Below are 288,358 nucleotides of genomic sequence, written 5' to 3' on the forward strand. Positions count from 1 at the left end.
ACCAGCAGAATAGTGAGTTTAGATCTGGAGTATAATACAGGATATAACTCAGGATCAGTAATGTAATGTATGTACACAGTGACTGCACCAGCACAATAGTGAGTGCAGCTCTGGAGTATAATACAGGATGTAACTCAGGATCAGTAATGTAATGTATGTACACAGTGACTGCACCAGCAGAATAGTGAGTGCAGGTCTGGAGTATAATACAGGAGGTAACTCAGGATCAGCAATGTATGTACACAGTGACTGCACCAGCAGAATAGTGAGTGCAGCTCTGGGGTATAATACAGGATGTAACTCAGGATCAGTAATGTAATGTATGTACACAGTGACTGCCCCAGCAGAATAGTGAGTGCAGCTCTGGAGTATAATACAGAATGTAACTCAGGATCAGTAATGTAATGTATGTACACAGTGACTGCATCAGCAGAATAGTGAGTGCAGCTCTGGAGTATAATACAGGATGTAACTCAGGATCAGTAATGTAATGTATGTATACAGTGACTGCACCGGCAGAATAGTGAGTGCAGCTCTGGAGTATAATACAGGATGTAACTCAGGATCAGTAATGTAATGTATGTACACAGTGACTTCACCAGCAGAATAGTGAGTGCAGCTCTAGAGTATAATACAGGATGTAACTCAGGATCAGTAACGTAATGTATGTACTCAGTGACTGCACCAGCAGAATAGTGAGTGCAGCTCTGGAGTATAATACAGGATGTAACTCAGAATCAGTACATGATCAGTAATGTAATGTATGTACACAGTGACTGCACCAGCAGAATAGTGAGTGCAGCTCTGGAGTATAATACAGGAGGTAACTCAGGATCAGTAATGTAATGTATGTACACAGTGACTGCACCAGCAGAATAGTGAGTGCAGCTCTGGAGTATAATACAGGATGTAACTCAGGATCAGTAATGTAATGTATGTACACAGTGACTGCACCAGCAGAATAGTGAGTTCAGCTCTGGAGTATAATGCAGGAGGTAACTCAGGATCAGTAATGTAATGTATGTACACAGTGACTGCACCAGCAGAATAGTGAGTGCAGCTCTGGAGTATAATACAGGATGTAACTCAGGATCAGTAATGTAATGTATGTACACAGTGACTGCACCAGCAGAATAGTGAGTTTAGATCTGGAGTATAATACAGGATATAACTCAGGATCAGTAATGTAATGTATGTACACAGTGACTGCACCAGCACAATAGTGAGTGCAGCTCTGGAGTATAATACAGGATGTAACTCAGGATCAGTAATGTAATGTATGTACACAGTGACTGCACCAGCAGAATAGTGAGTGCAGCTCTGGAGTATAATACAGGAGATAACTCAGGATCAGTAATGTAATGTATGTACACAGTGACTGCACCAGCAGAATAGTGAGTGCAGCTCTGGAGTATAATACAGGATGTAACTCAGGATCAGTAATGTAATGTATGTACACAGTGACTGCACCAGCAGAATAGTGAGTGCAGCTCTGGAGTATAATACAGGAGGTAACTCAGGATCAGTAATGTAATGTATGTACATAGTGACTGCACCAGCAGAATAGTGAGTGCAGCTCTGGAGTATAATACAGGATGTAACTCAGGATCAGTAATGTAATGTATGTACACAGTGACTGCACCAGCAGAATAGTGAGTGCAGCTCTGGATTATAATACAAGATGTAATTCAGGATCAGTGCAGGATTAGAAATGTTTTTTTACAAATAGATTTAAGTTGGAGATGTAACAATGGATAATAATTTGGATATGACGATATGAAGTACAATGAACTTAAGCTCTGGCTTGGATTTTTATTTCATTGGGCGTTTTACATTTTTCCCTTCTGTTGTACAGATAACACACAGCAGACTTCCATCGTCATCCTCATGCGTGCAGATGCAAATCATGTTAGGAACAGATTAAACCAATTTAGGTCTATTTTAAAGCCAGCAGCTGTCTTAAAGGGATGCAGGATTCAAGGCTTCGGCTATGAGAGGGTGGATCTTAAGGATCTAAGTCTTATTCCTCTGTGTGTAAACAGCTCCCTATATCTCAGCTTCTTAGACCACTCTACAGTCAAGTGATTTAAGATTTCCATTGGTCTTTTAGCTGAAATGATTGACATTGATTTAATTTCATTTTACATGACAATCCACAGCTTTCAGAGCTGAAATCTCCCAGCATTCCCTGCTTGTTCAGCGTCTGCAGAAATCTTTATGTCATTGATAAACCAACATGTAGTTAACAGACTTTTCAGATGTATGCAGAAAGTGTTGGTGTGCAAGTGGCCATACATTATGTAACTTTCATGAGGCGCTGATACTTTTTTGTCAATACAACAATTGCTATTTGATGTACACAGTGTATCTATGAGGAGTGAAATTTTTATGCTAGACACTTCTTATTTCCAACACTTTACAAGTATCCTGGCATTCAGCTTGGTTTTATTACTCTTTCTGCACAGTAAGCTTGGTTTTTGTACCATATCTGTGTTGTAAGCTTGGCTTTGTTCCTGTATCTATATACTAAGCTTTGTTTTATTACCAGAAATAAAGGCAAATTGGACATAATGTTACACAAAACCCCAAAAAAGGCCTTGACAAAATTGTTGGCACCTTTCCAAAATTGTGGGTAAACAACTTTGTTTTAAGCAAGTGATGCTCGTTCACACTCACCTGTGGCAAGTAACAGATGGGGGCAATATGAAAATCATACCTGTAACCAGATAAAAAGGGGAGAAGTTGACTCAGTGTTTGTGTGTCTATGTGTGCCACACTAAGCATGGAGAACAGAAAGAGGAGAAGAGAACTGTCTGAGGACTCAAGAACCAAAGTTATTGAAAAAATCAACAATCTCAAGGTTACAAGTCTATCTCCAGAGATTTTGATGCTCCTTAGTCCATGATGCACAACATAATCAAGAAGTTTACAACCCATGGCACTGTAGCTAATCTCTCTGGATGTGGGCAGCAGAGAAAAATGAATGAAAGGTAGTAACGCAGGATAGTCTGGAGGGTGGATAAGCAGCCCCAATCAAGTTCCAAAGAAATCCCAACTGCCCTGCAGGCCCAGGAGGCATCAGTGTCAGCGCAAACTATTTGTAGACATGATACAAAAATGAAACTCGATGCTAGGAGACCCCGGAGGACCCCACTGCTGACACAGAAACATGAAAAAGCTAGACTGCAGTTTGCCAAACTGTACGTGAGTGAGCCAAAATCCTTCTGGGAAAGCATCTTGTGGACAGATGAGACTGAGATAGAGCTTTTTGGTAAGGCACATCATTCTACTGTTTACCGAAAACGGAATGAGGCCTACAAAGAAAAGAACACAGCACCTACAGTGAAATATGGTGGAGTGTCACAGTTGTTTTGCTGCCTCTGGCACTGGGTGCCTTGATTCTGTGCAAGGCATCATGAACTCTGGGGATTACCAAAGGATTTTGTTTCGCAATGTAGTGCCCAATGTCAGAAAGTTGGTCATGATTCTTCCTGCAGGACAATGACCCCAAACATACTTCAAGAAGCCCCCTGAAATGGATGGAAAAAAAGTGCTGGTTATTTTGGTGTCAGTACCATATCTATGTAGCATACTTTATTCTGTTAAATTATGTAGGTAGTAAGTTTTATTAACAATTTAATCAGGCATATACATGTGCTATCCCTATGTTCAAACAATCCCAACACCAGTTGTAGTTTTGCACTTATTAAACTCCTCATGGACCATCCTTAACCTGTGTTGTATGTTTGATCCCTTAGGCTAAAATTTAGCAGCCAGCCCCTGCCAATGTATGATGTTGTCTTGCATTCAGTGAATCATTCCTTATTGTCCTGCTGCTTCTGGATTGCCTGACATTTCAGCCAGGGTGTGCTGGTATTAGTAGTGACTGCAGCTGAAGAACGGCTTTGCCCACCGTGAATGTATTGAGGCAGTTCATCTATGCCAAGTCTTGTAGGTCACCACGTAATTGTGATAAACCTCTCGGACCAATGCATTTAATGTCAGGCGGCTACTGGGCTCCAGGTGCAGAGCTGCAAATAATTCAATCCTAGCTCCTAATGGAAAGCGCATTTAATAGGCCGGTGAGTAATATTCCCTGCAGGGCTCAATATAGTAAAAAATCCTGACACGTAAGTGTTGTGGGAGGTGTGGGGGGCTGCGAAGACTGAAGCTGAACGAGGAGGAATTGGAATATCATCCTTACAAAATAATGAAGATGTTTCTGGTCGTATTACAGCATTCAACCTGCCCGAGCTGTCGGGTTACCAGGCAGCGCACATTATCATCGTTACTGTAATGGTACAGGAGTCTTAATTCTATGCTCTTTCATTGTCAATGACGCATCTAGATTGAACCAGGTTCTGCTTCACAGACTTGGATCCTATATGTAGTGATGTCATCCTCTGAAAGAGCAGCTTACATTCAGTGATGTCATCGGTGGGAGGAACATCTTACTCTCAATGATGTCATCTGCTGGAGGAGTTCTGATGTCATCGGTGGGAGGAGTGTCTTACACTCATTGATGACATCTTCAGGAGGAGCACTGATGTCATCGGTGGGAGAAGCGTCTTACACATTCATGTCATCTGCTGGAGGAGCACTGATGTCATTGGTGGGAGGAGTGTCTTACACTCAATATCATCTGCTGGAGGAAAACTGATGTCATCAGTGGGAGGAGCATCTTACACTCACTGATGTCATCTGCTGGAGGAACAAGTAATATTCAGTGATGTCATCAGTGGGAGGGGCATCTTACACATTGATGTCATCTGCTGGAGGAGCACTGATGTCATCGGTGGGAGGAGCATCTTTCATTCATTAATGTCACCTTCAGGAGGAGCACTGATGTCATCGTTGAGAGGAGCATCGTACATTCAGTGATGTCATCTTCAGGAGGAGCACTGATGTCATCGGTGGGAGGAGCATCTTACATTCATTAATGTCATCTTCGGGAGGAGCACTGATGTCATCTTTGAGAGGAGCATCTTACATTCAGTGATGTCATCTTCAGGAGGAGCACTGATGTCATCGTGGGAGGAGCATCTTACACTCATTGATGCCACCTGCTGTAGGAGCACTGATGTCTTCATTGGGAGGAGCATCTTACATTCAGTGATGTCATCTTCAGGAGGAGCACTGATGTCATCGTGGGAGGAGCATCTTGCACTCATTGATGCCACCTGCTGGAGGAGCACTGATGTCATCGTTGGGAGGAGCATCTTACATTCAGTGATGTCATCTTCGGGAGGAGCACTGATGTCATCGGTGGTAGGGGCATCTTGCACTCATTGATATCATCTTCTAGAGGAGCACTGATGTCATCGGTGGGAGGAGCATCGTACATTCAGTGATGTCATCTTCAGGAGAAGCACTGATGTCATCGGTGGGAGGAGCATCATACATTCATTAATGTCATCTTTGGGAGGAGCACTGATGTCATCTTTGAGAGGAGCATCTTACATTCAGTGATGTTATCTTCAGGAGGAGCACTGATGTCATCGTGGGAGGAGCATCTTACACTCATTGATGCCACCTGCTGGAGGAGCACTGATGTCATCTTTGAGAGGAGCATCTTACATTCAGTGATGTTATCTTCAGGAGGAGCACTGATGTCATCGTGGGAGGAGCATCTTACACTCATTGATGCCACCTGCTGGAGGAGCACTGATGTCTTCGTTGGGAGGAGCATCTTACATTCAGTGATGTCATCTTCAGGAGGAGCACTGATGTCATCGTGGGAGGAGCATCTTACACTCATTGATGCCACCTGCTGGAGGAGCACTGATGTCATCGGTGGGAGGAGCATCTAACACTCATTGATGTCATCTTCTAGAGGAGCACTGATGTCATCGGTGGGAGTGGCATCTTACACTCATTGATGTCATCTTCTAGAGGAGCACTGATGTCATCGGTGGGAGGAGCATCTTACACTCATTGATGTCATCTTCTGGAGGAGCACTGATGTCATCGGTGGGAGGAGCATCTTACACTCATTGATGTCATCTTCTGGAGGAGCACTGATGTCATCGGTGGGAGAAGTATCTTACACATTCATGTCATCTGCTGGAGGAGCACTGATGTCATCGGTGGGAGAAGCGTTTAACACTCATTGATGTCATCTGCTGGAGGAGTACTGATGTCATTGGTGGGAGGAGTGTCTTACACTCAATGTCATCTGCTGGAGGAAAACTGATGTCATCGGTGGGAAGAGCATCTTACACTCATTGATATCTGCTGGAGGAGCACTGATGTCATCGGTGGGAGGAGCATCTTACATTCATTAATGTCATCTTCTGGAGGAGCACTGATGTCATCTTTGAGAGGAGCATCTTACATTCAGTGATGTCATCTTCGGGAGGAGCACTGATGTCATCCTGGGAGAAGCATCTTGCACTCATTGATGCCACCTGCTGTAGGAGCACTGATGTCATCAGTGGAAGGGGCATCTTACACTTACTGATGTTATCTGCTGGAGGAGCAAGTTATATTCAGTGATGTCATCGATTTAAGCAGCATCTTACATTTAGAGATTTAAGTGGCTTGGACAACATCTTACTTTTGGTGATGTCATCAGCAGGAAGAACATTTTACATTAAGTTATATCTTTGGTTTGTGGCGCATGTTACATTCAGTGATGTCATCTTACATTAATTTATGTCATCTGCTGGAGAAGCATTTTACAGTCTGTGATGTCATCTGCATGAGGCGTGTCTTACAATCAGTAATGTCATATGCCGAAGGTAAATCTTATGACGCGCCCCCTGGGCCATGTTCAGGGGATACCCGGAGCCGGATCTGGATAGGGGTAGTAGTCCTTGTGGCGGTGACCCGGTCCGTGCCCAGGGTGTCAAACTAAGTGTGTGGCAGTCTTTGTAGATGTTGCTTAAGTGTCGACTACGCCACCCGTTGATTTGCGGTCACATGGCCGCCGCTGCAGAACAGTCCGCTGAGGCCGGTAGTATGTGTGCAGCGATGGTGGTATAACCCCCAACGGGAGGGGTATGGCCTCAGGGCAGCTGGTGCGGATGATGGAGGTAGTGGTAGTGCAGAAAGGAGAGTCAGAAGCGTGAGATGCAGTTTCAGGGTTTTTACTCACAGTAGTTCTTTCAGTCACTCCGGCCTTGAGTGACCACCCGAGCCGTGCTGCATTCACCAGGTGTGGGACTCGGCTAACCCCCAGGCAGTTCCGGAGCGTGGTCCTGATCTTCCCTCTCTCTCTCTTTCTCCTGGCCGTCCCCACCAGGGATCCACCTTTGTCCGGTTCCCTTGGGTCTCTTGGTGGCAAAACCTTCTCTGGCTTTCCTGACCCCACTCTTGGTGTACCTTCCTGGTGGATGTGGTGAGGGTCGTGGCAAAGCTTGACCACGACCTCCGGTTCCTGGCTAAGGGTTACTTTTGCCTCCGCCAGCTTGGGATCCGGTGCCCTCTTCTGCCAACCCTTCACCCTTTTGGCTTAATTCTGGGATCTCAGGGTCCCCTCTGGCTCTGCGTCTCTGGGCCTTTCTTCTTCCTCCTCCACTACAAGCTTGGCCCTGGAGCTGGGCCCAGCCGGAGCCACAGCTCCCTGTCAGCCCTCCTGGCTGAGCTCCTCTGCTCGGCTTCTCCTCAGGCTGAACTGACCCTGATCTAAGATGGTGCCCACCATATATACTCCCTCTATGTGTGAGCCCAGGTGACCAGCACCCAATGGGCTCCTACCTCTATGCCCAGAGTCCTTCCCCTATCTGCCCCTACACTACTGGGATGTTCCACCCCCCTCCCACTCCAGCCAGGGACAGACGCTGTCGTACCTGCACATCTTACTGGTGGGAGTACCGTAGTTCTGTCCCCCGGAAATGGGATGTATGTAGTGCATGCAGCCTACTGAGCTCAGTCCCACACTCCATCCTTACCCGGGAGTGGAATACCACACCTCTGGGTCGAGGTGCAATACCCCTGTAGCAGCCGAGTCCTCAGGGTGCTACATTCCCCCCTGGTAAATCACAGCACGTCCTCGGGCTGTAAAAGAGCAAAACATAAAAAAACATACAAAATTTTTAAAGTGCACTTACATATAAAATATAACTTTCAACCCATCCCTTTATGGGAGGTACTTCTCTCTTAAAATGTTACAGGTATAAAATGTTACGGATACATCATAAAATAACATTAACTCTTTCAGCATAATAAAACTTTTCATATAAAACATTTTTGATCAATACGTCCTTGATCTCTGGCCACCGTGCAACTTGTGACCAGGTAAAAGTGCAACAGTCACAAAAACAGTTCCTTATAAAACCGGTAGGGGGCGCCTTAGGAAGCGCAACTATTTACAAGGGATATGGCCGCTCTCAGTCCTCGGCCAGTGGGGATAAGGGAGTGGCTGCTCACAGTCCTCAGCCTGTGGGGAGATGGGACACACTGGAACAGTTCACACTTGTCCCAACGGGGAACTCATTTTAATTAAGCAGCATGGCATATACCCTTACGGGTAACTATATACAGTTTCAGTTCACCTCTTAATGGTGACGATGCCCTCCTGCTCCTTCCTGAGGGTAGGCTTCAGACCCGTCCGGGTCCTCTTGTTCCTCCTCCCACCGCAGCTCTTCTTCCGTCAGGCAATGTACATGAAGGGCATAGGGTCCTTTGGCACACTGGTGCCGAATGAAGGTGACCTCGTCACCCAGGTACAGGTCACGACCACGGTGTCCCTCCGGTAGGTGAGACTCGACATCTCTGCGGGTTACAAAAACGTCACCGGGGGTTTTGTGATCCCTGATGAAGCCCCAACCGTGCTGCAGTTGGAATTTGATTACAGTCCCGGTGGCACGGGGACCGTGGGCTGCACGGAGGTTCCGTCGGGTCCGGCTTTTCTGCTCTGCACTCTGGATTTGCAGCCGCTCCTCGCGGACCCGCCTCTCTCTCCTTTCTCTGTCAAAGACCGCTAGCTGCTGCCGGCAGCACTCTGCACGCTGGGCTGCGGCCGCCCGGGTCTCCTCGGTGAATCCCATCAGGTCCTCACCGGTGGGGTCCCACTCAAATTGGGCGTCCTCCAACGCAGCGGGTCAAATTTGGCGGGCGCCGGAGCCGGAATTAGAGGTTCATCCAGAGGCCGTTCCCTCCGGAGTCGGGGATTGACGAACTCCGGTGGCCACCTAAAGGGCTGCCTATCCGGGCAAGTATGCTGGGCAAACAAGTCTTCTCCCAGGGGTAGCACGATGGAGGCTGAGGGCGCGATGATTGCCGCGGCGCCCGGGGGCACTCTGAATGTGAAGGGCACTGTGGAGACGGCTGCGCCCGGGGGTACTCTGCCCTGTGACCAGGCCGATGGCGCTTCCTGTTTGGTCGCACTCTGATTTGAGGCGCGTGACGTCACGGGGAGCGCGGCCGCGGCTCCTGCCGCTTGAGGCCTAGTTTGGAGCGGTGGCGGTGCAGCGACGGGCGCAGTGAACAGGATTTCGGGCTCTGCGACGGGGAGCTGGGGCAAGTTCTCGGCCTCCGGGTACGGGGTGTTGACGTCCCCATTACCTGCTTCCGTTACTTCAGCTCCCTCCACGGCGCCGTCTCCGGCCTTCGTCCCTCCTGCTCTTCCTTCAGGGGCAGGCGTGCTCCTCGCTGCGGGCGGTGTCTTTTGCTGGCCGGTTCCAGCCTGCTGGGCCATCTCCTTGCTCCACTCAGTCAGCGCTTTTTGCTGTACTTCGGCCATCTCCCGTGCTAGGCCCTCCAGCGCGGTCTGTGCACGCTCCCGGTCTCGGGTGAGCTGTGCCAGGATCTCCACCAGGCCTGGTGGGGTGGTGGCTTGCAACAGGCTCCTGACCACTGGGTCGGTGCTGCCTGCCTCTCCCTCCATCTCCGGGTGCGTTCTCTCCAGACTCCCCCAGGCTGCTCCCATTCTCTCTCTTTTGTTCTCTCTCCGCCCCCATTCAGGGTGGTGCCGGGGCAACTTGGTGATTGTCAGCTGCAGGGGCAGACCTCCCACGCTGATGGACATCTCAGTTACTGCAGTCTCTGCTGGTGGGGGCGGTCTTCGCTTTTGGCGCCATTCTTGGACCTGGCCCACGATGGGAGGCGGCCTCTTGTCACCCTCTGGCACGCCCATAATGGCGTCCGCTCTGCCAGGGCGGGAAATCTTCTCAGATGGCGGGAAAAGGCTGCAGATGGCGGGCAACCAGCGGGAAACGACCCGTGATGGCGTCCGATGGCGGGGACCCTCCGGAATCGCCGGAAGACTTCTTTTGACGGTACATTTAGACTTTTCTTCAGGCACGCAGTACCCGGTAGTTGCGGGCACGTAATCCTGCCGACTACGCCAAAGTTGACGCGCCCCCTGGGCCATGTTCAGGGGATACCCGGAGCCGGATCTGGATAGGGGTAGTAGTCCTTGTGGCGGTGACCCGGTCCGTGCCCAGGGTGTCAAACTAAGTGTGTGGCAGTCTTTGTAGATGTTGCTTAAGTGTCGACTACGCCACCCGTTGATTTGCGGTCACAAGGCCGCCGCTGCAGAACAGTCCGCTGAGGCCGGTAGTATGTGTGCAGCGATGGTGGTATAACCCCCAACGGGAGGGGTATGGCCTCAGGGCAGCTGGTGCGGATGATGGAGGTAGTGGTAGTGCAGAAAGGAGAGTCAGAGGCGTGAGATGCAGTTTCAGGGTTTTTACTCACAGTAGTTCTTTCAGTCACTCCGGCCTTGAGTGACCACCCGAGCCGTGCTGCATTCACCAGGTGTGGGACTCGGCTAACCCCCAGGCAGTTCCGGAGCGTGGTCCTGAGCTTCCCTCTCTCTCTCTTTCTCCTGGCCGTCCCCACCAGGGATCCACCTTTGTCCGGTTCCCTTGGGTCTCTTGGTGGCAAAACCTTCTCTGGCTTTCCTGACCCCACTCTTGGTGTACCTTCCTGGTGGATGTGGTGAGGGTCGTGGCAAAGCTTGACCACGACCTCCGGTTCCTGGCTAAGGGTTACTTTTGCCTCCGCCAGCTTGGGATCCGGTGCCCTCTTCTGCCAACCCTTCACCCTTTTGGCTTAATTCTGGGATCTCAGGGTCCCCTCTGGCTCTGCATCTCTGGGCCTTTCTTCTTCCTCCTCCACTACAAGCTTGGCCCTGGAGCTGGGCCCAGCCGGAGCCACAGCTCCCTGTCAGCCCTCCTGGCTGAGCTCCTCTGCTCGGCTTCTCCTCAGGCTGAACTGACCCTGATCTAAGATGGTACCCACCATATATACTCCCTCTATGTGTGAGCCCAGGTGACCAGCACCCAATGGGCTCCTACCTCTATGCCCAGAGTCCTCCCCCTATCTGCCCCTACACTACTGGGATGTTCCACCCCCCTCCCACTCCAGCCAGGGACAGACGCTGTCGTACCTGCACATCTTACTGGTGGGAGTACCGTAGTTCTGTCCCCCGGAAATGGGATGTATGTAGTGCATGCAGCCTACTGAGCTCAGTCCCACACTCCATCCTTACCCGGGAGTGGAATACCACACCTCTGGGTCGAGGTGCAATACCCCTGTAGCAGCCGAGTCCTCAGGGTGCTACACTTACATTCAGTGATGTCATCGCAGGTGGTGTGTATTACATTCAGTGATGTCATCGCAGGAGGTGTGTCTTACATTCAGTGATGTCATCAGCCCTGCTTGATATTGCCATTAACCTTCACTACTTTGGCCATTGGATGGGGGTACTGCCCCCCTGATTTTGCAGTTTCAGTTACCGTAGAATCATGGATGATGGAAGGGATCAGTGGGGACACAAAGACCCCCTTCTGTCCTTCAAGGATGGCGATGGTCATGCTATGATCTCAATTTGTCAGCGTGGTGATGTCACTAGTCTTCACCCCAGGGCCCGAGACATGTCATTCTTTAAGGGAACTATAAAACTTCTCATGTGCAGGGGTTGGCACTTGTAGAGATGTCAAGAATTGGGACAGTGCTAACACATCATTCCCAATTTTCACCCTAAGAAAATAGCGATGGTTACATTGTGCGCCTGCAAAAGCATCACGGTCCTTGATTTTGGCCATGGACATAATTACCTGTTTGCTAGTCTAGCATTAGCTTTCCACACTAAGGATGTACATTGGTGACATAAAAGATCCGCTCAATTATTTATTTCAATTATATTCATTTTGAAAAATTAAGAATTAGATACAAAGTGACAAATAGAAAGCAGATAACAATTGAAGCTCCTGGAGATTTGCCATGGGGCAGTGTCCCAGCTAGTTCATTTCTGGTGTGGAGTCATGATACTGCCAGGGATGTCACGGGGCTCTCAAATGTCCCTCAAACCACATGTAGTAGGGAATTCTAAGTCCATGTGACACTAATACTTTCTGACATCAGCTGCAGTAAACACTTCCAGTAGGAAAGCATTTTTTTTTTTTAGAAATAGACAAGGCTACAAAAAGTTATGATCTCCAGCATTGGCTTTGTAAGAAAGGATCATGTTGCACAATTTCACCAATTGTACACTTATTTGGAGTATAATCACTGGAACTTGAAGGGTGGGTGCATGTCCGCTTCTGACTCCTGAGGGCATTCCCAGGACAATACATCGAAGAGCAACCGTAGATGTGCAAAAGTATCACCATTGTAGACAATTGAAATTGGACTTGTATAATCACTTATCTCCATTGAACAATTGGACTTTTATGATCACCTGACCCCATTAGACCATTGGTCTTGACTCTTGTATGACCACATAACCTCATTGGGCCACTAATTTTATTAAATCACATTACTTGACTTGGCCATTGGTCTTGAATAGCCATCGAATCCTTCAGAACTACTGGTCTTGTTACATGATCACGTAACCCCACCAGACCATTGGCCTTGAATGATCATCTATCCCCATTTATCTTGTATTACCTAATCCTGTAGGACCATATGTCTTCTATGATGACCTTAATTCACTGGACCATTGTTTTTATATGATCATAAAACCCCACAAGACTTAAATGACCTAAGCTCCTTTGACTCTTGGATTTGTATGGACACCTAAGAGGAGCGCAAGGGTTGCAATATGAGTCAACTAAAAAGCATCCTACATACAATGAAGGAAGACTACTTGTTCGAAACACAATTGGACCTTGGAGTTGTTGGACAAGCTTGGACAAAGGAAGGTCTGACGGAAAACTATGGAATCGATCAATCATCGATGGTTGGCTTACGTTGCGGTGATTTGGATAAACCTTGGACAATTTCAGAGTATGAGTTGAGCTAAATTAAAGGTCACCTTTTCGACTGGAAGCTGAAAACCTCTCTGGATGTTGGATGATGTTCAAGAGCAATACTATACCTCAGCACTTTTGCATGCCAAGAGTAATGCTGGTGCTGTGAGCAACTTTTGACTCTTAGATTTCGGATAACTGTCACTGCCTGGTTGGAGATGGATACCATAAGATATCCTCCACCAACTAGTCACATGATGATTGTCTGAGTCGATTTATTTTCCTTCCATCCTTCTCATACATTGATTGTAATCTGAGCGAGCATCTTGATGGACAGATCCTTAGTGGTTGGAATGACGGTAAACATCTATGATTAGCATCTCAGAAGCATCTTCTGAAAGGTCTAGAGACATGTCAACATGTAATAGTGGTGGAGTTTTGACCACCAACAATAAATAGGCTCAGAGGATATATAAACCCCCCAAAACCTGTTGGGATCTGCAAGTGTAAAGTCCCCTGTAAACCCTTTATTTTGGGGTTCATTGTAGGTATTTGCAAATGGGATCCTCACTAGTGTTGAGCCACCCCCGTAGTGTTCGGGTTCGGTTCATCGAACACCGGGATGTTCGAGGAACTGTTCGTCGAACTGTTCGTCGAACACCTTAGAACACCGTCGAACACCGTTAAAACCAATGGCAGGTAAACAAAAACACATAGAAAACACCTTCAAATGTGTCCAAAAGCTGACAAACTGCCCAGAAGACACTCTCTTTAAAAAAGCCGGTCGGCAATTCAGCAGCGGCATACACCGGTACCCGACAATTTAGACAAGAAGGAATAGAGCATCACACATAGATTAGATAGATAGAAACATGTCAGTCACATATATAAGAAGTACAGTGACAGTGTTGGTTACTGTACTTGTCATTTAGTGTAAAGGATTTATTAAAAAAAATATTAGTGTTTTCGTGCACCGTCTCTTTAAAAAAGCCGGCCGGCAATTCAGCAGCGGTACCCGACAATTTAGAACAGAAAGAATAGAGCTTCACACATAGATAGATAGATATAAACATGTCAGTCACATATATAATAAGTACAGTGACAGTGTTGGTTACTGTACTTGTCATTTAGTGTAAAGGATTTATTTAAAAAAATAATAGTGTTTTCATGCACTGTCTCTTTAAAAAAGCCGGCCGGCAATTCAGCATCTGTACCCGACAATTTAGAACAGAAAGATAGAGAATCACACATAGATTAGATAGATAGAAACATGTCAGTCACATATATATGAAGTACAGTGATAGTGTTGATTACTGTACTTGTCATTTCGTGTTAAAATAAAGGATTTATAAAAAAAAAAAATTGGCGTGGGGCTCCCCGTAATTTTAGTCTCTAGCGGAGGTTAAGCAGACGGCTGGGGAAGATGTTTGAAGCCTGGGAAGAGGGTAATACCCATGGAGCTTCCCAGGCTACTAATATCAGCCCCCAGCTGAATACCTAGCCTTTACTAGCTATTAAAATGGGGGACCCCCCCCAAAAAAAAATGACGTGGGGTCCCCCCTATTTTATTAGCTAGCAAAGGCTAGGCAGACAGCTGGGGGCTGATATTAATAGCCCAGGAAGGGTGCCATGAATATTGGCCCCCTCCCAGGCTAGAAACACCAGCCGTCAGCCGCCCCAGAAATGGCGCGTCCATAGGATGCGCCAATTCTGGCACTTAGCCTCGCTCTTCCCACTGCCCTGTAGCGGTGGCAGTGGGGTAATAGGGTTGGGGTTGATGTCTGGCTTATAATGCCAGCTGATATCAAGCCCAGGTTAGTAATGGAGAGGCGTCTATAAGACACCCCCATTACTAACCCCATAGTCAAAGTTAAAAGAAAACACAAACACCCAGAATAAAGTCCTTTAATTGAAATAAACACACAATTCTTTATTGTTCTGAATTAAACCATACTTACCATCACGCCCATTCCAGCTGAAGCCAACGATCTCCTGCAATAAAAGTAAAATAATAAAGCAACATCATCCTTACCTTTCCATGGTTCCCACGACAGCTTCAGCTCTGCTACATCGAGATGACAGGCTGGAACGCAGCAGAACGCTGCCATCCAGCCTGTCATCCCGCGGACACCGAGAAGCGCAGGCATGCTTGTGCTCCTCAGTGTCAGGCTGTGACGGCATAAAGATGAGCCGAGGTCATGTCCAATGAGCTCGGCTCACCTCATGCACGTCACTGACAGCGTGGGAAAATTCTCCTGCACTCAGCGCTTCAGCGTGAGAATTTTCCCACGCTGTCAGTGCCGTGCATGAGTAGCACAGTAGTGTTTAACTTTGGCGGCAAGATCAGTGATTGGTCGCGGGTCAATCACCATAGTGTTACAAAGGTCCGGACATTTGTGTTAAAAATCGCTGATTGGCCGCTGGCGCTGCCCGCGACCAATCACCGATTTGGGCGCCAAATTTAAATATCGGCCGCGACCAATCACCCATCTTGGCTCCACATTTAAACACCGCTGTACTGATTGGTCGCGGACGCTATTTAAATGTGGCGCCAAAATCGGTGATTGGTCGCGCCCAGCGTCGGCGACCAATCAGCACAGCGGTGTTTAAATGTGGAGCCAAGATCGGTGATTGGTCGCGGCCGATATTTAAATTTGGCGCCCAAATCGGTGATTGGTCGCGGGCAGCGCCAGCGGCCAATCAGCGATTTTTAACACAAATGTCCGGATCTTTGTAACACCATGCAGATACTGTGGGGACATCAGCGGCTAGGGTGTCAAGGGAGGACCGGGGAGCGGCGCTGCGGGTCGGGATACTTCTGCCGCGAGCAGTCGCTCATCTCCCGGCTTCTCGCAGCGGAAGTATCCAACCAGGCAGCGGCGCTCCCCGGTCCTCACCAATACGATTCGCTGATTTGTCGCGCTCTCCGCACGCGACCAATCAGTGATCTTGGCGCTAAAGTTAACCACCGCTCTGCTGATTGGTCGCGGACGCTGCCCGCGACCAATCACCGATTTGGGCGCCACATTTAAATAGCGGCCGCGACCAATCAGCGAGCTTGGCGCCAAATTTAAACAACGCTCTGCTGATTGGTCGCGGACTCCAGCCGCGACCAATCAGCGAGATTGGCGCCAAATTTAAACCCCGCTCTGCTAATTGGTCGCGGATGCCGGCCGCGACTAATCAGCATTATTGGCGCCAAATTTAAACACCGCTCTGCTGATTGATCGCGATCGCTGGCCGAGATCAATCAACAATATTGCCGCAAAATTGAAACACCGCTCTGCTGATTAGTCGCGGTCGCCGTCCGTGACCAATCACCATTATTGGCGCCAAATTTAAACACCGCTCTGCTGAATGGTCGCGGTCGTGACCAATCACCATTATTGGCGCCAAATTTAAACACCGCTTTGCTGATTGGTCGCGACCGCAACCAATCAGCATTATTGGCGCAAAATTTAAACCCCGCTCTGCTGATTAGTCGCAACCGCCGGCCGTGACCAATCAGCGATATAGTCGCCAAATTTCAACACCGCTTTGCTGATTGGTCGCGTTTGCTGGCCGCGACCAGTCAGCGATTTTGGCGCCAAATTTAAACACCGCTCTGCTGATTGCGCCGGGTCTGCCGCATACATATTCTAGAATACCCGATGCGTTAGAATCGGGCCACCATCTAGTTTCATGAAATAATTTTAAAAAAAATTGACGTGGTGCTTCGCCCTATATTTGTGTCCAGCCAGGTACAGCAGGCAGGAACGGGCTGCCCCCAACCACCAGCTGCCTATTTGTACCTGGCTGGACACAACAATATAGGGAAGCCCTTTTTTCTTTATTATTTCATGAATTTCATGAAATAATTTAAAAAAAAAATACGTGGGGCTTCGCCCTATTTTTGTGTCCAGCCAGGTACAACTAGGCAGCTGGGGGCTGGAATCTGCAGCGCAGGGAGGCCCAAGCTTTCTGCCCCCCCCCCCCCCCCGCTGCAAATTGCAGTCCGCAGTCACCCCGGAAAATGGCGCGTTCATAGAAGCGCCATCTTCTGGCACTGTACCCAACTCATCCAGGGCCCTGGTGCGGTGGCTCACTGAGTAATAAAGGGGTTAGGGCCAGCTTGGTATTATCAGCTGGCCCTAAGCCCAAAATTCATGGGGTCACGCCAATATTAGACATGACCACCATGAATTTCTAGTAAAGTATTTAAAAAAAACACAACACCCAGAATAAAGTCCTTTAATTGAAAAAAACACACAATTCTTTATTGTTCTAAATTAAACCATACCTACCATCACGCCCATTCCAGCTGAAGCCAACGATCTCCTGCAATAAAAGTAAAATAATAAAGCAACCTCATCCTTACCTTTCCATGGTTCCCACGACAGCTTCAGCTCTGCTACATCGAGATGACAGGCTGGACCGCAGCAGAACGCTGCCATCCAGCCTGTCATCCCGCAGACACTGAGAAGCGCAGGCATGCTTGCGCTCCTCAGTGTCTCGCTGTGACGGCATAAAGATGAGCCGAGGTCATGTCCAATGAACTCAGCTCACCTCATGCACGTCACTGACAGCGTGGGAAAATTCTCCTGCACTCAGCGCTTCAGCGTGAGAATTCTCCCACGCTGTCAGTGACGTGCATGAGGTGAGCTGAGTTCATTGGACATGACCTCGGCTCATCTTTATGCCGTCACAGCCTGACACTGAGGAGCACAAGCATGCCTGCGCTTCTCAGTGTCTGCGGGATGACAGGCTGGATGGCAGCATTCTGCTGCGGTCCAGCCTGTCATCTCGATGTAGCCGAGCTGAAGCTGTCGTGGGAACCATGGAAAGGTAAGGATGAGGTTGCTTTATTATTTTTCTTTTATTGCAGGAGACCGTTGGCTTCAGCTGGAATGGGCGTGATGGTAAGTATAGTTTAATTTAGAACAATAAAGAATTGTGTGTTTATTTCAATTAAAGGACTTTATTCTGGGTGTTTGTGTTTTCTTTTAACTTTGACTATGGGGTTAGTAATGGGGGTGTCTTATAGATGCCTCTCCATTACTAACCTGGGCTTGATGTCAGCTGGCATTATAAGCTGACATCAACCCCAACCCTATTACCCCACTGCCACCGCTACAGGGCAGTGGGAAGAGCGAGGCTAAGTGCCAGAATTGGTGCATCCTATGGATGCGCCATTTCTGGGGCGGCTGACGGCTGGTGTTTCTAGCCTGGGAGGGGGCCAATACTCATGGCACCCTTCCTGGGCTATTAATATCAGCCCCCAGCTGTCTGCCTAGCCTTTGCTAGCTATTAAATTAGGGGGGACCCACGTCATTTTTTTTGGGGGGGTCCCCCATTTTAATAGCTAGTAAAGGCTAGGTATTCAGCTGGGGGCTGATATTAGTAGCCTGGGAAGCTCCGTGGGTATTACCCCCTTCCCAGGCTTCAAACATCTTCCCCAGCCGTCTGCTTAACCTCCGCTAGAGACTAAAATTAAGGGGAACCCCACGCCAATTTTTTTTTAAATAAATCCTTTATTTTAACACTAAATGACAAGTACAGTAATCAACACTGTCACTGTACTTCATATATATGTGACTGATATGTTTCTATCTAATCTATGTGTGATTCTCTATTCCTTCCATTCTAAATTGTCGGGTACAGATGCTGAATTGCCGGCCGGCTTTTTTAAAGAGACGGTGCATGAAAACACTATTATTTTTTTTAATAAATCCTTTACACTAAATGACAAGTACAGTAAGCAACACTGTCACTGTACTTCATATATATGTGATTGACATGTTTCTATCTATCTAATCTATGTGTGAAGCTCTATTCTTTCGGTTCTAAATTGTCGGGTACCGGTGTATGCCGCTGCTGAATTACCGGCTTTTCATGTTTCACTGTGAGCACTGTTCCCATTGATTTGGGCAATCACTGTAATGCCACAACCACCATGGCTGTGGCATTACAGTGAGTGGCAGACAATCCCTCCATGATTGGTGCTCTAAATAGCGCCAGACATGCAGGACACGCTTTTGGTGCACGAACAGTTATCGAACATAACCTCGAACAGCCGAATTTTTTGCAAATCGTTCGGTTTCGTCAAACAACTCGAACACCGCCCAAAACAGCTCGAATTTGAGATTGGCGAACAGTTCTAGTCGAACACCGCTCATCTCTAATCCTCACAGAGGAGATCTTTTGCATGAGATGTCCAAAAGTACATCAATACAGAAACCTCCAGCAGTGAAATCAGCCCTGCTATTCTCCATCGGGAAATACATTACAGATATGTACAAGCCAGGAGAGCCCAGCTGAGACACAAATGTATCTTCATCTCTGTGGTTGCCCGTCTTATACCTTAGTATGGAGCTCAGCATGGATTGCCATTTACACGGAGCACTCATGGCAGGACTCGGTCTTGGCGTAGCAGTCAGCAGTTTTCGGTTAGCGGGGGTTAAATTAAAGCTCGCAGCTCATTAATAATGCAAACTTGCTGAATCGGTGCTTTCATGCTCAGCGGAAATAAGGCTAAAGGGCGATAACAAAAAACGAATTAACCCCTTCAAACCAAGTGCTGGTGGAGGCTAATTCTGAGCAGTAATTAGGTTTTACGACTGTCAGACATGTGCCACACAAGAGACATTGGTGGAAAAATACTCATTCCCAAGGGCTCAGTCTGTGCCAGTCTGTCATAGGATTCCTGTTTTTACTTTTACACCATCCTTCCCATTAATGCTCCAGGTGATTTGATATGGTGGTGATATTGGTGGTCCCATGATTCTGCTGAGCCAAACGTGAGGAACTGGCCACTTACTAAAGACTACTGGACCAATGGACGTAGAGCGGAGTCCACGGCTCTAAGGGATGCAGACTTTTTCCAGAATGGAGCACCGGTTCCGTTGAGCTTATTATGTTTATTTGAGATTTGCTTGCTGTGTTTTATTAGTGATTTGTTTGCTTGTCAGTTCAGCCTTAGGAATCAATGCTTTCATTGAGTGACAGTAAGCAGAGGAAGATGTGCAGGCTGGTTCTTATGCATACATAAGGCCAGACCCAAGAATGGTAATCAAGGAAAGCCATCACTCCATTAATCTCATATCTCAGGGGCATCAAACCATTGTGTTAACAGTCACTAGTCCCATTGTGTGGATGGGGAAAGTCACCACAGGCCGTCTCACATGCAGTCCCAGGTGAAGGACTTTTGGAATATTCTTCATTCTTTCAGCTGAAAAATGTAAAGGGGGAGGGTGTGAACACTTCTGACCATTCAGGGGGGCTGATCCCAGAGAGGAAGGAAATGAAGCAACATGTTTAGTCAGGTTGTTGGTGGAATGTTGTCGAGGGGAGAGGACCTAGGCTGAGGTCCTGCAGCCCATGTATGGATGGCCTATGGAGTTTGAGGGGGGATCGGTTGCCTACTGGGCTGGATAAACATGGTACAGTTGTGTGATCTGTCATCTGGATATGATGAACTTTCTTAAGGACTATTTCTACAGGATACCTGTGCTTATATCATTTTATCTGTCATCTAGAGGACCATGGAATGTGAATACAGACTATACTGGCTGGAGATATGAATCTGTGGGCCAACCAAGAGTTCAGAGACAGTGAGTATCGCCTGGTACAAAAGAAGTGAAACTACCTGCTTTGGGAAGGGGACCTTGTGGACTAGAGTCAATGTATTTTGACCATTTACCTGGAGTTGTTGTAAAACCTTGGATGTAAGGAATAAAATATTGTTACATCGCTAACCTACCTAGATGATTGTTGCAACCCACAACTTCAGATCTTCACAGACCACCATGGGCTTTTATGGGGGATGAAGAATCTGTTCAATAGAACCATGGACTCATGGCTGTCTATATTCTGGTACTGGCCAGTGCTGTGACACCAAACAGTTCCCAGTAAGCTCAAAACAGTCCATCCAGCTGTTATGGGCTATTTGAGGTCCAGTCTCTGGTGGGTTTCATGTTCTCTTCAAACTGGATGGAACTCTTCCTTCCATCAACAATGCAATGTGGGGAGCCAGTCAATAAGAAAGTGGTGGCAAGAAAGTACTAGGTCCTTCTACTTTGGGTGGTAGAATCACAAAAGGCATCTCTTTCGATATGGAGCCCACTCCACATACAGACTGCAGAAGTAGTACATTGTGGATCACCAGTGCCATACTAAAGGGTTTATAGAAGTGAAGCCACTGGCCAAACCAACAGTGTTTGCAACCATTCAAATGTGCAGGCTATTATGGACCTCTAATGCCCACACCAAGAGGTTCCAAAATGGTCAATGTGTGGCACTCTATTGTAATTTGGACCTACTGCACCATCTTGGGTTAGTTCTAGCAGGGTTTTTTCACTGTGTGGCACATCGTAGAATGGCAGTGTCATGTTACTAGATCCTCCTGGGCAGTACCACCTCGGTGGGTGGAGTCACATCCTTAGGCAGAGGTGGGCACTACAAGTGAAGAGGCAAAAAACCATACAAATCAAAACAGAAAAAAAAAGTTTGCAATGATTTTTAATAAATATTAGCAGGTTGACAAAATATTCACACACAGTGTATTCAAGTCTATCTAAACCTGCACCGCCCGGGACTAGAAGAACTGCAGGAGACAAAAATGGTGAGAGGGAGGGGGGGGGGGGGGGGGGGGCAAAACTTCAATAAAGCCTTACATCATGAAAGAGACTACTGAAATTAGTACTGAAATTCCCATTCAGTCAAGTTATACCCCAAACTGATCATTGGAGTCCTGGGGCCATTGACGGACCTCTATGACACCTTTGAGGTTGACGAGTGTCCAGAAACCTCATGTGTGCCTGAAAACTACTGAACTCCCCTAAAATCATCATAAACTAGACCCAGCCTTACTCAGCCCCTCCGTATACAACCACACTCCAAAACTAGTATATTCAGATTAACACCCTTAAAGTGACAGTACATGGATTTGTGCAAAATACATTAATACAGTGTGAAAAGGGGCTGGAAAGGTGGATATTGAAGAATATGAATACTACATGACTGGTACCCATTTATTTTAACTGTCCTATAGAAAGAGCGTCTAGGAGGTACAACTAATATAATAAGATTTCTTCACACAATAGTGGTGCCGTCGTATCATAAGGAGTCACTAATAACTTAGCTCAGATTGTTTGCAGGTAAGGATCACTAGTAGGAACCATTTGACCTATAAAAAGTCAAAATGGAGACCCAATAGCGCCTTAAACAAAGCTCAAACCAAAGACATGACAGCACCCAGCAGCAAAACGGTTAAGGGTAAATGGTTACATTGTAATCTCTTCTCTTGATTATGGTTATTCTTAAAGGGGAACGCCATTCAGCATCAGTTTCAATGTATAGTATTCCATATCACATCGTGGATTCATGTACGTTGCCATTGTCCCTGTGTGGAATCTCAATACAGTTTCCCCAATAATGGACATTCACATGCCAGGGCCCACTGGATAGAAAGTCAATTCACCTAAGTATGTTTGACTGGAAATGGAAGGTGAAGGTGCAATCGTGGGCAGATTGCTATTGGTTGGGCATAACAAAGCAACTATACAGGAGTAGTGCTGCAAATTCTATTACCAAAGTAGTCATCAATAGGTGATTCCTTCCCATTTATCAATGGAAACATGGTTAAAAATATGACAATCCTTAAGCTGAGTGAAGTTTTCGATTTCAGGTTGACTGCAATACCTTAGGATGGGACTTAACTTTTGTGCGACATTTGTTTTTGGCATGCCAAACCTAAGGGTGTGCCAAAAAATACAAATAAATGTACTTCTTACATTCATATGCCAAATACTAGAGGAACATGTCGACATAACCTTCTAGATCAAACGCTTGAAGACCAAAGACTATAGAGTGAAGCTTGTAAACCTTAGCTAAGTTACCAGGCCTTGGACCTAAAGTTATGATCTTTAATCCATGGTGTTCGAATCTTAGTCAACTAGCCAAGAACTACAAGCTTTGGTCTAAAAGCTGTGGTCTCCAAACAATGGCTGTCAAAGCTCAACAGCCAAGGACTAAAGACTGAAGCTTATTGGCATTGGTTAATTAACCAAGAAAACTAAACTTCAAAAGATCAAGTCTTGGTCTTCAAATCGTGGTCAACGAGCCTTGGTAAGTCCGTCAAGGTCAATGTGACTTGTTTAGCCAGTCAAGATCAACGAGCCTTGGTCTTCAAGTTATGGTCTTTAAGCCTTGGTCAACCAGTCAAGGTCAAAGAGCCTTGGTGTTTTAGCTTTGCTCTTTAAGCCGTGAACCTGAAATGCTTGAAGACCAAAGACTATAGAGCGAAGCTTGTAAACCTTGGCAATGTGACTAAGCCTTGGACGTCAAGTTATGATCTTTAATCATTGGTGTTCGAACCTTAGTCAATTAGTCAAGAACTACAAGCTTTGGTCTAAAAGCTGTGGTCTCCAAGCAATGGCTGTCAAAGCTCAACAGCCAAGGACTAAAGACTGAAGCTTATAGGCATTGGTTAATTAACCAAGATAAGAAAACTAAACTTCAAAAGATCAAGTCTTGGTCAACGAGCCTTGGTCAGCCAGTCAATGTCAATGTGACTTGTTCAGCCAGTCAAGGTCAACGAGACTTGCTCTTCAAGGTATGGTCTTTAAGCGTTTGTCAACCTGTCAAGCCTTGGTGTTTTAGCCTAGCTCTTTAAGTCTTGAATCTGAACTCCTAGATCAAACGCTTGAAGTCCAAAGACTATAGAGCGAAGCTTGTAAACCTTGGCAATATGACCAAGCCTTGGACGTCAAGTTATGATCTTTAATCATTGGTGTTCGAACCTTAGTCAATTAGTCAAGAACTACAAGCTTTGGTCTAAAAGCTGTGGTCTCCAAGCAATGGCTGTCAAAGCTCGACAGCCAAGGACTAAACACTGAGGCTTGTAGACATTGGTTACCAAGATAAAAAAACTACACTTCAAAAGATCAACCCTTGGTCAGCCAGTCAAGGTCAACGAGCCTTGGTCTTCAAGTCATGGTACTTAAAGCCTTGCTCTTCAAGTCGTGATGACCAAGGTGCAGTTCAGTTATACACCATTGAGCCCATCTTTTTTTGATGTTCGAACAAGGAAAAGCTGTAATCTTTATCTCGTGTGCCAACATATAAAAGGTCCCAACTTTTTCCATATTTTACATAAATACAGTCTGATGAGGTATTTAACACACACACACATGGGTCCGGCCCATCATCGTATCTCTTCCTACCTCTGTCATATACATTCAAGCACAAAACATAATTTGGGGTTCTGGCAGTGACTTAGGGTTCTGCAGAGAGGACCCCAGTGATGAAGTTAATTGAAAATACTTTGCAGGCATTTGACAGGAATAATAAATTAAACACATAAAGGTCATCTCCATTCCAGCAAAATAAATTAACATTGGTCGAAATAATACAAGAGGGGTCATAAGTGAACCAATATTAAGGGGATACAATAGAGGCTCCCTTGTCAAATTTAAAGTATCCCTGCCACCTACAGTAGAAGCAGCTATTTTGTGTGTGTGTGTGGGGGGTGAAATATCTTCATGTGAGGTCTTAAATGTGCTCCAGATAGGCAACTACTAATGATGGTGGAAGTGGAGTCTTTACATTCTTCCCCAAAACCAAGAACTGCATCCAGCACAATTCTCAGAGATTGAAACTTGCAGGAGTGATCAGTGTAAACAAATGGTGGCATGGGCAACCATCGACTACAATGGGCATTTAGCATATGCTTCAGCTATGCCGTGAAGGATGTAGGAGTAGAAATGTTGCAGCATTTACACCTCAAAAAGTCTGAAATGGGTTCCCACCAGCAAGAATCCCAATAGTCAACTTTTTGGTGAAGGTCCTATGAAATAGTGGTCTTGATTTTATTGCGCACATAATTTTCTAGCTGCATGGGAGCTTAAACTATAGGGTATGGCTAGGCATCAATGCAAAATCCTTTAACCAATGGGAATGCCCCGGGTCTCACAATGGATACAGCCCAATGTTTTTGTGATACAAGATTGGTGGTGAGACTCTACAATTCCTTCGAAAGCCAAGAAGATTGAATGCATCCAAAGCCACCGTGCATGTGCCTATCCTTGCTGCAAAAAAAAAGGATCTAAATATTTATAGAAAAGTGTCCTAATTGAACACAAAATACTTGTTACAATTAACTTTAGTGATTTCACCCATGTGTACTAAAGGAGCTAAGTTCACATCCCTGCCGCTTCCGATCTGTAGGTGAAAGTTATACTTTAAAAATGTTGCAAGAGAAATAAGAATCAAAAAACATAACTAATAAGAAGCATCTGTTCTTCTACAGAAGAGGCCATACCATTACAATAAAATAAATAAATACCTAAATATTCTAGACGGAAATTGGCTTGCTATGGAAAATATGAAATACGAGAGGCTTAAACTGCAACAGAGGCGCTCAGCTTTCAGCATTAACACAGAGAGTGCTTTCTACAATTAATACCTCGACATAACTCTACATTCTCTTAAATGGGGGGAGGGGATCTTTTGATTTGTTAGTAGGAATGTGTTCATGGTCAAAAGGTTAGAATCACAGTGCTGATTGGGAGTTAATAAGATGACCCCAGGGTCAGACTGGAAGAATCTAGGCTAGAATTAGAAAAATCCTCAAAGCATAAAGGCATTATGCAATGGTGCCTCATACACCCCATTTTAAGGGCAATCCCTTAAGACGACGATGAAAGTTTGCTTGGAGTGTCGTACTATGGAGAAAACCAAAAAAAAAGGCAAGTTTCAGGTAGTCATGTAGGTCCGTGTGGAAGGAATGCCAAGTCTGCATCATGGGAAACCTGCCCCACTCCTGCAATCACGGCGCTCCATATCGTCCAAGACATTTCATATCAAAAGGTTACCTTTCTAAATAAATCACATCAGTCTTTACTTACATCCATGTTGGGTGTATCAACCACAACTTGATAAGGTTCTTATTCTCGGTCCCAAAACAAACACATTCAAAATTCTTAGTCAAAAACAACAAAAAAAGTTCCCTTTGATACTCTAGATCTTTAAATAGCGGTGAGACATTGATGTACTCTCATCTAGAAAGTAACCACCGTCCCCAGACTGCAGCTTATCGTACATCTCATCATCAAGTAGCCTTGTACCCCAGTAACTGTTCTTGAAGGGAAATAATATCCAGCCCTCCATTTCCTGGAGCAAGGTGCTGGCTTGGATGCGAGGTCACCAAACTCATCTTCGAGAGCAAATCATCTTCCAGGATCTGCTCAGTGGATGGTCGCCTCCTCGACAGAAATGTCCTATAGGAATTATGTAAAGAGATGATCATGGGTCAGGACAGAGCGTCTTCTTCTTGAGTTGGTGCGTTGGTGTCATCATTCACTAACACCCCCTGTTGTAGTCTCTGCAAGGAAGATCTCATCTGGAAAAGAAGAAGGAACATTGGGCTTGTTAGATTGGGTCAATATGGTCAGGAAACAAAAGAAATCCTAAGCCTACTTTATTCACAACCCATTCTCACCACCATTTATTGTGACCAATATCCTCAGTTGGATTGTACCATAAACGACATTGAATCCAACAATTTCCACAAATTTGAAAATCCTTAAAAAAAGGGGATCAGAAACCCCTCTGGAGATCAACTTATCACCATGTATGCTCATGGTATTACAAGCTAGCCACTCAAGTGAATGTCCGACCATGTAATAACAAATTGGCTTGGTCCATCAGGTTGAGAGGCATTTTTCATTAGTGATGGACCACGTCTCAGGTGGCCACCTTCCCAATGGGGCATACGTACATGGGTTGCCGAGTGAAGAGAGATTCTTTAACTATTCATCATTGTGTCATCTTGTCCCATCAAATTTCTTCTGCTTTTTCAAAAAATGATGACGGAAAAATAGTTGGTGTCCAGCTTTTCCAGTTCATTAATAGTTTTGGGGTGAGAAGCTGTAATGGTGGCCATTAATGGGAATATTACTTACTATTTGGTTGGGACAGTATTTTAGGAGGCCATGCTCTATGATAAAGCAATGATCCACCATAGTCTCCCACGGCTTCTTTTCCTCCCTCGGATTCCATCTGTCACTCTTCTCTTTATGTGTCTCTGAACAATTGTTTTTTTTTTTCTTTAGTTTGTGGGAAAATTGACATTTTTGAAAATGACTCACGAGACGCGATTATTTTGGAATCAAAATCTAACACAACAATAATTAAAAATAAACTTTTCAGGTGATTCATATTTATTACAGTTTTTCCTCCTATGCTTAACAGAATATGTAAAATCCGATGTATTTTAATGGTGTAAAGCTTGGAAAAGTGAAATTAAACTTTCTCTTGACTCTTAGACCAATTTCTTATCCAATTTCTCATGATCGGCAAATTATCAAATAAAAGTAGTGGTCTAATCAAAAGATCAAAGTCTCCCGTGACGCGCGCTCACCTCGTCCAGTAGTTGTACTGAAGTCCGCAGCGTTTGCTTCCATTTCTGGACCTCCGCATTGTGGAAACGTTTCTGAAGCTCAAGTATTTCTGCCCAATCAGCCGATGTCTGCGGAAACCTCCTACGAATAGAGAAAGCCATTATCCTATAGGACACCATCAGAAGGATGCTATAACCGTATAGATGACATGGGGTGGAGGGGGGCTCTGAGCAGTTTATGGAGTCCTTACTCCTCAGCTGTTAATCAATAAATATCCTTTCGCCAAGGTCCTCCAAAAAGTTGAGGTCTCCAAAACCCGGATCGATTTGGCAGGTTTGTAAAGTGATACATTTATGCAAATGATACAATGTAATATTTATACAAATGAAGTGTAGAAGCCTGAAATGTTCCATAGGAGAAAGCCTTCTATAAAATCATATCTGACATATGATTATTTTAAAGGTTTTATTGCCAAAAATGAAAAATAAAATAAGACGAGTAATTTGAAATGGAAGTAATCAGAAGGATCAAGAACATATGATACTTCTATACATCTGGGAAAGGAGCAGAAGCGGTCGTACCTATATATTAGTAAGTGCCACAAAAACACATCCCCAACACCCTGTCTCATGTTACTATCTTCAGGAGCGCATCGCTGCCCTGCCACCTCGGTGTCTGCTCCTGATGATTGACAGTGCAGGCCAGCAGCATGGTTATGCTAATGATCTGAACAGAAAGCTCTTCCAGGTTGCTTGCAGAGGTAGCGTTGCCTCTGCAGCATCGGAGGAGGTCAGGGACACTGGGACTGATCAGGTCGAGCAATTTAGCCAGCTTCAGAGCAGCACTAAAACTCTAAAGCAAAGAGCTTGCAATCGCATATTCCTTGTCCAGGAGACCAACAACCTCTAACATTGAGCAGTTAACTATAGACATAGAAATCTCTCAGTTCCTGAGAGAAGAGAGAATTTCTAACAAGGAGGTAAATTGCAAAGTTGCTTCTTTTTACAAAGAGTTTGCAATTTTTACCCATTTAATAAGAGGAGACAATCCCCTTTAAGAGTCACCCAAATTGGCATTTTGGGAGATCTAATTAGAAGTACATCTAGTTGATTAAATAAAACCATGGAGTCCAGACTGATAAATATTCTGGATAATACATAGTTATAGAGCAAATTCTGGGCCCCCCCGTGAGGAATATTTACCCTTGGGACACAGCATAACTCTGCCACGTCTGGAAGGTCCGAGCCGTGTGTTCCAGGGACCACAAGCGGTAGAAGAGCATCATGTTGAGAACCACCAAGACCAACAACCTGTGAGAAGATCGGGATCAACAAGAAGTTGAGGTCAATGCAATAAACCAAATACCCAAAGGTCTTTTCTTCCTTAGTTAACGATAAGGGTTGACCAAGTGTAAGTAGAAGACTATAGGAGTTATATTAACATCAATGGTCCAGGAGACGTGTGTCCACCTATGTCCCGAGAGCCAGGACTATGCTCTCCACTGCTATTCAAGAAGAGAACATTTGGGGGAAGGTCTACAGTAAAGACTGGGAGTCAGAAAGTCTTTAGGTTTATGACCAGCTTTAGTTACAATGCTAAACCAATTCATTGCAAAGGGTTAAGCGCAGGATGGACAATTCATCAAGGATTCTCCATCAAGGCTACGGTTCCGTGGATTATAATGGACTTATATCACATAATTCCAAGATACAGTCATAGGAATAGACATAAACCCACACATCACGTCACTACCACCACCAAGACTGCAGCACACAGTTGTGTCACCATGGTGAGGACCGGACCAAAGATGTTCTCACGGAAGACGCCCGGACTTGCAGAATAGAGATGGTACACCGCCAATGCACACAGACGACCTTGATTCTAGGAGCGGTACATCAGATAATTCCAACGCTGTGTAGGTAGCAGGTAGGTGGATGTGTTACTCACACAATGGTGATGATGAAGAGAGCCGTGGGGATGTTCTGCGAGGTTCCTCTGTCAGAAAGGTGGGAGAGCTGAGAGGAGATGCTGCCTGTGGTAGAAAAGATGGAGACAGGAGGTGAGAAGGAGAATAGACATATCAAGTGAGACTTTGTGGACCCCATTACATTCTGGAAAGAAACATCCACCTGGAAAGGTTCACCATTAAGGTGCGTTCACACTGAGTTTTTAGAGCAGAAACACACCAATTGAATTACCCGTTATAAACAGTTTGATGGTAGGCCTCTGTGGTGGAATTTTATGGACAGCAAAAGTGTCCCGAATAATCACCTGGATACAGTAGCTATTAGCTATTGTATCTGTCACTTCCTATGGATTATCTCCCATCATAAACCTAACTCAGGGATAATCTGCAGAAAGATACAAAATCGCACCGCCCTTGATCTTCACTATGATCGAGGTGGAGATAGAAAGTGATTTCCAGACGGCTTCTAGAACCTGTGCCCTCATACCTGGTCCTACAGATGCCAACTAATGAGGTGGCGTTTCACATAGTAAGGAGAACCTACGACCAAAATAAACAAATGTTGGATTTGGAATTATTTGAGCCAACAGAAAGTTCTGAAAAGCTCAACCTACAAAAGAAAAGCCTAGGGATCCTCTGTTGCTTTAAATGGGTCTTCACTCTTACTTATGCATCTTTAATCATGGGTTCATCATTATGCTAGAACCTGGGTCCATTATGAAATCTTCTGGTGGAAACAAAGGCACAAAGAAGGAGACATTCCCTTTAAGAACGGTCTTCAAATGATGAGAGATAGATGAAGTATCCATGGGATACATGGTTTCCACTCTAGTTCTTATTTTGATACCTGATGTTCTGGAATGACGGTTCACCCGCACATTGTCCAGGGGTGGAATGACTGTGCTCAGTGAGTCCACATGATGGTTCTTCCAGCTCAGCGTTCGCTTTCTACGCCGTAGGGTCGGCTTTTCCCTAACTCCCAGCTCATCCACGCAGGATTGTTCTAACTTGACCATGGCGTCCGCTGAGAGAGGGGCAAGTAGAAGAGAAACAAGTCAGTGAAGAAGATAGATCAACAAGGATCATGGCGGTAATGAACAATCAGCTATTGGCACATCATATTTGACTACTTCCCCCTCAACTACTGCATTTTGAGGGGGTAAGTGGTACAGTTTGGTGGTATCTTTGGCCCAACAAAAGAGTTGAACAGACAGGAAAGGGAGGATGAACCTACAGTTGGTTTTAGACCATCACATCTACTCCAGGAAAGAAGGGTCAAGAAGTGTCATGGCCTTCAAACCGGTTACTCTAAAGGCCTTGTAGATTATCCCACAGTCAATAGCCAAGTGGAATAGGGCCAATCTGAGATGCATCTTTCCAAAAGTCCTACAGCACCCAATATGGTACCTGGTACTATTCATATAGGTAAATGTCCAAGCTAAGCTAAGGTTTCTTTACGTGGCACCAATATGAACAATGGATTGTCCTAAAGATGTTACTGTCTACAAGGTAGTATGTATCCACCTCACCGGTATCGTAACGTACCAAGCTGTCTAAAGTGCTCTTCCATCCCACTCCAGGAGTTCTTTTCGATAATGCCTCGTACCAAACTCCATGGCTGCTTCCGGTAACAGATCTCGGAGGACACCCTGCAATACAACGGTTAGAAGGTCACTAGTGTTGAGCGAGCATGCTTGACAGTGCTCGTTACTCGCCCGAGCATCTCACTACTCGGGATGTTCGGCAAGCACCGAGCATTTCTGGGTTACTAGGGCGGAACACATCCTCCCCACACCGAGGATTGCGGGCCCTATGTCAGTCAGAGTTGCCCCCACAGTGTACAGCTCCTGCGCATCATCATCCTCCTCATGTTCAGCCTCCATCTCAGATATCACCACATCAGTAACAATCTGGAAGCACTGCAGTACTGCCTCAGCCAAGAGGCAACAGGCTGTGCTGAAACTTAGGTGATAAACCTCACACTGCTTGTGAGTTGTGGACAGCTCTGAAAGAGCAGGCAGATCTGTGGCTGAGACCGCTGAACCTACATCCAGGCATGGTCGTGTGTGACAATGGGCATAACCTGGTGGCGACACGTACCATGCCTGGCTCATGTGCTTCACCTCGTGGTTCAGCGGTTTCTTAAATCGTACCCAGAGTTGCCAGGTCTGCTCGTCAAAATGCGCCGCCTGTCAGCTCATTTTCGGAAGTCGGCTACAGCTTCCGCCGCCATTGCTGTGTTGCAGCAGCGTTTGCAGCTTCCGGCACACCGACTGGTGTGTGATGTCCCCATACGTTGGAACTCTACCCTCCACATGTTGCAAAGGATTTGTGAGCAGAAGAGAGCAGTTGTGGAGTACCAGCTGCAACAAGGCCGTCGATATTCAGTTCAGACTCCACACATAAGACCTCAGGAGTGGACCGGGATGTCTGACATATGTACCATCCTGACAAACTTTGAGGAGTCCACCAAGATGGTGAGTGGCGATGACGCCATCATTAGCGTCAGCATCCCACTTATCTGTCTTTTGCAACGCTCTCTCCAGAGAATTAAAGAGGAGACATTGCAGCCAGAGTATGATGAGATGGATCAAGAAGCCGTAGCGGGCGATTACACACAGCCCAGCCTCATCTTATACCAACGTGCATTGGGGGACAATGAGGGAGAGGAGGAAAAGGAGGAGGGAGGAGGAAGAGGAAGAACAGGAGCTGGTATCATGCGCTGTAGACGGTAGTACCTGTACAACTGTCATACAGTCGGTTCAGCGTGGGTGGCCTGAGGACAAGGAGGAGGAGGAGAGCATGGTCAGTCGTCATCTTGGTGAGGACACGGAAGTTTTGCCCGTTACCAGTCTGGCACGCATGGCTGACTTTATGTTACGCTGCCTTAACCGTGACCCTCGCGTTGTCAAAATGTTGGGCGACAGTCACTACTGGTTGGTGACACTTTTAGACCCCCGCTACAAGGAGAACTTTCACTCTCTTATTCCTGAGGTGGAGAGGTCTACAAAAATGGGGCAGTACCAGAAGGCCCTTGCTGCAGAACTGTTAAAAAAATTCCCATCTCAACACGCTAGCGGAAGAGGTCACAGTTCGTTGACCAACCAAGGCGTACAGACGAGAGAGACGCAACTCCAATCCAGCAGAGGCAGGGGAACACTGTCAACATTCTGGGACAGTTTTCTGAGACCCGCCCAGCTTACAGGCCCTGAGGCGAGGGGTACTCTCACAAGGAGTGGAAAGTTTCAAAAGATGGTGAGGGAGTACCTTGCCGACCGTACCAGCGTCCTCCGTGATTCCTCTGTGCCTTTTAATTATTGGGTATCCAAGCTGGACACTTGGAATGAACTCGCTCTGTATACCTTGGAGGTCCTGGCCTGCCCTGCCGCTAGCGTGTTATTGGAGCGTGTTTTTAGTGAAGCTGGGGGAATTAGAACTGATAAGCCGACTACCCTGTCAACTGACAATGCTGACAAGCTGACCCTTATCAAAATGAACAAGGGCTGGATTGGGCCAGACTTCTCATCACCACCAAATGACAGCAGAGTAACCTAAAGTCAAATCCACTGTGTTATTTCGGGAGGTGTATTCCCATGCACAGCTTCACACCCACACATGGGTATACGCTTCCTCATTTCGGCTGTTTTTTGCTCTTCTCCTTATCCTCAGCCTCCATCACCACTATACCACCAGGGTGACCGTGGTCCGTGTTGCCAGGATTGCAAGTTCCTCTGTCCTAATTTTTGGCAGCTTTTGCTTGGAAGGCATAGGCAAAGACTATGGGAGACCCACTCCCCAATAATGGGAATAATGTTTTTAAAATGCTGTACTGCATGTAAGGGGCATGAAAACCGTCTTGTTAAGCTACTGCGACCTCCACAACTTTTCCCAGGGGCATTGATATTGTCTTTTTTATTCCACTGCGACCTCCACCATTCTTCCAACGGGCATTGCATTTCCTCCTAATTTTAGTCAGCTTTTGCTTTTCAATGCATAGGCGAACACTAAGGGAGACCCACTCCCCAATAATGGGTAGAAGGTTTTTAGTATGCTGTAATCCACAACTGTTTCAAGGGGCATTGCAGTTCCTCATAATTTTTTGGAAAGCCTTCCATTCACTGCTTAGGCCAACAGTGCACAGGAGACCCAGTTGCTATAAATGGAAAAAACGGTTTAGTTAAGGCCCTCTGACCTCCATGTCACTTCCAAGGGGCATTGGAGTGCCTCTAAATTTTTGGTAGGCATTGCACTCACTGTATGCCCTATAACTGTGTAGCCGAACTGCTCCTTTTGGTACAGAAACATATCGTACAAGACATGTGTAGTTGACTGGCCTGATATTGATGTGAATGGTCCCTGTTCCTCCTTCTCTTTCTCCTTTGCCACCACCTCATCCATCATTCATCACCTGAAGCTTTGTTTTAACGGGAGTCATAGAACTGGGATAGTAGCAGGAAAACATCCAGCAATCCTCGGAGGAGGTAGGATAAGCGCCAAAAAGCTGACCACCTCAGGCCTAGCCGCTACTACATACATGCGCTTGCATTCCAAGAAAGCAAAGCAGACGCTAACTTCTATCATCATCATCATCATCATCATGCTCCTCACCTTGGCACTCTCAACTCGCCTGATGGAGAAGCCAGGGCCCACCGGACGAGTCTGGTTCTCTGGTGGGCTCATCCAATGCTGCCCTAAAGCAGGCCGGGCTAAGAAAAGTGTGGGGGGAACTTCCAAGGAGAAATAAGGGCAGCTGGGGACCGTTCATGGACACCTGGCCGTCCCCAGGCGGCTGGGGACCGTGTGTGGACACCCGGCCGCGGGGAGGCTGGGGACCGAGTATGGATACCCGGCCGCCCCCTGGCGGCTGGGGACCGAGCGTGGACACCCGGCCGCCGGGCGGCTGGGGATCGAGTATGGATACCTCGCTGCCAAAGCAGCCATGACGTAGTGGCCAGCTTCGGCCTCCTCCAAACTAAAAGGCCCCATTTCAAGTGCAAGCTAGCAGTATGGTATTGCAGCCTGGGGGTGGGTGATTGGCAGGCTGCATACTTGCGGTTGCATTGCAAGGAATGGGGGAGGTACAATTGAACACTGCCCTGGGACAAGGACTTGCACAGGGATAGTTGCAAGTCTGCATCTTCTAATGCGGCAAGGATCACTTCTGATGGGCATACTTTTAGGCAGTGACCTGGGTGTCAGAGATGCTTCCAGGGGTCTTCCCCATGCTGTTCCCATGTCTTTTCAGCACTGTATGCATGTGTCACACAGCACATGGCCAGATAAGGTTGTAAAATGTTAAAATTACATTTCCCGGTGAATGCATTTGTCACGGTTGAAAGCAATACAAAAGTGCAAAAACGCATAAAAAAATGCTACTTGTGAACATAGCCCAAGGTGTGGAGGAGTATTTTTGTTTTTGGTTATTTATTTTACCTTATACACAAGTCTTTACCCTGGAAAGGAAGTTCCTTAACATATTTCACAGGAAAACCGTGTCAGTTTCGTTTTTGAACGTTTTATTGTGAGCCCGTAAAAGTGGCTTAATACCTCTGACCACGTTGTTGACAGCAGTGACCTGGGGGTCAGAAATGCTTCCTGGGGCGATCCCCATGCTGTCCCCATGTCATTTGAGCACTGTCACTATCGTTTTGGCCACTTGTTAGGCTTTTAAAAGACTGCCGGGGGTGCCGCCGCAAAAATACTCGGGTTTCCCATAGACTAACATTGGGCTTGTTAATCGGGTCGAGCACCCGAGTATCACAGTGAGCTCGGCCCGAGCTTCGAGCACCCGAGCATTTTAGTGCTCGCTCAACACTAAAGATCATCAATGCAGCCACTCATGCTCCATGGTGTACTGGGGGGGTCAATGGGTCCTAAGTTAGGATGCAAAAGTTGAGTTGAGATCTACTTTAACTATTTTTGAAAACACAAGTTCTTCATAAAAATACATAACGAGTCTGTCAGACTTCTCACACCGTCTCCTCAAGTGAGCGCAGAGCTGTCAGTCACATTATAAGTTGGCAGAGTGAGGGGGCTCAAAAGAGAAGCAATACTGGGTGGGTGTGTTGAGGGGGCACACGTGGAGCTGTCAGGAGCCTCCTGAAGTGAGGGGGACAAGATGCTGAAAGTTTAATTAAGGGGGCGGGAGGGGAGGGAGGGTGGAGAGCCCTACAGCTCGGTACCTGAGGCGCGCTTTACTCTTGGTCACACTGGTGATACAGTATCGATGAGCAGTGTAAAAATAATCCTGGTAGGGAATGCCTTGTGTGACCACATGCGAGTCCAGGATGCACAGAGACCCCTTCAGAGAGTAAGTCAAAGTCTACAAAGAAACAAAGATATTATACATTATGTGCAAAGTAAAAAGAGCAGTATTGGGCTGTGTGCCCATGAGGTGTTTTTTAAGCGTTTCCGCAGCAGCAATTCCGCTGAAGAAACGCTTAAAAAGCGTATGGTAGAAGGCCTGCAATGTCCCCCAATGATAATCCGCATGTGCTGTGCACATGCTGCGGAAATTTCCACTGCGGATTATCTTTGCGGGAAAAAAAGCAGCACTACCAATTAATTTTGCGGAAGCGCTGCGTTTTCGCCTCCATTGACTTGCATTGAAGCGCATGGATTACGCATCACTAGATAAGGACATGCGGAATCCATGCGTTCCAATGTGCGGATGGTACCCGGGTTTGGAGAAGAGGAGACTCTCCTCCGGACCCGGGTACCATAGAACCTGTAAAAAAAAAGAATAAAATAAATATATACTTACCTTCTGATGGCCGCCGCTGCGCTCGTCCTCCCGTGCCGGCAGATCGCGATGGACTGAAGGACCTGCGCTGACGTCATAGTCATGTGACGGGTCACGCGACGCTGACGTCGGCAGGTCATTCAGTGTACCGCGAGCTGCCCACAAGGGAGAACGGAGCGAAACAAGGCACCGCAAGCCATCAGAAGGTAAGTATATATTTATTTTTAAACATTCTTTCGGTCACAGTATATAAATCCATGCCGGTTGCCGGTTGCATGGATTTATATAGTGTGACTAAGTTGTCAAACACTTTCCAAGTGATGCTAAAATCGCTTGGAAAGAGCTTGACACCCGCATGCAGAAATGCAAGTGAAGAACGCTTGACAAACGCTTCTACCTGGCAGGAAAAACGCATGTAAAATCCGCATGTACAATCCACATGATTTTTTCTGCCAGAGAGATGCAGAAACGCTCAGGAAAAATCCAGAGCATTTCTGCGTTGTGGGCACATAGCCTTATAGTAGTTATATTCTGGTACACAGGAGCAGTATTATAGTAGTTATATTCTTGTACATAGGGAGCAGTATTATAGTAGTTATATTCTTGTACATAGGGGGCAGTATTATAGTAGTTATATTCTTGTACATAGGAGCAGTATTATAGTAGTTATATTCTTGTACATAGGGGCAGTATTATAGTAGTTATATTCTTGTACATAGAGGCAGTATTATAGTAGTTATATTCTTGTACATAGGGAGCAGTATTATAGTAGTTATATTCTTGTACATAGGGGGCAGTATTATAGTAGTTATATTCTTGTACATAGGAGCAGTACTATAGTAGTTATATTCTTGTACATAGGGGCAGTATTATAGTAGTTATATTCTTGTACATAGAGGCAGTATTATAGTAGTTATATTCTTGTACATAGGGAGCAGTATTATAGTAGTTATATTCTTGTACATAGGGGGCAGTATTATAGTAGTTATATTCTTGTACATAGGGGGCAGTATTATAGTAGTTATATTCTTGTACATAGGAGCAGTATTATAGTAGTTATATTCTTGTACATAGGGGGCAGTATTATAGTAGTTATATTCTTGTACAGAGGAGCAGTATTATAGTAGTTATATTCTTGTACATATGGGGCAGTATTATAGTAGTTATATTCTTGTACATATGGGGCAGTATTATAGTAGTTATATTCTTGTACATAGGGGGCAGTATTATAGTAGTTATATTCTTGTACATAGGGGGCAGTATTATAGTAGTTATATTCTTGTACATAGGGGGCAGTATTATAGTAGTTATATTCTTGTACATAGGGGCAGTATTATAGTAGTTATATTCTTGTACATAGGAGCAGTATTATAGCAGTTATATTCTTGAACATAGGGGCAGTATTATAGTAGTTATATTATTGTACATAGGAGCAGTATTATAGCAATTATATTATTGGACCTAGGGTATGATATTATCACAGCTATATTATGTGCATGTAAAAATATGTAAAATCAGCATGTAGAATTACACTTCTGTCTCACCTGTGTCTCCACAGCAGGAGCAGTTTTTGGCCCCAACGGGTTATTGATGGGAATGGTATAGTTGATAACTCGAGACTGTTTACCATCGCTGTCGGGGGCCCAAGGATTCACCACCACATCTGTAGGAAGCATATAAGAGGGGGGGGGTGATATGTGAAATAACTTTTTCAGACTATATGGAATATTTACACCTATTTTAATGATCGCATGAAACCACAATCCATTCGATGGTGGCCGTCTAGGCTTGACCTAACACCCAGCATCACAAACTTGATGAGGAAATCCTCCAAGGACTGCATGGCATCATAGGCAAAGTCCCGCAGGCTCCTGTACAGACAGATCGCTCACATATATGCCAAAGCCATGACAAGAACTGACTAATAGGATGCAGAGTCTTACATGATACAGGTCACAAATAGGGGGATTTTTGGTACTCCGCGTAAAACCTTTTTCTCATACCTTTCATTGGGGAGGACACAGAAACCATGGGTGAAGTCTGCTGCCACCTGGTGGCTGACACCAATAATACATCTAAAAAAAAAAAATCATCATCTCTCCCACAGACTACACCTATCCTACCTATCCGGTTAGTGAAAAAGCAATAGGAAAAACAAAAAGGAAAGAACAACCAAACCGAGAGGCAAACAATGGGAATGCAGGCCTGATTGGGCAACCAAGTGATTGTGCGGTGTCCCCCAAATGAAGGATACTAGAAGAGATTTTAGCATGAGTACCAAAATTCCTCATTTATCAGGAGCGCAAAAATCATGGGGTATGCTACAGCAGTCCTTGGGGTGGGGGATCAGAAAAGTGGGAGCGGTTAGTTCTTAACATTAAAAACAATAGGCAAAAATAAATGTGGAAATCTGACCTGTGTCTGCCTCCTATGTGACACTAAACTCAGTAGCTCAGCGCAGTCTGAAGTGAAGGAGCCAACTTTTTTTTGGGGGGGGGGGGGTGCATTATTAGCATCAGCCACCAGGTGGCAGCAGACTTCATCCATAATGAAGAATCCAAGAAATTACTGCAGCGCCAGGTGTTTATTAGATTGTTCAACTTGAAAGGGTTAAAAAAAAAGCGTTGCAATTTCTAGGTCTTTTTCTGCTCTCTCTGTTGCCGGAAGTGTAAAATATTATTTAGTTTGAGCATTTTTGATACAATAAATATTGAATTTGCAACATTGTATCTATAGTAACTGGTGTCTATAAGATGGATCATCTGGTCATACACAGGAGAGAGGGGTCGTCTCCTCCCAAAATGTTGTGCGTCATGTAGGACTCGGCAGACTGGTGGTTGTTGCCATCACCATTCCGGGCATGCTCCATGAAGAACGAGGACCGCGGTGCCGTGAAGACCCAGAATTTAATGAAGGACTACTTTTCATAAATGACATGGTTACCAACCAAAGCCCCAAATATGCCCAACGTTCCGGTGCCGAGAAGGTGCCCAACTTATGTCTATTTGTGGTGTTTCCGGGCAGCGCTGGGTCGACATTTGCACAATTATTACCAAACACCATTGTCGGTAAATGACATATTGAGAAGGTCTAGAGGACGGCAGCCGACCTGTGAACTTTCTCAGCTCCATGAATTCGCTCATAAAGCGGGTGTCGGAGGTCAGCGCCTGCTGCAGGCGCTCCGCACTGATGTGATACACAGCGTTGATGTGCAGGCGGCCCGGAAGGTCCGAGGTCACAGCGTCTTTTCCGAGACTGACAACTTCTGAAATAAAAGAGAAGAGGATGGACGCGATGCTCTGCGTACATATATTATACACCTATAGCTTCAAAGGGATAACGCAACTACAAGTCCCAGAATACTCTGCAAAGCCTGGGGCACCAAGGAGGACAGTATTAGAGCGGCATCATTACTAGTGGGTACCACAGGGGGCAGTATTGGAAGGTCACCATTATTAGTGGGCACTACAGGGGGCGGTATTGGAAGGTCGTTACTTGTGGGCACCACAGGGGACAATATTGGGGTATCACCATTACTAGTGGGCATCGCAGGGGGCAGTGGGGCAGTATTGGAGGGTCACCATTACTAGTGGGCACCACAGAGGGCAGTATTGGAAGGTCACCATTACTTGTGGGCACCACAGGGGGCAATATTGGAGGATCACCGTTACTAGTGGGCACCACAGGGGGCAGTATTGGTCAATCATCATTATTAGTGGGCACCACAGGGGGCAGTATTGGTCAATCATCATTATTAGTGGGCACCACAGGGGGCAGTATTGGTCAATCATCATTATTAGTGGGCACCACAGGGGGCAGTATTGGTCAATCATCATTATTAGTGGGCACCACAGGGAGGCAGTATTGGAGGATCACCATTACTAGTGGGCACCACAGGGGGGCAGTTTTGGAAGGTCACCATTACTAGTGGGCACTACAGGGGGGCAGTATTGGGGTATCACCATTACTAGTGGGCACCACAGGGGGGCAGTTTTGGAAAGTCACCATTACTAGTGGGCACTACAGGGGGGCAGTATTGGGGTATCACCATTACTAGTGGGCACCACAGGGGGGCAGTTTTTGAGGGTCACCGTTACTTGTGGGCACCACGGGGGAGGCAGTTTTGGAGTGTCACCGTTACTTGTGGGCACCACGGGGGGCAGTATTGGAGGGTCACCATAACTAGTGTGCACCACTGTCCGAGCAGTGAGATCACGGAGCTCTCTGCCAGGTGGAACTATCGCAGGGAATTTATTAAAATAGTTCAAAAGGGGCTTAGGCATCTTTCCATGATGTTGGCGGCTGAGTCCCGTCCTCGGCGCGGCACTTTCCTGCATCCGGCTGTGATCAGACAAACAACCCTAATGCCATCACTATGATTGGCACCACGGGCCGCCGCTGTCTTCAGCTCCGGTCGGCCTCATTATCCAGCGCAAGATGCTCCACGAGAGCAATCAGCCTATAACACAGGAGCACTCGGCGCTTCCATCACGCAGCCTCCACGTGTGAGTCAGCCTCCCTGCACCGCGCTACACCAGGGAGTTGTGCTGTGAGATGCCAAGCTGCCTGTACTCACCGGAGGGAAGCAGCATATTGCTGAGTGCAGCTCCGGATGCGAGTAGAGGACAAGTCCAACATTACACCCCCCCATACATCAGACCCCATTCTTACCCTCGTCCTGGGTGGAGCTCGGGGTGGAGTTGTTACTTGGGTCGGTGGGTAGTTCTTCTCCAGGAAGAAGGTCCAGAGCGGGCAGGGAGTCCAGCAGCCCCGATCCGGCCATCTCCGAAAGCGGAGTCACAGTCTGACTGGAGGAAGCGTCCAACTGCGAGTCCGAGAGGACGTCCGACTGTTGTCCAGGCATGTCTTCTACTGGCTGAAAAAGACCATGATATTGGGGCTGTCACCACTGCAGAAGTAGTAACCCCCCATATACCCAAATCTGTCCCCACAGAGATAATACGCAGTCCCTGGAGTACCCGGTGGTCCCACCACAGACTGGAAAGGGGGTCTTACCAGAAGCAAACCGTCCCCACTGCTGGCGAGGGAGGTGAACGAGTCTGTGGCCGGCAGCTTGGGGCTGGTGCTCAGCTTGTTGTCACTGCGGGAAGATGCGTCACTCAGATCAGGACCCTCGGGATAATCCTCACTGACCCTAAAAAACAGCAAAGGAAGGATGAAGAAAAGAAGAAGAAGAAAAAAAAGTCGCAGCATCAACGAGAGCAGAGAATGTAAGAAATGGCATCCGGCGCCCTCTGGTGTCTGACGGGAGGATAGCAGCTTGTCGTATACTTTTTCCATATTGGTCTGGTCTACGAATTCTTGATCTCATTTTCAATATCTCCATTTACTTTTAATGAATGGGAACAACCTAACAGGAGATGGCAGCGAGCGTCGCACTCACCCCAGGCCATTGAGCAGCTCTCGCGGACACACGTAGTCGTCATCCTCGCTGGTCAGGCCGAGCTCGGTACCGTAGCACTGGTGGACCGTGTGCCACAACTCCTGGGGGGACAGAGTCTGCCGGGAAAGAAGACAGTAACAGTCAGACGCAGAAATCGCTTCCAACAGTCCTAGACGGCTGATAACAGGGGACAACAGCATTCAGCAAAGCAAATGGAGACAACAGAAATTATAGGCGCAGTGTCCCTTTAAATGCTTATCTCCGCCATGCAGGGTTCCCTCTCTATAGGTGTAATCAGAGGAAAGTGACAGGGTTCAGAGAAGGAGGGGAGAGGTCCATTTAAAAGGATATGGACTCCTAGAAATCTTTGTTAATGCAATTATCTTATCAGAAGCGGCCAAAGTCCCTTTATCAGCGCTGTTCTTTGGAAGGGAGATCAGTCTGGGTGGGCAGGGAATTCACATCTGGGGCGCAGATCCAAGCCATTGTTTCACAGATTGGCAAACAAGTCCTCCGCAGCGCCCCCCAGTGTCATAGAGGAGGAGGTGCATTTACTCAAATCTCCCAAAAAATGAACAGGAGGTTTGGAAACCGTCAGCAAGCTGTTCTCATTGGTGCATGGACGGTGTGCACTATGGAAGCAGCCGCCAGAGTTTCTGCTATCAGCTTCATTAGAAGAGGGGTCCCCTGTGCCGGCAGCTCCTCCTGCTTCCCCTGCTCCAGTCCGTACTTCTCAGGGCAGGAGGGGTGCACCTCACCCTACTCCAAGACTCAAGGTGCCCATAGAGATTTCACAGGTCTATAGGGGTCGGAATATTTCAAGAAGGATTGGCACCATATTTGGTGTACCTGAAAAGGACATGAACGCTTGGAAATCATATAAATGGGGGTTTTCCAGGTTCCCGCAGCAGCATTAAAAAGCGATTATAGTGTTAGCTTCCAGAAGGGGAGGGAGACTGGTTCAGTTCAGAGTCCGCTCCCAGGGCTGTCAGTGGGAAAATATTTCTGTCCTGCATGTCAGGAAAGAAGCAGAGCCTCATCAGCATAGCAGAGCAGAATGCTTCTACAGGAGAAGTAAGAAAGGATTATAGTGTCAGCTGCCAGAGGGTGGAGGAGACTGATTCAATCCACAGCCCGCCCAGCTGCTAGAAATAGAAGACTGTCCCGCTTGTCAGGAAAGAATCATAGCTCTGCAGTATAGTAGAATAGAGAAGAGTGCTTCTACAGGGGATGTAAGAAGAGATTGTAATGTCAGATGGGGAAGCACAAGGTTTCATTCCACAGCCCAACCCCTAGGGCAGCTACTAGAAATAGGAGACTGTCCTACTTGTCAGGAAAAAAGCCCAGCTCTGCAGTTTAGTAAAGAAGAGTGCTTCTACAGGTGAAGCAAGAACAAATAATAGTGGCAGCTGCCAGAAGGGGGAGGAGCATAGCTCTGCAGTATAGTAGAGAAGAGAACAGTGCTGCTACAGGGGAAAGGAGCAGAGCTCTGCAGTATAGTAGAGAAGAGAACAGTGCTGCTACAGGGGAAAGTAGCAGAGCTCTGCAGTACAGCAAAGAAGAGTTCTTTAATGGGGGAATTAAGAAGGGATTATAGTGTCAGCTTCCAGAGGAGGAAGGAGACTATTAGTCCAAGGCATTTAGTGGGAAAAGCTTTCTGGGCTTGTATCAATGTATGAAGCCAATCAGTGAGCTCAGTGTGATGGCACAAGCTGCTCAGAGCTACTGAGCTCACCGATAGGCTGCAGCACTACTGACATCATGCCAGCGCTGCAGACAATCGGACACCGAGGGCAGCATTTCCACCCAGGGAGGGTAAAAAAAAAAAGGACGAAAACAGAAAACACCATGACTTCAGTGATCAGGATTATGAGATAGATGATCAGCTGAGCGCCTACACAGGCTTATACAGACAGGTGTAGCAGAGCCGAGTGTGTGGACCAGTCAGGGCACTTATGCCAGGAAACGTTCCCTTGAACAGACTCCGTTCACCCACATGGGCTATCAACAGCGTCATTTGGCCTCTTTTGGGCTGATGTACCTTCAGCTTTCTTATAAATAGGGCCATGGACTTCTCATGAGGGGACCCTATGGGTGACGAGCATCAGAGGGAGATTATATGAGAGCATATGTCTGGGGGTCCCATAGACCACCAATATTACACAGCATATGGCAGTATACACCCGGCCTATATATCAGGCAGATGATGAGAGGATATATTGGGGCGATGCCCCGTATTCACAGTCGGCCCCTTCCCATCTTCTTACCTTATCTAGGAGGGCGTTCTGCCAGAGGCGGAATATCAGCAGGAAAGAGCGATCCCGGGCCCCGAAGGACGTGAAGAAGTGCTAGAAGGAGAGGAACAATGAAGTGGATACAAATAATACACAAATACACTCGTAGTACTTTATCCAGATGTCACAGAGCAGAATTTGGCATCATAGGTGCCGGTGATTTGCATAGGACTGCAGATAAATCCTCAGCGGATTCCTTGGAGGATAAATTCAGCTCTGCTACATCGTTACACTTACAGCGCGGCGTCTCCCTGAAGGTGAAGCGTCTGATGGCAGAACTCACAGAAAACCCCACAGCAGCACAAGTGAAGGTGCAGGAAGAAACTGAAGACTTATTACTACAGATAAAGCTGCTCCTCATCATTACACCGAGGCTGAAGGTCAAGTAACTCCGCGATAAGGAAATCAATGGTGTCACTGCACCGATAACGCTACAGGTGAACCTCGTGTGAGCAGGTTGGCGGTCAAATGCTGTGCCAGATTGTAGGACGGCACCAACTCATCCTGGATGTCCATATTGGACAAACCCCTTAACTCTAGATTTCTTACTAAATACAGCTACATCCTGTATTATATACTCCAGAGCTGCACTCACTATTCTGCAGGTGCAGTCACTGTGTACATACATTACATTACTGATCCTGAGTTATATCCTGTATTATACTCCAGAGCTGCACTCACTATTCTGCTGGTGCAGTCACTGTGTACATACATTACATTACTGATCCTGAGTTACATCCTGTATTATACCCCAGAGCTGCACTCACTATTCTGCTGGTGCAGTCACTGTGTACATACATTACATTACTGATCCTGAGTTACATCCTATATTATACTCCAGAGCTGCACTCAGTATTCTGCTGGTGCAGTCACTGTGTATATACATTACATTACTGATCCTGAGTTACATCCTGTATTATACTCCAGAGCTGCACTCACTATTCTGCTTGTGCAGTCACTGTGTACATACATTACATTACTGATCCTGAGTTACATCCTGTATTATACTCCAGAGCTGCACTCACTATTCTGCTGGTGCAGTCACTGTGTACATACATTACATTACTGATCCTGAGTTACATCCTGTATTATACTCCAGAGCTGCACTCACTATTCTGCTGGTGCAGTCACTGTGTACATACATTACGTTACTGATCCCGAGTTACATCCTGTATTATACACCAGAGCTGCACTCACTATTCTGCTTGTGCAGTCACTGTGTACATACATTACATTACTGATCCTGAGTTACATCCTGTATTATACTCCAGAGCTGCACTCACTATTCTGCTGGTGCAGTCACTGTGTACATACATTACATTACTGATCCTGAGTTACCTCCTGTATTATACTCCAGAGCTGCACTCACTATTCTGCTGGTGCAGTCACTGTGTACATACATTACATTACTGATCCTGAGTTACATCCTGTATTATACTCCAGAGCTGCACTCAGTATTCTGCTGGTGCAGTCACTGTGTACATACATTACATTACTGATCCTGAGTTACATCCTGTATTATACTCCACAGCTGCAGTCACTATTCTGCTGGTGCAGTCACTGTGTACATACATTACATTACTGATCCTGAGTTACATCATGTATTATACTCCAGAGCTGCGCTCACTATCTCTCACCTTCTCAGTTTCAGTGCAGACCTGGATGGCGTTGGGAATCACTTTTGCCGTCTTCTCCTTCTTAATGCAGCGGATGTCTTTGAGTTGGATCGTGATCTTATCAGAGGAAGAGGAAACCATGAACATCCTTTACCTGGCATCTCAGCAGTCATCACTCCTTTCTATACTTGAGCTCAATATTGAGATTAATGTTTTTCCTCTGAGATCAGAAAATTATTTAAAATAGTGAAATAAAAAGAGAATCTTTATTATAGATGACTGGATAGGGAGAATTTTGCTAAGTGTGCAGTACTGTACTTCACCACTGGGGGAGCTGTCCCATTGCTGTGAATGGCGGATTCTCCCATCCCTCCCTATAGATATTTAGTGACACCTTTCTAGGTAATGAACACTTGAGATGTCAATGACTTGTGGACTTATGTAGAGATCTCCACCACCAGCTCTGATCACAGCTCACATGGGTGGCCGGTCTGACACATTGCTTGGAATTTCCTATGTAAATTCTCGGTGTGGTGTTAAACGCTCCCTATAAAAGAGTCAAACTCTCATTTGCATCACTCACCGTGGTTTCCCAGCGGAATATGTTGCTATGGAAACAGATCCAGTTCTCCGATAAGTAGAGTCTTCCCTGAAGGAGGATCTCTCTCTGCAGAGCACAGGAGTAATCTGATGGGGGGGGGGGTGGGGGAGGGGAGAGAAGAGGGGCGCACAGTCAGAGACTGGGGGATACGTAAGAGCACGCACAGATAATCCTAATATCACACTCACCCACAATGAGCCTCTCCGAATCGGGCAGTTTCTTAAAGATCTTGCGGAAATCTTCATTGCGTTGCTTATAATTGGGGCTCAGCATCTGGAAGAAACATCCCAGGGTGAGAAATAGCAAAAAGCACATAAACCTAGCAGTGGGGTAATGATACAGACCATTCGCACTTAGAATATGTCTTATTTTGCCGAAAGTTGGGGATAATGACTGAACAGGATCAGTCTCCTTCTCCATCTGGCAGCTGACAATAAAATTCCTTTTAACTTCCCCAAGTAAAACCACTAATCCCTGCTGTACTGCAGAGTTCTGCTCCTTTCCTGATACACAGGACAGAAAGCTTTTACCACTGACAGCCCTGGACTGATATAGTCTCCTTCATCCTCTGGAAGCTGACAGTATAATCCCTTCTTAATTTCCCCATAAAAGAACTCTTCTTTGCTGTACTGCAGAGGCTGTGCTCCTTTCATGAAAAGACGACCTGTGGACTGAAACCTTGTCCTTCCCCCTCTGGCATCTAACATTATAATCCATTCTTATTTCCCCTGTAGAAGCACCCTTCTCTACTATACTGCAGAATATGCTCCTTTACTAACAAGCAGCACAGTCTCCTATTTCTAGTAGCTGCTCTAGGGGGTGGGCTGTGGATCAAATCAGTCTTCTCCACCCTCTGGCAGCTGACCTGTAGAAGCATTCTGATCTGCTATACTGCTAAGGCTCTGCTTCTTTCCTGACATGCAGGAAAGAAAGCTTTTCCCACTGACAGGCCTGGGGATGGACTCTGAACTGAACCAGTCTCCTTCCCCCTCTGGAAGCTAACACTATAATCTCTTTAATTTCCCCTTAAAATAAAACTTTTTTATGCTATACTGCAGAGGCCCTGCTGCTTTTCTGACAAGAAGACCTCTGGACTAAAACCTTGTCCTTCCCCCTCTAACATCTGAAATTATAATCCCTTATTTCCCCAATAGAGGCACTCTCTTCTTTACTAAACTACAGAGCTATGCTCTTTTCCTGACAAGCGAGACAGTCTCCTATTTCTAGCAGCTGCCCTAGGGGGTAGGTTTTGTACTAAATCAGTCTCCTCCTCCCTCTGGCAGCTGCCACTATTATTTCTTTTCGCTTCCCCTATAGAATCACTCTTCTTTGCTAAACTGCAGAGCTATGCTCCTTTCCTAACAAGCACGACAGTCTCCTATTTCTAGTAGCAGCCTTAGGGTGTGGGCTTGGGACTGAATCAGTCTCCTCCCCACTCTGGCAGCTAACACTATTATCCCTAGTTACTTCCCCTGTAGAGGCACTCTTTGCTATATTGACGAGGCTCTCCTTCTTACCCAATAAGCCAGGCTAAAAGCTTTTCCCACTGGCTGTCGTTGAGGTGGGTTTGGGATTGAATCAATCTCCTACCCCTTCTGGAAGCCGACACGTATTTCCCCTGTTATCTGCTATACTGTCAAGGCTCTTGTTTTTTGATTCAAGCATATCAAAACACTAACAGCTGCTACGAAGGTGGGGGGAGAGTGACTGAGCCTGTGTGACCACATTCGGTGGACGTGCACATTGCTATACACTCTGAACACCAGGTGGCGCCGTATTATGCAAGTAAGTGTCAGAACTCTGCAGGTGAATGTCGACTGTATGAACATTATATATAATGGTGGGTATCACATTATAGGTAGAGATGACGGAGATGTATGGGGGAGGGGCAGTGAAGAATTGCAGATACTTACACTGTAGAAGCTCTGGATCTTCTAGGAGAAAAAAAAAGAAAACATGCAGTCACTAGAGGACAGAGTACGGTATGAGCCAGACATGTGCTCCATACGGATGGACAGAGGAGCACAGCGCTTCGATCATAGCCATATTGCTGCCAGTCTCCTTACAAACTTTTGTAAAGTTTTAGACATGAGCAAATCCACTGGTAACTTATGAAGTTCATTTTGAATTTCCCCAAATTTTGGATTCAGTCGATCCCAACAATTTTGGGATTCGATTCGCATTAGTCCAGCAAACTGGTGGCCATCTGTCCTTACGTCGCCTCTTCAGCTCCTCGATTCTTCTGGGCCCGAGACTAAGAATTGGCCACACGTGGGGGAATGGGGCGATGCATGGGCTGACAACCGCTGGGACCCTACATCCCGAGTACCTGGGCTTAACCACATGCACATCCTTCTAATAAGGGTGCCGAGGAGTATGAGGCACTTTACCATCTCTGGTGGTCCCGTTAAGAATGAATGGAGCAGATGTGAGAATGATCAACCACCGATTCTCAGGATTTTGGGGGGTCCTGTGGCACTGCCCCCCAGCAATAGGGGATAACTTCAAAACACACTTTTAGTAAAGTCAGCTGTCAATCAAAGCAGCACAAGGGGTGGAGCTAAAGGATCTACCTTTCCCAAAGCTCCCTGTTAACATTTGAACCTAAAGACGTTTTTCTCCAAACCTCACCCATGGGTTAGGAACCTGAAGTTATGTTATCGATTTCGGACAGGACAAATCGCAACAAGTGACGTAATAATGACATATAATACAGGCAGATTGTGATACAATAAGGCAAATCTATTTCTGGGTCAGGAGAAGTAATTCACACAGGGACTTGGGTCAAAAGTAGGGACTATCCCCCCAAAAGGGGACCAGATAGGAAGAGCAGTCTGTGCATTCACTGCATGCAAGATAGGAACTTTGTAAGTGATAGACTAAAGTTCCAAAGAGTAAATAACATTTATTTTATTACTCTCTGTTATCAGCCATTTCAGCGGTAGATTATTTTGCAATAGATTAAGTGACAGGGAGGTCATCAACAGCAAACTTTAAATTTGGGGATGTTTTTCCTACCCACCTTGCTGTTCCATATGGACGCCCTCCCGCTGAGCTGCGGGGGGAGCGGTGTCCCCGGCTGGGAGTTGGGCAGCTGGGCATTGCTCTGGATGGTGGTGGGCACGGCTCCTGGAGGTGGAGACGTGGGGGTCTGGGCACTGGGTGTCCTCTCAAAGGAGTTTTCTGATCCTTTCTCCACCATATTCTCCGGCTCGATACCCGACAAACGTTTCCGCGTAGCGGGGGAGTTGCTGGGCGTGCTGCGAGGGGTGATGCTTCCAGAGCTGACGAAAGACACACGAAAAGATTATTAGAAATCAGACCAAATACAGGAGGCCTTATACTCCAGTCATATCCAGAGCTGCAATCACTATTCTGCTGACCGACGCCAGCTCATCTGCACTATATATGCTTTGCAGCTCTGGAAGTGACTTTGCAGCGCTGAATGGATGATGAGAGTTCATTTCCTTGTGGGTTGAGGGTTTTTTGTTTGTGTGAAGTCATCCCTGGGTAAATAACGCAATTTGCATTAAATGCAGGATGGGTGGGGGGAGCACGCCGGGGGGCCGCATGTCACAAATTAGCAACTGTGAAGTCAGACATCATGGCTACATCTGAGGTTGACAGGGGACAGCCATGGGGGTGTAGAGGCAGCAGATACAGTCCAGCCCTGGTGCCTGAGGGTCTCAAAGGTCTCTCTGCCACATAAGATGCCAGAATAAGTGACACATGGCAGATTCAAAGTTGGGGCCCAGAATCTCCAAGTTACACCTTTACCCTAACCCTTAAATAATCACGTCATGGTGCAACCTCTTCTGGAAGCCAATTATGCCACATTCTCCACTCCTCTCCCCTCCATGTTTCGCTGTATCCCGCCCTTCCGCCCTCTCATCTCCGTGTTTTGCGGCGCATCCCACCCTCTCATCTCCGTGGCGCAGTGCATCCTACCCTTTTTGCCACAGGTGACACTTCCATTACTCCTACGATCCCAGCTACTGACGATAACTAATAATGGTGTCCTTGTTACTCTACACATCCGGGACTGTTGATCTCCAGCTATGAAGAAAGATAAAAGCTTGGAGGGTCTGCACTTTTGTGTACATGGCCCCCCCCTAGGTACAATGGCTGCCTGTTTACAGAATAGCCTGTCATGCCAACTTCAAAAACAAATCGGCACATTAAAGTGCGGAGCGGGTGCCAACAGCGGCCCGGCTCGCGGGGAATGTTTGGTTTATAACAAAGGACTGTCATAGGGTGAAGAGAAGGAAGGAAGGAAGCCGGCCAACATTACGCAGCAAACAGGAACACTTCATCCTCTGCGGCCGCCTCAACAGCAAGCCTTTAAAAGGGAACTCCGCCTAATACACCCAATGATATATTGTGCACGGGGGTCAGTGCAAAGGGGCTTTAGTGCAAAACGTCAAAAGGGGAACTACGCCTAATACACCCTCTGATATATCATAGGTGGGGTTCAGTGCAAAGGGGCTTTAGTAACTCACAGATCCTTTTAGTACTATCTTCAGAAAAGTCTTTATAGCACATTAAGGTGGCATTACCCTTTAAGGATTGGTCCGTAGTGTTGGGTCCCAGGTTTAGTTCCCAGGTCCCAGGTTTAGTTCCAATCAGGGGGAGAATACTGACTGTCTGGACTCCTTTATGCGACATTGATATGAGTCATCACTCCACATTAAAGGTGCTTTATCCAGATCAAACCATAATCGATTGCCCAATTAGATCAGTCACATAAGATAGGAACTATATACATGCCATTGCTCTGCTGAAGAGCTTACAATCTAACTTCACCATGCAGAAGACTGAGGCAATTCCAAAACCACCAAAATATAAAATAAATACAGAATGTAGCCTCTGTATGCAAGAACTGAGCTCAAGAGCTTACACTCTAGTGTTCAGCATCATAACATATAAAGTATTAACCCTTAAGGGCTGAGCTGATGCACTAACCATCACCATAAATAAAAAGCATATGATGTATACAGATTCTATTAATTCATTAAGGCCAAACTGAAGAGCTTACAATCTATACCCGAGAACAGAGGGTATAGTCTGCGCCAAGCAGTTTACAATCTAGCTATCTCTGGAGGATAGTATAATCCAGAGTCAAAGAGCTCACAATCTAGTTTTTAAGGGGATTATTCAGACTCAAAACATATATCGAGAGATGCAAAACCAATACTCGGCCAAAGAGCTGACAATTTGCTGTTTTAGTAATAAAAGTACAGTCTATTTAGTATGCTACAGCCATAAAAACAGGTACAGAAATTAAAAGTGAAACTTACAACATCCTATTTGTGCAGCCCCCTCCGCCTGCCCTTATGGAGGCCACTTTTCTTCAGATGCTACAAGCTATTATCCCTGCATACAAGGCTAGAGCAGGTGTCCGGAGCAGCTGGCAGCCCCCTATCCCCTTCTCTCCTGGCTTTCTCTGCTCATAGACAGATGCTGCAAGTGAACAGGGTGACAGATGTCAACTGGACTCAAAACATTGCTGCACAGTGCTGCCCCCAGTGTTTGTAGCTGAACAATGCAGCTTGTCAGCCGTCATTGCATGGAGCCCTGTGGCAGTTAAGAGCATACAAGGATCATAATTTACTTCTCTAGAAAAGAAAAAAAAAAACTTTATCACTATGTAATGAAAAAGTTTTGCAAGTTTCTAGTATACTTTGTGCTTCAATTTCTCACTAGTGTCAAGATCTCTGCTTGCTGATTGAGAATGCAAACATCCAGAGGCTAAAAACCTGTGCAGACCTACGGCCTCATTCAGACATCCATTTTTTTTTGCATACCAGTGATCCGTGTTCTTCAGAGAATGTGAATGCGTCAGTCCGTCATCTTTCGCAGAACGGACGTTCCGCGCAAAATTGCGCAGACATGTCTGATTTTGATCCAAGTGTCAGAACAAAATCGACAATTCAAGCCTATGGGTATGTAAAAAAAAAAAAAAAAATCTGATGTCCATTTTTGACTGCCTGCTACATAGGAAAAGATAGAGATACTTTTTTTTCTCAAATGAGAAAAAACTGATGTAAAGTCTGATAAGTGGAAAAAAAACACCAAAAAAAAAAAAAAACACTGGTAAAACTTGGACTGATTTTTGCATGCGATAAAATCACTGACATCTAATGAGCCCTTATCCTGAAGGTTTGTTATGATATTATGCACCATTCCATATATGCCTACATTTTTCCTGTACTGACACATTGTAACAAACTTCCAGGGAAAAATAAACTTTTTTTTTTTTAATTGATGCATTTTGACCACAGATAATTATCTAGACTGGAAACATCTGAAACAAATCCATCAGTGGTAAGATCTATACAGGGATTTCAGAATTAAAAAAAAAAAAAAAAAAAAAAAAAAAAAACAGAAGGTAAGTGGAGATCTTGAAAATGGTGAAGAAATGAAACACAAAAAGGTCCCAATTCATTATTTGTAGGTTGTTTAAATCACTTTTCTCCGGTTTCTTCGTGCCAAATTCTTTAAAATGGCACATAAGCAAAATTATTTTTAAAGAAAAAAAAACAAACAAATTCATGATCTTTTAGAAAGTTACACACAACTCAATTATTCGAGAAACAATGTCAGGTGTATAAAACAAAACAAAAAAAACAAAAAAAAACTTTTTTGGGGTTGGAGAATATTTTGAAAAAAATTGAAACTTTTTTTTACAAAGTTGCAAATAATGATTTGGCCGTACATTTCTGAATTATAAAACCGCATTCGCAATGGTGAAAGGAGAAGGAAAAAAAAATAATAAAAAGCAGATGAATAATAATAACTAGAAAACAGATTTCGAAATAGGGGGGAAAAAAAAGTAAAGTAGTCGCAAATACAGTAATGAAATCGGGTGATTCGGGTCCAAAAAAATATTGGAAAGCTGCAGAGCTTCTCATTCTAGGAGATAGATCACATAGATGTTTGCAAGAAACTGTTCTCTGTGTTCTATTTGTTTACAACAATGTATCAATTTCTCCTGCAGTTACACAATGCAGAAGAATCACATGAATGTTTCCAATCACTCAATACACTTTCATACCAAAGAAAAATAGAAGTAAATGCTGATACATCACCCTCAGAAGAAATCCAGAGCATCCTTCACAGATAGAAGAGCCTGTGTGTATACATGTACATGGGAGCCACAAAAACTGCCCCATCCCCCACCCCCTCATTGTGTCTGTATAGGGAACAGCTGAGGAAACACTGGTCCTGGCTGCTCCACCTGTCACATGTCTCTGCCATGGTCAGAGGATTGCACATCAATGGTCACCCCCTAATCCATGCTGTGATAGTTGCAGATTTGGGAACCAATTTGCCAGTTTTGCAAGGTAAGGGAATAGTGGTAATGTGTCCCAAGGAATCCTATGGACTAAGGGTCCAATTCATTATTACATTTTCTCCTATATATTTTTAGTTCACCAAATTCTTCTTATGAGTTGCTCCAATTTTGATTTCTTCTTGTTCGGGTTTTTTTTGTTCTCAGTTTGCCGATTCGTTATTTGCAACTTTTTTTAAAAAAAGTAGCAACTTTTTTGAACAAATGAACGCCCGCCCCAGATTATTACCGTAGTTATTATTAGATTATTTTTTTTAATATATATGTCTGAAATTTTTTTTTGCACAAATTGTTGCGTTTTAACAGATCATGAGATGACGTTTTGGTGTAAAAAAAAAATATATATATATATATTCATGATCATTTTTTTTTTTTATTTTGTGCAAAATTCTTGAGCTAAAGTCAGTCATTTTGGCGTAAAAGAATAATTTTAAAAAAATCTCAGAAGACAAAAAAAAATGAATTGGACCCAGAAATCATTGACTGTATTCAGGACTCGTCTCGCCACTTTCATGGTTTCCTATGTTAAAAAAAAAAAGTTGTCCAGGACCAACTTATATATTGTGCCACCAGACAGTGCCATCCACGAGATGAGGTTTTCTGTTCAGTTCCAACCTGATGACATCACTGTTGCTCCTGGTGATGTCAGCATGATGATGTCATCAGTCTTCGGCAGCAATGTTGGAGGGGCTCTATAAAAGGGTTAGTGTAAAAATTATTATTTGGGGTCTCGTTCAAGTTGGAGGAATATTTTATAATACCGTGTCCCTATCAGGACCTCACAGCCCCATATATATATATATATATATAAATAGGAGGCGGCAGGAAACTGCAGCGCTTTTCACTTCATATTTGTTTTAAGAGACTTGCATTGAATTAAACAAATACAGAGCGAATCGCTCCGGACTGGGTGGGAAATCTGCGTCTCCGGGGAGGTCACAGCGACTTTGAGAAAAGGACGTCCACCCATTAGCAAAGAAGTGTAAAAGTAAACTCTATGCACTTGAAAAAGTAGGTCGTAGCCCCGACGCGCGATTCCTGTGTCATGCTCCGCCTCTTAGTTTTTTTCTGGAGTTCCCCTTTAAGCAATACATAACTTTCTCGAATACCACATGTATTTTTATCCAATATGGGCTCCCTATATCTAAGCCCGGCCATATTTTTTTACTAAACGTCCACTATATAAAAGCAATTAAAGGATCAATATCACTTCTTCGCTGCACTATGAGTTCCAGCATGCACAGACTTGAGTTTTCAGATGATTGGTCTGGCATATGGGGGTTCCCCTTTAAATCCATCTCCTATAGCTACTGTACTTTGCAGACCGCACATCCATCTTTGCATATCCATCAGCAATGTAAACACTCCGGCGAATAAATAGATCTTCTCAAATATTTAATCAGCTCGGTCATATTTACCGTGGCGGGGGTGCAGAACAGATTGTGCACAACCGTAAGAGACTTCTGCGTCCTACGGTCAAGATTGATCCAATATTAATGGCCAGCAGCAGTGGGATATATATAGGAGGTGCCTATTGCAAAAATTAATCCAAAAAATAGCGCCACCCCTGATTTACAGGTTGAAACTGGTATTGCAGCTGAGCTACATTAAAGTGAATGGTGCAGAGCTGCAATACCACGCACGACCTGTAGGCAATGGGTGGTGCTAGATAATATCTTCGCCTACACTTATTTATTGGCCTTATATATGGGTTGCCCCAATGCCCCTGAGACACCAGAATCTTCCAACCTGCAGAAGTGACATTTGCCGGAGGTGCAGAACTAATTAAGACACTGAGTAAACTTTGATTCTTGGCCGCAGTTATTGCTTCCATGTAAGTCATGTGACGGCGGCGCTGTGCTGTACGCCCCGAGGTGACACGTGTCCTCCCTATGTACGCCCGTCTCTTCTTACAACATCTGCCAAGGTGTCATCAATCTCCTGCATCCACATTAATAGTGACAGGCAGATGTTACCAGCCCGGGCTGTGTAGGTGTCAGTGTAGTATTCTATTCGTGCACCAGGAGGCACAGGATGAACACTGATCACATTACTAGAACACAGAACGTAGGTGATCACGGTCAGTGCGGTATATGATGTATGGGGGAATTCCTATAGTGCACAAATATAAAGACGTGCTGCCACATTGGGCTTTTCAGCAGATCCCGCTCCACTCGCTGCTCCTGATGTTATTTATTCCCTCGGTATAAAATATGACTTCTGCACAGGCGACAACATAGATATAAATATCATCCGGGGGTCTGTACGACCGCTCACGCACCAAACATCATCATTGTGTTTTATTATACTCCCATAATGTCTTCAATAAAAGCGCTATATAGTACAGGACACCACAGTACACCACAGTACAGTAATATGGAACGGTACGGCACAGTGCACATATAATATCGCCATATGATAGCCCCAATACTAGATATAGTGTATAATAGCAGTGCACATATAATACCTCCATATTATAGCCCCAATACTATATACAGTGCATAACATCACAGTATCATAGTATTGCACATATAATACCGCCATGTGATAGCCCCAATACTAGATATAGTGTATAATGGCAGTGCACATATAATACCGCCATTATAGCCCCAATACTATATATAGTGTATAACCTCACAGTATAGTGGTATATAATGGTAGTGCACATATAATACCGCCATATTATAGATCCAATCCTAGAGATATGTATTTAAAACCACAGTACAGTGATATATAATCCTACTATACCTTGCACATATAATACAGCCATATGATGGCTCCAATACCAGAGATTTATAGTGTGTAAAATCACAGTACAATGGTATAAAACGGTATGGCACAGTGCACATATAATACTGCTATATTATAATGCAAATAGAAAAATAATCAGCTCACTCACGGAATGGAAATCCTAGATGAACGGATAAAATCTTGTAGCACGGTAAGTTTTCAGTGTAGAAATGGTTAAGAAAATCCAGCCAGAGGGTCACTAGAAACTGCAGACGCATTTCTGACAAACGCAATCAGTAAGGACGTTTGTCAGAAACTCGTCAGCAGTTTCTAGTATCTGGATTTTTATGGCCATTCAATAAATATGGATTTTGAAGACCATATGGCTGGATTTTCTTCGCCCTTTCTACTGCTATATTATAGACCCAATACCAGAGATTTATAATGTGTAACATGACAGTATAGTTGTATATATTGTAACCAAGCTATGTCTTCAATAACAGCGCTATATTGTGTATAACACATTAGTACAGCTATATATACCAATACTGCAGTGCACATATAATGCTTCCATAGATCTTCAATAATGGCGCTATATAGTGTCTAATGCCACAATGCAATGACCTATAATGGGATTATATAGTGCACGTATAATATCGCCATATTATGTCTCCAGTATCAGCGCTGAATAGTGCGCAACACCACAGAACAATGCATAATGGTACTACACAACACAGAATATCGCAATAACATGGCTCCAATAAGTGTTATATAGTGGATAACACTAAAGGAGTATATATCAGTACACATATAATACTGCCATGCAATGCTCACATAAGTGCTGAAATATCAAAACATGACTCCATATAGTTCAAAGATCAAACTGGGACCAAATAATATTGCTATGTAAATGTCACATACTCTTGCACTGGTGTGTGCTCAATTATCGGTGCAGTTTCTAATTTATGCAACCAAATACTGCAACATAAGAGTCAAAATAATACTGCCATATAGTGGTTACATAAAACAAATACTCATGAATGATACGTGACGCACAAGGTATCTTTATGTAATATGAGGACAACATCCCGTCTCCTACAACATCATTCTGCAAATATGAAATGCTAAAAGTAATGACCTCCTCTCCTAAAATACTCTGTGCTGCTGGTGACCGTTTCTTTTTTTTAACTATGTCTTTGATTATTGACAGCAGATTATAGAGCAGGAGGAGCTGAGCAGATTGATATATACACTGCTCAAAAAAATACAGGGAACACCGAAATACCACATCCTAGATCTGAATGAAATCTTCTCATTGAATACTTTGTTCTGTATAAAGTTGAATGTGCTGACAACAAAATCACACAAAAATCATCAATGGAAATCACATTTATTAACCAATGGAGGCCTGGATTTGGAGTCACCCCCAAAATTAAAGTGGAAAAACCCACTACAGGCTGATCCAACTTTGATGTAATGTCCTTAAAACAAGTCAAAATGAGGCTCAGTATTGTGTGTGGCCTCCACGTGCCTGTATGACCTCCCTACAACGCCTGGGCATGCTCCTGATGAGGCTCAGTATTGTGTGTGGCCTCCACGTGCCTGTATGACCTCCCTACAACGCCTGGGCATGCTCCTGATGAGGCTGAGTATTGTGTGTGGCCTCCACGTGCCTGTATGACCACCCTACAACGCCTGGGCATGCTCCTGATGAGGTTGAGTATTGTGTGTGGCCTCCACGTGCCTGTATGACCTCCCTACAACGCCTGGGCATGCTCCTGATGAGGTTGAGTATTGTGTGTGGCCTCCACGTGCCTGTATGACCTCCCTACAACGCCTGGGCATGCTCCTGATGAGGCTCAGTATTGTGTGTGGCCTCCATGTGCCTGTATGACCTCCCTACAACGCCTGGGCATGCTCCTGATGAGGCTCAGTATTGTGTGTGGCCTCCACGTGCCTGTATGACCTCCCTACAACGCCTGGGTATGCTCCTGATGAGTCTCAGTATTGTGTGTGGCCTCCACGTGCCTGTATGACCTCCCTACAACGCCTGGGTATGCTCCTGATGAGTCTCAGTATTCTGTGTGGCCTCCACATGCCTGTATGACCTCCCTACAACGCCTGGGCATGCTCCTGATGAGGCTGAGTATTGTGTGTGGCCTCCACGTGCCTGTATGACCTCCCTACAACGCCTGGGCATGCTCCTGATGAGGCTCAGTATTGTGTGTGGCCTCCACGTGCCTGTATGACCTCCCTACAACGCCTGGGCATGCTCCTGATGAGGCTCAGTATTGTGTGTGGCCTCCATGTGCCTGTATGACCACCCTACAACGCCTGGGCATGCTCCTGATGAGGCTGAGTATTGTGTGTGGCCTCCACGTGCCTGTATGATCTACCTACAACGCCTGGGCATGCTCCTGATGAGGCTGAGTATTGTGTGTGGCCTCCATGTGCCTGTATGACCACCCTACAACGCCTGGGCATGCTCCTGATGAGGCTGAGTATTGTGTGTGGCCTCCACGTGCCTGTATGATCTACCTACAACGCCTGGGCATGCTCCTGATGAGGCTGAGTATTGTGTGTGGCCTCCACGTGCCTGTATGACCTCCCTACAACGCCTGGGCATGCTCCTGATGAGGCTGAGTATTGTGTGTGGCCTCCATGTGCCTGTATGACCACCCTACAACGCCTGGGCATGCTCCTGATGAGGCTGAGTATTGTGTGTGGCCTCCACGTGCCTGTATGACCACCCTACAACGCCTGGGCATGCTCCTGATGAGGCTGAGTATTGTGTGTGGCCTCCACGTGCCTGTATGACTTCCCTACAATGCCTGGGCATGCTCCTGATGAGGCTGAGTATTGTGTGTGGCCTCCACGTGCCTGTATGACTTCCCTACAATGCCTGGGCATGCTCCTGATGAGGCTGAGTATTGTGTGTGGCCTCCACGTGCCTGTATGACCTCCCTATAGCGCCTGGGCATGCTCCTGATGAGGCTGAGTATTGTGTGTGGCCTCCACGTGCCTGTATGACCTCCCTACAACGTCTGGGCATGCTCCTGATGAGGCTCAGTATTGTGTGTGTGGCCTCCACGTGCCTCTATGACCTCCCTACAATGCCTGGGCATGCTCCTGATGAGGCTGAGTATTGTGTGTGGCCTTCACGTGCCTGTATGACCTCCCTACAACGCCTGGGCATGCTCCTGATGAGGCTGAGTATTGTGTGTGGCCTTCACGTGCCTGTATGACCTCCCTACAACGCCTGGGCATGCTCTTGATGAGGCTGAGTATTGTGTGTATGACCTCCCTACAACGCCTGGGCATGCTCCTCATGAGGCTGAGTATTGTGTGTGGCCTCCACGTGCCTGTATGACCTCCCTACAATGCCTGGGCATGCTCTTGATGAGGCTGAGTATTGTGTGTGTGGCCTCCACGTGCCTGTATGACCTCCCTACAATGCCTGGGCATGCTCCTGATGAGGCTGAGTATTGTGTGTGTGTGTGGCCTCCACGTGCCTGTATGACCTCCCTACAATGCCTGGGCATGCTCCTGATGAGGCTGAGTATTGTGTGTGGCCTTCACGTGCCTGTATGACCTCCCTACAACGCCTGGGCATGCTCTTGATGAGGCTGAGTATTGTGTGTGGCCTCCACGTGCCTGTATGACCTCCCTACAACGCCTGGGCATGCTCCTGATGATGCTCAGTATTATGTGTGGCCTCCACGTGCCTGTATGACCTCCCTACAACGCCTGGGCATGCTCCTGATGAGGCTGAGTATTGTGTGTGGCCTCCACGTGCCTGTATGACCTCCCTACAACGCCTGGACATGCTCCTGATGAGGTTGAGTATTGTGTGTGGCCTCCACGTGCCTGTATGACCTCCCTACAACGCCTGGGCATGCTCCTGATGAGGCTGAGTATTGTGTGTGGCCTCCACGTGCCTGTATGACCTCCCTACAACGTCTGGGCATGCTCCTGATGAGGCTGAGTATTGTGTGTGGCCTCCACGTGCCTGTATGACCTCCCTACAACACCTGGGCATGCTCCTGATGAGGCTCAGTATTGTGTGTGTGGCCTCCACGTGCCTCTATGACCTCCCTACAATGCCTGGGCATGCTCCTGATGAGGCTGAGTATTGTGTGTGGCCTTCACGTGCCTGTATGACCTCCCTACAATGCCTGGGCATGCTCTTGATGAGGCTGAGTATTGTGTGTGTGTGGCCTCCACGTGCCTGTATGACCTCCCTACAACGCCTGGGCATGCTCCTGATGAGGCTGAGTATTGTGTGTGGCCTCCACGTGCCTGTATGACCTCCCTACAACGCCTGGACATGCTCCTGATGAGGTTGAGTATTGTGTGTGGCCTCCACGTGCCTGTATGACCTCCCTACAACGCCTGGGCATGCTCCTGATGAGGCTGAGTATTGTGTGTGGCCTCCACGTGCCTGTATGACCTCCCTACAACGTCTGGGCATGCTCCTGATGAGGCTGAGTATTGTGTGTGGCCTCCACGTGCCTGTATGACCTCCCTACAACACCTGGGCATGCTCCTGATGAGGCTCAGTATTGTGTGTGTGGCCTCCACGTGCCTCTATGACCTCCCTACAATGCCTGGGCATGCTCCTGATGAGGCTGAGTATTGTGTGTGGCCTTCACGTGCCTGTATGACCTCCCTACAACGCCTGGGCATGCTCTTGATGAGGCTGAGTATTGTGTGTGTGTGGCCTCCACGTGCCTGTATGACCTCCCTACAACGCCTGGGCATGCTCCTGATGAGGCTGAGTATTGTGTGTGGCCTCCATGTGCCTGTATGACCTCCCTACAACGCCTGGGCATGCTCTTGATGAGGCTGAGTATTGTGTGTGTGTGGCCTCCACGTGCCTGTATGACCTCCCTACAACGTCTGGGCATGCTCCTGATGAGGCTGAGTATTGTGTGTGGCCTCCATGTGCCTGTATGACCTCCCTACAACGCCTGGGCATGCTCTTGATGAGGCTGAGTATTGTGTGTGTGGCCTCCACGTGCCTGTATGACCTCCCTACAATGCCTGGGCATGCTCCTGATGAGGCTGAGTATTGTGTGTGGCCTCCACGTGCCTGTATGACCTCCCTACAACGCCTGGGCATGCTCCTGATGAGGCTGAGTATTGTGTGTGGCCTTCACGTGCCAGTATGACCACCCTACAACGCCTGGGCATGCTCCTGATGAGGCTGAGTATTGTGTGTGGCCTTCATGTGCCTGTATGACCTCCCTACAACGCCTGGGCATGCTCTTGATGAGGCTGAGTATTGTGTGTGTGGCCTCCACGTGCCTGTATGACCTCCCTACAACGCCTGGGCATGCTCCTGATGAGGCTGAGTATTGTGTGTGGCCTCCACGTGCCTGTATGACCTCCCTACAACGCCTGGGCATGCTCCTGATGAGGCTGAGTATTGTGTGTGGCCTCCACGTGCCTGTATGACCTCCCTACAACGCCTGGGCATGCTCCTGATGAGGTTGCGGATTGACTCCTGTGGGTTCTCCTCCCAGACCTGGACTAAAGCATCCGCCAACTCCTGGACAGTCTGTGGTGCAACGTGACGTTGGTGGATGGAGCGAGACATGATGTCCCAGATGTGCTCAATCAGATTCAGGTCTGGGGAACGGGCGGGCCAGTCCATAGCTTCAATGCCTTCATCTTGCAGGAACTGCTGACACACTCCAGCCACATGAGGTCTGGCATTGTCCTGCATTAGGAGGAACCCAGGGCCAACCGCACCAGCATATGGTCTCACAAGGGGTCTGAGGATCTCATCTCGGTACCTAATGGCAGTCAGGCTACCTCTGGCAAGCACATGGAGGGCTGTGCAGCCCTCCAAAGAAATGCCACCCCACACCATTACTGACCCACTGCCAAACCGGTCATGCTGAAGGATGTAACAGGCAGCAGATCGCTCTCCACGGCGTCTCCAGACTCTGTCACATGTGCTCAGTGTGAACCTGCTTTCATCTGTGAAGAGCACAGGGCGCCAGTGGTGACTTTGCTAATCCTGGTGTTCTGTGGAAAATGCCAAGCGTCCTGCACGGTGTTGCGCTGTGAGCACAACCCACATCTGTGGACGTCGGGCCCTCGTACCACCCTCATGGAGTCGGTTTCTAACCGTTTGTGCAGACACATGCACATTTGTGGCCTGCTGGAGGTCATTTTGCAGGGCTCTGGCAGTGCTCCTCCTGTTCCTCCTTGCACAAAGGCGGAGGTAGTGGTCCTGCCGCTGGGTTGTTGCCCTCCTACGGCCCCCTCCACGTCTCCTGGTGTACTGGCCTGTCTCCTGGTAGCGCCTCCAGCCTCTGGACACTACGCTGACAGACACAGCAAACCTTCTTGCCACAGCTCGCATTGATGTGCCATCCTGGAGGAGATCCCACAGGAGACCATCCGCAACCTCATCAGGAGCATGCCCAGGCGTTGTAGGGTGGTCATACAGGCACGTGGAGGCCACACACAATACTCAGCCTCATCAGGAGCATGCCCAGGCATTGTAGGGAGGTCATACAGGCACGTGGAGGCCACACACAATACTCAGCCTCATCAGGAGCATGCCCAGGCGTTGTAGGGAGGTCATACAGGCACATGGAGGCCACACACAATACTGAGCCTCATCAGGAGCATGCCCAGGCGTTGTAGGGAGGTCATACAGGCACATGGAGGCCACACACAATACTGAGCCTCATTTTGACTTGTTTTAAGGACATTACATCAAAGTTGGATCAGCCTGTAGTGTGTTTTTCCACTTTAATTTTGGAGGTGACTCCAAATCCAGGCCTCCATTGGTTAATAAATGTGATTTCCATTGATGATTTTTGTGTGATTTTGTTGTCAGCACATTCAACTTTGTACAGAACAAAGTATTCAATGAGAATATTTCATTCATTCAGATCTAGGAGGTGTTATTTCAGTGTTCCCTTTATTTTTTTGAGTAGTGTAGTTTTGTGGGAAACGATTCAGTATAACCTGTGGTTTTAATCATCCAAACCTCGGCTTCTTCTGGGGTTCTCAATCCAGTGGGTGGTCCTATCAGCATGTGCATACAGAGACCTGCCAATCATTGATAGGACCGCCCACTGGATTGAGAACCCCAGAAGAAGCCGAGGTTTGGATGATTAAAACCACAGGTTATACTGAATCGTTTCCCACAAAACTATATATCAATCTGCTCAGCTCCTCCTGCTCTATAACATGGGGCTCACAGATTGGATGGCATTTTTATGTTGACAGGTTCCCTTTACCCCCTTAACGACAAGTGGGAAACGATGAATGGAGCAGGCCCAGGAGATGAGCCTCCGCCATTCCTGGCAGATTATGCCTATGTTATTCTTCTATCATCTCTTTGAAGACTACAAAATAAAGTTAAAAAGTTAACAAAAAAAGTTATAGAAAATATTTTAAAAAAAATCCATAAAAATTTGAGTCCTCCCCCATTAAATATAAATATAAAAAAAAAATAAACATCTGGTATTAAGTTCATAAAAACCTGACCTCTTAAAATATAAAATGAATTACCCTGATAGAGAAAACATCAAAACCTCATCATTTAAGTTTTTTTTGCTTTTTTTGAGGGGGGGGGGGGGTCACCACAGAAAATTAAAAAATGGTATCAATAACAGCGTAAGGTTAGCCTGCAAAAAACAAGCGTCGCACAGGTCCATCAAGCACAAGATGTAAACGGAATATGGCGACACAAGCAATTTTTTTTTTTTTTTTTTTTTTTAATAGCGTTTTTTTTTTTATTGCTGTAATTGTACAGACCTGGAGAATCATTTTTACCGAACAACGAATGGAATAAGAACAAAAGTGAAAAACAAAAACAAAGGAAAAACTTTTTTTATTTATTGTAATTTTGCCTCATTTGGAATTTTTTTTTCCCCGTTTTTTTTTTTTTTTTCCCCCCCTCTCCAGCACAATATGTGATAAAATAAATGGTGTCATGCAAAGGTACTACTCGTCCCGCAAAAAAAAAAAAAACAAACAAGACCTCCTACGGCTATGTGGGTGGAAAAATAAAGTTATGGCTCTTGGAAGGAGGGAAGTTAAAAAAAAAAAAAAAACTAAAGCGCAAAAGTGAAAAATCGCCCCGGTCCTTAAGGGGTTAAGGATCAAGCAAAACAATTAACAGTAAAGGTGAAGGATCCGCTCGCTGTCACTGATTTCCGCTGCTCTGGCTGAACACATTTTGGCCTCGGCCCGCTTAGTCTTCCTAGGTTTCACACAATATCTGCTTTCCGGGAGAGTTCTCCCTGCCGGCGGGCACCAAAGAAGACGCAACTGGCAGCAAGACGAGAGAATGGGGGCCGCAGCCAAGAAGAAGCCTGGCAGGGAGCAAAGACTTAGGATTGTGCCGGGGAAATGAGGCAGAGAAAAGCTCATGGGCGGAGGGCCAGTGAGCATTGCGGGCGCATCATCAATAATCATGGACAGGAGAACAGAGGGCGCCGGCGAGCAGCCATGACACCTCCTCCTGCCTGCTTCCTGGGAAAATCCATCACTGCTGAATAAATGCCCCCGCAGCATACTAATCATGGAAACCGCCACCAGCTACTGATCTCATGTAACCATACGGATGAAAATGTGTATTCCCTTACTTAAAGGGGTTGTCCAGTATTAGCGAATCATAGCTGCATTCTTTTAAAAACAGCGCCACCCCTGACTAGGGGTTTTGTGAGGTATTGCAACTCGGCCCTATTAAAGTGAATGGCACTGAACTGCAGGATGGTGCACAATTTTCTACTTCTGAACAATCCCTTTAATAATTGCATAAAGTTCTAAAACTTTCTAATTTGTTTCAGTTTCTATTTTTGAGATCTCTGCTTGATGTTGCTGAACTTTTGCACTTCTGTTAAGTTAAAACCTACTCCTTGTGTATTATTTTTCACAGCTATGGTTTGGTTACAGCGGCATCCTGCCTAAATGAATACAATGTATCAGTACAGATAAAATCTAACAAACTATCGGGGCAGAGATCTTTCCCTCTCTAGACTGAAAAGTTCTGCAACTTTCCACTATACTTAGCATTTCAGTTTCTGACCATTTTCAAGATCTCTGCTTGCTGCCAGTGAATGTGAACATTCAGGAAGGGGCCCAGGATGCGGGACATGTATACCAGAAAGGGGCCCAGGAGGGGGGTCATATATACCAGAAAGGGACCCAGGAGGGGAGACATATATACCAGAAAGGGGCCCAGGATGGGGAACATATATACCAGAAGGGGGCCCATGATGGGGAACTAGTATACCAGGAAGGGGTCCAGGATGGGGGACATGTATACCAGGATGGGGAACTTGTATACCAGTAAGGGGTCCAGGATGGGGGACATTATACCTGGATGGGGAACTTGTATACCAGGAAAGGGTTAAGGATGGGGGACATTATACCAGGATGGGGAACTTGTATACCAGGAAAGGGTCCAGGATGGGGGACATTATACCAGGATGGGGAACTTGTATACCAGGAAAGGGTCCAGGATGGGGAACTTGTATACCAGGAAAGGGTCCAGGATGAGGGACATTTATACCAGGATGGGGAACTTGTATACCAGGAAGGGGTCCAGGATGAGGGACATTTATACCAGGATGGGGAACTTGTATACCAGGAAAGGGTCCAGGATGGGGGACATTATACCAGGATGGGGAACTTGTATACCAGGAAAGGGTCCAGGATGGGGGACATTATACCAGGATGGGGAACTTGTATACCAGGAAAGGGTCCAGGATGGGGGACATTATACCAGGATGGGGAACTTGTATACCAGGAAAGGGTCCAGGATGGGGGACATTATACCAGGAAGGGGTCCAGGATGGCGGACATGTATACCAGGATGAGGGAACTTGTATAGCAGGAAGGGGTCCAGGATGAGGGACATTATACCAGGATGGGGAACTTGTATACCAGGAAGGGGTCCAGGATGGGGGACATGTATACCTGGATGAGGGACATTATACCAGGATGGGGAACTTGTATACCAGGAAGGGGTCCAGGATGAGGGACATTATACCAGGATGGGGAACTTGTATACCAGGATGGGGGACATTATGCCAGGATGGGGAACTTGTATACCAGGAAGGGGTCCAGATGGGGGACATTATACCAGGATGGGGAACTTGTATACCAGGAAGGCGTCCAGGATGGGGGACATTATACCAGGATGGGGAACTTGTATACCAGGAAGGGGTCCAGGATGGGGAACTTGTATACCAGGAAGGGGTCCAGGATGGGGGACATTATACCAGGATGGGGAACTTGTATACCAGGAAGAGGTCCAGGATGGGGAACTTGTATACCAGGAAGGGGTCCAGGATGGGGGACATTATTCCAGGAAGGGGTCCAGAATGGGGGACATTATACCAGGATGGGAAACTTGTATACCAGGAAGGGGTCCAGGATGGGGGACATTATACCAGGATGGGGAACTTGTATACCAGGAAGGGGTCCAGGATGGGGGACATTATACCAGGATGGGGAACTTGTTTACAAGGAAAGGGTCCAGGATGGGGGACATTATGCCAGGATGGGGAACTTGTATACCAGGAAAGGGTCCAGGATGGGGGACATTATACCAGGATGGGGAACTTGTATACCAGGAAAGGGTCCAGGATGGGGGACATTATACCAGGATGGGGAACTTGTACACCAGGAAAGGGTCCAGGATGGGGGACATGTATTCCGGGATGGGGAACTTGTATAGCAGGAAGGGGTCCAGGATGAGGGACATTATACCATGATGGGGAACTTGTATACCAGGAAGGGGTCCAGGATGAGGGACATTATACCAGGATGGGGAACTTGTATACCAGGAAGGGGTCCAGGATGGGGGACATGTATACCAGGATGAGGGACATTATACCAGGATGGGGAACTTGTATACCAGGAAGGGGTCCAGGATGAGGGACATTATACCAGGATGGGGAACTTGTATACCAGGAAGGGGTCCAGGATGGGGGACATTATACCAGGATGGGGAACTTGTATACCAGGAAGGCGTCCAGGATGGGGGACATTATACCAGGATGGGGAACTTGTATACCAGGAAGGGATCTAGGATGGGGGACATTATACCAGGATGGGGAACTTGTATACCAGGAAGGGGTCCAGGATGGGGGACATTATACCAGGATGGGGAACTTGTATACCAGGAAGGGGTCCAGGATGGGGGACATGTATACCAGGATGAGGGCCATTATACCAGGATGGGGATCTTGTATACCAGGAAGGGGCCCAGGATAGGGGACATTATACCAGGAAGGGATCCAGGATGGGGGACATTATACCAGGATGGGGAACTTGTATACCAGGAAGGGGTCCAGGATGGGGAACTTGTATACCAGGAAGGGGCCCAGGATGGGGGACGTTATACCAGGATGGGGAACATGTACACCAGAAAGGAGCCCAGAATGGTGGACATTTATACTGGGATAAGGAACATATATACCAGGAAGGGGTCCAGGATGGGGGACATGTATTCCAAGAAGCGACCCAGGATTGGGGACATATATGCCAGGATGGGGGGCATATATACCATGAAGGGGCTCAATATGGAGGACATATACACATATACCTATATACCAGGAAGGGGCCCAGGATGGGGTCCATAACTATATAATTAAGGGGGGTGGCAAACACAAATGCCGTTATAGGATTTAGAGAGCTATAAGTCCCGTACATCTGACCAACATGCAGGGGGGCCCAGATCCAAATTATGCACCGGGGCCCATTAGACTCTAGTGACACCTCTGGGACTGGGATTTGGAGTCTCAATGTTCTATTCACCGACCGCAAACAGAGTTATAAAAATGGTGATTTGAAGAACAAAGTATATTAGAAAGTAGCAGAAGTTTTCATTTCATATTGATTTATTACGCTTCAGGATAAAGAGATTTTATAAAACGGGATGAGCAACAATCTTTTATAAAAAAAAAAAAAAAAAATGTTCCTCTTACTGTGCCTCAGGCAAAGCACAGATTTCAGATTCTGAGCGAGGATCTTTCTCATTTGCTCTTTATTGTAACCATTTAGTTCTTTGCCCAGAAAGGTGGAAAGGTAAGTGACAACTCAAGAGCAAATAGTTGTCCTGGGCATGTGGTTGTTGCCTTCCAGGCTGAGTTGCACCACGGAGGTCGGTTCAGTTTCTATTTCTGTCGTTGAGGTTGTTGGTCAATCTCCGGGTTCACGGTAAATGGGGAAGTGATATAATCGCCGCTGTAATAATGTCGTAATAATAGAAGTTGTCCACATGTCATGGGAAGATGAGTTTCCTAAATATCTGGATGTGGATTTCCCAGAATCTATTAATTATTTTGCTTCACTCAGGGGCAGGATTTTGTCACATTCCCACATCCCTCCCCAGGGGGCCTTGCCTGCTCCTTTCCCCCCGGAGGGCCGTGCCTCCACTCCACTCTCAAAGCAAGCAGGATCCAACCCCAAAATATGGAATTTTTTTTGCTAACAAACAGTGCAACCCCTGTCCTCAGGTTGTGTGTGGTATTGCAGCTTGGATCCATTCACTTCAATGCAGCCCAGCTGCAGTACCAGACACAACATATGGACAAAGGTGGCGCTGTTTCTGGAAGGAAAAAAAAAAAAAAAACATTAACATGTAGCATATAAATTATGAAGCATGCTGGGAGTTATAGTGTCACACCAGATGCACGTTGCATCTATATATATCCAGTGTTGCGGATGCAGAGTATACACTGTTTCGTGGGTGTATTTCTGGTTGCTGAGCAGCTGTGGAGGAATGTTAATAGCTGGGAGCAGAGATAAAGCTGCAGGAGCAGAGGAAGCAGAGGAGAGAGGGGCACAGTAAATCTGCGGAGGAGAACAATGTGGTATACAAAGCGTCAGCTCTGGGCACTGATCTTAGTGCCTGGAAATTTATAGCAGCAGCAGCAATCCGATCAGTGTAACAAAGCTGCAGCCATGGAGGTGATGTCCAGGCCGCTGACGCTTGTAAAGTGAACCAGTCCAGGGATCTATACCTATACTGGGTCAACTGCTTACAATGCAATTACCTAATATAATATCCATTGGATTTTGTGTTTAAAATTGCAGTTGCCCAGAGCTACCACTAGGGGCGTAATCTGTATGTAGCTCCAACTAAAGGGAGGGGTTGACACATATATATACTACTAGCTAAGTTTGGACCCCCCCTGATCATACAATTTGGTTTTTCTTGTTAATGGAATGTGCACATTGTAGATTCAGACTGAAGACAACAAAACCATGAAGGACATATATGGAAAGTAGAGTGAACCACATATATTCCCTCAATCATCTTCAGCCTCCAATGAACAGGTTGCCTGGTCAACAGCTCATCAGGTATGTTTTACGGAGGCATTTTTTTGGTACAGTGCTGAGCCCTATCCCACAATTGTTCTCAGCTAGAACATGTCAAGAATAGTTCAACTAAGTAAAGAGAAATGACAATCCATCATTAATTAAAACATGAAGGTCAGTCAACTAGAAAATTGCTAGAAACTTGAAGGTAACCTCAAGTGCAATCATGAAAATCATCAGTCTCCATGATGAAATTGTCTATGTAGACCATCCCAGGAAAGCAAGAACAAGAATGATCTCTGCTGCAGAGGATAAGTTCATCAGAGTTACCAGCCTTAGAAACCTTTAAATTGTCAAGCCCTCAGAAATGATGCATAGCCATCAAGTAGCTGACACATCTCAACATCAGCTAGCCAGAGGAGACTGCGAAAAGCAGCATTTGTAGTCAAATTGTTGCAAATAAGCCATGTATGATAACCCCAAACAAGAAGGAGACTTGTTTGTGACAAGTAACACAAGGACCGATCATTAGATCAGGGGACATCTGTACTGTGGTCGGATGAATCAGATTTGAGATTCTTGGTTCCAACCGCCATGTTTTATCAGATGAGGCAAGGTGAGCAGATGGTTTCTTGGTGTGTGGTGGCACCATGAAGCATGGAGGGGCAGATGTAAAGGTGGGGTAGGTGGCAATGTAGTGACAATGATGGTGATTTATTCCTAATTCGTGGTACTTACCCAGCATGTCTACCATAGCATTCTGTGGTGACAGCCAACCCATCTGGTTTATGCTTAGTGGGGCCATCATTTGTGTTGCGACAGGACAATAAACCAAAATACACCTTCAGGTGATGTGACCAAGAAGAAAGATGGTGACTGCATCCAATGACATGGCCACCACAATCACCCGACCTCAACCCAATGAAGATGAGTTGGATGTAGAGTGGAGGCAAAGCAGCCGACAAGTGGTCCGCACTCTGAGAACTGCTCCAGGACTGTTGGAAGTCATTCCAGGTGCTGACCTGATGAAGCTTCAGAGAGAAACCGAGGGGGTGTAAAGGTGTCATCAGAGAGTACATGAGGACTATAAAGTGCAACATGTATTCTGGTTTGTGTCACACGTGTTTCTTTACTTTTTGTTTACATGCTTGCTCCTTCATGGTTCCGCTGCCTTCAGTCCGAATCTACAATGTGCACTATACAATAAGAACAAGGAAAACCATTGCAAACTTTTGACTGGTACAGTATAGCTTTACATACTTTACATATCTCCAACTAGTGGGGCTGATTTCTATACAGGGGTCTATAGTTCTAACAAAGGTCCCACATACTACTGTAAATAGCGACCAATCTAGGTACTGTATACAGTACAGGGCAAAAGTTTGGACACACCTTCTTATTTAAAGATTTTTCTGTATTTTCATGACTATGAAAAGTGTACATTCACACTGAAGGCATCAAAACTATAAATTAACACATGTGGAATTATATACTTAACAAAAAAGTGTGAAACAACTGAAAATGTCTTATATTCTAGGTTCTTCAAAGTAGCCACCTTTTGCTTTGATGACTGCTTTGCACACTCTTGGCATTCTCTTGATGAGCTTCAAGAGGTAGTCACTGGAAATGGTCTTCCAACAATCTTGAAGGAGTTCCCAGAGATGCTTAGCACTTGTTGGCCCTTTTGCCTTCACTCTGCGGTCCAGCTCACCCCAAACCATCTCGATTGGGTTTAGGTCTGGTGACTGTGGAGGCCAGGTCATCTGGCGTACCACCCCATCACTCTCCTTCTTGGTCAAATAGCCATTGCACAGCCTGGAGGTGTGTTTGGGGTCATTGTCCTGTTGAAAAATACATGATGGTCCAACTAAACGCAAACCAGATGGAATAGCATGCCGCTGCAAGATGCTGTGGTAGCCATGCTGGTTCAGTATGACTTCAATTTTGAATAAATCCCCAACAGTGTCACCAGCAAAGCACCCCCACACCATCACACCTCCTCCTCCATGCTACACGGTGGGAACCAGGCATGTAGAGTCCATCCGTTCACCTTTTCTGCGTCGCACAAAGACACGGTGGTTGGAACCAAAGATCTCAAATTTGGACTAATGAGACCAAAGCACAGATTTCCACTGGCCTAATGTCCATTCCTTGTGTTCTTTGGCCCAAACAAGTCTCTTCTGCTTGTTGCCTGTCCTTAGCAGTGGTTTCCTAGCAGCTATTTTACCATGAAGGCCTGCTGCACAAAGTCTCCTCTTAACAGTTGTTGAAGAGATGTGCCTACTGCTAGAACTCTGTGTGGCATTGACCTGGTCTCTAATCTGAGCTGCTGTTAACCTGCGATTTCTGAGGCTAGTGACTCGGATAAACTTATCCTCAGAAGCAGAGGTGACTCTTGGTCTTCCTTTCCTGGGGCGGTCCTCATGTGAACCAGTTTCTTTGTAGCGGTTTATGGTTTTTGCAACTGCACTTGGGGACACTTTCAAAGTTTGCCCAATTTTTCGCACTGACTGACCTTCATTTCTTAAAGTAATGATGGCCACTCGTTTTTCTTCACTTAGCTGCTTTTTTCTTGCCATAATACAAATTCTAACAGTCTATTCAGTAGGACTGTCAGCTGTGTATCCACCAGACTTCTGCGCAACACAACTAATGGTCCCAACCCCATTTATAAGGCAAGAAATCACACTCATTAAACCTGACAGGGCACACCTGTGAAGTGAAAACCATTTCCGGTGACTACCTCTTGAAGCTCATCAAGAGAATGCCAAGAGTGTGCAAAGCAGTCCTCAAAGCAAAAGGTGGCTACTTTGAAGAACCTAGAATATAAGACATATTTTCAGTTGTTTCACACTTTTTTGTTAAGTATATAATTCCACATGTGTTAATTCATAGTTTTGATGCCTTCAGTGTGAATGTACAATTTTCATAGTCATGAAAATACAGAAAAATCTTTAAATGAGGTGTGTCCAAACTTTTGGTCTGTACTGTATGTGTGTGGTGCAGTCATACAGCTGTATACAGATCAAGGCTGTTGTAAGAATGAGATTTTTATGAGCAGAAGTAAGGGGTCTTCCCAACCAAAGTAATAAGTCAGTGACCACTCTGTATTCGTGTCAATAGACGATCTAGTGGTGGCAAAAGGCAGCAAGATATTTCTCCTGAGGTATGAGATAAGGAAGGCGTAGTGCTGTGTAATAGAGAAAAGAGGAATCTAAAATATGTTCTTCCGCTTGATTCTTAGAGATAAATTGCATCTTTAGGTTCACCAGTAAAACCAACTAAGGAGGATAAATCAGGGGTGTAACTACAATAGGTGCAAGGGTTGCAATCGCACCCGGGCCCTAGAGCCTAGGGTGCCCCAAAAAGCCCCTTTGGCCCATACAAAAAGTCCATAAATATTAAAGACTTGCAAAAATTAGGAGGCCCTGTTGGAACTCTTGCTTTGGGGCCCACAAGCTTCAAGTTATGCCACTGGGAGAAATCCTACTTGGTTCTATGTCATCCACTGGATATTTAGTTGCCCCAAGTAAAGGTCCCTCATCAAGGGCAGATGTCCAGCAAGCTTCTTCCTCAACTAACGGTTCCTCAAGGACAGATGTCCAGCAAGCCCCTGCCTCAAGTAAATAAAGGTCCCTCATCAAAGGCAGAAGCTCAGCAAGCTCCTGCCCAAATAAAGGTTCCTCATCAAGGGCAGATGCCTGGCAAGCTCCTGCCCCAAATAAAGATCTGTCATTGAAGACTTATACCCAGGAAGGCACTGCCCCAACTAGAGGTCCTTCATCAAGGTCAGATGCCCAGCAATCTTCGGCCCCAGCTAAAGGTCCTCTATCGAGGGCTATTGTCTACCAATCTCATGACCCAACTAACAGTTCAACATCAAGGAAAGACGTCCAGTAAGCCATTGCCTCAACTAAAGATTCCTCATCAAGGACAGATGGCCAGCAAGCTCCTGCTCCAACAAAATGTTTTTTTTATCAAGGACTATGGTCCTTCAGTCACATGTCATTCCTGGGAGAGTATGATGGCGTCATCATAAAGAATAACCCACATCTGAGATACGAAGACCTTCTTATCTCTGAAGTCTCCTTTCTGAGGAGCAGGATAAAAAGAAAAACAGTCTATGGTGTCAAAGAGGTAATCCTGGGGCCGTTTAAAAACGGAGTCCTATTTACATTGTCTCTCTCCCCATGGGGTGAACCGTTTACAGGACCCGTTCACCCCACCACTATGCTACAAATGGACTGATACAGCATAATAGTATCTGAATTGTGTCCTAATCTAGTCTACAAAGTAGAGTCGCAATGCTCTGCACCTAGTGGCCATAGGTGGTACTGCAGCCTTACAAAATGTATGCATAGTTAGGCACTTTTCCACTATGACTTACAATTTGAGTGTTTAAACTATAAAAGTTTTTTTTTTTTTTTTATCTGGTTATAATCTCCAGTTCTCCCTGTGAGAAGAGTCTGGAGATTATATCTTGGAACACCACATGGAAAATTGTTTATTGCTGTCCTTTTTCGGGTAATCTGCTCAGCAGACCATTAAACCTGTTAATAACTGCCGTGTACTGGGAATGTGGGCCGAAAGCTGCTGAGGTTTCATTACTAAAATGCTTGCAATGCTCCCCTATCTGTTTCCTTCCTAACCAGGATGCCCCCTCCCCACCTCCACGAACATCATTAACTCCTTCAGACCTGGATGTGTCCATATTAAATATGTATGAATAATCTTAAAATTTGCATTTGATTTCCCCCCCCCCCCCTTCCCAAAAAGCTGCAGGATGGCCTGTCTACTAGCAGGCTGAAAGTATAAAATGGGATAATTTTTGGGTATTTGGGGTCTAAAAATATCTTTTTAATAAAGAAATTTTGGCCAATTTTTGCTTTCACCGGATCTTTTTGTTTCCTGCATATTCAATGTTAATGTGGCCTGAGGTCATAAATTGGCTAAAAAAAGACAAACTTTCCCATTTGACTGTTATAATGAGCTCTCTGACCGGATCTCAGTTAACCCAGTGCTCCACACAGAGGCTATAGAAGGAAAATATTTAATGAAGTCCAATTACAAAAAGTATGCACAAATTTTAAGTCCGTAAAAAAGAAAAAAAAAATTGTTCCCAAAATTGGACAACGCTGTAGAACCCCTTTTAAAATGTGGCGAGATCTTAAGTGTTAAGTCATTTTCTCTCTGACTGTGCATGTGTGATAATGTGTATCTAACTCACATATGATAGAATCTTTTGGATACTGTATCTAATCTTGTGTGATATTATCTGCTGAGCTGTATATTTTATCTAATCAGATGTGATACAGTGCTGAGTTACAGTATCCAATCCTATCCTGTGTGATGCACTCCGAGGATCCTATAGCCTACAGTTATGTTATCTACATGATAAACCTACAGAATACATATGGGGCTGTGCGCCCACAACTAGACGCCATACGTGCGACTACTCCCCGCGTCTCCCCACATATTAACTGTACAGACACATGTTCACACATGAATAAATGATGATGAAGGGAACTGGTCGGATCATGGGGACAGGTCTCTTCATGCTGAGCAGACAGCAGTCAGCGCTCCGCTGTCATGAAGCTGTCACTCTGAGACATCTCCTCCTCTTTACCTTGCACCCTGGGCTGTCTATCCTTCAAGGCTCATCACTGAATATTCTAGGAGTCTACACTGTAGCACCCGCCATGGCTGCCATGTAGTTCTTCCTCTGCTGTCACTTATTGTAGCATCTATTGCAAAACATCCTGAATCTTCACAATTCTTTCTCCATAGGTCTGATAATAAGTTACCAAACCTCACTAACCGGGAAACCTCTCAGAGGCTGCAATATTGTCACTAATTCACCAGGGCTCTATACATAAAGTAACTCATAGAACTACTATAATACTGCTCCTATGTACAAGAATATAACTACTATAATACTGCCCCAATGTACAAGAATATAACTACTATAATACTGCCCCCTATGTATAAGAATATAACTACTATAATACTGCTCCTATGTACAAGAATATAACTACTATAATACTGCTCCCTATGTATAAGAATAACTACTATAATACTGCCCCCTATGTACAAGAATATAACTACTATAATACTGCTCCTATGTACAAGAATATAACTACTATAATACTGCTCCTATGTAAAGAATATAACTACTATAATACTGCCCCCTATGTACAAGAATATAACTACTATAATACTGCTCCTATGTACAAGAATATAATTACTATAATACTGCCCCCTATGTACAAGAATACAGCTACTATAATACTGCCCCCTATGTACAAGAATATAACTACTATAATACTGCCCCCTATGTACAAGAATATAACTACTATCATACTGCTCCTATGTACAAGAATATAACTACTATAATACTGTCCCCTATGTACAAGAATATAACTACTATAATACTGCCCCTATGTACAAGAATATAACTACTATAATACTGCTCCTATGTACAAGACTATAACTACTGTAATACTGCTCCTATGTACAAGAATATAACTACTATAATACTGCTCCTATGCACAAGAATATAACTACTATAATACTGCTCCTATGTACAAGAATATAACTACTATAATACTGCTCCTATGTACAAGAATATAACTACTATAATACTGCTCCTATGTACAAGAATATAACTACTATAATACTGCTCCTATGTACAAGAATATAACTACTATAATACTGCTCCTATGTACAAGAATATAACTACTATAATACTGCTTCTATGTACAAGAATATAACTACTATAATACTGCGCCTCTATGTACAAGAATATAACTACTAGAATACTGCACCTATATACAAGAATATAACTACTATAATACTGCACCTATATACAAGAATATAACTACTATAATACTGCCCCCTATGTACAAGAATATAACTACTATAATACTGCCCCCTATGTACAAGAATATAACTACTATAATACTGCTCCCTATGTACAAGAATATAACTACTATAATACTGCTCCCTATGTACAAGAATATAACTACTATAATACTGCCTCTATGTACAAGACTATAACTACTATAATACTGCCCCCTATATACAAGAATATAACTACTATAATACTGTCCCCTATGTACAAGAATATAACTACTATAATACTGCCCCCTATGTACAAGAATATAACTACTATCATACTGCTCCTATGTACAAGAATATAACTACTATAATACTGTCCCCTATGTACAAGAATATAACTACTATAATACTGCCCCTATGTACAAGAATATAACTACTATAATACTGCTCCTATGTACAAGACTATAACTACTGTAATACTGCTCCTATGTACAAGAATATAACTACTATAATACTGCTCCTATGCACAAGAATATAACTACTATAATACTGCTCCTATGTACAAGAATATAACTACTATAATACTGCTCCTATGTACAAGAATATAACTACTATAATACTGCCCCCTATGTACAAGAATATAACTACTATAATACTGCCCCCAATATACAAGAATATAACTACTATAATACTGCTCCTATGTACAAGAATATAACTACTATAATACTGCTCCTATATACAAGAATATATCTACTATAATACTGCTCCTATGTACAAGAATATAACTACTATAATACTGCTTCTATGTACAAGAATATAACTACTATAATACTGCGCCTCTATGTACAAGAATATAACTACTATAATACTGCACCTATATACAAGAATATAACTACTATAATACTGCACCTATATACAAGAATATAACTACTATAATACTGCCCCCTATGTACAAGAATATAACTACTATAATACTGCCCCCTATGTACAAGAATATAACTACTATAATACTGCTCCCTATGTACAAGAATAGAACTACTATAATACTGCTCCCTATGTACAAGAATATAACTACTATAATACTGCCTCTATGTACAAGACTATAACTACTATAATACTGCCCCCTATATACAAGAATATAACTACTATAATACTGTCCCCTATGTACAAGAATATAACTACTATAATACTGTCCCCTATGTACAAGAATATAACTACTATAATACTGCCCCTATGTACAAGAATATAACTACTATAATACTGCTCCCTATGTACAAGAATATAACTACTATAATACTGCCCCCTATATAGAAGAATATAACTACTATAATACTGCCTCTATGTACAAGACTATAACTACTATAATACTGCCCCCTATGTACAAGAATATAACTACTATAATACTGCTCCTATGTACAAGAATATAACTACTATAATACTGCTCCTATGTACAAGAATATAACTACTATAATACTGCTCCTATGTACAAGAATATAACTACTATAATACTGCCCCCTATGTACAAGAATATAACTACTATAATTCTGCCCCCTATGTACAAGAATATAACTACTATAATTCTGCCCCCTATGTACAAGAATATAACTACTATAATACTGCCCCCTATGTACAAGAATATAACTACTATAATACTGCCCCTATGTACAAGAATATAACTACTATAATACTGCCCCCTATGTACAAGAATATAACTACTATAATACTGCCCCCTATGTACAAGAATATAACTACTATAATACTGCCCCCTATGTACAAGAATATAACTACTATAATACTGCCCCTATGTACAAGAATATAACTACTATAATACTGCCCCCTATGTACAAGAATATAACTACTATAATATGAGTCCCCTCTGACCTCGGTGCCTTAGTCTATAGTTTAGCACAGTCACCTGCAGATCTTTAGGTTGCATTGTAGGGCAGACGGTATTCTGGAGAGTGCACAGGTACACGTCTGACCTTGGCAGTGACCTCTGGAGATTAATGTGCTGTTTATCACAGTGTTGCAGAGGTTTTTATTGACACACGTGGGAAGTCGGACATTTACAAGAGCAGAATGTGAAGGTTGATACAGAAGATCGCAGATTGCAGAGATGCGACTCCGCACTGACAGACTGGGGCAAATCCTGCTATTCGTTTGCATTTTATGTGCAATATTGTGTTCTCCATATCTGATCCTATGGAGGGCAAAGGAGCTGGCACCACTATAGTCAGTGAGACTCTCGCCCACAGGTTCCCTCTAGCAGAAGTTTTGCCTATGACTGGCCCAGGAGGGTCTTTTTTACGAAGTTTCCAAGACCCTACCACACCTATGTGACCTCCTAACTGGCTATATACTTTATAACATATAATTATTAATATTTGTATAACATCTCTGCTCTCGGTAAATGGAAACATTCAACAACAGCCCAATTCTATTTCTGTTCAACATCAACAAAGATCCGTTACAATGTATCAGTGCAGTCCACCATGCACCGCTGCAATGTGCTACATTGTAACAAATTGCAGCTGTGTAACTAGCACATGGTCAAAATATAGCTTCAGCCTTGAAATATTTCGATTTATGGGCAGCAAGCAGAGATCTTGAAAAGCCCGTATAGTTAATGTCAGGTTAGATTATTCATTATGCAACGACTCTATGACAAGACCCAGAGGCTTGCACTCTAATCCGTATCTGCTGCCATACAATGATTCATTCCATAGAACGGCTGAAGGAAGAAATTGGTGTCTGGATGAAACCCACGCACGCACGCGCGTAGGGGGGGGGGGATAATCTCCACGCACAGTGGCAAGGAGATGACGCTAATCTTCTAAACCTGTGCCGCTGCTATCTCGTGTTAGAATGTGCAAGAAGCCGGCGGGACCCCCGACTTGTTCTAGGTGGTTGCCATAGCGCCGTGATTATGTCGTTTTAATAAACTCCTTGGGGTACGTTCACACAATGAGTATTTGAAGCAATTTTTTCTGCATCCAAAACTTTGGATAATGCGCGCGTTTCTGATGCATTTATTTTTTTTCCCAACACCGATTAAAAAATATAACACTTTAGTTCAAATCCGCAAGGAAAAAATAAGCCGCGTGTGCAGAAATCGCATTCGCTTTGCTGGTGCTTTTAATGTGTAGCGTTTTATTTTTTTTTCATCCTTGAAAAATGCAGCATGTGAACAAGCCCTTATTGATTACTGAACCCTCCGTGTGTTCTGCCGTCATGTAGAAGCTCGGCATTTCCAACCCGGGAATGAAGCCTTGGTGCTCGCCGTCGGTGGATTGCTGGTTGCGCCTGCGCGGCTCTATCCATTCGCTGCCGAAACTAACATCTAATTGTCAGATTTCCTAAAATGAATGGTGCAAGCCGCGCAAGCACAGCCGCCTCTTGCGATGTTGCTCCCGGCGGTGGGACATGCTGTGCTTTAAATGTGCCAAACTGTAGGAAATTGAGATTTATTTATTTTTTTTGGAGAAGTCTTCCCCTGTAATGACAGGTGTGTGTATTTCCTTACCGGGTGCCACGTTTCATCCCCAAACAATTGCAATATTGTATCCCAAAACACGGACCACGTGTGCAGCCACTATTAACCCCCAGGCCCCTGGCTACTCACCGCCATTCAGTGCTGCCCATTCATCGCTGCTGCGGACTGTGGCTAGGCAGGGGTTAAACGTACGCCGCCGTCATCTTCCTGTTCTATGTATCACACATCCACCCGGCTTACTGAATCTATTTGCGAAACAGTAAGAGCCAAATCACCCCCCCCCCCCCGCCCCCCACACACACTTCTTCTACCGCCCGCCACCATCTGCGTACAAGATCGATAAAATAAAAAAATGGGCGCTCAGACTCACTCGATCATAGTGGGGGGCTCCACGTGTCCCTCGGCGTCTTCAGTCTGACGGATGTGTCATGGCCTTGTCCGTTGAGGATGTCGCGTTGCCTGTTATGTTGCCGCTGTGTTACTTTGTGTCATGTTGCGTTTTGTTTTGTTTTTTTTGGAGGGGGTCTTGGTTCCGTCTGGTTTGCGGTCACCGTGTGGTCTCATTTATTTCCATGCTGTTTCTGGGTGACTACATCTGTCTCCTTTGTGTTGTGTGTGTGCGTACATTGGGGGGGGCTGCGTTATGTGGCTCCCACATCTGCCGGGCCCTATGTATGATCCCGTCTTTGTGATCCCATTTCAGCCGGCCATGGATCCCAGGCTCAGCGTCCCCTCTCCTCCTCTGTGTGTCTCTCTCTCTTTCTCTCTCTCTCTTCTCCGGCATCTAAGGATTCAGAAATCTGACACCGAGCCTGAGCCTCCCCCACTACCAGTGTCTCATCCGCCCTCCCCTTTCTACAAGAGATGGGAAATGAGGCAAAAAGCATCACAGAATGTGACACGGCCCCCAGGGCCGCAGCGACCGAGGGTCCTGAGGACGTTACGTAGACCGCGGGGCGGATTCTGGGATCGGAAAAAAATAAATGCACCCGATGGAAAGAGGAAAGCGTCAGATACGTTACAAGAAAAATGGCAACATTGTAGCTTCATAGTTTTAAGGTTGAAAGAAGACACAAGTCCAGCGAGATTTATGGTCGTAGCAGAGCGATCGTCTATTTTATCGTCCGGATTGCAATAATAGTATCCACGATCCTGTGTAATCTCAATGATGAAACATAAGAACAATCACGTGGAAGTGATACATTGTGATAAATAAAGGAATGTGATAAAGCTTTCTTAATCAGGAATGGTGGTGGCGGCAAGATCAGTAATAGCATATTAGTTGTATCTATAGTATTAGCAGTATTCTCAGTAGTCAGATTAGTATTCAAAAGTAGCAGCAGCAGTTTAACCTTCAGTTAGTTGCGCCTGACTACTTACACTATTGATCGCGTCCCCAGTCTTTACATCGAAAAATAACATACAGTACAGACCAAAAGTTTGGACACACCTTCTCATTTAAAGATTTTTCTGTATTTTCATGACCATGAAAATTGTACATTCACACTGAAGGCATCAAAACTATGAATTAACACATGTGGAATTATATACTTAACAAAAAAGTGTGAAACAACTGAAAATATGTCTTATATTCTAGGTTCTTCAAAGTAGCCACCTTTTGCTTTGATGACTGCTTTGCATACTCTTGGCACTGAAACAGATGGTTACTTACTTTTCATACCTGCAGAAATATAAACCTGCTTGAGGTCCAATGGACCCCACACAACTCATTAAAGGTTAATAATATTAGCAGCAGAATCATCATCCCCATTTTTAGTGTTGCTAGTAACTATTAAAGAAGCACTCTCCTTTCTCCTCCTGTTTCTCCTCCTCTTTCTCCTCCTGTTTCTCCTCCTCCTCTTTCTCCTTTCTCCTCCTCCTCTTTCTCCTCCTCCTTTCTCCTCCTCCTTTCTCCTCCTCCTTTCTCCTCCTCCTTTCTCCTCCTCCTTTCTCCTCCTCCTTTCTCCTCCTCCTTTCTCCTCCTCCTTTCTCCTCCTCCTTTCTCCTCCTCCTCCCTTCAAAGTTTTTATCCTCTTGATATATTGCAGCCATCATATTATACAGCACTTTGTACTTACAATTGCTCATTTTTCCTTTCTACCTGGATAATTCTTCTCTTTTCTCTGTGATGTGTAGAATCAGGAAGTCTCTTTTTCCTGGCGAATCATTCCTCTCTTTAACTCCTGACCCAGCTGCTCCCTCCCCTCCTCTCCCCTCTGCCTGGGACTTTTGCAGTGATGACTCCGGAAGGGAAAAGAGACTTCCTGTTTCTACATTGAGCAGAGAAAACAGAAGAATTAGCTGGGTAGAAAGGCAAAATGAGCAATTGTAAGTACACAGTGCTATATTTATCCTAACATTAAATATATCCATTGTTGGCAAGGTGCCCCTTAGTTTGGGAGGCTGTTTGCACAGCAATAATTATATCCGCTTAGCATTTTTTTTTGCTGCAGCAATCTCTGGCTTAGCAACAAAATGGACTTGATTTGTAAGTGCAATCAACTTAAGGAGATAAAAGGTAAATTGAGAGATTTTTAATTTTAGCATTGATTTCCATAGCAGTTGGAAAGGTCCTGTCCTAATGTCTCAAGCCCCAGCAATGAGTTCTGACATTTACTTGCATAGTGTGGCGCCACCTGGTGTTCACAGTGTATAGCAATGTTCACGTCCACATGATAAGCGGAGTGCTGGTGGTCACACTTGCTCAGTCACTCTCTCCCCACAGCCAGGTCTCTGCACAGTGATCCTCTGTTCAATGCAGGTCATCCAATAGAAATGGCTTTCTACCTGCTTGTCGGGAAAGGAGCAGAGAAGATCTCTGCAGTATATCTAAGAAGATTGATTCAACAGGGGAAGTAAGAAGCTACTATGGTGTCAGCTGTCAGAGGGCAAAAAGAGTAATCCACCCCAGCTGCATGAATTGGGGCATAAGAAAAAGTACAATTAAAAATAAGATTTTATATATATATATATATATCAACGCAAAATGCTACTTTCTTCACTTTTCTTCCCCCAGCTCCTGAACTTACAGTTATATGAAAAAGTTTGGGCACCCCTATTAATCTTAAGCCTAATGTTTTTTAAAAATTGGTGTTTTTGCAACAGCTATTTCAGTTTGACATATGTAATAACTGTTGGACACAGTAATGTTTCTGCCTTTAAATGAGGTTTATTGTACTAACAGAAAATGTGCAATCTGCATTCAAACAAAATTTGACAGGTGCATAAGTATGGGCACCCTTCTAATTTTCTTGTTTTAAATACTCCTACCTACTTTTTACTGACTTACTAAAGCACTTTTTTGGTTTTGTAACCTGATTGAGCTTTGAACTTCATAGCCAGGTGTATGCAATCATGAGAAAAGCTACTTAAAGTGGCCACTTGCAAGTTGTTCTCCTGTTTTGAATCTCCTCTGAAGAGTGGCATCATGGGCTCCTCAAAACAACTGTCAAATGATCTGAAAACAAAGATTATTCAGCATAGTTGTTCAGGGGAAGGATACAAAAAGCTGTCTCAGAGATTAAACCTGTCCATTTCCACTGTGAGGAACATAGTAAGGAAATGGAAGAACACAGGGACAGTTCTTGTTAAGGCCAGAAGTGGCAGGCCAAGAAAAACATCAGAAAGGCAGAGAAGAAGAATGATGAGATCAGTCAAGGACAATCCTCAGACCACCTCCAGAGAGCTGCAGCATCAACTTGCTGCAGATGGTGTCACTGTGCATCGGTCAACTATACAATGCACTTTGCACAAGGAGAAGCTGTATGGGAGAGTAATGCGAAAGAAGCCGTTTCTGCAAGCACGCCACAAACAGAGTCGGCTGAGGTATGCAAAAGCACATTTGAAGAAGCCAATTTCTTTTTGGAAGAAGGTCCTGTGGACTGATGAAACCAAGATTGAGTTGTTTGGTCATACAAAAAGGCGTTATGCATGGCGGCAAAAAAACACAGCATTCCAAGAAAAACACTTGCTACCCACAATAAAATTTGGTGGAGGTTCCATCATGCTTTGGGGCTGTGTGGCCAATGCCGGCACCGGGAATCTTGTTAAAGTTGAGGGGCGCATGGATTCCACTCAGTATCAGCAGATTCTTTACAATAATGTTCAAGAATCAGTGATAAAGTTGAAGTTACGCAGGGGATGGATCTTTCAGCAAGACAATGATCCAAAACACCGCTCCAAATCTACTCAGGCATTCATGCAGAGGAACAATTACAATGTTCTGGAATGGCCATCCCAGTCCCCAGACCTGAATATCATTGAACATCTGTGGGATCATTTGAAGAGGGCTGTCCATGCTCGGCGACCATCAAACTTAACTGAACTGGAATTGTTTTGTAAAGAGGAATGGTCAAAAATACCTTCATCCAGGATCCAGAATATCACTAAAAGCTACAGGAAAAGACTAGAGGCTGTTATTTTTGCAAAAGGAGGATCTACTAAATATTAATGTCACTTTTCTGGTGAGGTGCCCATACTTATGCACCTGTCAAATTTTGTTTGAATGCAGATTGCACATTTTGTGTTAGTACAATAAACCTCATTTCAAGGCAGAAACATCACTGTGTCCAACAGTTATTACATATATCAAACTGAAATAGCTGTTGCAAAAACACCAATTTTTAAAAAACATTAAGCTTAAGATTAATAGGGGTGCCCAAACTTTTTCATATAACTGTATCATTCACTGAAGAAAAAAAACTAAAAATCCTTTTTGGTCAAAGCAACGTGGAGAGTACAGTTTGAATTCTATAGAGATGGGAGGGCGAGAGTGAAAAAGAATGAAAGCGAGAGGAAGACAGACACACGGTTGGTGTTGCTGCTTTCTATTAAGTGTTTTGTCACCCAAATGTTGGATTCACAGCTACAATACTCAGTATTGAAGCTTTCTAGTGTTTATTCTCATCCCAGTGCTGGATTCACACCTACACTACTCAGTACTGAAGCTTTCTAGTGTTTAATCTCATCCCAGTGCTGGATTCACACCTACACTACTCAGTACTGAAGCTTTCTAGTGTTTATTCTCATCCCAGTGGTGGATTCACACCTACACTACTCAGTACTGAAGCTTTCTAGTGTTTATTCTCATCCCAGTGCTGGATTCACACCTACACTACTCAGTACTGAAGCTTTCTAGTGTTTAATCTCATCCCAGTGCTGGATTCACACCTACACTACTCAGTACTGAAGCTTTCTAGTGTTTATTCTCATCCCAGTGCTGGATTCACACCTACACTACTCAGTACTGAAGCTTTCTAGAGTTTAATTGCTTCCCCGTGCTGGATTCACATTTACACTGCTCCATGCTGCAGCTTCCTAGTGTATTATTTCACTCCAGTGCTGGATTCACAGCTACACTGCTGAACAATGCTATATTATGTCCTCCAATCTGCTATTGCTTCTGAATATGTGCTACTTAGGAGTCAGGAGAGGATGGATTGCTCATGTCTGTGTGTTGGATATCATGTCAGTTGTCTCTGAGCTAGTGGGTGGAGACATGCTGCTAATTAGAGATGGAGCCTGAAGAGGGGGCCACTGGTGAAAAGTGCAGGTTACAAATCGTACAATAGCCAGAAATGGCATTATTCTTTATGCACACACCTCACCGCTTATTACTGAAAGGATAGGTGCATTTTAATAACATATTGCTGTTCTTTTTTTTTTAAACAGAAAGGAAGTCAGACATCTCCCCCTTCCAGATGTTCCCTTTTACTACATAACTGTCACGCTGAAAAGTATTTGTTTTCTGCATCAAAAGTTGAACTGAGAAACCGCATAATACAGTGAACAAAACATGTTATGGCTTTACCCCATGCTTTACACTGCAGCTTGACTCTTTCCAGATTGGCTGATTTCTATCAATCCATTACAGTAAGGAAACTGATTTATTACAAACTATAAATATTTAGCGTGAACTCCAGGAAATTACTGACCATAGTTTGAGGGGTCTCAATAATGGCGAGGGGCCTTGTGCTGTACTTTATGTCCTGGCACCTCAGTAAGACTTCATTCCACCATGCAATAAATATGATTACCCATCAACATGGACATCCCATAGTGTATACAATGTAAAAATACTGCGCGTGCGTCACCATCTCCATGGTGTCTGAAATGTTGGGGAAGAAAGTTTCTTCCTTTGGAATAATAAGTCTTCTCCTCCTGTTCTTATCTATCAAGACCAAATGTAAACAATTGATACAATTTACAAAGAGAAATCCCACAGAAGGAGCAAGAGCTGCACCGGGTTCCTCCAGATAGACTGCACGGCAATGCTCATCCTGGGCCCCCTGCTTCATGAATATAATACTAGAGATGGAGGAGAACAGTACCAGTGCTTGATTGGGACACCTCACAATTCCTCTTACAACCTATTCAGCAGATTTCTGCGCCTTCAGGGTCTGTGGAAACGTGAAAACTTCCATGAAATGATAGAGAAATCTCTGCTGTGACTCTATAGCGCCGCTCTGCTGGATACTGGTTAAATTACAAGCTAGGAATTGGTATAGGTAACAATGGTTGCAACTAAGTTGTGGGTCCTCCTGCCTGTTACAACTCAACCTCTGCACTGCTCAGAGACCACCACGATTGTGAGATTTAAGGGGATACAGGGCTGGACCCACCTGGCTGCTGAATGGGTGAGTGCTGCATTTCTGTGCACAGGCTGGTGGCCATGGGCCACTGTGCCAAATCAGTCAAGAATCCTCTTCATTCGCAGTGGTCATATACCAGAAGTTAGAAAATGATTGTATATCCTAGCAATCTGCCATGACTTAATGTCAACCAATGATGCATTCACAGTTACACTGCTTTGTACTGCTGTATAATGTTCTCTATGCTCCTGCTTTATACTGAATGTGTTTTCTTGCCACAGTGCTGGATTCACAGTTACACTGCCAAGTACTCCTGTAAAATAAACCTCTATGCTGTAACCTTCTCGTGTGTTCTCTTACACCACAGCAGGATTCACAGTTACACTGCCAAGTACTCCTGTATAATAAACCTCTATGCTGCAACCTTCTCGTGTGTTCTCTTACACCACAGCAGGATTCACAGTTACACTGCCAAGTACTCCTGTATAATAAACCTCTATGCTGCAACCTTCTCGTGTGTTCTCTTACACCACAGCAGGATTCACAGTTACACTGCCAAGTACTCCTGTATAATAAACCTCTATGCTGCAACCTTCTCGTGTGTTCTCTTACACCACTGCTGGATTCACAGTTACACTGCCAAGTACTCCTGTATAATAAACCTCTATGCTGCAACCGTCTCGTGTGTTCTCTTACACCACTGCTGGATTCACAGTTACACTGCCAAGTACTCCTGTATAATAAACCTCTATGCTGCAACCTTCTCGTGTGTTCTCTTACACCACTGCTGGATTTACAGTTACACTGATAAATACTGCTGTATAATAACCCTCAGCTTTCTAGTATTTTCTTGTACACCAGTGCTGGATTCACAGCTGCCACCCCTTCAATAGATTTAAGGTTTCACTCCCAGTACATGAGTTCAGTAGTCATTACACCAAGTCTCGTGAGTTTTTCTCGACAAACTCCTCAAAGCTACACTGCTTGGTACAGATGTATAATGTTTTTTTATGCTCCTGTTTTATCTTACTACAGAGCTGGATTCACACTTACACAGTTAAGTATTGTTTAATAAACCTCTCTGCTGCAGCTTTCTAGTGTTTTCTTTTAAACCAGTGCTGAATTCATGGCTACAACCCCTTCAATAAATTCATGTTGCCCTCATGGTATATGACCCAGTAGTTATTACCCCAAGCCTCATCATTTCTCCTCAACAAAGTTCTCACAGCTACACTGTTTAGTACAGGTGCATGTTCTCTATGTTTCTGTTTTACACTGGATGCTTTATCTTACTATAGAGCTGGATTCAGAGCTACACTGTTAAGTACTGCTGTATAATAAACTTTTATGCTGCAGCTTTCTAGTGTTTTTTTTCTCTTACACCAGTGTTGGATTCACAGCTACAATGCCTTCACTAAATATATCTTGCCCTCCCAGTACATGACCCCAGTAGTCATTACCCCAAGTCTCATGACTTCTTCTCAACAAAGTTCTCACAGAAACACTGCTTGGTACAGATGTATAATGTTCTCGCTTTATACTGAGTGTTTTATCTCACTACAGAGCTGGATTCACAGGTGCACTGTTAGGTACTGTATAATAAACTTCTCTGCTGCAGATTTCTAGTGCTTTCTTTTACACCAATGCTGGATTCACAGTTACTACACAGTTAAGTTCAGCTGTATAGTCAACATCTCTGCTTCAGCTTTCTAGTGTTTTCTCTTAGGCCAGTGCTTTATTCACAGCCACAACAAGTTCAATAGATTCATGTTGTCCTCCCAGTACATGGCCCCAGTAGTCAATACCCCAAGTCTCATGAGTTCTCCTCAATAAAGTTCTCACCGCTACACTGGTACTGCTGTATAATGTTTTCTATGCTCCTGCTAGCTCACCACACATGCTGCATTCACAGCTACACTGCTAAGTACTGCTTTATGATAAACCTCTATGTTGCAGCTTTCTAGTGTTTTCTCTTACACCAGTGCTGGATTCACAGCTTCAACCTCTTCAATAGATTGATGTTGCCCTTCCAGTACATGATGCCAGTAGTCATTACCCTAGCCCTCATGAGTTCTCCTCAACAATCTGATGCACTTAAGATGCCCATCAAAGGGCAGGTTCCCAATTTTGGCACAGGTGCTTGGTTGAGGGACATCTTGGAACTACTGCTTACCGCCCTGCTTCTATTCTTTTGATGTCCAGGTTGATGGACTTTATACATGATACCCAAGGGTTTAGAGGATGTTGGCATCCAAGGTTACAGATGTTGACAATGAATGAGTGGTATCTTCATCCCATAAGATCTGTTATTTTGTAGGATTGCTCTAGTTTTTTTATTTGGCTGTTTTTTTGCCGACATTGGCACTGATACCGTACACCCAGACGTCCAGCGGCCGGGTTACACGTACAGCAGCCCAGTCTATATTTAGTGAGCCGCTGCGCTCTCTATTGTGCCCGCAGGTGGTACCACAAACCATATGATCTCTGTGACCCTTTCTAATACAGAGACATTGAATGTGCTCTCCAGTTACCCTGTGAGAGGTTAAATATCAGGGTCCTGGAGAGTGCAGACGTCAAACTCCTCTCTCACAGTCCACTCATATGTAATGAGCTCTTCACTCAGCCGACGTCTGCGCAGCTCAGATCTGCTGTTCTTATACGCCAGGGAAGTGTTTACACATGGAGGTGCCCAGGACGCCGAAATATCCCAGCAGACGGCAATCTAAGAAAGTAGTCCCCTGGTACTGGTGCCAGTCTGTAGATGTAACCAAGTGTACAGCTGCTATAACCTGGGTATCTCTTGTATATAATTATATATGTACAGCCGGTATAACCTGGGCATCTCCTGTATATAATTATATATGTCCAGCTGGTATAACCTGGACATCTCCTGTATATAATTATATATGTACAGCTGGTATAACCTGGGCATCTCCTGTATATAATTACATATGTACAGCTGGTATAAGCTGGACATCTCCTGTATATAATTACATATGTACAGCTGCTATAACCTGGGCATCTCCTGTATATAATTATATATGTACAGCTGCTATAACCTGGGCATCTCCTGTATATAATTATATATGTACAGCTGGTATAACCTGGGCATCTCCTGTATATAATTATATATGTACAGCTGGTATAAGCTGGACATCTCCTGTATATAATTATATATGTACAGCTGGTATAACCTGGGCATCTCCTGTATATAATTATATATGTACAGCTGGTATAACCTGGGCATCTCCTGTATATAATTATATATGTACAGCTGGTATAACCTGGGCATCTCCTGTATATAATTATATATGTACAGCTGGTATAACCTGGGCATCTCCTGTATATAATTATATATGTACAGCTGGTATAACCTGGGCATCTCCTGTATATAATTATATATGTACAGCTGGTATAAGCTGGACATCTCCTGTATATAATTATATATGTACAGCTGCTATAACCTGGGCATCTCCTGTATATAATTATATATGTACAGCTGGTATAACCTGGACATCTCCTGTATATAATTATATATGTACAGCTGGTATAACCTGGGCATCTCCTGTATATAATTATATATGTACAGCTGGTATAAGCTGGACATCTCCTGTATATAATTATATATGTACAGCTGGTATAACCTGGGCATCTCCTGTATATAATTATATATGTACAGCTGGTATAACCTGGGCATCTCCTGTATATAATTATATATGTACAGCTGGTATAACCTGGGCATCTCCTGTATATAATTATATATGTACAGCTGGTATAAGCTGGACATCTCCTGTATATAATTATATATGTACAGCTGGTATAACCTGGACATCTCCTGTATATAATTATATATGCACAGCTGCTATAACCTGGGCATCTCCTGTATATAATTATATATGTACAGCTGGTATAACCTGGACATTCCTGTATATAATTATATATGTACAGCTGGTATAAGCTGATCATCTCCTGTATATAACTATATATGTACAGCTGGTATAACCCGGGCATCTCCTGTATATAATTATATATGCACAGCTGCTATAACCCGGGCATCTCCTGTATATAATTATATATGTACAGCTGGTATAACCTGGACATCTCCTGTATATAATTATATATGTACAGCTGGTATAAGCTGATCATCTCCTGTATATAACTATATATGTACAGCTGGTATAACCTGGGCATCTCCTGTATATAACTATATATGTACAGCTGCTATAACCTGGGCATCTCCTGTATATAATTATATATGTACAGCTGGTATAACCTGGGCATCTCCTGTATATAATTATATATGTACAGCTGGTATAAGCTGGACATCTCCTGTATATAATTATATATGTCCAGCTGGTATAACCTGGGCATCTCCTGTATATAATTATATATGTCCAGCTGGTATAACCTGGGCATCTCCTGTATATAATTATATATGCACGGCTGGTATAACCTGGGCATCTCCTGTATATAATTATATATGCACGGCCGGTATAACCTGGGCATCTCCTGTATATAATTATATATGTACAGCCGGTATAACCTGGGCATCCCCTGTATATAATTATATATGTACGGCAGGTATAACCTGGGCATCTTCTATATATAATTATATATGTACAGCTGGTATTACCTGGGCATCTCCTATATATAATTATATATGCACGGCCGGCATAAGCTGGGCATCTCCTGTATGTAATTATACATGTACAGCTGGTATTACCTGGGCATCTCCTGTATGTAATTCTACATGTACGGCCGGTATTACCTGGGCATCTCCTGTATGTAATTCTACATGTACGGCCGGTATTACCTGGGCATCTCCTGTATGTAATTCTACATGTACGGCCGGTATTACCTGGGCATCTCCTGTATGTAATTCTACATGTACGGCCGGTATAACCTGGGCATCTCCTGTATGTAATTCTACATGTACGGCCGGTATAACCTGGGCATCTGCTGTATATATTTATACATGTACAGTTGATACAGACCCGTGGCCAGTAATGCTCTTATCGTAGCGGAGCGCTTGCGGTCGGTCCTGCATAGATTACCGCAGTCCCGCCGGTCGCCCCCTCCTCTGGGGTAATGGCGCTTATCTTCTACACTGCATACGGGTTTCCAAACTGACAAAGAAAACCACAGGGTGAATGGCGAGATCTCGGGGGCAGGAGACAAAGGGAAGATGGTGAAAGGGGTGAAGGTTTAGGACCTTCTATGGCTACAGAGGACACGGTGGTCTCCAACTTGCGGCTCTCCAGCTGTTACAGTACTACAACCCCCAACATGATGGCAGCAGCAAAGCCTGTGTTATGATCCGTGTATTGTAGAGGGATAAGCTGTGGGAAGAAAAGAAAGCAATTATGGAGCGACGGAGGGGATTAATGGAAGATCACACAATGGGAAGATCGGCCAATAAACTGAAAACCCAGGCTAGAAAAAAGGGCTCGGCCGCCTGTAAAGTCAGGGAGGGGTGAGAGAGAAGAGAATGCGAGGAAATACTGCCACTGACACAGCGCGGCGTAAACTGCAGGAGGGTCCGGCCCCAATTCATCATTTGCCTTTTTTTTTTTTAACTGACCATTCCATTTTTTTTGCTTTCTTCATTGCCGTTTTTTGTGCCAAATGTATCAAAATGACCCAAACCCCCCTCATCCTCTTCACATGGATCCGCAGAGATTAACCCAATTTCCTCCAGGACAATTGCGCCAGATGTCGACAGGCACGGCTCTGCCATAAAACCAGATTATACGCCAATTACCGACCCGGGAATAGTCGGGGACACTGTTAAAGTAAGTACACCCCTGAGTTGATTATATGGCACCTAAAATAGGAAGCACCCAGAATGGATCTCAACACCCCTGAGAGCGCCCCCTAGTGTAATTCAATAAAATTAATGCATCTCAACCACGTCATTTTTTAAAGGGGATGTCTCGAATTATCCGAAAAAAGCCTAATGGCAGTAAATGTGATAAAATGAAAACATAACCACATCCATTGCTGAACCAGAGCCGTTTACAGACATAACTATGTATAATATGGAAGCCAGTGATTGGCTGCAGCGGTCATGTGGGTTAGATGGGTAACAGGCAGTGGTGAGGGGGGGAAGATTTTTACATTTTTATTTACTTTTTTCTTTTTTAAATCCCTTATTTTTTGCTTGCTGGTGAGATTCATGATTACTTCTTGGATAATTGCATCCAGTCAATATAATTCTGTCGCCTCCACACTGATACATTGTAGCAAACTGTCAGGACAGGATGCATTTAGCTCACAGAGGATTGTCCACACTGATACATTGTAGCAAACTCCGCACAGCAGCACATTTTACTTCCCTGGATTTTAATATCTGCTCCCTATACCGATACATTGTAGCAACCTGCATGTACTCATATATATATGATGCATGTAAGCGTAAAGATGGATGTCACTACTTCTGCAAGCAGAGGTTTTGGAAATTGTATTCATTAGAACAGATTATTTTTTTTTGCTTTCAGACTGCATCCATTATATTCTTGGAAGTCGGTGGAAACTTTAGGATGTCCGCAGGTGGCCCCCGAGCTGCACCTGTCCCTGTTTCGACCAATGACGGGTTCACTTTAATTTGCCGCGCTGCATTTTTCAGGAGCATTATCCACCCGGAGAATGCAGGCTGGCTGCCCGGATAATCCTCCTTCTGGGCATAGGTCTATGGAAACAATGCTGGAAGGTGCGATTATGTGCCAGTAACGGCTGCACCGGGCGCAGGAGGGGCATCGGGAATGCATCAGCCGGAGGATGTTTATAAATAAACACAAGACCTGGTATAAATAAAGGAAGCCATGGGGAAGTATTAGGGTTTTCCATTCAAAGCGGAGCACATAAGTGTAGCCCTGGAGGATGACTAAGGTGGGGGATGGGGGACGTGAGGCTGGCACACACTTGGTGCACAGACTTCTTCTTTAGTAGCTGCAGGCACTTTGCCAGGATCCAGATAAACAAGTTAGAAGGGGTGAAACATTAAAGGGACAGTCGGGGTAAAAATAAAAAATAATGGTTAAGACGTTCTCAAAATTTCTGAACAGGAGCTTTTAAGGTGTCTGATAGGTGCTGTAGTCCAAACAGAAAAATGATGATAATGTCTTACTCTACTCTACTTATTTTGCCCTCATCAGCATTTATCCCTTTTGTGGGCACCAGAACAGAGAGGTGCTGTAATGGGCACATGAGCAACCCCTAAATCTCCAAAATAGATGGCACAGATGTGAAAATTACTGCACTTCGTGTCCATTACATCGGACCCCCACCACACAGCTGCAGCATTTCATGGGTTGCTAATACTTTGCTTTTACTGATCTGCATCTACAGTCACTTTATATCCTTCTCCAGGACTTTCTTGCAGCGTGCAGCTTTCTTTTCTTTGTTTCTTTTTGTCTTGACCTTGACAGTTGTGACCCAGAACTTTATTTATGGACTTTCTGGACCTCGTGTCCTTGGCAGCTCTCAGCCGCTCTCATTGTTCCAGAGCATTGTTCCTATTGTGGGCATTGAGGCCACTAACTCCGTGATACATTTCTAGGCTGCGCCCCTCTGATAGTTCTGATTATCCTCTGCTTTATATATTGTGGGTACAGAGTGGAGGCCATAATAATACAGAATCACAGCGCCACCTGGTGGTAATTGTAGACATACAGGCTCTAAACACAGGCGCAAAGCAATTTACTACTTTAGAGCCTGCAACCTGTGGCGGCTATGAAACTACAACTCCCAGCCAATTCTCACAACCTGCAGCTATAGGCTACGTGCACACGATGCGTTTTTCATGCATTTATCCTGCGGAATTTCCGCAGCGGAAACGCATCAAAAACGCATGGTAATCCGCACCCCATGGTCCCCAACGGCATTCCGCAATGTCAATGCCCATGCTGCGGATTTTTCTGCAGCGTTTCTGCAGCGCTCATAAATCCGCAGCATGTTCATTAATTTTGCGGAAGCGCCGCCATTGACTTGCATTGAGACGCATAGAATGCGCGTCTGTACATTTGTACAAGCGGCTTCTATGCGTCTCTATGTGCGGATGGTACCCAGTTCTGGAGGAGAGGAGACTCTCATCCAGACCTGGGTACCATTGTACCTGTAAAAAAAGAATAAAATAACAACTAAAGTTTATATTCACCTTTCCGAAGGCTTCTCTCTGCTTGCCGGCATCGCTGAAGGACCTTCGGTGACGTCAGTCATGTGACCGCAGGCCCTTCACCGCTCTGTCTTGCGATATGCCGGCAGCCGGGAACCAGACAGGAACGAGCGCTGCAGCCACGCCGGGGCCTCGGGGGTGAGTATAGCTTTATTTTAAGCATTGTTTTACGGTCACACTGTATAAATCCATGCTGTTTGCTGTTTGCATGGATTTATATAGTGTGACCTAGTTGTCAAGCACTTTCCAAGTGATGCTATCGCCTGGAAAGCGCTTGTCAATCTGCATGCAGAAACGCATGTGAATCCGCATGTGGATCCGCATGTATTCTGCAGGAAAAACGCATGCACAATCTGCATGCGTTCTTTCTGCCAGGGAGATGCAGAAATGCTGCAGAAATTTTCTGCTTCATTTCTGCATCGTGGGCACATAGCCTTAGACACTGGATCCAAAATATAAGCCCTCTTCATATTTATCCAGTGAATGAAAAGATCCTGACCTTGTTCTGCTTACATAGAGGAGTAGATGGTTACAGTGTGTCAGTGAAGGAAAACTGACCTAAACACTGCAGCTCTAATCTTTTCTTGTTCTGTTGTTGTTCTTTTTCTCGTCCTTCTTCTCGCTCTTCTCCTTCTACTCGCTCTTCTCTTCTCCTTCTACTCACTCTTTTCCTTCTTCCTTCTCGCTCTTCTTCTTTTTTCTACTCGCTCTTCTTCTTTTTTCTACTCGCTCTTCTCCTTCTCCTTCTTTCTTCTACTCGCTCTCCTCCTTCTTTCTTCAGCTCGCTCTCCTCCTTCTTTCTTCTACTCGCTCTCCTCCTTCTTTCTTCTACTCGCTCTCCTCCTTCTTTCTTCAGCTCGCTCTCCTCCTTCTTTCTTCAGCTCGCTCTCATCCTTCTTTCTTCAACTCGCTCTCCTCCTTCTTTCTTCAACTCGCTCTCCTTCTTCTTCTACTCGCTCTCCTCCTTCTTTCTTCTACCCGCTCTCCTCCTTCTTTCTTCAACTCGCTCCCCTCCTTCTTCTTCTTTCTTCTACCCACTCTTCTCCGTCTTTCTTCTCGTTGTCCTTTTTTTTTACATTTTTTTTTATATAGAATGCAGGTTTGCTGATCCTACCTAATACACTGGAACAAAACGTCAACTATAAGAAGTGAGGTCAGACATGGATTCTAGGATCTGATTGTAAATCAGAATGTTTCTATTTATTGAGAGAGAGCAGATATGTTGAAGTTGGTGAGGAATTGCACATAGAATAAAAGTTACTTATTCATTATGCAATAAGTTATTTTGAACTTTTTTTGGGGGGATAAAAACGTCAAAACCACTTCAGGACTCTGTACACAACTGTCCTCAATAACACAAAACAAAAACATGACACTAAAAGTTGTGAGATGATTTGCAGAAATATTCGCTTATATCTAACTTTTTAACCCAAGTGCTGAGGAATAAGTTACAAGTTCCCGAGATCCGGACATGTAGAATATTCACCTAAATCAATCATTAACCTATTACATGCAGAACAGAGAAAATAATTTGTGAATAAATCACTTTACTACCTGGAGATGGTGACAGTCACAGAACGTTCTGCACAATCCAACTGTAATATCAACATCTGACCATCAGAGGGCAGCACAACTACACCAACAACTGCACTAGTGTTCAGCCCTATCATACCGGGTCAAGGACCATAAAGGGGGCAATGATTTCTGTGTTGAAAGTTTTGGAAAAAGTTTTTCAATTAAAAAAAAAAAAAAAGGAATGTAAAGTTTCTCTGCTGGTCTAGAGTAATGACCAGATTAATTTTGCATCCCCTGCTAGTCTAGGGTAGTAAACAGGTTAAATTTAAATTTTGTGCGTTTCTAGGGTAGTGAACAGGTTAATTGTACATTTCGCCCTGGTCTTGGAAAGTGAATGGAATATAACTTTTTTCCTAGGGGTGCTAGAAAATTTAGACCCTAGACCACTGCCCAGTTTGCCATCCCCTATAGCTATGTCTTGTGAGTGACCTCCTCTTCTTTAGCCCATCCCGCCCTAGACAGTCTCATGGCCGTATTGCACTGTGGGTATATCGCTGAATTCACTTTTCACCCCTTTTTATTCCTTTTGTTGGCTGTCAGAGTTTTGCAGGATATTCTCAGTGTGGACGGCGCACGTTACCAAGCACAATGTAACTTACCAAGCACAACCAGTCACATATATCATATGTAGATCTGAGGGGGACCAATAAAATAAGCACAGATACCGAGGCTGGCAGGACAGGTACCAGGAGAGGGGCTGAGAAGCCAAAAAATGTAGACACACGGCTAGTGACTAAATCTTCACACCCCAGGACTGAGCAACCTCCAGGATAGTCCTTGCTGACAGTGAGGGACCCAATGTAACAGGATGGGGGAGAAGGAGACACGTGAGCAGCCTCCTCTTCCCTGGGTCCTATGTCTGTGCATTGCAATCAGCTCCTAGTCCTCAACAGCCTCTAACCGCCCTTCATCCCCAAGGATGAGTTTTAGTCCCTGGAAATGTCCTTGTTTTTGCAGATTGGTGCAGATGCAATCTGTGAACTTTTCTGCATGAAATTTGCTCTTATTCCTCCATACTACAGATGGCGCTGTGCTTACAAGGTATATCTGCCCAGTTATACCACATATTGACTCTAGACCACCTACAGGACGGGAGGAGGAACTGCATGCACCAAAACAAATGCGGCAAGGAATAAGTACAAAGTCATCACTCACCATCCTCCTCCTCCACCTTCTTTCCTGCTCAGCCATTTCTTCAGCAGCCCTCGCCGCCTCTTTGGTGAAGCGCTTGGCGTGGAGCAGTTGGACCACGCTTCGTCCTCACTGGATGGAGTCACCTCTATGGTTGGGGGCTTTAAAGCTTTTCCTCTGACCGTTGTCCCCTCCGTCTCGCTCCCACCACATGACTCCGGAGACCATTTACCTTTCTTCAGCTTCAGGCGCCGTCGTCTGGCGCTTGGCGTGGAGGAACATGACCACAACTCTGGAGGCTTCAGCTGCCTGAAGGTTTCCATGGCCATTAAACCTCATGGATGGAGGTTGCAAACTCCTTGACCATTATGGCCCAGTTCTTTGTTGTTTTTTTTGTTAATTCCAGTGATTATTAAAACCTAAAAATGGTGAAGAAGGCTTAAAATATGAAAATTTCCTTCCCGACCTTAAAATTCAACCTCCATTGCCGTCCATTAATAAAGTCGTAACGGTGCAGTCGCTGGATCTGGAGAGCTGGAGATAAGGGAGGAGATCCAAACCAATTATTTTAAAACCTCTTGATTAACGTAAGTGCAAAATATCCCTTTAGATGAAAGCTCCTCACCATCCGGCGAAGCGGATTCTACAGAGGAGCAAAGTCCAGAGGTAATGCACCATGATAAAGCTGCAACTGGGAGAGAACACAGAAGGTCCTCCGCCTCCTAAGAACAGTCCCGAGGCTGGACAGTCTGACTCATTTTATAGATTGCACAATATCCACATTTCTAGGTAATCGCACGCCTTTACCAGCAGCTTCCTGACATTGAGATGATGGCCTTGTCTGATGGAAGAGGATTTATTGAGGTCTCGGAAGTTTTAAGAAAAGTTTGACAACTCTTTGAGCAATCGTCCTTCGGTGTTGTCACACTCTGGATAATGTTCTCCTCTTATCTGCAGGGCGACAAAAACAGAAACATTAATAGGAGGAGGGTGTTATGAGAATAATCAGAAGTGACACGGAGGGTAAAGGCCGGGACATAAAGGAGGAGAGGACATGTTAGTGACGTGAGGTCAGTAAGCTGCACCATAAGCCTCGTTTTGGAGAACTCCAAGAACATGGAGCTGCAGTAACAGACACAACCATGGCACAGGGGTGGTGCTGTTTTGGGGAAAAAAGCAATCATGTTTTGCCAATACTGGTAAATCCTTGTAAGACAAAAGTGATAAGAAAGCCGCCGTGCCGGTTATTTATAGGAAGCCGTTGCATTCACTTCTCCTCAAGATAGGAATGAATGAGAACAGAAACCAACCGCAGCGCGAGAAGACTGTGACTAACAGCCAAAAGTATTCACTTCGGATTCTACAGAAGGGGCCGGGGTTATATTGGCGGCCATATTACAGGTGACGAATCCTGCCCATAGATTATAGTGCACGATGGCGGCGCTGGACGGGAGGGATGGCGGCAATATATAAAGGCAGCAGCCGCTCCATGACTCCTGCATTAACGGTGGCAGCGGAAAAAAGGAATGGGAGACCCCCGAGAGAGAGAAGTGGTACTGTGCAGTGTATATATACATGACCGGGTACGGCCAGTATGGCTTTCTTACCGTATTTTCCTCGTTCCACCTTCTCCAACGCTACAACTTACACCCACAAATAAAAACACTTCAATACAGGATTCTTTGGATAAATTTGGCCACAGCGGCCATTTTATTAACAAACAAACATTAACATATTAGCAATAATAATAATAGCAGATAAATTAAGAGGGGAGGGTTCTTGGAGCTAATAGGTCTGGCTTTTATAACACGAAAGAAATCCAACCGCCATCTTACCCTCAGCCGTGCACCACCAGCTCGAGGGCACCATACTTCCACAATACGTGAAAGATTAATCACCTAAGAGCTCCCAGGGTAAAAACCCCGTCCAGAGCCCTGACCAAAAATTGCCAGACCACCCCCCATGTAACTTCAAATTGCCCGGAATTCTCGCAAATTCCTTGTATCAACAAATCCGTACCAACTCCAAGAACCCCACCCCCCAGGCTCGTGAGTGCCCCAACCCCAACAATGCCCTTTTCGATCCCATCCTGTATTGCCAAAGCCCAGAGATCAATTCCGATGGCATTCAAATGAACACCGTCCTCCATCCAAAAATTCCCCGTTCCGGACTCTAAATCTAAATGTCTAATACTTACACCTCCATTCCTGGATACAAAGGCCCCTACGGCCCTATTCAACTTCACCCTCGCTCTATTGATCCCCTTTAAAGATCTCGCCGCCCTCCACTTCTGTCTAGGCACGATGTCTGACCACACCGTCGGCAACCCTGGAAAAGTTATCCATAACCTCAAAAGATCGAACTGAATGTGGCGAATTAACTCCCTAACGGGCCTTGTTCCCAAATCGTTCCCATCTATGTGAACCACCAATATATCAGGTGCTTTATCCAACCAGGCCGCCTTGTGGAATTTGGACAAAAACCAACTCCACACCATCCCCCTAACACCCAGCCAGTGGACAACAATCTGCTCCCTACCAAAACCCAGTTGCCTACCGTCCGGCCTTATGTCGGCCCGCAGTGCCCCCTAATGCACGAACGAATGTCCGAAAATCCAGGCTAACAATGGAGCAGCACCTAAAATGATTAACAGAAAACATATTAACCAACTTGATGGACTACTTTTGCCATTGCCTTATCATAATTAATACCTCACATACGTAAGATAGCGGTCAGAATTCCACCTGCCGATGCCCTTTATCACCTCAGCACCCAAACCGCACCTATCTGCCTCTGACGCTGCGCCAACCCTAAATGAATGTGAGCCATATAATTCGGGGCTAAGCCCCAACTTGAGAATCCCTTTTTTTAAGTACTGCAGTAAACTGAAAACGGGACAAAAACATTCCGTCTTCATGGCATAGAAGCGGGCCAACTCTACCCGACCATACTTGCCTATATTCTTCCAAACATCTCCTTGGGCACATCATTGCCCTGTCCACCTTGCCCAACACCACACGCCTGCCTTTTCCAGCTTGATCCGTCTTAGTTTCTTACCCAAAAATCAATGCCCCCAACCCAATATCCCACATCCTCGGCCCGCAGTCCCCCCGCCCTGCTTTTACTTGGAGCCACCAATGCCCCAACTCGCAATGCGCCAAAGAAAGCTAACGAAAAAGCCAGCCTAAACAATGCCAACTCAAAACTAGAACTACAAATTGTCCTTAATACTGCACCCAAACCCTCTAACGTAGTAAACGACACTGGTCTCCGTTTGTCCGGCATGTGTCTGCCCCTCTTGAAACCCTTTAATGCCTGCCTGACTAAAAAGGATTTTGTAGCATTCCCTAGTCCCTGCAATTTAAAACCGAATGCCAGCCCAGCCATGAACTTACTAACCCTTGACCCGGACCACCCAATCTCTCACGCCTTACCAATCAGAAACAAAACCGCCAAACTTCTATCCTCGTCACTTACAATTGGCCCCCATTCAGCCAACCAAGTTTGCCATACTCGCCATGATGCCTCATAAGCAGACTAGGTATTACTCGTTATTAGTGTTGAGCGATACCTTCCGATATCAGGAAATATCGTATCGGATTGGATCGGGCCGATACCCAAAAAGTATCGGATATCGCCGATTCCGATACCGGAAACCAATGCAAGTCAATGGGACACAAATATCGGAATGAAAATAAACCCTTTCTTTCCTTGTAGGTTAATTCTACATGAAGTAAAACAACTAAGAATAATGTAGAATGACATGAAAAGCCGGCAATTCATCAGCGGCATACACCGGTACCCGACAATTTACAACAGAAAGAATAGAGCTTCACACATAGATTAGATAGATAGAAACATGTCAGTCACATATATATGAAGTACAGTGACAGTGTTGCTTACTGTACTTGTCATTTAGTGTAAAGGATTTATTAAAAAAAATATTAGTGTTTTCGTGCACCGTCTCTTTAAAAAAGCCGGCCGGCAATTCAGCAGCGGTACCCGACAATTTATAACAGAAAGAATAGAGCTTCACACATAGATTAGATAGATAGAAACATGTCAGTCACATATATATGAAGTACAGTGACAGTGTTGCTTACTGTACTTGTCATTTAGTGTAAAGGATTTATTTAAAAAAATAATAGTGTTTTCATGCACCGTCTCTTTAAAAAAGCCGGCCGGCAATTCAGCATCTGTACCCGACAATTTAGAACAGAAAGAATAGAGAATCACACATAGATTAGATAGATAGAAACATGTCAGTCACATATATATGAAGTACAGTGACAGTGTTGATTACTGTACTTGTCATTTAGTGTTAAAATAAAGGATTTATTTAAAAAAAAAATTGGCGTGGGGTTCCCCTTAATTTTAGGCTCTAGCGGAGGTTAAGCAGACAGCTGGGGCAAATGTTTGAAGCCTGGGAAGGGGGTAATACCCACGGAGCTTCCCAGGCTACTAATATCAGCCCCCAGCTGAATACCTAGCCTTTACTAGCTATTAAAATGGGGGAACCCCCCCAAAAAAATAACGTGGGGTCCCCCCTAATTTAATAGCTAGCACAGGCTAGGCAGACAGCTGGGGGCTGATATTAATAGCCCAGGAAGGGTGCCATGAATATTGGCCCCCTCCCAGGCTAGAAACACCAGCCGTCAGCCGCCCCAGAAATGGCGCATCCATAGGATGCGCCAATTCTGGCACTTAGCCTCGCTCTTCCACGCTGCCCTGGTGCGGTGGCAGGGGGTAATAGGGTTGGGGTTGATGTCAGCTTATAATGCCAGCTGACATCAAGCCCAGGTTAGTAATGGAGAGGCGTCTATAAGACACCCCCATTACTAACCCCATAGTCAAAGTTAAAAGAAAACACAAACACCCAGAATAAAGTCCTTTAATTGAAATAAAGACACAATTCTTTATTGTTCTAAATTAAACCATACTTACCATCACGCCCATTCCAGCTGAAGCCAACGATCTCCTGCAATAAAAGAAAAATAATAAAGCAACCTCATCCTTACCTTTCGATGGTTCCCAGGACAGCTCCAGCTCTGCTACATCGAGATGACAGGCTGGACCGCAGCAGAACGCTGCCATCCAGCCTGTCATCCCGCAGACACTGAGAAGCGCAGGCATGCTTGCGCTCCTCAGTGTCTCTCTGTGACGTCATCCAGATGAGCCGAGTTCATGTCCAATGAACTCAGCTCACCTCATGCACGTCACTGACAGCGTGGGAAAGTTCTCCTGCACTCAGCGCTTCAGCGTGAGAATTCTCCCACGCTGTCAGTGACATACATGAGGTGAGGTCATGTCCAATGAACTCAGCTCACCTCATGCACGTCACTGACAGTGTGGGAAAATTCTCACGCTGAAGTGCTGAGTGCAGGAGAATTTTCCCACGCTGTCAGTGACGTACATGAGGTGAGCTGAGTTCATTGGACATGACCTCGGCTCATCTGGATGCCGTCACAGCCAGACACTGAGGAGTGGAAGTATGCCTGCGCTTCTCAGTGTCTGCGGGATGACAGGATGGATGGCAGCGTTCTGCTGCGGTCCAGCCTGTCATCTCGATGTAGCAGAGCTGAAGCTGTCGTGGGAGCCATGGAAAGGTAAGGATGATGTTGCTTTATTATTTTACTTTTATTGCAGGAGATCGTTGGCTTCAGCTGGAATGGGCGTGACGGTAAGTATGGTTTAATTTAGAACAATAAAGAATTGTGTGTTTATTTCAATTAAAGGACTTTTTTCTGGGTGTTGTGTTTTTTTAAATACTTTACTAGAAATTCATGGTGGTCATGTCTAATATTGGCGTGACCCCATGAATTTCGGGCTTAGGGCCAGCTGATAATGCCAAGCTGGCCTTAACCCCTTTATTACCCAGTGAGCCACCGCACCAGGGCCCTGGATGAGTTGGGTACAGCGCCAGAAGATGGCGCTTCAATGAACGCGCCATTTTCTGGGGCGGCTGCGGACTGCAATTTGCAGCGGGGGTGGCCCAGAAAGCATGGGTCTCCCTGCGCTGCGGATTCCAGCCCCCAGCTGCCTAGTTGTATCTGGCTGGGCACAAAAATAGGGCGAAGCCCCACGCATTTTTTTTTTAAATTATTTCATGAAATTCATGGAATAATTAAGAAAAAAAGGGCTTCCCTATATTGTTGTGTCCGGCCAGGTACAAATAGGCAGCTGGTGGTTGGGGGCAGCCTGTTCCTGCCTGCTGTACCTGGCTGGACACAAATATAGGGCGAAGCCCCACGTCAATTTTTTTTTAAATAAATCCTTTATTTTAACACTAAATGACATTTGAGGAGTTAATAAAGATGCAGTCCCTAAATTATTATTTATTTTTTAATTAATTTTTCCCAAAACTTTTGACGTGGGCTTCGCCATATTTTTGTATGCCAGCCAGGTACAGCATCCAGCTTCTATGAACGCGCCATTTTCCGGGGTGACTGCGGACTGCAATTTTCAGCGGGGGGGGCAGAAAGCTTGGGCCTCCCTGCGCTGCAGATTCCATCCCCCCGCTGCCTAGTTGTACCTGGCTGGACACAAAAATAGGGCGAAGCTTCACGTATTTTTTTTTTTTAATTATTTCATGAAATTCATGAAATAATTAAGAAAAAAAGGGCTTCCCTATATTATTGTGTCCGGCCAGGTACAAATAGGCAGCTGGTGGTTGGGGGCAGCCTGTTCCTGCCTGCTGTACCTGGCTGGACACAAATATAGGGCGAAGCCCCACGTCAATTTTTTTTAAATCATTTCAGGAAATTCATGAAATAATTAAAAAAAATTGATGTGGGGCTTCGCCCTATATTTGTGTCCAGTCAGGTACAGCAGGCAGGAACGGGCTGCCCCCAACCACCAGCTGCCTATTTGTACCTAGCCGGACACAACAATATAGGGAAGCCCTTTTTTTCTTAATTATTCCATGAATTTCATGAATTTAAAAAAAAAAAACGTGGAGCTTCGCCCTATTTTTGTGTCCAGCCAGGTACAACTAGGCAGCTGGGGGCTGGAATCTGCAGCGCAGGGAGGCCCAAGCTTTCTGGGCCCCACCCGCTGCAAATTGCAGTCCGCAGCCGCCCCGGAAAATGGCGCGTTCATAGAAGCGCCATCTTCTGGCGCTGTACCCAACTCATCCAGAGCCCTGGTGCGGTGGCTCAATGGGTAATAAAGGGGTTAAGGCCAGCTTGGCATTATCAGCTGGCCCTAAGCCCGAAATTCATGGGGTCACGCCAATATTAGACATGACCACCATGAATTTCTAGTAAAGTATTTAAAAAAAACACAAACACCCAGAAAAAAGTCCTTTAATTGAAATAAACACACAATTCTTTATTGTTCTAAATTAAACCATACTTACCATCACGCCCATTCCAGCTGAAGCCAACGATCTCCTGCAATAAAAGAAAAATAATAAAGCAACCTCATCCTTACCTTTCCATGGCTCCCACGACGGCTCCAGCTCTGCTACATCGAGATGACAGGCTGGACCGCAGCAGAACGCTGCCATCCAGCCTGTCATCCCGCAGACACTGAGAAGCGCAGGCATACTTCCACTCCTCAGTGTCTGGCTGTGACGGCATCCAGATGAGCCGACAATGAACTCGGCTCACCTCATGTACGTCACTGACAGCGTGGGAGAATTCTCCTGCACTCAGCGCTTCAGCGTGAGAATTTTCCCACGCTGTCAGTGACGTGCATGAGGTGAGGTCATGTCCAATGAACTCGGCGCACCTCATGCACGTCACTGACAGCGTGGGAGAATTCTCACGCTGAAGCGCTGAGTGCAGGAGAATTTTCCCACGCTGTCAGTGACGTGCATGAGGTGAGCTGAGTTCATTGGACATGACCTCGGCTCATCTGGATGCCGTCACAGCGAGACACTGAGGAGCGCAAGCATGCCTGCGCTTCTCAGTGTCTGCGGGATGACAGGCTGGATGGCAGCGTTCTGCTGCAGTCCAGCCTGTCATCTCGATGTAGCAGAGCTGAAGCTGTCCTGGGAACCATGGAAAGGTAAGGATGAGGTTGCTTTATTATTTTACTTTTATTGCAGGAGATCGTTGGCTTCAGCTGGAATGGGCGTGACTGTAAGTATGGTTTAATTTAGAACAATAAAGAATTGTGTCTTTATTTCAATTAAAGGACTTTTTTCTGGGTGTTTGTGTTTTTTTTAAATACTTTACTAGAAATTCATGGCGGTCATGTCTAATATTGGCGTGACCCCATGAATTTCGGGCTTAGGGCCAGCTGATAATGCCAAGCTGGCCTTAACCCCTTTATTACCCAGTGAGCCACCGCACCAGGGCCCTGGATGAGTTGGGTACAGCGCCAGAAGATGGCGCTTCTATGAACGTGCCATTTTCCGGGGCGGCTGCGGACTGCAATTTGCAGCGGGGGGTGGCCCAGAAAGCTTGGGTCTCCCTGCGCTGCAGATTCCAGCCCCCAGCTGCCTAGTTGTACCTGGCTGGACACAAAAATAGGGCGAAGCGCCACACATTTTTTTTTTTAATTATTTCATGAAATTCATGGAATAATTAAGAAAAAAAGGGCTTCCCTATATTGTTGTGTCCGGCCAGGTACAAATAGGCAGCTGGTGGTTGGGGGCAGCCCGTTCCTGCTTGCTGTACCTGACTGGACACAAATATAGTGCGAAGCCCCACGTCAATTTTTTTTAAATTATTTCATGAATTTCCTGAAATAATTAAAAAAAAATTGACGTGGGGCTTCGCACAATATTTGTGTCCAGCCAGGTACAGCAGGCAGGAACTGGCTGCCCCCAACCACCAGCTGCCTATTTGTACCTGGCCAGACACAACAATATAGGGAAGCCCTTTTTTTCTTAATTATTCCATGAATTTCATGAAATAGTTAAAAAAAAAAAAACGTGGAGCTTCTCCCTATTTTTGTGTCCAGCCAGGTACAACTAGGCAGCTGGGGGATGGAATCTGCAGCGCAGGGAGGCCCAAGCTTTCTGCCCCCCCCGCTGAAAATTGCAGTCCGCGGCCACCCCGGAAAATGGCGCGTTCATAGAAGCTGGATGCTGTACCTGGCTGGCATACAAAAATATGGCGAAGCCCACGTCAAAAGTTTTGGGAAAAATTTATTAAAACATAAATAATAATTTAGGGACTGCATCTTTATTAAGTCCTCAAATGTCATTTAGTGTTAAAATAAAGGATTTATTTAAAAAAAAAATGGCGTGGGATCCCCCATAATTTTAGTCTCTAGCGGAGGTTAAGCAGACGGCTGGGGCAGATGTTTGAAGCCTGGGAAGGGGGTAAAACCCACGGAGCTTCCCAGGCTACTAATATCAGCCCCCAGCTGAATACCTAGCCTTTACTAGCTATTAAAATGGGGGAACCCCCCAAAAAAAATGACGTGGGGTCCCCCCTATTTTAATAGCTAGCAAAGGCTAGGCAGACAGCTGGGGGCTGATATTAATAGCTCAGGAAGGGTGCCATGAATATTGGCCCCCTCCCAGGCTAGAAACACCAGCCGTCAGCCGCCCCAGAAATGGCGCATCCATAGGATGCGCCAATTCTGGCACTTAGCCTCGCTCTTCCACGCTGCCCTGGTGCGGTGGCAGGGGGTAATTGTGGTGGGGTTCATGTCAGCGCCAGCTGCCATGAAGCCCAGGTTAGTAATGATGGGTGTCTATAAGACACCCCCATTACTAACCTACAAAGTGTTAAAAAGAAAAAACACACTACACCCAGAAAAAAATAATTTATTTGAAATAAAACACCATTTTATTTAATTCTTAGTTTACTAAAAAAAAATAGTTACCTGTCCACGTTCCTGCGCTGATCTCCCATGCACAGCTGTCACATCTGGAGATGGTGACAGCTGTGCATGGCTGCTGTAAGCTCACGCTGCCGGGAACACGTCCGCTCCCGGCAGCGGGAGCCACTGACTGAGGTCACCAGAGTGCATTCAGGCAGCACAGCTCCGGAGACCTCCTTTACGGCACTGCTGTACCATGGGAATTTCTCACGATACAGCAGGGCCGTAAAGCAGCTAACCGGAGCAGCGCTGCCTGAACTCCGGTGAACCCTTACGGCCCCGTCATTCTAGCGGCGGCAGCGGTTCAGAGCGGTCACATTCTATGTGGCTGCTCTGAACTGGAGATCTTCGTGGGACACTCGTGGACTACTACGGAGGGGTAAGGATAAGGTTATGGTTTATTATTTTATATTTTATTACAGGAGATTGATGGCTTCGGGGAATTAGGTGTCTAGGTGAGTATAGGTGTAGTTTTTTATTTTTTACTTTATTTTAGGTGGCGATCGGCGGGGACAGGTAATGTATAAACTAATTTCTTTTAGGTAACCACTGGCCACCAATGACATGTATCTAACATTTATTGGGGACACAGTAGGGCAATTTATACAGCAGGATCAGGCTGATGGGAACTACTGCTCCCATCGAGCTGATCCTGCTGGCACGAGTGGACGGGGGACAGACATAGGCCGATGGGAGTAGTAGTGTCACATCGGCCTATGTCTGCCTGCACGCACAGACACCCCGCACACACACCCGCACACACACCCCGCACACACACCCCGCACACACACCCCGCACACACACACACCCCGCACACACACACCCCGCACACACACACCCCGCACACACACTAATCATGACGGGTCTGGGAGGAGTGGCTGACCTGTGCGGCCGTGGGAAAGTTCATGTGAGTTCATGCAATGCAGTCAAGCATGAACTCACATGAACCCTCTGAGGGCACCGCGGCTACTTCAAATGAACAGCTGATCGGCATCACCTGATACCTCAGCTGTTCATTTGAAATAACCGGCGGGAAAGCGCAGCACAGAACGGGAAAGCCGGCGGTGAAGTCTTTTCACTGCCGGCTTCCCCGCCCGGGTCCTTCGCTCCTTGGTGCTGCGCTCCCCGCCCGGTCCTAATTTACGATTGGGATTGGAGGTGGCGAGGGGAGCGGAGGATCGGGGTGGGAGGCTGCGGGGAAGCAGTATGGGGCTGTGTGATTGTTTAAAAGCCGGCGGCTTTTTACCGCCCGCCGGCTTTTAAACAATCAGGAGAATTCTCCCACGCTGGGATGGCATTCTGATGACAAGCTGGATCGCAGCTGAGCGCTGCCATCCAGCTTGTCATCCTTCACAGACACTGCAGAGCGCAGGCATTATGGGAACTTCCGATTCCGGTATTCGATATTATAAAAGTATCGGAATTAAGTATCGGAATTCCGATACAGTGAATATCGGCCGATACCCGATATTTCAGTATCGGAATGCTCAACACTACTCGTTATAGATTCCCGAATTAGCCTTCCTGCTCCTACGTAATCTGTCGCCACAAGTGTGGAGGGCATTCGTCTCCCCCGTCCTCTGCCTCTGGCGCCAGAGCCCGAAAATGGTCTCACTGAAAACGAGACAATGCATCCGCTATAGAATTCTGAACACCCGGAACATGTACAGCCGAAATCCAAGCATTCAATTCAAGACACCTGAGCGCGAGTTTCCTCAGCAGCTTAATAACCGGAGGAGACGAGGCCAACAAACTGTTAATAACCGCCACCACTGCCATATTATCACAATGAAAGTGTATTCTCCTATTCAAGAAAAATTCCCCCCAAATAGAAACCGCCACCACTATAGGGAACAACTCCAACAAGGCCAAGTTTTTTGTGTAACCCAACTGTTTCCACGATGTTGGCCACTCTCCAACACTCCAACATTCCAATTCTCCTTACAGTACGACCCAAAACCTGCAACGCAGGCTGCATCCGTATAGATTTCGCAATCAAAACTGTCCACGAAATCCTGCTGAATTAACGACCTCCCATTGTAATTCTCCAAAAAAAGTTTCCACACTTCCAAGTCACCTCTGTGGTCCCTATTCAAATTAATGAAATGGTGCGGTGACCTAACACCTGCAGTCGCCCCGGACAACCTGCGACAAAAAATCCTGCCCATAGGCATAATTCTGCAAGCGAAATTCAACCTCCCCAACAGGGATTGCAACTCCTTCAAAGAAACCTTATGCAAGCTCCCCACCCTGTACACCTCTTGCCTCAGCATGAGCAATTTATCCTCCGGTAAACCACATTCCATCTTTTCTGAATCAATCAGAATACCTAAGAAACTCAACACAGTACAAGGCCCTTCTGTTTTCTGTTCAGCCAGCGGAACGCCAAAAAGCTTAGCCACCCAAAACATAGATGCCAACAAATTCCCATAAACTAACGATTCTGGAGGACCTATAAACAAAAAATCATCCAAAGAATGAATGACCGACTGCACACCTGCAACGTCCCGTACCGCCCATTCCAAGAAAGTGCTAAAAGTTTCAAACAATGAACAAGAAATTGCACAACCTATGGGCAAACATCTATCTAGGTAGTACTCCTCACGCCAAAAACATCCTAACAACGGAATGCTATCCGGGTGCACCGGAAGCAATCTGAATGCCGACTCAATATCGGTCTTAGCCAACAACGACCCAGGCCCGTACCTGCGCACCCATTTTACTGCCGCATCAAATGATGTATATTCCACCGAACATAGTTCCTGATCTATACCATCATTTACCGAAAGCCCTTTTGGATATGACAAGTGCTGGATCAGGCGAAATTTAATCGGTTCCTTCTTTGGCACAACTCCCAAAGGAGAAATAATCACACCCTCACCCGGCAAACGCTGAAAAAGACCAGTCATACGACCCAACTCCACCCCTTTAGACAACTTTGCACTGACCACTTCCGGATGCAACTGGGCCAACCTCAAATTTTTAAGTGAAAGAGGAACTTTATGTGCGGGTGGAAGAATCCTAAAACCTTCTAAAAAACCGTAACTAATAACATCTGCTTTTTCCCGATCTGGATATCTACTTAGAAAGGGGGCCATCCCGGGAAGTTTCAATGGAGTTTCCCCCATGACCGGGACCCACTGAAAGGTTCCCTTTCCCTTTCTTAAAACATTTAGAGGCGTCGTGGGAACTCCCGTTACAATGGGAACACACGTGTCTGAACTTACAACTGTTCCCGTACTTGCATTGACCATCATTAAACTGCCAACACGTTCCCAATTTTTCTTTTCCACCCTGCGCCCCCGCATTACCCCCCCCCCCCCCCCCCCGTGTCCAGATGATTGACTACCGCTGCCTCCGCTTCCGTGAAAGGACTGCCCGTACCTGGCCGGAGCCATTACCTTTAGCCACAACCCTATGTCCTTCTGATCCCACATAATTTCTGGCCTCACCGCCTTCCTCTGCCTGAACTGCTCATCGTAACGTAACCATACCTGCACCCCCGTATGTACGGTGGGCCTCCCCTATGGAATCCAAATAACAAAATAAACTGGAGCAATTTTCCGGAAACTTTTCCCCGATAACACTAGCCAGTATTGCAAATGCTTGCAACCAATTTACAAACGTCTGGGGAATCAAACGCTTTTCTTCCTCCTCCTTCTTGCTATCGTCCTTCTTTCCCTTATCTAAATTGAACTTTTCCAAGGGGAGGAGGGAGAAAATTTCGACATACTCGTCCCGCCAAATTTTTTCCCTTACCTCTTTTTTTAAATGTGCCCCCAAAGGCCCCTCAAAACACACGTACACCTCACCCCTTGCCCTATTATCAAGCTTTACCGTATTGCCTTTTTCTTTTTCGGTCTGCACCGATACCGAAACCCCAGATGACACCTCCTCGCTAGCAACCATTGACCTGACCCCTTCAGGCACAGCCTGCTGCGCCGCCGCCTGCAAACGCAAACAAGCTCCCACGGGCGAGACGCCCATCTCGCCTGCTGTCCCACCTTCTAACCTCAACAAGACTTGCGACATAGTGCGTAAAATATCACTAAGCCCCGGTACCTATGCCCCACTCGGCCCACCCACATTCCTCGCATCGTATCCCACTAATTGACTACTCGCTACCCCCTGTGATACAGCCCCTGCGGGCAACAAACCAGACATATAATCATACTCACGTAGCTGCGCAGGTGCTGTGTCCCCGCCAGTCGACAATTCTGAGTCCTGCCGATCCCTTGAGCTGTTGGTTCCTTGCTCGAAATCCGATGCTTCCGATTGGCGGCCATGCTCCAGGCCCGCGCCCCCGGCCTCCTCTTCACCGGGGGGGACCCGAGCGCCTGCCGCAGCCGCTGGTGCTCCCACGCCTGGAGTTCGCCTCCCACTTGTCCTCGCTCTGCTCCGCTTCGTAGGCCTGTGACGCCGATCACCCCCAGACCCGGACCGACCGGCCCAGCCCGTGCTGGATGGGATGTGCCTGCCAGGCGGCTCCACTCTGCCGCCTGCCGCGGACTGAAGAGCTGAGCCTGTCAGTGCTGCTTCTCCCTGCTGCTGCCTGCCCTCCGATCGCCGCCGTTTGTTGAGTCTCCCGCTCCGTTTGGCAGGTACCTCGACAGGAGCATCGCCAGGGATACATGCCGTTCCGGATGTCCGTCCCGCCGGCTCCACAGCTGCGCACCTCCGGTCGCCAATGTTCCGCCGTGTGCAGGCATATCCGCCTGATGCAGGGATGTCCCTGCTAGGCGATGCATTGACGTCCGGTCCGGGCAGCGCTGCTGAGGCCGGCCACACTTCGTGTGCAGCCTGTGCTTCAGTGACGGTCCCCGCTCCCCGCCGACCAGGGCCCACAGGCCGGCTGTGCGGATTCTTTCCGGTGCGAGCACGGAGGGGTGGCACCGCACTGTGCTGCTCACCACCTGCAGGGTCCCGCGAGGGGCTCCGCGGCCGCCGCCTGCTGCCCGCAAATACATCGGGCGACAGCCGCTCCGGAGGTCGCGATCTTCTGGATCTCCCGCTGGGTCCCGGTTCCTCTTCCTCTGCACGTGCTGCCCCCAGCAAGGATGACAGCTAGGACGCCAGCCAGGCTGGATTTCTAGAACGGGCCAAGCCCCGCAGCTGGGCCACCAATGCTTTCACGGACTCCATAGAGGTAGGGATTTGGGACATATGGGGTCTTCTCTATCCGAGTCCTACAGAAGAATGGCACTTCCCACACTATTCCCCATAGCCACCCCTCAATCCTTATGGTGCCCGCCCCTATACTTTCAAACCCAATCCTAAACCAAAGCATCTTCCAAACTCAAATCCTCCCGGCAAATCCCAGTCACGGGGGGCTTCCCTCTAGCTACGCCTGACTCCAGCCCCCTCCTGGACAGGAGTGGTACTGTGCAGGGTATATATAAAGGACAGGAGAAGTGGTACTGTGCAGTGTATATATACAGGAGGAGTGGTACTGTGCAGTGTATATATACAGGAGGAGTGGTACTGTGCAGTGTATATATACAGGAGGAGTGGTACTGTGTAATGTATATATACAGGACAGGAGGAGTGGTACTGTGCAGTGTATATATACAGGACAGGAGCAGTGGTACTGTGTAATGTATATATACAGGACAGGAGGAGTAGTACTGTGCAGTGTATATATACAGGACAGGAGGAGGGGTACTGTGCAGTGTCTATATACAGGACAGGAGGAGTGTTACTGTGCAGTGTCTATATACAGGACAGGAGGAGTGTTACTGTGCAGTGTCTATATACAGGACAGGAGGAGTGTTACTGTGCAGTGTATATATACAGGACAGGAGGAGTGGTACTGTGCAGTGTCTATATACAGGGCAGGAGAAGTGGTACTGTGCAGTGTATATATACAGGACAGGAGGAGTGGTACTGTGCAGTGTATATATACAGGACAGGAGGAGTGGTACTGTGCAGTGTATATATATACACAGGACAGGAGGAGTGGTACTGTGCAGGGTATATATACAGGACAGGAGAAGTGGTACTGTGCAGTGTCTATATACAGGACAGGAGGAGTGGTACTGTGCAGTGTCTATATACAGGACAGGAGGAGTGGTACTGTGCAGTGTATATATACACAGGACAGGAGGAGTGGTACTGTGCAGTGTATATATACACAGGACAGGAGGAGTGGTACTGTGCAGGGTATATATACAGGACAGGAGAAGTGGTACTGTGCAGTGTATATGACGCGCCCCCTGGGACATATTCCTTTTTGAGGGGAATACCCGGCACCGGATCAGATGGGGGGTTGTAGTCTCCGAGCGGCTGTGACCCGGTCCCGTGCCCAGGGCGTCAAGCTCAGTGTGATGTGGCAGTTCTACAGATGTTACTAAAGTTCTTTTGTGTCGACTACGCCACCCGTTGTGATGCGGTCACTGTGGCCGCCGCTGCAGCAGGGTCCGCTGAGGCTGATGGTGGGTGCGCAGCTTGGTGAAATAACCCCCAATGGGAGGGGTATAGCCTCAGAGGGGACAGGCGCAGAGGATGGGGGTTGTGGTGGTGTAGTGCAGACGGCAGTGAAGACAGAGTCGGGTTGTGCAGTTAAGGGTGTTTACTTACTGCAGATGTTGTACTGGTCACTCCAGCTGCTAGTGACCACCCGAGCCGTGCTGCGTCCACCAGGTCCTGGATCCAGCCAACCCCCAAACAAGTCCGGAGCGTGGCCCTGAGCTCTCCCTCTGTCCTTTCTTCAGCCGTCCCCACCAGTGATCCACCTAGGTCCAGCTCCCTCGGGCCTTCTGTTGGGACACCCTTGGCCCTGGGTTCCCTGACCCTTCATGTGGTGTGCCTTCGGGGTGAATGTGGTGGGTGACCGTGGCAGACACTGCCCACGGTCTCCGGTCTCTGGCTGGGGATTGTTTTTACCCCCACCAGTTTGGGTTCCGGTACCCTTTTGCTGACTCCTCACCCGGTGCTCTGATTTGGGTTCTTGGGTCCCTTCTCTTCTGTGCTCTGGGTCTTTCTCTTTTCTCCTCTCTCACTCTGGGTCTTGGTCTTTCTTCTCTCCTCTCCTAACTTGTTCTCTGCAGCTGATCCTCTCTGCATCTGATCCTCTGCATCTGACCCTGATTCTAGTTGGTGCCCACCTTATATATCCCTCTATGTGTGAGCTCAGGTGACCAGCACCCAATGAGCTCCTAACTTTACCCAGGCTGCTCCCCCTATCTGCCCCTACACTACTTGGGATGTACCACCCCCCTCCCACTCCAGCCAGGAACAGACTCGGTCGTACCTGCACATTTCTAAGTGGGAGTACCGTCGGCCTGTTCCTCGGAAATGGGATGTATGTAGTGCATGCAGCCTACCGAGCTCAGATCCACTCTCCATCCTTACCCGGGAGTGGAATATCACACCTCTGGGTTGAGGTGCAATACCCCTGTAGCAGCCGAATCCTCAGGGTGCTACATTCCCCCCTGGTAAATCACAGCACGTCCTCGGGCTGTAAAGACAAAAACACCAAAACATACAAAATTTTTCATATAAACATAATAAAACATATAAAACATTATATATATAAAACTTTTCATATAAACATTCTCGTCGTCTCTTGTTTCAGGTTCCTCCTCCGGACACTGTGCAACGTGTGTCCGGGAAAAGTGCGACAGTCTCTTAGAAAAACTGGTTTTCTATAAAACCGGTAGGGGGCGCTTTAGGAAGCGCAACTATATACAGGGAATATGGCCGCTCTCAGTCCTCGGCCAGGTAGAGGGAAGGGAATGGCTGCTCACAGTCCTCAGCCTGTAGGATGAAGGGGTTAACGGGTAAACAGTTCACTGGTCCCAACGGGGACTATTTTAGCAGCAACGGTTCACTGTGCCCCGACGGGCAACTATATACAGTCTCTACTCCCGTCCTCAACGACGGCTCCCTCCTGCTTTTTCTTGGTATGGTGTTGCTTCAGACCCGTCCGGGTCCTCTGGCTCCTCCTCCCCGTACCGCAACTCCTCCTCCGTCAAGCGGTGTACGTGGAGGGCGTAAGGTCCTTTGGCACACTTGTGCCGGGTAAAAGTGACCTCGTCTCCGACGTAGAGGTCACGGCCTTTGTGACCTTCCGGCAGGTGGGACTCGACGTCTCTGCGGGTCACAAAAACGTCACCGCGGTTGTTACGGTCCCGAATAAAGCCCCACCCATGCTGCGGGTTGAACTTTATCACCGTCCCGATGGTGCGGGGACAGTGCGCTGCACGGGGGTTCCTCCTAGTCCGGCTCTTCTGCTCCGCGCTCCGGATTTGGGCCTGTTGTTCTCTGACCCGCCTCTCCTCCTGTTCTCTCGCAAACTCTGCTAGCTGCTGACGACAACACTCAGTACGTTCAGCGGCGACTGCCCGAGTTTCCTGAGTGAACCCCATTAGATCTTCTCCGGTGGGGTCCCACTCAAACTGTGCTTCCGCTAGCGGGGGCGAGATCCGTGCCACGGGCTTCGGAGCCGGAATCAGGGGTTCATCCAGGGGTCTTAGTCTCTGCTGCCGTTCCAGCTCATGGTATCCTTCGGGCCAGATGAAGGGCCGCCCGTCCGGCCATGTGAGCTGGCTGAACAAGTCCTCCCCCAGGTGTGGCACCCTTGGTTTTACGGGCGCGGGCGCGATGGTGGTGGCGCCCGGGTTGCCCAGGCCTTGCGGCCAGGCCTGGGGCACCTGGAATGTGAAGGGCACCGTTAGGACGGCGGCGCCCTGGGCTACCTGGCCTTGCGGCCAGGCCGGAGGCTCCGCGGAGGTAGGGGGCGCTGTTGGTGATGCGGCGCCCGGGGGTACTAGGCCTTGCGACCAGGCTGGTGGTATTTCCTGCTTTGTCACGCTCCGGGTCGAGGCGCGTGACGTCACAGGGGTCGCTGCGGCGGCTTCCGGTCGGGGCCTAGTCCATAGCGGTGACATGGCGGCTACGGGCACAGCAGGGGGACTTTCGGGCTCTGCGACAGGGAGCTGGGGCAGGTAAGCGGTGTCACGGCTTGGGGTATAGGCGTCCCCTTTACCTGCCTCCATGCGTTCGGCTCCCTTCTCGGCGCCGTCTCCGGCCTTGGGTCCTCCCGCGCCATCCTCAGAGGCGGTCTGCTTCCTCTTCCAGGGTAGCGTGCTCCGTTGACTGGTCTCTGCTTGCTGGGTCATCTCCCGGCTCCACTCCGTCAGTATCTCACGCTGTACCCGGGCCATCCTCCGTGCGAGGCCCTCCAGGGCAGTCTGTGCACACTCCCGGTCTCGGGGGAGCTGCGCTAAGATCTCCGCTAGACCTAGCGGGGTTGTGGACTCTAGCAGGCTCCTGACCATCGGGTCGGTGCTGCTCTGCTCTTCTTCTGGCAGGCTCCTGGCCAGCGGGCCGGTGCTGCTCTGCCCTCCTTCCTCGGTCTCTAGCAGACTCCTGGCCAGCGGGCCGGTGCTGTTCTGCTTTCTCTCCATCTCCGGGTGAGCTCCTCCGCTACTCCTCGTTAGACCTCTTGCCTCCGGGTCCGCTCGCTCCAGACTGCTCCAAGCGGCACCCATCTTTGCTCTTTTCTTTCGTCTCCTCCCCCTTCGAGGGCGGTCCCGGGGCAACTCGGTGACTGTCAGCTCCAGGGGTAGTTCTTTCACGCTGACAGACACCTCCAGCATCACAGTCTCTGTTGGTGGGGGCGGTTTCCTCTTTTGGCGCCATTTTCTGTCCTGGCCCACGATGGGAGGTGGCCTCTTGCCCTCCTTTGGCACGCCCATAATGGCGTCCGCTGCTCTTCCAAGGCGGGAAATCTGCGGTTTTGGCGGGAAGCGTCGCCCAGTGGCGGGAAACTCTGCAGATGGCGGGAACAAGTTGGAAATGGCGGACAATCGGCGGGAAACGACTGGTGATGAAGTCCGATGGCGGGGACCCTCCGGAACCGGCGGGAGACTTCTTTCTGAGGTAAACTTGCACTTTTCTTCAGGCACGCAGTACCCGGGTGTTGCGGGCACGTAATCCTGCCGACTACGCCAAAGTTGACGCGCCCCCTGGGACATATTCCTTTTTGAGGGGAATACCCGGCACCGGATCAGATGGGGGGTTGTAGTCTCCGAGCGGCTGTGACCCGGTCCCGTGCCCAGGGCGTCAAGCTCAGTGTGATGTGGCAGTTCTACAGATGTTACTAAAGTTCTTTTGTGTCGACTACGCCACCCGTTGTGATGCGGTCACTGTGGCCGCCGCTGCAGCAGGGTCCGCTGAGGCTGATGGTGGGTGCGCAGCTTGGTGAAATAACCCCCAACGGGAGGGGTATAGCCTCAGAGGGGACAGGCGCAGAGGATGGGGGTTGTGGTGGTGTAGTGCAGACGGCAGTGAAGACAGAGTCGGGTTGTGCAGTTAAGGGTGTTTACTTACTGCAGATGTTGTACTGGTCACTCCAGCTGCTAGTGACCACCCGAGCCGTGCTGCGTCCACCAGGTCCTGGATCCAGCCAACCCCCAAACAAGTCCGGAGCGTGGCCCTGAGCTCTCCCTCTGTCCTTTCTTCAGCCGTCCCCACCAGTGATCCACCTAGGTCCAGCTCCCTCGGGCCTTCTGTTGGGACACCCTTGGCCCTGGGTTCCCTGACCCTTCATGTGGTGTGCCTTCGGGGTGAATGTGGTGGGTGACCGTGGCAGACACTGCCCACGGTCTCCGGTCTCTGGCTGGGGATTGTTTTTACCCCCACCAGTTTGGGTTCCGGTACCCTTTTGCTGACTCCTCACCCGGTGCTCTGATTTGGGTTCTTGGGTCCCTTCTCTTCTGTGCTCTGGGTCTTTCTCTTTTCTCCTCTCTCACTCTGGGTCTTGGTCTTTCTTCTCTCCTCTCCTAACTTGTTCTCTGCAGCTGATCCTCTCTGCATCTGATCCTCTGCATCTGACCCTGATTCTAGTTGGTGCCCACCTTATATATCCCTCTATGTGTGAGCTCAGGTGACCAGCACCCAATGAGCTCCTAACTTTACCCAGGCTGCTCCCCCTATCTGCCCCTACACTACTTGGGATGTACCACCCCCCTCCCACTCCAGCCAGGAACAGACTCGGTCGTACCTGCACATTTCTAAGTGGGAGTACCGTCGGCCTGTTCCTCGGAAATGGGATGTATGTAGTGCATGCAGCCTACCGAGCTCAGATCCACTCTCCATCCTTACCCGGGAGTGGAATATCACACCTCTGGGTTGAGGTGCAATACCCCTGTAGCAGCCGAATCCTCAGGGTGCTACATATATATACAGGACAGGAGCAGTGGTACTGTGTAATGTATATATACAGGACAGGAGGAGTGGTAATGTGCAGTGTATATATACAGGACAGGAGGAGTGGTACTGTGCAGTGTATATATACAGGACAGGAGGAGTGGTACTGTGCAGTGTATATATACAGGACAGGAGGAGTAGTACTGTGCAGTGTATATATACAGAACAGGAGGAGTGGTACTGTGCAGTGTATATATACAGGACAGGAGCCGTGGTACTGTGCAGTGTATATATACAGGACAGGAGGAGTGGTACTGTGCAGTGTATATATACAGGACAGGAGGAGTGGTACTGTGCAGTGTGTATATACAGGACAGGAGGAGTGGTGCTGTACAGTGTATATACAGGACAGGAGGAGTGGTACTGTGCAGTGTATATACAGGACAGGAGGAGTGGTACTGTGCAGTGTATACACACAGGACAGGAGGAGTGGTGCTGAGAGTAGCACCTGCCTGCTGAGCCCAAGCACTTCCAGGAGGAGGGTCGTCGTCTGCCTCTCTTCTCCCCAGGGAGAGGCAGGCCTACTGGGAGGCCGGCATGGCTTCCCAGCCTCCTATCCCCCGGTCTATGCCGGCGGGGGAGAAGGAGCCTCAACAACCGGCCCAGGAGGGAGTGAGAAGATCGGGAAGGGTGCTCCAACACCGAGACTGTTCACCGCCAGTCCAGAGAGGGAGACCGGGGCACCCCAGGCCCCAGGAACAAGAGCCCAGTAAGATTCTGGGGGGGAGATGAGCTCCAGCGAGTCCACAAGTTCCTTCTCCTCCCGAGTGGTCGCCACGTTACGAGAGTACGAGGACGCCGGCAAAGCACTAACCCAGCTGAAAGAGGAGCTGAGGGAGGCCCGGATCCTGAACACCCGGGCGTCCAACAAGGAAAAACCCGCGACCTCCCAGAGGTTTAAAGCCCTCAGAGACGAGGTGGTCAGGTTAGTGCTCCTCCGGGAGGGGATTGAGAAAAGCGCTGGTCCTTTCCTGGAGAAGTTTAAGAACCAGCAGCGGTTCTCAGAAATGAAGGGGTTAAACACCTCAGGAGAACCGCCAGCCGGCGTCCTTAGTGAAGAGGAGGGGGAGGATGAAGAGGTGACTGGAGTCTCAGTTGCTGGAGCCAGTGAGGGGCAGAGTCGGAGTTCCAGTGGTCTCCCTGCAGGGCAAAGGACTCAGGCTGATGTGTCGGGGGAGGAGGAGGAAGGAGGACTGCTGAGGGAGATCCGACTGCTGGAGTCTCCAGTGGACCTGACACGCTTTTCTTTCGTTGAGGACAAACCAGTGGAGGAGACCAAGAGGAGGAAGAGGAAGATCGGAGGAGCCGCACAGCAGGTGGTGAGTTACAAGTATGTACCAATGTCTGATGTTGCGCCTGCCACCTTCTGTTTAAACTCCACCAAACCTAAAGGCACGGGCTCTGCAGTGGGCTCGAGGCAGAGGCAAGGTGGGGAGAGGAGAAGGACGTCCGGCGATGCTGCCATCTGTGCGGGGAACAGTGCAGGGGGCGAGGCTGTGGAGGTACTCACAGCGCCGGACATAGGAAGTTCTGTGGAGTTTCCCACCCTGCCCTTTGCGGCTAAGCCGGTTATCACCGGGGCCGGGGGGGCAGGGAGGGATGTGAAAAACACCTCTGCGAGGAACACTGGGCACACTGCTGCGACAGGGGGGCAGTGTGCCCCAGCGCCCAAAAAGGACACTAAGACCCCAAAGTCTGTGGGTGCAGGGCGGGCAGAGGTGCCGAGAAAACAGTCTGCCCAGCACAAGGACCAAAATGCTGCAGTAGGGGGGCGGGGCACTCCAGGAGACGACCTGCAGAAAGCCAGCAGCAACCAAAGGGAAACGGGTGTGGTGCTGCAGGGAAAGGAGTCTCTGGGAGTGCTCCCCTCCCCCGGCCCAGCAGGTGTGAGTGCAGAGACACCAGACACAAGGGAGGAAGGAATGGAGGTGACTGTGGAAGGTGCAGAGAACAGCAGAGGTAATGGAGTGACAAGTAAAGGGAATGCAAGTAGTGGTGCAGTGAATGATGGGAGTAATGGTGGAGCAGATGGTGGGAGTAATGGTGGAGCAGATGGTGAGAGTAGTAGGAATGGTGGAAGTAGTGGTACAGTGAATGATGATGCAGCAAATGGTGGGGGTAGTGGTGCAGTGAATGATGATGTAGCAAATGGTGGGGGTAGTGGTGCAGTGAATGATGATGTAGCAAATGGTGGGGGTAGTGGTGGAATGAATGCTGGGAGTTGTGGGAATGGTGGGAGTTGTGGTGTAGCAAATGTTGGGGGTAGTGGTGGAATGAATGCTGGGAGTAGTGGTGTAGCAAACGTTGGGGGTAGTGGTGTAATGAATGGTGGGAGTAATGGTCCTGCGAATGGTGTGAGTAGTAGTGGAGTGAACGATGGGAGTAATGGTCCTGCGAATGGTGTGAATAGTACTGGAGTGAATGGTGGGAGCAGCACTGGTGTTGGTGGGGGGGAAGTAGGCGCTGGTCCCGCTGCCCCCCCAGCATTGGCGGGGGCTTCAGCCCAAAGCTATTCAGGAGCTGTCAGTGCTGGGGGTAGTAGTGCGCCCTCGTCTGGTGGCCCTGGGGATGGTGACTTGCAACAGCAGCTCCTGGACGCCCTGAGGAGAGGGGAGAGCTCCATCACTGTAGAGGGGAGGGAGGTTGATCTGTCTTTCTGGATAGAGAGACATGGTCTTTCAGCCTTCCGAGATAGAGGGGCAGAGACTGTCTGGTCTCTGCCAACAACGGGGCAGAGGAGTAACCGTAGGAATGTGGTCCGTCTCCAGTGGGTAAGCAAGGATGCCTGTCCTGATAGGTCGAAGGTGGTTGAGCTCCTGCTGGGGATGGGCTTTGCGGCATATGACATCTTTGCCTTGATCCATCCCTACGGGACCTCCTACTTCGATGTCAGCTTCGTGAGACCGGAGGACCTTGAGCTTATCTGGTCTCGCCATGAGCTGGCTCGGAGTCGCCCCGAATGGCATGGTCTCTTTCCCCTGGCAATAACCCGCCAAGATTCAGTCAGGAAAGTGACCGTTTTGACTAGTAACGAGTCGCTTTCCTGTATGGACATTACCACCTGGGTGAGTCGATACGGAGAGGTCACCAATATTCCTGAAAAGAATCTGGACCTTCATGGTGAGATTGAAGGTTTCGGGAAACACTGTTACCCATATCCCCTCCTCAACCTTTTTGGGGAGGGATAGGATCTTGATTTTCTACCGGGGGCAGCCTAAGGTCTGTCACAGGTGCGGTAGCCCCACACACTTCAGTGCGTAGTGTACCACCCAGAAATGCGCACTGTGTGGGGACCTTGGTCATCTTGCTGCTGCCTGTCGCAGGATTAGGTGTAACTTGTGTGGTGACCTCGATCACCCGTTCAGTCGCTGTCCGCGTTCCTTCGCCAATGCGGTCCTGAAAGCGGCGAGTGCGGGACAGGCGAAAGCTGGAACTAATCTTGCCGGTGAAGGGACCAGTAGGGGCGGGGGAGGCAGGGAACCGGTGAGGAGCAAGCTGCCGCCATCCACCATCAGGCGGCAGGAGAAGCGCCGTGGGGACAGGGGGCAGGGAGTAATGTCCCTAAACTCTGACCCAGGTACTTCACTTGCAGCTGAGGATCCTAAAGACAGTGAATTGAGTGAGGAAGTCAAGAGACTTGAAAGGGAAGAGCGAGAGGATGCCACGTCTTCCCAGGAACCCTCTTCTGGTGACAGTCTAGACGAGGGAGAAGGGGAGTGGTCACAGAAAAAGAAAAAGGGTAACAGAAAAACGGCCAGAGGTAGGAGGGGGACCAGGTCTCGAGCTGCCTCGTTGGAGTGCGACCCCTCTGACTCTCTGGCCGTGATCCAAGCGCCATTGGAGGGTTCAGCCGCACCCCCTCTGGTGGATCTCTCCAACCGGTTCGGGGCTCTCCAGGACCTCCCTCTGGAGGGGGGAAGTGGGGACCCGGGGCCGGAGGTTGCGGACAAGGTGGTTGGGGCTCAGGAGATGGCTGGGTCTTCCTCTCGGGGGGCAAATACAAAGCCCTCTGGGGGGGGACTAACCCAGGACCACCAGACGAGGGCAAGAATGTAAGTAAGGAGAGAATGGACGAGTCTGTTTGTCTTAAGCGCACTAAAAACCCGTCATTATCGGAGGAAGAGGTTGGGACTGTCAGTGGTGGGAAGAAAAAGGCTATCTAATTCAATCAATCATGATGGCGGCACCCACCCCGTTGACGCTGACAACTATTAATGTTTGCAGCATAAAGTCAGATGCGGCAAGGTACACGGCCTTTCATTTTCTCGGCCAACTTGACGCCGACATTTTGTTTTTGCAGGAGACCAGGTTGACCGATATATCAACCTCGCATAAAGCAAGGCGGGAGTGGAGGCATGGGCCCTCCTACTGGTCTCTTGCGGCTGAGCCGTATAGCGGCGTGGCGGTCCTTTTTAAGACCGCAGCGGTTGAATGCAGACGAGTGATCGAATTAGAAATGGGGAGATGCTTGATCCTAGATGTCTCCATGGGGGGACAAGAGCTTCGGCTCATTAACATCTATGGTTCCCAGTCAAGTGGGACCGCAAATGTCTCTTCCTGAAGATCAAACCTTTTTTATTTTCGAGTCGGCAGGTGGGCTTCGGAGGGGATTTCAACAATGTCACGAGATCCTGTGATAGAGGAGGTTCCGGAGACCGGCTGGCTTATGACTGTGTCGCGTTAAACAGGATAGTGAGTGAGGCTCGCCTGGTGGATGTCCACATCCGGCACAACCTGGGCGACACGGTATTCACCTTTTTTAGAGGTAGTCAGTGCAGGTCTAGGCTAGACAGGTTTTATTTGAAGGAGGAGGCCGTCTCTTCACCGTTGTCGGTTGTGGAGGTGGAGTTCTCCGATCACTGTTTGATTATGTTTTCTCTGAACGTTACAGAGACTCCTCGGATGGGAAGAGGCTATTGGAAGCTGAATTCGTCACTCCTTGAGGAAGAAGCTGTGAGACGGTCTTTTGAGGAATTCTTTCAGAGCCAGGTACCATTGCTGGGCCTAAGTAACACTAAGTCAGAGTGGTGGGAGATGTTCAAACATCGGGTGGCGAGATTCTTCCGGCAGCTCTCGAACCTCAGAAGCCTGAACAGGGATCGCCTGTATCAGAGCCTGAGGAGGAAACTCGAGCATCTTGTCTCGACTGGAGGTAGCCGCGAGGAGATCTCCAGAGTGAAGTCCTTGCTGAAGAGGTGTCAGTACGATAGGCACGCATCTTTGGTTTTCGAGAGGGACTATGGGAAGTACTGCTCGCCCGACCCTTACAGAAACTGTAAGATGTCAGTGAATAGTAAGATAGTGACGGGGCTGGTGGACAGTACGGGGTCCTTGAGAAGGTCCAGATCAGGGATCTTGGAGGTCGTCAGTTCCTACTACTCGCACCTCTTGGGAAGGAGGGAGCTTGATCGTGACGGGATGTCGGCTTTCCTGGCTGAATCCGTTCCTGAGCCAGGGGCTGACCTCTCGCTGGGCGATTTGGCAGAAGCGATTAAAGAAGAGGAAGTGAGACTGGCGATCGATGGGCTTAGGCCCAAAAAGTCGCCAGGTCCGGATGGCTTAACATCCGAGTTCTTTAGGACCTTTAGGGACTCTTTGGTCCCCCTCTTAACTCAGGTGTTTAACGAGTGTCTCTCCTTGGGCACTCTGCCGAGATCATTAAGGAGGTCAGCTTTGATCATTGTTTCAAAGGGTAAGGATCCGTCACGCATTGAGAACTGGCGTCCCATAGCACTTCTCAATGTGGACAGGAAGATTTTGGCTAAGATACTTTTCAACAGGCTGGTGAAGTTTGCACCCCGGCTCCTTTCGGAGGTTCAGCACGGTTGCGTTCCTGGCCGTAGCACTTTTAGTGCTGTTCTAGGTGTCCGAGAGGCCGTGGAGCAAGGCAGGGCGGGCCTCTGGAAGGGGTTCTTGCTGACCCTGGATCAGGCAAAAGCCTTTGATCGGGTTAACCACGAGTACCTCTGGTCCACTCTTTTGAGGTATGGTCTGCCTGGAGGGTTTGTGGACTGGCTTAAGACCTTGTATGCAGGGGCTGAGACTTTCCCTCTGGTGAATGGGTGGATTGGACGACCTTTCGGGGTAGGATCCGGTGTCCGTCAGGGCTGTCCTCTTAGCCCTTTGCTTTACGCGTTTGCGATCGATCCCTTCCTCAGAAGGATCGATTGTGGACCGTTGGCGGGGGTGCGGATGGGCGGGGCGGCGCCGGAGGCTATCCTGAGGGTGGTGGCCTACGCGGACGATGTCACCGTCTTTGTTTCTTCACAAGAGGAGGCAGTGGTGGTGATGTCAGAAGTGGAGCGCTACTCGGAGGCATCCGGGTCCAAGGTCAACCAGGATAATTGTGAGAGTCTCTGGCTGGGAGGCGGAGATCCCGGGTTTGATCTTCCGGACACCCTCCCCGAACCCCAAGAACATGCCAAAGTCCTGGGCATCGAATTCGGCCAGGGTGATTACCCCACGAAAAACTGGGAAGGCAGAATCAAAGGTGTCACCCAAAGAGTGGACCAATGGAGGGGTTGGTCTTTGACCCTGAGGGAAAGGGTTGGCCTGTGCAAAGCTTTCCTGCTCCCCTTGCTAATCTACCTGGGCAGAGTCTGTGTCTTGCCAGAGCCTCTCTGGACACGGGTCTACAGTCTGTTCTTCCAGATGTTATGGGGGAACAGACTGAACCTAGTCAAGCGGGAGGTCACTTACCGCACGAGGAGACTAGGGGGTTTGAATATGGTGAACCCCGTGGTGTTCCTAGTGAACACCTTCTTGAAAGTGAACGTGGCAAACCTCTGGAAAGAGAGGGCTCCTCCGTGGGTATTCTCCTGCAAGGGATGGTTTCAGCCTTTCTTCCAGGAATGGGAGACAGGGGGAAGATTGAAGGATCTTCGCACACCACACGGGCATCTCCCGGCTTATGTTACCCCGGTTCTGAAAATGATCCGCCGGTGGGGTCTGGGAATGTGGGAGGTGAGGTCCCTCCCGAGGAAACTCCTCGATATGAGGGTCTTGCTTTCTCATTTTCAGAGTCCATTGGCCCTCAAAGACTGCCCAAGTCGGGATCTGGGGGTTGGGTTGAGTTTGTTAAATTCTAGCAGGATCCCCGAGAAGTACTGGGACTTGACTTGGCGCTGCTTCCATGGTAAGCTGTATGTGAGGGACAATTTGAAGTTCAGGAGCTCCAAGGACAGGAATTGCCCCCGTGAGGCTTGTGCTAACGTGCTGGAAAGCATGGAGCACTTCCTGCTTCATTGTCCCTTTAATACAGAGGTGTACAACAGGGTGGGGGCTTCCATTGGTTGGCCGCAGCTGGCTACTCTGTCCTACGCCGGGTGGGCCTATGGAGCATTCGGAGACCTTGGGAGAAGGGACCGAGACACTTTATTCATAGTCAGCGCAGTGGTGAGGTATTTCACGTGGAACGCACGAGTTTTAGTCTCGACGCAGAGTAAAATCCTCCATGTAGATGAAGTCTGTAGGAACATCCTAGGTGACCTGGTGAAGGTACGTTCTCTGGAGTATGAAAGACTGGGTGCCCGGAGGGCGGCCCGTCTCTGGAGGGGCTTTTCCTTCAGGGTGCCTTAGTCCGGTAGTACTCCTATATCCTGGTGGTGGGCTGATGTCTTTCCACCCTAGATTTTTGTTTTGTATTTCTGTCTCCTGAATAGAAGGTTTGCCGGCATTGAACTTGAGCCTTGGATGGTGAGTGTGTAGGTTGTGTTCTGTATATATTGTATATAATGTATAATAGAGGGTTTTAGTTAGGTTGGGTGGGGGATTTGGGGGATTTCTTCATCAGCGGTGATAAGAGGACTGATCTGGCCTGGTCCAGGCCCGGCCTGGGGAAAAACATTGGGGCCTGATCCTAGCTCGGAGTAATCCTGAACTTTGTGGCCAGAGCTGGATCAGGGGTGGCGGGATAGTTAGTGTAGGTCTGTGTTTTATATATATATTAAAAAATTACAAAAAAAAAAAAAGGTTTAAAATTGTCCATGTCACTATTGTATATATTGTTATTTTTGGTTTTCTGTGGTGTGAATGAGGTGCGGTAAGGGTGTGACTAAGGTCAGGCAGTGGGACCAGTAGGTTAGTGTTAGTTCTCGGTTGTATATACGTTATATTAGGTTTAGTGTTTTATTGTATATAATCTTGTATATAGGACGGTGTTTTATGTGTATATAGGACGGTGTGAGCATTGTGTGGGATTGTATATAGTAGTATGAATGAAGCTGGGCCGGGGGTTTTATAGGTTTTATAATAGTTATTTCTTGTATATGTATATATTCCTGGGGGGATTTATTTTGTTTCTATTTTCTGTGATTTGTCGTCTTGTTTTGTTCTTATGTTCGGTGTCCTGTAATGTATTATTGTTCTGTCATGTACTGTACTTATTCTATCAATAAAAAAAAGACCTGCAGTGTATATATACAGGACAGGAGGAGTGGTACTGTGCAGTGTATATATACAGGAGGAGTGGTACTGTGCAGTGTATATATACAGGACAGGAGGAGTGGTACTGTGCAGTGCATATATACAGGACAGGAGGAGTGGTACTGTGCAGTGTATATATACAGGACAGGAGGAGTGGTACTGTGCAGTGTATATATACAGGACTGGAGAAGTGGTACTGTGCAGTGTATATATACAGGACAGGAGGAGTGGTACTGTGCAGTGTATATATACAGGACAGGAGGAGTGGTACTGTGTAGTGTATATATACAGGAGGAGTGGTACTGTGCAGTGTATATATACAGGACTGGAGGAGTGGTACTGTGTAGTGTATATATACAGGAGGAGTGGTACTGTGCAGTGTATATATACAGGACAGGAAGAGTGGTACTGTGCAGTGTATATATACAGGAGGAGTAGTACTGTGCAGTGTATATATACAGGACAGGAGGAGTGGCACTGTGCAGTGTATATATACAGGACAGGAGGAGTGGTACTGTGCAGTGTATATATACAGGACAGGAGACGTGGTACTGTGCAGTGTATATATACAGGAGGAGTGGTACTGTGCAGTGTATATATACAGGAGGAGTGGTACTGTGCAGTGTCTATATACAGTACAGGAGGAGTAGTACTGTGCAGTGTCTATATACAGTACAGGAGGAGTGGTACTGTGCAGTGTATATATACAGTACAGGAGGAGTGGTGTTGTGCAGTGTATATATACAGGACAGGAGGAGTGGTACTGTGCAGTGTATATATACAGGACAGGAGGAGTGGTAATGTGCAGTGTATATATACAGTACAGGAGGAGTGGTACTGTGCAGTGTATATATACAGTACAGGAGGAGTGGTGCTGTGCAGTGTATATATACAGGACAGGAGGAGTGGTACTGTGCAGTGTATATATACAGGACAGGAGGAGTGGTACTGTGCAGTGTATATATACAGTACAGGAGGAGTGGTGCTGTGCAGGGTACATATACAGTACAGGAGGAGTGGTGCTGTGCAGTGTATATATACAGGACAGGAGGAGTGGTACTGTGCAGTGTATATATACAGGAGGAGTGGTACTGTGCAGTGTATATATACAGGACAGGAGAAGTGGTACTGTGCAGTGTATATATACAGGACAGGAGGAGTGGTACTGTGCAGTGTATATATACAGGAGGAGTGGTACTGTGCAGTGTATATATACAGGACAGGAGAAGTGGTACGGTGCAGGGTATATACAGGACACGAGGAGTGGTACTGTGCAGTGTATATATCCAGGACAGGAGGAGTGGTACCGTGCAGTGTATATATACAGGACAGGAGGAGTGGTACTGTGCAGTGTATATATACAGGACTGGAGGAGTGGTACTGTGTAGTGTATATATACAGGAGGAGTGGTACTGTGCAGTGTATATATACAGGACAGGAAGAGTGGTACTGTACAGTGTATATATACAGGACAGGAAGAGTGGTACTGTGCAGTGTATATATACAGGACAGGAGGAGTGGTACTGTGCAGTGTATATATACAGGACAGGAGGAGTGGTACTGTGCAGTGTATATATACAGGACAGGAGGAGTGGTACTGTGTAGTGTGTATATACAGGAGGAGTGGTACTGTGCAGTGTATATATACAGGACAGGAAGAGTGGTACTGTGCAGTGTATATATACAGGAGGAGTAGTACTGTGCAGTGTATATATACAGGACAGGAGGAGTGGCACGGTGCAGTGTATATATACAGGACAGGAGGAGTGGTACTGTGCAGTGTATATATACAGGACAGGAGACGTGGTACTGTGCAGTGTATATATACAGGAGGAGTGGTACTGTGCAGTGTATATATACAGGAGGAGTGGTACTGTGCAGTGTATATATACAGGACAGGAGGAGTAGTACTGTGCAGTGTATATATACAGTACAGGAGGAGTGGTACTGTGTAGTGTATATATACAGTACAGGAGGAGTGGTACTGTGCAGTGTATATATACAGTACAGGAGGAGTGGTGCTGTGCAGTGTATATATACAGGACAGGAGGAGTGGTACTGTGCAGTGTATATATACAGGACAGGAGGAGTGGTACTGTGCAGTGTATATATACAGGAGGAGTGGTACTGTGCAGTGTATATATACAGAAGGAGTGGTACTGTGCAGTGTATATATACAGTACAGGAGGAGTGGTACTGTGCAGTGTATATATACAGGACAGGAGGAGTGGTACTGTGCAGTGTATATATACAGGACAGGAGAAGTGGTACTGTGCAGTGTATATATACAGGAGGAGTGGTACTGTGCAGTGTATATATACAGGACAGGAGGAGTGGTACTGTGCAGTGTACATATACAGGACAGGAGGAGTGGTGCTGTGCAGTGTACATATACAGTACAGGAGGAGTGGTGCTGTGCAGTGTATATATACAGGACAGGAGGAGTGGTACTGTGAAGTGTATATATACAGGAGGAGTGGTACTGTGCAGTGTATATATACAGGACAGGAGAATTGGTACTGTGCAGTGTATATACAGGACAGGAGGAGTGGTACTGTGCAGTGTATATATACAGGACAGGAGGAGTGGTGCTGTGCAGTGTACATATACAGTACAGGAGGAGTGGTGCTGTGCAGTGTATATATACAGGACAGGAGGAGTGGTACTGTGCAGTGTATATATACAGGAGGAGTGGTACTGTGCAGTTTATATATACAGGACAGGAGAAGTGGTACTGTGCAGTGTATATACAGGACAGGAGGAGTGGTACTGTGCAGTGTATATATACAGGAGGAGCGGTACTGTGCAGTGTATATACAGGACAGGAGGAGTGGTACTGTGCAGTGTATATATACAGGAGGAGCGGTACTGTGCAGTGTATATACACAGAACAGGAGGAGTGGTGCTGAGAGTAGCAGCTGTCTGTGGAGCTCAAGCACTTCCAGGAGGAGGGTTGTCGTCTGCCTCTCTTCTCCCCAGGGAGAGGCAGGCTTACTGGGAGGCCGGCATGGCTTCCCAGCCTCCTATCCCCCGGTATATGCCGGCGGGGGAGAAGGAGCCTCAACAACCGGCCCAGGAGGGAGTGAGGAGATCGGGAAGGGTGAGGAAGAATACATCCACCTGCTCCAACCCCGAGACTGTTCACCGCCCGCCCAGAGAGGGAGACCGGGGCACCCCAGGCCCCAGGAACAAGAGCCCAGCAAGATCCTGGGGGGAGATGAGCTCCAGCGAGTCCACAAGTTCCTTCTCCTCCCGAGTGGTCGCCACGTTGCGAGAGTACGAGGACGCCGGCAAAGCACTAACCCAGCTGAAAGAGGAGCTGAGGGAGGCCCGGGTCCTGAACACCCGGGCGTCCAACAAGGAGAGACCCGCGACCTCCCAGAGGGTTAAAGCCCTCAGAGACGAGGTGGTCAGGTTAGTGCTCCTCCGGGAGGGGATTGAGAAAAGCGCAGGTCCCTTCCTGGAGAGGTTTAAGAACCAGCGGCGGTTCTCAGAAATGAAGGGGTTAAACACCTCAGGAGAACCGCCAGCCGGCGTCCTTAGTGAAGAGGAGGAGGAGGATGAAGAGGTGACTGGAGTCTCAGTTGCTGGAGCCAGTGAGGGGCAGAGCCGGAGCTCAAGTGGTCTCCCTGCAGGGCAGAGGACTCCCACAGCAGAGGCTGGAGTGTCGGGGGAGGAGGAGGAAGGAGGACTGCTGAGGGAGATCCGACTGCTGGAGTCTCCAGTGGACCTGACGCGGTTTTCCTTCGGTGAGGACAAACCAGTGGAGGAGACAGGGAAGAGGAAGAAGAAGAAGACCGGAGGAGCTGCACAGGAGGTGGTGAGTTATAAGTATGTACCAATGTCTGATGTTGCGCCTGCCACCTTCTGTTTAAACCCCACCAAACCTAAAGGCACGGGCTCTGCAGTGGGCTCGAGGCAGAGGCAAGGTGGGGAGAGGAGGCGGACGTCCGGCGATGCTGCCATCTGTGCGGGGAACAGTGCAGGGGGCGAGGCTGTGGAGGTACTCACAGCACCGGACATAGGGAGTTCTGTGGAGTTTCCCACCCTGCCCTCTGCGGCTAAGCCGGTTATCACCGGGGCTGGGGGGGCAGGGAAGGATGTGAAAAACACATCAGCAAAGAACACTGGGCACACTGCTGCGACAGGGGGGCAGTGTGCCCCAGCGCCCAAAAAGGACACTAAGACCCCAAAGTCTGTGGGTGCAGGGCGGGCAGAGGTGCCGAGAAAACAGTCTGGCCAGAACAAGGACCAAAATGCTGCAGTAGGGGGGCGGGGCGCTCCAGCAGACGACCTGCAGAAAGCCAGCAGCAACCAAAGGGAAACGGGTGTGGTGCTGCAGGGAAAGGAGTCTCTGGGAGTGCTCCCCTCCCCCGGCCCAGCAGGTGTGAGTGCAGAGACACCAGACACAAGGGAGGAAGGAATGGAGGTGACTGTGGAAGGTGCAGAGAACAGCAGAGGTAATGGGGTGACAAGTAAAGAGAATAGAAATAGTGGTGTAGTGAATGATGGCAGTAATGGTGGAGCAGATGGTGAGAGTAATGGTGGAGCAGATGATGAGAGTAGTAGGAATGGTGGAATTAGTGGTACAGTGAATGATGATGCAGCAAAAGGTGGGGGTAGTGGTGCAGTGAATGATGATGTAGCAAATGGTGGGGGTAGTGGTGGAATGAATGCTGGGAGTTGTGGGAATGGTGGGAGTTGTGGTGTAGCAAATGTTGGGGGTAGTGGTGTAATGAATGGTGGGAGTAATGGTCCTGCGAATGGTGTGAGTAGTAGTGGAGTGAACGATGGGAGTAATGGTCCTGCGAATGGTGTGAATAGTACTGGAGTGAATGGTGGGAGCAGCACTGGTGTTGGTGGGGGGGAAGTAGGTGCTGGTCCCGCTGCCCCCCCAGCATTGGCGGGGGCTTCAGCCCAAAGCTATTCAGAAGCTGTCAGTGCTGGGGGTAGTAGTGCGCCCTCGTCTGGTGGCCCTGGGGATGGTGACTTGCAACAGCAGCTCCTGGACGCCCTGAGGAGAGGGGAGAGCTCCATCACTGTAGAGGGGAGGGAGGTTGATCTGTCTTTCTGGATAGAGAGACATGGTCTTTCAGCCTTCCGAGATAGAGGGGCAGAGACTGTCTGGTCTCTGCCGACAACGGGGCAGAGGAGTAACCGTAGGAACGTGGTCCGTCTCCAGTGGGTAAGCAAGGATGCCTGTCCTGATAGGTCGAAGGTGGTTGAGCTCCTGCTGGGGATGGGCTTTGCGGCATATGACATCTTTGCCTTGATCCATCCCTATGGGACCTCCTACTTCGATGTCAGCTTCGTGAGACCGGAGGGCCTTGAGCTTTTCTGGTCTCGCCATGAGCTGGCTCGGAGTCGCCCCGAATGGCATGGTCTCTTTCCCCTGGCAATAACTCGCCAAGATTCAGTCAGGAAAGTGACCGTTCTGACTAGTAACGAGTCGCTTTCCTGTATGGACATTACCACCTGGGTGAGTAGATACGGAGAGGTCACCAATATTCCCGAAAAGAATCTGGATGACCATGGTATCTGGTCAGGGGCCTGGACCTTCATGGTGAGATTGAAGGTTTCGGGAAACACTGTTACCCATATCCCCTCCTCAACCTTTTTGGGGAGGGATAGGATCTTGATTTTCTACCGGGGGCAGCCTAAGGTCTGTCACAGGTGCGGTAGCCCCACACACTTCAGTGCGCAGTGTACCACCCAGAAATGCGCACTGTGTGGGGACCTCGGTCATCTTGCTGCTGCCTGTCGCAGGATTAGGTGTAACTTGTGTGGTGACCTCGGTCACCCGTTCAGTCGCTGTCCGCGTTCCTTCGCCAATGCGGTCCTGAAAGCGGCGAGTGTGGGACAGGCGCAAGCCTGGACTAATCTTGCCGGTGAAGGGACCAGTAGGGGCGGGGGAGGCAGGGATCCGGTGAGGAGCAAGCTGCCGCCATCCACCATCAGGCGGCAGGAGAAGCGCCGTGGGGACAGGGGGCAGGGAGTAATGTCCCTAAACTCTGACCCAGGTACTTCACTTGCAGCTGAGGATCCTAAAGACAGTGAATTGAGCGAGGAAGTCAAGAGACTTGAAAGGGAAGAGCGAGAGGACGCCACGTCTTCCCAGGAACCCTCTTCTGGTGACAGTCTAGATGAGGGAGAGGGGGAGTGGTCACAGAAAAAGAAAAAGGGTAACAGGAAAACGGCCAGAGGTAGGAGGGGGACCAGGTCTCGAGCTGCCTCTTTGGAGTGCGACCCCTCTGACTCTCTGGCCATGATCCAAGCGCCATTGGAGGGTTCAGCCGCCCCCCCTCTGGTGGATCTCTCCAACCGGTTCGGGGCTCTCCAGGACCTCCCTCTGGAGGGGGGAAGTGGGGACCCGGGGCCGGAGGTTGCGGACAAGGTGGTTGGGGCTCAGGAGATGGCTGGGTCTTCCTCTCGGGGGGCAAATACAAAGCCCTCTGGGGGGATGACTAACCCAGGACCACCAGACGAGGGCAAGAATCTATGTAAGGAGAGAATGGATGAATCTGTTTGTCTTAAGCGCACTAAAAACCCGTCATTATCAGAGGAAGAGGTTGGGACTGTCAGTGGTGGGAAGAAAAAGGCTATCTAATTCAATCAATCATGATGGCGGCACCCACCCCGTTGACGCTGGCAACTATTAATGTTTGCAGCATAAAGTCAGATGCGGCAAGGTACACGGCCTTTCATTTTGTCGGCCAACTTGACGCCGACATTTTGTTTTTGCAGGAGACCAGGTTGACCGATATATCAACCTTGCATAAAGCAAGGCGGGAGTGGAGGCATGGGCCCTCCTACTGGTCTCTTGCGGCCGAGCCGTATAGCGGGGTGGCGGTCCTTTTTAAGACCGCAGCGGTTGAATGCAGACGAGTGATCGAATTAGAAATGGGGAGATGCTTGATCCTAGATGTCTCCATGGGGGGACAAGAGCTTCGGCTCATTAACATCTATGGTTCCCAGTCCAAGTGGGACCGCAAATGTCTCTTCCTGAAGATCAAACCTTTTTTATTTTCGAGTCGGCAGGTGGTCTTCGGAGGGGATTTCAACAATGTCACGAGATCCTGTGATAGAGGAGGTTCCGGAGACCGGCTGGCTTATGACTGCGTCGCGTTAAACAGGATAGTGAGTGAGGCTCGCCTGGTGGATGTCCACATCCGGCACAACCCGGGCGACACGGGATTCACCTTTTTTAGAGGTAGTCAGTGCAGGTCTAGGCTAGATAGGTTTTATTTGAAGGAGGAGGCCGTCTCTTCGCCGTTGTCGGTTGTGGAGGTGGAGTTCTCGGATCACTGTTTGATTATGTTTTCTCTCAACGTTACAGAGACTCCTCGGATGGGAAGAGGCTATTGGAAGCTGAATTCATCACTCCTTGAGGAAGAAGCTGTAAGACGGTCTTTTGAGGAATTCTTTCAGAGCCAGGTACCATTGCTGGGCCTAAGTAACACTAAGTCGGAGTGGTGGGAGATGTTCAAACATCGGGTGGCGAGATTCTTCCGGCAGCTCTCGAACCTCAGAAGCCTGAACAGGGATCGCCTGTATCAGAGCCTGAGGAGGAAACTCGAGCATCTTGTCTCGACTGGAGGTAGCCGCGAGGAGATCTCCAGAGTGAAGTCCTTGCTGAAGAGGTGTCAGTACGATAGGCACGCATCTTTGGTTTTCGAGAGGGACTATGGGAAGTACTGCTCGCCCGACCCTTACAGAAACTGTAAGATGTCAGTGAATAGTAAGATAGTGACGGGGCTGGTGGACAGTACGGGGTCCCTGAGAAGGTCCAGATCAGGGATCTTGGAGGTTGTCAGTTCCTACTACTCGCACCTCTTGGGAAGGAGGGAGCTTGATCGTGACGGGATGTCTGCTTTCCTGGCTGAATCCGTTCCTGAGCCAGGGGCTGACCTCTCGCTGGGCGATTTGGCAGAAGCGATCAAAGAAGAGGAAGTGAGACTGGCGATCGATGGGCTTAGGCCCAAAAAGTCGCCAGGTCCGGATGGCTTAACATCCGAGTTCTTTAGGACCTTTAGGGACTCTTTGGTCCCCCTCTTGACTCAGGTGTTTAACGAGTGTCTCTCCTCGGGCACTCTGCCGAGATCATTAAGGAGGTCAGCTTTGATCATTTTGTCAAAGGGTAAGGATCCGTCACGCATTGAGAACTGGCGTCCCATAGCACTTCTCAATGTGGACAGGAAGATTTTGGCTAAGATACTTTTCAACAGGCTGGTGAAGTTTGCACCCCGGCTCCTTTCGGAGGTTCAGCACTGTTGCGTTCCTGGCCGTAGCACTTTTAGTGCTGTTCTAGGTGTCCGAGAGGCCGTGGAGCAAGGCAGGGCGGGCCTCTGGAAGGGGTTCTTGCTGACCCTGGATCAGGCAAAAGCCTTTGATCGGGTTAACCACGAGTACCTCTGGTCCACTCTTTTGAGGTATGGTCTGCCTGGAGGGTTTGTGGACTGGCTTAAGACCTTGTATGCAGGGGCTGAGACTTTCCCTCTGGTGAATGGGTGGATTGGACGACCTTTCGGGGTAGGATCCGGTGTCCGTCAGGGCTGTCCTCTTAGCCCTTTGCTTTACGCGTTTGCGATCGATCCCTTCCTCAGAAGGATCGATTGTAGACCGTTGGCGGGGGTGCGGATGGGCGGGGCGGCGCCGGAGACTATCCTGAGGGTGGTGGCCTACGCGGACGATGTCACCGTCTTTGTTTCTTCGCAAGAGGAGGCAGCAGCGGTGATGTCAGAAGTGGAGCGCTACTCTGAGGCATCCGGGTCCAAGGTCAGCCAGGATAAGTGTGAGAGTCTCTGGCTGGGAGGCGGAGATCCCGGGTTTGATCTTCCGGACACCCTCCCCGAACCCCAAGAACATGCCAAAGTCCTGGGCATCGAATTCGGCCAGGGTGATTACCCCACGAAAAACTGGGAAGGCAGAATCAAAGGTGTCGCCCAAAGAGTGGACCAATGGAGGGGTTGGTCTTTGACCCTGAGGGAAAGGGTTGGCCTGTGCAAAGCTTTCCTGCTCCCCTTGCTAATCTACCTGGGCAGCGTCTGTGTCTTGCCAGAGCCTCTCTGGACACGGGTCTACAGTCTGTTCTTCCAGATGTTATGGGGGAACAGACTGAACCTAGTCAAGCGGGAGGTCACTTACCGCACGAGGAGACTAGGGGGTTTGAATATGGTGAACCCAGTGGTGTTCCTAGTGAACACTTTCTTGAAGGTGAACGTGGCAAACCTCTGGAAAGAGAGGGCTCCTCCGTGGGTATTCTCCTGCAAGGGATGGTTTCAGCCTTTCTTCCAGGAATGGGAGACAGGGGGAAGATTGAAGGATCTTCGCACACCACACGGGCATCTCCCGGCTTATGTTACCCCGGTTCTGAAAATGATCCGCCGGTGGGGTCTGGGAATGTGGGAGGTGAGGTCCCTCCCGAGGAAACTCCTCGATATGAGGGTCTTGCTTTCTCATTTTCAGAGTCCATTGGCCCTCAAAGACTGCCCAAGTCGGGATCTGGAGGTTGGGTTGAGTTTGTTAAATTCTACCAGGATCCCCGAGAAGTACTGGGACTTGACTTGGCGCTGCTTCCATGGTAAGCTGTATGTGAGGGACAATTTGAAGTACAGGAGCTCCGAGGACAGGAATTGCCCCCGTGAGGCTTGTGCTAACGTGCTGGAAAGCATGGAGCACTTCCTGCTTCATTGTCCCTTTAATACAGAGGTGTACAACAGGGTGGGGGCTTCCATTGGTTGGCCGCGGCTGGCTACTCTGTCCTACGCCGTGTGGGCCTATGGAGCGTTTGGAGACCTTGGGAGAAGGGACCGAGACACTTTATTCATAGTCAGCGCAGTGGTGAGGTATTTCACGTGGAACGCACGAGTTTTAGTCTCGACGCAGAGTAAAATCCTCCATGTAGATGAAGTCTGTAGGAACATCCTAGGTGACCTGGTGAAGGTACGTTCTCTGGAGTATGAAAGACTGGGTGCCCGGAGGGCGGCCCGTCTCTGGAGGGGCTTTTCCTTCAGGGTGCCTTAGTCCGGTAGTACTCCTATATCCTGGTGGTGGGCTGATGTCTTTCCACCCTAGATTTTTGTTTTGTATTTCTGTCTCCTGAATAGAAGGTTTGCCGGCATCGAACTTGAGCCTTGGATGGTGAGTGTGTAGGTTGTGTTCTGTATATATTGTATATAATGTATAATAGGGGGTTTTAGTTAGGTTGGGTGGGGGATTTGGGGGGGTTCTTCATCGGCGGTGATAAGAGGACTGATCTGGCCTGGTCCAGGCCCCGCCTGGGGAAAAACTTTGGGGCCTGATCCTAGCTCGGAGTAATCCTGAACTTTGTGGCCAGAGCTGGATCAGGGGTGGTGGGATAGTTAGTGTAGGTCTGTGTTTATATATATATATATATTAAAAATTACAAAATATACAAAAAAAAAAAAAAAATTGTTCATGTCACTATTGTATATATTGTTATTTTTGTTTTTCTGTGGTGTGAATGAGGTGCGGTAAGGGGGTGACTAAGGTCAGGCAGTGGGACCAGTAGGTTAGTGTTAGTTCCCGGTTGTATATACGTTATATTAGGTTTAGTGTTTTATTGTATATAATCTTGTATATAGGACGGTGTTTTATGTGTATATAGGACGGTGTGAGCGTTGTGTGGGATTGTATATAGTAGTATGAATGAAGCTGGGCCGGGGGTCTTATAGGTTTTATAATATTTATTTCCTGTATATATATATATATATATTCCTGCGGTGATTTATTTTGTTTCTATTTTCTGTGATTTGTCGTCTTGTTTTGTTCTTATGTTCGGTGTCCTGTAATGTATTATTGTTCTGTCATGTATTGTACTTATTCTATCAATAAAAAAAAGACCTGCAGTGTATATATACAGGACAGGAGAGGTGGTACTGTGCAGTGTATATATACAGGACAGGAGGAGTGGTACTGTGCAGTGTATATATACAGGACAGGAAGAGTGGTACTGTGCAGTGTATATACAGGACAGGAGGAGTGGTACTGTGCAGTGTATATATACAGGACAGGAGAAGTGGTACTGTGCAGTGTATATATACAGGACAGGAGGAGTGGTACTGTGCAGTGTATATATACAGGACAGGAGGAGTGGTGCTGTGCAGTGTATATATACAGGAGGAGTGGTACTGTGCAGTGTATATATACAGGACAGGAGGAGTGGTACTGTGCAGTGTATATATACAGGACAGGAGGAGTGGTACTGTGCAGTGTATATATACAGTACAGGAGGAGTGGTGCTGTGCAGTGTATATATACAGGACAGGAGGAGTGGTACTGTGCAGTGTATATATACAGGACAGGAGGAGTGGTACTGTGCAGTGAATATATACAGGACAGGAGGAGTGGTGCTGTGCAGTGTATACACACAGGACAGGAGGAGTGGTACTGTGCAGTGTATATATACAGGACAGGAGGAGTGGTACTGTGCAGTGTGTATATACAGGACAGGAGGAGTGGTGCTGTACAGTGTATATACAGGACAGGAGGAGTGGTGCTGTACAGTGTATATACAGGACAGGAGGAGTGGTACTGTGCAGTGTATATACACGACAGGAGGAGTGGTACTGTGCAGTGTATACACACAGGACAGGAGGAGTGGTGCTGAGAGTAGCACCTGCCTCCTGAGCTCAAGCACTTCCAGGAGGAGGGTCGTCGTCTGCCTCTCTTCTCCCCAGGGAGAGGCAGGCCTACTGGGAAGCCGGCATGGCTTCCCAGCCTCCTATCCCCCGGTCTATGCCGGCGGGGGAGAAGGAGCCTCAACAACCGGCCCAGGAGGGAGTGAGGAGATCGGGAAGGGTGAGGAAGAGTACATCCACCTGCTCCAACCCCGAGACTGTTCACCGCCCGCCCAGAGAGGGAGACCGGGGCACCCCAGGCCCCAGGAACAAGAGCCCAGCAAGATCCCGGGGTGAGATGAGCTCCAGCGAGTCCACAAGTTCCTTCTCCTCCCGAGTGGTCGCCACGTTACGAGAGTACGAGGACGCCGGCAAAGCACTAACGCAGCTGAAAGAGGAACTGAGGGAGGCCCTGATCCTGAACACCCGAGCGTCCAACAAGGAAAGACCCGCGACCTCCCAGAGGTTTAAAGCCCTCAGAGACGAGGTGGTCAGGTTAGTGCTCCTCCGGGAGGGGATTGAGAAAAGCGCAGGTCCCTTCCTGGAGAGGTGTAAGAACCAGCGGCGGTTCTCAGAAATGAAGGGGTTAAACACCTCAGGAGAACCGCCAGCCGGCGTCCTTAGTGAAGAGGAGGGGGAGGATGAAGAGCTGACTGGAGTCTCAGTTGCTGGAGCCAGTGAGGGGCAGAGCCGGAGTTCCAGTGGTCTCCCTGCAGGGCAAAGGACTCAGACAGCAGAGGCTGAAGTGTCGGGGGAGGAGGAGGAAAGAGGACTGCTGAGGGAGATCCGACTGCTGGAGTCTCCAGTGGACCTGACGCGGTTTTCCTTCGGTGAGGAAAAACTAGTGGAGGAGACCAAGAGGAGGAAGAGGAAGCCGGAGGAGCTGCACAGGAGGTGGTGAGTTACAAGTATGTACCAATGTCTGATGTTGCGCCTGCCACCTTCTGTTTAAACCCCACCAAACCTAAAGGCACGGGCTCTGCAGTGGGCTCGAGTCAGAGGCAAGGTGGGGAGAGGAGAAGGACGTCCGGCGATGCTGCCATCTGTGCGGGGAACAGTGCAGGGGGCGAGGCTGTGGAGGTACTCACAGCGCCGGACATAGGAAGTTCTGTGGAGTTTACCTCCCTGCCCTCTGCTGCTAAGCCGGTTATCACTGGGGCTGGGGGGGCAGGGAAGGATGTGAAAAACACATCTGCGAGGAACACTGGGCACACTGCTGCGACAGGGGGGCAGTGTGCCCCAGCGCCCAAAAAGGACACTAAGACCCCAAAGTCTGTGGGTGCAGGGCGGGCAGAGGTGCCGAGAAAACAGTCTGCCCAGCACAAGGACCAAAATGCTGCAGTAGGGGGGCAGGGAGCTCCAGGAGACAACCTGCAGAAAGCCAGCAGCAACAAAAGGAAAACGGGTGTGGTGCTGCAGGGAAAGGAGTCTCTGGGAGTGCTCCCCTCCCCCGGCCCAGCAGGTGTGAGTGCATAGACACCAGACACAAGGGAGGAAGGAATGGAGGTGACTGTGGAAGGTGCAGAGAACAGCAGAGGTAATGGGGTGACAAGTAAAGGGAATGGAAATAGTGGTGCAGTGAATGATGGGAGTAATGGTGGAGCAGATGGTGAGAGTAATGGTGGAGCAAATGATGAGAGTAGTAGGAATGGTGGAATTAGTGGTACAGTGAATGATGATGCAGCAAATGGTGGGGGTAGTGGTGCAGTGAATGATGATGTAGCAAATGGTGAGGGTAGTGGTGGAATGAATGCTGGGAGTTGTGGGAATGGTGGGAGTTGTGGTGTAGCAAATGTTGGGGGTAGTGGTGGAATGAATGCTGGGAGTAGTGGTGTAGCAAATGTTGGGGGTAGTGGTGTAATGAATGGTGGGAGTAATGGTCCTGCGAATGGTGTGAGTAGTAGTGGAGTGAACGATGGGAGTAATGGTCCTGCGAATGGTGTGAATAGTACTGGAGTGAATGGTGGGAGCAGCACTGGTGTTGGTGGGGGGGAAGTAGGCGCTGGTCCCGCTGCCCCCCCAGCATTGGCGGGGGCTTCAGCCCAAAGCTATTCAGGAGCTGTCAGTGCTGGGGGTAGTAGTACGCCCTCGTCTGGTGGCCCTGGGGATGGTGACTTGCAACAGCAGCTCCTGGACGCCCTGAGGAGAGGGGAGAGCTCCATCACTGTAGAGGGGAGGGAGGTTGATCTGTCTTTCTGGATAGAGAGACATGGTCTTTCAGCCTTCCGAGATAGAGGGGCAGAGACTGTCTGGTCTCTGCCGACAACGGGGCAGAGGAGTAACCGTAGGAACGTGGTCCGTCTCCAGTGGGTAAGCAAGGATTCCTGTCCTGATAGGTCGAAGGTGGTTGAGCTCCTGCTGGGGATGGGCTTTGCGGCATATGACATCTTTGCCTTGATCCATCCCTACGGGACCTCCTACTTCGATGTCAGCTTCGTGAGACCGGAGGGCCTTGAGCTTTTCTGGTCTCGCCATGAGCTGGCTCGGAGTCGCCCCGAATGGCATGGTCTCTTTCCCCTGGCAATAACCCGCCAAGATTCAGTCAGGAAAGTGACCATTTTGACTAGTAACGAGTCGCTTTCCTGTATGGACATTACCACCTGGGTGAGTCGATACGGAGAGGTCACCAATATTCCCGAAAAGAATCTGGATGACCATGGTATCTGGTCAGGGGCCTGGACCTTCATGGTGAGATTGAAGGTTGTTACCCATATCCCCTCCTCAACCTTTTTGGGGAGGGATAGGATCTTGATTTTCTACCAGGGGCAGCCTAAGGTCTGTCACAGGTGCGGTAGTCCCACACACTTCAGTGCGCAGTGTACCACCCAGAAATGCGCACTGTGTGGGGACCTCGGTCATCTTGCTGCTGCCTGTCGCAGGATTAGGTGTAACTTGTGTGGTGACCTCGGTCACCCGTTCAGTCGCTGTCCGCGTTCCTTCGCCAATGCGGTCCTGAAAGCGGCGAGTGCGGGACAGGCGAAAGCTGGAACTAATCTTGCCGGTGAAGGGACCAGTAGGGGCGGGGGAGGCAGGGAACCGGTGAGGAGCAAGCTGCCGCCATCCACCATCAGGCGGCAGGAGAAGCGCCGTGGGGACAGGGGGCAGGGAGTAATGTCCCTAAACTCTGACCCAGGTACTTCACTTGCAGCTGAGCATCCTAAAGACAGTGAATTGAGTGAGGAAGTCAAGAGACTTGAAAGGGAAGATCGAGAGGACGCCACGTCTTCCCAGGAACCCTCTTCTGGTGACAGTCTAGATGAGGGAGAGGGGGAGTGGTCACAGAAAAAGAAAAAGGGTAACAGAAAAACGGCCAGAGGTAGGAGGGGACCAGGTCTCGAGCTGCCTCTTTGGAGTGCGACCCCTCTGACTCTCTGGCCGTGATCCAAGCGCCATTGGAGGGTTCAGCCGCCCCCCCTCTGGTGGATCTCTCCAACCGGTTCAGGGCTCTCCAGGACCTCCCTCTGGAGGGGGGGAAGTGGGGACCCGGGGCCGGAGGTTGCGGACAAGGTGGTTGGGGCTCAGGAGATGGCTGGGTCTTCCTCTCGGGGGGCAAATACAAAGCCCTCTGGGGGGACGACTAACCCAGGACCACCAGACGAGGGCAAGAATGTATGTAAGGAGAGAATGGACGAGTCTGTTTGTCTTAAGCGCACTAAAAACCCGTCATTATCGGAGGAAGAGGTTGGGACTGTCAGTGGTGGGAAGAAAAAGGCTATCTAATTCAATCAATCATGATGGCGGCACCCGCCCCGTTGACGCTGACAACTATTAATGTTTGCAGCATAAAGTCAGATGCGGCAAGGTACACGGCCTTTCATTTTCTCGGCCAACTTGACGCCGACATTTTGTTTTTGCAGGAGACCAGGTTGACCGATATATCAACCTTGCATAAAGCAAGGCGGGAGTGGAGGCATGGGCCCTCCTACTGGTCTCTTGCGGCCGAGCCGTATAGCGGGGTGGCGGTCCTTTTTAAGACCGCAGCGGTTGAATGCAGACGAGTGATCGAATTAGAAATGGGGAGATGCTTGATCCTAGATGTCTCCATGGGGGGACAGGAGCTTCGGCTCATTAACATCTATGGTTCCCAGTCCAAGTGGGACCGCAAATGTCTCTTCCTGAAGATCAAACCTTTTTTATTTTCGAGTCGGCAGGTGGTCTTCGGAGGGGATTTCAACAATGTCACGAGATCCTGTGATAGAGGAGGTTCCGGAGACCGGTTGGCTTATGACTGCGTCACGTTAAACAGGATAGTGAGTGAGGCTCGCCTGGTGGATGTCCACATCCGGCACAACCCGGGCGACACGGGATTCACCCTTTTTAGAAGTAGTCAGTGCAGGTCTAGGCTAGACAGGTTTTATTTGAAGGAGGAGGCCGTCTCTTCACCGTTGTCGGTTGTGGAGGTGGAGTTCTCCGATCACTGTTTGATTATGTTTTCTCTGAACGTTACAGAGACTCCTCGGATGGGAAGAGGCTATTGGAAGCTGAATTCGTCACTCCTTGAGGAAGAAGCTGTGAGACGGTCTTTTGAGGAATTCTTTCAGAGCCAGGTACCATTGCTGGGCCTAAGTAACACTAAGTCAGAGTGGTGAGAGATGTTCAAACATCGGGTGGCGAGATTCTTCCGGCAGCTCTCGAACCTCAGAAGCCTGAACAGGGATCGCCTGTATCAGAGCCTGAGGAGGAAACTCGAGCATCTTGTCTCGACTGGAGGTAGCCGCGAGGAGATCTCCAGAGTGAAGTCCTTGCTGAAGAGGTGTCAGTACGATAGGCACGCATATTTGGTTTTCGAGAGGGACTACGGGAAGTACTGCTCGCCCGACCCTTACAGAAACTGTAAGATGTCAGTGAATAGTAAGATAGTGACGGGGCTGGTGGACAGTACGGGGTCCTTGAGAAGGTCCAGATCAGGGATCTTGGAGGTCGTCAGTTCCTACTACTCGCACCTCTTGGGAAGGAGGGAGCTTGATCGTGACGGGATGTCGGCTTTCCTGGCTGAATCCGTTCCTGAGCCAGGGGCTGACCTCTCGCTGGGCGATTTGGCAGAAGCGATCAAAGAAGAGGAAGTGAGACTGGCGATCGATGGGCTTAGGCTCAAAAAGTCGCCAGGTCCGGATGGCTTAACATCCGAGTTCTTTAGGACCTTTAGGGACTCTTTGGTCCCCCTCTTGACTCAGGTGTTTAACGAGTGTCTCTCCTCGGGCACTCTGCCGAGATCATTAAGGAGGTCAGCTTTGATCATTTTGTCAAAGAGTAAGGATCCGTCACGCATTGAGAACTGGCGTCCCATAGCACTTCTCAATGTGGACAGGAAGATTTTGGCTAAGATACTTTTCAACAGGCTGGTGAAGTTTGCACCCCGGCTCCTTTCGGAGGTTCAGCACTGTTGCGTTCCTGGCCGTAGCACTTTTAGTGCTGTTCTAGGTGTCCGAGAGGCCGTGGAGCAAGGCAGGGCGGGCCTCTGGAAGGGGTTCTTGCTGACCCTGGATCAGGCAAAAGCCTTTGATCGGGTTAACCACGAGTACCTCTGGTCCACTCTTTTGAGGTATGGTCTGCCTGGAGGGTTTGTGGACTGGCTTAAGACCTTGTATGCAGGGGCTGAGACTTTCCCTCTGGTGAATGGGTGGATTGGACGACCTTTCGGGGTAGGATCCGGTGTCCGTCAGTGCTGTCCTCTTAGCCCTTTGCTTTACGCGTTTGCGATCGATCCCTTCCTCAGAAGGATCGATTGTGGACCGCTGGCGGGGGTGCGGATGGGCGGGGCGGCGCCGGAGGCTATCCTGAGGGTGGTGGCCTATGCGGACGATGTCACCGTCTTTGTTTCTTCGCAAGAGGAGGCAGTGGTGATGTCAGAAGTGGAACGCTACTCGGAGGCATCCGGGTCCAAGGTCAACCAGGATAAGTGTGAGAGTCTCTGGCTGGGAGGCGGAGATCCCGGGTTTGATCTTCCGGACACCCTCCCCGAACCCCAAGAACATGCCAAAGTCCTGGGCATCGAATTCGGCCAGGGTGATTACCCCACGAAAAACTGGGAAGGCAGAATCAAAGGTGTCACCCAAAGAGTGGACCAATGGAGGGGTTGGTCTTTGACCCTGAGGGAAAGGGTTGGCCTGTGCAAAGCTTTCCTGCTCCCCTTGCTAATCTACCTGGGCAGAGTCTGTGTCTTGCCAGAGCCTCTCTGGACACGGGTCTACAGTCTGTTCTTCCAGATGTTATGGGGGAACAGACTGAACCTAGTCAAGCGGGAGGTCACTTACCGCACGAGGAGACTAGGGGGTTTGAATATGGTGAACCCCGTGGTGTTCCTAGTGAACACCTTCTTGAAAGTGAACGTGGCAAACCTCTGGAAAGAGAGGGCTCCTCCGTGGGTATTCTCCTGCAAGGGATGGTTTCAGCCTTTCTTCCAGGAATGGGAGACAGGGGGAAGATTGAAGGATCTTCGCACACCACACGGGCATCTCCCGGCTTATGTTACCCCGGTTCTGAAAATGATCCGCCGGTGGGGTCTGGGAATGTGGGAGGTGAGGTCCCTCCCGAGGAAACTCCTCGATATGAGGGTCTTGCTTTCTCATTTTCAGAGTCCATTGGCCCTCAAAGACTGCCCAAGTCGGGATCTGGAGGTTGGGTTGAGTTTGTTAAATTCTAGCAGGATCCCCGAGAAGTACTGGGACTTGACTTGGCGCTGCTTCCATGGTAAGCTGTATGTGAGGGACAATTTGAAGTTCAGGAGCTCCGAGGACAGGAATTGCCCCCGTGAGGCTTGTGCTAACGTGCTGGAAAGCATGGAGCACTTCCTGCTTCATTGTCCCTTTAATACAGAGGTGTACAACAGGGTGGGGGCTTCCATTGGTTGGCCGCGGCTGGCTACTCTGTCCTACGCCGGGTGGGCCTATGGAGCGTTCGGAGACCTTGGGAGAAGGGACCGAGACACTTTATTCATAGTCAGCGCAGTGGTGAGGTATTTCACGTGGAACGCACGAGTTTTAGTCTCGACGCAGAGTAAAATCCTCCATGTAGATGAAGTCTGTAGGAACATCCTAGGTGACCTGGTGAAGGTACGTTCTCTGGAGTATGAAAGACTGGGTGCCCGGAGGGCGGCCCGTCTCTGGAGGGGCTTTTCCTTCAGGGTGCCTTAGTCCGGTAGTACTCCTATATCCTGGTGGTGGGCTGATGTCTTTCCACCCTAGATTTTTGTTTTGTATTTCTGTCTCCTGGATAGAAGGTTTGCCGGCATTGAACTTGAGCCTTGGATGGTGAGTGTGTAGGTTGTGTTCTGTTTATATTGTATATAATGTATAATAGGGGTTTTTAGTTAGGTTGGGGGGGGGATTTGGGGGGGGGGTTCTTCATCAGCAGTGATAAGAGGACTGATCTGGCCTCGTCCAGGCCCCGCCTGGGGAAAAACTTTGGGGCCTGATCCTAGCTCGGAGTAATCCTGAACTTTGTGGCCAGAGCTGGATCAGGGGTGGCGGGATAGTTAGTGTAGGTCTGTGTTTTATATATATATTAAAAAATTACAAAATAAAAAAAAAAAAAAAAAAATACAAAAAAATATACAAAAAAAAAAAAGGTTTAAAATTGTTCATGTCACTATTGTATATATTGTTATTTTTGGTTTTCTGTGGTGTGAATGAGGTGCGGTAAGGGGGTGACTAAGGTCAGGCAGTGGGACCGGTAGGTTAGTGTTAGTTCCCGGTTGTATATACGTTATATTAGGTTTAGTGTTTTATTGTATATAATCTTGTATATAGGACGGTGTTTTATGTGTATATAGGACGGTGTGAGCGTTGTGTGGGATTGTATATAGTAGTATGAATGAAGCTGGGCCGGGGGTTTTATAGGTTTTATAATAGTTATTTCTTGTATATGTATATATTCCTGGGGGGATTTATTTTGTTTCTATTTTCTGTGATTTGTCGTCTTGTTTTGTTCTTATGTTCGGTGTCCTGTAATGTGTTATTGTTCTGTCATGTACTGTACTTAATCTATCAATAAAAAAAAGACCTGCAGTGTATATATACAGGACAGGAGGAGTGGTACTGTGCAGTGTATATATACAGGAGGAGTGGTACTGTGCAGTGTATATATACAGGACAGGAGGAGTGGTACTGTGCAGTGTATATATACAGGACAGGAGGAGTGGTACTGTGCAGTGTATATATACAGGACAGGAGGAGTGGTGCTGTGCAGTGTATATATACAGGACAGGAGGAGTGGTACTGTGCAGTGTATATATACAGGACAGGAGGAGTGGTACTGTGCAGTGTATATATACAGGAGGATTGGTACTGTGCAGTGTATATATACAGGAGGATTGGTACTGTGCAGTGTATATATACAGGACAGGAGGAGTGGTACTGTGCAGTGTATATATACAGGAGGATTGGTACTGTACAGTGTATATATACAGGACAGGAGGAGTGGTACTGTGCAGTGTATATATACAGGAGGAGTGGTGCTGTGCAGTGTATATATACAGGACAGGAAGAGTGGTACTGTGCAGTGTATATATACAGGACAGGAGGAGTGGTACTGTGCAGTGTATATATACAGGACAGGAGGAGTGGTGCTGTGCAGTGTATATATACAGGACAGGAGGAGTGGTACTGTGCAGTGTATATATACAGGACAGGAGGAGTGGTACTGTGCAGTGTATATATACAGGAGGATTGGTACTGTGCAGTGTATATATACAGGACAGGAGGAGTGGTACTGTGCAGTGTATATATACAGGAGGATTGGTACTGTACAGTGTATATATACAGGACAGGAGGAGTGGTACTGTGCAGTGTATATATACAGGAGGAGTGGTGCTGTGCAGTGTATATATACAGGACAGGAGGAGTGGTACTGTGCAGTGTATATATACAGGACAGGAGGAGTGGTGCTGTGCAGTGTATATATACAGGACAGGAGGAGTGGTACTGTGCAGTGTATATATACAGGACAGGAGGAGTGGTACTGTGCAGTGTATATATACAGGACAGGAGGAGTGGTACTGTGCAGTGTATATATACAGGAGGATTGGTACTGTGCAGTGTATATATACAGGACAGGAAGAGTGGTACTGTGCAGTGTATATATACAGGACAGGAGGAGTGGTACTGTGCAGTGTATATATACAGGACAGGAGAAGTGGTACTGTGCAGTGTATATATACAGGACAGGAGGAGTGGTACTGTGCAGTGTATATATACAGGACAGGAGGAGTGGTACTGTGCAGTGTATATATACAGGAGGAGTGGTACTGTGCAGTGTATATATACAGGGCAGGAGGAGTGGTACTGTGTAGTGTATATATACAGGAGGAGTGGTACTGTGCAGTGTATATACACGACAGGAGGAGTGGTACTGTGCAGTGTATATATACAGGAGGAATGGTACTGTGCAGTGTATATATACAGGACAGGAGAAGTGGTACTGTGCAGTGTATATACAGGACAGGAGGAGTGGTACTGTGCAGTGTATATATACAGGACAGGAGGAGTGGTACTGTGCAGTGTATATATACAGGACAGGAGGAGTGGTACTGTGCAGTGTATATATACAGGACAGGAGAAGTGGTACTGTGCAGTGTATATATATACAGGAGGAGGGGTACTGTGCAGTGTATATATACAGGACAGGAGGAGTGGTACTGTGCAGTGTATATATACAGGAGGAGTGGTACTGTGCAGTGTATATATACAGGACAGCAGAAGTGGTACTGTGCAGTGTATATACACGACAGGAGGAGTGGTACTGTGCAGTGTATATATACAGGAGGAATGGTACTGTGCAGTGTATATATACAGGACAGGAGAAGTGGTACTGTGCAGTGTATATACAGGCAGGAGGAGTGGTACTGTGCAGTGTATATATACAGGACAGGAGGAGTGGTACTGTGCAGTGTATATATACAGGACAGGAGGAGTGGTACTGTGCAGTGTATATATACAGGAGGAATGGTACTGTGCAGTGTATATATACAGGACAGGAGAAGTGGTACTGTGCACTGTATATATACAGGACAGGAGAAGTGGTACTGTGCAGTGTATATATACAGGAGGAGTGGTACTGTGCAGTGTATATATACAGGAGAGGCAGAGTGGTACTGTGCAGTGTGTATATATACAGGACAGGAGGAGTGGTACTGTGCAGTGTATATATACAGGACAGGAGGAGTGGTACTGTGCAGTGTATATATACAGGAGGAGTGGTACTGTGCAGTGTATATATACAGGACAGGAGAGGTGGTACTGTGCAGTGTATATATACAGGACAGGAGGAGTGGTACTGTGCAGTGTATATATACAGGACAGGAGGAGTGGTGCTGTGCAGTGTATATATACAGGACAGGAGGAGTGGTACTGTGCAGTGTATATATACAGGACAGGAGGAGTGGTACTGTGCAGTGTATATATACAGGAGGAGTGGTACTGTGCAGTGTATATATACAGGGCAGGAGGAGTGGTACTGTGTAGTGTATATATACAGGAGGAGTGGTACTGTGCAGTGTATATACACGACAGGAGGAGTGGTACTGTGCAGTGTATATATACAGGAGGAATGGTACTGTGCAGTGTATATATACAGGACAGGAGAAGTGGTACTGTGCAGTGTATATACAGGACAGGAGGAGTGGTACTGTGCAGTGTATATATACAGGACAGGAGGAGTGGTACTGTGCAGTGTATATATACAGGACAGGAGGAGTGGTACTGTGCAGTGTATATATACAGGACAGGAGAAGTGGTACTGTGCAGTGTATATATATACAGGAGGAGGGGTACTGTGCAGTGTATATATACAGGACAGGAGGAGTGGTACTGTGCAGTGTATATATACAGGAGGAGTGGTACTGTGCAGTGTATATATACAGGACAGCAGAAGTGGTACTGTGCAGTGTATATACACGACAGGAGGAGTGGTACTGTGCAGTGTATATATACAGGAGGAATGGTACTGTGCAGTGTATATATACAGGACAGGAGAAGTGGTACTGTGCAGTGTATATACAGGCAGGAGGAGTGGTACTGTGCAGTGTATATATACAGGACAGGAGGAGTGGTACTGTGCAGTGTATATATACAGGACAGGAGGAGTGGTACTGTGCAGTGTATATATACAGGAGGAATGGTACTGTGCAGTGTATATATACAGGACAGGAGAAGTGGTACTGTGCACTGTATATATACAGGACAGGAGAAGTGGTACTGTGCAGTGTATATATACAGGAGGAGTGGTACTGTGCAGTGTATATATACAGGAGAGGCAGAGTGGTACTGTGCAGTGTGTATATATACAGGACAGGAGGAGTGGTACTGTGCAGTGTATATATACAGGACAGGAGGAGTGGTACTGTGCAGTGTATATATACAGGAGGAGTGGTACTGTGCAGTGTATATATACAGGACAGGAGAGGTGGTACTGTGCAGTGTATATATACAGGACAGGAGGAGTGGTACTGTGCAGTGTATATATACAGGACAGGAGGAGTGGTGCTGTGCAGTGTATATATACAGGACAGGAGGAGTGGTACTGTGCAGTGTATATATACAGGACAGGAGGAGTGGTGCTGTGCAGTGTATATATACAGGACAGGAGGAGTTGTACTGTGCAGTGTATATATACAGGACAGGAGGAGTGGTACTGTGCAGTGTATATATACAGAACAGGAGGAGTGGTACTGTGCAGTGTGTATATATACAGGACAGGAGGAGTGGTACTGTGCAGTGTATATATACAGGACAGGAGGAGCGGTACTGTGCAGTGTATATACAGGACAGGAGAAGTGGTACTGTGCAGTGTATATATACAGGACAGGAGGAGTGGTACTGTGCAGTGTATATATACAGGAGGATTGGTACTGTACAGTGTATATATACAGGACAGGAGGAGTGGTACTGTGCAGTGTATATATACAGGAGGAGTGGTGCTGTGCAGTGTATATATACAGGACAGGAGGAGTGGTACTGTGCAGTGTATATATACAGGACAGGAGGAGTGGTGCTGTGCAGTGTATATATACAGGACAGGAGGAGTGGTGCTGTGCAGTGTACATATACAGGACAGGAGGAGTGGTACTGTGCAGTGTATATATACAGGACAGGAGGAGTGGTACTGTGCAGTGTACATATACAGGACAGGAGGAGTGGTACTGTGCAGTGTATATATACAGGACAGGAGGAGTGGTACTGTGTAGTGTATATATACAGGAGGAGTGGTACTGTGCAGTGTATATATACAGGACAGGAGGAGTGGTACTGTGCAGTGTATATATACAGGACAGGAGGAGTGGTACTGTGCAGTGTATATACAGGACAGGAGGAGAGGTACTGTGCAGTGTATATATACAGGAGGAGTGGTACTGTGCAGTATATATATACAGGACAGGAGGAGTGGTACTGTGCAGTGTATATATACAGGACAGGAGGAGTGGTACTGTGCAGTGTCTATATACAGGACAGGAGGAGTGGTACTGTGCAGTGTCTATATACAGGACAGGAGGAGTGGTACTGTGCAGTGTCTATATACAGGACAGGAGGAGTGGTACTGTGCAGTGTCTATATACAGGACAGGAGGAGTGGTACTGTGCAGTGTATATATACAGGACAGGAGGAGTGGTACTGTGCAGTGTATATATACAGGACAGGAGGAGTGGTACTGTGCAGTGTATATATACAGGAGAGGCGGAGTGGTACTGTGCAGTGTGTATATATACAGGACAGGAGGAGTGGTACTGTGCAGTGTATATATACAGGACAGGAGGAGTGGTACTGTGCAGTGTATATATACAGGAGGAGTGGTACTGTGCAGTGTATATATACAGGACAGGAGAGGTGGTACTGTGCAGTGTATATATACAGGACAGGAGGAGTGGTACTGTGCAGTGTATATATACAGGACAGGAGGAGTGGTGCTGTGCAGTGTATATATACAGGACAGGAGGAGTGGTACTGTGCAGTGTATATATACAGGCCAGGAGGAGTGGTGCTGTGCAGTGTATATATACAGGACAGGAGGAGTTGTACTGTGCAGTGTATATATACAGGACAGGAGGAGTGGTACTGTGCAGTGTATATATACAGGACAGGAGGAGTGGTACTGTGCAGTGTATATATACAGGACAGGAGGAGTGGTACTGTGCAGTGTGTATATATACAGGACAGGAGGAGTGGTACTGTGCAGTGTATATATACAGGACAGGAGGAGCAGTACTGTGCAGTGTATATACAGGACAGGAGAAGTGGTACTGTGCAGTGTATATATACAGGACAGGAGGAGTGGTACTGTGCAGTGTATATATACAGGACAGGAGGAGTGGTACTGTGCAGTGTATATATACAGGAGGAGTGGTACTGTGCAGTGTATATATACAGGACAGGAGAAGTGGTACTGTGCAGTGTATATATACAGGACAGGAGAAGTGGTACTGTGCAGTGTATATATACAGGACAGGAGGAGTGGTGCTGTGCAGTGTATATATACAGGACAGGAGGAGTGGTGCTGTGCAGTATATATATACAGGACAGGAGGAGTGGTACTGTGCAGTGTGTATATACAGGACAGGAAGAGTCATACTGTGCAGTGTATATATACAGGACAGGAGGAGTGGTACTGTGCAGTGTGTATATATACAGGACAGGAGGAGTGGTACTGTGCAGTGTCTATATACAGGACAGGAGGAGTGGTACTGTGCAGTGTATATATACAGGACAGGAGGAGTGGTACTGTGCAGTGTATATATACAGGACAGGAGGAGTGGTACTGTGCAGTGTATATATACAGGACAGGAGGAGTGGTGCTGTGCAGTGTACATATACAGGACAGGAGGAGTGGTGCTGTGCAGTGTACATATACAGGACAGGAGGAGTGGTACTGTGCAGTGTATATATACAGGACAGGAGGAGCGGTACTGTGCAGTGTATATACAGGACAGGAGGAGTGGTACTGTGCAGTGTATATATACAGGAGGAGTGGTACTGTGCAGTGTATATATACAGGACAGGAGGAGCGGTACTGTGCAGTGTATATATACAGGACAGGAGGAGCGGTACTGTGCAGTGTATATATACAGGACAGGAGGAGTGGTACTGTGCAGTGTATATATACAGGACAGGAGGAGTGGTACTGTGCAGTGTATATATACAGGACAGGAGGAGTGGTACTGTGCAGTGTATATATACAGGAGGAGTGGTACTGTGCAGTGTATATATACAGGACAGGAGAAGTGGTACTGTGCAGTGTATATATACAGGACAGGAAGAGTGGTACTGTGCAGTGTATATATACAGGACAGGAGGAGTGGTACTGTGCAGTGTATATATACAGGAGGAGTGGTACTGTGCAGTGTATATATACAGGACAGGAGAAGTGGTACTGTGCAGTGTATATATACAGGACAGGAGGAGTGTTACTGTGCAGTGTATATATACAGGACAGGAGGAGTGGTGCTGTGCAGTATATATATACAGGACAGGAGGAGTGGTACTGTGCAGTGTGTATATACAGGACAGGAGGAGCGGTACTGTGCAGTGTATATACAGGACAGGAGGAGTGGTACTGTGCAGTGTGTATATACAGGACAGGAAGAGTCATACTGTGCAGTGTATATATACAGGACAGGAGAAGTGGTACTGTGCAGTGTATATATACAGGACAGGAGGAGTGGTACTGTGCAGGGTATATATACAGGACAGGAGGAGTGGTACTGTGCAGTGTATATATACAGGACAGGAGGAGTGGTACTGTGCAGTTTATATATACAGGACAGGAGGAGTGGTTCTGTGCAGTGTATATATACAGGACAGGAGGAGTGGTACTGTGCAGTGTATATATACAGGACAGGAGGAGTGGTACTGTGCAGTGTATATATACAGGACAGGAGGAGTGGTACTGTGCAGTGTACATATACAGGACAGGAGGAGTGGTACTGTGCAGTGTATATATACAGGACAGGAGGAGTGGTACTGTGCAGTGTATATATACAGGACAGGAGGAGTGGTACTGTGCAGTGTATATATACAGGACAGGAGGAGTGGTGCTGTGCAGTGTACATATACAGGACAGGAGGAGTGGTACTGTGCAGTGTATATATACAGGACAGGAGGAGTGGTACTGTGCAGTGTACATATACAGGACAGGAGGAGTGGTACTGTGCAGTGTATATATACAGGACAGGAGGAGTGGTACTGTGTAGTGTATATATACAGGAGGAGTGGTACTGTGCAGTGTATATATACAGGACAGGAGGAGTGGTACTGTGCAGTGTATATATACAGGACAGGAGGAGTGGTACTGTGCAGTGTATATACAGGACAGGAGGAGAGGTACTGTGCAGTGTATATATACAGGAGGAGTGGTACTGTGCAGTATATATATACAGGACAGGAGGAGTGGTACTGTGCAGTGTCTATATACAGGACAGGAGGAGTGGTACTGTGCAGTGTCTATATACAGGACAGGAGCAGTGGTACTGTGCAGTGTCTATATACAGGACAGGAGGAGTGGTACTGTGCAGTGTCTATATACAGGACAGGAGGAGTGGTACTGTGCAGTGTCTATATACAGGACAGGAGGAGTGGTACTGTGCAGTGTATATATACAGGACAGGAGGAGTGGTACTGTGCAGTGTATATATACAGGACAGGAGGAGTGGTACTGTGCAGTGTATATATACAGGACAGGAGGAGTGGTACTCTGCAGTGTATATATACAGGACAGGAGGAGTGGTACTGTGCAGTGCATATATACAGGACAGGAGGAGTGGTACTGTGCAGTGTCTATATACAGGACAGGAGGAGTGGTACTGTGCAGTGTATATACACAGAACAGGAGGAGTGGTGCTGAGAGTAGCAGCTGTCTGTGGAGCTCAAGCACTTCCAGGAGGAGGGTTGTCGTCTGCCTCTCTTCTCCCCAGGGAGAGGCAGGCTTACTGGGAGGCCGGCATGGCTTCCCAGCCTCCTATCCCCCGGTCTATGCCGGCGGGGGAGAAGGAGCCTCAACAACCGGCCCAGGAGGGAGTGAGGAGATCGGGAAGGGTGAGGAAGAATACATCCACCTGCTCCAACCCCGAGACTGTTCACCGCCAGCCCAGAGAGGGAGACCGGGGCACCCCAGGCCCCAGGAACAAGAGCCCAGCAAGATCCTGGGGGGAGATGAGCTCCAGCGAGTCCACAAGTTCCTTCTCCTCCCGAGTGGTCGCCACGTTGCGAGAGTACGAGGACGCCGGCAAAGCACTAACCCAGCTGAAAGAGGAGCTGAGGGAGGCCCGGGTCCTGAACACCCGGGCGTCCAACAAGGAGAGACCCGCGACCTCCCAGAGGGTTAAAGCCCTCAGAGACGAGGTGGTCAGGTTAGTGCTCCTCCGGGAGGGGATTGAGAAAAGCGCAGGTCCCTTCCTGGAGAGGTTTAAGAACCAGCGGCGGTTCTCAGAAATGAAGGGGTTAAACATCTCAGGAGAACCGCCAGCCGGCGTCCTTAGTGAAGAGGAGGAGGAGGATGAAGAGGTGACTGGAGTCTCAGTTGCTGGAGCCAGTGAGGGGCAGAGCCGGAGCTCAAGTGGTCTCCCTGCAGGGCAGAGGACTCCGACAGCAGAGGCTGGAGTGTCGGGGGAGGAGGAGGAAGGAGGACTGCTGAGGGAGATCCGACTGCTGGAGTCTCCAGTGGACCTGACGCGGTTTTCCTTCGGTGAGGACAAACCAGTGGAGGAGACAGGGAAGAGGAAGAAGAAGAAGACCGGAGGAGCTGCACAGGAGGTGGTGAGTTATAAGTATGTACCAATGTCTGATGTTGCGCCTGCCACCTTCTGTTTAAACCCCACCAAACCTAAAGGCACGGGCTCTGCAGTGGGCTCGAGGCAGAGGCAAGGTGGGGAGAGGAGGAGGACGTCCGGCGATGCTGCCATCTGTGCGGGGAACAGTGCAGGGGGCGAGGCTGTGGAGGTACTCACAGCGCCGGACATAGGGAGTTCTGTGGAGTTTCCCACCCTGCCCTCTGCGGCTAAGCCGGTTATCACCGGGGCTGGGGGGGCAGGGAAGGATGTGAAAAACACATCAGCAAAGAACACTGGGCACACTGCTGCGACAGGGGGGCAGTGTGCCCCAGCGCCCAAAAAGGACACTAAGACCCCAAAGTCTGTGGGTGCAGGGCGGGCAGAGGTGCCGAGAAAACAGTCTGGCCAGAACAAGGACCAAAATGCTGCAGTAGGGGGGCGGGGCGCTCCAGGAGACGACCTGCAGAAAGCCAGCAGCAACCAAAGGGAAACGGGTGTGGTGCTGCATGGAAAGGAGTCTCTGGAGGTGCTCCCCTCCCCCGGCCCAGCAGGTGTGAGTGCAGAGACACCAGACACAAGGGAGGAAGGAATGGAGGTGACTGTGGAAGGTGCAGAGAACAGCAGAGGTAATGGGGTGACAAGTAAAGGGAATGGAAATAGTGGTGCAGTGAATGATGGGAGTAATGGTGGAGCAGATGGTGAGAGTAATGGTGGAGCAGATGATGAGAGTAGTAGGAATGGTGGAATTAGTGGTACAGTGAATGATGATGCAGCAAATGGTGGGGGTAGTGGTGGAATGAATGCTGGGAGTTGTGGGAATGATGGGAGTTGTGGTGTAGCAAATGTTGGGGGTAGTGGTGTAATGAATGATGGGAGTAATGGTCCTGCGAATGGTGTGAGTAGTAGTGGAGTGAACGATGGGAGTAATGGTCCTGCGAATGGTGTGAATAGTACTGGAGTGAATGGTGGGAGCAGCACTGGTGTTGGTGGGGGGGAAGTAGGTGCTGGTCCCGCTGCCCCCCCAGCATTGGCGGGGGCTTCAGCCCAAAGCTATTCAGGAGCTGTCAGTGCTGGGGGTAGTAGTGCGCCCTCGTCTGGTGGCCCTGGGGATGGTGACTTGCAACAGCAGCTCCTGGACGCCCTGAGGAGAGGGGAGAGCTCCATCACTGTAGAGGGGAGGGAGGTTGATCTGTCTTTCTGGATAGAGAGACATGGTCTTTCAGCCTTCCGAGATAGAGGGGCAGAGACTGTCTGGTCTCTGCCGACAACGGGGCAGAGGAGTAACCGTAGGAACGTGGTCCGTCTCCAGTGGGTAAGCAAGGATTCCTGTCCTGATAGGTCGAAGGTGGTTGAGCTCCTGCTGGGGATGGGCTTTGCGGCATATGACATCTTTGCCTTGATCCATCCCTATGGGACCTCCTACTTCGATGTCAGCTTCATGAGACCGGAGGGCGTTGAGCTTTTCTGGTCTCGCCATGAGCTGGCTCGGAGTCGCCCCGAATGGCATGGTCTCTTTCCCCTGGCAATAACTCGCCAAGATTCAGTCAGGAAAGTGACCGTTCTGACTAGTAACGAGTCGCTTTCCTGTATGGACATTACCACCTGGGTGAGTAGATACGGAGAGGTCACCAATATTCCCGAAAAGAATCTGGATGACCATGGTATCTGGTCAGGGGCCTGGACCTTCATGGTGAGATTGAAGGTTTCGGGAAACACTGTTACCCATATCCCCTCCTCAACCTTTTTGGGGAGGGATAGGATCTTGATTTTCTACCGGGGGCAGCCTAAGGTCTGTCACAGGTGCGGTAGCCCCACACACTTCAGTGCGCAGTGTACCACCCAGAAATGCGCACTGTGTGGGGACCTCGGTCATCTTGCTGCTGCCTGTCGCAGGATTAGGTGTAACTTGTGTGGTGACCTCGGTCACCCGTTCAGTCGCTGTCCGCGTTCCTTCGCCAATGCGGTCCTGAAAGCGGCGAGTGTGGGACAGGCGCAAGCCGGGACTAATCTTGCCGGTGAAGGGACCAGTAGGGGCAGGGGAGGCAGGGATCCGGTGAGGAGCAAGCTGCCGCCATCCACCATCAGGCGGCAGGAGAAGCGCCGTGGGGACAGGGGGCAGGGAGTAATGTCCCTAAACTCTGACCCAGGTACTTCACTTGCAGCTGAGGATCCTAAAGACAGTGAATTGAGCGAGGAAGTCAAGAGACTTGAAAGGGAAGAGCGAGAGGACGCCACGTCTTCCCAGGAACCCTCTTCTGGTGACAGTCTAGATGAGGGAGAGGGGGAGTGGTCACAGAAAAAGAAAAAGGGTAACAGGAAAACGGCCAGAGGTAGGAGGGGGACCAGGTCTCGAGCTGCCTCTTTGGAGTGCGACCCCTCTGACTCTCTGGCCATGATCCAAGCGCCATTGGAGGGTTCAGCCGCCCCCCCTCTGGTGGATCTCTCCAACCGGTTCGGGGCTCTCCAGGACCTCCCTCTGGAGGGGGGAAGTGGGGACCCGGGGCCGGAGGTTGCGGACAAGGTGGTTGGGGCTCAGGAGATGGCTGGGTCTTCCTCTCGGGGGGCAAATACAAAGCCCTCTGGGGGGACGACTAACCCAGGACCACCAGACGAGGGCAAGAATCTATGTAAGGAGAGAATGGATGAATCTGTTTGTCTTAAGCGCACTAAAAACCCGTCATTATCAGAGGAAGAGGTTGGGACTGTCAGTGGTGGGAAGAAAAAGGCTATCTAATTCAATCAATCATGATGGCGGCACCCACCCCGTTGACGCTGGCAACTATTAATGTTTGCAGCATAAAGTCAGATGCGGCAAGGTACACGGCCTTTCATTTTCTCGGCCAACTTGACGCCGACATTTTGTTTTTGCAGGAGACCAGGTTGACCGATATATCAACCTTGCATAAAGCAAGGCGGGAGTGGAGGCATGGGCCCTCCTACTGGTCTCTTGCGGCCGAGCCGTATAGCGGGGTGGCGGTCCTTTTTAAGACCGCAGCGGTTGAATGCAGACGAGTGATCGAATTAGAAATGGGGAGATGCTTGATCCTAGATGTCTCCATGGGGGGACAAGAGCTTCGGCTCATTAACATCTATGGTTCCCAGTCCAAGTGGGACCGCAAATGTCTCTTCCTGAAGATCAAACCTTTTTTATTTTCGAGTCGGCAGGTGGTCTTCGGAGGGGATTTCAACAATGTCACGAGATCCTGTGATAGAGGAGGTTCCGGAGACCGGCTGGCTTATGACTGCGTCGCGTTAAACAGGATAGTGAGTGAGGCTCGCCTGGTGGATGTCCACATCCGGCACAACCCGGGCGACACGGGATTCACCTTTTTTAGAGGTAGTCAGTGCAGGTCTAGGCTAGATAGGTTTTATTTGAAGGAGGAGGCCGTCTCTTCGCCGTTGTCGGTTGTGGAGGTGGAGTTCTCCGATCACTGTTTGATTATGTTTTCTCTCAACGTTACAGAGACTCCTCGGATGGGAAGAGGCTATTGGAAGCTGAATTCATCACTCCTTGAGGAAGAAGCTGTAAGACGGTCTTTTGAGGAATTCTTTCAGAGCCAGGTACCATTGCTGGGCCTAAGTAACACTAAGTCGGAGTGGTGGGAGATGTTCAAACATCGGGTGGCGAGATTCTTCCGGCAGCTCTCGAACCTCAGAAGCCTGAACAGGGATCGCCTGTATCAGAGCCTGAGGAGGAAACTCGAGCATCTTGTCTCGACTGGAGGTAGCCGCGAGGAGATCTCCAGAGTGAAGTCCTTGCTGAAGAGGTGTCAGTACGATAGGCACGCATCTTTGGTTTTCGAGAGGGACTACGGGAAGTACTGCTCGCCCGACCCTTACAGAAACTGTAAGATGTCAGTGAATAGTAAGATAGTGACGGGGCTGGTGGACAGTACAGGGTCCCTGAGAAGGTCCAGATCAGGGATCTTGGAGGTTGTCAGTTCCTACTACTCGCACCTCTTGGGAAGGAGGGAGCTTGATCGTGACGGGATGTCTGCTTTCCTGGCTGAATCTGTTCCTGAGCCAGGGGCTGACCTCTCGCTGGGCGATTTGGCAGAAGCGATCAAAGAAGAGGAAGTGAGACTGGCGATCGATGGGCTTAGGCCCAAAAAGTCGCCAGGTCCGGATGGCTTAACATCCGAGTTCTTTAGGACCTTTAGGGACTCTTTGGTCCCCCTCTTGACTCAGGTGTTTAACGAGTGTCTCTCCTCGGGCACTCTGCCGAGATCATTAAGGAGGTCAGCTTTGATCATTTTGTCAAAGGGTAAGGATCCGTCACGCATTGAGAACTGGCGTCCCATAGCGCTTCTCAATGTGGACAGGAAGATTTTGGCTAAGATACTTTTCAACAGGCTGGTGAAGTTTGCACCCCGGCTCCTTTCGGAGGTTCAGCACTGTTGCGTTCCTGGCCGTAGCACTTTTAGTGCTGTTCTAGGTGTCCGAGAGGCCGTGGAGCAAGGCAGGGCGGGCCTCTGGAAGGGGTTCTTGCTGACCCTGGATCAGGCAAAAGCCTTTGATCGGGTTAACCACGAGTACCTCTGGTCCACTCTTTTGAGGTATGGTCTGCCTGGAGGGTTTGTGGACTGGCTTAAGACCTTGTATACAGGGGCTGAGACTTTCCCTCTGGTGAATGGGTGGATTGGACGACCTTTTGGGGTAGGATCCGGTGTCCGTCAGGGCTGTCCTCTTAGCCCTTTGCTTTACGCGTTTGCGATCGATCCCTTCCTCAGAAGGATCGATTGTAGACCGTTGGCGGGGGTGCGGATGGGCGGGGCGGCGCCGGAGACTATCCTGAGGGTGGTGGCCTACGCGGACGATGTCACCGTCTTTGTTTCTTCGCAAGAGGAGGCAGCAGCGGTGATGTCAGAAGTGGAGCGCTACTCGGAGGCATCCGGGTCCAAGGTCAGCCAGGATAAGTGTGAGAGTCTCTGGCTGGGAGGCGGAGATCCCGGGTTTGATCTTCCGGACACCCTCCCCGAACCCCAAGAACATGCCAAAGTCCTGGGCATCGAATTCGGCCAGGGTGATTACCCCACGAAAAACTGGGAAGGCAGAATCAAAGGTGTCGCCCAAAGAGTGGACCAATGGAGGGGTTGGTCTTTGACCCTGAGGGAAAGGGTTGGCCTGTGCAAAGCTTTCCTGCTCCCCTTGCTAATCTACCTGGGCAGCGTCTGTGTCTTGCCAGAGCCTCTCTGGACACGGGTCTACAGTCTGTTCTTCCAGATGTTATGGGGGAACAGACTGAACCTAGTCAAGCGGGAGGTCACTTACCGCACGAGGAGACTAGGGGGTTTGAATATGGTGAACCCCGTGGTGTTCCTAGTGAACACTTTCTTGAAGGTGAACGTGGCAAACCTCTGGAAAGAGAGGGCTCCTCCGTGGGTATTCTCCTGCAAGGGATGGTTTCAGCCTTTCTTCCAGGAATGGGAGACAGGGGGAAGATTGAAGGATCTTCGCACACCACACGGGCATCTCCCGGCTTATGTTACCCCGGTTCTGAAAATGATCCGCCGGTGGGGTCTGGGAATGTGGGAGGTGAGGTCCCTCCCGAGGAAACTCCTCGATATGAGGGTCTTGCTTTCTCATTTTCAGAGTCCATTGGCCCTCAAAGACTGCCCAAGTCGGGATCTGGAGGTTGGGTTGAGTTTGTTAAATTCTACCAGGATCCCCGAGAAGTACTGGGACTTGACTTGGCGCTGCTTCCATGGTAAGCTGTATGTGAGGGACAATTTGAAGTACAGGAGCTCCGAGGACAGGAATTGCCCCCGTGAGGCTTGTGCTAACGTGCTGGAAAGCATGGAGCACTTCCTGCTTCATTGTCCCTTTAATACAGAGGTGTACAACAGGGTGGGGGCTTCCATTGGTTGGCCGCGGCTGGCTACTCTGTCCTACGCCGGGTGGGCCTATGGAGCGTTCGGAGACCTTGGGAGAAGGGACCGAGACACTTTATTCATAGTCAGCGCAGTGGTGAGGTATTTCACGTGGAACGCACGAGTTTTAGTCTCGACGCAGAGTAAAATCCTCCATGTAGATGAAGTCTGTAGGAACATCCTAGGTGACCTGGTGAAGGTACGTTCTCTGGAGTATGAAAGACTGGGTGCCCGGAGGGCGGCCCGTCTCTGGAGGGGCTTTTCCTTCAGGGTGCCTTAGTCCGGTAGTACTCCTATATCCTGGTGGTGGGCTGATGTCTTTTCACCCTAGATTTTTGTTTTGTATTTCTGTCTCCTGGATAGAAGGTTTGCCGGCATCGAACTTGAGCCTTGGATGGTGAGTGTGTAGGTTGTGTTCTGTGTATATTGTATATAATGTATAATGGGGGTTTTAGTTAGGTTGGGTGGGGGATTTGGGGGGGTTTTCATCGGCGGTGATAAGAGGACTGATCTGGCCTGGTCCAGGCCCCGCCTGGGGAAAAACTTTGGGGCCTGATCCTAGCTCGGAGTAATCCTGAACTTTGTGGCCAGAGCTAGATCAGGGGTGGCGGGATAGTTAGTGTAGGTCTGTGTTTTATATATATATATTAAAAATTACAAAAAAAATATAAAATATAAAAAAAAAAAAAAAAAAAATTGTCCATGTCACTATTGTATATATTGTTATTTTTGTTTTTCTGTGGTGTGAATGAGGTGCGGTAAGGGGGTGACTAAGGTCAGGCAGTGGGACCAGTAGGTTAGTGTTAGTTCCCGGTTGTATATACGTTATATTAGGTTTAGTGTTTTATTGTATATAATCTTGTATATAGGATGGTGTTTTATGTGTATATAGGACGGTGTGAGCGTTGTGTGGGATTGTATATAGTAGTATGAATGAAGCTGGGCCGGGGGTTTTATAGGTTTTATAATATTTATTTCCTGTATATATATATATATTCCTGCGGTGATTTATTTTGTTTCTATTTTCTGTGATTTGTCGTCTTGTTTTGTTCTTATGTTCGGTGTCCTGTAATGTATTATTGTTCTGTCATGTACTGTACTTATTCTATCAATAAAAAAAAGACCTGCAGTGTCTATATACAGGACAGGAGGAGTGGTACTGTGCAGTGTCTATATACAGGACAGGAGGAGTGCTACTGTGCAGTGTCTATATACAGGACAGGAGGAGTGGTACTGTGCAGTGTCTATATACAGGACAGGAGGAGTGGTACTGTGCAGTGTATATATACAGGACAGGAGGAGTGGTACTCTGCAGTGTATATATACAGGACAAGAGGAGTGGTACTGTGCAGTGTATATATACAGGACAGGAGGAGTGGTACTGTGCAGTGTATATATACAGGACAGGAGGAGTGGTACTGTGCAGTGCATATATACAGGACAGGAGGAGTGGTACTGTGCAGTGTCTATATACAGGACAGGAGGAGTGGTACTCTGTAATGTATATATACAGGACAGGAGGAGTGGTACTGTGCAGTGCATATATACAGGACAGGAGGAGTGGTACTGTGCAGTGTCTATATACAGGACAGGAGGAGTGGTACTGTGCAGTGTCTATATACAGGACAGGAGGAGTGGTACTGTGCAGTGTATATATACAGGACAGGAGGAGTGGTACTGTGCAGTGTATATATACAGGAGGAGTGGTACTGTATAGTGTATATATACAGGACAGGAGGAGTGGTACTGTGCAGTGTATATATACAGGACAGGAGGAGTGGTACTGTGCAGTGTATATATACAGGACAGGAGGAGTGGTACTGTGTAATGTATATATACAGGACAGGAGGAGTGGTACTGTGCAGTGCATATATACAGGACAGGAGGAGTGGTACTGTGCAGTGTCTATATACAGGACAGGAGGAGTGGTACTGTGCAGTGTCTATATACAGGACAGGAGGAGTGGTACTGTGCAGTGTCTATATACAGGACAGGAGGAGTGGTACTGTGCAGTGTCTATATACAGGACAGGAGGAGTGGTACTGTGCAGTGTATATATACAGGACAGGAGGAGTGGTGCTGTGCAGTGTCTATATACAGGACAGGAGGAGTGGTACTGTGCAGTGTATATATACAGGACAGGAGGAGTGGTGCTGTGCAGTGTATATATACAGGACAGGAGGAGTGGTACTGTGCAGTGTATATATACAGGACAGGAGGAGTGGTACTGTGCAGTGTATATATACAGGTGGAGTGGTACTGTGCAGTGTCTATATACAGGACAGGAGGAGTGGTACTGTGCAGTGTATATATACAGGACAGGAGGAGTGGTACTGTGCAGTGTCTATATACAGGACAGGAGGAGTGGTACTGTGCAGTGCATATATACAGGACAGGAGGAGTGGTACTGTGCAGTGTCTATATACAGGACAGGAGGAGTGGTACTGTGCAGTGTATATATACAGGACAGGAGGAGTGGTACTGTGCAGTGTATATATACAGGACAGGAGGAGTGGTACTGTGCAGTGTATATATACAGGATAGGAGGAGTGGTACTGTGCAGTGTATATATACAGGACAGGAGGAGTGGTACTGTGCAGTGTATATATACAGGACAGGAGGAGTGGTACTGTGCAGTGTATATATACAGGACAGGAGGAGTGGTGCTGTGCAGTGTATATATACAGGACAGGAGGAGGGGTACTGTGCAGTGTATATATACAGGACAGGAGGAGTGGTACTGTGCAGTGTATATATACAGGACAGGAGGAGTGGTACTGTGCAGTGTATATATACAGGACAGGAGGAGTGGTACTGTGCAGTGTATATATACAGGACAGGAGGAGTGGTACTGTGCAGTGTATATATACAGGACAGGAGGAGTGGTACTGTGCAGTGTATATATACAGGACAGGAGGAGTGGTACTGTGCAGTGTATATATACAGGACAGGAGGAGTGGTACTGTGCAGTGTATATATACAGGACAGGAGGAGTGGTACTCTGCAGTGTATATATACAGGACAGGAGGAGTGGTACCGTGCAGTGTATATATACAGGAGGAGTGGTACCGTGCAGTGTATATATACAGGACAGGAGGAGTGGTGCTGTGCAGTGTATATATACAGGACAGGAGGAGTGGTACTGTGCAGTGTATATATACAGGAGGAGTGGTACTCTGCACTGTATATATACAGGACAGGAGGAGTGGTACTGTGCAGTGTATATATACAGGACAGGAGGAGTGGTACTGTGCAGTGTATATATACAGGAGGAGTGGTACTCTGCAGTGTATATATACAGGACAGGAGGAGTGGTACTGTGCAGTGTATATATACAGGACAGGAGGAGTGGTACTGTGCAGTGTATATATACAGGAGGAGTGGTACTCTGCAGTGTATATATACAGGACAGGAGGAGTGGTACTCTGCAGTGTATATATACAGGACAGGAGGAGTGGTACTGTGCAGTGTATATATACAGGATAGGAGGAGTGGTACTGTGCAGTGTATATATACAGGACAGGAGGAGTGGTGCTGTGCAGTGTATATATACAGGACAGGAGGAGTGGTGCTGTGCAGTGTACATATACAGGACAGGAGGAGTGGTACTGTGCAGTGTATATATACAGGACAGGAGGAGTGGTGCTGTGCAGTGTATATATACAGGACAGGAGGAGGGGTGCTGTGCAGTGTATATATACAGGACAGGAGGAGGGGTACTGTGCAGTGTATATATACAGGACAGGAGGAGTGGTACTGTGCAGTGTATATATACAGGACAGGAGGAGTGGTGCTGTGCAGTGTATATATACAGGACAGGAGGAGTGGTACTGTGCAGTGTATATATACAGGACAGGAGGAGTGGTACTGTGCAGTGTATATATACAGGACAGGAGGAGTGGTACTGTGCAGTGTATATATACAGGACAGGAGGAGTGGTACTGTGCAGTGTATATATACAGGACAGGAGGAGTGGTACTCTGCAGTGTATATATACAGGACAGGAGGAGTGGTACCGTGCAGTGTATATATACAGGAGGAGTGGTACCGTGCAGTGTATATATACAGGACAGGAGGAGTGGTGCTGTGCAGTGTATATATACAGGACAGGAGGAGTGGTACTGTGCAGTGTATATATACAGGAGGAGTGGTACTCTGCAGTGTATATATACAGGACAGGAGGAGTGGTACTGTGCAGTGTATATATACAGGACAGGAGGAGTGGTACTGTGCAGTGTATATATACAGGAGGAGTGGTACTCTGCAGTGTATATATACAGGACAGGAGGAGTGGTACTGTGCAGTGTATATATACAGGACAGGAGGAGTGGTACTGTGCAGTGTATATATACAGGAGGAGTGGTACTCTGCAGTGTATATATACAGGACAGGAGGAGTGGTACTCTGCAGTGTATATATACAGGACAGGAGGAGTGGTACTGTGCAGTGTATATATACAGGATAGGAGGAGTGGTACTGTGCAGTGTATATATACAGGACAGGAGGAGTGGTGCTGTGCAGTGTATATATACAGGACAGGAGGAGTGGTGCTGTGCAGTGTACATATACAGGACAGGAGGAGTGGTACTGTGCAGTGTATATATACAGGACAGGAGGAGTGGTACTGTGCAGTGTACATATACAGGACAGGAGGAGTGGTACTGTGCAGTGTATATATACAGGACAGGAGGAGTCGTACTGTGTAGTGTATATATACAGGAGGAGTGGTACTGTGCAGTGTATATATACAGGACAGGAGGAGTGGTACTGTGCAGTGTATATATACAGGACAGGAGGAGTGGTACTGTGCAGTGTATATACAGGACAGGAGGAGAGGTACTGTGCAGTGTATATATACAGGAGGAGTGGTACTGTGCAGTATATATATACAGGACAGGAGGAGTGGTACTGTGCAGTGTATATATACAGGACAGGAGGAGTGGTACTGTGCAGTGTATATATACAGGACAGGAGGAGTGGTACTGTGCAGTGTCTATATACAGGACAGGAGGAGTGGTACTGTGCAGTGTCTATATACAGGACAGGAGGAGTGGTACTGTGCAGTGTCTATATACAGGACAGGAGGAGTGGTACTGTGCAGTGTCTATATACAGGACAGGAGGAGTGGTACTGTGCAGTGTATATATACAGGACAGGAGGAGTGGTACTGTGCAGTGTATATATACAGGACAGGAGGAGTGGTACTGTGCAGTGTATATATACAGGAGAGGCGGAGTGGTACTGTGCAGTGTGTATATATACAGGACAGGAGGAGTGGTACTGTGCAGTGTATATATACAGGACAGGAGGAGTGGTACTGTGCAGTGTATATATACAGGAGGAGTGGTACTGTGCAGTGTATATATACAGGACAGGAGAGGTGGTACTGTGCAGTGTATATATACAGGACAGGAGGAGTGGTACTGTGCAGTGTATATATACAGGACAGGAGGAGTGGTGCTGTGCAGTGTATATATACAGGACAGGAGGAGTGGTACTGTGCAGTGTATATATACAGGCCAGGAGGAGTGGTGCTGTGCAGTGTATATATACAGGACAGGAGGAGTTGTACTGTGCAGTGTATATATACAGGACAGGAGGAGTGGTACTGTGCAGTGTATATATACAGGACAGGAGGAGTGGTACTGTGCAGTGTGTATATATACAGGACAGGAGGAGTGGTACTGTGCAGTGTATATATACAGGACAGGAGGACCAGTACTGTGCAGTGTATATACAGGACAGGAGAAGTGGTACTGTGCAGTGTATATATACAGGACAGGAGGAGTGGTACTGTGCAGTGTATATATACAGGACAGGAGGAGTGGTACTGTGCAGTGTATATATACAGGAGGAGTGGTACTGTGCAGTGTATATATACAGGACAGGAGAAGTGGTACTGTGCAGTGTATATATACAGGACAGGAGGAGTGGTGCTGTGCAGTGTATATATACAGGACAGGAGGAGTGGTGCTGTGCAGTATATATATACAGGACAGGAGGAGTGGTACTGTGCAGTGTATATATACAGGACAGGAAGAGTCATACTGTGCAGTGTATATATACAGGACAGGAGGAGTGGTACTGTGCAGTGTGTATATATACAGGACAGTAGGAGTGGTACTGTGCAGTGTATATATACAGGACAGGAAGAGTGGTGCTGTGCAGTATATATATACAGGACAGGAGGAGTGGTACTGTGCAGTGTGTATATACAGGACAGGAAGAGTCATACTGTGCAGTGTATATATACAGGACAGGAGGAGTGGTACTGTGCAGTGTGTATATATACAGGACAGTAGGAGTGGTACTGTGCAGTGTATATATACAGGACAGGAGGAGCGGTACTGTGCAGTGTATATACAGGACAGGAGGAGTGGTACTGTGCAGTGTATATATACAGGAGGAGTGGTACTGTGCAGTGTATATATACAGGACAGGAGGAGTGGTACTGTGCAGTGTATATATACAGGACAGGAGGAGCGGTACTGTGCAGTGTATATATACAGGACAGGAGGAGTGGTACTGTGCAGTGTATATATACAGGACAGGAGGAGTGGTACTGTGCAGTGTATATATACAGGACAGGAGGAGTGGTACTGTGCAGTGTATATATACAGGAGGAGTGGTACTGTGCAGTGTATATATACAGGACAGGAGAAGTGGTACTGTGCAGTGTATATATACAGGACAGGAAGAGTGGTACTGTGCAGTGTATATATACAGGACAGGAGGAGTGGTACTGTGCAGTGTATATATACAGGAGGAGTGGTACTGTGCAGTGTATATATACAGGACAGGAGAAGTGGTACTGTGCAGTGTATATATACAGGACAGGAGGAGTGTTACTGTGCAGTGTATATATACAGGACAGGAGGAGTGGTGCTGTGCAGTATATATATACAGGACAGGAGGAGTGGTACTGTGCAGTGTGTATATACAGGACAGGAGGAGCGGTACTGTGCACTGTATATACAGGACAGGAGGAGTGGTACTGTGCAGTGTGTATATACAGGACAGGAAGAGTCATACTGTGCAGTGTATATATACAGGACAGGAGAAGTGGTACTGTGCAGTGTATATATACAGGACAGGAGGAGTGGTACTGTGCAGGGTATATATACAGGACAGGAGGAGTGGTACTGTGCAGTGTATATATACAGGACAGGAGGAGTGGTACTGTGCAGTTTATATATACAGGACAGGAGGAGTGGTTCTGTGCAGTGTATATATACAGGACAGGAGGAGTGGTACTGTGCAGTGTATATATACAGGACAGGAGGAGTGGTACTGTGCAGTGTATATATACAGGACAGGAGGAGTGGTACTGTGCAGTGTACATATACAGGACAGGAGGAGTGGTACTGTGCAGTGTATATATACAGGACAGGAGGAGTGGTACTGTGCAGTGTATATATACAGGACAGGAGGAGTGGTACTGTGCAGTGTATATATACAGGACAGGAGGAGTGGTGCTGTGAAGTGTACATATACAGGACAGGAGGAGTGGTACTGTGCAGTGTACATATACAGGACAGGAGGAGTGGTACTGTGCAGTGTATATATACAGGACAGGAGGAGTGGTACTGTGTAGTGTATATATACAGGAGGAGTGGTACTGTGCAGTGTATATATACAGGACAGGAGGAGTGGTACTGTGCAGTGTATATATACAGGACAGGAGGAGTGGTACTGTGCAGTGTATATACAGGACAGGAGGAGAGGTACTGTGCAGTGTATATATACAGGAGGAGTGGTACTGTGCAGTATATATATACAGGACAGGAGGAGTGGTACTGTGCAGTGTATATATACAGGACAGGAGGAGTGGTACTGTGCAGTGTATATATACAGGACAGGAGGAGTGGTACTGTGCAGTGTCTATATACAGGACAGGAGGAGTGGTACTGTGCAGTGTCTATATACAGGACAGGAGGAGTGGTACTGTGCAGTGTCTATATACAGGACAGGAGGAGTGGTACTGTGCAGTGTATATATACAGGACAGGAGGAGTGGTACTCTGCAGTGTATATATACAGGACAGGAGGAGTGGTACTGTGCAGTGTATATATACAGGACAGGAGGAGTGGTACTGTGCAGTGTCTATATACAGGACAGGAGGAGTGGTACTGTGCAGTGTCTATATACAGGACAGGAGGAGTGGTACTGTTCAGTGTCTATATACAGGACAGGAGGAGTGGTACTGTGCAGTGTCTATATACAGGACAGGAGGAGTGGTACTGTGCAGTGTATATATACAGGACAGGAGGAGTGGTGCTGTGCAGTGTCTATATACAGGACAGGAGGAGTGGTACTGTGCAGTGTATATATACAGGACAGGAGGAGTGGTGCTGTGCAGTGTATATATACAGGACAGGAGGAGTGGTACTGTGCAGTGTATATATACAGGACAGGAGGAGTGGTACTGTGCTGTGTATATATACAGGTGGAGTGGTACTGTGCAGTGTCTATATACTGGACAGGAGGAGTGGTACTGTGCAGTGTCTATATACAGGACAGGAGGAGTGGTACTGTGCAGTGTCTATATACAGGACAGGAGGAGTGGTACTGTGCAGTGTATATATACAGGACAGGAGGAGTGGTACTGTGCAGTGTATATATACAGGAGGAGTGGTACTGTATAGTGTATATATACAGGACAGGAGGAGTGGTACTGTGCAGTGTATATATACAGGACAGGAGGAGTGGTACTGTGCAGTGTATATATACAGGACAGGAGGAGTGGTACTGTGCAGTGTATATATACAGGACAGGAGGAGTGGTACTGTGTAATGTATATATACAGGACAGGAGGAGTGGTACTGTGCAGTGCATATATACAGGACAGGAGGAGTGGTACTGTGCAGTGTCTATATACAGGACAGGAGGAGTGGTACTGTGCAGTGTATATATACAGGACAGGAGGAGTGGTACTCTGCAGTGTATATATACAGGACAGGAGGAGTGGTACTGTGCAGTGTATATATACAGGACAGGAGGAGTGGTACTGTGCAGTGTATATATACAGGACAGGAGGAGTGGTACTGTGCAGTGCATATATACAGGACAGGAGGAGTGGTACTGTGCAGTGTCTATATACAGGACAGGAGGAGTGGTACTGTGTAATGTATATATACAGGACAGGAGGAGTGGTACTGTGCAGTGCATATATACAGGACAGGAGGAGTGGTACTGTGCAGTGTCTATATACAGGACAGGAGGAGTGGTACTGTGCAGTGTCTATATACAGGACAGGAGGAGTGGTACTGTGCAGTGTCTATATACAGGACAGGAGGAGTGGTACTGTGCAGTGTCTATATACAGGACAGGAGGAGTGGTACTGTGCAGTGTATATATACAGGACAGGAGGAGTGGTACTGTGCAGTGTATATATACAGGACAGGAGGAGTGGTACTGTGCAGTGTATATATACAGGACAGGAGGAGTGGTACTCTGCAGTGTATATATACAGGACAGGAGGAGTGGTACTGTGCAGTGCATATATACAGGACAGGAGGAGTGGTACTGTGCAGTGTCTATATACAGGACAGGAGGAGTGGTACTGTGTAATGTATATATACAGGACAGGAGGAGTGGTACTGTGCAGTGCATATATACAGGACAGGAGGAGTGGTACTGTGCAGTGTCTATATACAGGACAGGAGGAGTGGTACTGTGCAGTGTCTATATACAGGACAGGAGGAGTGGTACTGTGCAGTGTCTATATACAGGACAGGAGGAGTGGTACTGTGCAGTGTATATATACAGGACAGGAGGAGTGGTACTCTGCAGTGTATATATACAGGACAGGAGGAGTGGTACTGTGCAGTGTATATATACAGGACAGGAGGAGTGGTACTGTGCAGTGTATATATACAGGACAGGAGGAGTGGTACTCTGCAGTGTATATATACAGGACAGGAGGAGTGGTACTGTGCAGTGCATATATACAGGACAGGAGGAGTGGTACTGTGCAGTGTCTATATACAGGACAGGAGGAGTGGTACTGTGCAGTGTCTATATACAGGACAGGAGGAGTGGTACTGTGCAGTGTCTATATACAGGACAGGAGGAGTGGTACTGTGCAGTGTCTATATACAGGACAGGAGGAGTGGTACTGTGCAGTGTCTATATACAGGACAGGAGGAGTGGTACTGTGCAGTGTATATATACAGGACAGGAGGAGTGGTACTCTGCAGTGTATATATACAGGACAGGAGGAGTGGTACTGTGCAGTGTATATATACAGGACAGGAGGAGTGGTACTGTGCAGTGTATATATACAGGACAGGAGGAGTGGTACTGTGCAGTGCATATATACAGGACAGGAGGAGTGGTACTGTGCAGTGTCTATATACAGGACAGGAGGAGTGGTACTGTGTAATGTATATATACAGGACAGGAGGAGTGGTACTGTGCAGTGCATATATACAGGACAGGAGGAGTGGTACTGTGCAGTGTCTATATACAGGACAGGAGGAGTGGTACTGTGCAGTGTCTATATACAGGACAGGAGGAGTGGTACTGTGCAGTGTATGTATACAGGACAGGAGGAGTGGTACTGTGCAGTGTATATATACAGGAGGAGTGGTACTGTATAGTGTATATATACAGGACAGGAGGAGTGGTACTGTGCAGTGTATATATACAGGACAGGAGGAGTGGTACTGTGCAGTGTATATATACAGGACAGGAGGAGTGGTACTGTGCAGTGTATATATACAGGACAGGAGGAGTGGTACTGTGTAATGTATATATACAGGACAGGAGGAGTGGTACTGTGCAGTGCATATATACAGGACAGGAGGAGTGGTACTGTGCAGTGTCTATATACAGGACAGGAGGAGTGGTACTGTGCAGTGTATATATACAGGACAGGAGGAGTGGTACTGTGCAGTGTCTATATACAGGACAGGAGGAGTGGTACTGTGCAGTGTCTATATACAGGACAGGAGGAGTGGTACTGTGCAGTGTATATATACAGGACAGGAGGAGTGGTGCTGTGCAGTGTCTATATACAGGACAGGAGGAGTGGTACTGTGCAGTGTATATATACAGGACAGGAGGAGTGGTGCTGTGCAGTGTATATATACAGGACAGGAGGAGTGGTACTGTGCAGTGTATATATACAGGACAGGAGGAGTGGTACTGTGCTGTGTATATATACAGGTGGAGTGGTACTGTGCAGTGTCTATATACTGGACAGGAGGAGTGGTACTGTGCAGTGTCTATATACAGGACAGGAGGAGTGGTACTGTGCAGTGTCTATATACAGGACAGGAGGAGTGGTACTGTGCAGTGTATATATACAGGACAGGAGGAGTGGTACTGTGCAGTGTATATATACAGGAGGAGTGGTACTGTATAGTGTATATATACAGGACAGGAGGAGTGGTACTGTGCAGTGTATATATACAGGACAGGAGGAGTGGTACTGTGCAGTGTATATATACAGGACAGGAGGAGTGGTACTGTGCAGTGTATATATACAGGACAGGAGGAGTGGTACTGTGTAATGTATATATACAGGACAGGAGGAGTGGTACTGTGCAGTGCATATATACAGGACAGGAGGAGTGGTACTGTGCAGTGTCTATATACAGGACAGGAGGAGTGGTACTGTGCAGTGTATATATACAGGACAGGAGGAGTGGTACTCTGCAGTGTATATATACAGGACAGGAGGAGTGGTACTGTGCAGTGTATATATACAGGACAGGAGGAGTGGTACTGTGCAGTGTATATATACAGGACAGGAGGAGTGGTACTGTGCAGTGCATATATACAGGACAGGAGGAGTGGTACTGTGCAGTGTCTATATACAGGACAGGAGGAGTGGTACTGTGTAATGTATATATACAGGACAGGAGGAGTGGTACTGTGCAGTGCATATATACAGGACAGGAGGAGTGGTACTGTGCAGTGTCTATATACAGGACAGGAGGAGTGGTACTGTGCAGTGTCTATATACAGGACAGGAGGAGTGGTACTGTGCAGTGTATATATACAGGACAGGAGGAGTGGTACTGTGCAGTGTATATATACAGGAGGAGTGGTACTGTATAGTGTATATATACAGGACAGGAGGAGTGGTACTGTGCAGTGTATATATACAGGACAGGAGGAGTGGTACTGTGCAGTGTATATATACAGGACAGGAGGAGTGGTACTGTGCAGTGTATATATACAGGACAGGAGGAGTGGTACTGTGCAGTGTATATATACAGGACAGGAGGAGTGGTACTGTGTAATGTATATATACAGGACAGGAGGAGTGGTACTGTGCAGTGCATATATACAGGACAGGAGGAGTGGTACTGTGCAGTGTCTATATACAGGACAGGAGGAGTGGTACTGTGCAGTGTATATATACAGGACAGGAGGAGTGGTACTGTGCAGTGTCTATATACAGGACAGGAGGAGTGGTACTGTGCAGTGTCTATATACAGGACAGGAGGAGTGGTACTGTGCAGTGTATATATACAGGACAGGAGGAGTGGTGCTGTGCAGTGTCTATATACAGGACAGGAGGAGTGGTACTGTGCAGTGTATATATACAGGACAGGAGGAGTGGTGCTGTGCAGTGTATATATACAGGACAGGAGGAGTGGTACTGTGCAGTGTATATATACAGGACAGGAGGAGTGGTACTGTGCTGTGTATATATACAGGTGGAGTGGTACTGTGCAGTGTCTATATACTGGACAGGAGGAGTGGTACTGTGCAGTGTATATATACAGGACAGGAGGAGTGGTACTGTGCAGTGTCTATATACAGGACAGGAGGAGTGGTACTGTGCAGTGCATATATACAGGACAGGAGGAGTGGTACTGTGCAGTGTCTATATACAGGACAGGAGGAGTGGTACTGTGCAGTGTATATATACAGGACAGGAGGAGTGGTACTGTGCAGTGTATATATACAGGACAGGAGGAGTGGTACTGTGCAGTGTATATATACAGGATAGGAGGAGTGGTACTGTGCAGTGTATATATACAGGATAGGAGGAGTGGTACTGTGCAGTGTATATATACAGGACAGGAGGAGTGGTACTGTGCAGTGTATATATACAGGACAGGAGGAGTGGTACTGTGCAGTGTATATATACAGGACAGGAGGAGTGGTACTGTGCAGTGTATATATACAGGACAGGAGGAGTGGTACTGTGCAGTGTATATATACAGGACAGGAGGAGTGGTGCTGTGCAGTGTATATATACAGGACAGGAGGAGTGGTACTGTGCAGTGTATATATACAGGACAGGAGGAGTGGTACTGTGCAGTGTATATATACAGGACAGGAGGAGTGGTACTGTGCAGTGTATATATACAGGACAGGAGGAGTGGTACTGTGCAGTGTATATATACAGGACAGGAGGAGTGGTACTCTGCAGTGTATATATACAGGACAGGAGGAGTGGTACCGTGCAGTGTATATATACAGGAGGAGTGGTACCGTGCAGTGTATATATACAGGACAGGAGGAGTGGTGCTGTGCAGTGTATATATACAGGAGAGGAGGAGTGGTACTGTGCAGTGTATATATACAGGAGGAGTGGTACTCTGCAGTGTATATATACAGGACAGGAGGAGTGGTACTGTGCAGTGTATATATACAGGACAGGAGGAGTGGTACTGTGCAGTGTATATATACAGGAGGAGTGGTACTCTGCAGTGTATATATACAGGACAGGAGGAGTGGTACTGTGCAGTGTATATATACAGGAGGAGTGGTACTCTGCAGTGTATATATACAGGACAGGAGGAGTGGTACTCTGCAGTGTATATATACAGGACAGGAGGAGTGGTACTGTGCAGTGTATATATACAGGATAGGAGGAGTGGTACTGTGCAGTGTATATATACAGGACAGGAGGAGTGGTGCTGTGCAGTGTATATATACAGGACAGGAGGAGTGGTGCTGTGCAGTGTACATATACAGGACAGGAGGAGTGGTACTGTGCAGTGTATATATACAGGACAGGAGGAGTGGTACTGTGCAGTGTACATATACAGGACAGGAGGAGTGGTACTGTGCAGTGTATATATACAGGACAGGAGGAGTGGTACTGTGTAGTGTATATATACAGGAGGAGTGGTACTGTGCAGTGTATATATACAGGACAGGAGGAGTGGTACTGTGCAGTGTATATATACAGGACAGGAGGAGTGGTACTGTGCAGTGTATATACAGGACAGGAGGAGAGGTACTGTGCAGTGTATATATACAGGAGGAGTGGTACTGTGCAGTATATATATACAGGACAGGAGGAGTGGTACTGTGCAGTATATATATACAGGACAGGAGGAGTGGTACTGTGCAGTATATATATACAGGACAGGAGGAGTGGTACTGTGCAGTGTATATATACAGGACAGGAGGAGTGGTACTGTGCAGTGTATATATACAGGACAGGAGGAGTGGTACTGTGCAGTGTCTATATACAGGACAGGAGGAGTGGTACTGTGCAGTGTCTATATACAGGACAGGAGGAGTGGTACTGTGCAGTGTCTATATACAGGACAGGAGGAGTGGTACTGTGCAGTGTATATATACAGGACAGGAGGAGTGGTACTGTGCAGTGTATATATACAGGACAGGAGGAGTGGTACTGTGCAGTATATATATACAGGACAGGAGGAGTGGTACTGTGCAGTATATATATACAGGACAGGAGGAGTGGTACTGTGCAGTGTATATATACAGGACAGGAGGAGTGGTACTGTGCAGTGTATATATACAGGACAGGAGGAGTGGTACTGTGCAGTGTCTATATACAGGACAGGAGGAGTGGTACTGTGCAGTGTCTATATACAGGACAGGAGGAGTGGTACTGTGCAGTGTCTATATACAGGACAGGAGGAGTGGTACTGTGCAGTGTATATATACAGGACAGGAGGAGTGGTACTGTGCAGTGTATATATACAGGACAGGAGGAGTGGTACTGTGCAGTGTATATATACAGGAGAGGCGGAGTGGTACTGTGCAGTGTGTATATATACAGGACAGGAGGAGTGGTACTGTGCAGTGTATATATACAGGACAGGAGGAGTGGTACTGTGCAGTGTATATATACAGGAGGAGTGGTACTGTGCAGTGTATATATACAGGACAGGAGAGGTGGTACTGTGCAGTGTATATATACAGGACAGGAGGAGTGGTACTGTGCAGTGTATATATACAGGACAGGAGGAGTGGTGCTGTGCAGTGTATATATACAGGACAGGAGGAGTGGTACTGTGCAGTGTATATATACAGGCCAGGAGGAGTGGTGCTGTGCAGTGTATATATACAGGACAGGAGGAGTTGTACTGTGCAGTGTATATATACAGGACAGGAGGAGTGGTACTGTGCAGTGTATATATACAGGACAGGAGGAGTGGTACTGTGCAGTGTGTATATATACAGGACAGGAGGAGTGGTACTGTGCAGTGTATATATACAGGACAGGAGGAGCAGTACTGTGCAGTGTATATACAGGACAGGAGAAGTGGTACTGTGCAGTGTATATATACAGGACAGGAGGAGTGGTACTGTGCAGTGTATATATACAGGACAGGAGGAGTGGTACTGTGCAGTGTATATATACAGGAGGAGTGGTACTGTGCAGTGTATATATACAGGAGGAGTGGTACTGTGCAGTGTATATATACAGGACAGGAGGAGTGGTACTGTGCAGTGTATATATACAGGACAGGAGGAGCAGTACTGTGCAGTGTATATACAGGACAGGAGAAGTGGTACTGTGCAGTGTATATATACAGGACAGGAGAAGTGGTACTGTGCAGTGTATATATACAGGACAGGAGGAGTGGTGCTGTGCAGTGTATATATACAGGACAGGAGGAGTGGTGCTGTGCAGTATATATATACAGGACAGGAGGAGTGGTACTGTGCAGTGTGTATATACAGGACAGGAAGAGTCATACTGTGCAGTGTATATATACAGGACAGGAGGAGTGGTACTGTGCAGTGTGTATATATACAGGACAGTAGGAGTGGTACTGTGCAGTGTATATATACAGGACAGGAGGAGCGGTACTGTGCAGTGTATATACAGGACAGGAGGAGTGGTACTGTGCAGTGTATATATACAGGAGGAGTGGTACTGTGCAGTGTATATATACAGGACAGGAGGAGTGGTACTGTGCAGTGTATATATACAGGACAGGAGGAGCGGTACTGTGCAGTGTATATATACAGGACAGGAGGAGTGGTACTGTGCAGTGTATATATACAGGACAGGAGGAGTGGTACTGTGCAGTGTATATATACAGGACAGGAGGAGTGGTACTGTGCAGTGTATATATACAGGAGGAGTGGTACTGTGCAGTGTATATATACAGGACAGGAGAAGTGGTACTGTGCAGTGTATATATACAGGACAGGAAGAGTGGTACTGTGCAGTGTATATATACAGGACAGGAGGAGTGGTACTGTGCAGTGTATATATATAGGAGGAGTGGTACTGTGCAGTGTATATATACAGGACAGGAGGAGTGGTACTGTGCAGTTTATATATACAGGACAGGAGGAGTGGTTCTGTGCAGTGTATATATACAGGACAGGAGGAGTGGTACTGTGCAGTGTATATATACAGGACAGGAGGAGTGGTACTGTGCAGTGTATATATACAGGACAGGAGGAGTGGTACTGTGCAGTGTACATATACAGGACAGGAGGAGTGGTACTGTGCAGTGTATATATACAGGACAGGAGGAGTGGTACTGTGCAGTGTATATATACAGGACAGGAGGAGTGGTACTGTGCAGTGTATATATACAGGACAGGAGGAGTGGTGCTGTGCAGTGTACATATACAGGACAGGAGGAGTGGTACTGTGCAGTGTATATATACAGGACAGGAGGAGTGGTACTGTGCAGTGTACATATACAGGACAGGAGGAGTGGTACTGTGCAGTGTATATATACAGGACAGGAGGAGTGGTACTGTGTAGTGTATATATACAGGAGGAGTGGTACTGTGCAGTGTATATATACAGGACAGGAGGAGTGGTACTGTGCAGTGTATATATACAGGACAGGAGGAGTGGTACTGTGCAGTGTATATACAGGACAGGAGGAGAGGTACTGTGCAGTGTATATATACAGGAGGAGTGGTACTGTGCAGTGTATATATACAGGACAGGAGGAGTGGTACTGTGCAGTGTCTATATACAGGACAGGAGGAGTGGTACTGTGCAGTGTCTATATACAGGACAGGAGGAGTGGTACTGTGCAGTGTCTATATACAGGACAGGAGGAGTGGTACTGTGCAGTGTCTATATACAGGACAGGAGGAGTGGTACTGTGCAGTGTATATATACAGGACAGGAGGAGTGGTACTGTGCAGTGTCTATATACAGGACAGGAGGAGTGGTACTGTGCAGTGTCTATATACAGGACAGGAGGAGTGGTACTGTGCAGTGTCTATATACAGGACAGGAGGAGTGGTACTGTGCAGTGTATATATACAGGACAGGAGGAGTGGTACTGTGCAGTGTATATATACAGGACAGGAGGAGTGGTACTGTGCAGTGTATATACACAGAACAGGAGGAGTGGTGCTGAGAGTAGCAGCTGTCTGTGGAGCTCAAGCACTTCCAGGAGGAGGGTTGTCGTCTGCCTCTCTTCTCCCCAGGGAGAGGCAGGCTTACTGGGAGGCCGGCATGGCTTCCCAGCCTCCTATCCCCCGGTCTATGCCGGCGGGGGAGAAGGAGCCTCAACAACAGGCCCAGGAGGGAGTGAGGAGATCGGGAAGGGTGAGGAAGAATACATCCACCTGCTCCAACCCCGAGACTGTTCACCGCCAGCCCAGAGAGGGAGACCGGGGCACCCCAGGCCCCAGGAACAAGAGCCCAGCAAGATCCTGGGGGGAGATGAGCTCCAGCGAGTCCACAAGTTCCTTCTCCTCCCGAGTGGTCGCCACGTTGCGAGAGTACGAGGACGCCGGCAAAGCACTAACCCAGCTGAAAGAGGAGCTGAGGGAGGCCCGGGTCCTGAACACCCGGGCGTCCAACAAGGAGAGACCCGCGACCTCCCAGAGGGTTAAAGCCCTCAGAGACGAGGTGGTCAGGTTAGTGCTCCTCCGGGAGGGGATTGAGAAAAGCGCAGGTCCCTTCCTGGAGAGGTTTAAGAACCAGCGGCGGTTCTCAGAAATGAAGGGGTTAAACACCTCAGGAGAACCGCCAGCCGGCGTCCTTAGTGAAGAGGAGGAGGAGGATGAAGAGGTGACTGGAGTCTCAGTTGCTGGAGCCAGTGAGGGGCAGAGCCGGAGCTCAAGTGGTCTCCCTGCAGGGCAGAGCACTCCGACAGCAGAGGCTGGAGTGTCGGGGGAGGAGGAGGAAGGAGGACTGCTGAGGGAGATCCGACTGCTGGAGTCTCCAGTGGACCTGACGCGGTTTTCCTTCGGTGAGGACAAACCAGTGGAGGAGACAGGGAAGAGGAAGAAGAAGAAGACCGGAGGAGCTGCACAGGAGGTGGTGAGTTATAAGTATGTACCAATGTCTGATGTTGCGCCTGCCACCTTCTGTTTAAACCCCACCAAACCTAAAGGCACGGGCTCTGCAGTGGGCTCGAGGCAGAGGCAAGGTGGGGAGAGGAGGAGGACGTCCGGCGATGCTGCCATCTGTGCGGGGAACAGTGCAGGGGGCGAGGCTGTGGAGGTACTCACAGCGCCGGACATAGGGAGTTCTGTGGAGTTTCCCACCCTGCCCTCTGCGGCTAAGCCGGTTATCACCGGGGCTGGGGGGGCAGGGAAGGATGTGAAAAACACATCAGCAAAGAACACTGGGCACACTGCTGCGACAGGGGGGCAGTGTGCCCCAGCGCCCAAAAAGGACACTAAGACCCCAAAGTCTGTGGGTGCAGGGCGGGCAGAGGTGCCGAGAAAACAGTCTGGCCAGAACAAGGACCAAAATGCTGCAGTAGGGGGGCGGGGCGCTCCAGGAGACGACCTGCAGAAAGCCAGCAGCAACCAAAGGGAAACGGGTGTGGTGCTGCATGGAAAGGAGTCTCTGGAGGTGCTCCCCTCCCCCGGCCCAGCAGGTGTGAGTGCAGAGACACCAGACACAAGGGAGGAAGGAATGGAGGTGACTGTGGAAGGTGCAGAGAACAGCAGAGGTAATGGGGTGACAAGTAAAGGGAATGGAAATAGTGGTGCAGTGAATGATGGGAGTAATGGTGGAGCAGATGGTGAGAGTAATGGTGGAGCAGATGATGAGAGTAGTAGGAATGGTGGAATTAGTGGTACAGTGAATGATGATGCAGCAAATGGTGGGGGTAGTGGTGGAATGAATGCTGGGAGTTGTGGGAATGATGGGAGTTGTGGTGTAGCAAATGTTGGGGGTAGTGGTGTAATGAATGATGGGAGTAATGGTCCTGCGAATGGTGTGAGTAGTAGTGGAGTGAACGATGGGAGTAATGGTCCTGCGAATGGTGTGAATAGTACTGGAGTGAATGGTGGGAGCAGCACTGGTGTTGGTGGGGGGGAAGTAGGTGCTGGTCCCGCTGCCCCCCCAGCATTGGCGGGGGCTTCAGCCCAAAGCTATTCAGGAGCTGTCAGTGCTGGGGGTAGTAGTGCGCCCTCGTCTGGTGGCCCTGGGGATGGTGACTTGCAACAGCAGCTCCTGGACGCCCTGAGGAGAGGGGAGAGCTCCATCACTGTAGAGGGGAGGGAGGTTGATCTGTCTTTCTGGATAGAGAGACATGGTCTTTCAGCCTTCCGAGATAGAGGGGCAGAGACTGTCTGGTCTCTGCCGACAACGGGGCAGAGGAGTAACCGTAGGAACGTGGTCCGTCTCCAGTGGGTAAGCAAGGATTCCTGTCCTGATAGGTCGAAGGTGGTTGAGCTCCTGCTGGGGATGGGCTTTGCGGCATATGACATCTTTGCCTTGATCCATCCCTATGGGACCTCCTACTTCGATGTCAGCTTCATGAGACCGGAGGGCCTTGAGCTTTTCTGGTCTCGCCATGAGCTGGCTCGGAGTCTCCCCGAATGGCATGGTCTCTTTCCCCTGGCAATAACTCGCCAAGATTCAGTCAGGAAAGTGACCGTTCTGACTAGTAACGAGTCGCTTTCCTGTATGGACATTACCACCTGGGTGAGTAGATACGGAGAGGTCACCAATATTCCCGAAAAGAATCTGGATGACCATGGTATCTGGTCAGGGGCCTGGACCTTCATGGTGAGATTGAAGGTTTCGGGAAACACTGTTACCCATATCCCCTCCTCAACCTTTTTGGGGAGGGATAGGATCTTGATTTTCTACCGGGGGCAGCCTAAGGTCTGTCACAGGTGCGGTAGCCCCACACACTTCAGTGCGCAGTGTACCACCCAGAAATGCGCACTGTGTGGGGACCTCGGTCATCTTGCTGCTGCCTGTCGCAGGATTAGGTGTAACTTGTGTGGTGACCTCGGTCACCCGTTCAGTCGCTGTCCGCGTTCCTTCGCCAATGCGGTCCTGAAAGCGGCGAGTGTGGGACAGGCGCAAGCCGGGACTAATCTTGCCGGTGAAGGGACCAGTAGGGGCAGGGGAGGCAGGGATCCGGTGAGGAGCAAGCTGCCGCCATCCACCATCAGGCGGCAGGAGAAGCGCCGTGGGGACAGGGGGCAGGGAGTAATGTCCCTAAACTCTGACCCAGGTACTTCACTTGCAGCTGAGGATCCTAAAGACAGTGAATTGAGCGAGGAAGTCAAGAGACTTGAAAGGGAAGAGCGAGAGGACGCCACGTCTTCCCAGGAACCCTCTTCTGGTGACAGTCTAGATGAGGGAGAGGGGGATTGGTCACAGAAAAAGAAAAAGGGTAACAGGAAAACGGCCAGAGGTAGGAGGGGGACCAGGTCTCGAGCTGCCTCTTTGGAGTGCGACCCCTCTGACTCTCTGGCCATGATCCAAGCGCCATTGGAGGGTTCAGCCGCCCCCCCTCTGGTGGATCTCTCCAACCGGTTCGGGGCTCTCCAGGACCTCCCTCTGGAGGGGGGAAGTGGGGACCCGGGGCCGGAGGTTGCGGACAAGGTGGTTGGGGCTCAGGAGATGGCTGGGTCTTCCTCTCGGGGGGCAAATACAAAGCCCTCTGGGGGGACGACTAACCCAGGACCACCAGACGAGGGCAAGAATCTATGTAAGGAGAGAATGGATGAATCTGTTTGTCTTAAGCGCACTAAAAACCCGTCATTATCAGAGGAAGAGGTTGGGACTGTCAGTGGTGGGAAGAAAAAGGCTATCTAATTCAATCAATCATGATGGCGGCACCCACCCCGTTGACGCTGGCAACTATTAATGTTTGCAGCATAAAGTCAGATGCGGCAAGGTACACGGCCTTTCATTTTCTCGGCCAACTTGACGCCGACATTTTGTTTTTGCAGGAGACCAGGTTGACCGATATATCAACCTTGCATAAAGCAAGGCGGGAGTGGAGGCATGGGCCCTCCTACTGGTCTCTTGCGGCCGAGCCGTATAGCGGGGTGGCGGTCCTTTTTAAGACCGCAGCGGTTGAATGCAGACGAGTGATCGAATTAGAAATGGGGAGATGCTTGATCCTAGATGTCTCCATGGGGGGACAAGAGCTTCGGCTCATTAACATCTATGGTTCCCAGTCCAAGTGGGACCGCAAATGTCTCTTCCTGAAGATCAAACCTTTTTTATTTTCGAGTCGGCAGGTGGTCTTCGGAGGGGATTTCAACAATGTCACGAGATCCTGTGATAGAGGAGGTTCCGGAGACCGGCTGGCTTATGACTGCGTCGCGTTAAACAGGATAGTGAGTGAGGCTCGCCTGGTGGATGTCCACATCCGGCACAACCCGGGCGACACGGGATTCACCTTTTTTAGAGGTAGTCAGTGCAGGTCTAGGCTAGATAGGTTTTATTTGAAGGAGGAGGCCGTCTCTTCGCCGTTGTCGGTTGTGGAGGTGGAGTTCTCCGATCACTGTTTGATTATGTTTTCTCTCAACGTTACAGAGACTCCTCGGATGGGAAGAGGCTATTGGAAGCTGAATTCATCACTCCTTGAGGAAGAAGCTGTAAGACGGTCTTTTGAGGAATTCTTTCAGAGCCAGGTACCATTGCTGGGCCTAAGTAACACTAAGTCGGAGTGGTGGGAGATGTTCAAACATCGGGTGGCGAGATTCTTCCGGCAGCTCTCGAACCTCAGAAGCCTGAACAGGGATCGCCTGTATCAGAGCCTGAGGAGGAAACTCGAGCATCTTGTCTCGACTGGAGGTAGCCGCGAGGAGATCTCCAGAGTGAAGTCCTTGCTGAAGAGGTGTCAGTACGATAGGCACGCATCTTTGGTTTTCGAGAGGGACTACGGGAAGTACTGCTCGCCCGACCCTTACAGAAACTGTAAGATGTCAGTGAATAGTAAGATAGTGACGGGGCTGGTGGACAGTACAGGGTCCCTGAGAAGGTCCAGATCAGGGATCTTGGAGGTTGTCAGTTCCTACTACTCGCACCTCTTGGGAAGGAGGGAGCTTGATCGTGACGGGATGTCTGCTTTCCTGGCTGAATCTGTTCCTGAGCCAGGGGCTGACCTCTCGCTGGGCGATTTGGCAGAAGCGATCAAAGAAGAGGAAGTGAGACTGGCGATCGATGGGCTTAGGCCCAAAAAGTCGCCAGGTCCGGATGGCTTAACATCCGAGTTCTTTAGGACCTTTAGGGACTCTTTGGTCCCCCTCTTGACTCAGGTGTTTAACGAGTGTCTCTCCTCGGGCACTCTGCCGAGATCATTAAGGAGGTCAGCTTTGATCATTTTGTCAAAGGGTAAGGATCCGTCACGCATTGAGAACTGGCGTCCCATAGCGCTTCTCAATGTGGACAGGAAGATTTTGGCTAAGATACTTTTCAACAGGCTGGTGAAGTTTGCACCCCGGCTCCTTTCGGAGGTTCAGCACTGTTGCGTTCCTGGCCGTAGCACTTTTAGTGCTGTTCTAGGTGTCCGAGAGGCCGTGGAGCAAGGCAGGGCGGGCCTCTGGAAGGGGTTCTTGCTGACCCTGGATCAGGCAAAAGCCTTTGATCGGGTTAACCACGAGTACCTCTGGTCCACTCTTTTGAGGTATGGTCTGCCTGGAGGGTTTGTGGACTGGCTTAAGACCTTGTATACAGGGGCTGAGACTTTCCCTCTGGTGAATGGGTGGATTGGACGACCTTTTGGGGTAGGATCCGGTGTCCGTCAGGGCTGTCCTCTTAGCCCTTTGCTTTACGCGTTTGCGATCGATCCCTTCCTCAGAAGGATCGATTGTAGACCGTTGGCGGGGGTGCGGATGGGCGGGGCGGCGCCGGAGACTATCCTGAGGGTGGTGGCCTACGCGGACGATGTCACCGTCTTTGTTTCTTCGCAAGAGGAGGCAGCAGCGGTGATGTCAGAAGTGGAGCGCTACTCGGAGGCATCCGGGTCCAAGGTCAGCCAGGATAAGTGTGAGAGTCTCTGGCTGGGAGGCGGAGATCCCGGGTTTGATCTTCCGGACACCCTCCCCGAACCCCAAGAACATGCCAAAGTCCTGGGCATCGAATTCGGCCAGGGTGATTACCCCACGAAAAACTGGGAAGGCAGAATCAAAGGTGTCGCCCAAAGAGTGGACCAATGGAGGGGTTGGTCTTTGACCCTGAGGGAAAGGGTTGGCCTGTGCAAAGCTTTCCTGCTCCCCTTGCTAATCTACCTGGGCAGCGTCTGTGTCTTGCCAGAGCCTCTCTGGACACGGGTCTACAGTCTGTTCTTCCAGATGTTATGGGGGAACAGACTGAACCTAGTCAAGCGGGAGGTCACTTACCGCACGAGGAGACTAGGGGGTTTGAATATGGTGAACCCCGTGGTGTTCCTAGTGAACACTTTCTTGAAGGTGAACGTGGCAAACCTCTGGAAAGAGAGGGCTCCTCCGTGGGTATTCTCCTGCAAGGGATGGTTTCAGCCTTTCTTCCAGGAATGGGAGACAGGGGGAAGATTGAAGGATCTTCGCACACCACACGGGCATCTCCCGGCTTATGTTACCCCGGTTCTGAAAATGATCCGCCGGTGGGGTCTGGGAATGTGGGAGGTGAGGTCCCTCCCGAGGAAACTCCTCGATATGAGGGTCTTGCTTTCTCATTTTCAGAGTCCATTGGCCCTCAAAGACTGCCCAAGTCGGGATCTGGAGGTTGGGTTGAGTTTGTTAAATTCTACCAGGATCCCCGAGAAGTACTGGGACTTGACTTGGCGCTGCTTCCATGGTAAGCTGTATGTGAGGGACAATTTGAAGTACAGGAGCTCCGAGGACAGGAATTGCCCCCGTGAGGCTTGTGCTAACGTGCTGGAAAGCATGGAGCACTTCCTGCTTCATTGTCCCTTTAATACAGAGGTGTACAACAGGGTGGGGGCTTCCATTGGTTGGCCGCGGCTGGCTACTCTGTCCTACGCCGGGTGGGCCTATGGAGCGTTCGGAGACCTTGGGAGAAGGGACCGAGACACTTTATTCATAGTCAGCGCAGTGGTGAGGTATTTCACGTGGAACGCACGAGTTTTAGTCTCGACGCAGAGTAAAATCCTCCATGTAGATGAAGTCTGTAGGAACATCCTAGGTGACCTGGTGAAGGTACGTTCTCTGGAGTATGAAAGACTGGGTGCCCGGAGGGCGGCCCGTCTCTGGAGGGGCTTTTCCTTCAGGGTGCCTTAGTCCGGTAGTACTCCTATATCCTGGTGGTGGGCTGATGTCTTTTCACCCTAGATTTTTGTTTTGTATTTCTGTCTCCTGGATAGAAGGTTTGCCGGCATCGAACTTGAGCCTTGGATGGTGAGTGTGTAGGTTGTGTTCTGTGTATATTGTATATAATGTATAATGGGGGTTTTAGTTAGGTTGGGTGGGGGATTTGGGGGGGTTTTCATCGGCGGTGATAAGAGGACTGATCTGGCCTGGTCCAGGCCCCGCCTGGGGAAAAACTTTGGGGCCTGATCCTAGCTCGGAGTAATCCTGAACTTTGTGGCCAGAGCTGGATCAGGGGTGGCGGGATAGTTAGTGTAGGTCTGTGTTTTATATATATATTAAAAATTACAAAAAAAAAATATAAAATATTAAAAAAAAAAAAAAAAAAAAAAAAAAAAATTGTTCATGTCACTATTGTATATCTTGTTATTTTTGGTTTTCTGTGGTGTGAATGAGGTGCGGTAAGGGGGTGACTAAGGTCAGGCAGTGGGACCAGTAGGTTAGTGTTAGTTCCCGGTTGTATATACGTTATATTAGGTTTAGTGTTTTATTGTATATAATCTTGTATATAGGATGGTGTTTTATGTGTATATAGGACGGTGTGAGCGTTGTGTGGGATTGTATATAGTAGTATGAATGAAGCTGGGCCGGGGGTTTTATAGGTTTTATAATATTTATTTCCTGTATATATATATATATTCCTGCGGTGATTTATTTTGTTTCTATTTTCTGTGATTTGTCGTCTTGTTTTGTTCTTATGTTCGGTGTCCTGTAATGTATTATTGTTCTGTCATGTACTGTACTTATTCTATCAATAAAAAAAAGACCTGCAGTGTATATATACAGGACAGGAGGAGTGGTACTGTGCAGTGCATATATACAGGACAGGAGGAGTGGTACTGTGCAGTGTATATATACAGGACAGGAGGAGTGGTACTGTGCAGTGTATATATACAGGACAGGAGGAGTGGTACTGTGCAGTGCATATATACAGGACAGGAGGAGTGGTACTGTGCAGTGTATATATACAGGACAGGAGGAGTGGTACTGTGCAGTGTCTATATACAGGACAGGAGGAGTGGTACTGTGCAGTGTCTATATACAGGACAGGAGGAGTGGTACTGTGCAGTGTCTATATACAGGACAGGAGGAGTGGTACTGTGCAGTGTCTATATACAGGACAGGAGGAGTGGTACTGTGCAGTGTCTATATACAGGACAGGAGGAGTGGTACTGTGCAGTGTATATATACAGGACAGGAGGAGTGGTACTCTGCAGTGTGTATATATACAGGACAGGAGGAGTGGTACTGTGCAGTGTATATATACAGGACAGGAGGAGTGGTACTGTGCAGTGTATATATACAGGACAGGAGGAGTGGTACTGTGCAGTGCATATATACAGGACAGGAGGAGTGGTACTGTGCAGTGTCTATATACAGGACAGGAGGAGTGGTACTGTGTAATGTATATATACAGGACAGGAGGAGTGGTACTGTGCAGTGCATATATACAGGACAGGAGGAGTGGTACTGTGCAGTGTCTATATACAGGACAGGAGGAGTGGTACTGTGCAGTGTCTATATACAGGACAGGAGGAGTGGTACTGTGCAGTGTATATATACAGGACAGGAGGAGTGGTACTGTGCAGTGTATATATACAGGAGGAGTGATACTGTATAGTGTATATATACAGGACAGGAGGAGTGGTACTGTGCAGTGTATATATACAGGACAGGAGGAGTGGTACTGTGCAGTGTATATATACAGGACAGGAGGAGTGGTACTGTGCAGTGTATATATACAGGACAGGAGGAGTGGTACTGTGTAATGTATATATACAGGACAGGAGGAGTGGTACTGTGCAGTGCATATATACAGGACAGGAGGAGTGGTACTGTGCAGTGTATATATACAGGAGGAGTGGTACTGTATAGTGTATATATACAGGACAGGAGGAGTGGTACTGTGCAGTGTATATATACAGGACAGGAGGAGTGGTACTGTGCAGTGTATATATACAGGACAGGAGGAGTGGTACTGTGCAGTGTATATATACAGGACAGGAGGAGTGGTACTGTGCAGTGCATATATACAGGACAGGAGGAGTGGTACTGTGCAGTGTCTATATACAGGACAGGAGGAGTGGTACTGTGCAGTGTCTATATACAGGACAGGAGGAGTGGTACTGTGCAGTGTCTATATACAGGACAGGAGGAGTGGTACTGTGCAGTGTCTATATACAGGACAGGAGGAGTTGTACTGTGCAGTGTCTATATACAGGACAGGAGGAGTGGTGCTGTGCAGTGTCTATATACAGGACAGGAGGAGTGGTACTGTGCAGTGTATATATACAGGACAGGAGGAGTGGTGCTGTGCAGTGTATATATACAGGACAGGAGGAGTGGTACTGTGCAGTGTATATATACAGGACAGGAGGAGTGGTACTGTGCAGTGTATATATACAGGTGGAGTGGTACTGTGCAGTGTCTATATACAGGACAGGAGGAGTGGTACTGTGCAGTGTATATATACAGGACAGGAGGAGTGGTACTGTGCAGTGTCTATATACAGGACAGGAGGAGTGGTACTGTGCAGTGTATATATACAGGACAGGAGGAGTGGTACTGTGCAGTGTATATATACAGGACAGGAGGAGTGGTACTGTGCAGTGTATATATACAGGACAGGAGGAGTGGTACTGTGCAGTGTATATATACAGGATAGGAGGAGTGGTACTGTGCAGTGTATATATACAGGACAGGAGGAGTGGTACTGTGCAGTGTATATATACAGGACAGGAGGAGGGGTACTGTGCAGTGCATATATACAGGACAGGAGGAGTGGTACTGTGCAGTGTATATATACAGGACAGGAGGAGTGGTACTGTGCAGTGTATATATACAGGACAGGAGGAGTGGTGCTGTGCAGTGTATATATACAGGACAGGAGGAGTGGTACTGTGCAGTGTATATATACAGGACAGGAGGAGTGGTACTGTGCAGTGTATATATACAGGACAGGAGGAGTGGTACTGTGCAGTGTATATATACAGGACAGGAGGAGTGGTACTGTGCAGTGTATATATACAGGACAGGAGGAGTGGTACTCTGCAGTGTATATATACAGGACAGGAGGAGTGGTACCGTGCAGTGTATATATACAGGAGGAGTGGTACCGTGCAGTGTATATATACAGGACAGGAGGAGTGGTGCTGTGCAGTGTCTATATACAGGACAGGAGGAGTGGTACTGTGCAGTGTATATATACAGGACAGGAGGAGTGGTGCTGTGCAGTGTATATATACAGGACAGGAGGAGTGGTACTGTGCAGTGTATATATACAGGACAGGAGGAGTGGTACTGTGCAGTGTATATATACAGGTGGAGTGGTACTGTGCAGTGTCTATATACAGGACAGGAGGAGTGGTACTGTGCAGTGTATATATACAGGACAGGAGGAGTGGTACTGTGCAGTGTCTATATACAGGACAGGAGGAGTGGTACTGTGCAGTGTATATATACAGGACAGGAGGAGTGGTACTGTGCAGTGTATATATACAGGACAGGAGGAGTGGTACTGTGCAGTGTATATATACAGGACAGGAGGAGTGGTACTGTGCAGTGTATATATACAGGACAGGAGGAGTGGTACTGTGCAGTGTATATATACAGGATAGGAGGAGTGGTACTGTGCAGTGTATATATACAGGACAGGAGGAGTGGTACTGTGCAGTGTATATATACAGGACAGGAGGAGGGGTACTGTGCAGTGCATATATACAGGACAGGAGGAGTGGTACTGTGCAGTGTATATATACAGGACAGGAGGAGTGGTACTGTGCAGTGTATATATACAGGACAGGAGGAGTGGTGCTGTGCAGTGTATATATACAGGACAGGAGGAGTGGTACTGTGCAGTGTATATATACAGGACAGGAGGAGTGGTACTGTGCAGTGTATATATACAGGACAGGAGGAGTGGTACTGTGCAGTGTATATATACAGGACAGGAGGAGTGGTACTGTGCAGTGTATATATACAGGACAGGAGGAGTGGTACTCTGCAGTGTATATATACAGGACAGGAGGAGTGGTACCGTGCAGTGTATATATACAGGAGGAGTGGTACCGTGCAGTGTATATATACAGGACAGGAGGAGTGGTGCTGTGCAGTGTATATATACAGGACAGGAGGAGTGGTACTGTGCAGTGTATATATACAGGACAGGAGACGTGATACTGTGCAGTGTATATATACAGGAGGAGTGGTACTGTGCAGTGTATATATACAGGAGGAGTGGTACTGTGCAGTGTATATATACAGGAGGAGTGGTACTCTGCAGTGTATATATACAGGACAGGAGGAGTGGTACTGTGCAGTGTATATATACAGGACAGGAGGAGTGGTGCTGTGCAGTGTATATATACAGGACAGGAGGAGTGGTACTGTGCAGTGTATATATACAGGACAGGAGGAGTGGTACTGTGCAGTGTATATATACAGGTGGAGTGGTACTGTGCAGTGTCTATATACAGGACAGGAGGAGTGGTACTGTGCAGTGTATATATACAGGACAGGAGGAGTGGTACTGTGCAGTGTCTATATACAGGACAGGAGGAGTGGTACTGTGCAGTGTATATATACAGGACAGGAGGAGTGGTACTGTGCAGTGTATATATACAGGACAGGAGGAGTGGTACTGTGCAGTGTATATATACAGGACAGGAGGAGTGGTACTGTGCAGTGTATATATACAGGACAGGAGGAGTGGTACTGTGCAGTGTATATATACAGGATAGGAGGAGTGGTACTGTGCAGTGTATATATACAGGACAGGAGGAGTGGTACTGTGCAGTGTATATATACAGGACAGGAGGAGGGGTACTGTGCAGTGCATATATACAGGACAGGAGGAGTGGTACTGTGCAGTGTATATATACAGGACAGGAGGAGTGGTACTGTGCAGTGTATATATACAGGACAGGAGGAGTGGTGCTGTGCAGTGTATATATACAGGACAGGAGGAGTGGTACTGTGCAGTGTATATATACAGGACAGGAGGAGTGGTACTGTGCAGTGTATATATACAGGACAGGAGGAGTGGTACTGTGCAGTGTATATATACAGGACAGGAGGAGTGGTACTGTGCAGTGTATATATACAGGACAGGAGGAGTGGTACTGTGCAGTGTATATATACAGGACAGGAGGAGTGGTACCGTGCAGTGTATATATACAGGAGGAGTGGTACCGTGCAGTGTATATATACAGGACAGGAGGAGTGGTGCTGTGCAGTGTATATATACAGGACAGGAGGAGTGGTACTGTGCAGTGTATATATACAGGACAGGAGACGTGATACTGTGCAGTGTATATATACAGGAGGAGTGGTACTGTGCAGTGTATATATACAGGAGGAGTGGTACTGTGCAGTGTATATATACAGGAGGAGTGGTACTCTGCAGTGTATATATACAGGACAGGAGGAGTGGTACTGTGCAGTGTATATATACAGGACAGGAGGAGTGGTACTGTGCAGTGTATATATACAGGACAGGAGGAGTGGTGCTGTGCAGTGTATATATACAGGACAGGAGGAGTGGTACTGTGCAGTGTATATATAAAGGACAGGAGGAGTAGTACTGTGCAGTGTATATATACAGGAGGAGTGGTACTGTGCAGTGTATATACACAGGACAGGAGGAGTGGTACTGTGTAGTCTATATATACAGGACAGGAGGAGTAGTACTGTGCAGTGTATATATACAGAACAGGAGGAGTGGTACTGTGCAGTGTATATATACAGGACAGGAGGAGTGGTACTGTGCAGTGTATATATACAGGAGGAGTGGTACTCTGCAGTGTATATATACAGGACAGGAGGAGTGGTACTGTGCAGTGTATATATACAGGACAGGAGGAGTGGTACTGTGCAGTGTATATATACAGGAGGAGTGGTACTCTGCAGTGTATATATACAGGACAGGAGGAGTGGTACTCTGCAGTGTATATATACAGGACAGGAGGAGTGGTACTGTGCAGTGTATATATACAGGAGGAGTGGTGCTGTGTAGTGTATATATACAGGAGGAGTGGTACTGTGCAGTGTATATATACAGGACAGGAGGAGTGGTACTGTGCAGTGTATATATACAGGACAGGAGGAGTGGTACTGTGCAGTGTATATATACAGGACAGGAGGAGTGGTACTGTGCAGTGTATATATACAGGAGGAGTGGTACTGTGCAGTGTATATATACAGGACAGGAGGAGTGGTACTGTGCAGTGTATATACAGAATGTTATACAGACTGCGTCTTACACCTATGAATTATTACCAGGTGTTGGGGTCTTCTGTGCTAGGTGTCCTCAGCCTGTCCTGTCCCCGGGGGGTTTTCTACCCACAGTCCTTGCACTTCTGGCTCCTCAGGACATCTCTTTGGTCTTATTCTTTTATCTGATTACATGGATTCTGCCTTCGCCCCGGGGTTTTGTGCTCAGTAAAACTTTCCATCATTCTGCACAACTGAATAATAGAAATAGGGGAAGAATAAAGAGGTCGCACCAGCTGCCTGTAAATGTGGTCAGAGGGGTTTTCGCTTCCCTTCCCCCATTCGCCAATGACGGGAATCTCCATAGGAAATCTGAATGTGTCGTCCGCTGGAAAACATCGAGGTCCGGATTGTGGTATTTTCTTTTTTCATAAATTCGGTGCTGACGGCAACGGATTATCGTCGGCTACATGGAAACGCCCTGAAAATGTTACCTCTAATCCCGACGTGTTGTCACAGGCTTACAACCTCCTGTGCGGTGAGATCACAGGATTGTGCAATTACCACAATGGACGGGTGCAAATTTCCTAATAGTGAGGCAGCAACGGTCATAACCGAACACCGTACGGCCATGTTCACACAATGCGTCTTTTACTGCAGTTTAATAAAAAAATTAGATCACCTGCTGTCAGTTAATAAATACATTTTTATATAAAATACCCTTCCAGTCTAATGAGTCTACTTTACAGCTGAGGGATTGTTACAATTGTATCCAGTCCACAAGCACTGAAACACATGGGCAGCACAGAGATCTCCTGTCCTGATTTGCAACAATGTATCAGTGCCTGTAAATGTATCGAAAGTGTTCCAAAAGTCATAAACAATGAAGTCGGCTAAAATGCTTAGATACCCCATGGCCATAATAATAATAATAATAAAAAAAAGCAGGTAATGTTAAAGTGCAAATTAAATAACGAGTAAGAGAACAGCGAAAAAGACTTTATTACGACCATTTCTACTTCCGAAAATAAAGGTGTAAATCAAAATCAATGATGAACTGAGGCCAAAGTGTATTAGGAAGTGGTAAAACTTTTCATAATAGAGTGACTTTTGGGAAATACTAAGATGGAGAGATAATAGATATACTGTAGATATTTGATAAATATTTATGAATGGATAGAGATAATAGAGAGATAGATAATAGATATATATGAACAGATAGGAGATGGATAGATAAATGATTGATATATGGATCGATGGATAGTAATGTCATATCTCTGTATCCATTCATATAGTTATCGACCCACATATCACTTATCCATCTCCTATTCATTAATATATCTATTTCATATAGGTGATATATATGAATCAGTAGCTATATTAATAGATACAGAGATATGACATTAATATCCATTGATCCATATATCAATCACTTATCTATCCATCTCCTCTCCATTCGTATATATACAGTGGGTAAAATAAGTATTTGATCCACGGCCGATTTTGCAGTTTTTCCCCACCTACAAAGAATGGAGAGGTCTGTAATTATTATCGTAGGTCACTTCACCTGTGAGAGACAGAATGTAAATTGTATGATTTTTACATAATTAATTTGCATTTTATTGCATGAAATTAGTATTTGATCACCGACCAACCAGCAAGAATTCTGCCTCTCACAGACCTGATAGTTTTTCTTTAAGAAGCTCTCCTACTCTGCACTCATTACCTGTATTTATTGCACCTGTTTGAACTCGTTACCTGTATAAAAGACACCGGTCCACAAAATCAATCACACTCCAACCTCTCCACCATGGCCAAGACCAAAGAGCTGTCTAAGGACACCAGGGACAAAATTGTAGACCTGCACAAGGCTGGGATGGGCTACAGGACAATAGGCAGCAGCTTGGTGAGAAGGCAACAACTGTTAGCACAATTATTAGAAAATGGAAGAAACACAAGATGACGGTCAATCTTCCTCGGTCTGGGACTCCATGCAAGATCTCACCTCATGGGGTAAGGATGATTCTGAGAAAGGAATCAGCCCAGAACTACACAGAAGGACCTGGTCAATGACCTGAAGAGAGCTGGGACCACAGTCTCAAACATTACCATTAGTAACACACTACGCCAACATGGATTAAAATCCTGCGGGGCACACAAGGTCTCCCTGCTCAAGCCAGCACATGTCCAGGCCCGTGTGAAGTTTGCCAATGACAATCTGGATGATCCAGAGGAGGCATGGGAGAAAGTCATGTGGTCAGATGAGACCAAAATAGAACTTTTTGTTATGAACTCCATTTGCCATGTTTGGAGGAAGATGAAGGATGAGTACAACCCCAAGAACACCATCCCAAATGTGAAGCATGGTGGAGGAAACATCATACTTTGGGGGTGGTTTTCTGCAAAGGGGACAGGATGACTGCACCATATTGAAGGGAGGATGGATGGGGTCATGTAGCGTGATATTTTGGCCAACAACCTCCTTCCCTCAGTAAGAGCATTGAAGATGGGTTGTGCCTGGGTCTTCCAGCATGACAATAACCTGAAACACACAGCCAGGGCAACTAAGGAGTGGCTCTGTAAAAAGCATTTCATGGTCCTGGTGTGTCCTAGCCAGTCTCCAGACCTGTACCCAATAGAAAATCTTTGGAGTGCGGTGAAACTCAAAGTTGCCCAGCGACAGCCCCGAAACCTGAAAGATCTGGAGAAGATCTGTATGGAGGAGGGGGCCAAAATCCCTGCTGCAGTGTGTGCAAACCTGGTCAAGAACTACAGGAAACGTCTGACCTCTGTAACTGTAACAAAGGTTTCTGGACCAAAAATTAAGGTCTATTTTTCTATTGTATCAAATACTTATTTCATGAAATAAAATGCTAATTAATTATTTAAGATTCATACAATGTGATTTTCTGGATTATTTTTAGATTCTGTCTCTCACAGGTGAAGTGACCTACGATAAAAATTACAGATCTCTCTGTTCTGTGTAAGTGGGAAAACTAGCAAAATCGTCAGCGTATCAAATACTTATTTTCCCCACTGTATACAGATATTATCTATATATTCATCTCAAATGCATGTATTCATATATCTGTGTCATACCCATCATCTCTCATGTCCATCCATCGCCATGTGCTCCTCCAGGCTCCTCTGCTCTCTCCATCTCTGCACTTCTCTCACACTTCACTTTCATCACTTCCTCTTTGTATCAGCTCTGTTCCTTTTTGCACAAGTGTAACTGTTACAATGTTGCAAATCATGTGGAAAGTTTACAACAGTAAATAAATATTGGAGGAGGGGATTTATATACAGGGCTTAAGGTAGGGTTAATGATTAGGATAAAGAAGGGGGTGCAATCGATAAGGTGTCCTACCATGCACTGCACCTTCCATCCAAGGACCTCTTCTTTGTCAAAGGACCTCATCACTGTGGAACAGAGCAGCTTCCACCCCTCCTGGGGTGCAGCTTGGTCCCTTTCCAGCATGCAACAAGCCCCCTCCTGGGGTGCAGACTGGTCCAGCAGCATGCAGCCAGACCCCTCCTGGGGTACAGACTGGTCCCCCAGCATGCAGCCAGACCCCTCCTGGGGTACAGACTGGTCCCCCAGCATGCAGCCAGACCCCTTCTGTGATGCAGACTTGTACTCCACCAAGCCCCCTCCTTGGGTGCAGACTGGTCCCCCAGCATGCAGCCAGCCCCCTTCTGGGGTGCAGCCTGGTCCCCCTCCCCAGCATGCAGCCAGCCCCCTCATGTGTGCCCTGTATCACCTACCTCTCCCTCTCTGCAGAGCTGTTAATTATCCTCTGGAGGGATGAGCTAACTGCCTGGGGCCTTTGTTTCCAAGGCTGGAAGTTTTGCACTGACCTTGTAGCTGATAAAATATAAGACAGCAAGAGACAAAACCTTCTCATGGTCAAAGCTAAAAAGAGGGAGTGTGGGGGGCACTGCAGGACATGTGCTCCCCAGCTTGCTTTAGCATCACAGGGGTTAATAAGCCCACTAGTCCCCCCCAGTCCAGGGGGGTAGCCAGTGCCCAGACTGAGCTCCCAGGCAGATCACTGCTCCATCAGCTTCTTCTCTCTGCAGGATAGAGCTGCAGTGTCTGCACATTAACACCACAGTCTGGAGATGATGAGCTTCCCTCTGCCAGGCTCCAGGCTGAGAGGCTGAGATTAATGGTCCCTGGGTGGGTAGTCCTTCTCCAGGACGGTCGCTTTTATTTTAATCCCCCCTTTCTGCCAAGTTAACATTTCGATTGAGCCATTTATTGGCATATGGGAAAGCTGGGTGATGGCCAACCTCACCCCATGACCCCCTATCAGGGTCATCAGCAGGTTACGTAGGGTCTCAAGTGAGTTGACTTTTCTCTGTGTGGTGTTACATCCTATGTAACTAGACTGATGCGCCATTCTGGATCCTAGAAAAGCTAAGTGACCATACACAATCTACTACAGGGGGCATCAGGTTGAGTTTCTATTACCTGGTCCCTGACTTCAGTTGTCTCACTGGATGCAGAATACAATGACGCGGCCTCTGCTATGAAGTCATACAAGATATCGGGTCACTAGTACAGAATACCACCATCCAGCTTTCCTGAACACAGGTGGGAAACAGCTGGATTTTTATTGACTGTCATTCTTTTCTCCATAGTCTCAATATGAAGGACCAAGGGGGAAGATTAATGGGGTGCACCAATCACAGCAGGACTGGGCCCATCATTGGAGATATAAGGGCATACATTCTTAGGGAGCCCCAGAGGATGAACCTCTTAAAGTGAAAGCTAATGCTGGTTTCATGTTATTATTATTACTATATAAAAATGGGGATATCCCTTTAAGAGTGGGGGGATCATATTGCACAAAACTAAGGGCCCATGAATGAAGACCTATGTGCACAGAGACTTTGTATAAGAAGCTCAATCACAGTATAAAAAAAACTTCTGCAACTTTTTAACAAACTTTTGTTTCAGACTTCTGTACATCAGGATCTCTGCTTGCTGTCAGTGAACGTGCAGCCTAAATCCAGCATAGAATATGCTCAGAAAAATGCCCACCAGCCAATGTATCAGTGATTGTTACCTGCACTGATACAATGTAACAAATGCCTCCAGGTGTAAATAATGAGCGTTGCCCCCATTCATTGACAGCAAGCAGAGATCTTAAAAATGGTGATGATTGGAATTAAAAAATATTCTTACCGGTGAATCGCCTCCTTCCCCAGACTTTGCCGCAGTCATAAAACTCATCTCGTGGTTAATGGATGATTCACTCTCACGATGCCATGATATGGAAAGCGGTGCGGCCACCGAGAGCTAACAATAGCTGCCGATCCTTAGGCTATGTTCACACATTGCATTTTTGCAGCGATTTTATTTCTGCAGGAAAAACTTGCTTTCTTGTCAGTAAAGAATCTGCTTATGGAAAGCAGGCTTTGGAGTGTTTTTTTCTGCTTTTTTGGTGCATTTTTGCTTGCTTGCTTTTTTGGCAAATTTTTGCTGCTTTTTTTTGGTACGTTTTTGCTGTTTTCTGGATATTTTTTCCTGCTTTTTTTGGCACGTTTTTGCTGCTTTTTTCCTGTGTTTTTTTGCTGCTTTTTTGGCACATTTTTGCTGCTTTTTTTCTGTGAATTTTTGCTGCTTTCTTGGCACGTTTTTGCTGCTTTTTTGGCGAGTTTTTGCTGCACATTACATGTATCATTTGTCTGCAGTACATGTTTAATAAAGTTAGTTTTATTCATCAAAAATTCAAGACTCCAGCAGTTTTGCTCTCTTTTTTCTATGCTGAAAAAAACGCTGCAAAAACTCTGAAAAAAATTGCCACGCTGCAGATTTAAAAAACGCAGCAGATTTCTTATTCAGTCAGGAAATAAAAAAGCAAGTGTGTGCACGAGATTTCTGAAGTCTCAGTGCTTCTGCTCAGACTGTAAAAAACGGCTTTTAATTTGCATTAAAAAAAAGCAGCAAAACCGCAACGTGTGTGAATATAGCCTTAGCAAGAACAGATGAGCTACAGGCAACAAACAGCATGGAACATCTGCCGCCTCTGCAAGGACCAAAGCACCGACTGGCGCATTCATGTATCGGCACAGGGACCATAAATAAAGAAACAAGCACGGATAGATCGCTCTGTGCAGCTGTGTAATGCAGGTGAATGGGATCGCACTATGACCCTGACGGTGCCAGGACCATAGCAAGCAAGGCGCAAAAAAACCCAATTGGTGCCAACTTTCTTGCAGCAGTCACAGCACCCTCAGGGTTGCGACCTTCGCTGCATTGTAGCAGCTGTGCAGAGCGGTCCTCGGCCCAAATCACCCAAGGCCGAGATCGCAACGTCGCATTTAATGATTGCCTAAACGTGTTGGGTTTTACGTCGCTGGTTGCAAGTCACGCCAATTATTTTAATACCAAGATGGCAGTTTCAGTCGCCCAATATCAAGTTGCACAAATGTTTTTGGTCCCACGACAAAACACAAGGCTGAAAATTCCCATAGGTGGGTGTAAACTTTTTAAGGGTGTGAATACTTTTGCACGAGAGATTTGCATGGAATAAAAAGGCAAATTTTACGACTATGAATGAGCGTCCCGGGAGGTGGGTCGATCGATTATCCAGCTGCAGGTAGAGCCTGGAAGTCACCAAGAGGATGGAGATCTCAACCTCAATCAATAACTGCGCTGCCCAAGAAAAGGAGGAGGAGGTAAAAAGCGCCAGCACTCGGCTTTCCCCGGCTCCTGAACGGCTGATCCGTTGGTTACACATTGGTGCACCCTTTCTTTGCTGTGTTGGGTATTCCGGCACACGCAGGGTTATATAGTGAAAGTTTTGCAGCTGGATCGCGCCATTGCTGCATGGAATTCTCGGGTTGCCATGGCGCCGGTTCCGTTATGTAAATACAAAAACTATCAAGAAAGAAAGAATTCACAGTTTGTGTAAACAAAAGTTTTCAATAAAGAAGAGGGACGGAACGGAAAAAAAAACTGGTCGCCGACTAGAGGGGGTTTACAGTGCTGCAGAAATGAAGGGGTTAACCCATAACTGATACATTCGGCCCTTGCTGGACCTTGCCTGGCTTTCCTGGTAATATTAAAATCTGAACAAGCAGTGCTGCAGTGTAAATCATAGGGGGGAGAGAATAAGCTTTCTGAAGAAACAGAGTCCAATAGGTAAATATAAACTGCAGTCATGGCTAGAGCAGTGCTGCAATGTAAAGCATGGTGGATTTAGTATCCGCTATGGCAGCAAGTGAATTTTAGATTCCTATCGACAATGCAGCTAAAGCTGGAGTCGCATATCCTAGCTAATAGAGCAGAGCTGAAATGTAAAGCATGGAGCAGAATTTAGGCGTACCCTTAATGGAGATGAGTTGGCATGTAAAGCATGGTGGGGGATATTTAACAGCAGCCCAAGTATCTAATGAGACTGTAGGTAGATTTTAGACTGCCTCATACTCCAATAGACAATGCAAATAGAGCAGTGCTGAAATGTAAAGCATGGAACAGAGCCAAACTGAGCCATCATGGAGAAGAGCTGAGATGTAAAATATCCGATACGACAGCTGGTGGATTTCAGACCGCTCCATACTCGTATAGACAATGCACCTAAGCTGGAGTCACATATCATAACTGTGTCCTATTAGAGCAGAGCTGAAATGTAAAGCATGGGGCAGAGTCGAACTGTGTCCTCATGGAGAAGAGCTGAGATTTAAAACATGGTGGAGGGACTCAGCCACAGCCCAAACTGCTAATGAAGTCACTGATCCACTAAGATTGCACAGCTGAAATGTAAAGCATGGAGCACAGCTGAGTACTATTGAGACTACTGCTCTCTGTTATCAGCTTATTTTTAGCATGTTGCTATAAAGAGTAACCAATATCCTTATATGGAATAATCCAGCAACACTCACATGGATGTACCAATCATATTACCAGTTATCACCCCCATCTATATCTGTATAGCAGTGTCAGCTTTGTTTTTCTGATACAAAGCTCCAAATCCTCTGCCTAACCATATAGTTACAAGCTACCATGTTTACTACCAGCTGCCACCAATAGATGGCGCTCACTGTATAGAGATTTATACATCTTCCATTGTAGTGAGCTCCCTCTAGTGGTGGCTGCAGGTAGTAATTTAAAAATGTCAATTTATGTCTATGCAGGGGATTTGGAGCTTTGTATCAGAAAAATAAAACTCAGACCTCTCTAGAAATGCAGTAAATAAATAATTCAGCATAGATTAGGACTTAAAAATCAAACTTCAGTAAAAGTTTGCACCTATACTTTAACCCCTTCCTGCTGCATGTTATGTAATGGGTGCGGATTTATGGCGTGGGCTCAGGATTGGTGCAAATGCCGGTTGTGTTATGAAGGTCTCTGATCCTGCCATGTTGGTACTTCTGTGAAGCTCAACCACAGGCTGTGCTTTATAGGAGACTGATTTTTGATCGCTTGTATTATATACTATCTATAAAAGATTCATGACCCATAGGGGCCGGCAATAAAAAAAAAAAAAATGGTAAAAATATTTAAAAAAAATAAAAAAAAACCCAGAAAAATTAAAATCTATTTACTTTTCTCCGGTTATAAATAAATGTAAAAAAAATAATAAAATAAAATAAGAAATTAGCAACTTCTGTATTTCCTCGTCTGAAAGAAAGAAAAAAAACTACTTAAATGTGACTAGTAAATATAAGGGGGCTCCCAACCCCCACAATGGCCCAGCAGAGCTCTGAGTCCAGCGCAGGGCAGCTCAGTATACACTGCACACCACTGTCCGCATCCTGCGAGCACAGACACTGCAGACACCACAGAGACCCCAGGGGTCACATCAAGTAGGGAGAGGCTTGTCATATAAGTAGGGGCAATAAGTTTTTACTAAAATCAATTACTAGTATCCATGTAAAGTTTACGCAGCAGCGAGCTAACAGAGGGGGGGTCCCAATCAGGGGTCACTCCCATAGTGGACCACCCCTTTAAGAGATATCCGTTACCTAAAGCTTCATGCACTAAGGGAGCTAAAGGTAACATCTGGAATAGGATTTCCTACCTGCGTGTCCAGGAAGGAGAAGCGTCCTCCTTTGTGCAGTCCCTCTGACAGTTCTGCCTGTCACTGCTCTGGGCTTCAGTGCTGTGTCCTCCACATTTTTTACTTATCTTCCCTTATCTGTCTTGAATGCCTTCCTCCGCCTCCCGCACTTATTCCCTATGTATTAGCAGCTACTATAATTGCAGTTTCCCCTGTCCCTATGTCAGTTCTTCCCGTCGCCTTGTTGTGATCTCCAGCGCTACATCCTCCACATTTCCTCTTCGTCTTACGTTCTCTCTGCACCTTCCTCCGCCTCCCGCACTTATTCCCTATGTATTAGCAACTCCTATAATTGCAGTTTCCCCTGTCCCTATGTCAGTTCTTCCCGTCGCCTTGTTGTGATCTCCAGCGCTACATCCTCCACATTTCCTCTTCGTCTCATGTTCTCTCTGCACCTTCCTCCGCCTCCCGCACTTATTCCCCATGTATGAGCAGCTCCTATAATTGCATTGTTTCCCCTGTCCCTATGTCAGTTCTTCCTGTCGCCTTGTTGTGATCTCCAGCGCTACGTCCTCCACATTTCTTCTTCGTCTCACGTTCTCTCTGCACCTTCCTCCGCCTCCCGCACTTATTCCCTATGTATTAGCAACTCCTATAATTGCAGTTTCCCCTGTCCCTATGTCAGTTCTTCCTGTCGCCTTGTTGTGATCTCCAGCGCTACGTCCTCCACATTTCTTCTTCGTCTCACGTTCTCTCTGCACCTTCCTCTGCCTCCCGCACTTATTCCCTATGTATTAGCAGCTACTATAATTGCAGTTTCCCTGTCCCTATGTCAGTTCTTCCTGTCGCCTTGTTGTGATCTCCAGCGCTACGTCCTCCACATTTCTTCTTCGTCTCACGTTCTCTCTGCACCTTCCTCCGCCTCCCGCACTTATTCCCTATGTATTAGCAACTCCTATAATTGCAGTTTCCCCTGTCCCTATGTCAGTTCTTCCTGTCGCCTTGTTGTGATCTCCAGCGCTACGTCCTCCACATTTCTTCTTCGTCTCACGTTCTCTCTGCACCTTCCTCTGCCTCCCGCACTTATTCCCTATGTATTAGCAGCTACTATAATTGCAGTTTCCCTGTCCCTATGTCAGTTCTTCCTGTCGCCTTGTTGTGATCTCCAGCGCTACGTCCTCCACATTTCCTCTTCGTCTCACGTTCTCTCTGCACCTTCCTCCGCCTCCCGCACTTATTCCCTATGTATTAGCAACTCCTATAATTGCAGTTTCCCCTGTCCCTATGTCAGTTCTTCCTGTCGCCTTGTTGTGATCTCCAGCGCTACGTCCTCCACATTTCTTCTTCGTCTCACGTTCTCTCTGCACCTTCCTCTGCCTCCCGCACTTATTCCCTATGTATTAGCAGCTACTATAATTGCAGTTTCCCTGTCCCTATGTCAGTTCTTCCTGTCGCCTTGTTGTGATCTCCAGCGCTACGTCCTCCACATTTCCTCTTCGTCTCACGTTCTCTCTGCACCTTCCTCCGCCTCCCGCACTTATTCCCTATGTATAAGCAGCTCACTTCTCCTTCCCTGTAATTGCATTATTTTCCCTGTCGCTCTGGCATTGCCTCAGCTTGTGTTCCCTCCTCTACATTCTCCCATTTAACTCTTTAAATCCTCTTTTTTTTGCTGTAACCTGTCCCCGTCCCCCCTCCCCTTGTACTGTACTCTTCTTACATTTCACTCATTGTCTTCCACGTCTTTATTATCCTTCATTCTATAATAAAGTCGCCTTCCCCATCTGTCCCCTTGTCGTTTTCTGACCAATCAGGTCGTCCCGTTTTGTCGCCAAAGCTGAGCGGTCAAGCGATGCAGCCACTGTACCAGAACAGGACCGCTGCGTTATATGGGTATCAGGTGGACGACGCTGGCAGCGACGGCGTTCTGGAGTCAGCGTTACTTATGGGGGACCCCCACCTTGTACGATTCCTGCAGAAGTCATGATGCCCCTCTGCCAGGAAGAAACTCTTGAATATTTGTATCCGGATCTCATACAGTCAGCAGCATATGTGCTGCCGAGAACCAGGGTTCTTATGGCATCAGGAACATTCTGAATACCCAATGAATGGAAACAAAGTATCTAAAAAAGTAACCACGGACATCTGCCGTGTTCTGGATTCCATAAAGTCCTTCTGAGTTTACATAAAGTTTCATTATTACAAATCACACTTTGATTTTTTTTCTTAATTTCTCACCGTTGTTGCCCAGAATCTGCACTTTCAAACTTTGCAGAAATTAATAGTAGAGACAAATATAACAAACCACTTCTGAGCCACTTCTCCCACTCTCTCCTGCCTCCGGAACTCACCATCCACTCAGGTCAGTGGTCATCACTGTCAGGTTGCATCTTCTCTAAGGAGAGGTACAGAGTGATCACACGGGCAGAGGGAAACAAAGAAAGATCATGCTGAGCTTTCTAACAAGTCTTTTATCTCACTCCAGAGCTGAATCCACATCTACACTGCTCAATACTGTTATATAATTTACAGCTTTGTAGGGTTCATCTCACCACAGAAATGTATTCACAACACAGCTCACTACTGCTGTATCATTTTCTCCATGCTGCAGCTTTCTTGTAAGTGTTTCTCATCCCATAGCTGGATTCACATCTATTTGCACAATACTACTGCTTTCTATTGTTGATTTAACCACAGAGCTGTATTCACAAAACAGCTGTATAATTTCCTCCATGCTACAGCTTTGTAGTGTTATCTCAGTACATAGCTGGATTCTCATCTACACTGCTCAATACGGTTCTATAATGTCCATCTTGCTGCTGCTTTGGAGGGTTGATCTCACCACAGAGCTGTATTCACAACACAACTCAATAGCGCTGCATAAAATGTTCTCAATGCTGCAGTGTTATCTCACTCCATAGCTGCATTCACATCTACACTGCTCAATACGGTTCTATAATGTCCATCTTGCTGCCGTTTTGTAGGGTTGATCTCACCACAGAGCTGTATTCACAACACAACTCAATAGCGCTGCATAAAATGTTCTCAATGCTGCAGTGTTAATCTCATCCCATAGCTGCATTCACATCTACACTGCTCAATACGGTTCTATAATGTCCATCTTGCTGCCGTTTTGTAGGGTTGATCTCACCACAGAGCTGTATTCACAACACAACTCAATAGCGCTGCATAAAATGTTCTCAATGCTGCAGTGTTAATCTCATCCCATAGCTGCATTCACATCTACACTGCTCAATACGGTTCTATAATGTCCATCTTGCTGCCGTTTTGTAGGGTTGATCTCACCACAGAGCTATATTCACAACACAACTCAATAGCGCTGTATAAAATGTTCTCCATGCTGCAGTGTTTATCTCATCCCATAGCTGGATTCACATCTACACTGCTCAATACTGTTCTATAATGTCCGTCTTACTGATGTTTTGTAGGGTTGATCTAACCACAGAGCTGTATTCACAACACAACTCAATAGCGCTGTATAAAATGTTCTCCATTCTGCAGTGTTCATTCCATAGCTGGATTCACATCTATTTGCTCAATACTGCTGCTTTCTACTGCTGTATTCACAAAATAGCTGTATAATTTCCTCCATGCTACAGCTTTCTAGTGTTTTATCTCACCCCATAGCTGGATTCACATCTATATAGCGCAATACTGTTGGATAATGTCCTCCATTCCGCTGCTTTCCAGTTTTTAGCTCACCACACAGCGGTATTCATTACGCAGTTCAGTACTGCTGTATAATTTCTTCCATGCTGCAGCTTTCTAGTCTTTTATATCACCCCAGAGCTGTATCCATATTTACACTGCTCAGTACTGTAATATAATGTCCTACATTCTGCAGCTTTCTAGTGTTTACCTCACTATATAGCTGCAGTCATAAACAGCTCAGTACGCCAATATAATTTTCTCCATGCTGCAGCTTTCTAGTGTTTTATCTCATCCCAGAGCTGGATTCACATCGATATTGCTCAATACTGTTATATAATGTCCTCCATGCTGTTGCGCTCTAGTGTTTACCTCATTACATAAATGTAGTCACAACACTGCTCAGTAGTGCTGTATAATTTCCTCCATGCTGCAGCTTTCTAGTGTTTTATCTCACCCTATAGCTGGATTCACATCTACATTGCTCAATACTGTTATATAATGCTGCTGCTCTTTAGTGTTTACCTCATTACATAAATGTAGTCACAACACTGCTCAGTACTGCTGTATAATTTCCTCCATTCTGCAGCTTTCTAGTGTTTTACCTCGCCCTATAATTGGATTCACATCTACACTGCTCAATACTGTTATTTAATGTCCTCCATGCTGTTGCTCTCTAGTATTTACCTCATTACATAATTGCAGTCAAAACAGAGCTCACTACTGCTGTACCATTTCATGCTGAAGCTTTCTAGTGTTTTATCTCACCACATAGCTGGATTCACATCTACATTGCCTAATATTGCTGGATAATGTTCTCCATACTGCTGGCAAACTGGTGAAAACGAAGGATACGAGTTCTTAAATTGGCCACATCTAGTGCCATTTCTCATGTGCACAGAAAAGTTACTTGAAAGTTTGCTTACCCTTTAAGACCTCTGCTTGCTGTCAGTGAAGAGAAACATTCTCGAAGTTGAGATTTCGTTACAAACCCATCCAGTTTCGACAGTCATCCATGAGCTGCGCCCATCAGGAGCACAACTCTCCCTCCTGTTCTGATGGTTTGCTACAATGCATCTGTTCAGGTAAAATGGATCAATCTCCTGAATCACAAGTCCCATGTTCCTCTTCGCCCTGTATTCAGCATCTTGCACATGCAGTTACCAGGAGGATGACGAGCACAATGGTGGCGGTGTTAGGTTTCATGTAACGTGTGTTTGGCAGCAGATGAGCTCTTTATCTTTCAGTTGCTTTAATTAGTTGGGCATCGTTGGACCCAGGAGCAGGTACAATAAGCGCAAAATAATAAGATTACATGTGACAGTCGGGAACTGGATGATCTGCAGGTTGGAGACAGACCCGTGGGGGGAGGGGAAAAGCACTAATCATAAAGTGTAGAGCGTCCCTTTTAAATACATCTTGATACAAACCCGCTTCAAAGTGTGATGTTTGAGGAGGCCGGGGCGCTATAGGGATTCTTCTCTTTAAACCCTCATGTCATGCAGAACACATTGTATCTGCTTTGCTTTTAAAGGGACAGTAAACCTACAAATGAATAAAAATGCTGCAGAATCTACAGTTTTCCTAAAATAAAGTCTAAAAAAAAATAAAGGGGTTAATAAACTCCTAATCTTTTCCTTTTGTGAGAGGGAACAGGGATAAGTCAAAAGGAGGGGCTTAAAGTTCTACAGTAAATAAGAAGGAGGAGGCTCCTGCTTCAGCCAGATGAGAAAGTGAGAAAATTCTTAGGTTCTTTAAAAGGGTTAAATGTTACTGTTGACTTGGTAAGTAAAAAAACAGAGCTATACTCACCTCCCAGCACTTACTGGGATCCAGCGCAGTCCTCTCTATGGTCTGACAGGAAGTAGAAGCGGTTCCGCTGCAACCTGTCATTGGCCACCGCAGGAAGGTGACTTCCATAATGCATCATCTAGCGGCCTGCGCTGGATCCCGAGGCAACTATACATTTGTTTATTGCTTTTTCAGCATATCAAATGATTTTGCCTGGACAACCCCTTTAAGAAGTGGCTAAAAGGAACATTTATCAAACCTGTCCGATGAGGATAAATCAGTGTTGTTTTTTTTTTTTTTAAGGATTTTTATTTTTTTTTTATTTCAGGTAGTTTATGTTCACATAAGACTGAAGGAAAAGAAAAAATTCAAACATTTAGTAAATTTTTTTTTTTTTTTTACTAAATTTAAATAAAAAAAATGAACGATTGTAAACAGCTTTGCACTGAAAATGCTAATTTTACATCAAAAAAATATTTTTACTAAATTTCAAGTAAAAAAAAAAATGAATATATTTGTACTAAATTCTAAAAAAAAAATACATGTTAAAATTTCAATTTTGTAAAACTTTTTTTTTTTTTAAATATAACATTTTAATTTAGTACAAAAATATTTATATTAAAATGAATAAATTATACATTTTTGTACTAAATTAAAATTGCACATTTAAAAAAATGAATATATATTTTTTTTTAATAAATGTAAAATTACATTTTATTTTTTAAATAATTTTGTAAATGAGAAATAAAAAACAAACAAAAAAAAAAAAAACAACATTTTGGCAAAATGCTTTAAAATGGTCTCCTTGCAATCATTTGAAATGCAGACTTCCCCCAGCTTTGTACAGTGGGGGTTATAGCAGCCTGCGGCCCTCCGGAGTTATCCTTGTAGATGTCACTATAGATAAGAAGCCATTTACATTCCTAATTGGCGACTGCTGAACGCTGAGATACATTTTTCTGTGTAATTACAGCGACTGTTATTGCATTACACCAGGTAACAGTTAGTGGGCGCTCCAGGGCGAATATTCGCCTCCTGTCACTGTCTGGTAAATGTCCGGGGGCGATCGTCTGATCAAAGCTGACACCGAGGACTCCGCTACTGCAAGTGATCAGCTCCCCATCATCTAGATTTACTACTTTCCCCAATATTTCCTTACCGCACATGTGCACCACAGAAAACCGAAGCTGCACAAACTTGTACGAGCATCAGAGAAACCATCGAACCTGAAGTTTAACCCATAAGATGCGGCGTCCAACATCATACACCTCTCACCAAGGAAGGCTCCTTGGTCATGATGTCTCCCATACACAGACATGAGGGATGCCTGCTATGTAGCACATGTTCAGAAGTAGTAGCAGCAGAGGCATGGAAAACATTATACATCAGTACTGAGCAGTGTAGCTGTGAATCCTGCCCAGGGTCAGATAAACACTAAAAAACTAACATGAAAGGACATGTTGAGTACTGCTGTATAATGATACAGCAGTACTCAGCAGTGTAGCTGTGAATCCGGCCCAGGGTCAGATAAACACTAAAAAACTAACATGAAAGGACATTATACAGCAGTACTGAGCAGTGTAGATGTGAAGAGATTTGGGGTGAGAAACACTAAAAAGTAGCATCATGGAAGGACATTATATAGCAGCACTGAGCAGTGTAGATGTGAAGAGATTTGGGGTGAGAAACACTAAAAAGTAGCATCATGGAAGGACATTATATAGCAGTACTGAGCAGTGTAGATGTGAAGAGATTTGGGGTGAGAAACACTAAAAAGTAGCATCATGGAAGGACATTATATAGCAGTACTGAGCAGTGTAGATGTGAAGAGATTTGGGGTGAGAAACACTAAAAAGTAGCATCATGGAAGGCCATTATACATCAGTACTGAGCAGTGTAGCTGTGAATCCTGCCCAGGGTCAGATAAACACTAAAAAACTAACATGAAAGGACATGTTGAGTACTGCTGTATAATGATACAGCAGTACTCAGCAGTGTAGCTGTGAATCCGGCCCAGGGTCAGATAAACACTAAAAAACTAACATGAAAGGACATTATACAGCAGTACTGAGCAGTGTAGATGTGAAGAGATTTGGGGTGAGAAACACTAAAAAGTAGCATCATGGAAGGACATTATATAGCAGCACTGAGCAGTGTAGATGTGAAGAGATTTGGGGTGAGAAACACTAAAAAGTAGCATCATGGAAGGACATTATATAGCAGTACTGAGCAGTGTAGATGTGAAGAGATTTGGGGTGAGAAACACTAAAAAGTAGCATCATGGAAGGACATTATATAGCAGTACTGAGCAGTGTAGATGTGAAGAGATTTGGGGTGAGAAACACTAAAAAGTAGCATCATGGAAGGACATTATATAGCAGCACTGAGCAGTGTAGATGTGAAGAATTTTGGTGTGAGCTAACACTAAAAAGTAGCATCATGGAAGGACATTATATAGCAGCACTGAGCAGTGTAGATGTGAAGAGATTTGGGGTGAGAAACACTAAAAAGTAGCATCATGGAAGGACATTATATAGCAGCACTGAGCAGTGTAGATGTGAAGAGATTTGGGGTGAGAAACACTAAAAAGTAGCATCATGGAAGGCCATTATATAGCAGCACTGAGCAGTGTAGATGTGAAGAGATTTGGGGTAAGAAACACTAAAAAGTAGCATCATGGAAGGACATTATATAGCAGCACTGAGCAGTGTAGATGTGAAGAGATTTGGGGTGAGAAACACTAAAAAGTAGCATCATGGAAGGACATTATATAGCAGCACTGAGCAGTGTAGATGTGAAGAGATTTGGGGTGAGAAACACTAAAAAGTAGCATCATGGAAGGCCATTATATAGCAGCACTGAGCAGTGTAGATGTGAAGAGATTTGGGGTGAGAAACACTAAAAAGTAGCATCATGGAAGGACATTATATAGCAGCACTGAGCAGTGTAGATGTGAAGAGATTTGGGGTGAGACACTAAAAAGTAGCATCATGGAAGGACATTATATAGCAGTACTGAGCAGTGTAGATGTGAATAGAGCACTGGGATGAGATAAAATGCTTACTAGAAAGCTGCAGCATGAAGGACACTATAATACAGTACTGGAAAGTGTAGCTGTGAATCCAGCTCTGGAGGTAGAGAAAACAATATGGATGTATGTGCCTCTCACTATATCTCAGTCTATCTGTTTAGCAGTTTTTCAGAGTGAATGATGCAGTCAGGAGGCCGGGGGAGGAGAAATGGCTTAGGTTTTCATCACCTTACTGTCAATATCGGACCCTGTGATATAATCCTATCATTCGCCTGCCCGTGTTCAGACATTGTCAGATATTTGGGCTGTCATTTATCAGGATGCGGCTTCATTAGTCGTCATTGTATAAGTGAAGGGCAGAGTGAAGGACAAGAGGACGCCGGCAGCAGATAACAGAGGACTTTTTCCATCGCCCTCCAAAGTTAATGTCTAGGATATTTATGAAGTCCTCTCCTTTTCTTAGAGGGAGCAGATAAGTGATGGCTGCAGATGTAGAGCCCTGCGGGAAGATGGCATGCCTCGCTGGATAGATTATGGAATTGCCATTTATGCAATTATGTTGCAGAGTGTATATATATATATATATATATAACCTCACACACAGTCATGGTTGAAAGTGTTGGCACCCTTGAAATTGTTTCAGAAAATGAAGTATTTCTCCCAGAAAATTACTGCAATTACACGTTTGTTACACACAGGTTTATTTCCTTTGTGTGTATTGGAACAACTCAAAAAAGGGAGGAAAAAAAAAAGGCAAACTGGACATAATTTCACACAAAACCCCAAAAATGGGACAGACAGAAATTGTTGGCACCTTTCCAAAATTGTGGATAAACAAGTTTGTTTCCAGCATGTGATGCTCGTTCAGACTCACCTGTGGCAAGTAACAGGTGTGGGCAATGTGAAAATCACACATGAAACCAGATAAGAGGAGAAGTTGACTCAATCTTTGCATTGTGTGTCTCTGTGTGCCACACTAAGCATGGAGAACAGAAAGAGGAGAAGAACAGTCTGAGGAATTGAGAACCAAAATGGTTGAAAAGTATCAACAATCTCACGGTTACAAGTCCATCTCCAGAGATCTTGATGTTCATTTGTCCGTGGTACGCAACATAATCAAGAAGTATACAACCCATGGCACTGTAGCTAATCTCCCTGGACGAGGATAGCAGAGAAAAACTGATGAAATGTTGAAATTCAGGATAGTCCGGATGGTGGATAAGCAGACCCAATCAAGTGCCAAAGAAATTCAAGCTGTCCTGCAGGCTCAGGGTGCATCAGTGTCAGCGCCAACTATCCGTCCACATGTGAATGAAATGAAATGCTATGGCAGGAGACCCAGGAGGACCCCACTGCTGACACAGAGACCTAAAGCTAGACTGGCTTGCCAAAATGTACGTGAGTAATCCAAAATCCTTCTGGGAAAGTGTCTTGTGGACAGATGAGACCAAGATGGAGCTTTGTGGTAAAGCACATCATTCTGTTTACTGAAAATGGAATGAGGCCTACAAAAGAAAGAACACAGTACCTACAGTCAAATACGGTGGAGGGTTTCATATATTTTGGGGTTGTTTTGCTGCTTCTGTCACTGGATGCAGTGACTGTGTGCAAGGCATCATGAAATCTGAAGATTATCAAAAGGATTTTGGGTGGAAATATAGTGCCCAGTGTCAGAAAGCTGGGTTTGCATCCTAGGTCTTCCCGCAGGACAATGACCCCAAACATACTTCAAGAAGCCCCCAGAAATGGATGGAAACAAAGCGCTGGAGAGTCCTGAAGTGGCGGCAATGAGTCCGGATCTAAATCCCATTGATCCCTTGTGGAGAGATCTTACAATTGCTGTTGGGAGAAGACGTCTTCACATAGGAGACCTGGAGCAGATTGTAAGAAGAGTCCAAGATCCCAGCTGAGAGGTGGAAGAAGCTGATGGTTATAGGAAGTGATTGATTGCAGTTATTTATTCCAAAGGGAGCAACCAAATATTAAGCTGAGGGTATGAACAATATTTTCCGGACCATTTTTGGGGCTTTTGTGTGAAAAGTCCAAATTATCCTTTTTTTTGTTATTTTGTGTAGTTCCAATACACACAAAGGAAATAAACCTGTGTATAACAAAACATGTGGAATTGTGATAATGTTCTGGGAGAAATACTTTATTTTCTGGAACAATTTCAAGGGCGCCAACACTTTTGGCGATGACTGTATATACTGTATAAGAAATGCACTGCAGAGCTCCAGGTGCTACAACAATACCCCGGAGGCAGCACCACATCTCGTGCTTCACATTAAGTGTTGATGTGGAGCACAGGAGAACATAAGAGGACGGCCGGGACGCAGCGTAACAAGGATCTGCAGAGGAGTCTGATCAGTGACGTGCCATGACCTTGGATCAGATTCTCCTCTGCTATTAGTTTGGGACCAATTTGCGGTGGTCACATTAGATGCAGCTGTGTATGGGGTGGCGGCTGGGACCACCACTGCACGGGGCATGAATGTACACCATTAGTGCAGTGCCTTCATTTTCAGGATGGGTTGGACCCTTACTGATTATATCATGATCCCTTTGTCCCAATTTAGCAGGTTATTCCGCATTAAAATTGTCACTGATCCCAAATATGGGGCTCTGAAGTAGCCCCTAATAAAGGGAGCGATGGCCGCTCATGCCCTATTCATTGTCTATGAGACTGCGGGAGACACCTGTCCGGTGATACCGGCAGATCCAGAGGCCAATACTCATCTATCAGAAGAGGCGGAGACCCCAATACAAAGCTGATGGGGGTCAGACACAGACGTGAGGCAAAGACTGACCGAAGATTTTTATTCATCATATAGTCCATAAGAAAAAAAACAAACAATGACCGGCCGGTCAGGCAGGCAGTCATGTGACCGGCGGGCCGCACTTTACTTGTAGAACTCGTGCTCCTGCTCGTCCTTCTTGATGACTGTTTTGTACGCTTTCTCGAAGTCCTTGGCCAAGACGATGTACCGGTTCTCCCGTACGGCGAGCATCCCGCCCTGCGGACACACGAGAGTAGCATCTTTGCGCATTAATCAGACGCCATACAAGGGTCCGCAAGCCCTTCCTGCCGCAGCCATTTATTACTTCTTTTGTTATGGCCGGAAGCGCGTCAGCAGCACTGTCATGTGATCGGTGGGTGCCGATGGGTTGTCATGAAAGCTGGGCATCTGCAGAAGACCCCCGTGCCTGACAATGTGAATCTCCTGTGAACGACGGCTTGTGGCCGGCGTTCATAGAAGATCACGATTTTAGATATACATAGCAGAGCTGAAGCCCTGCTATCTGTAGTACAGGTGTTCAGACAATCACAGTTTCAAGTCCCCTAAGGGGACTATTAAATACAGTATAACAAAAAAAAAAAAAAAAAAGGTTTTTAAAAATATGAACCCCTCACAAAAGTTGAAATCACCTCTTTTGCCCCATTGAAAATAATAAAAAAAAATAAATAAAAAACACATTTGGTATCTCCGCGTTCAGAAATGCCAGATCAAAATATAAAGTAAATTAATCAGGATTGGTAAATGATGCAACGAGAAAGAAAATCAAAAACGCCAGAAATATCTTTTTACGGTACCCGCAACATTGCATTAAAAAGCAATAAGAGGCGATCAAAACATTGCATCTACCCCAAAGTGGTATCAGTAAAAACGTCAGATCAGGGCGCAAAAAAATAAGCCCTCACCCGACCCCAGATCCCGAAAAAAGGAGACGCTATGGGTCTTGGAAAATGGCGACAAACGCAAAAACATTTTTTTTTTCCATACAAATTTGTGAATTTTTTTCACCACTTAAATAAAAATAAACCTATAGATGTCTGGCATCTGTGAACTCGTACTGACCTGGAGAATCATTAGGACAGGTGTGTTTTATCATATAGTGAACATGGAAAATAAAAAAAATCCCAAAAAACAATTGTGGAATTTCACTAATTTTTGCAAATTTACTGCACTTGAATTTTTTCTCCCTGTTTTCCAGTACATTATATGGTAAAACCAAAAGGTGTCATTCAAAAGTATAACTTGTTCTGCAAAAAAACAAGCCCTCACACGGCCATATTGACAGAAAAATAAAAAAAGTTATGTCTCTGGGAAGACGGGGAGGAAAGACGAAAACGTAAAATCGCAAGGTGGTGAAGGGGTTATTTTTATGGTGTTCGTCCTGCGGTAAAAATGGTTTTCTAGGTCAGTGTGACTACTGCGATTTATGAAGTTTTTTTTTTTTTAACCATTTAAATATTAACAAAAAAAATTCTTAAAATTAAAAGAAAAAAAAAAAAAAAAGTTGCCATGATGGAGATGGCAGTAATTGGGGTCTTCAGTGGGTTCCTGGCTGCCATCATTAACCCAGTGTCTCCCCACAATTGCTGCGGAGGAGTTGGGGGCCATTTAAATGCCGTGGAGTGTAAATGGTGATCGATGCAGATGCTGGATGTGTAACACAGCCGGCGTCTGCCCGATATGGAGCGAGATTAGAGGCTACAATGGGACGTAGAGGCCGTCGGTGTGTTCAGGTCTCACTTACCTCTTGGCAGATGGAGTTGATGTCGGCTCCGGAGATCTTATCAGGACGGGCGACGTCTGCGGCTTCGGTTAAGGAATCCGACCTTAAAGGAGGGAGGGGGTGTCCAACTTTTTTGGGAAGAAGTTGTATTTAATCATTAGATCACAATTGGAGGTGGAACAAAGTTGATTATCCGTTTAAGAGTAAAATGAGAAGTTGTGTGGCCACCGCTACAGCCGCCATCAGAGTCTCCGAGAGACGAGTCTGTCTCCATCTCATGTGATATTGACCACAACGTGAGCGGTGATGGCGGCCATACCGGTTGTCACCCAACTTTCCCACGAGGGTTTCCATCCCCTGCTGAGAAGGATACAATCCTCCAGGTCCACCTCCTCGGACAGGTTCATCTTGCTGGTGATGGTGGAGAAGATGAGACGCTTCTGTCTTCGATCCGGCAGAGGGAATTCGATCTTTCGGTCAAGGCGCCCGGGTCTCAGGAGTGCGGGGTCCAGGGTGTCCGCTCTGTTAGTGGCCATGATGACCTGTAAGTGATCCGCGGGGGAAGGAGACGTGAGAAATGGAGAATCCGCGAGAAATGAGACGAATCCTGAAGAGCCGCCGCTGTTACCTTCACGTTGACGTTCTGATCAAATCCGTCCATCTGGTTGAGCAGCTCCAGGAGGATCCTTTGCACCTCTCGGTCCGCTGCGAAAGTAAGGACACCCATGAGCTAACACCATGCATAACTTGGCAGAGCTGCCATCCTTTCCCCACTTACCTCCGGTCTGTGCGTCAAATCTTTTAGTGGCGATGGCGTCGATCTCGTCGATGAATATAATGGCCGGAGCATTCTCTTTGGCGAGCCGGAAGACATCTCTCACCATCCGGGGACCCTCACCCAGATACTTCTGTACAAACTCCGAACCCACCACACGGATGAAGGCCGCTGCGAGAAAGAGCAAGGAGTCAGAGCAACCAATCTACTAATGCTTAGAGAATGGAGTCACAGCTTGACTTCTGCTATCCATTACATGGTTAAACAACAGCCATAAGAGCCCTCCGTGGCCGCTGCCGCCGCCGCCTGAGCCCTCCCTGGCCGCTGCCGCCGCCTGAGCCCCCCCTGGCCGCTGCCTGAGCCCCCCCTGGCCGCTGCCTGAGCCCCCCCTGGCCGCCGCCTGAGCCCCCCCTGGCCGCGGCCGCCGCCTGAGCCCCCCCTGGCCGCGGCCGCCGCCTGAGCCCCCCCTGGCCGCGGCCGCCGCCTGAGCCCCCCCTGGCCGCGGCCGCCGCCTGAGCCCCCCCTGGCCGCGGCCGCCGCCTGAGCCCTCCCTGGCCGCGGCCGCCGCCTGAGCCCTCCCTGGCCGCGGCCGCCGCCTGAGCCCTCCCTGGCCGCGGCCGCCGCCTGAGCCCTCCCTGGCCGCGGCCGCCGCCTGAGCCCTCCCTGGCCGCGGCCGCCGCCTGAGCCCTCCCTGGCCGCGGCCGCCGCCTGAGCCCTCCCTGGCCGCGGCCGCCGCCTGAGCCCTCCCTGGCCGCGGCCGCCGCCTGAGCCCTCCCTGGCCGCGGCCGCCGCCTGAGCCCTCCCTGGCCGCGGCCGCCGCCTGAGCCCTCCCTGGCCGCGGCCGCCACCTGAGCCCTCCCTGGCCGCGGCCGCCGCCTGAGCCCTCCCTGGCCGCGGCCGCCGCCTGAGCCCTCCCTGGCCGTGGCCGCCGCCTGAGCCCTCCCTGGCCGTTGCTGCCGCCTGAGCCCTCCATACGTCACAGATTGGGAGTAGATGCAGCAGGACGTTAAGGGGGTCATGGAGTTGGGGTGACTGATTTATTTCAATAATGCCCCAGTTGCCCTCTTCAGACGAGTAGAAGGTTCTTCGGCTCGTGCCAACACTGGACAATCAGTAGCCAGTCTTTGTCCGAACCAGAGGCCGACGAATGGACATGTGCCCATTAAATCCAACCTCTGACCTGAGTGCTCAATCTTCCCATTCACTATCATCAAGCAGGGATTCATTATACAGCGATTCCACCTCGCTTACCTGTCGTGTGATGGGCCACGGCCTTGGCGAGCATGGTCTTCCCACAGCCTGGGGGCCCGTACATCAGGACCCCCCGGGGAGGATCGATTCCAATCTGTAATGTGAAAACAGAGAATCAGGGTCACTGTCGCCCCACAAACTCCCCAAGGTATCGGGGCCGCTGCACCCTATAACCCACCTGTTTATAAAGCTCAAAGTGAGTGAGTGGCAGCTCCACGGCCTCCCGCACCTCCTGCTTCTGGATGTCCATGCCCCCAATATCAGAGTACAGCACATCTGGCTTCTGATCTGTAGAACAATAGAGAGTTAATTGTCCTGCATCAGACAGCACAGGATTAGTAGCACTACAGCTCCTGCACAGTGTAGGGACAACACACATATGGAGATGGGTCTGGAACATGGATGTATTTAAGATCTGCCTTTAGGGGACGCTGTGTGGACAAATAAGGGTCCATCACCTGACGTGAGCATCATGATGCTGCTGTCGGCCTCCGGGGGCAGCACGTCCACCAGCGCATTGCTGTGCTTGTGAAGAGCGACGGACGCGTTGGGCTTCAGCAGCTCCCGGTCAATGGTGCTCAGGATCCGCACGTAGTAATTAGATCCTGGGGGGAAACAACAGAGAAAACCTTGATGTACAAGACCCTAGAAATAAAGGGAACACTTAACACAATGTCTCCCAAAGTCAATCTCATGTCTGTGAGATCAGCCTGTCCAGTTATGGAGTAACAGATTGTGAATCCATTTCTCCTGCTGTTGTGTAAATGGAACAGACGACAGGTAGAAATGATCGGCAATTAGCAGGACACCCCCTATAAAGGAGCAGTTCTCGAGGTGGTGACCACAGACCATTTCTTTGTTCTCATCCTTTTTGGTTGTTGTTTCGGTGACTTTTGCATTTTGTCATTGCTCTCACCCCTAGAGGTACAGTAGCATGAGGTGGTGTCTACAACCCACAGAAGTTGTTCAGGTAGTGCGGCTCATCCCAGATGGCACATCTGTGACAAGAAGGTTTGCTGTGTCTGTCAGCGTAGTGTCCAGAGCATGGAGCAGATACCAGGAGACAGGCCAGTACATCAGGAGACGTGGAGGGGGCCGTAGGAGGGCAACAACCCATCAACAGGACTGCTACCTCCACCTTTGTGCAAGGAGGAACAGGAGGAGCACTGCCAGAGCCCTGCAAAATGACCTCCAGCAGGCCACTAACATCCATGCGTCTGATCAAACCGTCAGAAACCGACTCCATGAGGGTGGTACGAGGGCCCGACGTCCACAGATGGGGGTTGTGCTCACAGCCCAACACCGTGCAGGACGCTTGGCATTTGTCACAGAACACCAGGATTGGCAAAGTCGCCACTGACGCCATGTGCTCTTCACAGATGAAAGCAGGTTCACATTGAGCACATGTGACAGACGTGACAGAGTCTGGAGACGCCATGGAGAGCGATCTGCTGCCTGCAACATCCTTCAGCATGACCGGTCTGGCTGTGGGTCAGTAATGGTGTGGGGTGGCATTTCTTTGGAGGGCCGCACAGCCCTCCATATGCTCGCCAGAGGTAGCCTGACTGCCATTAGGTACCGAGATGAGATCCTCAGACCCCTTGTGAGACCATATGCTGGTGCGGTTGGCCCTGGGTTCCTCCTAATGCAGGACAATGCCAGACCTCATGTGGCTGGAGTGTGTCAGCAGTTCCTAAAAGATGAAGGCATTGAAGCCATGGACTGGCCCACCCGTTCCCCAGACCTGAATCCGATTGAGCACATCTGGGACATCATGTAACATTCTCCACAGCTGAGGGTTTGCTACATATCAGCAGCACAAATCTCTCTCTTTTGCAGATCGTCTGCTACAATGTATCAGTTCAGAGTTCAGGCTCCTTAGAAAATGGTTCTCAGCAACCAGATAGACAGCAGGCCAATGACTGCACCTCTCCCCCGTACCTGTGGTGGAGCCGACGATGGCAGTGTTCTGGTCCACGGCCTCCAGGAACTGCCCGATGACCAGCGGGATGCTCTGGATGCGCTTCACCTCCTCCTGCGCGTGCAGGAACTCCTTCTTCAGGTTCTTCTGCTCGTCTTTGATATATTCCTCCTGAACCTCCAGAAACTCCAACTCCTGCTGCAACTTCTGTAGAGAAAACCACAAAACGTCAGCGGGACATGGGGGTGGCCACAATAAAGAGGATCTCCCCCCCGATGCTCACCTTATAGCGGCTGTACAGATCCTCTAGATCTTCAGGCTCCGGGCCCAGAAAGGAGAGGGCGGTGACGGGACGCGAGGACACCAGAGAGGGGGCTTCATCCTGGAGAAGGGGGAACGGAAACGTGAGAACTGCACTGCGGGGGGGCGCTGCAGATTCAGCTGAGTATAGGGGGCAGAACCTCACACAGCGGATGATATTTAAAGAGATCAGCACAAACCGCTGATTTAAAGGGACAGGACATATTTATCCCTGGCAGCATTCACATACAGGGGTCACTGAATGTTGTGGGGAAACGGCTGCATCACGAGCGAGTCCGATCATAATGACTGCAAGTGTCTGCAGAGAAACAGTGGAGACCCCCCCCCCCCCCCCCGAGCTCTGTGTGAACGCTGCCTTATAAATCTGAGCACCTGGCTGATCACTGATTTCTGGGGGCACTGCACCTTCCGATGATTTTGGGTGGGGCATCAGAGACTGATAAGGTGCACCCTACACCTGCACTGTATGATCATGAAAGTAATGGGGGCTCAGCTGATGTTGGGGGGGCACATACATTCGCCTTATGCCAGGAGGAGGGCACCATATGGATAATTCAGGGAGACCCCTGCACAGCTGATATGGGAAGCACTATAGATTCAACCCTAGCTTGGGGGGGCACCAGGTTTTAACACTATTTTTGAGCTACACTGTACAGTCAGATGATTTGAGGGGATAGGATGGGGGGTGGGCATCGCACAGATATATATATTTTTTTTTTTGGGGGGGGGGGGGGGTTACCAAGCGTTAATTCTATACATGGGGGGGCAACATACAGTCAGGTAATTTATGGGGGCGCTCTACCCTCATGCCATATTTGGGGGTCCCTATGTGTTAATTGTATACAGTACAGACCAAAAGTTTGGACACACCTTCTCATTTAAAGATTTTTCTGTATTTTCTTGACTATGAAAATTGTACATTCACACTGAAAGCATCAAAACTATGAATTAACACATGTGGAATTATATACTTAACAAAAAAGTGTGAAACAACTGAAAATATGTCTTATATTCTAGGTTCTTCAAAGTAGCCACCTTTTGCTTTGATGACTGCTTTGCACACTCTTGGCATTCTCTTGATGATCTTCAAGAGGTAGTCACCAGAAATGGTCTTCCAACAATCTTGAAGGAGTTCCCAGAGATGCTTAGCACTTGTTGGCCCTTTTGCCTTCACTCTGCGGTCCAGCTCACCCCAAACCATCTCGATTGGGTTCAGGTCTGGTGACTGTGGAGGTCAGGTCATCTGGCGTAGCCCCCATCACTCTCCTTCTTGGTCAAATAGCCCTTACACAGCCTGGAGGTGTGTTTGGGGTCATTGTCCTGTTGAAAAATAAATGATGGTCCAACTAAACGCAAACCGGATGGAATAGCATGCCGCTGCAAGATGCTGTGGTAGCCATGCTGGTTCAGTATGCCTTCAATTTTAAATAAATCCCCAACAGTGTCACCAGCAAAGCACCCCCACACCATCACACCTCCTCCTCCATGCTTCACGGTGGGAACCAGGTATGTAGAGTCCATCCGTTCACCTTTTCTGCGTCGCACAAAGACACGGTGGTTGGAACCAAAGATCTCAAATTTGGACTCATCAGACCAAAGCACAGATTTCCACTGGTCTAATGCCCATTCCTTGTGTTCTTTAGCCCAAACAAGTCTCTTCTGCTTGTTGCCTGTCCTTAGCTGTGGTTTCCTAGCAGCTATTTTACCATGAAGGCCTGCTGCACAAAGTCTCCTCTTAACAGTTGATGTAGAGATGTGTCTGTTGCTAGAACTCTGTGTGGCATTGACCCGGTCTCTAATCTGAGCTGCTGTTAACCTGTGATTTCTGAGGCTGGTGACTCGGATAAACTTATCCTCAGAAGCAGAGGTGACTCTTGGTCTTCCTATCCTGGGGCGGTCCTCATGTGAGCCAGTTTCTTTGTAGCGCTTGATGGTTTTTGCAACTGCACTTGGGGACACTTTCAAAGTTTTCCCAATTTTTCGCACTGACTGACCTTCATTTCTTAAAGTAATGATGGCCACTCGTTTTTCTTTACTTAGCTGCTTTTTTCTTGCCATAATACAAATTCTAACAGTCTGTTCAGTAGGACTATCAGCTGTGTATCCACCAGACTTCTGCACAACACAACTGATGGTCCCAACCCCAATTATAAGGCAAGAAATCCCACTCATTAAACCTGACCTGTGAAGTGAAAACCATTTCCGGTGACTACCTCTTGAAGCTCATCAAGAGAATGCCAAGAGTGTGCAAAGCAGTCATCAAAGCAAAAGGTGGCTACTTTGAAGAACCTAGAATATAAGACATAGTTTCAGTTGTTTCACACTTTTTTGTTAAGTATATAATTCCACATGTGTTAATTCATAGTTTTGATGCCTTCAGTGTGAATGTACAATTTTTATAGTCATGAAAATACAGAAAAATCTTTAAATGAGAAGGTGTGTCCAAACTTTTGGTCTGTACTGTACATAGGGGGCACAGGACAGATGTTTTGGGGGCAGTGTATTTATGACTTTACTGGGAACCGCCATCCGTTATACCTGCATACTATAAATTGGGGGCGCCATGCAGATGATTTATTAGGGTGCTATACCTTTATCCTATAAATGGGGGGGTGCTATACCTGCATCCTACAGATGGGGGATGCGCCATACAGCTGATTTATGGGGGCGCTATACCTTCATCCTATACATGGGGGGGCGCCATACAGCTGATTTATGGGGCGCTATACCTTCATCCTATACATGGGGGGCGCCATACAGCTGATTCATGGGGGCGCTATACCTTCATCCTACACATGGGGGGCCCAGTACAGCTGATTTATGGGGGCGCTATACCTTCATCCTATACATGGGGGGGCGCCATACAGCTGATTTATGGGGCGCTGTACCTTCATCCTACGCATGGGGGGCCCAGTACAGCTGATTTATGGGGCGCTGTACCTTCATCCTATACATGGGAGGCGCCATACAGCTGATTTATGGGGCGCTATGCCTTCATCCTACACATGAGGGGCACCATACAGCTGATTTATGGGGCGCTGTACCTTCATCCTATACATGGGAGGTGCCATACAGCTGATTTATGGGTCGCTATGCCTTCATCCTACACATGGGGGGCACCATACAGCTGATTTATGGGGCGCTGTACCTTCATCCTACACATGGGGGGCACCATACAGCTGATTTATGGGGCGCTGTACCTTCATCCTACACATGGGGGGCACCATACAGCTGATTTATGGGGGCGCTATACCTTCATCCTACACATGGGGGGCGCCATACAGCTGATTTATGGGGCGCTGTACCTTCATCCTATACATGGGGGGCCCAGTACAGCTGATTTATGGGGGCGCTATACCTTCATCCTATACATGGGGGGCGCCACACAGCTGATTTATGGGGCGCTATGCCTTCATCCTACACATGGGAGGCGCCATACAGCTGATTTATGGGGCGCTATGCCTTCATCCTACACATGGGGGGCACCATACAGCTGATTTATGGGGTGCTGTACCTTCATCCTATACATGGGGGGACCAGTACAGCTGATTTATGGGGGCGCTATACCTTCATCCTATACATGGGGGGGCGCCATACAGCTGATTTATGGGGCGCTATACCTTAATCCTATACATGGGGGGCGCCATACAGCTGATTCATGGGGGCGCTATACCTTCATCCTACACATGGGGGGCCCAGTACAGCTGATTTATGGGGGCGCTATACCTTCATCCTATACATGGGGGGGCGCCATACAGCTGATTTATGGGGCGCTGTACCTTCATCCTACGCATGGGGGGCCCAGTACAGCTGATTTATGGGGCGCTGTACCTTCATCCTATACATGGGAGGCGCCATACAGCTGATTTATGGGGCGCTATGCCTTCATCCTACACATGAGGGGCACCATACAGCTGATTTATGGGGCGCTGTACCTTCATCCTATACATGGGAGGCGCCATACAGCTGATTTATGGGTCGCTATGCCTTCATCCTACACATGGGGGGCACCATACAGCTGATTTATGGGGCGCTGTACCTTCATCCTACACATGGGGGGCACCATACAGCTGATTTATGGGGGTGCTATACCTTCATCCTACACATGGGGGGCGCCATACAGCTGATTTATGGGGCGCTGTACCTTCATCCTATACATGGGGGGCCCAGTACAGCTGATTTATGGGGGCGCTATACCTTCATCCTATACATGGGGGGCGCCACACAGCTGATTTATGGGGCGCTATGCCTTCATCCTACACATGGGAGGCGCCACACAGCTGATTTATGGGGCGCTATGCCTTCATCCTACACATGGGAGGCGCCATACAGCTGATTTATGGGGCGCTATGCCTTCATCCTACACATGGGGGGCACCATACAGCTGATTTATGGGGCGCTGTACCTTCATCCTATACATGGCGGGCCCAGTACAGCTGATTTATGGGGGCGCTATACCTTCATCCTATACATGGGGGGCGCCATACAGCTGATTTATGGGGCGCAATAACTTCATCCTACACATGGGGGGCCCAGTACAGCTGATTTATGGGGTGCTGTACCTTCATCCTACATATGGGGGGCCCAGTACAGCTGATTTATGGGGGCGCTATACCTTCATCCTATACATGGGGGGCGCCATAAAGCTGATTTATGGGGCGCTATGCCTTCATCCTACACATGGGGGGCACCATACAGCTGATTTATGGGGGCGCCATACAGCTGATTTATGGGGGCGCTATACCTTCACCCAATACATGGGGGGCGCCAAACAGCTGATTAATGGGGGCACTATACCTTTATCCTATACATGGGGGGCGCCAAACAGCTGATTTATGGGGGCGCTATACCTTCATCCTATACATGGGGGGGGCCATACAGCTGATTTATGGGGGCACTATACCTTCATCCTACACATGGGAGGCACCATACAGCTGATTTATGGGGGCGCTATACCTTCATCCTACACATGGGGGGCACCATATAGCTGATTAATGGGGGCGCTATATCTTTATCCTATACATGGGGGGCGCCAAACAGCTGATTTATGGGGGCGGCGCCATACAGCTGATTTATGGGGGCACTATACCTTCATCCTACACATGGGGGCGCCATACAGCTGATTTATGGGGGCGCTATATCTTTATCCTATACATGGGGGGCGCCAAACAGCTGATTTATAGGGGCGCTATACCTTCATCCAATACATGGGGGCGCCATGCAGCTGATTTATGGGGCGCTATACCTTCATCCTACACATGGGAGGCACCATGCAGCTGATTTAAGGGGCGCTATACCTTCATCCTACACATGGGAGGCACCATGCAGCTGATTTAAGGGGGCGCTATACTTTCATCCTATACATGGGGGGGGCGCCATACAGCTGATTTATGGGGGCATTATACCTTCATCCTACACATGGGGGGCACCATACAGCTGATTTATGGGGGCGCTATACCTTCATCCTACACATGGGGGGCACCATATAGCTGATTAATGGGGGCGCTATATTTTTATCCTATACATGGGGGGCGCCAAACAGCTGATTTATGGGGGCGGCGCCATACAGCTGATTTATGGGGGCACTATACCTTCATCCTACACATGGGGGCGCCATACAGCTGATTTATGGGGGCGCTATATCTTTATCCTATACATGGGGGGCGCCAAACAGCTGATTTATAGGGGCGCTATACCTTCATCCAATACATGGGGGCGCCATGCAGCTGATTTAAGGGGGCGCTATACCTTCATCCTATACATGGGGGGGGCGCCATACAGCTGATTTATGGGGGCATTATACCTTCATCCTACACATGGGGGGCGCCATACAGCTGATTTATGGGGGCGCTATACCTTCATCCTACACATGGGGGGCGCCATACAGCTGATTTATGGGGGCGCTATACCTTCATCCTACACATGGGGGGCGCCATACAGCTGATTTATGGGGGCGCTATACCTTCATCCTACACATGGGGGGCGCCATACAGCTGATTTATGGGGGCGCTATACCTTCATCCTACACATGGGGGGTGCCATATAGCTGATTAATGGGGGCGCTATATCTTTATCCTATACATGGGGGGGGCGCCAAACAGCTGATTTATGGGGGCGCTATACCTTCATCCAATACATGGGGGGGGTGCCATACAGCTGATTTATGGGGGCATTATACCTTCATCCTACACATGGGGGGCGCCATACAGCTGATTTATGGGGGCGCTATACCTTCATCCTACACATGGGGGGCGCTATATCTTTATCCTATACATGGGGGGTGCCAAACAGCTGATTTATGGGGGCGCTATACCTTCATCCAATACATGGGGGGCGCCATGCAGCTGATTTATGGGGGCCTATACCTTCATCCTATACATGGAGGGCATACAGCTGATTTATGGGGGCACTATACTTTCATCCTATACATGGGGGGAGCCTATACCTTCATCCTATACATGGGGGTCGCCACACAGCTGATTCATGGGGACGCTGTATCTTCACCCTGCACATAGGGGGAGCCATACAGCTGATTCGCAGGGAGCTGTGTCCTCTTCCCCGGGAGTCTCCCCCCACACACGCGCAGGGGCCGCCGGGCCGCACACGTCTCCCGCCCAGGGCCGGTACCTGGCTGCCGCTCTTCTCTATGATCACTCCGATCTCCTCCATTCTTCAGTTTCCCTGTGTCACCGCCGAAAACTGAATCCTCCCACTTCCGGCGCAGCGGTGACGTTCAGAGAAGGCGGAGCTAGAAGGTGACGTTGTGTCTCTGGCGTTGCACAGATGACGTCACTGCCTGAATCTCCCGCTACAATGTATCAGTGTCGCGCATGCTAATGAGGGGCGGGGCTTCTCACCTTCCTGCTCTGCTCTCCTGATATTTTGGAGGTGAAGGATTTCTCATTCGTTTGCGGCTTTCCTGAGACTGTGGGCAGAGACAAAGGGGGCATCATGAACCTGTACTGACCGCCCCTCTCCTGAGCTTGGGGGCGCTCTACCCAATAAGGGTGTGTGCAGACGATCAGGAGCCACTGCGGGTTTGATGCTGTGCGCTTATGTAACGTTTGACCCGCAGCAAAAGATGCTACAGCAGTGGATGGGGTTTGTAGACATGCGGCCATGTGTGGCTGCGGACCACCCGGGACATGCCCCACGTCCTACAGGACCGCACCAGGTCGATGTATCCTGGAGAGTCGCTGTAGAGTCGCTGGTCTCCGCAAGAGAAATCTGAACCGAAAGCTGTAGATCTCAGAAAGGAAACAGGTTTCTGTCAATTATCAAAGACAATTATTTGTCACAACTTGTGCAGGAACCAACTAGAGGGACGGCCCTTTTAGACTTAATATTAACTAACAGGCCAGACAGAATAACTGAGGTGCAGGTCGGGGGGCACCTGGGAAATAGTGACCACAACATTATACAATTCCACATGTGCTTCAGTAGGGTGCCCAGCAAGGGAGTCACAAAAACACTGAACTTCAGGAGGGCAAAGTTTGATCAGCTAAGAGATGCCCTTCACCTTATAGACTGGGATAGTATCTTCAGTAATAGGAGCACGGATAGAAAATGGGACATTTTCAAAACAGTCCTACATAGTCACTGTAGAAGGTACATACCTTATGGGAATAAAAGGGCTAGGAATAGGAGGAAGCCAATGTGGCTAAATAAGGAAGTCAAGAGGGCAATGAAAAACCAAAAATGGGCTTTCGGTAAACTTAAACAAGAAGGCAGCGAGGAAGCGCTAATATCTTATAGGGAAAAAAACAAAATCTGTAAGAAACAAATAAGAATAGCAAAAGAGGAGACAGAGAGACTAATTGCCAAGGAAAGTAAAACGAATCCCAAACTGTTCTTTAACTATATAAACAGTAAAAGGATTAAAACTGATGGAGTTGGCCCATTGAAAAATAACCTGGGTAAAATCATAGAGGGCGATGAGGGTAAAGCAAACCTACTCAATAGCTTCTTCTCCACTGTTTTCACAAAAGAAAACAATTTATCGGAGGAAATGCAGAGTGATAAAGTAAACCCTCCGCTAAATATCACCCACCTAACCCAGGAGGAAGTCCAGAAATGCCTAAATAATATCAAAATAGACAAGTCACCAGGCCCAGATGGCATACACCCCCGGGTACTAAAAGAATTAAGTAATGTGATAGACAGACCGCTGTATCTTATATTCAAGCACTCTTTATGGACAGGGTCTGTCCCACTAGACTGGCGCCAAGCAAATGTGGTACCAATATTCAAAAAGGGGTCTAAAAGTGACCCTGGGAACTATAGACCAGTCAGCTTAACGTCTGTTGTGGGTAAATTGTTTGAAGGATTTCTTAGAGATGCTATTGTAGAATATCTTAATGATAATAACTGTCTAACTGCATATCAACATGGATTCATGAGAGATCGCTCCTGCCAAACAAACCTGATCGCCTTCTATGAGGAGGTGAGCTCACAGCTGGACCGGGGAGAGTCAGTGGATGTTGTATACCTTGACTTCTCCAAAGCGTTTGATACCGTGCCACACAAAAGGTTGGTATATAAAATGAGAATGCTTGGTCTGGGGGATAATGTGTGCAAGTGGGTAAATAGCTGGCTGAGTGATAGAAAGCAGAGGGTGGTTATCAATGGAGTAAGCTCAGGGTGTGTCAGGGTTACTAGCGGGGAGCCTCAATGGTCTGTCTTGGGCCCTATATTATTAATATATTTATTAATGATCTAGTGGAAGGGTTGCATAGTAAAATAGCAATATTTGCAGATGATACTAAACTTTGTAAAGTAGTTAATACAGATGAGGATAGGGCACAGCTACAGGAGGATTTAGATAAATTGGGGAGTTGGGCCAAAAAATGGCAAATGGGGTTCAATGCCGATAAATGTAAGGTCATGAACATGGGAAAGAAAAACAGCAGTCACCCATACATATTAAATGGGAAACCGTTGGGGAAATCTGACATGGAGAAGGACCTGGGCGTCTTGGTTAACAGCAAATTAAATTGGAGTGCCCAGTGTCAGGCAGCAGCTGCGAAGGCAAATAGAGTCATGGCATGCATCAGAAGAGGAATAGGGGCATATGATGAGAACATTGTTCTTCCTCTGTATAAAGCGCTGGTAAGGCCGCACTTAGAATATTGTGCACAGTTCTGGGCTCCGGTGCTCAGGAAAGACATATTGGAGCTAGAGAGGGTACAAAGGAGGGCGACTAAGGTAATAAAGGGAATGGAGGGACTAGAATACCCAGAGAGGTTGTCAAAATTAGGCCTATTTACGTTGGAAAAGAGAAGGCTGAGGGGAGACCTCATAAACATGTATAAATACATCAGGGGGCAGTACAGAGATCTCTCCCATGACCTGTTTATACCAAGGATGGTGACAAAGACGAGGGGGCACACTATGCGTCTGGAGGAAAGGAGGTTCCTGCACCAGCATAGAAGGGGATTCTTTACGGTCAGAGCCGTGAGACTCTGGAACTCTCTGGGAGAGGAAGTGGTGATGTCCAACTCACTTAATGAGTTCAAGAGAGGCCTGGACGCCTTTCTTGAGAACAATAAAATTACATCTTATGCTTAGTGATAGTAAATTAATCCAGGGATTTAATCTGACTGCCAGATTGGAGTCGGGAAGTGAATTTTTCCTCAATGATATAAATTGGCCTATACCGCATGGGTTTTTTTTTGCCTTCCCCTGGATCAACGCTGCGGAATAGCTGCAGTGCAAAAGAAATAGGCTGAACTGGATGGACGCTTGTCTTTTTTCGGCCTTATAAACTATGTAACTATGATCCGTACAATGTACTGAATGCTGGGAATGGTTCCATGAACACGTGCGGATTCACCTGCGTCCATAACGCTGCTTGTCCGGATCGTGTGCACAGCTGCCTCAAAGCAAATGTTCTCCCTTCATATCCCACTGCGGGGACATCACTGAGGCCAGGGGCGTCACACTGCAGGAGCATCACTGAGGCCAGGGACATCACATTGCAGGGGCATCACTGAGGCCGGGGGTATCACAGTGCAGGAGCATCACTGAGGCCGGCGGTATCACACTGCCGGGATATCACTGAGGCCGGGGACATCACATTGCAGGGGCATCACTGAGGCCGGGGGTATCACACTGCCGGGATATCACTGAGGCCGGGGACATCACACTGCAGGGGCATCACTGAGGCCGGGGACATCACATTGCAGGGGCATCACTGAGAACGGGGACATCACATTGCAGGGGCATCACTGAGGCCGGGGACATCACATTGCAGGGGCATCACTGAGGCCGGGGGTATCACACTGCCGGGATATCACTGAGGCCGGGGACATCACATTGCAGGGGCATCACTGAGGCCGGGGGCATCACACTGCAGGGGCATCACTGAGGCCAGGGGCGTCACACTGCAGGAGCATCACTGAGGCCGGGGACATCACATTGCAGGGGCATCACTGAGGCCGGGGACATCACATTGCAGGGGCATCACTGAGGCCGGGGACATAACATTGCAGGGGCATCACTGAGGCCGGGGGTATCACACTGCCGGGATATCACTGAGGCCGGGGACATCACATTGCAGGTGCATCACTGAGGCCGGGGGTATCACAATGCAGGGGCATCACTGAGGCCGTGGACATCACACTGCAGGGGCATCACTGAGGCCGGGGACATCACACTGCAGGGGCATCACTGAGGCCAGGGGCATCACACTGCCGGAGCATCACTGAGGCCGGGGACATCACGTTGCAGGGGCATCACTGAGGCCGGAGGCCTCACACTGCAGGAGCATCACTGAGGCCAGGGACATCACACTGCAGGAGCATCACTGAGGCCGAGGACATCACATTGCAGGGGCATCACTGAGGCCGGGGGCATCACACTGCAGGAGCATCACTGAGGCCAGGGACATCACACTGCAGGACCATCACTGAGGCCGGGGACATCACATTGCAGGGGCATCACGGAGGTCGGGGGTATCACAGTGCAGGGGCATCACTGAGGCCAGGGACATCACACTGCAGAGGCATCACTGAGGCCGGGGACATCACACTGCAGGGGCATCACTGAGGCCAGGGGCATCACACTGCAGGAGCATCACTGAGGCCGGGGACATCACACTGCAGGAGCATCACTGAGGCCGGGGACATCACATTGCATGGGCATCACTGAGGCCGGGGATATCACAGTGCAGGGGCATCACTGAGGCCGGGGACATTACACTGCAGGGACATCACTGAGGCCGGGGACATCACACTGCAGGGGCATCACTGAGGCCAGGGGCATCACACTGCAGGAGCATCACTGAGGCCGGGGACATCACATTGCAGGGGCATCACTGAGGCCGGGGACATCACATTGCAAGGGCATCACTGAGGCCAGGGGCATCACACTGCAGGAGCATCACTGAGGCCAGGGGCATCACACTGCAAGAGCATCACTGAGGCCAGGTGCATCACACTGCAGGAGCATCACTGAGGCCGGGGACATCACACTGCAGGGGCATCACTGAGGCCGAGGACATCACATTGCAGGAGCATCACTGAGGCCGGGGACATCACATTGCAGGGGCATCACTGAGGCCGGAGACATCACACTGCAGGAGCATCACTGAGGCCGGGGGTATCAGAGTGCAGGGGCATGACTGAGGCCGGGGACATCACACTGCAGGGGCATCACTGAGGCCGGGGACATCACATTGCAGGGGCATCACTGAGGCCGGGGACATCACACTGCAGGGGCATCACTGAGGCCAGGGGCATCACACTGCAGGAGCATCACTGAGGCCGGGGACATCACATTGCAGGGGCATCACTGAGGTCAGGGACATCACATTGCAGGGGCATCACTGAGGTCAGGGACATCACATTGCAGGGGCATCACTGAGGCCGGGGACATCACACTGCAGGGGCATCACTGAGGCCAGGGGCATCACACTGCAGGAGCATCACTGAGGCCGGGGACATCACATTGCAGGGGCATCACTGAGGCCGGGGACAACACATTGCAGGGGCATCACTGAGGCCGGGGGCATCACACTGCAGGAGCATCACTGAGGCCGGGGACATCACACTGCAGGAGCATCACTGAGGCCGGGGACATCACATTGCAAGGGCATCACTGAGGCCGGGGACATCACACTGCAGGAGCATCACTGAGGCCGGGGGTATCACATTGCAGGGGCATCACTGAGGCCGGAGACCTCACACTGCTGGGGCATCACTGAGGCTGGGGACATCACACTGCGGGGGCATCACTGGGGTCGGGGGCTTCACACTGCAGGGGCATCACTGAGGCAGGGGGCTTCACACTGCGTGGGCATCACTGGAGCCGGGGACATCACACTGCAGGGGTATCACTGAGAACAGGGGCATCACACTGCGGGGGCTTCACTGAGGTCGGGGGCTTCATACTGCCGAGATATCACGGAGGCCAGGGATATCACACTGCGAGGCCATCACTGAGACCGGGGGCTTCACACTGCGGGGGCATCACTGAGACCGGGGACATCACACTGCGGGGGCATCACTGAGGCCGGGGACATCACACTGCGAAGCCATCACTGACGCCGGGGGCTTCACACTGCGGGGGCATCACTGAGGCAGAGGGCTTTACACTGCGGGGGAATCACTGAGGCCGGGGGCTTCACACTACGGGGGCATCACTGAGGCCGGGGACATCACTGAGGCAGAGGGCTTCACACTGCGGGGGCATCACTGAGGCCGAGGGCTTCACACTGTGGGGGCATCACTGAGGCTGGGGACATCACACTGCAGGGGCATCACTGAGGCCGGGGGCTTCACACTGCCGGGATATCACTGAGGCTGGGGGCTTCACACTGCTGGGGCATCACTGAGGCTGGGGACATCACACTGCGGGGGCATCACACTGCAGGGGCATCACTGAGGCCGGGGGCTTCACACTGCGGGGGCATCACTGAGGCCGGGGACATCACACTGCAGGGGCATCACTGAGACCAGGGGCATCACACTGTGGGGGCTTCACTGAGGCCGGGGGCTTCACACTGCCGAGATATCACGGAGGCCAGGGATATCACACTGCGAGGCCATCACTGAGACCAGGGGCTTCACACTGTGGGGGCATCACGGAGGCAGGGGGCATCACACTGCGGGGGCTTCACTGAGGCCGGGGGCTTCAAACTGCCGGGATATCAAGGAGGCCAGGGATATCACACTGTGAGGCCATCACTGAGACCGGGGGCTTCACACTGTGGGGGCATCACGGAGGCAGGGGGCATCACACTGCGGGGGCTTCACTGAGGCCGGGGGCTTCACACTGCCGGGATATCAAGGAGGCCAGGGATATCACACTGCGAGGCCATCACTGAGACAGGGGGCATCACTGAGGCCGGGGACATCACACTGAGGGGTCATCACTGAGGTCGGGGACTTCACACTGCGGGGGCATCACTAAGGCCCCTGCCTTAGTCATCACTGAGGCTGGGGACATCACACTGCAGGGGCATCACTGAGGCCGGGGGCTTCACACTGCCGGGATATCACTGAGGCTGGGGGCTTCACACTGCTGGGGCATCACTGAGGCTGGGGACATCACACTGCGGGGGCATCACACTGCAGGGGCATCACTGAGGCCGGGGGCTTCACACTGCGGGGGCATCACTGAGGCCGGGGACATCACACTGCAGGGGCATCACTGAGACCAGGGGCATCACACTGTGGGGGCTTCACTGAGGCCGGGGGCTTCACACTGCCGAGATATCACGGAGGCCAGGGATATCACACTGCGAGGCCATCACTGAGACCGGGGGCTTCACACTGTGGGGGCATCACGGAGGCAGGGGGCATCACACTGCGGGGGCTTCACTGAGGCCAGGGGCTTCACACTGCCGGGATATCAAGGAGGCCAGGGATATCACACTGTGAGGCCATCACTGAGACCGGGGGCTTCACACTGTGGGGGCATCACGGAGGCAGGGGGCATCACACTGCGGGGGCTTCACTGAGGCCGGGGGCTTCACACTGCCAGGGGGCATCACTGAGGCCGGGGACATCACACTGAGGGGTCATCACTGAGGTCGGGGGCTTCACACTGCGGGGGCATCACCGAGGCCAGGGGCATCACTGAGACCGGGGGCATCTCACTGCGGAGGCATCACTGAGGTCGGGGGCTTCACACTGCAGGGGCATCACTGAGGCCGGGGGCTTCACACTACGGGGACCTGACTGAGGCCGGGGGCATCACACTGCCGGAGCTTCACTGAGGCCGGGGGCTTCACACTGCCGGGATATCACGGAGGCCAGGGATATCACACAGCGAGGCCATCACTGAGACCGGGAGCTTCACACTGCGGGGGCATCACTGAGGCAGGGGGCATTACACTGCCGGGATATCAAGGAGGCCAGGGGTATTACACTGCAAGGCCATCTCTGAGACCGGTTGCATCACTGAGGCCGGGGGCTTCACACTGCGGGGGCATCACTGAGGCAGAGGGCTTCACACTGCGGGGACATCACTGAGGCTGGGGACATCACACTGCGGGGGCATCACTGAGGCCGGGGACATCACACTGCAGGGGCATCACTGAGGCCGGGGACATCACATTGCAGGGGCATCACTGAGGCTGGGGGCATCAGTGAGGCTGGGGACATCACACTGCAGGGGCATCACTGAGACCAGGGGCATCACACTGCAGGGGCATCACTGAGACCAGGGGCATCACACTGCAGGGGCATCACTGAGGCCGGGGACATCACACTGCATGGGCATCACTGGGGCCGGGGACATCACACTGCAGGGGCATCACTGAGGCTGGGAACATCACACTGCAGGGGCATCACTGAGACCAGGGGCATCACACTGCAGGGGCATCACTGAGGCCGGGGGCTTCACACTACTGGGGCATCACAGGCTGGGGACATCACACTGCGGGGGCATCACTGAGGCCAGGGACTTCACACTGCGGGGGGCATCACTGAGGCCGGGGACATCACACTGCGGGGGCATCACACTGCAGGGGCATCACTGAGGCCGGGGGCTTCACACTGCGGGGGCATCACTGAGGCCGGGGGCTTCACACTGCGTGGGCATCACTGGAGCCGGGGAAATCACACTGCAGGGGTATCACTGAGAACAGGGGCATCACACTGCGGGGGCTTCACTGAGGTCGGGGGCTTCACACTGCGGAGATATCACGGAGGCCAGGGATATCACACTGCGAGGCCATCACTGAGACCGGGGGCTTCACACTGCGGGGGCATCACTGAGACCGGGGACATCACACTGCGGGGGCATCACTGAGGCCGGGGACATCACACTGCGAAGCCATCACTGACGCCGGGGGCTTCACACTGCGGGGGCATCACTGAGGCAGAGGGCTTTACACTGCAGGGGAATCACTGAGGCCGGGGGCTTCACACTACGGGGGCATCACTGAGGCCGGGGACATCACTGAGGCAGAGGGCTTCACACTGCGGGGGCATCACTGAGGCCGAGGGCTTCACACTGTGGGGGCATCACTGAGGCTGGGGACATCACACTGCAGGGGCATCACTGAGGCCGGGGGCTTCACACTGCCGGGATATCACTGAGGCTGGGGGCTTCACACTGCTGGGGCATCACTGAGGCTGGGGACATCACACTGCGGGGGCAAAACACTGCAGGGGCATCACTGAGGCCGGGGGCTTCACACTGCGGGGGCATCACTGAGGCCGGGGACATCACACTGCAGGGGCATCACTGAGACCAGGGGCATCACACTGTGGGGGCTTCACTGAGGCCGGGGGCTTCACACTGCCGAGATATCACGGAGGCCAGGGATATCACACTGCGAGGCCATCACTGAGACCGGGGGCTTCACACTGTGGGGGCATCACGGAGGCAGGGGGCATCACACTGCGGGGGCTTCACTGAGGCCGGGGGCTTCACACTGCCGGGATATCAAGGAGGCCAGGGATATCACACTGTGAGGCCATCACTGAGACCGGGGGCTTCACACTGTGGGGGCATCACGGAGGCAGGGGGCATCACACTGCGGGGGCTTCACTGAGGCCGGGGGCTTCACACTGCCGGGATATCAAGGAGGCCAGGGATATCACACTGCGAGGCCATCACTGAGACAGGGGGCATCACTGAGGCCGGGGACATCACACTGAGGGGTCATCACTGAGGTCGGGGACTTCACACTGCGGGGGCATCACTAAGGCCCCTGCCTTAGTCATCACTGAGGCTGGGGACATCACACTGCAGGGGCATCACTGAGGCCGGGGGCTTCACACTGCCGGGATATCACTGAGGCTGGGGGCTTCACACTGCTGGGGCATCACTGAGGCTGGGGACATCACACTGCGGGGGCATCACACTGCAGGGGCATCACTGAGGCCGGGGGCTTCACACTGCGGGGGCATCACTGAGGCCGGGGACATCACACTGCAGGGGCTTCACTGAGACCAGGGGCATCACACTGTGGGGGCTTCACTGAGGCCGGGGGCTTCACACTGCCGAGATATCACGGAGGCCAGGGATATCACACTGCGAGGCCATCACTGAGACCGGGGGCTTCACACTGTGGGGGCATCACGGAGGCAGGGGGCATCACACTGCGGGGGCTTCACTGAGGCCGGGGGCTTCACACTGCCGGGATATCAAGGAGGCCAGGGATATCACACTGTGAGGCCATCACTGAGACCGGGGGCTTCACACTGTGGGGGCATCACGGAGGCAGGGGGCATCACACTGCGGGGGCTTCACTGAGGCCGGGGGCTTCACACTGCCGGGATATCAAGGAGGCCAGGGATATCACACTGCGAGGCCATCACTGAGACAGGGGGCATCACTGAGGCCGGGGACATCACACTGAGGGGTCATCACTGAGGTCGGGGGCTTCACACTGCGGGGGCATCACCGAGGCCAGGGGCATCACTGAGACCGGGGGCATCTCACTGCGGAGGCATCACTGAGGTCGGGGGCTTCACACTGCAGGGGCATCACTGTGGCCGGGGGCTTCACACTACGGGGACCTGACTGAGGCCAGGGGCATCACACTGCCGGAGCTTCACTGAGGCCGGGGGCTTCACACTGCCGGTATATCACGGAGGCCAGGGATATCACACAGCGAGGCCATCACTGAGACCGGGGGCTTCACACTGCGGGGGCATCACTGAGGCAGGGGGCATCACACTGCCGGGATATCAAGGAGGCCAGGGGTATTACACTGCAAGGCCATCTCTGAGACCGGGGGCATCACTGAGGCCGGGGGCTTCACACTGCGGGGGCATCACTGAGGCAGAGGGCTTCACACTGCGGGGGCATCACTGAGGCTGGGGACATCACACTGCGGGGGCATCACTGAGGCCGGGGACATCACACTGCAGGGGCATCACTGAGGCCGGGGACATCACATTGCAGGGGCATCACTGAGGCTGGGGGCATCAGTGAGGCTGGGGACATCACACTGCAGGGGCATCACTGAGACCAGGGGCATCACACTGCAGGGGCATCACTGAGGCCGGGGACATCACACTGCATGGGCATCACTGGGGCCGGGGACATCACACTGCAGGGGCATCACTGAGGCTGGGAACATCACACTGCAGGGGCATCACTGAGACCAGGGGCATCACACTGCAGGGGCATCACTGAGGCCGGGGGCTTCACACTACTGGGGCATCACAGGCTGGGGACATCACACTGCGGGGGCATCACTGAGGCCAGGGGCTTCACACTGCGGGGGGCATCACTGAGGCCGGGGACATCACACTGCGGCGGCATCACACTGCAGGGGCATCACTGAGGCCGGGGGCTTCACACTGCGGGGGCATCACTGAGGCCGGGGGCTTCACACTGCGGGGGCATCACTGAGGCCGGGGACATCACACTGCAGGGGCATCACTGAGACATGGGGCTTCACTGAAGCCGGGGTCTTCACACTGCCGAGATATCACGGAGGCCAGGGATATCAAACTGCGAGGCCATCACTGAGACCGGGGACTTCACACTGTGGTGGCATCACGGAGGCAGGAGGCATCACACTGCGGAGGCTTCACTGAGGCCGGGGGCTTCACACTGCTGGGATATCAAGGAGGCCAGGGATATCACACTGCGAGGCCATCACTGAGACCGGGGGCTTCACACTGAATCACTGAGGGTGGGGGCATCACTGAGGCCGGGGACATCACACTGCGGGGTCATCACTGAGACCGGGGACTTCACACTGCTGGGGCATCACTGAGGCAGGGGGCTTCACACTGCGGGGGCATCACTGAGGCAAGGGGCTTCACACTGCAGGGGCATCACTGAGGCCAGGGGCATCATTGAGACCGGGGGCATCACTCTGCGGTGGCATCACTGAGGTCAGGGGCTTCACACTGCAGGGGCATCACTGAGGCCAGGGGCTTCACACTGCCGGGATATCACTGAGGCTGGGGGCTTCACACTGCTGGGGCATCACTGAGGCTGGGGACATCAGACTGCGGGTGCATCACTGAGGTCGGGGGCTTCACACTGCAGGGGCCTCACTGAGGCCGGGGGCTTCACACTGCATGGGCATCACTGGGGCCGGGGACATCACACTGCAGGGGTATCACTGAGAACAGGGGCATCACACTGCGGGGGCTTCACTGAGGTCGGGGGCTTCACACTGCCGAGATATCACGGAGGCCAGGGATATCACACTGCGAGGCCATCACTGAGACCGGGGGCTTCACACTGTGGGGGCATCACACTGCGGGGGCATCACTGAGGCCGGGGACATCACACTGCGAGGCCATCACTGAGACCAGGGTCATCACTGACGCCGGGGGCTTCACACTGCGGGGGCATCACTGAGGCAGAGGGCTTTACACTGCGGGGGAATCACTGAGGCTGGGGGCTTCACACTACGGGGGCATCACTGAGGCCGGGGACATCACTGAGGCAGAGGGCTTCACACTGCGGGGGCATCACTGAGGCCGAGGGCTTCACACTGTGGGGGCATCACTGAGGCTGGGGACATCACACTGCAGGGGCATCACTGAGGCCGGGGGCTTCACACTGCTGGGGCATCACTGAGGCCAGGGACATCACACTGCAGGGGTATCACTGAGACCAGGGGCATCACACTGTGGGGGCTTCACTGAGGCCGGGGGCTTCACACTGCCGAGATATCACGGAGGCCAGGGATATCACACTGCGAGGCCATCACTGAGACCGGGGGCTTCACACTGTGGGGGCATCACGGAGGCAGGGGGCATCACACTGCGGGGCTTCACTGAGGCCGGGGGCTTCACACTGCCGGGATATCAAGGAGGCCAGGGATATCACACTGTGAGGCCATCACTGAGACCGGGGGCTTCACACTGTGGGGGCATCACGGAGGCAGGCGGCATCACACTGCGGGGGCTTCACTGAGGCCGGGGGCTTCACACTGCCGGGATATCAAGGAGGCCAGGGATATCACATTGCGAGGCCATCACTGAGGCCGGGGACATCACACTGCGGGGTCATCACTGAGGCCGGGGACTTCACACTGCGGGGGCATCACTAAGGCAGGGGGCTTCACACTGTGGGGGCATCACCGAGGCCAGGGGCATCACTGAGACCGGGGGCATCACTGAGGTCGGGGGCTTCACACTGCAGGGGCATCACTGAGGCCGGGGGCTTCACACTACGGGGACATGACTGAGGCCGGGGACATCACACTGCAGGGGCATCACTGAGACCAGGGGTATCACACTGCCGGAGCTTCACTGAGGCCGGGGGCTTCACACTGCCGGGATATCACGGAGGCCAGGGATATCACACTGCGAGGCCATCACTGAGACTGGGGGCTTCACACTGCGGGGGCATCACTGAGGCAGGGGGCATCACACTGCCGGGATATCAAGTAGGCCAGGGGTATTACACTGCAAGGCCATCTCTGAGACCGGGGGCATCACTGAGGCCGGGGGCTTCACACTGCGGGGGCATCACTGAGGCAGAGGGCTTCACACTGCGGGGGCATCACTGAGGCCGGGGACATCACACTGCGGGGGCATCACTGAGGCCGGGGACATCACACTGCAGGGGCATCACTGAGGCCGGGGACATCACACTGCAGGGGCATCACTGAGGCTGGGGACATCACACTGCAGGGGCATCACTGAGACCAGGGGCATCACACTGCAGGGGCATCTCTGAGGCCGGGGACATCACACTGCATGGGCATCACTGAGGCCGGGGACATCACACTGCATGGGCATCACTGAGGCCGGGGACATCACACTGCAGGGGCATCAATGAGGCTGGGGACATCACACTGCAGGGGCATCACTGAGACCAGGGGCATCACACTGCAGGGGCATCACACTGCAGGGGCATCACTGAGGCCGGGGGCTTCACACTGCCGGGATATCACTGAGGCTGGGGGCTTCACACTGCTGGGGCATCACTGAGGTTGGGGGCTTCACACTGCTGGGGCATCACTGAGGCTGGGGACATCACACTGCGGGGGCATCACTGAGGCCGGGGGCTTCACACTGCGGGGGCATCACTGAGGCCGGGGACATCACACTGCAGGGGAATCACTGAGACCAGGGGCATCACACTGCGGGGGCTTCACTGAGGCTGGGGGCTTCACACTGCCCAGATATCACAGAGGCCAGGGATATCACACTGCGAGGCCATTACTAAGACCGGGGGCTTCACACTGTGGGGGCATCACGGAGGCAGGGGGCATCACTGAGGCAGGGGGCTTCACTGAGGCCGGGGGCTTCACACTGCCGGGATATCAAGGAGGCCAGGGATATCACACTGCGAGGCCATCACTGAGGCCGGGGGCTTCACACTGCGGGGGAATCACTGAGGCAGAGGGCTTTACACTGCGGGGGAATCACTGAGGCCGGGGGCATCACTAAGGCAGGGGACATCACACTGCGGGGACATCACACTGCGGGGGCATCACTGAGGCCGGGGGCTTCACACTGCTGGGGCATCACTGAGGCCGGAGACAACACACTGAGGGGTCATCACTGAGGCCGGGGGCTTCATACTGCGGGGGCATCACTGAGACCGGGGGCATCACACTGCAGGGGCATCACTGAGGCCGGGGACATCACATTGCAGGGGCATCACTGAGGCCGGGGGTATCACACTGCCGGGATATCACTGAGGCCGGGGACATCACATTGCAGGGGCATCACTGAGGCCGGGGGTATGACACTGCAGGGGCATCACTGAGGCCAGGGGCGTCACACTGCAGGAGCATCACTGAGGCCGGGGACAACACATTGCAGGGGCATCACTGAGGCCGGGGACATCACATTGCAGGGGCATCACTGAGGCCGGGGACATCACATTGCAGGGGCATCACTGAGGCCGGGGGTATCACACTGCCGGGATATCACTGAGGCCGGGGACATCACATTGCAGGGGCATCACTGAGGCCGGGGACATCACACTGCAGGGGCATCACTGAGGCCAGGGGCATCACAATGCCGGAGCATCACTGAGGCCGGGGACATCACATTGCAGGGACATCACTGAGGCCGGGGACATCACATTGCAGGGGCATCACTGAGGCCGGAGGCTTCACACTGCAGGAGCATCACTGAGGCCAGGGACATCACACTGCAGGAGCATCACTGAGGCCAGGGACATCACACTGCAGGAGCATCACTGAGGCCAGGGACATCACATTGCAGGGGCATCACTGAGGCCGGGGGCATCACACTGCGGGGGCATCACTGAGGCCGGGGGCATCACACTGCAGGGGCATCACTGAGGCCAGGGGCGTCACACTGCAGGAGCATCACTGAGGCCGGGGACATCACATTGCAGGGACATCACTGAGGCCGGGGACATCACATTGCAGGGGCATCACTGAGGCCGGAGGCATCACACTGCAGGAGCATCACTGAGGCCAGGGACATCACACTGCAGGAGCATCACTGAGGCCAGGGACATCACATTGCAGGGGCATCACTGAGGCCGGGGGCATCACACTGCGGGGGCATCACTGAGGCCGGGGGCATCACACTGCAGGGGCATCACTGAGGCCAGGGGCGTCACACTGCAGGAGCATCACTGAGGCCAGGGACATCACACTGCAGTAGCATCACTTAGGCCGGGGGCGTCACACTGCAGGAGCATCACTGAGGCCGGGGACATCACATTGCAGGAGCATCACTGAGGCCGGGGGCATCACACTGCAGGGGCATCACTGAGGCCAGGGGCGTCACACTGCAGGAGCATCACTGAGGCCAGGGGCGTCACACTGCAGGAGCATCACTGAGGCCAGGGACATCACATTGCAGGGGCATCACTGAGGCCGGGGGTATCACAGTGCAGGAGCATCACTGAGGCCGGCGGTATCACACTGCCGGGATATCACTGAGGCCGGGGACATCACATTGCAGGGGCATCACTGAGGCCGGGGGTATCACACTGCCGGGATATCACTGAGGCCGGGGACATCACACTGCAGGGACATCACTGAGGCCGGGGACATCACATTGCAGGGGCATCACTGAGGCCGGGGGCATCACACTGCAGGGGCATCACTGAGGCCAGGGGCGTCACACTGCTGGAGCATCACTGAGGCCGGGGACATCACATTGCAGGGGCATCACTGAGGCCGGGGACATCACATTGCAGGGGCATCACTGAGGCCGGGGACATAACATTGCAGGGGCATCACTGAGGCCGGGGGTATCACACTGCCAGGATATCACTGAGGCCGGGGACATCACATTGCAGGTGCATCACTGAGGCCGGGGGTATCACAATGCAGGGGCATCACTGAGGCCGTGGACATCACACTGCAGGGGCATCACTGAGGCCGGGGACATCACACTGCAGGGGCATCACTGAGGCCAGGGGCATCACACTGCAGGGGCAACACTGAGGCCAGGGGCATCACACTGCCGGAGCATCACTGAGACCGGGGACATCACATTGCAGGGACATCACTGAGGCCGGAGGCATCACACTGCAGGAGCATCACTGAGGCCAGGGACATCACACTGCAGGAGCATCACTGAGGCCGAGGACATCACATTGCACGGGCATCACTGAGGCCGGGGGCATCACACTGCAGGAGCATCACTGAGGCCAGGGACATCACACTGCAGGACCATCACTGAGGCCGGGGACATCACATTGCAGGGGCATCACTGAGGCCAGGGACATCACATTGCAGGGGCATCACGGAGGTCGGGGGTATCACAGTGCAGGGGCATCACGGAGGTCGGGGGTATCACAGTGCAGGGGCATCACTGAGGCCAGGGACATCACACTGCAGGGGCATCACTGAGGCCGGGGACATCACACTGCAGGGGCATCACTGAGGCCAGGGGCATCACACTGCAGGAGCATCACTGAGGCCGGGGACATCACATTGCAGGGGCATCACTGAGGCCGGGGATATGACAGTGCAGGGGCATCACTGAGGCCGGGGACATTACACTGCAGGGACATCACTGAGGCCGGAGACATCACACTGCAGGGGCATCACTGAGGCCAGGGGCATCACACTGCAGGAGAATCACTGAGGCCGGGGACATCACATTGCAGGGGCATCACTGAGGCCGGGGACATCACACTGCAGGGGCATCACTGAGGCCAGGGGACATCACACTGCAGGGGCATCACTGAGGCCAGGGGCATCACACTGCAGGAGAATCACTGAGACCGGGGACATCACATTGCAGGGGCATCACTGAGGCCGGGGACATCACATTGCAAGGGCATCACTGAGGCCAGGGGCATCACTGAGGCCAGGGGCATCACACTGCAGGAGCATCACTGAGGCCAGGGGCATCACATTGCAAGAGCATCACTGAGGCCAGGGGCATCACACTGCAGGAGCATCACTGAGGCCGGGGACATCACACTGCAGGGGCATCACTGAGGCCGAGGACATCACATTGCAGGAGCATCACTGAGGCCGGGGACATCACATTGCAGGGGCATCACTGAGGCCGGAGACATCACACTGCAGGAGCATCACTGAGGCCAGGGGCATCACTGAGGCCGGGGGTATCAGAGTGCAGGGGCATCACTGAGGCCGGGGACATCACACTGCAGGGGCATCACTGAGGCCGGGGACATCACATTGCAGGGGCATCACTGAGGCCGGGGACATCACACTGCAGGGACATCACTGAGGCCAGGGGCATCACACCGCAGGAGCATCACTGAGGCCGGGGACATCACATTGCAGGGGCATCACTGAGGTCAGGGACATCACATTGCAGGAGCATCACTGAGGCCGTGGACATCACACTGCAGGGGCATCACTGAGGCCAGGGGCATCACACTGCAGGAGCATCACTGAGGCCGGGGACATCACATTGCAGGGGCATCACTGAGGCCGGGGACAACACATTGCAGGGGCATCACTGAGGCCGGGGGCATCACACTGCAGCAGCATCACTGAGGCCAGGGACATCACACTGCAGGAGCATCACTGAGGCCGGGGACATCACATTGCAAGGGCATCACTGAGGCCGGGGGTATCACATTGCAGGGGCATCACTGAGGCCGGAGACCTCACACTGCTGGGGCATCACTGAGGCTGGGGACATCACACTGCGGGGGCATCACTGAGGTCGGGGGCTTCACACTGCAGGGGCATCACTGAGGCCGGGGGCTTCACACTGCGTGGGCATCACTGGGGCCGGGGACATCACACTGCAGGGGTATCACTGAGAACAGGGGCATCACACTGCGGGGGCTTCACTGAGGTCGGGGGCTTCACACTGCCGAGATATCACGGAGGCCAGGGATATCACACTGCGAGGCCATCACTGAGACCGGGGGCTTCACACTGCGGGGGCATCACTGAGACCGGGGACATCACACTGCGGGGGCATCACTGAGGCCGGGGACATCACACTGCGAAGCCATCACTGATGCCGGGGGCTTCACACTGCGGGGGCATCACTGAGGCAGAGGGCTTTACACTGCGGGGGAATCACTGAGGCCGTGGGCTTCACACTACGGGGGCATCACTGAGGCCGGGGACATCACTGAGGCAGAGGGCTTCACACTGCGGGGGCATCACTGAGGCCGAGGGCTTCACACTGTGGGGGCATCACTGAGGCTGGGGACATCACACTGCAGGGGCATCACTGAGGCCGGGGGCTTCACACTGCCGGGATATCACTGAGGCTGGGGGCTTCACACTGCTGGGGCATCACTGAGGCTGGGGACATCACACTGCGGGGGCATCACACTGCAGGGGCATCACTGAGGCCGGGGGCTTCACACTGCGGGGGCATCACTGAGGCCGGGGACATCACACTGCAGGGGCATCACTGAGACCAGGGGCATCACACTGTGGGGGCTTCACTGAGGCCGGGGGCTTCTCACTGCCGAGATATCACGGAGGCCAGGGATATCACACTGCGAGGCCATCACTGAGACCGGGGGCTTCACACTGTGGGGGCATCACGGAGGCAGGGGGCATCACACTGCGGGGGCTTCACTGAGGCCGGGGGCTTCACACTGCCGGGATATCAAGGAGGCCAGGGATATCACACTGTGAGGCCATCACTGAGACCGGGGGCTTCACACTGTGGGGGCATCACGGAGGCAGGGGGCATCACACTGCGGGGGCTTCACTGAGGCCGGGGGCTTCGCACTGCCGGGATATCAAGGAGGCCAGGGATATCACACTGCGAGGCCATCACTGAGACAGGGGGCATCACTGAGGCCGGGGACATCACACTGCGGGGGCATCACTGAGGCCGAGGGCTTCACACTGTGGGGGCATCACTGAGGCTGGGGACATCACACTGCAGGGGCATCACTGAGGCCGGGGGCTTCACACTGCCGGGATATCACTGAGGCTGGGGGCTTCATACTGCTGGGGCATCACTGAGGCTGGGGACATCACACTGCGGGGGCATCACACTGCAGGGGCATCACTGAGGCCGGGGGCATCACTGAGGCCGGGGACATCACACTGCAGGGGCATCACTGAGACCAGGGGCATCACACTGTGGGGGCTTCACTGAGGCCGGGGGCTTCACACTGCCGGGATATCAAGGAGGCCAGGGATATCACACTGTGAGGCCATCACTGAGACCGGGGGCTTCACACTGTGGGGGCATCACGGAGGCAGGGGGCATCACACGGCGGGGGCTTCACTGAGGCCGGGGGCTTCACACTGCCGGGATATCAAGGAGGCCAGGGATATCACACTGCGAGGCCATCACTGAGACAGGGGGCATCACTGAGGCCGGGGACATCACACTGCGGGGGCATCACTGAGGCCGAGGGCTTCACACTGTGGGGGCATCACTGAGGCTGGGGACATCACACTGCAGGGGCATCACTGAGGCCGGGGGCTTCACACTGCCGGGATATCACTGAGGCTGGGGGCTTCATACTGCTGGGGCATCACTGAGGCTGGGGACATCACACTGCGGGGGCATCACACTGCAGGGGCATCACTGAGGCCGGGGGCTTCAAACTGCGGGGGCATCACTGAGGCCGGGGACATCACACTGCAGGGGCATCACTGAGACCAGGGGCATCACACTGCGGGGGCTTCACTGAGGCCGGGGGCTTCACACTGCCGGGATATCAAGGAGGCCAGGGATATCACACTGTGAGGCCATCACTGAGACCGGGGGCTTCACACTGTGGGGGCATCACGGAGGCAGGGGGCATCACACGGCGGGGGCTTCACTGAGGCCGGGGGCTTCACACTGCCGGGATATCAAGGAGGCCAGGGATATCACACTGCGAGGCCATCACTGAGACAGGGGGCATCACTGAGGCCGGGGACATCACACTGCGGGGTCATCACTGAGGCCGGGGACTTCACACTGCGGGGTCATCACTAAGGCAGGGGGCTTCACACTGCGGGGGCATCACCGAGGCCAGGGGCATCACTGAGACCGGGGGCATCTCACTGCGGAGGCATCACTGAGGTCGGGGACTTCACACTGCGGGGTCATCACTAAGGCAGGGGGCTTCACACTGCGGGGGCATCACCGAGGCCAGGGGCATCACTGAGACCGGGGGCATCTCACTGCGGAGGCATCACTGAGGTCGGGGGCTTCACACTACGGGGGCATCACTGAGGCCGGGGACATCACTGAGGCAGAGGGCTTCACACTGCGGGGGCATCACTGAGGCCGAGGGCTTCACACTGTGGGGGCATCACTGAGGCTGGGGACATCACACTGCAGGGGCATCACTGAGGCCGGGGGCTTCACACTGCCGGGATATCACTGAGGCTGGGGGCTTCACACTGCTGGGGCATCACTGAGGCTGGGGACATCACACTGCGGGGGCATCACACTGCAGGGGCATCACTGAGGCCGGGGGCTTCACACTGCGGGGGCATCACTGAGGCCGGGGACATCACACTGCAGGGGCATCACTGAGACCAGGGGCATCACACTGTGGGGGCTTCACTGAGGCCGGGGGCTTCACACTGCCGAGATATCACGGAGGCCAGGGATATCACACTGCGAGGCCATCACTGAGACCGGGGGCTTCACACTGTGGGGGCATCACGGAGGCAGGCGGCATCACACTGCGGGGGCTTCACTGAGGCCGGGGGCTTCACACTGCCGGGATATCAAGGAGGCCAGGGATATCACACTGTGAGGCCATCACTGAGACCGGGGGCTTCACACTGTGGGGGCATCACGGAGGCAGGGGGCATCACACTGCGGGGGCTTCACTGAGGCCGGGGGCTTCACACTGCCGGGATATCAAGGAGGCCAGGGATATCACACTGCGAGGCCATCACTGAGACAGGGGGCATCACTGAGGCCGGGGACATCACACTGCGGGGTCATCACTGAGGCCGGGGACTTCAAACTGCGGGGTCATCACTAAGGCAGGGGGCTTCACACTGCGGGGGCATCACCGAGGCCAGGGGCATCACTGAGACCGGGGGCATCTCACTGCGGAGGCATCACTGAGGTCGGGGGCTTCACACTGCAGGGGCATCACTGAGACCGGGGGCTTCACACTACGGGGACCTGACTGAGGCCGGGGGCATCACACTGCCGGAGCTTCACTGAGGCCGGGGGCTTCACACTGCCGGGATATCACGGAGGCCAGGGATATCACACAGCGAGGCCATCACTGAGACCGGGGGCTTCACACTGCGGGGGCATCACTGAGGCAGGGGGCATCACACTGCCGGGATATCAAGGAGGCCAGGGGTATTACACTGCAAGGCCATCTCTGAGACCGGGGGCATCACTGAGGCCGGGGGCTTCACACTGCGGGGGCATCACTGAGGCAGAGGGCTTCACACTGCGGGGGCATCACTGAGGCTGGGGACATCACACTGCAGGGGCATCACTGAGGCCGGGGACATCACACTGCAGGGGCATCACTGAGGCCGGGGACATCACATTGCAGGGGCATCACTGAGGCTGGGGGCATCAGTGAGGCTGGGGACATCACACTGCAGGGGCATCACTGAGACCAGGGGCATCACACTGCAGGGGCATAACTGAGACCAGGGGCATCACACTGCAGGGGCATCACTGAGGCCGGGGACATCACACTGCATGGGCATCACTGGGGCCGGGGACATCACACTGCAGGGGCATCACTGAGGCTGGGAACATCACACTGCAGGGGCATCACTGAGACCAGGGGCATCACACTGCAGGGGCATCACTGAGGCCGGGGGCTTCACACTACTGGGGCATCACAGGCTGGGGACATCACACTGCGGGGGCATCACTGAGGCCAGGGGCTTCACACTGCGGGGGGCATCACTGAGGCCGGGGACATTACACTGCGGGGGCATCACACTGCAGGGGCATCACTGAGGCCGGGGGCTTCACACTGCGGGGGCATCACTGAGGCCGGGGGCTTCACACTGCGGGGGCATCACTGAGGCCGGGGACATCACACTGCAGGGGCATCACTGAGACATGGGGCTTCACTGAAGCCGGGGTCTTCACACTGCCGAGATATCACGGAGGCCAGGGATATCAAACTGTGAGGCCATCACTGAGACCGGGGACTTCACACTGTGGTGGCATCACGGAGGCAGGAGGCATCACACTGCGGAGGCTTCACTGAGGCCGGGGGCTTCACACTGCTGGGATATCAAGGAGGCCAGGGATATCACACTGCGAGGCCATCACTGAGACCGGGGGCTTCACACTGAATCACTGATGGTGGGGACATCACTGAGGCCGGGGACATCACACTGCGGGGTCATCACTGAGACCGGGGACTTCACACTGCTGGGGCATCACTGAGGCAGGGGGCTTCACACTGCGGGGGCATCACTGAGGCAAGGGGCTTCACACTGCGGGGGCATCACTGAGGCCAGGGGCATCATTGAGACCGGGGGCATCACTCTGCGGTGGCATCACTGAGGTCAGGGGCTTCACACTGCAGGGGCATCACTGAGGCCGGGGGCTTCACACTGCCGGGATATCACTGAGGCTGGGGGCTTCACACTGCTGGGCCATCACTGAGGCTGGGGACATCAGACTGCGGGTGCATCACTGAGGTCGGGGGCTTCACACTGCAGGGGCCTCACTGAGGCCGGGGGCTTCACACTGCATGGGCATCACTGGGGCCGGGGACATCACACTGCATGGGTATCACTGAGAACAGGGGCATCACACTGCGGGGGCTTCACTGAGGTCGGGGGCTTCACACTGCCGAGATATCACGGAGGCCAGGGATATCACACTGCGAGGCCATCACTGAGACCGGGGGCTTCACACTGTGGGGGCATCACACTGCGGGGGCATCACTGAGGCCGGGGACATCACACTGCGAGGCCATCACTGAGACCAGGGTCATCACTGACGCCGGGGGCTTCACACTGCGGGGGCATCACTGAGGCAGAGGGCTTTACACTGCGGGGGAATCACTGAGGCTGGGGGCTTCACACTACGGGGGCATCACTGAGGCCGGGGACATCACTGAGGCAGAGGGCTTCACACTGCGGGGGCATCACTGAGGCCGAGGGCTTCACACTGTGGGGGCATCACTGAGGCTGGGGACATCACACTGCAGGGGCATCACTGAGGCCGGGGGCTTCACACTGCTGGGGCATCACTAAGGCAGGGGGCTTCACACTGTGGGGGCATCACCGAGGCCAGGGGCATCACTGAGACCAGGGGCATCACTGAGGTCGGGGGCTTCACACTGCAGGGGCATCACTGAGGCCGGGGGCTTCACACTACGGGGACATGACTGAGGCCGGGGACATCACACTGCAGGGGCATCACTGAGACCAGGGGTATCACACTGCCGGAGCTTCACTGAGGCCGGGGGCTTCACACTGCCGGGATATCACGGAGGCCAGGGATATCACACTGCGAGGCCATCACTGAGACTGGGGGCTTCACACTGCGGGGGCATCACTGAGGCAGGGGGCATCACACTGCCGGGATATCAAGTAGGCCAGGGGTATTACACTGCAAGGCCATCTCTGAGACCAGGGGCATCACTGAGGCCGGGGGCTTCACACTGCGGGGGCATCACTGAGGCAGAGGGCTTCACACTGCGGGGGCATCACTGAGGCCGGGGACATCACACTGCAGGGGCATCACTGAGGCCGGGGACATCACATTGCAGGGGCATCACTGAGGCTGGGGACATCACACTGCAGGGGCATCACTGAGACCAGGGGCATCACACTGCAGGGGCATCACTGAGGCCGGGGACATCACATTGCAGGGGCATCACTGAGGCCGGGGGTATCACAATGCCGGGATATCACTGAGGCCGGGGACATCACATTGCAGGGGCATCACTGAGGCCGGGGGTATCACACTGCAGGGGCATCACTGAGGCCAGGGGCGTCACACTGCAGGAGCATCACTGAGGCCGGGGACATCACATTGCAGGGGCATCACTGAGGCCGGGGACATCACATTGCAGGGGCATCACTGAGGCCGGGGACATCACACTGCAGGGGCATCACTGAGGCCGGGGACATCACATTGCAGGGGCATCACTGAGGCTGGGGGCTTCACACTACTGGGGCATCACAGGCTGGGGACATCACACTGCGGGGGCATCACTGAGGCCAGGGGCTTCACACTGCGGGGGGCATCACTGAGGCCGGGGACATTACACTGCGGGGGCATCACACTGCAGGGGCATCACTGAGGCCGGGGGCTTCACACTGCGGGGGCATCACTGAGGCCGGGGGCTTCACACTGCGGGGGCATCACTGAGGCCGGGGACATCACACTGCAGGGGCATCACTGAGACATGGGGCTTCACTGAAGCCGGGGTCTTCACACTGCCGAGATATCACGGAGGCCAGGGATATCAAACTGTGAGGCCATCACTGAGACCGGGGACTTCACACTGTGGTGGCATCACGGAGGCAGGAGGCATCACACTGCGGAGGCTTCACTGAGGCCGGGGGCTTCACACTGCTGGGATATCAAGGAGGCCAGGGATATCACACTGCGAGGCCATCACTGAGACCGGGGGCTTCACACTGAATCACTGATGGTGGGGACATCACTGAGGCCGGGGACATCACACTGCGGGGTCATCACTGAGACCGGGGACTTCACACTGCTGGGGCATCACTGAGGCAGGGGGCTTCACACTGCGGGGGCATCACTGAGGCAAGGGGCTTCACACTGCGGGGGCATCACTGAGGCCAGGGGCATCATTGAGACCGGGGGCATCACTCTGCGGTGGCATCACTGAGGTCAGGGGCTTCACACTGCAGGGGCATCACTGAGGCCGGGGGCTTCACACTGCCGGGATATCACTGAGGCTGGGGGCTTCACACTGCTGGGCCATCACTGAGGCTGGGGACATCAGACTGCGGGTGCATCACTGAGGTCGGGGGCTTCACACTGCAGGGGCCTCACTGAGGCCGGGGGCTTCACACTGCATGGGCATCACTGGGGCCGGGGACATCACACTGCATGGGTATCACTGAGAACAGGGGCATCACACAGCGGGGGCTTCACTGAGGTCGGGGGCTTCACACTGCCGAGATATCACGGAGGCCAGGGATATCACACTGCGAGGCCATCACTGAGACCGGGGGCTTCACACTGTGGGGGCATCACACTGCGGGGGCATCACTGAGGCCGGGGACATCACACTGCGAGGCCATCACTGAGACCAGGGTCATCACTGACGCCGGGGGCTTCACACTGCGGGGGCATCACTGAGGCAGAGGGCTTTACACTGCGGGGGAATCACTGAGGCTGGGGGCTTCACACTACGGGGGCATCACTGAGGCCGGGGACATCACTGAGGCAGAGGGCTTCACACTGCGGGGGCATCACTGAGGCCGAGGGCTTCACACTGTGGGGGCATCACTGAGGCTGGGGACATCACACTGCAGGGGCATCACTGAGGCCGGGGGCTTCACACTGCTGGGGCATCACTAAGGCAGGGGGCTTCACACTGTGGGGGCATCACCGAGGCCAGGGGCATCACTGAGACCAGGGGCATCACTGAGGTCGGGGGCTTCACACTGCAGGGGCATCACTGAGGCCGGGGGCTTCACACTACGGGGACATGACTGAGGCCGGGGACATCACACTGCAGGGGCATCACTGAGACCAGGGGTATCACACTGCCGGAGCTTCACTGAGGCCGGGGGCTTCACACTGCCGGGATATCACGGAGGCCAGGGATATCACACTGCGAGGCCATCACTGAGACTGGGGGCTTCACACTGCGGGGGCATCACTGAGGCAGGGGGCATCACACTGCCGGGATATCAAGTAGGCCAGGGGTATTACACTGCAAGGCCATCTCTGAGACCAGGGGCATCACTGAGGCCGGGGGCTTCACACTGCGGGGGCATCACTGAGGCAGAGGGCTTCACACTGCGGGGGCATCACTGAGGCCGGGGACATCACACTGCAGGGGCATCACTGAGGCCGGGGACATCACATTGCAGGGGCATCACTGAGGCTGGGGACATCACACTGCAGGGGCATCACTGAGACCAGGGGCATCACACTGCAGGGGCATCACTGAGGCCGGGGACATCACATTGCAGGGGCATCACTGAGGCCGGGGGTATCACAATGCCGGGATATCACTGAGGCCGGGGACATCACATTGCAGGGGCATCACTGAGGCCGGGGGCATCACACTGCAGGGGCATCACTGAGGCCAGGGGCGTCACACTGCAGGAGCATCACTGAGGCCGGGGACATCACATTGCAGGGGCATCACTGAGGCCGGGGACATCACATTGCAGGGGCATCACTGAGGCCGGGGACATAACATTGCAGGGGCATCACTGAGGCCGGGGGTATCACACTGCCGGGATATCACTGAGGCCGGGGACATCACATTGCAGGTGCATCACTGAGGCCGGGGGTATCACAATGCAGGGGCATCACTGTGGCCGTGGACATCACACTGCAGGGGCATCACTGAGGCCGGGGACATCACACTGCAGGGGCATCACTGAGGCCAGGGGCATCACACTGCCGGAGCATCACTGAGGCCGGGGACATCACATTGCAGGGGCATCACTGAGGCCAGGGGCATCACACTGCCGGAGCATCACTGAGGCTGGGGACATCACACTGCAGGAGCATCACTGAGGCCAGGGACATCACACTGCAGGGGCATCACTGAGGCCAGGGGCATCACACTGCCGGAGCATCACTGAGGCTGGGGACATCACACTGCAGGAGCATCACTGAGGCCAGGAACATCACACTGCAGGAGCATCACTGAGTACGAGGACATCACATTGCAGGGGCATCACTGAGGCCGGGGGCATCACACTGCAGGAGCATCACTGAGGCCAGGGACATCACACTGCAGGACCATCACTGAGGCCGGGGACATCACATTGCAGGGGCATCACGGAGGTCGGGGGTATCACAGTGCAGGGGCATCACTGAGGCCAGGGACATCACATTGCAGGGGCATCACGGAGGTCGGGGGTATCACAGTGCAGGGGCATCACTGAGGCCAGGGACATCACACTGCAGGGGCATCACTGAGGCCGGGGACATCACACTGCAGGGGCATCACTGAGGCCAGGGGTATCACACTGCAGGAGCATCACTGAGGCCGGGGACATCACATTGCAGGGGCATCACTGAGGCCGGGGATATCACAGTGCAGGGGCATCACTGAGGCCGGGGACATTACACTGCAGGGACATCACTGAGGCCGGGGACATCACATTGCAGGGGCATCACTGAGGCCGGGGACATCACATTGCAAGGGCATCACTGAGGCCAGGGGCATCACTGAGGCCAGGGACATCACACTGCAGGAGCATCACTGAGGCCAGGGGCATCACACTGCAAGAGCATCACTGAGGCCAGGGGCATCACACTGCAGGAGCATCACTGAGGCCGGGGACATCACACTGCAGGGGCATCACTGAGGCCGAGGACATCACATTGCAGGAGCATCACTGAGGCCGGGGACATCACATTGCAGGGTCATCACTGAGGCCGGAGACATCACACTGCAGGAGCATCACTGAGGCCAGGGGCATCACTGAGGCCGGGGGTATCAGAGTGCAGGGGCATGACTGAGGCCGGGGACATCACACTGCAGGGGCATCACTGAGGCCGGGGACATCACACTGCAGGGGCATCACTGAGGCCAGGGGCATCACACTGCAGGAGCATCACTGAGGCCGGGGACATCACATTGCAGGGGCATCACTGAGGTCAGGGACATCACATTGCAGGAGCATCACTGAGGCCGGGGACATCACACTGCAGGGGCATCACTGAGGCCAGGGGCATCACACTGCAGGAGTATCACTGAGGCCGGGGACATCACATTGCAGGGGCATCACTGAGGCCGGGGACAACACATTGCAGGGGCATCACTGAGGCCGGGGGCATCACACTGCAGGAGCATCACTGAGGCCAGGGACATCACACTGCAGGAGCATCACTGAGGCCGGGGACATCACATTGCAAGGGCATCACTGAGGCCGGGGACATCACACTGCAGGAGTATCACTGAAGCCGGGGACATCACATTGCAAGGGCGTCACTGAGGCCGGGGTTATCACATTGCAGGGGCATCACTGAGGCCGGAGACCTCACACTGCTGGGGCATCACTGAGGCTGGGGACATCACACTGCGGGGGCATCACTGAGGTCGGGGGCTTCACACTGCAGGGGCATCACTGAGGCCGGGGGCTTCACACTGCGTGGGCATCACTGGGGCCGGGGACATCACACTGCAGGGGTATCACTGAGAACAGGGGCATCACACTGCGGGGGCTTCACTGAGGTCGGGGGCTTCACACTGCTGAGATATCACGGAGGCCAGGGATATCACACTGCGAGGCCATCACTGAGACCGGGGGCTTCACACTGCGGGGGCATCACTGAGACCGGGGACATCACACTGCGGGGGCATCACTGAGGCCGGGGACATCACACTGCGAAGCCATCACTGACGCCGGGGGCTTCACACTGCGGGGGCATCACTGAGGCAGAGGGCTTTACACTGCGGGGGAATCACTGAGGCCGGGGGCTTCACACTACGGGGGCATCACTGAGGCCGGGGACATCACTGAGGCAGAGGGCTTCACACTGCGGGGGCATCACTGAGGCCGAGGGCTTCACACTGTGGGGGCATCACTGAGGCTGGGGACATCACACTGCAGGGGCATCACTGAGGCCGGGGGCTTCACACTGCCGGGATATCACTGAGGCTGGGGGCTTCACACTGCTGGGGCATTACTGAGGCTGGGGACATCACACTGCGGGGGCATCACACTGCAGGGGCATCACTGAGGCCGGGGGCTTCACACTGCGGGGGCATCACTGAGGCCGGGGACATCACACTGCAGGGGCATCACTGAGACCAGGGGCATCACACTGTGGGGGCTTCACTGAGGCCGAGGGCTTCACACTGCCGAGATATCACGGAGGCCAGGGATATCACACTGCGAGGCCATCACTGAGACCGGGGGCTTCACACTGTGGGGGCATCACGGAGGCAGGGGGCATCACACTGCGGGGGCTTCACTGAGGCCGGGGGCTTCACACTGCCGGGATATCAAGGAGGCCAGGGATATCACACTGTGAGGCCATCACTGAGACCGGGGGCTTCACACTGTGGGGGCATCACACTGCGGGGGCTTCACTGAGGCCGGGGGCTTCACACTGCCGGGATATCAAGGAGGCCAGGGATATCACACTGCGAGGCCATCACTGAGACAGGGGGCATCACTGAGGCCGGGGACATCACACTGCGGGGGCATCACTAAGGCAGGGGGCTTCACACTGCGGGGGCATCACCGAGGCCAGGGGCATCACTGAGACCGGGGGCATCTCACTGCGGAGGCATCACTGAGGTCGGGGGCTTCACACTGCAGGGGCATCACTGAGGCCGGGGGCTTCACACTACGGGGACCTGACTGAGGCCGGGGGCATCACACTGCCGGAGCTTCACTGAGGCCGGGGGCTTCACACTGCCGGGATATCACGGAGGCCAGGGATATCACACAGCGAGGCCATCACTGAGACCGGGGGCTTCACACTGCGGGGGCATCACTGAGGCAGGGGGCATCACACTGCCGGGATATCAAGGAGGCCAGGGGTATTACACTGCAAGGCCATCTCTGAGACCGGGGGCATCACTGAGGCCGGGGGCTTCACACTGCGGGGGCATCACTGAGGCAGTGGGCTTCACACTGCGGGGGCATCACTGAGGCTGGGGACATCACACTGCGGGGGCATCACTGAGGCCGGGGACATCACACTGCAGGGGCATCACTGAGGCCGGGGACATCACATTGCAGGGGCATCACTGAGGCTGGGGGCATCAGTGAGGCTGGGGACATCACACTGCAGGGGCATCACTGAGACCAGGGGCATCACACTGCAGGGGCATAACTGAGACCAGGGGCATCACACTGCAGGGGCATCACTGAGGCCGGGGACATCACACTGCATGGGCATCACTGGGGCCGGGGACATCACACTGCAGGGGCATCACTGAGGCTGGGAACATCACACTGCAGGGGCATCACTGAGAGCAGGGGCATCACACTGCAGGGGCATCACTGAGGCTGGGGGCTTCACACTACTGGGGCATCACAGGCTGGGGACATCACACTGCGGGGGCATCACTGAGGCCAGGGGCTTCACACTGCGGGGGGCATCACTGAGGCCGGGGACATCACACTGCGGGGGCATCACACTGCAGGGGCATCACTGAGGCCGGGGGCTTCACACTGCGGGGGCATCACTGAGGTCGGGGGCTTCACACTGCGGGGGCATCACTGAGGCCGGGGACATCACACTGCAGGGGCATCACTGAGACATGGGGCTTCACTGAAGCCGGGGTCTTCACACTGCCGAGATATCACGGAGGCCAGGGATATCAAACTGCGAGGCCATCACTGAGACCGGGGACTTCACACTGTGGTGGCATCACGGAGGCAGGAGGCATCACACTGCGGAGGCTTCACTGAGGCCGGGGGCTTCACACTGCTGGGATATCAAGGAGGCCAGGGATATCACACTGCGAGGCCATCACTGAGACCGGGGGCTTCACACTGAATCACTGAGGGTGGGGGCATCACTGAGGCCGGGGACATCACACTGCGGGGTCATCACTGAGACCGGGGACTTCACACTGCTGGGGCATCACTGAGGCAGGGGGCTTCACACTGCGGGGGCATCACTGAGGCAAGGGGCTTCACACTGCGGGGGCATCACTGAGGCCAGGGGCATCATTGAGACCGGGGGCATCACTCTGCGGTGGCATCACTGAGGTCAGGGGCTTCACACTGCAGGGGCATCACTGAGGCCGGGGGCTTCACACTGCCGGGATATCACTGAGGCTGGGGGCTTCACACTGCTGGGGCATCACTGAGGCTGGGGACATCAGACTGCGGGTGCATCACTGAGGTCGGGGGCTTCACACTGCAGGGGCCTCACTGAGGCCGGGGGCTTCACACTGCATGGGCATCACTGGGGCCGGGGACATCACACTGCAGGGGTATCACTGAGAACAGGGGCATCACACTGCGGGGGCTTCACTGAGGTCGGGGGCTTCACACTGCCGAGATATCACGGAGGCCAGGGATATCACACTGCGAGGCCATCACTGAGACCGGGGGCTTCACACTGTGGGGGCATCACACTGCGGGGGCATCACTGAGGCCGGGGACATCACACTGCGAGGCCATCACTGAGACCAGGCTTCACACTGCGGGGGCATCACTGAGGCAGAGGGCTTTACACTGCGGGGGAATCACTGAGGCTGGGGGCTTCACACTACGGGGGCATCACTGAGGCCGGGGACATCACTGAGGCAGAGGGCTTCACACTGCGGGGGCATCACTGAGGCCGAGGGCTTCACACTGTGGGGGCATCACTGAGGCTGGGGACATCACACTGCAGGGGCATCACTGAGGCCGGGGGCTTCACACTGCTGGGGCATCACTGAGGCCGGGGGCTTCACACTGCTGGGGCATCACTGAGGCCGGGGGCTTCACACTGCTGGGGCATCACTGAGGCCGGGGGCTTCACACTGCGGGGGCATCACTGAAGCCGGGGACATCACACTGCAGGGGTATCACTGAGACCAGGGGCATCACACTGTGGGGGCTTCACTGAGGCCGGGGGCTTCACACTGCTGAGATATCACGGAGGCCAGGGATATCACACTGCGAGGCCATCACTGAGACCGGGGGCTTCACACTGTGGGGGCATCACGGAGGCAGGGGGCATCACACTGCGGGGCTTCACTGAGGCCGGGGGCTTCACACTGCCGGGATATCAAGGAGGCCAGGGATATCACACTGTGAGGCCATCACTGAGACCGGGGGCTTCACACTGTGGGGGCATCACGGAGGCAGGGGGCATCACTCTGCGGGGGCTTCACTGAGGTCGGGGGCTTCACACTGCCGGGATATCAAGGAGGCCAGGGATATCACACTGTGAGGCCATCACTGAGACCGGGGGCTTCACACTGTGGGGCCATCACTGAGGCCGGGGACATCACACTGCGGGGTCATCACTGAGGCCGGGGACTTCACACTGCGGGGGCATCACTAAGGCAGGGGGCTTCACACTGTGGGGGCATCACCGAGGCCAGGGGCATCACTGAGGTTGGGGGCTTCACACTGCAGGGGCATCACTGAGGCCGGGGGCTTCACACTACGGGGACATGACTGAGGCCGGGGACATCACACTGCAGGGGCATCACTGAGACCAGGGGTATCACACTGCCGGAGCTTCACTGAGGCCGGGGGCTTCACACTGCCGGGATATCACGGAGGCCAGGGATATCACACTGCGAGGCCATCACTGAGACTGGGGGCTTCACACTGCGGGGGCATCACTGAGGCAGGGGGCATCACACTGCCGGGATATCAAGTAGGCCAGGGGTATTACACTGCAGGGCCATCTCTGAGACCGGGGGCATCACTGAGGCCGGGGGCTTCACACTGCGGGGGCATCACTGAGGCAGAGGGCTTCACACTGCGGGGGCATCACTGAGGCTGGGGACATCACACTGCGGGGGCATCACTGAGGCCGGGGACATCACATTGCAGGAGCATCACTGAGGCTGGGGACATCACACTGCGGGGGCATCACTGAGGCTGGGGACATCACACTGCAGGGGCATCACTGAGGCCGGGGACATCACATTGCAGGGGCATCACTGAGGCTGGGGACATCACACTGCAGGGGCATCACACTGCAGGGGCATCACTGAGGCCGGGGACATCACACTGCATGGGCATCACTGAGGCCGGGGACATCACACTGCATGGGCATCACTGAGGCCGGGGACATCACACTGCAGGGGCATCACTGAGGCTGGGGACATCACACTGCAGGGGCATCACTGAGACCGGGGGCATCACACTGCAGGGGCATCACTGAGGCCGGGGGCTTCACACTGCCGGGATATCACTGAGGCTGGGGGCTTCACACTGCTGGGGCATCACTGAGGTTGGGGGCTTCACACTGCTGGGGCATCACTGAGGCTGGGGACATCACACTGCGGGGGCATCACTGAGGCCGGGGGCTTCACACTGCGGGGGCATCACTGAGGCCGGGGACATCACACTGCAGGGGCATCACTGAGACCAGGGGCATCACACTGCGGGGGCTTCACTGAGGCTGGGGGCTTCACACTGCCGAGATATCACAGAGGCCAGGGATATCACACTGCGAGGCCATTACTGAGACCGGGGGCTTCACACTGTGGGGGAATCACGGAGGCAGGGGGCATCACTGAGGCAGGGGGCTTCACTGAGGCCGGAGGCTTCACACTGCCGGGATATCACACTGCGAGGCCATCACTGAGGCCGGGGGCTTCACACTGCGGGGGAATCACTGAGGCAGAGGGCTTTACACTGCGGGGGAATCACTGAGGCCGGGGGCATCACTAAGGCAGGGGACATCACACTGCGGGGGCATCAGTGAGGCCGGGGACATCACACTGCGGGGGCATCACTGAGGCCGGGGGCTTCACACTGCTGGGGCATCACTGAGGCCGGAGACATCACACTGTGGGGTCATCACTGAGGCCGGGGGCTTCATACTGCGGGGGCATCACTGAGACCGGGGGCATCACACTGCAGGGGCATCACTGAGGCCGGGGGCTTCACACTGCGGGGACATCACTGAGACCAGGGGCATCACATTGCGGGGGGCATCATTGAGGCCGGGGACATCACACTGCCGGGGCATCACACTGCGGGGGCATCACTGAGGCCGGGGTCATCACACTGCAGGGGCATCACTGAGGCCGGGGGCTTCACACTGCGGGGACATCACACTGTGGGGTCATCACTGAGGCCGGGGGCTTCATACTGCGGGGGCATCACTGAGACCGGGGGCATCACACTGCAGGGGCATCACTGAGGCCGGGGGCTTCACACTGCAGGGGCATCACTGAGGCTGGGGGGATATCACACTGCGGGGGCATCACTGAGGCCAGGGGCTTCACACTGCGGGGGCATCACTGAGGCCGGGGACATCACTGAGACCAGGGGCATCACTGAGACCGGGGGCATCACATTGCGGGGGGCATCATTGAGGCCGTGGACATCACTGAGACCAGGGGCATCACTGAGGCCGGGGGCTTCACACTGCCGGGATATCACAAAGGCCAGGGATATCACACTGTGAGGCCATCACTGAGGCCAGAGGCCCATAACTTTCTTGTGGGATTACCTGTAGACCGGCTGGCAAATTTTACCATGGGGGTGAGGGGGGAGGCAGTCACTGAGCAGCGGCCCTCAAGTTGCAGTGGCCATAGTTATCCTGCTGATCTTTGGCTGCGGCTTTAAAGCAGCAGAGAGAGCAGGCTTCACAAATAATAGTGGGTGGTACATAGACACGGGAGAGGGACGGCGCTGAGAACGCAGATGCGGGAAGGGAACAGAGCTGACTATATAGATACTGGAACAGATCCAACTGACTGCATAGACACAGGAATGGAACTGAGCTTACTACACAGACCTGGGAACGAAACCAAGATTACTACATAAATACAGGAACACAAAGGAACTTACTGCATAGATAGTGGCACAGAACAGCACTTACTACATAAACATGGTAACAAAAAAAAACTTACTACACAGATACAAGAACAGAACCATCCTTGCTACATCAATATGGGAACTGAAACGCGCTTACTATATAGATACAGCAACAGAACCAAGCCTACTACATAGATTCAGGAAAGGGAACTAAGCTTACTGCATATATACAATACTACAGCTGAGCTTATTACATAGATACAGGAACATAACAAAGCTTACTGCATAGATACAGTAGCAAAACCAACCTTACTATAGAGACATGTGAACAAAACATGATGTCAGAATAAAAAGTGAGGCCTGGAGATTGCGAATTATTCTCATAGTTTTGCCTAATTCATCAAATAGCAAGTTGTGTTCACAAAAACTGAACACTATGTAAAAGTTTTATAGGGACGCCCTTTTGCACACAAAAAAAAAAAAAACTTTTGGAAACTTTATTTTCACTCTCAAAAAAAATATGTTCTGATTTTTTATTAGAATACTGTTTGGATTCAGCTGTTCTCACATCTCTGCGCTCCTCACATTAACGCTCCATATGCAGTTTGCATAGACACAATCACTTCCCAACCTCGGTCTCTTCTGCTTTTCTCAATTGAATCAATGAGAGCAGAAGAGACAGCGGGAGGCAGGTGATTGTTTCTATGCAAACTGCATATGGAGCAGTAATGTGATGAGCGCAGAGAGTGTGAAAACAGCCGGATCTTAATAGTACATTACACAATGTTAGGAGTCAGCGTGAAACCCTACAAATGTCCTTGACACCTCTCTGGCAGGCGGCAGTGCATGTCTGATCCACAAACACATTCAATGACGTAGATAGAGTCCAATGGGCCCGGTGTAAAATTTGGACCCGGGGCCCCACCTGCATGTTGGTCAGATGTATGGGCCCGTGTAGTGTTCTAGATCCTGTAAAGAGAAAAAAAAAAACGTTTTGTCCAGTTCATGTGTTAATGCCTTCCATCCTGGGCCCGTTCCAGTAATAATGTCTTCCACCCTGTGCTCCGTCCAGGAATAATGTCCTCCATCCTGGGCCCCATCTTGTAATAATGTCCCCTGTCCTAGGCCCCTTCCTGTAATAATGTCCCTTGTCCTGGACCGTCCTGTAATAATGTCCTCCACCCTGGGCCCTGTCCAGTAATAATGTCCTCCATCCTGGGCCCCGTCCAGTAATAATGCCCTCCATCCTCGGCTCCATTCTGTAATAATTTCCCTCCATCCTGGGTCCCATCCTGTAATAGTGTTCCCCGTTCTGGGCCCCTTCCTGTAATAATGTCCCACCATCCTGGGCCCCATCCTGTAATAATGTCCCTCCATCCTGGGCCCCTTCCTGTAATAATGTCCATACATCCTGGGCCCCATCCTGTAATAATGTCCCTCCATCCTGTAATAATGTCCCTCCATCCTGGGCCCCTTCCTGTAATAATGTCCCTCCATCCTGGGCCCCATCCAGTAATAATGTCCCTCCATCCTGTGATCCTTCCTGTAATAATGTCCCTCCATCCTGGGCCCCATCCTGTAATAATGTCCCTCCATCCTGTAATAATGTTGCCCCATCCTGTAATAATGTCCCTCCATCCTGGGCCCCATCCTGTAATAATGTTCCACCATCCTGGGCCCCTTCCTGTAATAATGTCCATACATCCTGGGCCCCATCCTGTAATAATGTTGCCCCTTCCAGTAATAATGTCCCTCCATCCTGGGCCTCATCCAGTAATAATGTCCCTCCATCCTGTAATCCTTCCTGTAATAATGTCCCTCCATCCTCGGCTCCATCCTGGGCCCCTTCCTGTAATAATGTCCCTCCATCCTGGACCCCTTCCTGTAATAATGTCCCTCCATCCTGGTCCCCTTCCTGTAATAATGTCCCTCCATCCTGTAATAATGTCCCTCCATCCTGGACCCCTTCCTGTAATAACATCCCTCCAGTATGGGCCCCATCCAGTAATAATGTCCTCCATCCTCGGCCCCTTCCTGTAATAATGTCCCCCGTCCTGGGCCCCTTCCTGTAATAATGCCCCTCCATCCTGGGCCCCATCCTGTAATAATGTCCTTCCATCCTGGGCCCCTTCCTGTAATAATGTCCCTCCATCTTGGGCCCCTTCCTGTAATAATGTCCCTCCATCCTGGAACCCATCCTATAATATTGTCCCTCCATCCTGTAATAATGTCCCTCCATCCTGGGCCCCTTCCTGTTATAATGTCACCGTTCCGCTGTTTTTCTCAAACACATTTGAAAAAAAAAAAAATCAATTCTTCTTACCGTCCTTTGCTCCCATGTCGTGCAGAATCCTCTCCTCTAGCCAACGCAGAGTCGGGCAGCTCACTTCGCCATCCAGCCATGGGCGGCGATTGACTTCACTGCCATGCGCCACCCGTGACGGACATGCTGACGTCATCTGCTGGCGGCATGTATTTCAGTGCGGGACGCTGAAAGGCCTCTGCACTGCAATAGATTTCAGCTGACTGTGCGTCTTCGGACCCTCATCCAGCTGAATCAGGTGCTGGTGTTGGTGCAGCCGATAAAGCAACAGCTGCTGGGGGAGCAGCCCGGAGGGCATATGCACCTCTGCCTGTAGACCTTTTTTGTACCAGTTTAGTCCCGCTGAATACTGTGAACACCCCCAGAAGAGCCAGCGCATACAGGGAACAGCTCCAGAGTCCCTGTATTATTTGGTCCCAGCAGCTAACATTAATGTCAGGTGTGAACTCTCCTTTGGCTTTGACTCTCTACAGAAGTCTGCTGCCACCTGGTGGTCTTTTAGAAACTTGCATGAGAGAAGGGACTTCCTCTCCCTACTCAGGAGCTCGGTTCCCTTTAGTGGGCGCTCTCTGGACCTCTACGATGGAAATTATCTCTACTTGCATAACCTGCTCTCAGCGGACCCCGCTTCTTGCATCGCTTATATAATGAAGATGGATCAGGCCGGGATTTCTCTTTAGCAGTGAAAAGGTTAATTTATTAAGACTGATGCAGCCAGGATCTGGTGGGTGGCTGCCGCCACCATTATGCTGTCAGCCTCCTGTTCACTGCGATGACAGCCTGTCAGCGGCGCAATTACTGATAATGCCGAGGACGGCGGCTGACTGCGCCGGGTTCTGTATCTATGTAGGGTTTCGATTCAATGACAGCAAAAATAATAGGGAAATGAACAACAAAGTATATTACAGAACACATTGCTTCACACGGAACGTCCCTTTGTTCTGTTCTCCTGGAGCACATCCCTCATATCTGAGCAGGAGCATCTAGTAATGTTCATCCTGATCCCCCCCTGATGCATGAGCTTTTCTTCCATCACACGTAGACTGAGCCCAAATTATCGTATATTGGGCAAATATACACAACTATACAAAGTGTCCATCACAAGAGACGGGGAAGTTCCGGGGCTGCCGGTCACTGTTCATTTGGTATTTTGGAAGTGACGGTGTCCAGCGGCTGCCAGTGACAGCTCATCAGGGCCCCGTACAGCTCCTCGCTCTGCTCCATGAACCGCTTATTGGTCTCGGCCACGTCCACCTGGGGGTCGGGTTCTGGAAGTGATCAAACCAAGCAAATAAAAAAAAAATATCAGAAGTTTGCAAAAAAATAAAGTATAACAATAATATTTTCTGAGACCCGTCACGTTTTTAATTTTCGGTCTATGTAGCTGTGTGACGGCTTATTTTTTTGCACAGCAAGACCATGTTTTTTTAGTGATACCATTTGGGGATAGATATGACATTTTGATCGCTTGTTACTGCAATTTTTGTGGTATTGCAGAGGTTAAAAAAAAAAACAACTAAATTTGTCAGTCTTGATTTTTTTTTGGCATTTACAGATAGGGTAATTTTTTTGTTTTGCTAGATCAGATTTTTCTGAATGCAGCGAGACCACGTGTACTTTTTTTTTTTATTATCTTTTGTTTTTAAATGGGAGTAATTTGAATACACACACACTTTTTTTATTTTATTTTCCTTTTCACTGTTGTTGTTAGTCCCCTTAGGGGACCTGAAGCTGCGATCGATCATCTGCTTGCTTGTGCTATATACAGCGATGCCAAAGCATCGCTGCATATTCGTAAATATCATGGTTTCCACAGGCAGTGTGTCAAGGCAGCTCCGTAATGACAAGCACAAGGGTCTTTAATAGACCCCCGGCCATCATAGAAACCCATCGGCGACCCACGATCACGTCACAATAGCACGTATGGGAGCATGTAATAATGCGCCCCCCCCCTGCCGGTGTCAGTGCTCTGCTCCACCTGCGATTGTTATGACAGGTCCTGGCGGTAACACACAGCCATCACCTGCCGAGTATGGGATGAGCAGAGCCAGCTCTATACACCCGCTTCCCACTGTCGTGAAGGGGTTAAAGGTTTAGGCATCTTTTACAACCCCTATCAGACTAGATAAGCATTGGAGAGATCTAGGATTGCGTGCTCCCTGCGGCCGCCGCAACCCGACAGGGAGCACGCAATCCCTGCGGCCGCCGCAACCCGACAGGGAGCACGCAATCCCAGCGGCCGCCGCAACCCGACAGGGAGCACGCAATCCCAGCGGCCGCCGCAACCCGACAGGGAGCACGCAATCCCAGCAGCCGCTGCAACCCGACAGGACTTTCTTTTTTTCTTGTTAAAGTTTTTCTAAGTTTTAGCGTTTGCAGTGAGCTCAGTCTGACCTTCCAGCGCCTCTTCTTCAAAATCTTCCGGTGCCTAAAAATAAAAGGAATGCGAGAAGTTCAAGATCTGAAAGCATTGCCCGCACTGACACACTGTAACAGATTGCAGCTGTGCGAGCAGGACTGACCGGCCAGTTATCGTCAGTGTAGCCGTACTGCTGGTAGGCGTAGCTGTTATTTTTCTCGTCGTACTTCCAGTTGGTGAACATCTGCTGAAACTGCTGGGTGTAGTAGTTGAACGCCTGCACGTACTCAGCGGTCGGATTCCTCGACGGAGGACTGGGGATATAAAAATATATATATATTTTTTTTAAAAAGTCAAAACCCAGGAGACAAATCTCCATGGCCAAATCTGACAGCAGGAAAATCTTAACACTACTACTATGTCAAAACCCTCCCATGCTTTACACTGCAGGCTTCCTGCGCAGAAGTAGGAAGGAGTTACATGCCCCGAGTCACGTGAACTAATGAGTGTCGACGCGCTACAAAGGTCTGACCCAGTCCTAGTACAGAGGTTGTTAGTGGCCATTTTTTTACACTTTGATTTATGTATTTGGGGCTCAATTGGTTTTCATTATAATTGACACATGATTACCTTTGTTGGGGTCTGTTCTCATAAATCAGCTGAGAGGCGCTAAGAAAAAAAAAAAAAAAAAAAAAAGAAAAGTTACGAACATCAGAATGAGCTCACTGACAGATTCTCAGTTGACGCACTCCGCAGCAGCAATAGACGGAGCAACCACTCACATGGGGTCGGTCGGCTTGGTGTAAAGCGCGTGCTTCAGCTTGAATCTCTTGGGCTGAAAAATAAATCAAATTCTGTTACTTTGTATCTCATCTGGTAATCTCTTAAAGGAACACTCCACAAAGAATACAGATACTTCCCCCTGCCTAGTGCGGGGGCAGGGCATGACGCTGCGATGCTCCACTCCCTCTAGACTGCCGCGAATCACGAAAATACGACTCGTACTCACCGGGTTGGCACCGGGCACTAGTTTGCCATTTACGTTCGCCAAACACCTGGAAGCCAAAGATTGTTCCAAAAATTCCACGAAACAGTAACCGGAGAGTGCGCTGAAACAGAGGAGCGAAAGCACAGCTTCATACAACAGTACATAAAGCTATATAGTCACCCGTGTGGTGTACACAGCTCCTATGCAGAATGATGGGGACTATTATCTAATCTGATCCTCCAACTGCCTGCCGACTGCGCATAACTCTGCATGGAAGCTTTGAACAGGAAACAGAGCAGTCGTAAAAGGTGCATTGTTCAGTGCAGATACGCTGGAGTCACACTCTCACCCCGTGAAGCGGTTGCGGATGATCTTGACAGCGAGGACGCTCTCGCCCATGCTACGGAAGGCCTGCATGATAAAGGCCTCGTTCATGTGCTCGTCAATCTGTCAGAAGAAAGAATCCGGATGTCAGAGGCGCAGACCACCGCCCCCAATGTGTGCAGCGTAGACCACCGCCCCCAGTGTGTGCAGCGCACGCCACCCCCCCTCCCCCAGTGTGTGCAGCGCACTCCACCCTGTATACGGCGCAGACCCCCTAGTGTATACGGCGCGCTCCACCCTGTATACGGCGCAGACCCCCCCTAGTGTATACAGTGCACTCCACCCGCTATACGGCGCAGACCCCCCCTCCCCCAGTGTGCGCAGCGCACTCCACCCTGTATACGGCGCAGACCCCCCTAGTGTATACGGCGCACTCCACCCTGTATGCGGCGCAGACCCCCCTAGTGTATACGGCGCAGACCCCCCTAGTGTATACGGCGCCCTCCACCCTGTATACGGAGCAGACCCCCCTAGTGTATACGGCGCACTCCACCCTGTATACGGCGCACTCCACCCTGTATACAGCGCAGACCCCCCTAGTGTATACGGCGCACTCCACCCTGTATACGGCGCAGACCCCCCTAGTGTATACAGCGCACTCCACCCTGTATACAGCGCAGACCCCCCTAGTGTATACGGCGCACTCCACCCTGTATACAGCGCAGACCCCCCTAGTGTATACAGCGCAGACCACCCTGTATACGGCGCAGACCACCCTGTATACGGCGCACTCCACCCTATATACGGCGCAGACCCCCCTAGTGTATACAGCGCACTCCACCCTGTATACAGCGCAGACCCCCCTAGTGTATACAGCGCAGACCCCCCTAGTGTATACAGCGCAATCCACCCTGTATACAGCGCAGACCCCCCTAGTGTATACGGCGCACTCCACCCTGTATACAGCGCAGACCCCCCTAGTGTATACGGCGCACTCCACCATGTATACGGCGCACTCCACCCTGTATACAGCGCAGACCCCCCCTAGTGTATACAGCGCACTCCACCCTGTATACAGCGCACTCCACCCTGTATACAGCGCAGACCCCCCTAGTGTATACAGCGCACTCCACCCTGTATACAGCGCAGACCCCCCTAGTGTATACAGCGCACTCCACCCTGTATACAGCGCAGACCCCCCTAGTGTATACAGCGCATTCCACCCTGTATACGGCGCACTCCCTGCCTCACTCACGTCTCCCATCCACAGACTCGCCATGTCCGCGGCTGTAGCTCGTATCCCAGCCACCAGCCACTGCACACCCCCCCCTCCAGCCGCTCAACCAATCACATTCCGTCACTGAAGTACTTCCGGTACCTTCACCCGGAAACAGCGGAAGTACGCGCTCTGGTGTTGTCATGGACGCCGCCATTTTGTTGGCGACCAATTTGTCAAAGTAGTAATAATTAACAAATAAACGATGTGAAAACGTTACAGAATTCTCCATTGCTGACGTACACGGATTTGTGAATACTAAATGTGAATGAAAAGCAGATTAGATTTATCACTTGATTACAACTCAGAATAAAAAATGTCCTTGGCTGTAGCCATAGCAACCAGCCAGCACCGTCTCCTCTTTTTATAAACTAGAAGTTGAGCTTTCATCGGTTCCTACAAGCAGCAGGATCATGAAAGCATGAGGCGTCTTTTCTCGTGTGTAGCTGTTATAGAAACTACCATAAAGCGAGCGGCGCACTGCTGCGCTGGACCATCATGACTGTCCTCAAAACAGCGCCCCCCCAGACTACAGGTGACACGTGGTATTGTGTCTCATCCCTGCTCACTCTAACCCTTCACCCCCGGGTGATTTTCCGTTTTTGCGTTTTCGTCTTTCCTCCCCTTCTTCCCAGAGCCATAACTTTTTTCTTTTTCCGTCAATGTGGCCGTGTGAGGGTTTGTTTTTTGCGGGACGAGTTGTACTTTTGAACGACACCATTGGTTTTACCATATCGTGTACTGAAAAACAGGAAAAACTTCCAAATGCGGTTAAATTGCAAAAAAAGTGCAATTCAACAGTTGTTTCTTGGGTTTTTTGTTTACCACGTTCACTATATGGTAAAACTAACCTGCCGTTATTCTTCTCCAGGTCAGTACGAGTTCGTAGATACCAAACATGTATGGGTTATTTTTTTATTTAAGTGGTGGAAAAAAATACGTTTAAAAAAAAAAGTCACCATTTTCCGAGACCCGTAGTATTTTTTGGGATTTGGGGCCTAGTTTTTGTGCCCCGAGCTGATGTTTTTATTGATGTCATTCTGGGGTAGATACAATGTTTTAATCGCCCGTTATTGTATTGTATTGCAATGTTGGGGCGGCCAAAACACAATAATTCTGACAATTTTTTTCTCGTTACCGATCGGATTAATTATTTTTATATTTTGATAGATTGGACTATTCTGAACGCGGCGATAGAAAATATGTGTATTTTTTATTTTTTATTGTTTTATTTTGAATGGAGCAAAAGGGGGGTGATTTGAACTTTTATGTTTTGTTTTTTTTTTAAATATTTTTTAAAACTTTTTTTTAACTTTTTATTTGCTTCAATAGTCCCCTTAGGAGATTTGAAGCTGTGATCATCCGATCGCTTGTGCTATACATAGCAGGGTTCAGTGGTCAGAGAAGGAAGCAGAATATGTCTAGGTAAGCTAACAGACGAGATCTATTGGATCCATAACTGGTTCAGTGATTGTACTCAAAGAATGGTAATAAATGGTTGCACATCCAATTGGAAGAGTGTTTCCAGTGGGGTACCACAAGGCTCTGCCCTCGCCCCAGTGTTGTTCAACACTTTTTATAAATGATCTAGATTTAGAGGCAACTGAAGGTAAACTAATCAAATTTGCAGATGATGCAACGCTAGGAGGGATAGCTAACACTAGAGAAGACAGAGAAAGGATTCAGAAGGATCTAGATAAGCTTGAACAATGGGCTGCAACCAGGGCCAGCTCCAGGTTTTTGTGGGCCCCGGGCGAAAGAGTCTCAGTGGGCCCCTTTAACACATACCACGATTCATGATGCACAGATACCGAAGAGAAATATATATATATAGTACAATGCAAAGATTTGACTTCTTATATTACATGAGTGATATCTGTTGTAAATTCCACAATAGCTCAGAAACCAGCGAATCGCTCCACACAGTATACTGGCCCCCATAAAATGCTCCATACAGGAGACTGGCCCCCATAAAATGCTCCATACAGAATACTGGCCCCCATAAAATGCTCCATACAGGATACTGATCCCCATATAACGCTCCATACAGGATACTGGCCCCCATATAACGCTCCATACAGAATACTGGCTCCCATATAACGCTCCATACAGGATACTGGCCCCCATATAATGCTCCATACAGAATACTGGCCCCCATATAACGCTCCATACAGAATACTGGCCCCCATATAACGCTCCATACAGGATACTGGCCCCCATATAATGCTCCATACAGAATACTGGCCCCCATAAAATGCTCCATACAGAATACTGGCCCCCATATAACGCTCCATGCAGGCTGTTCCCCACACACAATGCCCCACGCAGGCTGTTCCCCCCACATAATGCCCCACGCAGGCTGTTCCCCCCACATAATGTCCCATGCAGGCTGTCCCCCCCATATAGGATGTCACCCCCCCCTTAAAATGCCCCATGCAGGATGACACCCCCCCTTCCTTATAATGCCCCATGCAGGATGTCACCCCCCCTTATAATACCCCATGCAGGATGTCACACACCCCCCCTCCCTTATAATGCCCCATGCAGGATGTCACACACACCCCTCTCCCTTATAATGCCCCATGCAGGATGTCACTCCGCCCCCTCTCTTATAATGCCCCATGCAGGATGTCACCCCCCCTTATAATGCCCCATGCAGGATGTCACACACCTCCCCTCCCATATAATGCCCCATGCAGGATGTCACATACCCCCACCTCACCCCTCTCTCTTATACTGCCACAGTCCTCCATACAATAAAAAAAAAAAATCAAATGCCTCACATGCTGCCGCTGCTCCAGACTCCTCAGCGTCGCCGGCCTCATCCCGCTCTGCGCTGTGACTGCTCAGGAGAGAGCGTGGTGTAAAGACGTCACCGCACCCTCTGACCTGAGACGTCACAGTGCAGCAGCCGCAGAGGATGCAGGAGCTGCTGCGGAGGCACGGGGAGAGGTAAGTATTGTGCCGGGTGCCAGGGCCCTGAGCAAGCGGGCGGGAGCGGGCGTTGACACCGCTCTCCTCCGCTCACGGGTCCCATAGCGCGTGGGGTGCCCGACAGTGAGGGGCCCCCCCCCGCTTGCTCAGGGCCCTGGCATTTGCCCGGGTGCGCCGGGTGCTGACGCCGGCCCTGGCTGCAACTAATAGAATGGTATTTAATAGTGAGAAATGAAAGATTCTACATCTGGACAAGAAAAACAAAATTTACATCTACAGAATGGGAGGAATAGAACTAAGCAACAGCACATGTGAAAAAGACTTGGGTATACTAATAGATCACAGACTGCACATGAGTCAACAATGTGATGCAGCAGCAAAAAAAGGCAAACATTTCTGGGATGTATTAGGAGCAGCACAGAGTCTAGATCATGTGAAGCAATTACCCCCCTCTGCTCCTCCTTGGTCAGACCTCGTCTGTCCAGTCCTGGGGATCACATTTTAATAAAGATATAGAAAAACTGGAGCAAGTTCAGGGAAGAGCGACCAGGATGGTGAGCGGTCAGCAAACTATGTCCTACGAGGAACGGTTACAGGATTTGGGAATGTTTAGCTGCAAAAAAGAAGACTGAGAGGAGACTTACTAGCTGTCTACAAATATCTGAAGGGATGTCACACTGTAGAGGGATCAGCTTTATTCTCATTTGCACATGGAAATATGGGAAGGAATAGAATGAAACTGAACGGGAGGAGATACAGATTAGATTTTAGAAACAACTTTTTGACAGTGAGGTGATCAATGAGTGGAACAGGCAGCCACGAGAGGTGGTGAGTTCTCCTTCAATGGAAACAGAGGCTGGACAGACATCTGTCTGAGATGGTTTAGTGAATCCTGCATTGAGCCGGGGGTTGGACACGAGGACCCTGGAGGTCTCCGACAACGCTAACATTCTATGATCTTCAACATAGGTTGGAGTCAGTTAGACCCAGATGATGTAGGAATTTAGGGGTCCTATACCAGAGGGATAGTATTTTGTAGGAGTTTTTCTATAAGAGCGTACATCTGAAGAAGCCATGTGAGTTGGAAAGGATATTCTTAACTTCAGAATCCGTTAATTTAATACCTACCTCTTTTTCCCAGGAAGTCAAATAAGGTGTTGTGGGGGAAATTAGGTGGTCATTTATTTTAGATAACATCTTAGGAAAGGGGAAAGGGATCTTTGAGATCAGGTCAAGCCAGGACCAGTTTCCCACTTGTGGGAATTTTAATTTAAATTGTTTAAGAATTTGAGAAACATGGATTTGTTTTGATTGATGGGGTGATTTTTAGCTTCCTTTGGCCACGAGTTTTCCATGGGAACTTTATTAGTAAAGAGTTTGGAAATAGTATATGTGGGTAGTGTAATGCAGCGGCTTGCTTGGCATTACTGTAATGATCCAGGATGTGTTTTGGGCTGATCATGTACCTTCCCCCTCAGGTGACTGGTCACATGACTGTGACATAGCACAGGTCCTGTATGCTCAGAATGTCTGATCACATGACTGTGACATCAGCACAGGTCCTGTGGGGTGTGTACTACTGGATATATAAACCCTGATAGACTTGACACAGTGGTGTGTGTAAGGCCTGAGGTCTGTTCCTGTGTGGGACACCGCTAGAGAGCGAGGCCTATTGAAGTCTGAAAGGCAGAGGCTGGATGTTGGCTGTGTAAGCATACCAGTAGCCTTGGATGGTACGAGGGCTGGAGACCCCCATCTGGGAAGCCATAAAGCCACAGGAGTGGCTGAATAAACCTGAAGCAGCTAAAATCCGCCAAAGGTAAAAACACTGCGTTATATGGACACTTATGTTGTTACCTAGCTGAGAGCTGTAACTGGAGCCAAGTGGACGTGACTGTCGCTGGAAAGGCTCCCGAATGTTATGGGTGTAATATGCCAGTGAGCCACTAAGATGGACTGTGTGATAATCAGTTATGAAGTGCAATAAACTGCTGAAGTGTGAAAACTGAAAAACGTGGCTGGTGTGCTTAATTGACCCGGTGCAGCGAGTATCCCCCAGTATGATGACTAGTGCTGCCTTACATGTGGTTGGAGAATGCGGGCAATTGCTGCCTGGTTGCTAGGGGCAACCGCAGCTCGGTTGCTAGAGGTAACGGCATTGAACGACGAGTGTGGATGCAAGCATCTTGCTGTGGCTCGGTGGGGTCACGAAGATTAAAGCATCTGGCTGCAACTCGGTAGGGTTGCGAAGATTGTCGTCACACTCAAACCCGGTTTTGCTGTGGCTCGGCAGGGTCACGAAGATTAAAGCATCTTGCTGTGACTCGGCGGGGTCACGAAGATTAAAGCATCTTGCGGTTACTCGGCAGGGGTTACGAAAATTGTCGTCGCACTCAAACCTGGTTTGCTGTGGCTCGGTGGGGCCACGAAAATTTTCTGGGGAGAGCGGTGTGTGTGAATAGTGTACCGCGATGGCTGTGAACGGAGCAGCAAAAGAAAATGAAGCTATTGAGCGATTAAAGTGCCGGTTAAAACCCCAGCAGGTATTTGAGAAACTTCTACAGGACATGGTGCAGGAACCGCAGGAGCTGTGGGCACCGTATAGAATGGCGGCAGTGGACCATTCTGTGAACTCCCCGGGTGCACCATTGTTGTCCCAGAGTGCCCGGGGAGGTGGTAAGAGCTGTTGTGAACTGAGTCCTAAGACTATTGTTGATTTTTCTTGTAAAAATTCCCCTACCGGTGTGGTTGTTAAAAAGGGGGCGGAGTCTAAAAAGGGGTGGTTGTTCAAAACAGCATGGAGTATAGAAAATCTAAAAAATTTACTAGTGGTGGGTTGGTACCGCCTAAAAATGACAATGTGACCGTTGATAATGGAGTAGCTCCTGTAGAAGGGGGTGACGTCAAGGTGGGAGGTGACTTGTTGGTCCACGACACCATAGGGAGTGACGCAGACCCCACAACTGACGGTGACACTACAAAAGTAGGAAGAGAGTTCAGTCATGAGGGGCTAGACGAGGGGAGAGAGTCCCCCTCTCGTCGTCGACGGCGCAAGGGCCACAAAAAGGTTGCTCCTGTAGTCTTTGCTGCAAGTGAAAATAAAGAAAATGTAGTTCTGTGTGCCTTTTGTTTCAAGTGTGGATCCTCCTTTAGAAGCAAAAGAGGAGGCGGCCAGTCCTGACCAGGAGCTGGAGCCTATCAGGCAGCAGTATCAGAGTGACGTGCAGCAACTAAGGGAAAACCTGGGGAACGTGTCCTCAGACCAGCTGAACCTGGAGTCTGAACAGCAGAAAATATACCAGGTTGTGAGGAACTGGCAGCGAGACCTGGAGGGAAGCAACGAGGAGGTTAACCAATGGAAGGAAGCGTTCTACGAAATAGAGGAGGACCGCCGCAAAATCAAGGAGGAGGTTTTTCAATTAGAGATTGACAAAGCGGAGTGTGAAGATGAGTTGTGCGAGGTGAAAGGTCGCTTCTCCCTGGTACAGTTAGAGCTGTCTGCCCTCAAAGAGGTGCTGCAGGATGAAGTTTCTGGGCGTGAACAAAACCTAGAACGACTGCGTGAACAGTTCAAGCGGGAGCTGTGTGACTCCAAGAAGGAATATGGTGAACTCATGAGGGAGCTGCAGCAATTCCAGGACCAAGTAAAGCCTCTAATGCAGGAGAAGGAGCGGCTGATGGACTCTCTGTACCAGCGAGACCGGGAGCTATCCGCCCTGAAAGAGGCAATAAAAGATGAAGTGTCTGGTCACGATCGTGAGGCAGAAAAGAGGCATGAAAAGTTCAATAGGGAACTGCAACAAATCAAGAGAGACTATGAGGATCTCCTCAAGGTTAAAGAAAAACTAGAGGATGATAAGGCGGATGCAGAGCAAGTGCGCCAAGTGGTTGAGACGACTCTGCAGGACACCCGTGATGAAAATGGTGATCTCCGCAGAAAGACCCTAGGTCTGGATGCTCAGGTGAAGGAGCTGCAGACGTTCTGTGATAATCTCCAGAGGGCAGAGACGTGCCTTAAGGAAAGAATCAGCAAGATGGAAGCTGAGCGGAAACAGATGGAGGAGTCTATCGGAGAAGCCACAGACCAGGGCCAGGAGTTGGCCACTGGAGATGGGAGGTATGAAACAGATAGCTCCTTGAATAATACGTGCTCGGATGATTTGGTGGATGTAGGAGCCGAGATCAAGGACCTCAAGGAGTCGCTACAAGCCCATTGGAAGCAAGAGAAGTTTCAGAGACTGGCTGTCGAGAGCCGAGTGGGCGCATTGGAGACAGAGAGGTCTGAGAGAACTCTATTGTTAAAGGAGCAGCTGAAGCAGGAAGAGCTTCAGAGATGGGCTGCTGAGAGGCGAGTAGCCGAGCTAGAGGAAGAAGTTTTCAAGCTCAAAAGTCGCCTGGCTAAGTATCACTCAGTGAACGAGGCCTCCTTGGAGAAGGAAAAGGAAAAACAAGTTGCACTCACTCCCTTATACCATGAGAAGGTGGACCTGAGGAGAGCTAAGAGAGTGTTAACCGAAGATAAATATCAAATGGAAGTGGTCAAGACGGAAATTCTTGAGTTTGTAGCTGTGAGTCAGCTCAGGGGAAGCATACAGGGTGAAGAAGCTGATAGTCAGTTGCCCCTGAAACCTGAGCTAAATGATCTTTTGGGGACCACTGGTGAGACAGAAACGTCCCGGTACAAATGCCTCATAGATGTACCCGAGGATTTGAGGGAAGAATGCCCCAGTGAGTCCGTGCATGAAGAGTTTAAGAAGGCCGTGGGAGCCTGTAAGGTGTACTCGACCTCAGGAGCTAAACAGCTGGTGGTCCTGTCCACGACCGAAGTCACAGTGAAGAGGGTGGCGATCCTAAGTGACATGCACTGGCGATGTATGCGTACGAAGCGGTTTCTCCGGTTGAAGAAGGAACAAGCCGTTAGATAACTGGAGCTTATGAGAAAAGCTCACAGTCTGCGGGAAGAGATCATCCGGGTGCCTCATGTTCTGGTGAGAAAGCTCATTGGGAGAAATGGCCGAGCCATGCAGATGATGATAAAGAAGTCTGGGGTGGTGAAAGTAAGCAGTCCACGTGATCGTCAGGACTGGATACCAGATGAAGACGGCATGGTGTCATTCTCCGCTGTAGGAGCAGAAGAAAGCCTGGAATATATGCGCATGCTGATAGAGTACCGAGTGACCTACCTGCGAGAGGTAGAACAGTTGAATCTCGCCAGGCTACAAATGGAAAGGCAGCATCGCCTGAGCAGCAGAAAGTGGCAGCCGTCTAGAAATTGTGAGACCAGACAGAGAAAGGGCCCCCTAAGTAACAGAACAGATACAGCTGAAGTTAGGGACCTTTCAAGATGTCCTGAGAGTAGTGGGGGTGGGTTTAGAGGTAGTGAGACCTCCAGTAACTCAGGTTTGAGTGGCCCATACAAATGACCCAATAGAGGACGGGACAGTATGGAGTCGACCTTAGATACCAGGGCATGTGAGTCACATTGCTGTATTGACCGCTGGGAGCGGGGGAGGTCTGACAAGGTTACGACTGATCGCTGGGAGCGGGGGAGGTCTGACAAAGTTACGACCCGGAAATGTGACTTGACGAGGTCAGTGACAATGATGAATGGTAGGTCCCTAAGGAATGGGCTAATATCGATAACTAATGTTCCAGGCACTGAACAACGCAATTGTCAAGTACATGGTCTCGGTGTGAACTGTGGGTTGTGAGGTAATTGTGTATACTATGTGTTCAACCCCACAAGTTTGAACAGAGGGGGGGATATGTAATGCAGCGGCTTGCTTGGCATTACTGTAATGATCCAGGATGTGTTTTGGGCTGACCATGTACCTTCCCCCTCAGGTGACTGGTCACATGACTGTGACATAGCACAGGTCCTGTATGCACAGAATGTCTGATCACATGACGGTGACATCAGCACAGGTCCTGTGGGGTGTGTACTACAGGATATATAAACCCTGATAGACTTGACACAGTGGTGTGTGTAAGGCCTGAGGTCTGTTCCTGTGTGGGACACCGCTAGAGAGCGAGGCCTATTGAAGCCAGAAAGGCTGAGGCTGGATGTTGGCTGTGTAAGCATACCAGTAGCCTTGGATGGTACGAGGGCTGGAGACCCCCATCTGGGAAGCCATAAAGCCACAGGAGTGGCAGAATAAACCTGAAGCAGCTAAAAACCCGCCAAGGTAAAAACACTGCGTTATATGGACATTTATGTTGTTGCCTAGCTGAGGGCTGTAGCTGGAGCCAAGTGGACGTGACTGTCGCTGGAAAGGCTCCCGAATGTTATGGGTGTAATATGCCAGTGAGCCACTATGATGGACTGTGTGATAAGCAGTTATGAAATGCAATAAACTGCTGAAGTGTGAAAACTGAAAAACGTGGCTGGTGTGCTTAATTGACCCGGTGCAGCGAGTATCCCCCAGTATGTTGACTAACGCTGCCTTACAGTAGGTAGGACCACATTTGTTCATCCTATCCAGTACATGTAAGGACTTTCATAGGATTTAAAAATCGTTTTAATAGTATTGAGAAGGGGTAGAAAGTCGCTTTGATGAAGGTCTCTTGGGTCTTTGGTAATATGGACTCCTAAGTATTTGATATATTTAGATGGCCATTTAAATGCGATATTTTCCTGGAGTGACGCGATTTCACTTTTCGGGGCGGTAACATTGAAGGCTTCAGATTTGTCTAAATTGATTTTAAAGTTCCAAAGTTCACCAAATTGTTTGAATATTTCTGTAAGTTTGGGGAAGGATTACTTGGAGTTTGCAAGTAGAAGTAGAAGATCTTTGGCAAAAGTGACAGCTTTTTGTTCTAAGTGTTTGATTTTTAATCCTTGAATGTCCGAACCCTGCCCGACTAATCCACCTGTCCCCCCCCTATCTCCCGGCTTCTATCCTCTGTCAATCCCTGCGCTGGCTCCCTGTTGCCCAGAGACTCCAGTTGAAAACCCTAACCACGGCATACAAAGCCATCCACAACCTGTCTCCTCCATACATCTTTGACCTACTCTCCTAGTACATACCTACACGCAGCCTCCGATCCTCACAAGATCTCCTGCTCTACTCCCCTCTTATCTCCTCTTCCCACAAGTGCATATAAGATTTCTCCCGCGCATCCCCCTACTCTGGAACTCTCTACCCCAACATATCAGACTCTTGCCTACCGTGGAAACCTTCAAAAGGAACCTGAAGACCCACCACTTCCGACAAGCCTACAACCTGCAGTGTCCCTCGCTCCTCCATTCGCTGCACGATCAGCTCTACCCTCTGTCGCAGAGTGCTTCTTCTTACAGTCACCACTGTACTTACGAGAGCTTCAATCAGCAAGATATCTAGAGTAAACAGTATTTACTCCAAACTGGTTAAACATGAGATACAATTCAGTGTCACACAGTCCGTGTGCTGCTGACATAACACATTCAAGAAAGAAAAAAAAAACACAGGAAGTAAGAAACAACCAACAATTGAGAGCTTCCCTCCCCACATTACAGCAAGCATATAACTTTACACACTATCGCCATATGCTGTCTGGTTAGTATAAAGTCCTCCTTTCACTTATAATAAGTCCTAATCTGTTGCATATGCCAACACCCTTTCTCAACAGTAAGGACTTATTCAATCAAACCCAACTTTTTTATTAGTCTCTGGTGTTTATCAGCATTCAACGCCTTCGTGAAGATGTCTGCTGTCATTTCTTCAGTAGGACAATACTCTAACTTCAAGACTCCTTTTTCCTGATGATCTCTCAAGAAATGATATTTCACATCAATATGCTTGGTTCTTGGATTGACTCTTCCATTTGAGCAAGAACAAGACATCCTCTTTCAGTTTTGTTGGTTCCAACTGTGGTTGTCCTAATTCTGTCAACAATTGTCTTAACCACAGTACTTCTTGACTCGCATGTGCTGCGGCAACATATTCCGCTTCTGTTTAAGACAGTGTCACAATTGACTGTTTCTTACTTGTCCAACTTATTGGTCCACCTGAGAGAAAAAAAATATGTCCATTGGTAGATCTTCTGTCATTTGGATCTCCAGCCCAATCTGCATCAACATATCCTGTTAAAATGCAATTATCACTTGTGGGTAATTTCAGCTTAACATTGCTAGTTCCTTTCACATACCGCATTACTCTCTTCACGGCATTCCAATCAGCTTTATTTGGTTTTGATACCTTTCTACTCAGGATTCCTACTGCTGCTGCGATGTCTGTCTTGTAACGGTCGCTAGATACAGTAGTTTTCCTATTGCTGTTCTGTATTCTTCACTATTTGGTAGCATATTTTTTTCACTGTTCATCTCTTTGAGATAATTAGTTTCCATTGGAGACTTTACTGTTTTTGCATCCTTTAATCCAAATTTTTCTGTTATGTCTTGAATCATGTGATTTTGATTCAGTAGGAAACTTCCGTCTTCTTCTCTTTCTACCTGTATTCCTAGGTACTGTTTCACATTTCCCAAGTCTTTGATTTCAAAATGTTGCTTCAGGATTTTTAGAATGTTTTCTTTATCCCTTTCTTGTTTAAAACAAATCAAAATGTCGTCTACATATATGAGTACATAAATCCATCTATTAATCAACCTTTTTGTGTACAAGCATGGATCAGCTTTGCTTCTTTGAAATTTCTCATTTGTAAGTACTTCCGTGATTTTGTCATTCCACGCTTTAGCTGCTTGCTTTAAACCATATATGCTTTTCTGTAGTTTGCAAACTTTGTTTGGATTTCTTTCATCTTTGAATCCTGGAGGTTGTTCCATGTAAATGTTTTCTGCTAAATCTGACTCACCCCCTGGGCCGTGGGGTACTTGAAACCGGGTCTTCTGGTGTACGGTGCTGATGGGGGTAGTAGTGGCAACCCGGTCCCGTGGCTCAGGGTGGTCAGACCAATGTTGTGCCAGCCTATTTATAGATTTGTGAATGTCCGACTACGCCACCCGTGGATTGCGGTCAGGGATAACCGCCGCTGCTAGGCAGACCGCTGAGGCTGGTGTTGGTGTGCAGCTCAAGGGTAGGATAACTCCCCACGGGAGGATTGTGGCCTCAGGGCAGTGTAGGTGGATGCTGGGGGTGATAGTGCCAGCCGCAATAGTAAAAGTTCAGAGTCCATTTCAAAACGTTTCTGGGTCTTTATTGTAGATGTTATTAATGACCCAACAGTAGTACCGGTTAGGAATGGGCCTGCGTGTCTGAGAGCATTCGGGGGAGCCCCACTGGTCAGGGTGAGTGTGTAGGCCTACCGTTCTCTCTATGCTCTTTCTGACTATCCCCCTCTTCGTGGTGTAATAGCCCACGTCCCTGACATGGCCGTGTACTTCTCGCCTGTATAGCTTGCGACTCGGGCCTTGGGTACCTTTTGCTTTCTCCTCGCTGTACTGGTCCCTCTGTGTGGCGGAGCCTCCAGGCTTCTTAGGCCAAGGGACCTGAAATCCCTCGCAGGTTGGTTCTTTGCTGCTGGGAGTGATAACCCGGACAGCCTTGGACCCCAATGTCCGGTTAGATTGATTCTCTGCCAGGACCAGCTCTCGTCGCCTCTGTCCCTGGCTTGCAGTCTCTCCTCTGCCTCACGGACTCCTCAGCTGCTGCTGACCTGTCCCTTCCTCTAAGAAACCCTTCTGGTCACTTCAGAAGTGGGTTCTGGTCTCTCTAACCCTGCCCCAGTTCCAGCTTTTATAGGGCAGCCAGCTCCCCCTACTGGCCTGGGACAGGAGGTGCTGCATGCTAATTGTCCCTAACCAGGGAACCTCCCTCCTGCTCTCAGACGCAGATTAATCACATTTGTGGCAACCAGGCCTGGGGTGCCACAAATCTCCATTCAAAAAAGCTGTCTTTACATCCAGATGTCTCAGTTCCATCTGTTTCATTGCTGCAACTGTAAGTAAAGTTCTTATTGTAGTGTGTTTAACAACTGGAGCAAATGTTTCATCATAGTCTTCTCCATATTTTTGAGAATACCCTTTAGCTACGAGTCTTGCTCGGTATTGTTGTTCTGCTTTCCATATGGTACAGTCTGTCTTTAAATGACCTTTTTTCTTACATCTGAAGCATTCCCTTGTCTCTTTGTTATAGGGTTTTTTAAATTCTGTAGCTTTAAGAGCGTTTTCACTGTCCTTTTCAGTAGAAGAATCATTTCTTTGTTCTTTTCTTCTCTGATATTCATCTATTAGTCTTGTTTTCACAAAATCTAATGTAATGTCAGTTTCTGGTCTCGTCTCAAGGGCGTTTATCAAGGCTGTGTACGAATCTGGTAAACTGCACAATAATATAGCTGCTACATGACTTTCTTTAATGTCTTCACCAATAGTCTTCACCAATTAGCTGTGATATCACTTCTATCATTGAGAATATGTGCTTCTGCATGTCGTCATTTGTACTCTTAATAAAAATAACTTGTGATTCAAGCTAGGTCTTTCATACAGTTTTCTTAATGCTTCCCACATTCCTTTCATTGTTTCTTCATTTCTTATATGTATTAATTGAGCATCATCCACTAATAAGCTAATGGTGGCTCTCGCTTGTCTATTCTTCTTATCCCATGTCTGATTATCTTGATCTGGTCTTTCTGTAACAATTACTTCCCATAAATCATCCTTAGATAACAACATCTCTACTTTGAATTTCCATAACTGATAATTTTCACTATTCAGTTTAGCTACTGTGAATTTCAGTTCTATGTTACTCATCATCTTTATATAGTCTTACTTGTTTAGAGAGTTGTACTGAAGATATTCTCCTGTTTTTTTCTTGCTGATAGTTTCTGTATGTCCTGCCTGTGTTGAATTCTCTGTAATTATATCCAGCCGCTGGGATCATGAATCCCTTTGTCACTCTGTATCTGGATTTATTTCCTTATGTTTACAGAGCTTATCTGTGTGCTCCGTTATCTGGGGTTATAAACCAGGATCCTGCTGCCTGGGCTTGTAGTGCGGGCCTGTAGTGTCTAGGCCCATAACCTGTCGCAGAGTGCATCTTCTTACAGTCACCACTGTACAGACGAGAGCTTCAATCAGCAAGATATCTTGAGTAAACAGTATTTACTTCATACTGGTTAAACATGAGATACAATTCAGTGTCACACAGTCCGTGTGCTGCTGACATAACACATTCAAGAAAGAAAAAAAAACACAGGAAGTAAGAAACAACCAACAATTGAGAGCTTCCCTCCCCACATTACACCAAGCATATAACTTTACACACTATCGCCATCTGCTGTCTCGTTAGTATAAAGTCCTCCTTTCACTTATAATAAGTCCTAATCTGTTGCATATGCCAACACCCTCACCTACTGTATCCTCACCCATCCCTTGTAGACTGTGAGCCCTCGCAGGCAGGGTCCTCTCTCTTCCTGTACCAGTTGCTGACACTTTTTTTCTTCAAGATTATTGTACTTGTTGTTTGCTATTTACACCCCTAACACATGTAAAGCGCCATGGAATAAATGTCACTAGAATAATAAATAATAATAATTATACTATTTATACTGTGGGTCAATTGATGCCACTTTTCCTTTTGTCTGCCCCTAATTTGATGTGTTTTGGCAGCTTTTAGGCCCCTTTGAAGGTGTTGTGTATGCGTTTGGTTTTGCCTCCCATTGAATCCAATGGGATTCGGATATGTTCGTCAAACTGTTCGACGAACATTGAAAAATTCGACGATCGGAACCAAATCGAATCTTGAAAGTTCCACTCATCTCTAGTGAGAAGGTCTTGGTTTAGGTTTTAAAGCTCTGTGGATCCTTTCTATTATTATTTTTTCAACTCTTTTGGAACCTACACTGGAAGTAAATATTTCTTTAGCAACTTTTTCCAAGGATTCCGGGGGCTCAGGAATTTCTTTCTTTCTGACATTTGTGTGTCTACTTCTGTTCTCTTTGTCTTCCAGGGCTAGGATGGTTGCGTTGACTTGATTCTGGTGGTAGATCACTTGTTCCCTTAAAGTATTTGAGTATTGCATAAGGTCTGTCTGTGTAGTGTCCAATCAGGCGACTTGTTTTAGGTCAGATCTAAGGCAACAAAGGTTTCATGGCTTGGACAAGAAATTTTTTAAGAAATGACCTTGAGATAGGGGCCGAGTCTACAGATGGTGATTCATCCTCGGAGTCATCGATACTGGAATCTGAGTCCTCCCTTGGTACCGTATCATGTTTAGAAGTGTAGTTAGTTTTTTTTCCTTTGGAATTTGGCTAGTTCACCTTGTTGTTTTCAAGGAACATTATTGTCTGCCGTGTCTTTAGCCTTTCTTTGCTAGATTTTACCATTCTGGAATGTGAGCAAGAACTAGGAAGAATCATCACTTGTACATAAGGAAATACTGATACGGTAATTTCATCTTGATTATTCTGTAGGAAACCAGAGATAACATTCAGTTTGATGAGCAGGTAGCGGAAGGGTACAGAGCTACTTAAGTTGCAAGTTTCACTTTTGACCAGCAGGTGGCAGAGATGTAGTTATAGAGTTTACATAGGACACTATAACGCTGAATCAATTGTTAATGAAGAATAAATCTTTATTTCTTTATTATTTAAGTATTCGGTATTCTAGTCTTTAGGTAACTGAGGCTTTTTGTCCTTCTTTGGAAATATCATTTATTTATCGTTCATTTTTCATCCATTAACCCCTTGGTGTCACACCCAGTTTTAGCCTTTATGTCAGACCATTTTTTTTTCCTTCACTTTTCTATTATTGCATTCCAGAAGCCATAACTTTTTCATTTTTTCGCTGACAGTCATATGAGGACTGAATTGTATTTGCCAGTGGCGTCATTTTGGGGGACATATCAATTAGCAACAAACTTTTATTAACTCTTGATGGGAAGGAATATAAACAAAACAAGGTTTCTACCACTGATTTTTTGCGTGTTACATTTTACGCTATTCACCGTGTCGCACAAGTAAAGTCATCTCTTTATTCTGGGGGTCAGTGCGATTCTGACTGCATCAAATCTCTAGAGTTTTATATTTTTTGCACAATAAATTCACACTTGTAAAAAAAAAAAAATTCTGTTTGTGCCGCCATAAGTGCTATGGTTTTCTGCCAGAGGAGCTGTATTATGTATGAGGGTTATTTTTTGCATCGAAAACTGGCGTATTATTGGTACATTTTTTAGTAAATGCAGCGTCTTGATCACGTTTTACGTTCTTTTTGTTATATATTTTTTTAAAAACGATTCACTGTTCAGTATAACTGTCATGATCAGAAAATATATATCCAACCAATATTGGGAAATTCTTTTTCAATACCGATGTATATACTTATTAGCTCCATATATAGTGATATTATACAGATATTCCCCCACATTTGTAGGATTTATATTGCTTCATCTCAGGTATATCGGACAATGCACTTCAATGGAAGCCGGCAGTAATAGCAGCTACTTGTAATGTCATTGAATGTTGGGGCTCTTAGTTCCACCCCCATTACCTGCTACTTGTGATGTCATGGATGTTGATGTTGTTGGCTCCGCCCCATACACCATGACATCATACACCATGACATCATTGGCTCCACCCCATACACCATGACATCACACATGATAGCTGCAAAGCTGACAATCCCTTTCAGGTTGTAGTTTATGGTGGAGTATAATTTTGTGCTATGTTCACCTCTTGTTGTGTCCTTCATTCTTTTCTATCATGCCTCTTTCTCTCCAGCCATGGTGCCTGCATTGCTTTTCTTTTATTGGAAATACGGAGCCAGTGACGTGGAGGAGAAAGAGGAGGATACTATCAAGGAGGATATGATGGTGGTGAAAGAGGAGGACATCATCAAGGAGGAGAAGGGGGTGGAGGAGAATGAGGAGGATAACATTGAGGAGGAGAATGAGGTGGAGGAGAATGAGAAGGATAACATCGAGGAGGAGAAGGAGGAGGATAACATCAAGGAGGAGACGGAGGTGGAGAATGAGGAGCATAACATTGAGAAAGAGGAAGTGGTGGTGGAGAAAGAGGAGGATAAAATCAAGAAGGAGAATGCGGTGGAGGAGAATGAGGAGAACATCAAGAAGGAGGTGGAGGAGAATGAGGAGGAGAACATTGAGGAGGAGAAGACAGTGAAGGAGAATGAGCAGGATAACATCAAGGAGGAGAATGAGGAGGATAACATCAAGGAGGTGGAGGAGAAGGAGGAGGATAACATCGAGAAGAAGAAGGGGGTGGAGAAGAATGAAGAGAATAACACAGAGGAGGAGGTGGTGGTGGAGAAAGAGGAGGATAAAATCAAGAAGGAGAATGAGGTGGAGGAGAACGTCAAGAAAGAGAAGGATGTGGAGGAGAATGAGGAGGATAACTGAGGAGGAGAAGACAGTGGAGGAGAATGAGGATGATAACATCAAGAAGGAGGAGGAGGAAAATGAGGAGGATAATGAGGATAACATCGAGGAGGAGAGGGAGGTGGAGGAGACGGAGGAGTATAACATCAAGGATGAGAAGGAGGTGGAGGAGAATGAGGAGGATAACATCAAGGAGGAGAAGGAGGTGGAGGAGAAGGAGGAGTATAACATCAAGGAGGTGGAGGAGAATGAGGAGGATAACATCAAGGAGGTGGAGGAGAATGAGGAGGATAACATCGAGGAGGAGAAGGAGGTGGAAGAGAATGAGGAGGATAACATCGAGGAGGAAAAGGAGGAGGATAACATCAAGGAGGAGAAAGAGGTGGAGGAGAAGGAGGAGTATAATATCAAGGAGGTGGAGGAGAATGAGGAGGATAACATCAAGGAGGAGAAGGAGGTAGAGGAGAATGAGGAGGATAACATCGAGGAGGAGAAGGAGGTGGAGGACAATGAGGAGGATAACATCGAGGAGGAGAAGGAGGAGGATAACATCAAGAAGCAGAAGGAGGAGTATAACATCAAGGAGCAGAAGGAGGTGGAGGAGAATGAGGAGGATAACATCAAGGAGGTGGAGGAGAATGAGGAGGATAACATCGAGGAGGAGAAGGAGGTGGAGTAGAATGAGGAGGATAACATCAAAGAGGAGAAGGAGGAGGATAACATCGAAGAGGAGAAGGAGGAGGATAACATCAAGGAGGAGAAGGAGGTGGAGGAGAAGGAGGAGGATAACATCAAGGAGGATATGATGGTGGTGAAAGAGGAGGACATCATCAAGGAGGAGAAGGGGGTGGAGGAGGATAACATCAAGAAGGAGAAGAAGGTGGAGGAGAATGAGGAGGATAACATAAAGGAGGAGAATGAGGTGGAGGAGAATGAGGAGGATAACATCGAGGAGGAAATGAGGAGGATAACGTCGAGGAGGAGAGGGAGGTAGAGGAGAATGAGGAGGATAACATCAAGAAGGAGGTGGAGGCGAATGAGGAGGAGAATGAGGTGGAGGAGAATGAGAAGGATAACATCGAGGAGGAGAAGGAGGAGGATAACATCAAGGAGGAGAAGGAGGTGGAGAATGAGGAGCATAACATTGAGAAGGAGGAAGTGGTGGTGGAGAAAGAGGAGGATAAAATCAAGAAGGAGAATGCGGTGGAGGAGAATGAGGAGAACATCAAGAAGGAGGTGGAGGAGAATGAGGAGGAGAACATTGAGGAGGAGAAGACAGTGAAGGAGAATGAGCAGGATAACATCAAGGAGGAGAATGAGGAGGATAACATCAAGGAGGTGGAGGAGAAGGAGGAGGATAACATCGAGAAGGAGAAGGGGGTGGAGAAGAATGAAGAGAATAACACAGAGGAGGAGGAGGTGGTGGTGGAGAAAGAGGAGGATAAAATCAAGAAGGAGAATGAGGTGGAGGAGAACGTCAAGAAAGAGAAGGATGTGGAGGAGAATGAGGAGGATAACTGAGGAGGAGAAGACAGTGGAGGAGAATGAGGATGATAACATCAAGAAGGAGGAGGAGGAAAATGAGGAGGATAACATCGAGGAGGAGAGGGAGGTGGAGGAGACGGAGGAGTATAACATCAAGGATGAAAAGGAGGTGGAGGAGAATGAGGAGGATAACATCAAGGAGGAGAAGGAGGAGGATAACATCAAGGAGGAAAGGAGGTGGAGGAGAAGGAGGAGTATAACATCAAGGAGGTGGAGGAGAATGAGGAGGATAACATCAAGGAGGTGGAGGAGAATGAGGAGGATAACATCGAGGAGGAGAAGGAGGTGGAAGAGAATGAGGAGGATAACATCGAGGAGGAAAAGGAGGAGGATAACATCAAGGAGGAGAAAGAGGTGGAGGAGAAGGAGGAGTATAATATCAAGGAGGTGGAGGAGAATGAGGAGGATAACATCAAGGAGGAGAAGGAGGTGGAGGAGAATGAGGAGGATAACATCAAGGAGGAGAAGGAGGTGGAGGAGAATGAGGAGGATAACATCGAGGAGGAGAAGGAGGTGGAGGACAATGAGGAGGATAACATCGAGGAGGAGAAGGAGGAGGATAACATCAAGAAGCAGAAGGAGGAGAAGGAGGAGTATAACATCAAGGAGGAGAAGGAGGTGGAGGAGAATGAGGAGGATAACATCAAGGAGGTGGAGGAGAATGAGGAGGATAACATCGAGGAGGAGAAGGAGGTGGAGTAGAATGAGGAGGATAACATCGAAGAGGAGAAGGAGGAGGATAACATCGAAGAGGAGAAGGAGGAGGATAACATCGAAGAGGAGAAGGAGGAGGATAACATCAAGGAGGAGAAGGAGAAGGAGGAGGATAACATCAAGGAGGAGAAGGGGGTGGAGAAGGAGGAGGATAACATTGAGGAGGAGAAGGAGATGGAAGAGAATGAAGAGAATAACACCGAGAAGGAGGTGGAGAATAAGGAGGATAGCATCCTAGAAGAGAATGAGGATAACATCAAGGAAGAGGTTACACGCACGCTGCTAGGTTCAGATAGGGGTGAGACAGGTTACATGAATTCTTTGGAATCCTGGGGGAACCGTTACTCGGCGACCAAAGACCATGTGCTGCAGCTTCTCTCAGGCACACAGGGGTATTGACCCTCAGGCACAGACACGTAGGTCGTTTCACTTGCTGACCAGACACACTTGACAAGAGTCCTCATAAATGGTAGAACAGTAGCAGTTAATAAGAAGCCGCACAGCCAGTGCAAGTTAAGTCTTATGAGTAACATGCTCCAGTGACAAACAGTTCAGTTTCCTTAGCAGCACAGCAGTTCACAGTCTTCCCAGTAGTACAGGACAGCACAGTTCTAATGCAAAGGCACATTAATGAACACAGCATTCCTTACAGCACAGTGAGATGGAGGGGGGGGGGGATTTGCTGAGGGAGATGATCCCTGTGACACCATTTCCCACAGTCCCCATCTTTCTGCTTGACAATACTCTGCACTGCTAGCTCAGGAACTTCACCCGCCCTGTGCCCAGCTTCACTCCTGACTTGAATCCTTTTCACTTGCAGGGGCGCTTCTGTGAGATGCAGAACACACACACCACCTTTCTCTTCGGCTCCAGTCAGACAGTAAACAACTTCCCCACAATCATCCTGGGGCTCTGCTAAAACACTCCCCGTCTCCTGTGACTGTGTTAACCCCTCCAGCCGCTGGATGCCTCCGGAGCACAACACCTCCCGTCTCGTGTGCTTGTGCCACCTCTAACAGTTGCTGAATGCTTTTAAAGCAACAGCAATAGTTGTGACTGTCATACTCTGCAACAGCACTACTTCTGCATGTCACAAAGAGAAGGAGGTGGGGGAGAATAAGGAGCATAACATCATGGAAGAGAAGGAGGTGGAGGAGAGTGAGGAGAATAACATTTAGGAGGAGAAGGAGGTGAAGGAGAAAGAGAAGGATAATATCGGAGAGACTGTGTTGGAGGAGGATAAAATCATGGAAGAGGAGGTGGTGGAAAAAGAGAAGGATATGGAGGTAGAGGAATGTAAGGAAGAGGAGAAGGATGTGGATGAAACCAACAACAAAGAAGAGAAGTAAAATGTGGAGGAGGTGACAAATATAGGAGATAAAGAAGACGTTCATACAGAGACACGTCAGCAGTATTTGTACGTAGATCACTGTGAAATGTTGACATTAATCGCTTTCCCCTGTGATTTTAGAAGAATGAGAGCAGCGATCGTGTTGTTTGTTCTCACTAGTTTTGTACCCCCCATATTATATTGTGTATAATTAGCTGATAATCTCCCTGTGATTAGGAGTAATACTGATTATGGAGGTGTCCCCGACCCTCTACTCTGCCTCCTCGCACCTTTATATCATTACTGGGCTAGATACTTGAACAATCCCTTTAATAAACCTGGCCATCTGATTGGCCGTCACCATGGATACATGGAGCGATATCAGATTGTATCGTGTATGATGAGAATATTCCTGACCTGGAGATGGAACATTTCTCATTGTATCTAACATTTGCTCCATCTGGATATAAAGCGATGGAATCGCCGTCCGTGCAGAGATCTCAGAGCTTAGATGGTGGGACATGAGGTCATGTCTATTACACTGCTGGAGCCCTGGGGGTGACATACTTTCCTTTTGCCCCAAGCATTGGCCACTAAACATGACACAATCTCAGAGTATAGTATGGACTGATCCTGGCGAACGTCCTCCGCTCAGCACTAATCTCCTCTACCTGAATTTCTCTCTTAGGAAAAGACGCAGGTGGTGG

At 49.0% G+C, this 288,358-nt stretch overlaps 3 protein-coding genes and 1 long non-coding RNA gene across 10 annotated transcripts in view; 1 reads left to right on the forward strand and 3 right to left on the reverse strand.

The window, feature by feature from the left end:
- Nucleotides 1-21,618: 21,618 nt before the first annotated feature.
- Nucleotides 21,619-202,551, reverse strand: GRAMD1A (GRAM domain containing 1A). 7 transcript variants are annotated; one of them, XM_073655679.1, is made up of 20 exons: nucleotides 200,977-202,549; nucleotides 97,347-98,273; nucleotides 49,163-49,424; nucleotides 48,054-48,071; nucleotides 46,329-46,413; nucleotides 46,123-46,226; nucleotides 45,561-45,656; nucleotides 43,897-43,977; nucleotides 41,630-41,745; nucleotides 41,242-41,380; nucleotides 40,897-41,101; nucleotides 39,335-39,490; nucleotides 37,770-37,888; nucleotides 35,666-35,805; nucleotides 31,029-31,132; nucleotides 30,331-30,507; nucleotides 29,465-29,549; nucleotides 28,720-28,827; nucleotides 27,538-27,658; nucleotides 21,619-26,517 (listed from the first exon to the last, which is right to left on the reverse strand). In XM_073655679.1, exons 2-20 carry the CDS (start codon nucleotides 97,649-97,651, stop codon nucleotides 26,428-26,430), a joined length of 2,511 nt encoding a protein of 836 aa, XP_073511780.1. In that variant the 5' UTR covers nucleotides 97,652-98,273; nucleotides 200,977-202,549; the 3' UTR covers nucleotides 21,619-26,427. The 7 variants fall into 7 exon arrangements, with proteins under 7 accessions (XP_073511780.1, XP_073511778.1, XP_073511779.1 ...); XM_073655677.1 differs by having other exon boundaries at nucleotides 48,054-48,074; XM_073655678.1 differs by lacking the exon at nucleotides 200,977-202,549 and adding an exon at nucleotides 195,041-195,130 and having other exon boundaries at nucleotides 48,054-48,074.
- Nucleotides 202,552-212,249: 9,698 nt separating this feature from the next.
- Nucleotides 212,250-225,009, reverse strand: PSMC4 (proteasome 26S subunit, ATPase 4). Its single transcript, XM_073655684.1, has 11 exons — nucleotides 224,860-225,009; nucleotides 218,195-218,293; nucleotides 217,932-218,118; nucleotides 216,449-216,595; nucleotides 216,169-216,278; nucleotides 215,991-216,084; nucleotides 214,743-214,910; nucleotides 214,593-214,669; nucleotides 214,338-214,506; nucleotides 213,986-214,041; nucleotides 212,250-212,460 (listed from the first exon to the last, which is right to left on the reverse strand). The coding sequence occupies exons 1-11, from the start codon at nucleotides 224,899-224,901 to the stop codon at nucleotides 212,347-212,349; spliced, it is 1,263 nt and encodes a 420-aa protein (XP_073511785.1). The 5' UTR covers nucleotides 224,902-225,009; the 3' UTR covers nucleotides 212,250-212,346.
- Nucleotides 225,010-262,216: 37,207 nt separating this feature from the next.
- TRNAU1AP (tRNA selenocysteine 1 associated protein 1) lies at nucleotides 262,217-266,969 on the reverse strand. Its single transcript, XM_073655685.1, has 8 exons — nucleotides 266,841-266,969; nucleotides 265,611-265,708; nucleotides 265,283-265,382; nucleotides 265,056-265,108; nucleotides 264,904-264,942; nucleotides 264,437-264,587; nucleotides 264,309-264,342; nucleotides 262,217-263,182 (listed from the first exon to the last, which is right to left on the reverse strand). The coding sequence occupies exons 1-8, from the start codon at nucleotides 266,862-266,864 to the stop codon at nucleotides 263,046-263,048; spliced, it is 636 nt and encodes a 211-aa protein (XP_073511786.1). The 5' UTR covers nucleotides 266,865-266,969; the 3' UTR covers nucleotides 262,217-263,045.
- A 21,306-nt stretch (nucleotides 266,970-288,275) lies between these two features.
- LOC141172946 (uncharacterized) overlaps nucleotides 288,276-288,358 on the forward strand; it is an 818-nt gene continuing 735 nt past the window's right edge. Inside the window, exon 1 of the long non-coding RNA XR_012252556.1 lies at nucleotides 288,276-288,358. This exon is cut by the window's right edge and continues 35 nt beyond it. This is a non-coding gene — a long non-coding RNA (uncharacterized lncRNA).

The sequence above is a fragment of the Phyllobates terribilis genome, unplaced genomic scaffold (genome assembly GCF_046119375.1).
Source record: "Phyllobates terribilis strain yellow unplaced genomic scaffold, ASM4611937v1 Scaffold_12__6_contigs__length_324123572, whole genome shotgun sequence".
Taxonomy (NCBI): Eukaryota; Metazoa; Chordata; class Amphibia; order Anura; family Dendrobatidae; genus Phyllobates; species Phyllobates terribilis.

Coding starts and splice junctions, on each gene's coding strand:
- PSMC4 (XM_073655684.1), bottom strand. CDS start 224,901: ATGGAGGAGATCGGAGTGATCATAGAGAAGAGCGGCAGCCAG. Junction 214,911..215,990: donor CGTGGCCCATCACACGACAG/GTAAGCGAGGTG, acceptor TCTTTCTCGCAG/CGGCCTTCATCCGTGTGGTG. Junction 214,670..214,742: donor ATTTGACGCACAGACCGGAG/GTAAGTGGGGAA, acceptor TTACTTTCGCAG/CGGACCGAGAGGTGCAAAGG.
- GRAMD1A (XM_073655677.1), bottom strand. CDS start 97,651: ATGGCCATGGAAACCTTCAGGCAGCTGAAGCCTCCAGAGTTGTGGTCA. Junction 48,075..49,162: donor CGTCCATATGGAACAGCAAG/GTGGGTAGGAAA, acceptor TTTTTCTCCTAG/AAGATCCAGAGCTTCTACAG. Junction 29,550..30,330: donor CCGTCATTCCAGAACATCAG/GTATCAAAATAA, acceptor TTTCTACCACAG/GCAGCATCTCCTCTCAGCTC.
- TRNAU1AP (XM_073655685.1), bottom strand. CDS start 266,864: ATGGCGAGTCTGTGGATGGGAGAC. Junction 265,709..266,840: donor CGAGTCTGTGGATGGGAGAC/GTGAGTGAGGCA, acceptor TTCTTCTGACAG/ATTGACGAGCACATGAACGA. Junction 265,383..265,610: donor ATCCGCAACCGCTTCACGGG/GTGAGAGTGTGA, acceptor CCTCTGTTTCAG/CGCACTCTCCGGTTACTGTT.